Source organism: Sphaerodactylus townsendi, linkage group LG05, assembly GCF_021028975.2.
Source record: "Sphaerodactylus townsendi isolate TG3544 linkage group LG05, MPM_Stown_v2.3, whole genome shotgun sequence".
Taxonomy (NCBI): domain Eukaryota; kingdom Metazoa; phylum Chordata; class Lepidosauria; order Squamata; family Sphaerodactylidae; genus Sphaerodactylus; species Sphaerodactylus townsendi.
Genome location: NC_059429.1, coordinates 24251754 through 24521962, shown reverse-complemented (window position 1 = coordinate 24521962; position 270209 = coordinate 24251754). Strand labels below are relative to the sequence as shown.

At 43.9% G+C, this 270209-nt stretch overlaps 6 protein-coding genes across 9 annotated transcripts; 4 read left to right on the top strand and 2 right to left on the bottom strand.

Annotated features, from left to right (window-relative positions):
* Window positions 1–20872: 20872 nt before the first annotated feature.
* ABL2 (ABL proto-oncogene 2, non-receptor tyrosine kinase) lies at window positions 20873–49469 on the top strand. Its single transcript, XM_048497818.1, has 11 exons — window positions 20873–20936; window positions 26731–26901; window positions 31031–31326; window positions 31970–32242; window positions 32999–33083; window positions 37961–38138; window positions 39796–39980; window positions 40684–40836; window positions 42036–42125; window positions 43415–43588; window positions 45438–49469. Exons 1-11 carry the CDS (start codon window positions 20873–20875, stop codon window positions 47144–47146), a joined length of 3378 nt encoding a protein of 1125 aa, XP_048353775.1. The 3' UTR covers window positions 47147–49469.
* A 9318-nt stretch (window positions 49470–58787) lies between these two features.
* On the bottom strand, window positions 58788–70410 carry TOR3A (torsin family 3 member A). Its single transcript, XM_048495816.1, has 6 exons — window positions 70004–70410; window positions 66610–66711; window positions 64561–64826; window positions 63649–63824; window positions 61987–62111; window positions 58788–60623 (listed from the first exon to the last, which is right to left on the bottom strand). The coding sequence occupies exons 1-6, from the start codon at window positions 70311–70313 to the stop codon at window positions 60373–60375; spliced, it is 1230 nt and encodes a 409-aa protein (XP_048351773.1). The 5' UTR covers window positions 70314–70410; the 3' UTR covers window positions 58788–60372.
* Window positions 70411–81098: 10688 nt separating this feature from the next.
* Window positions 81099–133894, top strand: SOAT1 (sterol O-acyltransferase 1). 2 transcript variants are annotated; one of them, XM_048497056.1, is made up of 17 exons: window positions 81099–81207; window positions 96219–96271; window positions 96921–97057; window positions 107919–107977; window positions 111629–111771; window positions 111862–111921; window positions 114366–114473; window positions 114838–115120; window positions 117183–117261; window positions 118397–118478; window positions 120863–120908; window positions 123209–123338; window positions 124135–124232; window positions 125724–125822; window positions 126561–126696; window positions 130792–130937; window positions 133715–133894. In XM_048497056.1, the coding sequence occupies exons 3-17, from the start codon at window positions 96937–96939 to the stop codon at window positions 133769–133771; spliced, it is 1647 nt and encodes a 548-aa protein (XP_048353013.1). In that variant the 5' UTR covers window positions 81099–81207; window positions 96219–96271; window positions 96921–96936; the 3' UTR covers window positions 133772–133894. The 2 variants fall into 2 exon arrangements, with proteins under 2 accessions (XP_048353013.1, XP_048353014.1); XM_048497057.1 differs by lacking the exon at window positions 81099–81207 and adding an exon at window positions 81352–81428.
* Window positions 133895–144634: 10740 nt separating this feature from the next.
* On the top strand, window positions 144635–210503 carry AXDND1 (axonemal dynein light chain domain containing 1). Its single transcript, XM_048497817.1, has 25 exons — window positions 144635–144743; window positions 151860–152035; window positions 154348–154448; window positions 157464–157587; window positions 158723–158808; window positions 161075–161131; window positions 161654–161762; window positions 164884–165005; window positions 167776–167916; window positions 168012–168116; window positions 171611–171731; window positions 173241–173342; window positions 175872–176038; window positions 179532–179610; window positions 180416–180650; window positions 184749–184962; window positions 187352–187445; window positions 189587–189795; window positions 192020–192116; window positions 194911–195021; window positions 197630–197773; window positions 200417–200554; window positions 204468–204559; window positions 205104–205252; window positions 210152–210503. Exons 1-25 carry the CDS (start codon window positions 144635–144637, stop codon window positions 210250–210252), a joined length of 3183 nt encoding a protein of 1060 aa, XP_048353774.1. The 3' UTR covers window positions 210253–210503.
* A 5518-nt stretch (window positions 210504–216021) lies between these two features.
* NPHS2 (NPHS2 stomatin family member, podocin) lies at window positions 216022–231722 on the bottom strand. Its single transcript, XM_048497816.1, has 8 exons — window positions 231452–231722; window positions 226444–226547; window positions 224781–224853; window positions 223041–223123; window positions 220787–220990; window positions 217698–217753; window positions 216802–216880; window positions 216022–216297 (listed from the first exon to the last, which is right to left on the bottom strand). Exons 1-8 carry the CDS (start codon window positions 231720–231722, stop codon window positions 216022–216024), a joined length of 1146 nt encoding a protein of 381 aa, XP_048353773.1.
* Window positions 231723–236383: 4661 nt separating this feature from the next.
* TDRD5 (tudor domain containing 5) lies at window positions 236384–266439 on the top strand. 3 transcript variants are annotated; one of them, XM_048497443.1, is made up of 16 exons: window positions 236384–236425; window positions 241437–241675; window positions 242507–242941; window positions 244184–244389; window positions 246500–246583; window positions 247473–247529; window positions 249484–249637; window positions 250126–250277; window positions 253323–253543; window positions 255024–255236; window positions 255332–255398; window positions 257098–257307; window positions 258795–259025; window positions 261518–261736; window positions 264451–264619; window positions 265514–266439. In XM_048497443.1, the coding sequence occupies exons 2-16, from the start codon at window positions 241444–241446 to the stop codon at window positions 265759–265761; spliced, it is 2898 nt and encodes a 965-aa protein (XP_048353400.1). In that variant the 5' UTR covers window positions 236384–236425; window positions 241437–241443; the 3' UTR covers window positions 265762–266439. The 3 variants fall into 3 exon arrangements, with proteins under 3 accessions (XP_048353400.1, XP_048353397.1, XP_048353399.1); XM_048497440.1 differs by lacking the exon at window positions 241437–241675 and having other exon boundaries at window positions 236407–236425; XM_048497442.1 differs by lacking the exons at window positions 236384–236425; window positions 241437–241675; window positions 242507–242941 and adding an exon at window positions 243821–243936.
* Window positions 266440–270209: the final 3770 nt, after the last annotated feature.

Genomic DNA, 270209 nt, shown 5'->3' with positions numbered 1-270209 from the left:
AAATGTAAGTGACAACAATCTTGAGAACTTACCATTCATAACAAAGCACCAACTCACAAATTATGGGTTTAACTAAACTAAGATATCTTACATATAAGAATGTAACATTTGACCCATATTGTTTGTTGCATGACAAATGGACCACAGAGGTACAGTCATCACATAGCTGTGACAAAAGGCATCTCCATACATCTTTTCACACAGCAGCCCACTGATCTCCATGAAATGTTTATTCAGGGGGGATACAGGACCCTGAGAAACAACATGGGGTAGGGGGATCTGTAGCAAAAAAGGAATATTCAGTGGAAATCACAAATTTAGCCAACCCAGACCACTTCATTTATAACAGATAAGTATAGCTAGCACTAGTTATCATCATACCACATATTTATAGCCACAAAAAGATCTGTGATCATGTAAAGCCATAACTCCAAGTTAGTATGCAACTAAGTCACTTTACCTCATCAAAGAATGACCAGAAAGTTCTTCCAAAGTGCTGTCAGAGTCTGGATTCTGTGTTTGTTCTCTACCAGATACTCTGTTGCTAGGAACTGAAATTTTTGTGTCTGACAGTCTGTGGTCTGATTCTGCAAACATTCTGTTTTCTTCCCAGCAAGAGATATGCGAAATCCCATTAAAAGATTCCAGTCCTGCAAGAGGTATTTTTCCAAAGTGATTTTTAAACAAAAAATAATGATAATCAGTGAACTTATCCTGGATGTAGAACTGCCATCTTCCTGCTATGACAGAGGGTCTTCTGTTCCCAGCTTGCATTTCCCCAGTTCAGACCAGGAAAAATCACCACTGAACCAACAGTATGATGTCACTTCCAGGTAAAAACCAGAAATGATGTCACACCCCTAGAAATCTATAAAAGCTCTATGGTTTTAAAGCCTACAGTACATACTCGCGTATAAGCCGAGTTTTTCAGCCCTGTTTAAAGGCTGAGAAAAGCCCCCTCGGCTTATACGCGAGTCACCATTTTCTATACATCACAAGGAGGCTGGGGGCGGGGGCGGGACAACCTTCCTGCCAAGGGGGAACTCTGAGGCACCCTGGCTGGCTGGGCTTCCTCAAACCCTGCAGAGGGAGCTCCTTATTTGGACAGTGAGATCAGGGGGAGTCACTGCCGAAATAAGGAATTCCCTCTGCCTGCCCGCTGGGTTTGACAAAGCCCAGCTAGCGGGCAGGCAAAGGGAGCTCCTTATTTGGGCAGTGACTCCCCCTGATGTCACTGCCCAAATAAGGAGCTCCCTCTGCTTGCTGGCTGGCTGGGTATGACCAAGCCCAGCCAGCAGGCAGAGGGAGCTCTTTATTTGGGCAGTGACTCCCCGTGATGTCACTGCCCAAATAAGGAACTCCCTTTGCCTGCCTGCTAGCTGGGCTTTGTTAAACCCAGCCAGCAGGCAGAGGAAGTTCCTTATTTCGGCAGTGACTCCCCCTGATCTCACTGCCCAAATAAGGAGCTCCCTCTGCCTCCCAGCTTCCCACCCTCAGCTTATACCTGAGTCAATAAGTTTCCCCAGGTTTGGGCAGTAAAATTAGGTGCCTCGGCTTATACACAGGTCGGCTTATACAAGTGTTTATACGGTAGCTGCATTTGCAGAGAGGGGAAATTGGGGGATGGTGGGCTTTGGAGGTCAACAACTCCCCACTGATCCTTTCAGACATCAGTTCGTGACTACAGAAATATCACTCTCTGCGCTACATTCCACCAGTCTCCCTGCACTACTCTTGTACAAGAATGTATGTAACACATAATCCAGATATAACATTTTTGCTTAAGGCCCCACAAATAGCTGATGAAGAAATGCAATCACAGTAAATGGCACACTTACTTTCCTTTTTGCCTCTTCTTTTAGAAGATGCTGATGGGCAAGAACTGGCAGATGGAGATCCTGAGGAATGGTGGGTTAACTCTTCAGCTTGGAGCTTGCAAGATAATTTCGTACTGATAACCTCTTCCTTTAGACTTGAGCTGCTGCTGCAAACACTGATATAGAACAAAAATATAGGTAGCATTTCTCAGGTGCACCAGTCTACACCACAGTGAAAGCCAACTGGCTTTTGGAGGATGAACAAACCCAGGATCAATAACAACGATCAAACTTCTTTAGAAACTGATATTTGAAATGCCACATAAGGATGTGAAGCCCAGGACTTTCGACAGCCATCCTGAGAACTGCTGAAGATTTAGATTTGATCTGAAAACATTACTCCATAGTTAGTTGAGCTTTCCTTAACTACTTTGCGAGCCAAGAATTAGGAGCATGCTGGTTTTAAGGAATGTCACTATAACTGAGAATTAAAGAGAAAATATTGCAGATAGCCTTTGCTTCTATTCTAACATTGTATCAGAATTTTGTACATTAAAATTCTAACCTGGAGGACCGGGTTTGATTCCCCACTTCACCTGAGTGGCAGAGACTTATCTGGTGAACCAGATGTGCTTCCTGCTGGGTGACCTAGAGCTAGTCACAGTTCTTCAGAACTCTCTCAGCCCCACCTACCTACCTCACAAGGTGTCTGTTGCGGAGCGAGGAAGGGAAAGAAGCTTGTAAGCCACTTGAGTCCCTTACAGGAGAGAAAGGAGGGGTATAAATCCCAACTCTTCTTCTTCTAAATGACAAGCTCACACCTTTAAATATCTTCAAGAAGGTGCCTGTACTGGAATTTAGATAATTTTCTTTTGTTTTGCAGTCAAGTCACACCCAATTTATGGAGGCCCTGCAGAGTTTTGAAGGCAAGAGACACTCAGAGGTGGTTTGCCATTATCTGCCTCTGTGTAGCGACCCTGGTATTCCTTGGTGTCTCCCAATGCAGATTTGAAATTTAACTGATTAATCTGTCATGGGCAAATGTCACGGGCAATTCTAATTTAGACCATTTTAACAGATGATGAAAACTTCAGAATATCTAAATATTTTTTCCAATTCATAGTCTGAGGCAGGCTCAGAACTGGAGATGCAGATAACACTGCAGCATACAACCAAATATTCCTCAATGATCATGACTTTTAATTAATTCTGTTCTGGTGCTACTCGTATTGTAAACCCATAGGTACCTAGGCTCTGCAGATGTCTTCTCGACTGTCATTATTTCACTGCCTTGTGATGAGATGAAGTCATCCTCATAGGAAACAATACTAGTTGGAGGGCTCATTACTGGTAGCGAAGGTCTCTGTTTTGGTGACCCTGCTTCTGACCATTCCTCAAATCCTATAAATGAAAAAAGAGAGTAAAAACTGAGTATTGTCTACATTACAGAAAGGCTCAATAATCCCAACAAAACCTCAGCCCAGGTGTATTCCATATGAGCAGAGGTCCCAAATTACAGGCATTTTAATCTTTTCTATATGGCTGCAAAGGAGCTTGGGAAATGTACTTGAGAAACCCAATACCAAAAAGCAGTAAGACTTTACCCAAGCCAGTAACTGGTAGGTGCCAACATTTCTGAAACATTATGGTGAAATGATTAACATGCAGGACTGGGACTAGAGACTCAATTGTACGTTCCCTCTGTGCCCTGATTCTCACATGGTATTCTTGGGCCAATTAACAGCCTCTCAGACTAATCTACCTCATGGGGTTATTGTGGGAATAAAATGGGGGTAGGGGGAGCCTAGTCCTTTGCCCTGAGTTCCTTGGAGGAAAGGCAAGATATTGTTGAAGGCTTTCACGGCCGGAATCACTGTGGTGCTGTGTGGTTTCCGGGCTGTATGGCTGTATTCTAGCAGCATTCTCTCCTGACGTTTCGCCTGCATCTGTGGCTGGCATCTTCAGAGGATCTCCTCTGAAGATGGCTGCCACAGATGCAGGCGAAACGTCAGGAGAGAATGCTGCTAGAACACGGTCATACAGCCCGGAAACCACACAGCACCCCAAAGGCAAGATAGATTAGAACTGCCCTATCCATCACCAAATTAATCCACAGATATATTATGGGATTTGAATACCGTATATACTTGTATATAAGCTCTAAATCAGCCAAGATATAAGTCGGTGGGCACCTTAATTTTTACTCACAAAACTGGGGAGAAAACTGTTTATTGACTCGCTGTGATAAGTCGAGGGTGGGAAATGCAGCATCAATTGAGGCATCAGTAGGTTAAATGTTTTTGAATATTTATTTCAAAGAAAAACAGTAAACTGGCTCTGTAAGTGGAAAAGAGGGTCAACAAGAACAATAATATGGTATCAACAATAACTTTAAAAGTTACAAAAAAACCTTTAGCTCAACCAGCAACCAAAGCTAAAACACAAGAGTTAAAAAATCCTTCAAAACTGATTCCTCCTCATCATCTTTATGTCCAAATGTAACCCAACCTTAGATTTTAAAAGGGATATTATCAGAAATGAAAAAATCTACTATTAGCTTCCCATTGTAGAAACAATGGGGGGATGGGGCATCCCCTTTGGGGGTCTAATAACTTTGGATCCCCTGACCTAAACTTCACCAAACCTTGCTGGTAGTCATAAGAGAGGTTCTCCTGATGAGACCAGCCATGGGTTTGGTGAAGTTTTCTGGTTCGGAGGGTCCAAAGTTATGGACCCTCAAAAGGGTAGCCCCATCTACTAATAGCTCCCATTGAAAACAATGGGGAATGGGGGCACCTCCTTTGGGGGTCCATAACTTTGGACCCCCTAAACCAAACTTTACCAAACTTGGCTGGTATCATCAGGAGAGCCTTCTGAGGGTACTCTGAAATTTTGGTGCTTCTAGCATAAAAACTGCGCCCCCTGCTGGCCGGCAAAGTAAAAACACACACAAAATTTTAATGACCCGCATATAAGTCGAGGGGAGCTTTTTCAGCATTAAAAATGTGCTGAAAAATTCGACTTATACATGAGTATATACGGTAACTGAATCTCAGAGCCCAAGTTATTTCTATTACAACATTCACATGCCAAAGTAGTTATCAGCAAAACACCAGCAACAGTGATCCTTTTGTTTTGTTTTATTTTATTTTTCTTACCTTTCCCATGTAGCGGATTAGATTTTGTATTGATCGCACTGTGTGGACTTCCTTTGGTGACTTCTTCCCAAGGACCTGCAGCACTCCCGATCTGGGCAGAAATGGGAAAATAATTTTCCACCTCCTTCTGAAACTGTTCTGCAGGCTCATTGCCAGTTGCACCTTCAACCCAGGACTCTTTTTCCTTCAATGCCCCAGCTGTCTTCAAAGGCGAATGCTCATGCTGGTCTCCCTCCTCCTCAGACAGGAGATGATCACCGAGCCACTGCTCACTTATTGAGTCTACCTTACTGTCATAGGGAACTATGATACTTCCAGTCTTAGATGGGTTTCCTGCTACTCCTTCAGATGTCTGCTTGCATGGAAGAGTGACAGCAGTAGCTTGAGGGCTGATGGTCTTCCCTACTCCAGGACTGTCCAACTGAGACATGCAGGTACTCAACATGTCCTGAAGCCTGGCTGAAAAGACATCATTCTCTTCTCTCACTGGGGGACTGCTGGCCTTCGCCCAGTCGCCATCACCCTGGTTTCCTTGCACCAGGTCAGGTCCAGAATTCCATGTTGCTCTATAATCCGTGCAGATTCCAGCGAACCTTTTGGCTTCACTTTCAATTCTGCTTGACAAAGAAGCTGCTGTTGCTTTCAGGGCTTTAATGCGGTCTAATTTACTTTTATACTGATTCAGTAGAGTAGATGTAATGGGTGCCAAAGGTAAAGATCCTACAGCTTTGCTGTGGCTTCTGATTGACAACAAAGAGCCAGAGTCTTTTTGCAACCCACTCTTGTGATCCAAGACACCTCTACTTGAGACAGCAGAAGGGTGTGGGAAAGATAGCTGGGATTTTAAACTCAGCCTATCTGGCTGGCTCCACAAAGGCACCAACAAATTATCCCTAGAAACCAAAAGGTTGAATACTTGTAAGTTTACATGAGAGGAGACTGGGAAAATCTGACTGTTAAATAATCACATAAAACGACACTTTTGAGGCCATTCTTAAAACTTGATATTTGAACCCAGACTGGATTACGCCTTTTCCCTATTCCTGTTACAGATGGAAAAGAAAGGAGTTAAGAACAGAGAGTATCTGTCCAATTAAGCGTTGCCCACGTGTTAAGAGTCATTAAAATAAAATCCAGCAATTGGATATTATCTGGTAAATAGACGGCACTGTTTCAGCTACGTACCAGATTTTACATGTATGTTTCGCATTCTGATATTACAGCCACAGATGGCTGTCTAGTAGGCCATGCTCATCCAGTGGGTAGGATGGCATCTCACTCTTGCCCTCAGTGGATACAGAGGACACAGGAAAATATTGTCCAATTTGGGCTTCAATCTTACATTACGCAAAGAGGTCCTATGATAGGGTTGTGTACCTTTCATGTTAATAATAATATGTTGCACCCCGGCTTTCCACACGAAGAAAAGCTAAATTCTAAAGTACACATCAAGTCAGCAAATCTGCACAATTCCTACTGAGAGCCAGTGTGGTTCAGTAGTTAAGAGCTGTGGCTCTAATCTGAAGAACCGGGTTTGAGTCCCCACTCTTCCACATAGAATAAGAAGAGTTTGGATTTATACCCTGCTTTTCTCAACCGTAAGGAGTCTCAAAGCGGTTTATGAACTCCTTCCCTTCCTCTCCCCACAACTTGTAAGATAGGTATGGCTGAAAGAGTTCTGAGGGAACTGTGACTAGCCCAAGGTCACCCAACAGACTTCCTGCGTAGGAGTGGGGAAACAAACCCGCTTCACCAGATTAGTCTGCTGCTCATGTGGAGGAGTGGGAAACCTAGTTCTCCAGATTAGAGTCTACCACTCTTAACCTCTACCCTTTGCTGGCTTTCTCACCTTCTGGGTGATCTTGGGCTAGTTATAGTTCTCAGAAATCTCTCATCCCCAGATATCTCACAAGGTGCCTGTTGTGGGTGGGTGTGGGGAGGAAGGGAATTGTAAGCTGCTTTGAGACTCCTCATGGTAGAGAAAAGAGGAGCATAAGACCCAACTCTTCTCCTTGTAAAATTTTAATTTTATTTGCACGGCAGTTGAAAAGCCCAGAGAGATGGGAGTCAAGCCCAGAGAGATGGGAGCCAGGCCAGCTCTCTGATCCTATGGACTCATCGTTCTGGAAACACAGCCATAATGACTGGAGGAGCCAGCAACTCCACCGCAACCTCCTGAGGAGGACCCCCTGCACCTGGAGAAGACAGCTACAACGTCCAGGATCCACACTTGGAGACTGTGAACAATTAGGACAACTGGTCAGGCACTGCTGGTCACCTGCAACGGGGTCACTTATATTCAAGGCGAGGGAGAGATATTAACCCACCGCTAGCCATGGGTGGCCTGCAATCAAGGTTCCCACTAAACTGACCAGTGGGGTTTCCTTGGCCACCCAAAATATCCCAGGCTAGTGTTCAGGGATCTTCTTTTTTTACTCTGCTGCCACCATTAAAGGGAAGGTACTAGGAGTCCCAAAACTGGCCTCTGGCTGCCAAATATATAAAGGATCCCACTTCACATTCACTCTTGGTCTGAGGGGAATGTCCTTCAGAGTCCCATATACAAAAATGGAGGGAACTCAAATTGGTTGGGATTCTAGCCACTCAGACAGGCACTCTTCAGCCTCTCACACACAAACGCAGGCTGGCACGAGGGTAACTTGAACACAACAAATGAAATTTATTTTTAAAAAAACAAAAGAAAGGCTTCTTAAACTGGCTCAGAGAGGTACTAACGCTTGATGGTTTCAGAGAGGTTATTTTCACTAAAAGTTACAGGGCTTTAGTTGTTATTTAGGTTTCACACATATACATAGACACACGCAGGTGTCTCTTCAGAAACGACTTGGCTTTTTTACACTTTGCTTTTCCTCACAGACAGACACTAGTCCTTTCTGATCCATAACCCACTGAATACACACACACACACACACACACACACAGTCTATGCCCTGTGAGATTCTGGCATACAAAGCCTCCCTTTCTCACACTACTCTCAAACTGGCCTCACTGCCTCTGGAACGGGCTTTTCCCAGACTGGTGTTACACAGGGGCAGGACAGACTCCTAGGTCTGGTCAGGGTCTACTGACAGGCCTCTGGCCAGAGCTTCACTCTGCGCCAAAAAGCCAGTGCCTTCCTTCCTCTCACAAGCTTCCTTCGCTTGAGGAGAGTCACTAGAATCCTGCCAGCTGTCTGAGCTGGACCAGAATTCCTTTTCACCAGAGACGGAGCAGAGAGACTTCACTCCACAGACTCTGCTCTCAACTCAACAGAAGCTGTTCTCTTCAGAACTCTCCACACAGAACTGTCTGACAGGCTCTTTCTGTTTATCTAGCACCGTTTTAGCGCTCCCTTACATTGGCCTGGGGCAACAGTGCCTTCATCGACCAATCATCTTGCTTTTATTTAAATTAGGGCCTGCTGCCTTATTTTTTCTGTCACCCAGGCCTCTTTAAGCAGGCCTGCTTCACACCAGCCCTTCAGGGTGAGGCAAGTCCATTACATCACCCTACCATGGCCTATTTCCCTGTGGACTTTGAACATTCTTTCAGTCATCAGACACACTGTGTATGCAGAAATATCTTCCTTTGTATTGACTGCTTATCCCTTGCCTGAAATGCATCCACCTGCATTTTCTGGGATCTGTCTCTATTTGCTCTGTTTTCACTGTTTGTCATGGTTTTTGAAACATTGTCTAAATAAAAGTCAATCTGCTTTCCTTAGCTATGGGCAGAGTACCAAGAAGCTATGCAGGCTGGGTACCAAATGGTTGCTCCCAACATCTGGAAATTGAATGTAACTACCACTCCTGCTTCTGAGGTTGGCATTTTGTACACACATTCAATAAATATAAACCCAACAATAAGGGCCATAATCTTGTTTCCTAATAAAAATGGAAAACTAGAGTACTTAGAAAACTAGATTCTGCCAATATATTTGTGCATTGTCTGCATCTCTACAGAATTACAGAATACATCCAGCCTTGATTATGCAGACAGCATCCTAGAGATCTTAAACTACATTTTCACAATAGTCTATCTGAATGAAATATTCCAGATAGAGGATGCTGCAATGATACTAACTTCTAAAGATTTCAAATATTTTAGTATATGAATAATCTGCCTGTCACCTATAATACACCTAAGAATTATACCTAATTACACCTAGGATGGCGACACTGTAAGAGTCTTGTGTAGTCTTTTTAAAAAGCACTCCTTTTAATTTACCCAATAAGAGAATGATGAGATTCACATGGAGACATATTGCTACCAAAGGATGCATTGGGTGGATGCTCCTGCATCTTATCCTCATTGTTGTAATCTTCAGATGGGTGATATCCAGGGCTGGGCTAGGAATGAAGTGGCAGTACATTAAAAAACTGAAAGTATATATTTTTTAAAAAGTTAGAAAGATACACTTTAAAAGAACAGCTGATCAACCAGTTGGGATTTTGTTCCAACTACTGGAATTTGTTTTGTATGTACAGGGGTGAAGGAGGTACATCCTGTCATTCTTAACTTGGGAAAGCAATTGTTCCTGCTGGGAAGGTCCAGAGGCCAGGGGGCAAGCCCCTGTCACCTGCTCCAGTGAGGAGCATCCCTCACTGCTGCTGGCAATGGTGGCAGTACTTCTGGCACACCAAGGTGCATTTGAAGGGAATCATGTGCCAGATCCTGCAACTCAGTGATGTTGCATTAAAAGCCATGTTGCTCCGGGGATCCAACCATAGGCAGAGCAAAAGATGGTGAGGAGGACGGGGAAGATGGACAGAGGCAAAGGTGTACTGCCTATAGAGACATGGGGACACCCATGTGTCCGGGCACACGCCTCTGGGTCACATGAGAGGCACCAGATAGCGCTCCCCCCATGCCTGGGTGGCCAGCTGCACAGTTGGGAGACCTCTCCCCCTGCTGGGGGATTGCACTGGAGTCTGAGGCTGGGCCCAGCTGCTGCCACCTCCCCCAACCTCTATCGGAGGCTGCAAGCAGGCACGCGCCTCTGATGGAGGGGGGGGGGGGGGGCTGGCCCACGAGCCTAGCAGCAGCCGGTGCCAGGCCAGTAGCACCCAGCAGACTCCTGGCCCAGCTGCTGCTGCCTCCCCCACCTATATTGGAGGCGCACGCCTGCTCGTAGCCCTCCAATAACTATACCTTGATATCCTGTATGGGTAGGGATTGTGGCTCTTCCGGCAAGGCTTGGTTGAGGAGCAACTTGGAGTCAGTCTCTAGCAGTTGCTTGGGGACTAGCTTGGGAGCTGATGCACTCCTCGGCTTATTAGCAAGAGCCTCTCTCTGTTTCTTGTACAGTTCCTGAAGTCTCCTGTTCTTCTGTTCTGTTGCCTCTTTCTGTGCTTTCTTCTGTTCACTCCGTTTCTTCTTCCTCTCCCGCTGCTGTTTAACCATATATTGGCGAACTTCATCTGTATCATAGTGGCATTTCTTACACGTGACTTGAGGCTCATTGTTAGCAGCTAATTCGTCTGATTTTTTCTTTGTTGACCAAGGACTCCTGGTCACAGGCTCTTCTGAATTCTGATTGTCTTCGTCTGTCTCTTGCTTTATACTCTGGGTCACAGACTCCACTTGTAGGTCACCTAGAACGCCTTGGATGTCCACTGATAAGAAGTTCTTATTTATATGGTGGTCTCTCTCAGTATCCTGAACAACTTCATCTCTCTTCAAGTTATTCTCCCTTCTCATTTTACTCTGGGACCGTTTAGCATATATAGAGTGGGATTTTACAGTTACATCCTGCATGGAATCAGGTTCAGTCTTTCCAATGTAAGATGCTGGAAGGAGACAAATAAAATCCACTTTGGATTATCTGAAGGGTATGTAAGGATGGCCAGAGAGCTACTGTGTTTTGTTTTATGCCACATGACTCTACGTATGAAAGACATGACTGCTGGAAGTACCATTTTTACTTAATTACTCAAATAAAAGAGAAAGGCAGAGGGACATTATTGCAAATCAGAAAGGGTTCTTATATGGTCATATGCATACACAATGGAAAATTTAAAGTCTCTAGGACCATGATTGAAATCCAAAAAATGTTTAACCAAAGGTTCAGACACATAAGCATGTTTGATCTTATTACTATTAAGATACGAGTTCTAATGGCACGGCATGTCATTTCCACATAGGGTAGGTTGCACGGGCAAAAGATCATATACACAGAACATTTGGAAGAACAATTGGTAAATGAGTTCAGTTTCCATTTCACATTGATAGGAGTATATTCTATAAGTTTAATATTCAAGGACAAATCACAGGCCTTTCAGTGTCCACAGGCGTGATGTCTTAATACAGGATGTAGTTTTTTTATTTGGCACATGAATATCAGACCTCATTAGTTGTTGTTTTAGATTTCTAGTTCATCTGAAACATACAAGGGGTGTGTAGCACAAGCTGGCACATCCTTTATGATAGGACAGTATTTATGTATTATCCCTTTAAATTGGTGTGCTAAAAGGATGTAATCAACAGCCCAAAAAATAACTTTCCTTTTAGATTTTTCTTTAGGTGCAAGTAATTTCTGCCTTGTGGTGTTATTCACTCTGTTCCATGCACTTGTTAGTGCGTATTGTGAAAAACCTCTCTTTTTAAATGACTCTAAACAAGACTGGACTGTGTAATGTAGTTTCTAATTGGCTAAAAATTCTACTAGTCACACAATTTGTTAATTTCATTTTCACCATCACTCTACATTCTGCTTATTTACTTCCCCAGTTTTTCCACCGTGAACACTTTTCTGCTTTTCATTTTGTTACAAATATAACTCTAGTCACTGTTATCATATATCTAAAAAATCTTCCATGATTACATTTATTCTGTGAAATAATCCAGAGTATAGTTACTGGATTACCAATAAAGACATGTGGGAGAAAATTTGTGATACCTAAAGTGATTTTATGCTGTGAGAAACTCTGAATGTATTCAAATAGTGTTGGTTATTTTTCAAAAAATTGTGCTTCTAATTACAAATTCTTTCATTATCAGGAAAATGTATGTTGAAACATTGTAAATTTATCATCATCATCACCATTATCAAAGATGTTATTGTATAGCCTTAGGCCATTACAATGTACAGTACAAAATAAAATTTATTAAAATTAAAATTTAAAATTAATTAAAATTAATTAATAAAATTTTAAAAAATTAATATAAAAATTGGATTAAAAACCCATATAAGGTACAGAGAAGTATAAAATCCACAATCATAAGTTGAATAGACAGTGTTAAAAACCCTCTTAACAGTGCAAGATCATATTAATAGGAGGGTTTTTCTGAGTAGACTGCTTTCTTTGATACCTCCATGGCTCTGATCTTGGTGGCTACTAGTGCAAACAGGGTCATCCTATAGGATACAAAGGAGTCAGTGTCTGAAAGCAAAAAGTTTCAGTTTATCGAAGTCAGAATAAAACTGTACCCCATTTAAAATCCTGGAAAGAAATTTAAACCTCAGGTGTACATACATAGGCATAGGCATAGTGAAGTAGATCTTCCACCATTCTTTCACAGATACAGAGACACTGTTCCAGTGGTTTTTGAGAGAAGTGTCCAGCCAAGTACTCTGTTGGCATTGTTTGGAAATGTAATGATGTAAGTACTCTTCTGATGTTATATTGTGAGTTATCCATCAAATAAGACACTCCACTGTAAACATATGCAGTGTGATTTTTAATACAATAATAGAAAAGTGCTTTTTAAATTGTAAATATGTGCTGGATAAGTTGCATGAAAGGTTGAAGGCCACCCAGTAGCTTTGAATTTTAAATATTTTTGCTCAAACTGTCAAAAGTTCCGCTTAGTGGTTGGGAAAAATTAGAGGGAACATTGCAACCCAAATACTAATCAGGATTTGGGCTGAGTGTGTGTGACTGGCCTAAGGTCACTCAGCAAGCTTCCAGGGTGCAACTAAGTATTTGAGCCTGGGTTTTCCAAGATCTTGTCTGACACTTTAACCCATCCAGATGACAATGAGATGGGCAAGAGACCGATGCTTGCACATATAATACATTTATTGTCCTAACCTAGATTCAGGACCTGCTTATTTCTTGGCCTATTCTTGCTAACCTGGCTCGAGTTACATGCCACTGATGGAACATTTTAATGGCATTTTCTTGAAAACTGAAACTCACTGAAAAGGAAGAACCAACACAGAAAAGAAAACACCATACCTTACTTCTAAGCCCTACTGCCTTGTGCCCCTTTAAGAAAGTAGTTGCTCACCAGCCTTTTATTATAAGCTATTATGTACACAGGGTTCTGGTCAGAGTCACTCAAAAATGTCACGGGAAAGGGACTTTCTATCCCACTGATGGGGGGAAATTACATGTCCATATATTTTTGTCCATCCCCAGGAGGTGGGGACTTTCCTGGTAACACCTTTGATCACACTATGCTGCCAATGTTGTTTTACCTCTATATTTGGATGTGTCAGTCCCTAAATTGAGACAAGCATCTATGATTGCACGTTGCAGTGGACTTCCAACAGCCCAGCTGAAGGGCTGCTATTTACAAACTCCTTCAAATCAAAGATTCTGTGACTGTCAAATGTATTTGATCCACCTGTACATGTGTTCTCTGACTGCTATAAATATTCACACACAAGCCTTTATTGGCATATAAAACAGGACAAAATTTTAAAACAAAACAAGGTTAAGAAATACAGTTAAAATTACTAATTTCCAGTATAAAATTTGCAACCGTTTCACAAAAGAGCACATCAGAGCCGTTCAGGAGATTGGGTATCTTATAACACTCATGCCACTGAGAACATTGCAAGAAAATGGAATTCATGTATTTCAATGTATCCCATTGTATTTAGGGCATAGGAAACAAAGAATGGCTGCTAAGCCTTTCAAACTGGTAATCATAATATCACATAGAACAAACTCTTTTAGAACGCTCCATATTCTTAAATCTTCCCTCCAGCAGAGCTGATGGTGCAGCAGCTACTACATCTTGGTAGTAGCCAAGGCTCTCCTCTGGGTGGGATTAATCAGCAGACGAAGATATGCTGCCATAATTCCACGCTCGCATGGGATTAATAATGTAGTCGGAGAACAGGTTGTCTTGGCAGCACGAGTCAAATTATGAAAATCAAGATCCAAGAGCCTATTCTTAACTAGTCTGAAGGCTTCCACCTTTGTGAGCATAAGGAGTGATTCCAAGGGGAAACCAATAGCTTCAACCTTTCTAAAGATCAAAGTATACCATTCTGAAATAAAGTGATCTGATAACAGAGAGGGAATATAGCTACTGTCCTAAATATGAAGCTGAAAGGAAAAAGTTTCTGACAAAACGTTAAATTCGCCTCTTTTCCCGATATCACAAAATTAGGTTGTTTTTAAACAATTTAAATCAAAACTGTGTGGTAGATGTGGCAAAATTCTGTTTTGAAGTTTGTTGTAAAAGTTTTTAATAATGGGTGTGTGGCTTACGGACTGTTAAAGTCAAATAAACTATGAACTATGCTATGAGGAAGTGGGGGGTAGGGGGAAATCTTCCCAAAAGCATTCAAGTTGGGGCAAATAACTGGTGCAGAAGGTATAAGGTTCTGTAACTACAAACACATTATACACTCATGTGACCATCACTGTCACGCAACATTGCATTTATTAAAATGACATGAGTTTGTTTCCTGATTGTTGGGCTACATTGGAATTGCATCACAGCATGGCGAATGAGGGCAACAATAATGTTTCTTTACAATGTTTTCGTAATGAAATATAACACAAAGGTTTCATTACATATTTTCCCCATAGTTTTAACAGTTAATTTTGTGTCTTTCCCCCTTGCCATTGACAACAGCAACAGAGTTAGTTTCTACACCATAAATGATTAGACTTTCTTGAGAGCAGGGCAGATCACATGACAAGCAGGGCTCTGGCGTGCAACATGTTCTCTGGTGCAGACTATTCAGTCTATACTTTGCTGTCTTTTTCAGAGATATCTGGACCAATGAGCACAGAAATAGCATGCAAGCAATTAAAATCATACCATAATAATGAATTAAAGTAAATCCGCTCAAGAGTGTACTGAGGCAAACAAGAGTTCGTTGATCATTTGTGCCAGTCAATCCTCTACAAGAGGCCCTTGTTGCATGGGCAGAACAGCAAGAGTAGCCATCTTCCACACCCTCACAAACAACAATGCTATACAGAATACTCTTCAGAAGACAAGAGGTCAACTACAGTATACTGGACAGTGAAACTGCAGGAACCTTTACAAGGAAAAGCCAGGAGCGATCTATTCTGGCAGCAACTGCAAGCTGTTCCAGGGACAGTGTGACTCAGAATGTGAGTGAAAAAGGAAGTGCTCCGGAGGGCAAAGGGCAGAAACAATCACTGTCACATACAAAAGGAGCAGCGTCAAAACTTCTATACACATCATCACAGACAGAATCACAGTTGGACGGAGATGAAAAATTAAAAACAAGGAAGGAATGGAATACATAATTTAACATTTGGAAACACGGGGGAAACAGTGTGCTTAAATACACTGATTGATGTGAATGTGTTACTGTGAGTTGCCTCATTCTTTGTTATTTACAAAGTGGTTATCTGTTCCCCATTCAGTTTCAAAGATACTTTAAGGAAACCACTAGTGATGGAAGATAGTGTTTACCACTGCCTAGAGCCACACTACTTGCATTAATGCTTCTCGTTTCAAAGGTGGTTTGTACAGCAGAATGGATGCTGGATTAGGAATAATGTCCACACAAGGCTTGTTGCTTAAAAGAGTAGACATTTTTATTGTTAAAGAATTCCATACTATGATATGAAAGGAAGAACAAGCACCCAGCAATCTATCTAAGCTAAAATGAGGGGGTATGCTGAGAACACACCTTGTCCTCTTGAAGGTTAGATAAATAAGAAAAGGAGGCACCCATAAGAGAGGAAGTCCCTGAGAGTAGCAATCTGGGAAAACAAAGAGACAGGAGCAGAACAGACAAGAGGAAGGATCTGTTCACCTTGTTAGATCTACTGCCCCTCCTTGAAGTACTGATGTTCTTGGTACAAAGAGAGGTTGCATAGTCCTTCACTTTCAACAAATGAGCTTGTCTAAGTTTTAATAAGGGCCCGTTAACATTTCATAGGTAGTGCCATTTTATTATTTATGTTTTATTTTATAATTGTAAGCTTCCTCTGGTCACAAATGCAAGGCAACATAAATATATAAACAGACAATAAAATGGGGCCAATTACAAACAAGGTGTCCAGTGCACGATGGAGGCGAGTGTCCGTCGTGGCAAGATTTCTTGTATGGACGTATTTCCTCAAGCCCCGCTTCCACTTTCCTTTCTCTCTGCGGCAAAAGAGACCACTTCGAGTGTGACTTTAATTTGCTTCATGCCAGAGTGGGCAGATTTGCTGGTGAGCATGGCTTTGCCCTGGATATGTTCCCTTTGCCCACAGCCAGCCCACCTAGCTCCCTGCTTCCCACTCACTCACATTGCTGTACACACCTTCCCCTCACCCCCTCTTCAATGTTGCCAGCTACTTCCTGATTCTCTAAATGCTCATAACTTGATAACGATATATCGATATAATAGCAGAGGAACAGTACAAGCAGGGTCTCTTTTTGGCTCCACCCCCCTTCCCTGATCTACTTCTCCCCCCCCCCCCACAATGACTGGGACAGCCCCCACATCTCCCTTGCCCAGACTTGCAAGGGGGCTCCGGCCTGGGTGTTGGGGGAGGAGGGGGTTGTTTGTGCAGACACGGATCAGTTGGTCCATGGCCTGGGTGGTTGCTGTGGGTGGAGAGAGGCTGGGAGGGCTCGTTGGGCTCACGGATCAGTTGAGTGCTTACCAAGGGTGAACGGGAGGCCTTGCAGCCACAGATCAGCTGAACTGCTAGCTAGGGTTTAGTTACTGGGGGGGAGGGGAGGCCTTGTGTTACCTCTTGATGTTGGGGGAGAGTTTTGACGGCTTTGTCAGGCCATGGACCAGCTGCCCCGCACCCTGGAAATGGCCAATGGGCATGCAGGATGCACAGGGCATCCTGCACAGCAATTAGCTAAGAGTTCATCATTAGATGTTCAAACCCTTAGCCAATTATATCTTGTAAGACTAATATTTCAGAACACCTCTACACAGGGTTAACCTGTCCCAGAATTGCAGCAGAAGGCAGGAGAGAAGAAAACAGAAGCAGTGATAACAGAGATGTGCCTGCCAGGCTGGAAAGCCAGATAGTACTTGTTACTAGACTGATCTTACAAGTTACACAAATAACCCAAATCAACACATGTACCAATGCAAGAGTCCTGGGTGGCCCAATCCAGAACCCCCGGTAGCTTCTTGGTAGCATGGGGAGGTGAAAAAAAGCCTTCCTGCTGCCGAAAAGCCCTCCCTTGGGCCCAAAAAGATGGGCCTCCACTGGGTCCAAAAAAGCCCAATCTCCCAGTGCCAACATCCCTTTAGCTACTCAGGTGCAGAATGCCCTTCTTAGATCATGAAAATAAAACAATTTATTTTATTATTTTTATTTTTTCAATTTATATACCGCCCGATCCCCGGGGGGCTCCAGGCGGTGAACAACAGGAGCAATCATACAAATATAAATACATAGGCTCCATCCCATAAAATAGCTTAAAACTCATAAAAACAGCAAGTAACCATAATACATAATAAATAAATAGAAGGCGTCTGGCCCCAATTAAAAAACCTACCTCCCTGAGGGGGGGCCAGTGGGGCTCCCCATATGAGGGGGCTCCTCATATGAGGGGACCCTGATGTAACTGCCCCAGGTACAGAGCAGTGAGGGGGCACCATATTAGCGGCTGAACACTCCAAAGGCCCGGTGGAACAACACGGTCTCACAGGCCCCATGAACTTCACCAAGGTCCCGCAGGGCCCGGACAGTTGGAGGAAGGGTGTTCCATTCAGGTCAGGGCTAGTGCCGTAGCTGGCTCCTGGTCTGCGTGGAGGCCAGCCGCATCATGTAGTGGGGCCGGGGATTACCAGTGATTGGCCTCTGCAGAACGCAGAGGCCTAATTGGGACATATATGGGGTGATGCGGTCCCAAAGGTAACGAGTCTCCAGGTCGCGCAAAGCCCAAAGGTCAGAACCTACACCTTGAAGATGATTCGGAATTCAACCGGAAGCTGTAAAATGCAGCTGCCGCAGTCACAGGCTGGATGTGTTCTCTTCGAAGGCTTCCCGTGAGAAGCAGTACTGTCGCATGTTGGACCAGTTTTAACTTCCGAATCAAACCGCAAGGGAAGGCCGGGCGCACAATAGTCCGCAGCCCGGAGGTGGACCGCTGCATTGATCACAGTACAGATCCGCCTGGGAGAGGAAGGGAGCCAACCACCGGGCCTGACTAAGATGGAAAAACGCAGTCCGGGTTATATAGGCCACCTGGGTCTCCAATGAAAGAGACGAATCCAGGTGGACCCCAGACTGGGCGAATAGAGGAGGTCGGCGCCTAATGAGACCTCCTCCCACACCAAGGCTGGAAATCTCCAACCTCACCCCTGTAAGCTCCAGCCAGAGGATCTCCGTCTTCGATGAATTCAAAGTTGCAGCCTCCGCTCTGCTGCAACCAACCAGCTACCGGCTCCAAACAATGCTGGAGAGCCGCCGGGGCGGCAACCGCTTCCTCCATCAACAACAGAATGAGCTGAGTGTCATTAGCATATTGATGACAGATCAGCCTAAAGCTCCGCGACCAGCTGAGCAAGTGGTCGCGATATAGATGTTACAATAATAGCGGGGATAGCAGCGCTCCCTGAGGTACTCCGCACTGAAGCTGGCACTTCCTCTGGAGGCTTCATCCCTCGCGACCACACTTGCTGACTCCGGTCCCGGAGGAATGTGAGGCAATCCACTGAAGGACAGTGCCCTGAACCTCGGAAGCGCTGCCAGACGGTGGGTCAAAAGGTCATGGTCGGCTCATATCAAACGCCATGTAAGATCTAACAAAACCAGCAGCTCCGATCCGGCCGGGTCAAGCTGGATAATGGAGCTTATCTGTGATGGCGACAAGAGCGGTCTCATTCCCACGCCCAGCAACACGTGAAGCCGGACTGGAAGGGATCGAAGGTCGAAGGGCCATCCAGGGAAACCCTGAAGTTGCTCCAACACCACTCTCTCAATTACCTTCCCCAGAAAACGAAAGATTCGAGACGGGGCGGTAATTGGCCAGGATCACCTTGGATCTAACGATATCTTTTTAAGAGTATGCGGACCACTGTCTCCTTCAACCCATCCGGAAAGACCCCTTGCTCAAGGGAGCCATTGATGATATTCAACAGATGGGGTCGTAGAATTCACCCGGCAAGATTTTATGTTGGTGAGGGGCACGGATCCAGAGTGACAGGTAGTAGGTCTAACAGCAGCCAAGGTCCTGTCAACAGCGGCTTCGGAGAGCTAGGGAGAACTGGGGTCAAACTTGGGGTTCAAGATGGCAAGGGAGCTCTCCAGCCACTCAATTGTGGATAACGCATGGAAGTTGTCCTGGCGGAGCGACGCGACTTCTATCTGCAAAAAAGCTCATATGTTCGCCTCACAGCTAACAGCCAATTCCATCGTTGGTTTGTGGACCCCTTCCGATAAGGGGAGAGATAGTCAAGGACCCACTTATACCTAAATAATTGTGCCGGGCGCAGAGCTAGCAGACGCAAGAGAGGAGGGAGAAGAAAGCCCTCTTCGCTTCCTTCATTGCCATCTCATAGGCCTTCATAAACGCCCCAGGGATGTTCGCTACCGCTCCGCCACGAAAGATTTCCGGGCCACATTCGCTCTAGTCGCCTAAGGACCCGTTTCACCCATGCAGCTCCTCGGTATGCCAGGGAGCCTGCCGAACACGGGCTTAAGAGGACGCCGGGGAGCAACAGTCTCGATGGTATCGGAGAGCCGGGAATTCCAGTCCTCCACCTGCTCATCGAGTGTGCCATGGTTCAGGGTCCCAAGCAGAGCATTCAGGAAACCAATTGGATCCATAAGTCTCCGCGAAGCGGGCATAAATCAGCCCCTCGCCTAGATCGGTTTGGCGCGGCAGGTCCATTCGAACCTTCAGGGCGCAATTTGTCGTGACCATGGCACTCTGTCCATAGAGGATATGACCACATTAACCCCCAAACCGAAGACCAAATCCAGCCGCGGCACCGGCCCCATGAGTGGGGCCAGAGCTTAGCAAGGAGAGGCCCAGCGTCGCTTCTTTCATGGATGACATTTCCAGGGTCCAAGCGGCCACCGCGATGATGAGCGGTGCTCTGGCTATTGGACATTGAAGTCCCCCAGAATAATAAGTCTGGGGAACCACAATGCCCAGTCCGCCACCACCTTCCAGTAGCCGCGAGCAGGCTGTCCCCTGGTGCCAGCTAGGGCTTAATTGGTACACCAGGAGGACCGCTTATCCCTCTCCGCGGCCAACCACTCTAGGGTCGACACACTCCATGCCGGGTGATCTCTGGGATGGGGTCACCTGAAGGGAATAGAATCAATGGATGAACATCGCCATTAATTCCTCCCCGGCCCTGTGTTCGTATTGATGGAGACATCGAACCTCGGTGATGCCACTACTTAAGGCGACGGTTTCACCCTCGCGCACCCAGGTTTCGGTGATGCAGGCCAGGTCCATCTGCTGGGCTTCGAGATAATCTCGGAGTACAGCAGTTTTATTGTTGATGGACCTGGCGTTAATCAACACCAGCGACGAAGTAGAGTAACCCTGAACCTCGCCACCATCGTCCCTTGGGATAGGTCGGAGGTCAGAAGGCGAACGAACAAGGCAGCAATCTGAAAAAATACATACTGTGCATTCTCGAGCCAATGATAAGACCTATTGAAATACTTTGGTTTACACAGAAATAAAACTGCAGTCAGAAAAACAAGGAAGCATAACACAAAGAGAGTTTACATTTGTTACATTTCCCCAACAAAGATGCAGATGGAGCCTCTGGCAATATCTTTTAAGATCAACAATCCCTCTAAGACACGAAAAGCAAGTAAGTTCATAAATACTTTCTGTAGCACAAGGAGACTTTCTGCAATTACCCAAGAAGCATGAGATTCAATGAAAAAGAAGAGAAAGGAATTACACATGTAGCTCAGCTTACCAGATTTAATAGACCTGTCACTCCAACTTCCATCAATGGAAGACTGTGCCTGTTTCTTTACTATAGGTGCTGGACCAAGTATCTTCCTTGCCAATCTTATTCCATCCCGCCAAGATGACACACTTATATTGAAGCTTTCTAAATAAAGAACCAGGAATGATATGCAGATTGCTGTGCACCTTGGGTTTTGAACTATTAGGTATGATACAGCTGGAAAAAAATACCTTCAAACATTACAGTGTACACAAATTGGGTCTGGGTCCCCATCCTGTGTCAGTTGCAGTGGTGGGATCCAAAAATTTTAGTAACAGGTTCCCATGATGGTGGGATTCAAACTGTGGCGTAGCGCCAAGGGGGCTGGGCGGGGCAATCCATGGGCGTGGCCAGGCATTCCATGGGCGTGGCATTCCTGGGCAAGGCTGTGGCAAGGACACAGCCGCTGCGCCGGTCCTTGGGCGGGAAACGAATGCATGCAGGCGCAGGCTGCCACAGACGCTGGTGCACCTCCTGCTAGACTGCTTCAAGTTCTGCGCGCTACTGCTGAGAGGAGGGTGTAACTAAGGCAAAAATCATGTGGCTAAATCACCAATTAGTAACCCCCTCTCGGCACACACAAATAATTAGTAACCTACTCTTGGGAACCTGCGAGAACCTGCTGGATCCCAATTGTATGCAAGTTGTGGGTTCTCCTCAATTCCTGGGCACGTGGTGCCTGATTAAGAGCACAATCATAGAGCATGTAGAGAACGGCCTTCAGCATTCCTCCATGCCACTTTCCTAACCTGAAACAAGCCAGATGGCACTACGAGGCCTCTTGGGAAAACCTGTGTATCTCAGGGACCATGATGGTTTCCACAAATACGATAAAGCAGAGATTGTTTCAGAGGAGGGACAACATATTTCACGGAGTAAGTGCTGATCCAAAAAAAAGAGATTTAAATTGGACCCTCTTTAAAAAGAAAGGACAGGCAAAGCGTATGCTTAAAAGCAAGACTAAAAATTCACCTGACTTGGAACCATGACTTGGTAGCTCTGTCACTCTCTGGACTTTATGCACTGTTCTGGCGGCCTTTTTCTTCTTCCTTTTTTTAACAGGTGTGTCCTTCGCAACAGAATCCTCCTCTGAAAATCAGAATAATACATATTCACAAATGCCTTTCAGTTATTGTTTACTACCGACATTATTAAAACTGGGGTAACATACCTTTCTAGATTTTGGGTCGGTAGAAAATCATTTGGGAGTGACTGGAAACTCTTCAAGAAATTAAAAGACTGCTGCAATGCTGCTGCAATAACTTGCGTATTCTTCCTTTGAATGTCATAGCAGCAGCGTCTCCTTTTTGCAAATAAGACGGTTAGCACAATCGCCCTTTCCCATTCTCTTCCTCTTTCATGCATGCTCAGACACACTTTTGCTGTGGGTGGGAAAGCAACATTCTACTGTCTTCCCCTTTGCATTAAAGCTGCTATTTGCCTCTTTCAGAGTAAACACAGAGATAACTCTACATTTTCCTCTGCAGGGGAAGTTACAGCTGGGGAGGCAGAACAAAAAAAGGAAAGCTTTCCATAGGCGTAGTTGTCCTGGGATGTGAGGGGGCTCAAGCCCCAGGCACCACTCAAATTGGTGACGTGGGGGGCGAATTTGGCCACTCGCCCCCTGGGGGGGGTAAGTTGAATATGGCTGTGAAAGCCTTCGACAATAGATTGTAGTGATGTTCACATAAAGCAGATCGGATCTGGCTAATGCTCTCACTAGTTAAGTGTGCAGTTAATTTACTGCAGTTACTTACATAGTTGCCCTTGGTTTTAAGTATTAATTGTCTGTGCAACTAAGGAAAATGGTTTTGTAGTGCAGTGTCTTATATTCTCTGCTCTGTCATATATATATATATATTTAACTTTAATTGTTTTAAAGTACTAAGAATTTGTATTGTGGCTTGTCCTTCCACTTACTCTGTTTTCAATCCTCCTATCATTCTCTGCTAGGTTTAAATGTGAAAATCCTATCAGAGATGTATACTTTTATAGTAAGATTGGTAGTACTTCTATTTCCTCTGAGCAAGATGTGGCAAAAGCAATCTTCCACCTGTATTCAGTATTAGGAAAAAGGCTGAGGGTGGAGATATAGAAGTGCATTTATTAGGATGGAGGTGATAGTCCTGATATAGAGTGCCACTAGTGAAAAATTTACGGTCATGTGTTAGAGTCTGTCAGGAATAACTCTGATCTAACTGTTCTTTCTCAAATGCAAAGGGGACAACTCAGATGATCCCTTGAGGTCCCTTTTAAAACTTGGCATGCTAATAAATTACCGGTATGTACTCTGAAATGCTTCAGTACTAATCTTTTATGTAACTGAATTGCAGTTCTCTGACAATTTTATATTGGAATAGTTAGCAGTGAAAAGTCAGACTAATTGTGGCTGATTTCTCAGCTCTTGCAGTGTGGCTTGAAGCTCTGCACATCTTCCTGAAATCCTTGATCCTGGTATGGCATAGCACAGAACTCTGTGGGCAATGCTATAAAACTAGCAGGAGTAGGTGGATAGTACTGCCACTTTCATTGGGACCCTATGTGTCTTTCATGTGTGTTGCTGTGACCAAGTTGCATGTGGTCCACCTGTTGATGTGTGATTGGTACTTGAGTATGCTTTAGCACTGAACCAGTCCTGGATTTGGGGCATTGTGAAAGGGGGGCAGTTAGCACCCTTTCTTGCTTCTTGCCCTTTCTACCATCAGTGCTGCTGCCTGTTTCCTGCCCCCCAGTTCTGTCTTGCTGCTGCCATCTATCATGAGATGAGAAGCAGCAACTGCTTGCTGAGCAGACCCTTGAGGGCAGCCTTCAACAGGTGCTCTGTCCGTCTACCAGATGAATTGGCTCACCATTAAGGTTATGATGATGACAGTGACTTATCCATATGTCAGATGGGGGCAAATCTATTTAAATGATTGCGAGTCTTTATTAGGGAATAAAGTTGAAGCCTGTTCTGGCAATTCCTGCCTTAATTTGGATTTTGCTCCTCTTTTTTAGAAGTTGTAAGCTGTAAAACAAAGGAATAGCTGAACGTTCCTTTTCCCAGATTGCAGAGACTTCGGTCAGTACCAGCATAACTGGATCATCACTGCACTGAGAGATCTCATTCTGCATACACGTACCATATCTCAGTTCTAACAGCTGAGTTTCACCCTGCATGCTGAATTCTTTAACCATAGAATTTTAATTCTGAATGTGGCATACATTTTGCAGTATGCAGGCTTGATGCCATCTGCTTAATATATCTCTCCCCTTTTTTCTTTGGAAGGTCTCAGGCGGAGGGGTGAAAGCCTGGACCCTGTCCGCCATTACGGCGTGGTCGGGGCTTGAAGGGAGGGGGAATCCCTGTGACAAGATCAGGGAATCCCTCCTGTGGCAGTGAATACTGCTCTGCTCCAAGGCAGGGAAAAAAGGACAAAAAATAAACAGAAATAAACTAAAAAAGCCTATATTGGCCCTAGAGCCCAATAAGGACCTGCTCTCCCTGCTGAGGCAGGAAAAATACTGGGGATCAAGATGGATGCCCAAGCCTTCTTCAGGAAGTTGCAAGATTTTTAGTTCCTGCCTCCCTGAGAAAGGGTTGGGAAATCACACATCCAATCCAAGATGCCCAAAGTCACCTCCAGGAGAACAGGGAGATGAAGGAAGTCACAGGGTGGAGCCATAATGTATGGAAGGAAAGAGACAAGGGGTGAGACTTTGCTAACAGCTGTGTTAGGTTTGGTGGCCGACTACCTAGAGAAATGTGGTAACTCCAGAGTATGGGATAGTGACTCTGCAGTATGTGCTATAATTCATACACATCACTCCAGTACTTTGTTGTGGGGCTTACCTCTAGTTTATCACACCAGAATGAGGCAACTGTAATATGAGACAGGCAAGCAGCAATCCAGGCCTGCTTCTAATAGCTAGGAATATCTGTTTACATGGAAGAGCGGACCACTCTGATTGGGAAATTCCTGCAGATTTCAGAGTAGGCCCTGAGGAGGGTGGAATCTGGTGAGAAGAAAAAGAGTTTGGATTTATACCCCCCCCCCTTTCTCTCCTGTAATAGACTCAAAGGGGTTTACAAACTCCTTTCCCTTCATCTACCCACAACAGACACCTTGTGCAGTAGGTGGGGCTGAGAGAGTTCTGAGAACTGTGACTAGCCCAAGGTCATCTGGCAGGAATATAGGAGTGGGGAAACAAATGTAATTCACCAGATAAGAATCCCCCGCTCATGTGCCAGAGAGGGGAATCAAACCCGGTTGTCCAGATTAGAGTCCACCTGCTCTTAACCACTACACTTCGCTGGCTTAAGTGGGATATAATGCCATAAACTCCCACCCTCCCAAGCTGCCATTTTCTGTGTTAGAGCTGATCGGTGTCTAGAAAGATTTCACTTGGAATCGCATACTCCAGCGGTGGTGAACCTATGGCAGAGGTGGCACTCAGAGCCCTTTCTGTGGGCACATGTGCACAGAGTTCATCATGTGGGGGGGGGGGGGCGGAAAATCACCCCCCTACACACACACATCTAGGCTAGCCTGGGCACGATCCTTTACCTGGGAGTAAGCTTGGTTGCTGGCAATGGGGCTTGCTTCTGAGTAAACCCTCCTAGGGTCGTGATTCACCCATTTGTAGCGTTGCACAGTTGCTTCACCAAGCTTACTCCCAAGTAACGTGCGCCTCGGAGCCACCCATGTTTTCTAAACTAAAACCTCGGTATTCAGGTTAAATTGCCATGTTGGCACTTTGCGATAAATAAGTGAGTTTTGGGTTGCAATTTGGGCACTTGGTCTCAAAAAAGTTTGCCATCACTGGCATACTCTGTTCTCAGAGCTCATTCTTCTCTAGGTTCCTTATAAAGCACCTTTGTTGAAATATGGGGGTAAATGAGATGTATGACCTCCTGAAGCACATGTAATTATCATTTTTTTCTTGGTGAATCTGATCAGCTCTTTCTGCATGTGCTCTCGTTAACTTCCAGGATGTAGTGTCATTATGTTAACACATTTTCCAAAATACTGGTCTGTCTTCTCTGTCTGTTTGTATTAAGTATTTTTTGTGGGCTGCAGCCACATGCAAAGGCTTGCTCCTACCTGGAGTCATCATCATCATGAGATGATGGCTTTAATCTCTTACATAAAATTATTGCTTATATTAATCTCTTATATAAGATTATCGCTACTTTCCAAATAGTGTGATAGTCTGGTTGCTCAGCTGGTGTTTTAGAACTAGTGTTTTAGAACTAGCTTTTAGAACTAGCTTTGGAGGGGAAGCTTCTGACTGTAAATTTGGGGATGCCATTAAAGGTGGGTGTCACAGTTCTGATCTGTGAGGAGTCTTCACATAAAAACGCTACTGAAGTGAACATGAGTTGTGTATGAACAGGTACTCCCCATGGATTATATGCTGTGCATCGTCTGTCTCCCACTTGGCTATCCAGTTAGTTGGTAGAGTTTTCAGGGACATTGTGGTATGTTAATTAGTAGGGAGGAATGGTTCCATTTGAGTGGGGCTTTTGGTTGCAGTTGTCTTCAAGTTATAATGTCGAATTTTGCTTTTGGCTTGGACAGCTCCTAGGTCTTGATTCATGCTGGTGGTGGCATGTCCTGGATGTGAATGCATATGGAAGCTAAACATTGCTTTTTTTACCCTCCCCCAGAGGCTCTGCACCGCCCCTATGGTTGTGACACTGAACCCCAGGCACTGAATGAAGCCATCAGGTGGAGCTCCAAGGAGAATCTGCTTGGAGCCACTGAGAGCGACCCCAATCTTTTTGTTGCACTTTACGATTTTGTAGCAAGTGGTGACAATACACTCAGCATCACCAAAGGTAAGCCTTACTGTTTCCTTTCTGGGAGAGGGTGTGTATAAAGGGAGATAACATGGATTTGTGCCAGCCGGCATGGCTGATAGTGGAGTTTGAGGAAGAAAGAGGCTGTAGCAGTAGCTTGTTACAGCCATGCAAGAACAGGGGTTCTTTAAATAAGCAGTCAGGGAAATAAACCTTAAATACACAGCCAGGGGGAATGTACCAAGGCCTTTGATATATCTACACTAGAGCATGGGAAATACATAAGACGAGCTTGATCTCTTAACACAACAAAGCAAATATGTTATAATAGGCATCACTGAAACCTGGTGGGATGAGTCTCATGATTGGAATGTAATAATTCAGGGGTATAACCGATTTCAGAGAAATATACCAACTAGGGAAGAAGGAAGAGTAGGATTATATGTCAGGAGTGATTACACATGTGAGCAGCTCCATGATTTAAATCCTGGAAGGCAGATTGAGAGCATCTGGGTAAAAATTAAGGGAGAGAGAAACAATAGTGACCTAATTGTGGTGGTTTACTGCAGACCCCCAAGCCCAACTCAAGAGTTGGTTGATGTCTTCCTGGAACCAATGACCAAACTTTCAGAAAGGAGAGAAGTGGTAGTGATGGGAGATTTCAATTATTCTGATTGTTTTATACTTCTGCAGCAAGTTCCCTGTTTTGTGAAATAAAATGTATTTTACATAATGACCCAAACAGCATAAAATAGATACTTATACAGGTAACCTAGTTACTTCACTGTCCCTAAGATGTCATTGCTGTGATCCGTTCAGTTTCTCATGGTACAGCAAAGCCCTAATATTGAGTGCCTTTATTATGGTGAAGAGTCATTCGCTATTAATCCAACCCCACCCCCTGTGATTTCATGGTGTCAACTGAATTCCAAAACTCTTCTGGAACCACAGTATCTCAGTATAGGTCAGCTTGGCCACTGAGATCTCTGAATGATTCACAAATTTAAAAACAGTTAATGTACAAATCAAAACACTTTTAAAAAGAAAAGAAAATTCAAACGCTCTCAAGAAGTACAGAAACAATCAGATTTTAAAAAACGACCTCAGCTTCCACATAGTAGTGTTACATATTAAAATCCCTTTCCTTCCATCACAGGAGTTCCTTCCTGTATATTTGCTATTTGGGCAGCAGTGCGGAACACCTTCCTTTGCCCAATCTTGCTGACCTCCTTTTCAATGCTGAAGACAGAACTTTTTTCTGGGGCCTATACTGGTTATACCAGGGGTAGGGAACCTGCGGCTCTCCAGATGTTCAGGAACTACAATTCCCATCAGCCCCTACCAGCATGGCCAATTGGCCATGCTGACAGAGGCTGATGGGAAATGTAGTTCCTGAACATCTGGAGAGCCGCAGGTTCCCTACCCCTGGGTTATACTGTAGTGCAATGGTTTTTATATATCTTTAATACTACTTGCTTTAATGGATGGTTTTCATGTTGCACTATGATGATGATGGGAGAACTAGGGATTGTTTACCAGCTGATAATAAATAACTGTTTTTAAAAGTTGCTACGGTATGGCCTTTGTGTTTAAAGCTAAAGTAAGTGGTGTGTAGTCTATCTTGCATGATGCAAGCCAGCATCTAAAAATTCAGACCAAGATTCTGAGGTTATCAGCAGCCTCTGTTTCTTGGAAGAGAGGAATTCTCATGGTGAAATTCAGTCTGGCAATGCTGACTTGTGGGCCTGCATGCTCCAGAATCCATTGTGTACATGTTGCCTGCAACCTTAAGGACTGATTCCCATTCACTATCCTACCAAGACTTCTCATATCAGTCATGATCAGTTGTTTAAGCATCTCCTGTGTATGACCCATTAAAACTCCAAAGGCACACTGAAAAGTTATCTTGATGATTGCTTCCCAGCAGAGAAAATCTCTTCATCTCTTGAGTTTGACCCAAACCTCAGCATGTTCTTAAAACTTACGTGCTTTGATTCTAGAAAATTGCTCAGAACAAGAAAGGATGCAGTGATATCAGTGTTTTCCCCAGCGTACTTTAAAGCTGAACTACCACATGCTCATGGGGATCCTTGATATAGATCAGGGCCTTGTGTGGAGAAGATATAGCCCTTTTGGGGGAAATGCTAATAAGAATAGAAAGAAGGCCAGTTTTGGTTGTCAGAACTATGCAGGAGCAGAAGAGTTAAGCCTCTTCTCCCCTTCTTTCGTGATTGTAATGCAAATCAGGTTGTTACTCAAAGTCTGAGGCTGAGCCACGTTGGTGTCCCTTCTAGTGCATACCCCAACAGTCTTGGGATCATTTTAGGCCAGTGTATCCACTGCCTCATCCTGGTGTGCCCTTTCCTCCAAAAAAAGAGTTGGAAAGAAATACTCCTTTAAAAAGCGGTAGCAAACTTTATTGACTAACAAGTGAACAGATCAAGGAATAATAGTAAACATATCAGTTGTTTAGGGACAGTTCATGAATGCAATACTGACAGCCTCAATCCTAGTGTGATTATTCCCTTATTTTACAGCAGCATTCTTCTGAATTCCCCTTTCAGGGACCCAACAGAGGGAGGGGTGTGTTAGATAGGTCCTGGCAGTGGCCAAGAGACAGGAATGACTGAGGCAAGAGACACATAGGCAGCAGATGATGAGGGCTAGAAACCTCTTGGGGATGAATCTAGATGGCTGTGGTATGGACAAAGGTGAGAGAAGGCTAGGCTGCAAAACTGCCTGGAGAGAAGGGGGAGGTGTGGAACTCTAGTGGTGAGACAGAAGGAAAGAAAGACAGACCAGGATTATTCTGTGGGATGTTGCTTGCAGAGAACTGGTAGGATGTTTTTGGGCAGGATGAAGTGGGAGAGGAGAGTGCTACAGTATATAAGGAAAGAGCGTGTGAGCAATTATATCATGCTTTGCCTGATTCTGTTGTCCTGGTATTGGAGTGGCTATAGAGGTCAGCTTGGAAGAGAAACGGAACCCTTTTGTGGCTAGAATTGCAGCTGTGGGGCTCCCTTGGTTCTTGGGGAGTCCTGTGAGAATTATTGGGAGATTTCACGTTATCATATTTGTTAGTTTGAGGCTTCAAGGAACTTGTTTCTTTTGCTAATATTTATTTGGGGCAGTGCTTACTGTGGCCTGAGGTTGTGCCTATACCCTGATTAACTCAAAAACACTTAACTGAACATTTGCTTTTGGGAGTGTTGTTGAAGTCCAGGAGGTGGGTCTTAATTGTCTTAATTTATTTTAGTCTTCTGTAATGTTTATCCTTTTCCCCAAACACGGGCCATATTTTGCACCTGGAACCTGAAGTGATTTCAGCTAATCAAAGTGTTTTCTTTTAAGATGAACTTTCTATACCTTGGGTCTAAGAGAGAAAGGAGTGTTTTTAGCTGCTCCTTTCCTGTGTTCTGGGGCAGCCTTACACTCCAGATAACTATAGAGGTGCTGGCATAATAAAGTAGACCCACACAGTTTTTGCTTTTTAAAATATATATATATTTTTAATTTGATTAATATTCCTTCCTTCCCCAACAATGAACTCAGGGCATCTTACAAAAATCAATTAAAAACCTATTACTATTAAAACTTCAGTGGTGCCATAAAATTCATCTAAATCAGTGGTCCTCAACCTTCCTAATGCCGCGACCCTTTAATACAGCTCCTCATGTTGTGGTGACCCCCCAACACTGATGCAGAGAGTCTTAGGCGACCCCTGTGAAAGGGTTGTTCAACCCCCAAAGGGGTCCCAACCCCCAGGTTGAGAACCACTGATCTAAATAATGGATAATGGGGTATAAGAAAGGAAATGGGAAAAGGGAAAGACAAGAGGAATCAAACGGGTAGGGACAGAGAGGCTAGATACAATGGCACATGCCATTGCTGTCCTCAACCATAGGCCTGATGGAATAGCTCTGTCTTACAGGCCCTGCAGAACTTAGAAAGGTCCGGCGGGGCCTGGGTCTATGGTCTGCTATATCTAGCTTGGAAATAATAGGATATCCTTTTTAGAAATACTTTATGCCTTACTTACTGATGTTTTTGTTGTATTATCATGTGATTTTCATTTCATCTCTGAATAAGAACAATATTAAAAAATTCAAAAATCTCATTTTGCTGTATTGGTTCTCTTTCCCTAACCCCCACCTGCCACCCCTTTTAGGTGAGAAGTTACGAGTATTGGGTTACAACCAGAACGGTGAATGGAGTGAGGTACGCTCTAAGAACGGGCAGGGATGGGTACCTAGTAACTACATCACCCCAGTGAACAGTCTGGAGAAGCATTCCTGGTATCACGGACCAGTGTCACGCAGCGCAGCTGAGTATCTGCTGAGCAGCCTCATTAATGGCAGCTTCCTAGTTCGGGAAAGTGAGAGCAGCCCAGGACAATTGTCCATCTCACTTAGGTACGAGGGACGTGTTTACCACTACAGGATCAATACCACCCCAGATGGCAAGGTAAATCACCTTGGGAGCACCCAATTTTGATTTTATTTCCTATCTTCTTGCTTTTATTGCCTGTCGTTTAAATCAGTAGGATACTGTAAATGCTGGTTGCCGTTGTGCTAAAGGATTTCCTTCTGTAAATACTACTCAGTAATTCTGATCTCCCCTAGAAAAGCTAAATGAACCAAAAGATCTCCTCTTGGAAGGAAGCATAAGTAATCAGCACCTCTTGTGCCAGACTAGATCCAAGCAAACACTGAGTTTACAGGCCTTGCTTGTCTCTTTTCCATTATTCTGGGCAATACAACCACCACCAAGAAGAAGAAGAGTTGGATTTATATCCCCCCTTTCTGTCCTGTAAGGAGACTCAAAGGGACTTACAAACTCCTTTCCCTTCCCCCCTCACAACAAACACCCTGTGAGGTAGATGGGGCTGAGAGAGCACCAAAGAACTGTGACTATCTCAAGGTCACCCAGCTGGCATGTGTTGGAGTGCACAAGCTAATCTAGTTCACTAGATAAGCCTCCACAGCTCAAGTGGCAGAGTGGGGAATCAAACCCGGTTCTCCAGATTAGAGTGCACCTGCTCTTAACCACTACACCGCGCTGGCTCTCTATGTGGTTTCTTTGCAGCTCTTTGCTTCCCTCTTAACAGGTGTACGTAACAGCTGAAAGCCGCTTCAGCACACTGGCAGAGTTGGTTCACCATCATTCAACAGTAGCTGATGGCCTGGTGACAACCTTGCACTATCCAGCTCCAAAGTGCAATAAGCCCACAGTCTATGGAGTGTCCCCAATCCATGACAAATGGGAGATGGAACGAACAGACATCACCATGAAGCACAAACTTGGGGGAGGACAGTATGGTGAAGTGTATGTTGGGGTTTGGAAGAAATACAACCTCACAGTTGCTGTAAAAACACTCAAGGTATGTTGCAACTGTTCTGTTGATCAGGTAATTGTACTTGATATGTAACTAGAAACTCTCAGAATGCTGGTCGTTCTGGAATGCATGCTGATTTCCATGACCAAAACCAGTTGAGGTTTACAGGTGGTAACTTGTAGAGGGCTTATCGCCAAATCAGACTGTGTGGTTTCCATGCAGCATTGAACCCTCATTGCCTGAAGATACTATAATCGCTTAGAGAAATGGCAGATAACTCACAATAAGCATCAAGCTGGTGATATTTGAGGAATAAAATGCATAGATTGATTTTTGGAAGTTTTAAGTAAATGCATAACCTATTACAGTGTTTCTAATGTGTGGGTAATAAATTGGAAAACATCAGATTTCTGTCTGGATTTAATATTGCTATGTGTTGTTTGTGGGAATGTCCCTGGTCCATATGTGAAACAATGTTTCCCTGCTCCTAAGAAGCATCAGTGCTACTCAAGTGCTTCCTGAGAACTTCTGTGTTCTGAGGAAAGGAGCGTAGCATTCTTGTTTGTGGGTTTCTCAGAGGCATCTGATTGGTCCCGATTTAAAGCTAAGCCGACCTTAGTCTAATCTAGTAGGGCAATTCTTACATTTTTATTGAATATACAAGAAAATCATGATGACATTTGTTGTGGGATATAGGACGATATTTCTGGTGCATGCAAATACTTTATAGTCTTTAGTTTTCTTTTTTTTAATGGTCTCTGTTACACTTTTAATGGTCTCTGTATCCTGTTACACTTTCAGGAAGATACTATGGAGGTGGAAGAGTTCTTGAAAGAAGCTTCTGTTATGAAGGAAATCAAGCATCCCAATCTAGTTCAGCTATTAGGTGAGTGCACTAACCTGACCACAATGTCTTTGTTACTTCTGATTTCAGAGTTAATCATCATCTTATGGCAATCTGATCTGTCCAGCACACTCCAAACAGTTTGGGAATGATGCCAAACTTCACTTCCATTGGGCCATACTTGGCAAATTTCTGTGTAGTAGGGCCTGCTCACATTGGGATTATGCTTGCTTGCCCTACCCACTGGGCATTTCTGCCCTTCCTTTAAGTCTGCCGCAGTCTCTTCCTCTTCCTCTGAATAACCTAAAAATTATTATTGCATTATTATTGCATTCTTTTTATTATAAATTTTTAGGTTTCAAGATTTGTTTCAGAAAAGTGGATTGTGGGCAAAGAGATAGATGTCCAATGTATCCCACACCTTTCAGCATAAGCAGACGATACAGGTCTATCAAAACTAGAACAAAGAGGCTTAGAGACAGCTTCTACTCTAGAGCTGTGGCTATGCTAAACTCCGCAGCTTCGTGTTGATGTGTTTGGGGCTGTGTAGGGATGGGTGGAGGAAGGGGAAAGTGAGGATGGGGTATGAGTCTGAAATTGTGTGCATTGAGGAATGCTGCTGTAAATTTCGTTGTGCGTGCACAATGACAATAAAAATGCTTATGCTTATGGTAGTAAAGCAAGTGGAGTATATGTAAAGTGTCACTTTCTTCAGTGTAGTCTTTTTTGCATCCTCCTAATGGCTTTGTACCTGTGCAGAACACTGCTTTGCAAACTTCTAGAGATAGCAACTAGGCGCAGAAACTTTGTAGTACACATCTTCCCTTTCAGTTCTCCTTCATCTTCCATAGCAGCAACATACCGGGTTTCCCTGAAAATAAGCCCTACACCGAAAATAAACCCTATCATGATTTTTCAGGATTTTTGGAAGGTGCTTAAAATATAAGCCCTCCTCCAAAAATAAGCCCTCCCAGTAGTTACAGATCACAAATCACGGACAGTTCCCTGTGCTCCCTGCCAATGAGGATGCAGCTTGTGTCACACGTGATGGAGAAGCAACGGATTGCTGAGAGGCCGCCTTAATGAATTGTGAAGGTACCGTATTTCCCCAAAAATAAGCCCTAATGCATCTTTTGGTGCAAAAATTAATATAAGACCCTGTCTTATTTTCGGGGAAACACGGTCGTTCTTGCTTTCCTTGGTAGTTTTGAGGACTCAGTATCTGGCCCAGTCTTTCGGCTTCCGATGAGCATGTGCTTGGTTTTGTGGAAGTTTTGTGGAAGAATTCTGTGTGTTCGTGAAGCATAACAAGAACCTCCCCAAGAATCTCTCATCTGCCTCTTATGAGCATTCCCTTTCTAGTTTTATCCTTCCAACATCTCTGTGAAATAGATTTGACTGAGAGAGATTGGCTGGCCTGAAATCCCCAAGTGAACATCATTGCTGAATGGGATTTGATTCCAGTCTGATGAATACATTCTTAAAAATATGAGCCCTTTATTGGTATATAATTCTAAAAATACAGGGTGGGACACATAGGTGAAAGTTGTTAATAACTGAAGTAGAGTATTCCAGAGGAGACAAAATCCCTTATTGAAGCTAGGCACAAGTGGAACATGCTTGGCAGTTTGCTGCTTTTTTCACACATCACCTCATACCACACCCCACCCCAAATGTTGGCATGCCTAGTATGGTGGCTGCTGCCATGTCCTTTGAATGCTCCCAGTGTTCGGAGCGCTTTGCTAGCATACTCTAACATATTTTGCTGGGCTTCCGATTAGCACTGCCAGTTCATAGTAGGGCAAAAGTGGAAAAATGCGGGGAATGCAAGGAACTTCAGTGACCTCAATCATACCGCACCCTTTATGAAACAGACATTTGTGACGTGTATGTTGCATTCCCCTTTTAGGTGAAGATATTTTGCTTTCATTCGACATCATGATCTGTTCTGGAGCTGTAATTTTAAAAACATTTACACTGTTATGATAAATTTGCAAAACGCTTTTAAGTACACTGTGCCATCAAACCACATCTTATTGCGGGTGGAGGGAGAGGTCACAATCACCATTTTATAGAGAGAGATGGGGCAAAGTTGCATTTTTTGTACATGATCTAAGACAGCCAAGAACTAACCTCTCCCCAGCCAAAAGTCAACCATGCACAGTAGTTTTATTTTAAAATAATCCTGCAGTGATATGCAGCTCTTTGCATGGTGGGACATCAGATGACGCTGTGAAGAAGAGCGAAGAGAAATCTTTGGGTTATCTCGTCTTGCTTCAAGTTCAGTTTTCTTTCTAATGATGAATGTGAGAGCCTAGTGTCAGGGCTAAGGGGCCTGAAGAGTGAAGGGAGCCAGTGGTTCAGAATTGGCTTCTACCCTGAACTTTATAGGTGTCAGCCAAGTTGCTATTCTCTTACAGGGTTGTTGTAAGGATTACTAAGAACATCTGCATATGAAACATCTTCAACCCTGTATATCAATTCAAAGTATAATAGTTGGTCTTCAGTTACTTCCATTTGACTCTGTGGATAAATAAGAGCTGTTGAGTCAAATGTATTCAGGAACGTCTATCATTTCACGGAATGTGCAAAACAGAAATGTTCAGGAGGGCAAAAAGGGGTTAGAGTTCTAATATGACAGAGGCTCAAAGAGGCATCACTACCTTGAACTGCAGTGTACTTTATAAACACCTTCCCTCCTCAGACAGCCACTTGTTTGCATTATTTTCTATACTCTGTTCCACAGAAAGATGATAGAAGGGTTGTGTATACTTCTTCCACAAAACAAAGCAAGATGGACTTTGTTGTAGAATGCTCCACCTGGGTCCTAATGCCTGCCTAGCCCTGCTCCCCTCATTTGTTTGAAAGTAAAAAAACAGTTTGGCATAAATGCTCTTGTATCATGTTCATAAGCAGCGTGTATAAATGAAAGATAATTCTCATATACATTCGGGGCTATATTCTGTGCAGAAACATACAACTTTCTCAACCACTTCATTTCAGCTGACTGAACTGTCACCCTCCTGTGGAACAGGGTATAGATCTGTGCTCCTGATCCTACTGAAATACTTACTGGGAATCTTTGCTGTCTGAATTTTTAAAAAATTGTAACCCACCTTGAATCTCAGTGAGAAATATAGACTGCTTGATAGGGTTGACTATTTGGTAGTAGTTCTGGTAGTTGTTCACTAACAGCACGTTTTAATGGATTGGATGGACAAGTCTGTCATAGTAGGTGGATGAAAAGAAATTTTGTTTAAGTTTTAAAGCCAGCCAATATGTCAAAGTAACCAGTGTTGACAAACATTCCTGCCCACGGAAGCCATAGTGAGAAAGGAGAACAGATTGGAAAGGGGTTGCCTTCTGATGATGCTGGAATTAGGTGTTGCTGTGATCATTTCAAATAATGCACTTGAAAATCAAGTGCTTATTTCTGAACCTGACTTGAGGTTCTAGCAAATGAGAATATAACTTACAGAAATGATATTCAGAGTTACATAAGCCCTCCCAAAGAATAATTCAAACTGTGGCCAATTACGCAGAGAACGTTTACCTCGGGACTCTTCTCTGGCCAGTGGGCTTGCAGAGGGCTCTCCTTGCATTTCTCTGTTTACATGTGAGGAGGCAGCCCAGTGCTCACCCCACAGCTGCTTTTGCTACTTCTCTTAATTCCCCCCAACAGCAAGCTTAAAGGCACAAATTTCACTGATATTCTCTTTCCTTTCTTTTTCTCTCTCTTGCTGCTGCTACTGCAAGAGAGGCTTGTTTTTAAAATAAAAGCTTGTCTGAAAGAAAGTTTTAAAAATGGCCTCTCTATCATCAGGAGGGCAGAAGCAGAGCGGGGGAGATAGGGTGGAGTCAGAAAGAGACCCTGCTTGTGCTGTTCCTTTGCAGAAGCCAACACTCTGTTATGGGAGCAGCAGTGGCGTAGGAGGTTAAGAGCTCGTGTATCTAATCTGGAGGAACCGGGTTTGATTCCCAGCTCCGCCGCTTGAGTTGTGGAGGCTTATCTGGGGAATTCAGATTAGCCTGTGCAGTCCCACTCACGCCATCTGGGTGACCTTGGGCTAGTCACAGTTCTTCTGAGCTCTCTCAGCTCCACCTACCTCACAGGGTGTTTGTTGTGAGGGGGGAAGGGCAAGGCGATTGTAGACCCCTTTGAGTCTCCTGCAGGAGAGAAAGGGGGGATATAAATCCAAACTCTTCTTCTTCCTCTTCTTCTTCTTCTACTATATGTATTGATGCAAGCATTTAGAAAAGCAGAAAGGAGTCGGCAACAGGGAAGAGGGAGAGGGGGAAGCGTACAAAGCAGTGGGAGGGAATGGGGGAATTAGGCTAGGCGGACTAGCTGTGGGCAAAGGGAAGAGGTCCAGGTCAAAGCTGTGCCCACTGGCATATCTGCCCACTCTGTCTGTGAATCGTGCTAGAAGTGGTGTTGTTTGCTGCGGGGAGAACAGGAAATGAAAGCAAGGCTTGAGGAAATATGTCCAAAAAAGAAATGTTGCGGCATTGCACATTTGCCCTCATCATGCAGCAGATGCCTTGTGCATAATCAGCCATAGATACTTTTGTTCCAGCCCTGACCTTGCTTTTCCCACTGGGGAGGAGGACTGGGAGGAAACAGCAGAGTTCTGATAGAAGATGCCATTGCTTGGTTATTGAAAGCCATGAACAGCATTCTTTCCCAATTCTATTGTGCACCTTATGCAGATGGGCATCACTGCATGAATGGTGCCTGTGTGTGAACCCCATCACACATGGTCATATATAGAAAGCCCCTTATCTTAGAAGCTTGAACATATTTAGCTTGTAGTAAAGATGCTCCTGAGACCACAGTTGAGAATCTCATCCATAATCTCACTAGAAGACTGTATCTAAAGTAAGATTTAAACGTTGCCAACTCTCCTTCCTCCTACCAGGTGTGTGTACTCTGGAACCCCCCTTTTACATTGTGACAGAATACATGCCATATGGGAATCTGTTGGACTACCTGCGGGAGTGCAATCGGGAGGAGGTGACTGCTGTTGTCCTGCTGTACATGGCCACTCAAATATCCTCTGCTATGGAGTATCTGGAGAAGAAGAACTTCATCCACAGGTTAGCTAGTGACTTCTGTAGAAGGACAAGGTCAAGGAAGGATACTTATGGGATTTGCTAATGGGTTTCTCACCAGCATTATTACCAGCAGTTCTTAGCTCAAGAGCTTTGTACCAGCTGTTCTCTGCAGACAATGCTGTGCATGTGTTTTGTGGGTTTTGGCAATCTGGACTTGTACTTTCCTTTTGAAGAGGAGATGGGAATCAAGTTTATTCTTCTTTGCTTTTCAGAAATTTGAAATCGTATTTGAGGTCTTAGAAAGGTAGCACTTCCATTAATGACAAGACAGTAATTTGTTATCTCACACAACTTTTCAGTGGCCCCTGTAATCTGCCAAAATGTTGTTGATTATCAAACCCTAATCTTTCCACTTTTATGTATCACTTTCCGGCCAAATAGAAAACACCACCCCGGATTTAGTACTCAAATTTTTCCAATTGACAACATTCATGCCAGTTTGCTGATTGTGCATTCGCTTAGTTTTTCCCCCTTGAGAAGTTTGGACAGAGCTGTAAAACATATGGGAATACATCACGAAGGGCTATGAAATTACATGAGCAAGGAAAGAAACATTCCTGTTGTGAAGCTGTATCACCTAAGCACTGAAACACTGATCAACCATTGTATGTCACTGTAAACATGTGTAATACATATATACAAAAAGGATGCAACCTCTGAATGGCAAGAACTAGGCATACTAAGTACTAGAAGTCTAAAAAATTATCACAAGAGCATCAAAAATTCCAAAAAGTCTATCTGTATTATTCAAAATTTGAGAAATGTAATAAAATATAAATTATTGTTATAATTACAAATCTACAAAATTATATCACATTCTTTCCAAAGTAAAAACGGCAACAAATAGAAGCAACATCAAAGGACTTTTATATATAACTTCAGTGTAACAATTCTAATGCTGGGGGGAAGAATTAGGACTAATAAAAGGAAACATTTCTTCACACAACGTGTGATTGGTGTTCAGAATATGCTGCCACAGGTGGTGGTGATGGATAGCTTTAAAAGGGGCTTGGACCTGTTTATGGAGGAGAAGTTGATCTTTGGCTACCAATCTTGATCCTCCTTGATCTGAGATTGCAAAGGTGCTCAGGAGCAGCAGCAGCAGCAGAAGGCCATTGCTTTCACATCCTGCATGTGAGCTCCCAAAGGCATCTGGTGGGCCACTGCGAGTAGCAGAGTGTTGGACTAAATGGACTCTGGGTCTGGCCCAACAGGCTCTTTCTTATGTATAAACAGTTTACAAGCTGGAAAAGAGCACACAACGATGAACAGGATGCCGGCCAAGTTCTTGTTTCAGTCATGAATGACCTTACACTGGTTGATTCAGAGGCCAGAAAATCAAGAGCAAATTCATAATATGCAGCATGATGTAACTTCAAAAGACAGTCACTGTGGCCCTTATCCAAAGGTTGATCTATATATAGAGAGAATGAGTGTGTCTGTTTTTGGCATTTTTGATGCTCTTGTTATCATTTTCAGACCTCAGATATTTAGTACTCCTTTTTTAATATACATGTACAGCCACAGCAGAAGAACAAGCAAACAAAACTTCTTGTCTCACCGAGTCATAGCCCATGTAAGACTGTCAAAAGGTTCTGTCCTTTTAAATGAGAGAGAGACACTGTCATTCTCTGCATAGGGATCTAGCGGCTCGCAATTGTCTAGTTGGAGAGAATCATGTGGTGAAGGTGGCTGACTTCGGCTTAAGCAGACTGATGACTGGAGACACATATACGGCTCACGCTGGGGCAAAGTTTCCTATCAAATGGACAGCACCTGAAAGTCTAGCCTACAACACGTTCTCTATCAAATCAGATGTTTGGGGTAAGAGTTTCCTTGTGCATCATGGCCCTGTGCATAATTTCATCTGTAAGGCGGCCAGTGGGGGTGCAACATTTGTGTTCTCAGGAATAGCTCTAGTCTTAAAACAGTGGTTTGTGTGCCTGGTGCTTATTGTTTGACATTTTGACCAACTGTTTTGTCAGGTTGCACAGTATAGTCGATGCCATCATGTTCAGTTGGTACATTCATTCAGACTCAGCTAGGGTATTATGTACAAGATCCAGAGAGCAAATTAGTATTAAAATACGAAGAGACGAAGAATAAATTATTTTTTCAACTTTCAGAAAGTTTGCTTTTTATTACAAGTAGGCATACTTTCTTTCACACCTTGATTGAAAATTTGGTTAGCCATGGGCTTTCTGAAAGCTGGTAAATTTTCTTAATGGAAGTTGGATGCAGGGCACTGAATGGCTGCTACCGTTTGGCCTGGTCTTTTGCACCTTTCGTTGTCCTTTGTACAGTAGCGAAGCTTAAGAACATTCCAATTAAGCTCGATTGCTACATCAAAAAAAAATTACCCCCACCCCCAACATACACACATTTCTTAGCAATTTTTTTCCTCCCCAGTTTTTTTTTACCAGAAGTGAAATATTTTTCACCAAGAATAATCTTCCTTGAACCACAGTTTAAGGAGTATAGATGTGCAAAAATGAAGGACAAAAAAAATCTTGTTCTTAACTTTCAGCTTTTGGAGTGTTGCTATGGGAGATTGCAACGTATGGGATGTCGCCTTATCCTGGCATTGACCTCTCTCAGGTTTATGATCTGCTAGAAAAAGGGTATCGGATGGAACAGCCTGAAGGTTGCCCCCCAAAGGTCTATGAGCTCATGAGAGCATGTGAGTACTGCATTTTTGCTTTCATTTTGTGATGGCTAAACGGTACTTGTATAGTACGTTGTAAACGTTGGTAGGGCCAAAGAGGATGATACATATTTTTTTTACCATATATTGTGGAAATATAAACTGACATCTTCATAATAGACTTGGAAGAATGTCGGTACAAACACCATTCAGTGGAACAAAGAAGTCTTCATATTGCCTAACCAAGCATCTTTACCGAATTTAAATATTTTAGCTCCCCTTTTTAACTATCTTGAAAATTGAATATCTGCTGAGAATATTAAGACATGTCGATATAGTTTCCCCATACCTGATAAGCACCTATCTGTTTGCAATGGCACTGGTGTCTGTCTGCATCTTTATCAGTCCATGATTTCTATATAATCTTTTTCTTTTCCTATAATCCCCATCCTCGTTTTTTCAACCATACCCCATCCCACTTCATTGTGAAATTATCCACCTGAAGAACCAACAACCTTAATAAATGTCCATCTGTGAAAATGTAGCTGATTTCTAGAACCCCCAAACGCTGGCTATGGTTCTGAATTCAAAGGCATCAGTGACTTCCTTTTTAGGGTTTTGTGAATATTTTTGGTGCAGCTGTGTTACAGGAACAGCGTAAATGTTACAGGAGCAGCCTACATTTGAAAAAAGATGAAAGACTGCTCAGCTAAGCGAGGGCATGTGTCTTTGTTCTTCTTTTAAAGTATTTGTACTCAGTAGAAATTGTTAATTTCTGTTGCAAGGAAGCTTTAAAGAGAACACATTTATGAAGGGTAGGTCTGGCAACAGCCTTTAACTGTGATGGCTAAGTGAAACTTCCATACACAGGACCAGTTTGCTTCAGAATGTCAAATACTAGGGCAGAAATACTAGGGACCCTTGGCTAAATTCCCTGCTGTTGGGCTTCCCAGAAGTACCTCTGGCTTTTTGTCTTCAGGAAACAGAATGCTGGACTCTAAATGGACCCTTAGCTGGGTTCAGTCTGGCAGTTCTCAAATGCTCATTTTACTGTTCTAAGGTATGTATTTAGAATACAAAGAATAATAGACAGAGACAAAGAATAATAGACATCTTAAAACTTGTCAGTAAAAAGTGTGTGGCAGTACTGATGCTGTATATTTCTGGCAACTAATGAATTCTTCCTTCCAATGATATGTAATAAAAATCTCTTCTTGGCTTCTCTAATTCTGTAGGCTGGAAGTGGAGTCCCTTAGACAGGCCTTCATTTGCTGAGACTCATCAGGCCTTTGAAACCATGTTCCATGATTCTAGCATCTCTGAAGGTGAGAACCCTTTTTGTGACCTTACAATCTACGAAGCATTAAAAAAATTTAGTTCTACAGATGGTGTAGTCTTTCTAGCTTATTAAAATATTTTAGATTTATTTCTCCAAATTGACTATCGGATTTCTACTGGAGATCAGGGCTTCTAAGCTTTTTTTTGTATTTGCTGTTCTTGAGAAGTTGGGTTTCCCAGTTTGCCAATTTGCCGTAATTGGGCGTCTCATTCCATGTAAAATGCTTTTTGTGTGAACTTTCTAAAAACTGCTTATCTCTGGCCCTCATGATGACCAAAAGCTTCAGTTTGAGAGAACATCTGTGTCGCAGCATAGTTTATCTTCCTCTGTAGCCTATTGTCAAATACTGGTTCCTGACTATTTCTTGCTCTTGGTACCATATTTCAAGTTGCCTAAAATCCACGAACTGCAGAAATTCAAATAGTACTCAGAATAAAATGTGTACAGCGAGCAGCTTTACTACAAGATAAGCAAATTCACTTTGCTCACTTTGATCATAGTGCAGTGATTTTGCACTGTGTTCCACAAAGCTCCTGAAAGTTGCTGAAGGGGTTCTTCACTGAGAATCCCGTGAGTGAGACAGGGTCCAACCTAGTAGCTAGTCAGTAAAAGTCTGCTTGCACCTGAAAGCATTAAAGAAAATTCTAACTACTCTCTGAAGTCATAACCAGTTTAAATTGTTGTGCTTCAGCCGGGTTTCTTCTTTGGCTGGAGACTTGTCCTCCTGGTTTGTACCTTTAAAACCAAACTGTAAATAAACAAACCTTCTTAGTTGTTTATATATTAATCCAACCTCAGTGATCTCAATAATCTCCTTGTGGATCATAAAACTTACTTCACAGCAATGAATCCAAACCCTACACACTCGCTACCTGGAGAACACCTGGAAACTGAGGGAAAGGTTTATAGTGCAAAATGAACCTACATCTGTAAAATCTTAGGAGGCTGTATGTATTCCCTCAGTAGGAAAACAAAGATTTTTGACACTCTGGCACACCAATTTGGGTGAGGTTAAAATATGGATATTCCACCTACACCAGCCTGTCTTTTGCACAGAGTCAGACTAAATTGCACAAGGTCTGCTCATCACTAAATACAGGCCTGACAGGCTGTTGTGGATTTTCCGAGCTGTGTGGCCATGGTCTGGTAGATCTTGTTCCTAACAGTTCACCTGCATCTTCAGAGGAGTATCACAGAGAGAAGTGGTTAGCACCTTGATGTTCTTGCCTCTTTCCCTGTTGCTTTTCCAACTGTATCCCTGATGGTATCTTACAGAAGTAGCAGAAGAACTTGGGCGGACAGCATCCTCCTCATCCATTGTGCCATATCTGCCTCGGTTACCCATGCTTCCTTCCAAGACCAGGACTTTGAAGAAACAAGCAGAAAACAAAGAGAATATTGAAGGAACTCAAGAGGCCGTAGAGCATTCTGCCTCCAGTTCTGCACCAGGTATGCTATATAAGCTACTCTGAAGCAGCCACTTTGTGAATTAGTTTCTCCAGCTCAACTTCAGTGAATGGTCCAGTTTCTGGACACTGGAACATAGTGTTTCAGTGAAAGGGCTGGGCCTGGGTTACAAGCATCTCTTTTCCTATGATGGCTAGTTCTTGCTGCCTTTCTGGGAGGAGGAGGCAGTGGGTGGCAGACCAGTTGTGAGATCTTATGAACTAGGCCAGAAGGTCACTAAGGCCCCTTCCGCACATGCAAAATAATGTACATTCAGTCCACTTTCACAATTGTTTAAAAGTGGATTTTGCTATTCCGCACAGTAAAATCCAGCTTCAAAGTGCATTGAAAGTGCATTATTCTGCATGTGCGGAAGGGGCCTGAGAGCCGCAGCTGAGTGTCTTCTTTTGCAGTTCGAGTGTCTTCTTTTGCAGTTTGCAGCAGTTTTATAGCCACCTTTTCCTTCTCTTCACTCACATTGAGAAGAACAAAGAGAGGAGTTGGCCAATCTATGATCAGTCGTCCAAAAATGTATTACCTTAAATTTGATGACAAACTCATATGGAATTAATCCAGACAAAATAGAATGGTTTGTTCCTGCACAAAAGATCCATGTAATACATGGAGAAACTCTTGGTAAACCTGCATTATAGAAATCAGGTTAACGTAATGCCTTTTTTTAAAAAAAAGTTGCTCCTTCCTGTTCATTTTTCAGCATTCTTTTTGCAAGTCCTGAATAAGGTTTAAACTGAATCCAGGGTTGGACTGCTAAACAAGAAAGACATTTCACTCCGCTTTCAGTGGATTTCATTGAGTTTTATGGGACAAGATTAATAGATCTGAATTCACTTCTGAATTCACTTGAAGGAGGCAAGGTTTGTCTTTGCTCTCCAAAGGTTGGGGCTACCAGAGCAGATTTACACCCTGCTGCAGTGCTGTCCCCATTACATCACCATGGGAAACTCTGTTTCATAGAGGTGGGTGTGTTGTGGATGGGAGCCATGCCTAATATTACAAATGATGTATGGAAACTGGATAAGATTTCCCCCTCCCCCAATAACATGAGGATTTTGGGTTCCACAGTAAAATTGAGTCAGTAGATTCAGGACAAACAAGAAAGGATTACCTCATACTACATGTAAGTACCTTATAGCTGCCACAGATAGTTGTGAAGGCCATTAGATTAAGCAGTTTTCAAAAGGGGATTAGACAGCTCCATGAATGATAGACCTACCGTGTTTCCCCGAATATAAGACAGTGTCTTATATTAATTTTTGCTCCCAAAGATGCGCTGTGTCTTATTTTCAGGGGATGTCTTATTTTTCTGTGTTCTGTTTGTCGGGCATACTTCCAAACAAAAACTTTGCTATGTCTTACTTTCAGGGGATGCCTTATATTTTGCACTTCAGCAAAACCTCTACTATGTCTTACTTTTAGGGGATGTCTTATATTCGGGGAAACAGGGTATCAGTGGCTGTGTGCTAACCGAAACCTCCATATTGAGGGGCAGCATATCTGATTATCCATTGTTTGAGGACAAAGAACATGGACTTTTTGTCATGTTTCCTGGAAGTGTCTAGCAGGCTATTGATGGAAACAGGCACTTAGACTAGATGGTCTAATTGGTCTAATCAGGATGACACTTCATTTTGCTGTTCACTGCTATCGCAGAAACTTCAAGAAGGCTCCCTGTGAGTACTCATATGCTTGCCAGTCATCTTGCTGAGTATTTTGCTGGAATAAACTAGCATCATCCAGATTAGTCAGTAGCTTTGTAGAGTTGCAGTTTTGAGGATATTTAGCAAGGCTAATGCTGGCTCACTGAAGTTATTTACATTTTCTCTCTCTCTAGGTTTTATCAGAAGCACACAGCAGACCAGCGGATCGCCAGCACTACCTCGCAAGCAGAGAGACAAGTCACCCAGCAGCCTCTTAGAAGACACCAGAGAGACAACCTTCACTAGGGACCGGAAAGGTGGCTTCTTTAGCTCTTTCATGAAGAAGAAAAATGCTCCCACCCCTCCAAAACGTAGCAGTTCTTTCCGCGAGATGGAAAATCAGCCTCACAAGAAGTATGAGTTGACGGGTAACTTTTCATCGGTCGGTCCTTTGCAGCACATCGATGGTTTTTCTTTTACCCCCTCACAGCAGGATGGAAACCTTTCCTCTTCCAAGTGCTATGGTGGAGGCTTCACACAGAGGAACTTCTATGGGGACGATGGTGGTGGCAGCGGCTCTAGTGGTGGCGGAGGCACAAATGCCAGTAGCGGCTGGTCAGGCATAACGGGCTTCTTTACCCCACGCCTGATTAAAAAGACACTGGGCTTACGAACTGGGAGGTCTGCTGGCAATGAAGACATTTCAAAGCCTTTCCCCCGGTCCAACTCAACATCTTCCATGTCCTCAGGTCTTCCCGAGCAGGAAAGGATGGCAATGACCCTCCCCAGGAATTGCCATAGGTCAAAAGTCCAACTAGAAAGGACAGTCTCCACCTCCTCTCAACCCGAGGAGAGCACAAGCAAATCCAATGACCTGCTTCCCAAAAGGTGTGAAGAAATCCCCCTTGTGACCAGAGACAGACCAAAAGCCAAACTTCTACCAAGAGGTGCTACAGCTGTTCCCCCCAAGACCCCTTCTGTGGACTCCCCTGTTTCTGAAAAGGACTGTCCAGGGCCGACAGCCACCGCGAGCCTGAAGAGTAAAGAGAAGAACAGCAGTACGTGGCAAGGGCTGGCAGAAAGCGAGGAGAAATCGGGATGGTCTTCTCCAACCAAGGGCTCAGCAATACTTCCAACCACTCATAATCACAAAGTGCCAGTCCTGATCTCGCCCACTCTGAAGCATACTCCAGCAGACGTGCAGCTCATTGGCACGGACTCTCAGGGGAACCGGTTCAAGCTCTTATCTGAGCATCAGGTCGCAGCTTCCAACGACAGGCCCAGGCGGATCAAACCAAAGTGTGCTCCACCCCCGCCCCCCGTGATGAGGCTTCTGCAGCAGCCTCCAGCTTGCTCAGAGGCAACAGATGAGCTGAATAACGGAGCGCCGGCGCAGCAGCACGGGCAAGAATCAAGTGAGGGCAACAAAAGGGCAGCGACGGCACCCACCGGTGGAAAATCTGGCAGGCCTGTGATGCCTCCGCCTCAAGTGCCTCCCTCGTCGTCTTCCGCCTCACCTGCCAAAATGGCAAACGGCACAGCGGGGGCCAAAGTAGCTCTGAGAAAGACGAAACAGGCAGCCGAGAGGATTTCAGCGGACAAAATCAGCAAAGAGGCTCTGCTGGAGTGCGCAGACCTTCTTTCAAGTGCCATCGCTGAGCCCTCTACAAACAGCCAGTTGGTAGACACAGGGCACCAGCTGCTCGATTACTGCTCAGGCTATGTGGACTGCATCCCCCAAACGCGCAACAAGTTTGCCTTCCGGGAAGCTGTGAGCAAACTGGAACTCAGCCTGCAGGAGCTGCAGGTGTCCTCGGCGGCTGCTAGCATGCCCGGCGCGAACCCTGTACTTAATAACTTATTGTCTTGTGTCCAAGAAATCAGTGATGTTGTCCAGAGGTAGCTACTGTAGATTATCTGGTTGGGAGGAAACATGAGACACAATGTGGAGAGAGACGAGAAGGGTCGGGATGACTTTCCTGTGGTCCCCCCTCCCCCCTGATGTTATTGCTTCTGAAATGAAAGACTGATACTTGAGCGAGTTTTATGTGAAGTACCTCAAATCACTGAGCTCTCATGTTTACAGGTTCATCTCAGTACATGGGGCTGATGGGAGGGGAGCCGGGCTTCGTGGGGAGGGGTCCGAAGATTGCAGCTGGTAGGGGCAGAATGTCAAGAATTTGCCCTAGCCAGAAAAGGCAATCTTGCATTTGCCAAGGGGGGAGGGCGGGAGGGGTGGGGGTTCTGATGTTCTCAGCCCTCTTCCTCTTAGGCAGGAGAATCAACAGCAAGGTCCTAGTTTTGGGAAAGGCCTGCTGTTCTCCACGTTGTCCAGATGACCAGAGCTACTGGGAAGGGAAGCCACTTCCTCTTCTGCACTACTGCATGTTTTGGCCTCATGAACAACAGCAGAAAAGTTCAGGGGCACCAATGGAACTGGAGTTTGCTACCCCCCCACCCCCCCGCTCGGAGGGAAGTGGGGGCAAGGTCTGTTATGTTAAATGGCATTTGGATGGGCTAGTGCAGGGTCTGCAACCTGCGGCTCTCCAGATGTTCATGGACTACAAATCCCATCAGTCCCTGCCAGCATGGCCAATTGGAACATCTGGAGAGCCACAGGTTTCAGACCCCTGGGCTAGTGCATCCCCTTCCCAAAGCTCCAGACGCCATTTAACATGACAGGCCTTATCATCCACAGTGTGATTTGCTGCTGTAACAAATTGCAGCAAGCCAGATGATCTTTGAAACACATGCCTTTTTGTTCTCTTTGACGTCATTTAGGCGCCACCACCGCCACCACCCCTGCACACCCATCACTCCTTCACTGGTAGCTGAGTGATGCTGGGCAAACGGGCCACTGGATTTCACTCCCCAACTCCGAAAGCACGCAAACTGGCTATTATCACCATTTTGGTAGTGTAGCATGGGAATCTGTCTAACCTGGCAATCTCTTGAGTAGTTTGGGGCTGTAGCGCAAACTTACCAGCATGGGTCTGAAAGCTGTTTTTATTTGTGTTTAAATTTTGGTACAGTATTGACTCCTGTTCCTTTGATAAACCTTGAGGTGCCACCCTTGTTTTAAAAGCATTGCAGAATGCTGCTGCTGCTGCTGTTCTCTACATTCCTTTTTTTTTAAAAAAAAAAGTAAAAATAAACTATAGCTGTCCCTAACCCAGCTATTTTTTTGAGGGAACCAGAAAAAATATAGCTGAACCAGACCGGACTTAATTTGTCTCCCTCTGCTGCTTAGAAATGGGCTCCTAGGAGCTCCTCCTCTGTGATATTACCTTCCATTCATATTAAAAATATGGATGTTTTTGCCCTATCCTAAATGGCTTGTTTTCTGAACATGCATTACTGGGGAAAGCAATCTAATGGTATGGATGGAATGACTTGATAAATAACAGGGGCTAAAGGAAGAATGGACTGTCAACTCTTCTTTCTTGCACTTTTAGTTCAGGCAAGAGTCTACCTGCATTTTGGACCCAGTGCGAACCAGAGCAATAGTGGCTCTCTCACAGTGGCAACATGAAAATGGTCCTCCTCCTTCTCCATGCAGATAACGTAACCTAATGTAGGTGCGCCACACGGATTGAGTTGCAGTCCCTTCCCCCTTTTAACATAGTGGGAAAAAAATAACACCTACATGAAGGAAATACGTCATTATTAGTTGGGGAGGGTGAGGGGCAGGCATACCTTAATGACAACACTGTTATTGCTGGTTGTGTGAACTGAGCCTTGGTTGCCCATTCTGGTTTATGTATAGAATGCTACTGTTCACAAAGACACAAGACTTCATTTTTATCGGTAATGGTGCTTAAAAAACTGTGTCCTTAAATAGAATTCAAAAAAATTAAGAGAAATTTGATTTCTCCCAGATTACACTCCTTGAAATGTGGATAGGAAATTCCTGCCCTTAGAAGTCTACCAAGTTGAACACAAATCTTACCTCAGCTCCTTGTATTTCCTCAGGATACATACTGCTGGGAGGGGAAGGTCTTTACAGCTCTAGCAGCTATATACTAATTCCAAATTAAAATCTGCAACAATCCATTCACAGTTGTCAGTAAATTTCCATATTTTTTTTTATTAGCAGCATTGGCAGCAAGCAATTTTTCAGGGTCAGATTTGCTGTGCACCTTAAACCTTACAAGTTGGTAATTTTTCGTTTTAACTTATGGAAACTCTAAAATGTTTTATCGTGCTTCTCTATGGAGAGAGAGAGAGAGAGAAAAGAGGTGGCAGAAGGATATGTGTGAACTGAACACACTCTGCTGTAAAGGTGGAAAAATTAGACCAGATTGTAACAGACCAGACAGTATCAATGTCATAAGTTCAGTGAGCGAAATGAGGCAAGCCGTGGTTAAGAGCCTAACTGCGTGGGAAAATTAGCCCACATGTGATTGGAGACAGCCGGGGAAGTTGGAGCTCCTGGACTCAACCCATCTTTGGGCCCCAGCTTCGTAAGAGCCACTGATTTAAATTATACTGCTTTCGTCTATGGTCCCACTCTAGTCTGTTTCCAGGGGAGCTTTTCAGCCCATCAGCTGTTGGAGCCTGGCTTACATTATTGTTCACATGTTGAGTGCAGCACATAACTGGCCTTTAAGAGGTGGTGTTTTCAATTACTTTGGGCATCATGTACCTGTGCACACTAAACTAGGAACAGTGCTAAGTTTTAAACAGATTTTAAATTGAATAAATGTTTGTAATTTAATTTGCAAATGCAAGCAAGACTTTTTGAGAAAGTAAACACTGATTATTCAATTCCCCACATGCCTTTCAGTGGAAGGCACAGAAGTATCACTTCCAGACTACCTAATGCTTCCAGTTTGCAAGAGTTTCTGCACTTTTAGAGCAACCTTCTGGATAGAGCAGAGAAAGTCATTCGACTAGCCATCATCTCTGCATTGGCTTCCATTTGTCATCTTTGCCTACACAAACCATTCCTTCTGTATTCCAGACCTCAAGTAACTCACAAAACGGGTGGTTTTGAAGGATATTTGCGTTGTCTTGTGTTAAATTCTTTCAACCATCGGTACTCAGAGCAAGGAGAGCATTTGTGTTTACTGCTTTTGCATACGGCTGGAGATGGCAGTCTTCCAGCTTTCCTGAGAGGTTCCGCAGCAATGCAAGAAGAGGGCAAAATCCACTTTAACATCTGCCCATTCCTAATGGTTACAAAAAACATACTGGTAGCTTGTCATATATCATTTCGAACTTCTAGCCATGTCTTATCCCAGTTTCACATGGCTTGCTATTTCAGCCATGGGTTCACTCCCTCACCACCACACCAGAGATATACCTACTAGCCATGAGGTGGAACATGTAGTCTTCAAGGCATCTCAGATCAATGTACAAACAACACTGCAAACCTTGTCTCTTGTATGTGTTAGGTTTTTAAATCTTTCTTGATGCTAGATTTTAGACTTGACTTGGTTGCTTCTTAGTAAGTTACCTTGCTCTCTGCTGCACAAAGTGTGTGGGTTTAGGGTAGGGAACCTGTGGCTCTCCAGATGTTCAGGAACTACAATTCCCATCAGCCCCTGTCAGCATGGCCAATTGGCCATGCTGGCAGGGGCTGATGGGAATTGTAGTTCCTGAACATCTGGAGAGCCGCAGGTTCCCTACCCCTGGTTTAGGGGGTAAGGAATAGGATTCTACATCTCGTACCATCCTGCCCCATATATATTAAACCTGACCATTTTCCTGTTTCAGTTACTCAGGAATATAACATTCCTGAACTACCTGGAGTTAACCACAAATTCCCCCCCACATACGCCCACACACGTATTTGAGTAGCTCTATCCAGTGAGTTGGGAATCCTGGATAATCCGTATCAGGGCAATTCGATGTTGGAAAAAGATTCATCCTAACCTCCTGGGGCGAGTGTGCGCATCTGTCTCTCTTGTCTCTCTCCCCCTCCAAAAAAAAAATATCTTAATTTGCTTCTGTGCCGGTTTCGCACTTAATCGCAGTTGCTCAGTGGTTCAGATGCTGAGGAGCTGTGGGGGCGAGTGAGAAATTGCAGGCTGTATCTGAAAGGAGGAAAGGAAAAGGCAGCCAGGACCCCTCACCCCTCCTCCATTCCTTCTGTTCTACTTGCTGCTATTGCTGGTTGGGGCCACAGTCTGCTGGGGTTAGGTGTACGTGTGTGCATGAACAGGCTCAGAAATAACTGCTTGCTTTGCCCAGTGGTGGGAGCTGTTCTGTGTGTGCATTCCTGGATTGCTGGAACACAACATGCAAGTGTCTTGAGCACATGAATTGTTTTCTCTGCTCCTCTCCCAAATGGACTCCAGAGAATGCCTATTGGTAGTAATAGCATCCATATACTTTTTTTTAAACAGTCAGTGGTCCATGATTTCCTATGGCTCAAGACCCTTGGAAATCGAAGGGGTGATATTTGTCCCAGTACCCATTTTTAAGTAGTACGTTGCACAATTTGTACTCCACTTAAAATGGCACTTTTAATGAAACTAATGGCGGGGGCGGTGGGGAGGGAGATATGCTGCCCTCATTCGTGCTCCATTTGCCTTTTTGGAATTGTGGCACTGATTTTTTGGGACTAACCATGATCCTTAAATCATACTCGCCTGAAACTCAAATCAAGTTCATACTGTGGGAAGAAAACGTTAACTGGTCTGAGGGGATAATATATGGAGTCCATGGAAAGTTTCAGCTGAATGGGGAAGATTTTTTTGAACCTGTGGAGTATAGAAGTGTGGGGCGCCATCTTGCTCCTCCCATTCTGAAGATTGAAACGTGCAGGAATACTTTTCCCCCAAGTGCTGCTGCTGGGTTTTCATAGCAAGGTTGTCCTAGATAATGTCCATGTTCTCAAAGAAGTTTTCCATGTGTGGTGGCATGCTACGACGTATGCAGTCTACCTGTGGACTGTTGTGAGTTTTGGCATTTTTAAAACCTGCAGTCCGTAATAGAGCGTCAAACCAATAAGCTTTGAAAGCATTCCAACAGGCGTTCTTTGTTTCTCATCATGTGGAAGGGTTTGTTTGGGCTTTTGGGCCAGGAAAGCAGTGGAGAGGTAGGTTGAACAGTAGTATCAAAGGTCTCATTGGGTGCTCACCAAACGCTGCCCCACCACCTCTAGGGCCTTAATTATCCCCATAAACCATTCAAAAAGAGAAGCTGACGCCATGCAGCAGTTTCTAGGTCCATTTCGTACCTGTTGCAGAATCGATTTATAAAGCTTGTCAGCTGTACCGCTGCAGGATGCATAAGGGGTTTATTTAGTGCCATCCTAAAAACTCTGCATATGTACATTTTAAGAGAACCTGACTCCACCTAATCTTTTCACTGACATAGTGGCTCCATTTGGCATAGGGACTTTCAAATATGCAGTGTGCATCCATGCTGAAGCCTGCAGCTTTGATAGGGCGGCCCAGTGCTTTCCCAGTTGACTTTTCCAGATAGTATAAACAGACCATAAGTTGTAATTGGATATTTAGACCAAATGCATTCCAGCTTCAAAAAAAAATAACAACCCCAAATGACTGATATAGAACCTGCTTGGCAGCATCGCAAGGCTTGTAAGCATTTGGGTCTGCAAAGCTATCTTAATGTCCATGAAATGAAAATGAGTGCCCCCTTACAGAAAGGTAGTATTGGAAACTTCTCATTTCTCTGCAGATGTCTAGGGCACAAGAGTGTGCAGTGGAAGGGGTGGGTTTAGGGGGAGGGGGCAGGGGAAAATTGGTTGAGGATTTTAAATAAACCCAGCACTCGGTTAGTTTAATTAATAGTTGAAGTCACTGAAGAGAGAATTTGATGGAGTCGAAAACACGCTGATCACAAACAGTACCCACACTTACCAGTGTTGTCAATTGTTCTTTTTTTGTTTTTTTTTATTTGTTGTTGTAATATATTTGAGGGTTTTTTTTTCTAATTTAAATTCTCACTATTGCCTGACTGTGAACTGCAAACAGTGTTAACTTGATGTAAATATGGGTCCCCGTTGTGTGGGCTCCTCTGCCTGTCGTTCCAACGACGATTTTTTTTTTGCCAATTTGCATTTTGTTTTAAATAAAAGTTGCAATATTTTATTGGCAAATAACCTTGATGTGATTTGTTGTTCGCTGTGTGCTTAGGACTAAGTGCAAAGTTTAAACCTACAAAAAGAATGAGATGCAACCAGTGAGGGGTGTTAAGGGAGGGTCTGGCTAGGTAAAAACAATGTCAAAATATCCCTTTTTAGCTGGCGTGGTATAGTGCTAAGACCAGATGGACTGGGCTTGATTCCCATTCTGCCACTAAGTGGCGAATTCTTATCTGGTGAACTGGATTTGATTCCCCACTCCTACATGCCTGTTGGGTGACCTTGGGCTAGTCACAGTTTTCTCAGAACTCTCCCAGCCCCACCTACCTCACAAGGTGTCTGTTGTGGGGAGAAGGAAAAGGAATTTGTAAATTCCTTTCAGTCCCCTTACAGCAGTGGTGGCGAACCTTTTCGAGACCGAGTGCCCAAACTGTCACCCAAAACCCACTTATTTATTGCAAAGTGCCAACACAGCTATTTAACCTGAATACTGAGGTTTTCGTTTTAAAAAAACCGTTGGATCAGAGGCATGCATTACTCGGGAGCAAGCTTGGTGGTTGTTGGTGGCTTTGCTTTGAAGAAACCCTCTCCCAACGGGTGAATCACGACCCTAGGAGGGCTTACTCAGAAGCAAGCCCCATTGCCAGCAACTGAGCTTATTCCCAGGTAAAGGATCGTGCTTTAGTTCTTTGCATGAAAATCAGTGGGGTTTAACAGCACTTAACAGGGTTACCTACACTGCTTCCCCAAAATTAGGTCTTAGGTTTAATGCTAATAATCAAGCCCAGCAGCCCAGGCCAGCCTAGATGTGTGTGGGGGGGGGGGTGACTCTGTGCATGCTCACAGAGAGGGCTCTGAGTGCCACCTCTGACACCCGTGCCATAGGTTCGCCACCACTGCCTTACAGGCATCCCCAGTGCGGTGTGTATGGGCAGCATGGTGCCTCCCATATCTTTCCTGTAGAATCTGTGGGGCCAAGGGGCTCTTGCCACAAGGTTTCTGATTGGTCATTTGTATAAACTAGCTGCTCCTCACCTTAGCTTTCCCTGCTGACACACAGCCTCTGAGCTTGCCTCACTGCTTGAGGGCCTCTGCCTTGGGTCTGTTTCTGGAACGTTGAACTTGCAACCACCAAGTCCAGGTGCCAATTCTATAGTCAAAATTTATTCAAGGAAATACAAAACTCCCTTGTCCACTCAGACAAGTCAAAAGCTAATTTAAAAAATCCAATAAGACCTTGAAAAAGGAGAAGCAAACGGAGAAAAGAACACCCAAGTCCTTTCCTCCTGCTGTTTTACAAAACCCAGCTGTTCTTAAGGTTTTCATCTACTGCCAAGCAACAGCCACACCAATCGTTGTCAGCAGCGAATTAGCATTCACAGGTTTGGTGTTAAAGGGAAAAAGAATACTGAGTCACAGGTGTTAATTCAACCAGTGGAGACAACCAATTCCTTCATTGGAGACCCAGTTGGCTGGGCAGCTTTTTTAAAAAATGTTGCTTTGGCAGCAGCTGTTGCCACAGCACAAGGATCTTTACTGTGTGACTGGTCGTAAACTGCAGCAATCATTTTGTGGTTGTGCCCACCATGCTGTGCCAGAATTCCAAAAATGCCTGCAGGCTCAAAAGGATTGAGGACAACTCCCAACCTAGGGCAACACACAACTATGCAGTGGCGTAGTGGTTAAGAGCAGGTGCATTCTAATCTGGAGGAACCAGGTTTGATTCCCTGTTCTGCCCCTTGAGCTGTGGAGGTTTGTCTGGGGAATTCAGATTAGCCTGTGCACCTTCAAACCCGCATATCTAAAAGACCATCTCTCCCATATGTTCTTGTATGCCGGCCGGACTTCTCTGTCTCCCACCTGCTCTCCATTTATAGCAGCCTGATTGACACTAACCTGAGGTCAACCTGGGAGCTGTCTGGTAATTTCTGGGAGGCACTGTGAGACTTTTCTGTTTGCCAGGTATGTCAACGGATGTGGACAGCAGAGAAGAGGCTTATTTGGCTTTTGGTTGTATGCTTTAAATGAGAATTCATAAGCCACTTTGAGCCATGGGAGGAGATGGATATAAATATTTTAATGTTTAACTTAAGGCGCTGAACATTCATGTGTGAATCAGCCTTGGCGTAGTGGTTAAGAGCAGGTGCATTCTAATCTGGAGGAACCGGGTTTGATTCCCTGCTCTGCCCCTTGAGCTGTGGAGGCTTATCTGGGGAATTCAGATTAGCCTGTGCACTCCCACACACACCAGCTGGGTGACCTTGGGCTAGTCACAGCTTTTTGGAGCTCTCTCAGCCCCACCCACCTCACAGGATGTTTGTTGTGAGGGGGGAAGGACAAGGAGATTGTAAGCCCCTTTGAGTCTCCTACAGGAGAGAAAGGGGGGATATAAATCCAAACTCTTCTTTTTCTTAAGGGGTACAAGAATGAAAAACTCTAAGAGGCTACTCTAGTGTTGAACATGTGCATTATAGTGGTTTAGACTGAATGACATCCCTGCAAGCCCGATTCAAATTCTGCCACTGCCACAGCCTCTTCTCCCCTTTCTGGTAATAAAATGACCCCCCCATAAATAAGCACAGCGCAGTGTAATGGTAGAGTGTCAATGATCTGGAAAGACCCAAGCAGGAAGCCCCACTGGGCTGAGTGACCTTGGGCCAATCTTCCTGTATTGTTCCTTGGTCGTATGTTCTGCAATTTCAAGTTGTCCGGTCTCCTGTTTCCTAGCTATATGGAGTGCCAAGGGCTTGCAATTTTCAGTTGGGGTCTTTGACCGTAAAACTACACCGGAGTCCACCAAGGCCAGTGTCTGGGTAGCCAGTTACCCATTTGTGTTATAGTATTGCAAGACTATGTTGGAAGATATTTTTGACCTGCAGGCCAGAGAGCAAATGCTTACGCTGCATTATATGTTCTATTCTTTCCCCATCCGTTGTGGCCATGCCAGCCTTGGCTATACAAGCGTTATCATTTGGCAGACAAAACTCAAAAAGCAAATACAGTCTAGCAGTATCTTCTCTGGCCCGTAGTCATAAAGCATAATAAGCAAATCGTTTTTCTGCCATCTATATTACTGTTCTATACCTATAGCTCTCCATACAGCCATTCTAAGCAGACTCAGTAACCAGCATTTTGCAGCTCATGTAGAAATGGTTGCAAGCTGTAACTTCATGCATATTTCTCTAGAATTAGGCATTTGGGTGAACAGCAATTGGTTCTGATGTGACAGCATACCCGGCTAGATGGTTTAGATATCGGCTGCATGCACTGAAATATGTGATGGGGCTTTTCAGAACAGAAGAAGAAAAAGTTGGATTTATATCCCCTTTCTCTCCTGCAAGGAGACTCAAAGGGGCTTACAAACACCCTGTGAGGTGGATGGGGCTGAGCGAGCTCAGAAGAACTGTGACTAGCCCAAGGTCACCCAGCTGACGTGTGTTGGAGTTTACAGGCTAATCTGAATTCCCCAGATAAGCCTCCACAGCTCAAGCAGCAGAGTGGGGAATCAAACCTGGTTCCTCCAGATTAGAGTACACCTGCTGTTAACCACTATGCCAGTTGCAGACACACATTTTTCCAGAAGTGACAATCCATCTCCCCTTGCAGTCTCTGAAAATAGGAGTCCTTGTTTTGATAAATTTAGACTCCACGAGGGAAGAGTGAGGTTCTGTTTTAGTACATTTTTCAAAATCCCACCCTTTCTCCAGTTACCTCAGGAGGGGGATGCATGGCTTGCCTTCTCCCGTCCGCACTTATCCTGTTCAGTTGACATGCCTATCTCTTTCCTGTAGTAAATTGGTATGCTGCCTCTCCCAGAGATCCTGTTTGAAGCAGCTTGCAAAATAAAGTACCACTGAAACAAACCATAGGACAGTGATGGCGAACCTTTCTGAGACCGAGTGCCCAAATTGCAACCCAAACCCCACTTATTTATCGCAAAGTGCCAACCTGGCAATTTAACCTGAATGCTGAGGTTTTAGTTTAGAAAAAAAACAAAAAACAGTTGGTTCCCTCTTCCTCAGCCCCACCTGCTTGAGCAGGAGTCAGCCTGCTGTAGCCTCCAGCAAGTCCCGCGCGCACCACTCTGTGCCTCTCTAGCATCTCTCCCTCCTCTGTGCCCCCCCCCCCCCCCCGGGCAGCAACCACCCAGAGCACAGGCACCAGGCCCGCCAGCTGAGTCCTTCCTGCTCACTGCGATACGCACACATCATGCTCAGTGACCCAGGCCAGCCTAGATGTGTGTGTGTGTGATTTTCCACCCCTCACATGATGAACTCTGTGTGCGTGTGCCCACAGAGAGGGCTCCGAGTGCCATCTCTGGCACCCATGCCATAGGTTTGCCATCACTGCCATAGGAGTGAATACCAGCAAGGGCATAAAAACAGAACAAAACACTGAGCATCTTAAATGGAGTACTGCAAAATAATTTTCCTGTTTAATGAAACTATGAAAAGTGGTAAACTCTAATCTGAGGAACTGGGTTTGTTTCCCCTCTTCTCCACATGAAGCCTGCTGGGTGGCCATGGGTTTGGAACTCTCCCAGTCCCACCTACCTCACAAGGTGTCTGTTGTGGGGAGAGGAAGGGAAAGGAGTTTGTATGCCCCTTTGAGTCTTCTTACAAGCCAGAAAGGTGTGATATAAATCCAAACTCATCTTTTTTACATAATCCCTATATCTGACTCCTGAGGGTAGCCTGGCTGCCTCCAGTCCTACTAGATCCTTGCAAGGAAAAAAAGTTTGGAAGATTTTTTATAAGCAACCTGCAGGCTGACCCTGTTTTCTTTTCCACTTGCAAGTACTCAAGCCTGCCCAGGGTGTGTTTTTTTTCTCTACCTAAATTGCATTTGTGCCATCTTGTAATTTTTAATCAACTACTTTGAAAAGTAGAGTAGAAGTGCCGTAAGTCTGCAGAGAGCCGGCATGTCTATAGGCCTGCAGTTGTTACACACACTTGTAGCCATCGACTTCATTTCAGGCTGTAAGCTTGAAACATGCTGAGGCCCTAAACTAGACCAGATTTAAGATGCCTTATAGCAGTGGTGGTGAACCTTTGGCACTCCAGATATTATGGACTACAATTCCCATCAGCCCCTGCCAGTAGGGGCTGATGGGAATTGTAGTCCATAACATCTGGATTGCCAAAGGTTCACCACCACGGCCTTATAGTATTATTAAAAAAAAGGGAAAGGGGTGTGTGTGTCCTTAGAGGTTCTTCTGGGGTCTTAATCTGCTGATTATTTGTGTGTGAGCACAGCTCGGGCTGGGAGCCTAGGCCTTCTACATGAAGTGGGCCCACCTGTAAATTGCTGGCAGCTGGACAGATGCATGCACAGGGCAGCTGCATCGCCTCTCCAATCTGTCTAGACGGGGGTAAGTAATCATTCTCAGATGCAAAGTTTAGCCACGTTTCCAATTTCAACAGCAATTGGTGACTGTGCCAAACTTTAGTTTACTTAGATGGAAGTGTGAAATAACCGCAGACACTGGTTCATGTAAACAGAGTTTGCTTTATTGCTCAACATACACAGCCGAGCACAGTGCTAGGTTGGAAGTGCATCGCTGTACTGGGCCATGCAATTTTGACTTTGGACACTTTGGACACCAATTGCACGTATACACTGTGAATACAGCAGCATGGCACCCCAGCTTTAAATCCACAGTACGTGTGAGTTTCTTATGGCACTGATGCATGCTGGGAAAGACAGGGGAGGGGAAACATGGCTCAGTGTTGGAGTATCTGTTTCACACACACAGACAGTCCCAAGTTAAGTCTCTAGCAACGCCAGTTAAAACTATCATGGTATAAGGATGTGAAAGACTGCTACCTGAGACTCTGGACAGTTACTGCCACTCACAATACTGGCCTTGATCAATCAGCAGTCTGACTTGGCACCAGGCAAGGGTTCATATAAGCTAGAGATTCCCAAAGTGGACAATACCGTTCCCCCTAAGGGTGGTGGAAACATCAAGGAGGGTGGTGAGGACTTTTGTGGAAGGGGGGGTGGGGTAGAGGCAGGGATTGTGCCAGCTGGAAAGAGGTCTTGTCCTTCCATCCTTGCCATGTGGTGACTGGTGAGTTTTAAAAGAAAACCAGTAGCACTCTCCTACCTGTGTAGCCTGGGGTGAGGGTGGTAGAGCTAAGTCCCATTGCCACTGCTTTGCAAGGCAATATTTTTTAAAAGGAAAAATAGCAGCACTCTCTTCATTGTGTAGCCCTGGGGGAGGGGGGCTTGAAGGCAAAGAGCCCCGTCCTCGTTGCTTTGTAAGGCAAGATTTAAAAGAAAAAGCAGCAGCACTCTCCCCCGATTTTGAGTTTGCAGTAGACCGTTCATAAGTATGTGGAGGGAGGGGTGCTAGGGATGGGTCCTGGAAGCCAGGGGGGTAGCAGCCCAGAAAAGTTTGGGAACCATTGAGATAAGCAATTGGCCACAGCTTCTCCAAACATGTATGCGCAACACTTTCCACCCCCCACAGCCCCAACACCAGATTAAGAAACATGATCCTGTAACTTAACAAAATGGGAATCAAGTCATCAAAAGGGGGGCAGACTACCTGATTCTTAATGCTGAGCTCCATAAAAAGTCTATAGCGTGGCTAGAAAATATTCCAGTCCCATCTAGTTTCCAAACAGACAGAAAACCATTTCAGCCTTTAGACAAAATCATCCAAAGAAATAGCACAACTTTCAAGCCAAGTCTTGATCTTCTTTGAGGTAAAGAGTTTTTTCTGTTCAAGGTCCATCTCTGCTCTTTATTCAGCAAATTTTATCTCTGCTCTTTATTCAGCACAAAAGGCCCAAAGTAACAATCCTGTGATCCTCAAAATTATACTTGTCACTGTCTCTTTGACAGTACCATTAGTGTAGATTCCAGCTACACAGTTGTGAACCTGTTAAAAACTCCTCCAATATGAGTCCTGCAACTCATATTGGTTTCTTCCAGCCTGACAGCCCCCAGTTCACAGGGAGATTTAATATCCTCTCATAGTGCACTGTATCTTAGCTAGCCCTTGTGCAAGAGGAAGTAGAACTGGTTGCACTGCAGCATTTATGGGCAGTAAAACCGAGACACAGTCAGGGGAGGAAGTAGTTTATACGCTGGGAGACTGATTTGCAACCTTGGACGGAGAAGAGCTCTTCCTCTTTGGGAACAAACACCATCATCCTTGCAACCTCGTCCAGCGCCTCCTCAGTGAAGGGTAGGTTCCGGGCCAAGAAGGCATCCCGAGCACACAGCTTCACGTGACGATGCTCCAGGGGTAGGAACGGCACCAGGAAGTCAATCAGGTTCTCTTTTAGAAGGCAGTTGTGAGCAGAACCATCACCTGAAAACAACACAAAGTATACGTGATACAGGCTACACATGCTGACATTGCCACTTCTTTCCAAAGAATCCAGATTTGATGTTCTAATGATATTTTTCCATGCTTCATTCCAAAGACATATTTCCAGAACTTGTACAATCTGGGGTGCAGAAGTAGGGGAATGGCTTGATGGCAGGTAATAAGAATACAAGGAATTACAAAACTGTACGTGAAGTGGGGCGCATGTTCAGAATATGTCTCCAAGAAAGCACAGTTTGTGCACAAGCAAAAATCCAGTCCTTATGATTCTAAATGTGTAGACAGTTTCTGCAGAGCTATCCATTATTCAATAGATTTGGTGAATCTAGCTCTAGCCCCACACTTGAGGGACATTCAGATTCAACAGACTGTGTTCCCAATGGAGGACTCCAAGAGGCTTACTTTGTGCTTCCCTCCTTTACTATATCCTCACTACAACCACCCTGTGAGGGAGTACAAAGAAGGTAACTATCACAAGATCACCACGTCAGAGTGGTGGGGATTTGAACCTGAGCGTCTCAGTGTACAGCACACTGGAGATTGTATATCTCGCTGTTGTGTACCATTATAGATTGTAAGTTTCTTGGGGCAGGGATCTATTGTGTTGAATTCCCTAAGGGTCATGTACCTTGATTGTCGCAAATAATAACAGCGGGCTCTGGTGGAGGTCTATGGTATTGCACATTTTGATTCCCAGAGACTTTAGTCAAAAGCTACAGAAAAGATGGCTGATGGGGCATTTGGTCGTAGTTGCTTTGCTCACTGGGTTGGAAACGGGCAGAGCGAGGGGGAATGGCGCCAGGGGCACATGTGCACCCCATGTCCTGCCCTGCCCATGCACCGGCACGCGCACGGGGCGTACCACCCCCCATCCCCATCCCATTGGCACTACGCCACTGGTTGGAAAGCTGTTGTTTTCACAGCACCATCAGTCCATGTGTTGCATTTCAAAATCCTGACAGCTAAAGACACAGATTTCCCTGTCCCAAGAGGCTTATAGTCCACATTTTGAAAATAGTAAAAAATTATGCTGGCTGCAGTAGCAAATGCCTGCTGCCTTCTGTGCATACAGAAACACAGTTCCTCATGTAGCAACAGTGATATTTGCCTGACAGGAAATCACAGCCAGTCCTGGCCTGCCAATCCACATATATATTCCAAGACAATCATCTGTAAAGCAGGGTAGGAATTAATACATGTGCTTCATGTTAGCAGCTTAAGCCCAATCCACAGCACTGTGTACACATGTACTGTTTTTCTCTCCTAGCAAAGCAAGAAATTGCTTTCTAGTCCCCATAAGCTGGAACAGTGATAGTACATGAGAAACACCTGCAGAGCATCTTACCTGCGGAGTCTAGCAGCTCCATCCTCAGGTAGCGTTCTAAATGCTCCATGGTGATTTCCTCTCGGGTTCGACCGGCTCGCCAGAAGTGTAAGGCTACTTCATTGATGATGTTGCCTCCAGTGTTACTGAAAAGCAGAAGTGAAAAGAGCAAAAAAAATTTGGGGGTGGGGGAAGAATTGTGCCACCTTTCCAGGGAACCTGGAACAGTAGGATCCAGTGGCACCATAACAAGCAACTTCTCTCAGCTTCCTCACAAAAAAACTAAAAGCAGACCAATTGCCCAGACCTGCCACCCTAAAAACAGAACAGAGAAGAGGGAAAGACAGCCACTGGCTGTGGAAATATAGCCCATCCTCTAGCTCATGATGACCTGTTCCCTATTAGAACAAACACTTTCCCCCAAAAACAATGCTTTCCTCTCTCTACCACTCATCCCAGCTGCAGGAGGCATGCCTTACTCTAGGATTTTAGTCAGACACCCAGCCACCCTAGGAAGCAGGGGAAAAGAACCAGCTTGCAAAAGAAACTGAAGCTAGCTGGTTGTGATATTAATACAGCAACTTTTTAAGTAGCTCTGGACTGAGAGCTTCCCAAAGACTTCTTAAGTGATCTGTTCCTTGCATCCTTCTTTTAACATTCCACACCCCCAGTCTGGTTGCAATGGGGCATGAATAGGATACAGAAGATGGGGCAGCTGTCAGTGGGGAAGCACAGGTGATGGGGTAGCAGGCTTCCACCCACCAGGGGGAGAAACCAGAGGCTCTTGAGCAAAAAGTTTGATCCACCCTGCTCTGCACTCAGTAGGTGTGCATCAAGGTTATGTACACAGCAGTATGTCCCAGTTGTGTGTGTGTGCAGGAAATGCTTAAGTTGTGATAAGATCTGGCCCTACTCCAACTCGTTCAAAAGTCAGCAAAAGATCAAGAGAATTGGCAGGGATCCCAGAAATATCAAGAGGGCAGGAGATGGTGAACTGAGCAAGTCAAACAAGAAAATCGGAAGAGGATAGTTTGTGCAGAACAAGGAATCTAACATACAAATATGAGAATCTTCCTATGGTCCCCAAAACAAAAAGGAGGTAAAAGAATCCAGAATAACAAAACGCTTATAAAGCACAATTGGTTCACAATTCCATAACACAGCCTCTTTATTTTAAAAACAAGTTGAACTGGATACATGATCACCATCATTATTATGTATTTGGTTTAATATCCTGCTCTCTCCTCTCAAAGTGGGCTCAGAGCTGCTTACAACATACTCATAGGACACAATTTCCTAAAATAGCATATAAAATAATAAAGGAAAAATAGATCATTTAATAAATAAAATACAGATGACACTACAACATTAACCAAGGTTGGAGCAACTTACTCCCCCCCCCCCACAATTTTACAAAGAAGGAAGGATAAAAGGGGAGAGGGAGAAAGCAGGGTTTAATTGCATGGATTCTTTCCACCAGAAGCACTGGGTTCAGCCCCGTAGATCCATTCCACTAACAATGCCTTTCCCAGTAATTACCATCTTCCCTTGAGGAAAAAGGCTCTTGTGAAATAAAGTCTCTAGATAATTGTCTCTAGATTTTGGACAAGACACTGCCCCTTCTTGTGCAATCAGACTTCTAAACCCTTCTATGACCTTAAACCTTTTAAACAAAAAATTTACCTCAGGAATAAAAAGATGGACTGCCGGTAATCTACACCATCAACACTGTCATAATGATCCAGGTAGGGTTTGATGGCATCTAGGAGGCTGGGATGAAGTTTTTCGGCCTCATCAAAGATGAAGAGTGACTGCTGACATAGCCGCACCGTCTCACTGATCTGCTTCGCTAGTTGGACCTGAGTAGACAGATGGAGCAGGTGTGAGTTACAAAGTGGGAAATGACACACAGAGCAGATGCAACAGGTAGCAAGACTGAATCTATACATTTATTCCTGAACAGGCCCCAGAGTACAGTTCAAATGCTCCACATGTTGAGTCAGGTACAACAAGAGGAGTTTCTGCAAATGTGGGATGCCTAGGTTTGCATAAAAATCCTGAAACTTTTAAAAAATGCAGAAGGATTTCCAAAAATCTCGAAACATAGAAATGATGTGAACTCAAACAGAAAATGCTGAGATCTCATGAGTGTTGTGAAATGTCAATAACAATCTGACCGCAGTTGTCTTTCTGCATACTTTCTGCTCCAAGTCTACTCTACCACAACTGGCCAGGTAACCTGGTGGGGAGGAGGGGGGTTTGACCACTTTATTCTCAACCCCACCCCCAACTGCCTGCTGGGAAGGAAGGAGACTTGGTGAGGCAAGTCTGTCCATCATGCTTTCTACTCCTAGTTGAACCACCTTCATCGATCATCTGGCCACTTACATCAGACCAACAGGGACCAGTAAGGGAAGGAAGAATGGGACGTCCCTTCCCCCATAAGTGGAAGGTGCTTATACTGTATTAATTGCAGGAAGGCCAGGATTCAATTATTGAATAATAATGTTAAGGAAGTTCTCACTCATCATTTGTCCTCATCTGTAGCTTCCTGTGCATTCTTGACAATTTGCCTCTGTCAAAAACACATCTCACCTTATACGAGTCCACATACGTTGGATGGGGGAAGTGGAATAGCGAGATGAAGACCTTGACACATTCACTCTTGAGGCCATCGCGGTAAAGGTGTTTCGCTATTAGCCGGGCCACAAAATTCTTGCCAGTACCAGACCAGCCGTGGAAGGAAAGGGCCAGGGCTTTTTCTGGCTGAGGAGTCTCCAGGAAGCCTTGAACCGCTTTCAGAACCACATTTCTTGCCAAATGTTGTCCGTGAAGTCGCCTGCTAAGATCCAGCTCCAATCCTATACAAAAGAGGAGAAGGGGAAGGAATACTGTAAGCCTATTGCCCGCAGTTGAGAGCGGAAGCACACAGCGAAGAAAAAAAGGCATCATTGTTAGGAGTTCATTCCATGAAATCAGAGCTGTGGAAACCAGGGAAAGAATGAACAGCCCTGCCTCCTACAAGATTCATTTTGGTAGAAGAAGAAGAAGAGTTTGGATTTATATCCCCCCTTTCTCTCCTGCAGGAGACTCAAAGGGGCTTACAATCTCCTTGCCCTTCCCCCCTCACAACAAACACCCTGTGAGGTAGGTGGTGATCATCATCCCCTATTTATATAACGTAGGCTGCAGCTTCCCGCTTCCCCAGCTTCTTAAAAAACTAATTTTAAAGAGCGAATTTCTCACCATTACGGATAGGAAAGTATGTTTATGGTTGTCTCAGATCAGAAGGGCAGCTACATAAGATCTCCTGTAAAGGGCCACTGTTCCTCCTGATTTCTATTCAAGTATGTATACCCAGCTTTCCTCCCCCAGAACACTCAAAGCATCTTACCAAAAAACCCACAAAACAACCCTACTATCTAAATAAACTAACAAGCTAATAAACAAATCAAAACTGCATCTTGGGCTGGTCCCGGCCTGCTGGCCTGGTGAGTCCTAAGGCACAAGCACAGCAAGACTGAACTTCCAAGAAGAATAAATTCAGCAAAATCATAAACTCAGGCTGCATTTGAAATGTACGTAATTCCTACAAGTTGTAGAATCCAGCTTCTCTTGCTGCAGAATACAGGGTATAGCAGAATACAGAACTTTATCTTTGTGTGCAAGAACACACAACATACAGTTCCCACGGCATAGAGTGGTAAATGGCAGCCAAAAGTTCTACTCATGACCTGAATTTCAACCCAACAAAAGTCAGTTTCAGGTAGCTGGCTCAAGGTTGAATCAGCTGTCCATCCTTCCAAGTTTGGGGGTCAAGTTGGAGAAAGGATGGTTGGATGGTTGAAGAAAGGAATGGCAATCTACCCCATAAACACAGTCTGCCTAGTAAACGTCATGATGTGATGTCACCACATGGGTCAGTAATGACTCAGTGCTTGCACAGGTGACCCCTTTTACCTTGCCTTTACCTACCCTGTTTCCCTGAAAATAAGACATCCCCTGAAAATAAGACGTCATAGAGGTTTTGCTGAAGTGCTTAATATAAAGCATCCCCCGAAAGTAAGACATAGCAAAGTTTTTGTTTGGAAGCATGCCTGTTGACCAAAGCATGCAGCTGTGGAGCGGAAAAATAAGACATCCCCTGAAAATAAGACATAGTGCATCTTTGGGAGCAAAAATTAATATAAGACACTGTCTTATTTTCGGGGAAACACGGTAATATGATGTTATGTTTGTCTACTGGAGGACTTGGAGCGTGCAAAAAGAATCTGTGCCCAGTTGCAATAAAAATCCCAGCCCTTCATGGAATTTTACATGAGAGCTTTTTTCTTTTCTCCCTCTTGGCCCCAATCCAATCAAAGCTGGCCAAACTAAGCTGAACGCAAAGGAATAAATTATCTGTAATTAACTTGCCTCCTTGATTCTGACGGGTCACAGTCATGATTAACTTTAGCCATATTTTCATGACCGTGGGAGATCCGGAAGCTCTCTTCAGGAGGTTCCCAGAACTAAATCCCATTTTATACCGTCGGGCTTATTCCCATGGAACTATACTTAGGGATTCAGCCTGTGCTACCTAGAACAGCCTAATGTAGGAGGAGGGTTGGGGCTATTCCACACCTTCTGGAGAGTATCCTTTACCTGTGATGTTGTTGGTCACCCTGCAGTCTCCCGTTGCACAACATCTGCCGAAGCTGCAGTACACGCTGGAGAGGATCTCACTCATAACAGGCAGGTGCCACCCTAGAAGACAGTCAACCCCATGTTGAAAAAGAAAGAAGCAAATCACCCTTTCACTCACGGATGAAGACTGGACCTTATGTCTTCCCCCTCTCTTGCACATTCACAAATCTTACAAAATTGGTTCAGATTCCAAATTCAGAAGGGACAAAATGAATAAGATTCAGGACAGACAAAAATAATATTTGGGTGTTGCATATTTTCCGGGTTGTATGGCCGTGTTCCAGTAGCATTCTGTCCTGACGTTTTGCCTGCATCTGTGGCTGGCATAGAATATGCTACTGGAACACGGCCATACAACCCGGAAAACCCATAACACCCTAGTGATTCTGTCCATGAAAGCCTTTGACAATGAAAAGAACATTTCTTTACCCAAAGAATGATTAAAATGTGGAATTAACTGCCAGTGAAAATAGTGATGACCACTATTTAAAGCTTTAGAGGGGGATTGGACAGTTTCATGCAGAAGATTTCCATCAGTGGTTGCTGGTCAGTTAACAGAACTTCCATATTCAGAGGCAGCAAACCTCTGAATACCAGTGCCGGGAGGCAGCATCAGGGGAAGGTGTGTGCCTCGACTCCCTGTGTTCCACCAGAGTAACAGGTTGGCACCACTGGCCTAACCTTATGGGATTCTTTTTATGTTCTTATGGATTTGCTCTAAATATCTGTACACCTGCCTTTCTCCCAAGCATCCCAGGATCCATGTGAAGGAGGACGGAAAACTTACCTTCTCCACCTGCAGCTTCACATAGTGGGATATAGCGTACCCATTCAAGAGTCTATTACTTCATTCTACAATGGAAGCAGATTCACAGCACCATCCGAAGCAGAGTTACTCCCTTCTGAACCCACTCACTTCAGTGTAGTTCTGCTTAGGATGACACTGCAAATCTGAAGATGATGCTAGCTCACAGGTGGTAGGTAGGGATCCAAAATTTTTAGTAACAGGTTCCCATGGTGGTGGGATTCAAACTGTGGCGTAGCGCCAATGGGGCTGGGCGGGGCACGACGGGAGCATGGCTGGGCATTCCGGGGGCGGGGCATTCCTGGGTGGGGCTGTGGCAAGGACGCAGATGCTGCGACGGTCCTTGGGTGGGAAACGAACGCACGCAGGCGCAGGCTGCCACGCATGCCGCTGCACCTCCTGCTAGACTGCTTCAAGTTCTGCGCGCTACTGCTGAGAGGAGGGGCGTAACTAAGGCAAAAATCATGTGGCAAAATCACCCATTAGTAACCCCCTCTCGGCACACACAAATAATTAGTAACCTACTCTCGGGAACCTGTGAGAACCTGCTGGATCCCACCTCTGGTGGTAGGTAAGATCAAAATAAGCTGAAGTTAAGAAGCCTCTGGGAATTGACTTTTCTTTATAAGAGTTTGAGAAGAAGAGTTTGGATTTATACTCCCCTTTCTCTGCTGTGAGGAGGCTCAAAGGGGCTTACCATCCCTTCTTTTCCCCACAACAGACACCTTGTGAGGTAAGTGGGGCTGAAAGAGTTCTGAACCAACTGGGACTAGCCCAAGGTCACCTGGAAGGCATTTAGTCAAGGGGAAACAAATCTGGTTTACCAGATAAGGCTCCGCTGCTCAGAAGTGTGAACTCAAACCCGGTTCTCCAGATTAGAGTCCACCTGATCTTAATAGCTACACCACGCTGCCTCTGGCCAGTCTCTGACTGTTGTGGGTTTTCCAGGCTGTATGGCTGTGGTCTGGTAGTCTTTGCTTCCAACGTTTTACCTGCACCTGTGGCTGGCATCTTCAGAGGCATGTCTTAGTAAGAGAGAAACACATCTTACCATGACATGCCTCTGAATATGGCAGCTATCGATTCAGGCAAAAAGTTTGGAGCAATGACTAGCAGACCACAACCACATCGCCTGGAAAACCCACAACAGCCGGTTGATTCTGGCCATGAAAGTCTTCAACAATACATCTTTTCTCAGTCTCCTTTCAAAGAAAACAGCACTCAAAACAGCTTCCCAAACCATCAATTGCAACCTGACAAGAACTACACCACCTTCATCAAAGTTTCACTAGGAAGCACTATATTCAAATAACTAAGAACAGTTGGACTGCATAATGTGGTAAAGCTTGGAGTTTGTTTCTACTTGTCCCTTAAATTTCAATGTGGTTGCAGTTGGGAACACCCTCAGTCCGTTTCTGCAGACCTGTCCTCAGAGGCCAACTTAATGTGATTTGTTGTGATCTTGCTATTAAAACACCCAACGTTATGTATCAAACCTATGCAGAAAACACAGCACAAAACAAAATGAGCTGCACAGTAAGAATGAACACTGTAAAACAGCGCTAAACTCCCCAGCCAGGTGTCTGTTTAAAAGTGCTCTGTCTCAGGAAAGCTGTGGGAGCACATGTTGTTTGCACCACTGGCCTCTTGCCTACTTCTGCTGCAACAGACTCGGGCCCCTTCCGCACATGCAGAATAATGCATTTTCAGTCCACTTTCAATGCACTTTGCAGTTGTGCGGAATAGCAAAATCCACTTGCAAACAGTTGTGAAAATGGATTGAAAGTGCATTATTCTGCACATGCGGAAGGGGCCTATGAGCCGAAGCAAGGGACGCAAGCACATTTTCCCCTCAGTCTCAAACTAAGGATCTAAACCTGAAGGAGAAAGAGCTCTGAAATGCTGGCATGGACTGTTCCAATTTAGCCTACATTAAAAGGAATACACATTTTAAGTACAGGTTTCGCTACAGTAATAATAATATATCAGTGAGGAAACGTGCATGCAAGTCTGAAACCCTTCTTGCTCTGGAGAGCTCAATTTGTGTTTGCAGACAGTATTTCCATCAAAAAGTGCCACTGACTCTCCACACCCACTCCAGAGTTTTAGTGGCTCGTTTCGGGGCAAATGTCAAACAGTCTCTAATGCTGGATTACACCCCACGGAGGGAGGCAGGCAGGTTGTCACTTTAGTCTCCTGTGTTTGGGGTCCCTTTACCATCCATGGGACCCTTCCCCCCCACTTTGGGAGGGTTTTAATAAGAATTTTATTGCTGACGCTGTTTTATTATGCGGACCGCTGTGTTTCTTTTAATGGGTTTTTAATTGTATGTTGTATAATTATGTTGTTCACCGCCCAGAGCCCTTTGGGGGGTAGGGCGGTATATAAAACTCAATAAATAAATAAATAAAATATTCCTTAGCAAACGCCTCTAAATGCTGAAAAGCAGCCTGAATATCCTCCTTCCCTTCTCTACAACGGTAACGTGTGACTAAGCAGTCTCGTGAAGAGAAACAGAAACAGCAACAAACCCCCAGCAATTCTGACCTTGCTTTTCCCGGACCGTCTCGCTTTCGCCTTCCTCCTCCGCTCCCTCTTCTTCGTCTTCCTCCTCCTCCTCCCTCTCGCACTCCTGCTGCCACAACCCGCAGGCCAGCGCCCGCCAGTACCGCTTGGAAAGGGCGCGGACAGTGCCCAAGTGCTCCTGCAGCCGCTCGTAGGGCTGGGCACCCAGCAGGGCCGACCCGGACGCTTCTTCCCCGCCCTCCCGGGGCCTCGGCTGGCCGGCGTGCGCCTGGGCGCCCAGCACCACCAAGCACAGGCAGCAACACAGCCAGGGCACACGAGAGCTCGCCATGCCGCAGGGCGCACGCCAACCAGCCGGGCAGCACCGTTACGCGCAGTGGCACCACGGCCCTCTGCTTTGCTATTGCCGGTCGGCTGGGTGAGCTCACTTCCTCGCCGCCCCGGGCAGAGGCTGCCTCCTGCACCGCCTCTTTCTTCCCCAGGAGCCGAGGGGCGGCGTCTGGGGCTGGGCATTGCAGCCATCGCAGGTGGGTGGCGGCGCGAAATAAAACAGGAGCCCTCCTTCATTTGCAACGATTGCAACTTCTAGGTATCTGTGTGCTGTGCAGAATCCAACGGATTCCGCACTCCACATTCATACCAAGTTGCAATCGTTGTAGAAGATTTATACCCCCCCCCCCTTTCTCTCCTGTAAGGAGACTCAAAGGAGCTTACAGTCTCCTTCCCCCCCCCCCCCCAACAAACACACTGTGAGGTGGGTGGGACTGAAAGAGCTCAGAAGAACTGTGACTAGCCCAAGGTTGGCATGTGTTGAAGAGTGCACTGCACAGCCTAATCTCGTTCCCCAGATAGGCCTCCACAGCTCAAGTGGCAGAGCAGGGGATCAAACCCAGCTCTCCAGATTAGAGTGCACCTGCTTGTAACCACTACGCCACTGCATACTCATTTACCCAAAGGGCGTTATGATTCTGGCGTTCATTCTGGCGTCCGCTGCACTGACTCGAGGCTCACGGCTACATGCTGCAATATTAGTCATTATTTCATTTATTAATCTTATTATTGAATGTCTATGCCCATGGCAGGCTCAGGGCGGCTTACAGACAATCCGGTTACAACCCAGGTATTAGCTTAACTCCGCCAGCTGGCACGCCGGGCCAGACTTTTGTGCTTGGGGCTCAGACGGATAGGAAGCTCCAGAAATTCAGCAATGGAGACAAGGAAATTGGTCCCGACTTTCCTCACGGGGCTCATCGGCGTTTCCAGGTTTCAGACAGGGTTCTTGGCAGTGGTGTGCCAAGGGAAGTGTCCAAGTTGGGTAGTTGGGGTCACCGTCATGGGAAAAGCGTGCGAGGTACAAGTCAGGTGTGTAGGAAGACAGTTTGGATTAATGGATTTATACTGGTTCTGGTGGGTTTTCTGGGCTGTGTGGCCGTGGTCTGGTGGATCTTGCTCCTAACATTTCGCCTGCATCTGTGGCTGTGTGGCCACGGCCACACAGCCCGGATAACCCACCAGAACCAGTTGAGTCCGGCTGTGAAAGCCTTCGACAATACAATGGATTTATACCCTGCCTCTCTATCCTATAAGGAGACTTACAAACTCCTTCCCTTCCTCTCCCCACAACAGACACCTTGTGAGGCAGGTGGGCCAGAGAATGTTCCAAAGAACTGTAACTAGCCCAATGTCACCCAGCAGGCTTCATGTGTAGGAGCATGGAAACAAATCCGGTTCACCAGATGAGTATGGAGGAGTGGGGAATCAAACCTGGCCCTCCAGATTGGAGTCCACCTGCTCTCAACCACTACACCACACTAGTTCTTTGTCGGGTAGGCTCCAGCCTGGGAGAATGAGCTTTGGAAAGCAATTCAACGGTAAACCTCCGCTCCCACCTGGAAGCCTCCAGGGATTCTGGGAGGGAAGGGCGGCTGGGAGATAAGTTTGGGAGAGCCATCAGCCAAAAAAAGGATTTGCCAGCACAGAAGATTTGGAGCTGCAGGAAAAGAGGAAAGGGGTGTGGAGGAGAAGCTGTTAAAGCTTATGTGGTGGTAGAGAGAGCTTCCAGTACAAATGGACAGAGGAAACAGCACAGGTCAAGGCTGGATGTACACCTGCCCAATAAACTACAGCCTCGCGGTCATGGCACCTACCCAGGCATGTTCAAGAGGTATTTTTAGAAAGTGGGTGGGGCCATGTGAAGCTTTTGCCCAGCAAGGCTTTTGATTGGCTATTGTAGATTTGTTTGGATGTTCAGTTTTTTTTAAAAAAACTTTCTTGGTCAGCAGGTGTCACCATACCACAAGGATTGTCACTGTGTGACTGAAGATAAGCTGCAGTAGCCCTTTTTGTAGCTCTGGCTCTGTTGGCAGCTATTGTGTGGTTGCAATATCAGCATTTTTAAAAGCCCACAGGCTCCCAAAGGTTGGGCATTCTGGAACTACAGCTTGGCGCTCAGATTATGAGAGCCTTCTGCATGCTAAACATTACTGACCGTGCAATTCTAACAACACTTTCTTGGAAGCAAGCACCATTAAACAACATGGAACTGATTTCTAAGTAGTCCTGCTCAGGATTGTTCTCTAAATTACTTGCAGGGTGGAGTGAGTAATAATATGGTGCCTCTTCAACTTGACATATTGCAGAGCCTCAGCAAATATCAGTCTTTCCTCAATTTGCCAGGGAGAGAGGGAATATGGAATACTTGTGGGTGGTCAAATTTGATAACCTTGAAAGCTGTGCTGTAGTTTGTCAACAGGAGGAAGAAGTGTAAGTGTAACATAGAATCATAGAGTTGGAAGAGACTAGAAGGGCTATCATGTCCAACCCTTTGCCATGCAGGAACACACAATCAAAGCACTCCTGACATCCAGCCTCTGTTTAAAAACCTCCAAAGAAGGAGACTCCACCACGCACCGAGGCAGCATAATCCATTGGTGAACAACGCTTACCTTCAGGAAGTTCTTCCTGATGATCAGGTGGAATCTCTTTTCCTGCACTTTGAATCTGTTACTCCTTGTCCTAGTCTCTGGAGCAGCAGAAAACAAGCTTGCTCTATCTTCAACATGACATCCCTTCAAATACTGAAACATGGTTATGAATATTGTCAATATCCCCCCCTCCCAGTCTGCAGATAGGTGAGTTGGGGCAAAGAATAATCTTGGGTCCTCATCCTGCCCCTCCCCAAATGCTGCTAGCAAATAACATACCAATCACTGATATAATAAATATACTCATGGTTTTCACATTTTAGCCACCAAGGATGTCATTCTGATCTAAAAAATGCCAGCATTCAAGCCTTTTCCTGCTCTCTTACTTGTACCTGCCATGCACTCTTTCAGTATGCAAGCCGTATATGCCCGGTGGAAACTGCTGTCCTCAAAACAATATAGTGGGAACCATATCAGCTACAATGTTCAACATAGCCTAGCAAGTCAGGTCTCAGAGGGCAGCTGATTCTATAGGGCCAGGATTCAAAAGGCCTTAAGTTCTGATCAATGTTGATTGGAAGGGACTTTGCACTGGAGGAAAAAAGAGGAACTTGATTGGTTAAAAATATTTTGATAAGAGAGCTGCTGAATAAAGCTGGGAAGAGGCCTGGAAAATACAAGCAACCTAATCCAAAGGAGGGGTGTAGTAGAGCGGCATCTGGGGACACTGCCACTGCACTGCCTCCAAAGAAGCAATTGGCAGCACAGGTGCCAGGGGAGGAGGAGGAGGAGAAACTCTTTTCCCCACAGGGAAACCACAAAAAAATGACTTTCTTCCCCAGGAAAGCCCATAGCAAAAAATGACCTCTTTGGGTGGCATATGTCTGCACGGCTGGGCTGGGCTGTTCCTGTGATAGCTTTGTTTTTTTTTAAAAAAATGTTAATTGTATCATTTGAATATTCCATTTTATATTATACTTTTCTTCATTCGTTTTCAAACAATACATTTCCCCCTTTTTCCCCTCCCCCCTGTATTTTCTTCATAGTTTTATCAAACAAACAGCAGTAAGTTCATTCTTTGTAATCTCTTCTCCCATATCTCCTCATTGACTCCAGCTTCTTTCATCGTCCACATATATTGTCCATATCTTCAAAATTTCACTCTGTTTATCTTGCCACAGTTTATTTTTTGTTATTATATCGAAAATGTCCAGTGTCACTTGTTCCCTGTGATAGCTTTGGAGACAACTTACAATATGACTTGGGCAATGTGATTATTGTATAGAAAGACCTATGATTTACACTATGCCCAATGGCTTAATATATATAATATCAAGAACTCTCCACTGCTTAGCTGCGGAACACGGATTCATCCCGGTTCTGGCGCTCCCTCTCCCCCTTATCACGTGTTTTTTAAGAACCTGCATGGAAGTGCACCTTTTAAAAAAACACGCACTGAAGTCGGATCTGTGGGGGAGGATCAGCAGACAGAATCTAGGTTTATTTTCCCGCCGTAGGGAGTGACATGGAACCTTCCAGCCAATCAGGGCGCAGTGGGCTGTGTGCGATGCACACGCAGCCCTTTTTTTGTTTCACACCAGTGGCAGCTACGTTGAAACGTGGCTGTGTGGAACGTGATTTCTGTGCCAACTGTAAACTAAAATTAGACTTTTGTGTCAGCGCAGCTGCATGGGTAAAGAGTGCCGAAAAAGTCGAAGCCGTGCATAAACATAGCTTAGCGCGAAAAAAAAGCGTTGGGGAAATTCTATCTACGCATGTGCGTGGTGATGTAGCTGCGCAAAAAAAAGGTTAAAAAAAATTCCTGCCCCAACACAACAGCCAATCAGGACGAGGAAGAACAGAGCCACTGAGCAGATCGTGCGTTCATAGGGAGTGCTGCACTGTTTGAAACCGTGATAGACATTGATGTCCTCATCAGACACACGCTGCAGTGGGGAGGGTGAAACCGTGATTAAAAGGTTCTGTTTCTTTTTAAACCTGGTTGTATCGGGCTTTAATTTCTCAGTGGGGTCATATAGGGTCATATAGATAGTTGGGCTTTAATTTCTCAGTGGGGTCATATAGGGTCATATAGATAGTTGATTAGATTAAAACGCAACTCTTCAGATCCAAGGCATCATAATAGGGAGTCAACCACTGTGTTGAATGTGTTTGTAAGGCAGATCACATAGAGGGAAGGCAGATCACATAGAGGGAAGGTCATTATTACATAGTGCTTGACAAGAAGAAAAACAGAGAAGTCAACCTATTCATACAGCCTTAGATTACACACCTCGAACCAATCAGATCAAATCCATTATATATAGACATTGGCATGTCCTTTCAGAAATTCTTGGCTGTAAATCTATGATATGCATAACATTTCATAGAAGCACCAGTTTAAGACAAATGTTAGTGCACTCAGACATACTTATACAGGATGAGAACGGGGAAAGCCAGATCCAGGGCCATTTTAAATATAGTCACTGCATGGTATGCAGATATTTCTTCAACATTAAAGAATTTCAACATCCCTTTTCAAAGTTTAAATATATGTTGAATCATTTTTTCTCATGTAACACGTGTAACTGTGTGTATGTAATATTGTGCCCATGTGATTTCATTTACATGGGAATTACAGGATGCCCAGTAAGGCAACGCATTTTAGAACATGCAAGTAGGGACTATACATTATGAGCTGACATGGGCCTGGCACAACATTTCTTGCAACAAGGGCATTCATATTTGGACATGAAATTTTTGGTCATACATAGAATACATAAGAAATTCCAATCAATAATATGGAACAGCTTTTAATGAGGCAAGAAATTGATTTTTTAAATGAAAAGCCATACTCAGTGGGGAATTAATACAGAAGTAGTCTTCGCATGTTTTCTGTGACTGTTGTGTGTAATTATGTTCATAGATATTTATCTTACTGTATTTTATGAGTGTGTTGTAATGAGATTGATGTAATTAGTATCAGCAGGTACATTAATTAGCAGGTACTGTCATTAACAGGTACATGCAGTACCTGCATGTTCTGGGAGGATTTATCTCCCGGCTGTAACAAGCAAGTATACTGTAATTTATGACCTATTAATGCTGTCAGTAAACGGATATGGCAGGCATAATGCCAAGATAAATGTAAGTAAACATAACATTGACTTGAAAGTAAACATAACATTGACATATGAGACATCATATGTCTATAATTTTGATCCCCTCGAATGACTCCTGACAAGCCAGATTTGGAACTTCCACTACCATTGAAGAAGAACTGAAACCCCCGCACAATTGTGGAAAGGGTTCTGATGTGGAACATGTATAATTTTGGTCTGGGACATGTATAAATTCTCTAGTTGTGGACATTCAAGATATATGATGAAAATCGATATTCTTTTTATGGACTTTGGTGATTTAAAAAGACTTAAATGTTCTTTAAAAATTATTTTGGAAATGAAATTTGTACCGGTATTAGGAAGAAATAAGTAGTACAATATAAGAATTAGTATATATGCATATGTTTGTATGTTTCAAGCACTTTATTGTACATTAACAGAGCACTTACACCCTTATTATTATTATTATTATTATTATTATTATTATTATTATTATTATTATTATTATTATTTATTTATTTATTTATTTATTTATTTATTTGACTTAATATACCGCCCAATCCCCGAAGGGCCTTCTTCTCTGTGTATATGTTTCTGATTTAAGCCATTGGGCATAGTGTAAATAGTCGGTTTCTCTATACATAGCTTTGGAGACCACAGCCATTGGGCATAGTGTAAATAGTAGATTTCTCTATACATAGCTTTGGAGACCACAGGACTGTATAATCTTGCTTTCCCACCTCTCCAATATTTCAGCTTCAGATCTGTTATGTATGGGGGCTTACCAAGAGCTGGATGAATGCAACAAGGTGCTCAAGCCCCATGGAAATGGCACCATCAGAGCACAGATCCTCCTCACCTGATTTACTGCAGATGTGCTAAATCGAAGCAGCAGGTATGTCTAATGGCAAAGATAAGGATATGCTTCACTCTGCCCACCAAATTTCTTCTGCAACCCCTATCCTCAGTCAAGGATTTGAAGTCTGTTACTGCTCAAATAAAGACGGAAGGGGATGATCGAAGAAGAAAGAAGTCTGGTCATGGTCCCAAATTTTCCTCTTCTAGACTTCCCACAGCCAATCAAAGCAGCCTTTCCCAGCCAATGGCTTTTTCCCCACTGCCTCTGGCATGAGAGAAAACAGGTGCTAAAGTCCACTAAAACTAAGTCATGCAAATCTTTGCCCTACACCCCCCCCCCTACCCCGGTCCACACATAAGGCTCCTCACTTTTTTCCCTTTCTTGGGTTCTCTATTCTTCATTTATTTATGGCCTACAGCAAATTCTCTGGATTCAAGCTCGCCACATCAATTCTCTTGTCATGAAAGGATAGTTCGCAGACTTCATTTTTATGCAATGGCAGCACAATACTCTGCTTGGCAACAGGTAGCAAGATATGTCAACCTTTTCCATCAATGTTCCTTATTGTTTCAGTGGCTTTGCATGGAAGTCATTTCAGTGGCTTTGTATGGAAGCCCCGCTTTTCATTGGGGCGATCTGAAATCATTTGTCATGCCCTCATTGTTGAGAAAACTATTCCACCAGACGAAAACTCCAATGGAGAATGTTCAGATATTGGCAGCTTACTATTTATAGTAAGATCTTCTCACATCTTGGAAGCTGAGGAGGACTGGTACTCGGAAGGGAGACTTACTGGGACTACAGCCTGGCACAGCTTGATGATAAATAAAATAGTTACTGAGCAAGACTCACACAATTAGTGTGTTGTGGGTTATCCGGGTTGTATGGCCGTGTTCCAGTAGCATTTTCTCCTGACGTTTCGCGTGCTTCTGTGGCTGGCATCTTCAGAGAATCTGATGGAAGTAAAGGAAATGAAGTATATATACATGTGGAATGTCCAGGGTGGGAGAAAAAATAATTTGAGTTGGTTAAAAGTGTTAAGGGTTCAATCTGCAAGTGTAATTTGCATGTATTAAGTGGGATCATCAGGAGAAAATACTACCGGAACACGGCCATACAACCCGGATAACCCACAACACACTAGTGATTCCAGCCGTGAAAGCCTTTGACAATAAACTCATACAATTGGTTTTAATTTTGGCATTAGAGTTTACCTTAAAAGTCTTCAACATTTTTTCTGTTTTGGTCATTTTAATGGAAATGAATGGGGCTGCGGCTAAGGGGCCAAGCATCAGTTTTGTGTGTGGAAGTTTCCAGGTTCTGTTCCCAACATATCCAGATAAAAGGATCGGGTAATAGATCATATGGCAGACTTCTACTGGAATCCCTGGAGAGCTACTACTATTCAGAGTAGGCAGTACTGATAAGACACTGGTTACAAACTTATTGGTAGTAGCCAAAAAGATCCTGACACAATACTGGAAAAAAATATACTTGGTCTATAATTTGGGTGCATAAAGTTTGGTGTAGCTTGATTATAAACAAGATAATGGTAATCAGACAGAAGCAGCCTGGTATATCCAAATCTTCTCACATCTTGGAAGCCGAGGAGGACTGGTATTCAGAAGGGAGACTTACTGGGACTACAGTCTAGCACAGCTTGATGATAAATAAAATAATGGTAGGCACGGGGAGGGAAGCAGCATGGTTTAGCTCAGGAGTCTGCAACCTGCGGCTCTCCAGATGTTCATGGACTACAATCCCCATCAACCCCTGCCAGCACGGCCAATTGGCCATGGTGGCAGGGGCTGATGGGAATTGTAGTCCATGAACATCTGGAGAGCCGTAGGTTGCAGACCCCTGGTTTAGCTCAACCTTGTAGACGTTGGAAGCTAAGCAGACTTAGTACTTGGAAGGGAGATCACCCAGGAAGGCTCTGAGGAGAAAAACAATGGCAAACAATCTCTGCTTAATCTCTTGCCTTGAAAGTCCCTTGCTGGGGTTGCTACAAGTCAGTTGTGACTTGATGGCACTTTACACACACAGCCAAGCAGATTGGGACAGGAAAGGGAATGTACAGGAATATTTCAGAAAGGTTTGGCAGCCATTTATTTCTTACTAGAACACAAAGCAGAGAAAAATGTTTGAGAGATTTTGAGGTATATATGATTACAGCAAGGTATTATAGTAAAGTATGGTACTGTCGCATATTACGGATGTAATTTCTGAAGTTAAGAGTGTTAGATCTGATGTTTCTTGTTTTATGCATTAGTTATATATACATATGTAAGCTGTAATTTCTGTATTATTAAAAACAGGCACACAGCACCAGAGGCATAGCTCCAAGGGGACGGGTGTGTGTGTGTGTGTGCGCATTCCGGGGCAGGGGTGGAAGATGCACCAGTGCACCTACGCCTCTGCACAGCACTACACATCCAAGCAGATCATCAGCTCTAAATTATTTATGTTTATTCAGCCTCTCTCAAGGACTCCTTGTCAAGGAACTGGCCTCTTAATGCAGTTTCATGTTTCAGTCAAACACTGATTTCAGCAGCAGGCCTAGGCAAGATGGCAGTTACTTTTACTGAATCTCTGGTACAAAAGGAGGCAAGGAGCTCAGCTTTGTGGAGCACTGACTCTTTCGCCCTAACGACATGCTAGCTTGGGATAGCAAGTGCATATTTTGTACATTTTTGTGCCCCTAAGCTTTATACGCAAGAGGTGGATGAGTGCCTTACTCAGAGAGAGCCAGTGTGACTTAGTGGTTAAGAGGAAGTGGGCTCTAATCTGGAGAACCAGGTTTGATTCCCCTCTCCTCCGCATGAGCAGTGGACTGCAGATTTGTTTCCCCACCCCTAAGTTCTTGCTGGGTGACTTTGGGGTAGTCACAGTCAGAGGTGTGGCTAAACAAAATGGCGCCCCCCTGGCCTGGAGCAAAAACTAAAATGGTGTCCCCTGGGTCCCCCCAAATTTGCTCCCACTCCCCAAATTGTGCCCCTACCTCCTTGCACCTGGCTGCTCCTGCCACAATGTGTACAGATGGGGATGCTGAAGAGTGGTAACGTCATCTTTAACAAGCCCCCTCTTGCCATCGGAGGGCTCCTTTTGTGCAGGTGCTCGCTTGCAGCTCTATAAAAACCTCTCTCCTTGGCAGCTCTATAAAAACCTTTCTCCTTGGCAAGGTGAGCTGAGACCCGGAACATCCTTGCGTCCGGCCTCTCCTGCGGGCTTCAAGCCGGCGAGCATGGCCCGGGCATGGAGGGAGCTGGCGGGCGTTGTACCGCAGGGGAGGCCGGGCGCAAGGACCTACCCGGCGCCCCACCCCACATAACTAGATGGCGTGTGCCTGGGGACATGAGACACCGCATGTCCCCATGGGCAGTACACCCCTGGTCACGGTTCATTCAGAACTCTCTCAGCTCCACTTACCTCTCAAGGCGTCTGTTGTGGGAGACAGGGGCGGAGCAAGGGGAACTGCACCCCTGCCACGCCTCCACCCCAGAATGCCGCTGGAACGCTCTCGCCATGTCCCCACAGGCACACGCCCGGTGCGTTGCACACCCCTGTCCCCTTGGCGTTACGCCACTGGTGGGAGAGGAAGGGAAAGGAACTTGTGAGCCACCTTACAGGAGAGAAAGGTGGGGTAAAAATCCAAACTCTTCTTCTAGAATGGTGTAAACCAGGGGTAGGGAACCTGCGGCTCTCCAGATGTTCAGGAACTACAATTCCCATCAGCCCCTACCATCATGGCCAATTGGCCATGCTGACAGAGGCTGATGGGAATTGTAGTTCCTGAACATCTGGAGAGCCGCAGGTTCCCTACCCCTGGTGTAAACCGAAAACGTCCCCCCACCCTTTTTCTCACACTCCTTACAGCCCTGGCTCGTACAAGCCTTCTTGCAGGGGAAGGGGGCCGAAACGCCCCCCACCCACGACCTGGCACTTGGGAGGGTGCGGAAACGTTGCCTCCCCATCCCAGCTCTGCCACCAGCGGGGGCTGCTCCAGTCTTCCACCGGGCACTTTCCTGGCGCCTCTTAGCCGCCACCTCGCCAAGCATCCCTTCCCTCCCTTCCTTCCCCGCCAGCTCGACAGGGGGGCGGAGGCAGCCGCCAGAAGCCGACCGCTTCCATTTATTTCCCGTAGCCAATGGCCAGCCCCGTTTCCCTCGGCCGCCTATAGGGGCTGCCTTCTCTCCCTCCCCACCTTCAGTGACGAAAGGAGGAAAGTCACACGGTGGCGCGTTCCGGGTGGGCATTGCTGCTGCTGCTGGCGCCAGCGGCGAGGCGAGCGCACCGGACCTTGCCTGGCTGTGGGCGCAGGTGAGCTCCCGGGGGGGGGGAGGGGAGGAGTGGGGTCGGATTCCCGGGGAGGGGAAAATACCAGGGCGGTGGGGAGGAGGAACGAAGGGAGCGCCCGCACCCCCTTCCTCCTTGCTCGCAGAGGCTGAGCCCACGTGCGCCTCCGGGGCTGCGAGGACAGAAAGAAGGAGAGGGTCGGGAAAGGGCTCTTGCGGCCCGTTCCTCGGCACCGCTTCTCGCGAGTAAGTCCAGCAGCGTTGCGGAGGATTTCCTCCCGAGGCGACGTGTTTTGGAAGGGCAGCGTGAGGCACGAGGCTGAAAGGGTTGTTGCCCGGCACTCATCTCCCGCTTTTGTTCGGAGCTGAAAGGGGCTGGAGATCTAGCGGGGCTTTCTGTAACCTGGGAGGTGGGGGTGTGTGTGGATCCTGTCCTGACCACAAGAGGCATTTGGGGAACGGGAGAGAGCGTGGTTGTAGGAACCACGCTGGTTTCTTATATCCGAACTGTTAGGCATCCCAGTAGAAGTTCGGTACAAAATCAGACAGTTCTTTTGTTCCAAGGAGACGCGTCTTTCAGAAAGGGTGGGGGGATGTTACAGTGCACTTTCGCATATGCAGAATAATGCACTTTCAATCAATTTTCAGAATTGTTTGCAGGTGGATTTTGCTATTCCGCGCAGTACTATCTGATATTGACTCCTATGTTTCTTACAAGATGGCTCTTTTTGCCTTGGCGGCTAGGAAAATGCGAGCAGAGTATTTAAAGCACTGTTTGAACGGATGATTCAATGAGTTTTTGGTCAACTTAATTTAGTATGAAGAAGCTGTGAAAACACCCAACATGGAAAGTACTTGATGGGGCATTTTAATTCAGATATAGTGAATATAAATCATTTCTATTTTAACCTAAAGATAAGTTTATTATTTTAATCCGAATGTTTTAACTGTATGTACTTTTTGATGTTATAGCCAGTGGCTCAAACAGTAAATACTACTTGACTATTCCGTGCAGTAAAATTCAGCTGCAAAGTGCATTGAAAGTGGATTGAATATGCATTATTCTGCATGTGCGGAAGTGCCCATGTGAAAGCGTGAAAGACAGGAAAGGGAAGGACAAGACTTGCTAGAGAGGAATTGGGGAAGTTTGGGTGATGCATTGTGGCAAGAGGAGCAGGAAGCAATTCTCTGTCTTGTTCTCAAGTTAAGCCTCAGGTCTGCTAGCAGTTTAGACACATGGCACCTAGGACTGATTCACACTTTCCCCTTCCTTGCCGTTCAGAGCTCTGTCTACTTTCTTTGATTTTCTCATGCAGTTGGGATGTTAACTGATAACAGGTGTGATTTGTGGATAGAAGATATCTGTTATACATGCAAATGTGGTGTAGTGGTTTAGATCAGATGGACTCTAATCTGAACAACCAGATTTGATTTCCACTCCTCCACCTGAGCTGCTGACTCTTATGCCTTCCGGTGGGGTTTCCGGTGGGGGAAGACGCTCCGCAAGCGGCGGAGAGTTGGAGAGTTGGAGTTTGCCGTTCTCCTCCTTTTTTTGGGGCTCGAAAACTTCTAAACTGGAGGGCTTCTAAACTCAAGTAAAAAAGGCAAGGCTCATCTGTGGGTCGGGTTGTGGCGAGACGGCAGGCGCGGGAGAGGCGCGCTTGGGAGAGACGGCGGCCTTCTCCATTTTCCCAAAACTTGGGAGGGTGCAGCGCTCCACAGAGCCGGGAGTCATAGTAGCCGGGAGGCGCAGGAATTTCAAACTGAGGAGCGGCAAGCGAGTCCCGGTTTCATCGGAGGTTCCCTCAAGGCCTCGGCAACATCTCAACCCCCCCCCTCCCCTCTCCTCTCCGTAACGTCTCAACTCTTCAACTCAAGCCATTAGGTTTTAGCTTCCCGGTCCCCAGGAAGGGATGGCTGCCTTGGGAAACCGCGGCTGGTTGCTTTCCCTCGATGTAGTGTGGATGTTTTGTGTTTTGTGTTTTTGTGCTGTGTTTTTGTGCTTCTTAAACATGCTACGTGGAGCAAGAAGTTTTTATAGTCGGCAAGTCTTAATACAAATTGGACTGAAATGTGAAATGGCTATTACGGAAGATTTCATATGTCTTCACAATATACCGGCAGAGGCAGCTAGGAACCGGGGGAATCGTAATCCCGGGGGAACCCTGGATTACAATTCCTGGTAGAAGGTTGAGACGAAGGCGGGATAGAAGGAGGAAGAGAGGGTGCCGGGCTGGTGTTTTTACTAAGCTGGGAAGGTGTAGTTTCAAGTCTGCACTTCCAAGCATTTTTCTTACTAATGCACGATCTCTTATCAACAAAATGGATGAATTAAGGCTACAGACTGTGAAGAGCAGGTTTGGCAAGAACAGCTGTGTTTTATTAATTACAGAAACCTGGCTTCACTCACAAATTCCCGATGCGGCAGTTGAACTACCTGGTTTCACTTCTTTCCGGCAGGACAGAAGCAGTAAAGATTCTGGGAAGCAGAAAGGAGGGTGATTAAGCGTATATGTGAATAAGAGCAGGTGCACTAATGCAAGCATCACAGGGGGTCACTGCTCAAAGGGAGGTGGAAAGTATGACTATTAGATGCAGACCCATATATCTGCCACGGGAGTTTAGTGTGGTTATCATCATTGCGGTATACATTCCACCTGATGCTAATGCTGCCATAGCTTTGAGCTCTCTGTATAACATTGTTGAAAACCAGCAGAAAAAGCATCCTGATGCTGTGCTCATTATAGGAGGAGACTTTAATCATACTAATTTAAAAACAGTGCTCCCTAAACTCTACCAGCATGTTAGGTGCCCCACTAGAGGATCCAATACATTGGATAAAGTGTATACCAACATTAAGGATGCCTACAAGGTGATACAAATTTACCACACTTGGGTCAGTCAGACCATTTGTCACTGTTTCTGGCACCAGCATATATTCCACTTGGGGAGGCGGGTGTTGCCTGTAATAAAGACTGTAAAATCCTGGCCTGATGATGCCTCTAAACTACTTCAAGATTGTTTGAGACAACAAATTGGGATGTTTTCTACCACCCAGATCTGGAGGAGTATACCACTGCTGTTCTGAGTTATATCACCTACTGCACAGACACTCTTACTGTGGATAAGCGCATCCGGATTTACTCCCAACCATAACCCCTGGATGACCAGGCAGGTTCAGCGACTTTTGCATGACAGGAATCTTGCTTTCAGATCTGGTGATGAGGCAAAGTATAGTGCGGCGAGAGCCAGTCTCAAAGAGAGGCATTTGACAAGCCAAGATGAGTTATAAGAGAAAAATTGAAGATTATTTTAATAATAACAACATGAGGCAGGTGTGGCAGGGGATTCAACAAATTACCAATCATAAACCAACCAATGACATCTCTGTAGATGGGGATTCTTCTTCTCTGGCAGAGGAGCTAAATCACTATTTTGCCCGCTTTGAAACAGGTCTATCAGAAGGAGATGACACACAGCCACTAGGTGATTGCAGCTCACACCTCACTGTGGAGGAACATGAGGTGAGGCAAGTTTTGAGGGCTGTGAATCCAAGGAAGGCTGCTGGACCGGATGGTATTCCCGGTCGGGTGTTAAAGGAATGCGCTAACCAACTGGCTGGTGTTTTTACTGGGATCTTTAATCGATCTTTATCCCAGTCCACCATTCCATCTTGTTTGAAAGCTTCCACCATTGTTCCACTACCAAAGAGATTTCCTGCTGACAATCTTCAAGATTATAGACCAGTGGCACTCACCCCCATCATCATGAAGTGTTTTGAAAAACTGGTCCATAGGCATATTAGTTCTTGCCTTCCAGATACATTTGATAAACATCAGTTCGCATATCGGACTAATAGCCTCCACACAGCTTTGACGCATCTGGAACAGCAGGGGAATTATGTGCGAATGCTCTTTGCGGACTTTAGTTCCGCATTTAATACAATCTCGCCACAAAGACTGGTGACAAAACTTGTGGACCTTGGACTCTCACATTCAATCTGTTTGTGGATTAGGGACTTCTTGTCTGGACGTTCCCAGAGGCTTATACTGGGAAATCGTGTGTCCTCAGTTCTTACTCTAAATATGGGAACGCCACAGGGCTGTGTGTTGAGTCCTTTACTGTTCACCCTTTATACATATGATTGTACTCCTGTCTATCATAGTAACACCATTATCAAATTTGCTGATGACACAACGGTGGTGGGGCTCATCTCTGGAGGGGATGAGTCTGCCTATCGGAATGAAGTGGACCGACTGCTCTCATGGTGCAGGGAAAATAACCTGTTTCTTAACACTAACAAGACAAAGGAGCTCATAGTGGACTATAGAAGGAATAGCTCAGAAATTCAGCCCTTGACTATAAATGGAGATCAAGTGGAGCGGGTGGCTAGTTTTAAATTTCTGAGCGTTATGATTAAAGAGGATTTGACCTGGGGAGTACAGACTGCCGCGGTGGTTAAGAAAGCCCAGCAAAGACTGTACTATCTGAGACTTTTAAGGAAGCAGCAACTGGATGGAAAACTCCTGGTGTCCTTTTACCGCTGTGCTATAGAGAGTGTCCTAACCTACTGCATCTGTGTATGGTTCTCCAGTTGCACAGTGGCGAATAGGAAGGCGCTCCAAAGGGTGATCACCACTGCACAGAGGATTATCGGCTGCCCTCTCCCCTCCTTGGAAGAAATCTATATATGCCCGAAGCCTAAATAAAGCCCAAAATATTCTGAGGGACCCGTCTCATCCAGCACACTCTCTTTTTAAACTGCTACCATCTGGCAGACGATACAGGGCCCTCAGAACTAGGACAAAGAGGTTTAGAGACAGCTTCTACTCTAGAGCTGTGGCTATGCTAAACTCCGCTGCTTCATATTGATGTATTTGGGGCTGTGTAGGGATGGGTGGAGGATGATGATGTATGAGTCTGAAATTGTGTGCATCGAGGAATGCTGCTGTAAATTTCGTTGTGCATGCACAATGACAATAAAATGCTTATGCTTATGCTTATGCTTATCTGGTAAACCAGATTTGTGTTCCGGCTTCGACATTCCTGCTTGGGTTAGTCATAGTCCTCTTAGAACTCTATTTCAGCCCCACCTACCTCACAAGGTGTCTGTTGTGGGGAGAGGAAGGGAAGGATAAGGTAAACCACCTTGAGACTACTTACAGGAGAGAAAGTGGGGTAAAAATCCAAACTTTTCTACTTCTATCTTCGAAAATCTCAGGGTGATTTATTTATTTTTGCTGTCAAAGTCACATCTGACTTATAACCCCTGATGGAGTTTTCAAGGCGAGAGATGTTCAAAGGTTATTGCCATTGCCTGCCTCCACATCACACCCTTGATACTCCTTGGAAATCTCCCATCCAAATACTTGTCAGATTCGACCCTGCTTTGTTTGTGAGACCTGACAAGTTCAGGCTCTCCAGGTCATATAAAAATGACAGGTTTTTATTTTTTATATATATAAAGCTTTCAATTTCTAAGGCTTTTGTGAATGCTAACATTTTAAATATGCCAGCAAATCAAAGACCTTTATTAGGCATAGATATGCCAGCATGCAACATTGATTCATTGCTTGCAAAAAGTTAACCTCCGCATCAGGGTTTTCAGGAGCTTACAGACTTATGTGAACTTCTTGTTGTGGGTTTTCCGGGCTGTGTGGCTGTGGTCTGGCAGATCTTGTTCCTAATGTTTCGCCTGCATCTGTGACTAGCATCTTCAGAGGTGTTTTGGGTTTTCCAGGCTGTGTGGCTGTGGTCTGGTAGTCTTTGCCCCCAACATTTTGCCTGCACCTGTGGCTGGCATCTTCAGTGGCATGTCACGGTAAGAGAGAAACACATCTTATCATGACATGCCTCTGAATATGCCAGCTATCGATTGAAGCAAAAAGTTTGACTAGCAGACCACAACCACATAGCCTGGAAAACCCACAACAGCCAGTTCATTCCGGCCATGAAAGCCTTCAACGTGCTCTCTGTCAGAGAAAAGCGGGGACGGAGCGAGGGGGAAAGCGCCCAGTGCACTGGTGCGTCCTCCACCCCTGCCACGCCCCCATCTGCCCCTGCCCCCAAACGCCCCCGCCCTGAAACGTCCCCACCCCAGCATGCCCTCACCACACTCCCTTGGGGGGGGGTGCATCGTGCCCCCTTTGCTGCATCTCTGGAGAGAAGTTTCAGACTTCTCTCTGTGATACACCTCTGAAGATGCCAACCACAGGTGCAGGTGAAACATTTGAAACAAGATCTTCCAGACCACACAGTCCGAAAAACCCACAACAACCAGTTGAATCCCGCCATGAAAGCCTTCACATTACATGAACTTGTTTAATTTAAGGACCTTTGTTCTCTCTTCTGAACTTCGGAATGGTTTTGCAACCAAGGGTGCCCTTGAGTGCATGTAGAGATTTATGGCAGCGTGGTTGTTATGATAAACCCAAGCCCAGAGAATATTTCATAATACATGGGTGCTTTATGGAAAACCATTGTGTTGGAAGTCACACTTGTCAGCAGAATAGTTAAGTTTCAAAAGTGGATGAGATACACCTTGGAATAGCGAATGGGTAGTCTTCAAGATTAAGGCAAACATCTTCAGCCACAGAGTAGACCTGAATGGCTAAAAATTGTTTATTTTTAAATGAGGACACTTAAAATGACACCTGAACTGAAGTCAAACATGTTTACCCATGTAACCCTGTAAAAGCAAATCACGGTCTTCTAAAACAAATGTTTTAATAATCTGCAATCTGCATATCAGCTTATTCATTACGTGATCACCTCCCTCCCCATGCCTATTGTAAAGATTGCTGGTGTACATTTCTTTCTCTTATTGTTCCTTCATAAACTGGTTTAGGAAACCCCTAAAGTACAAATGGGTAATCATGATTTAAATCTTATATAAATAACTGATTCAATTAAAAAAAAAGAATAGATGTGTCCAAGGATACAGCCAGGTACAGTCAACTTGAGCCTGTCATCCTAGCTGCTGCGGAGACTGATAAATCACTGGAGCCCAGGAGCAGTGGACTATGCCAGTTGAGTGTCCACGCTCAGTTCAGTATCAATACAGTCAGCAAGCTTAAAGTTCAATGGATTTTTGGAACGGAACGGCTTGCCATGCATAATGTGTTTCCTGCAGCCGTGATGTGGTACAGAAACCAGAATAGTCAGTTAAAAAAAAAATCAAATCACATTCTCCCTATTTTTTTCAGTGTTGAAGGTGTGAAGAATTCAAACACAGTTGAAGAAGTGTATTGTTGAAAGCTTTCACAGCTGGAACCAACTGGCCGTTTTGAGTTTCCCAGGCTGTGTGGTTGTAATTTCGTAGTATTTATTTATTTATTTATTTATTTATTTGTTGGACCTCTATCCTGCCCAATCCCCAAAGGGCTCTGGACAGGTTACAACAAATTAAAAAAAACGTTCTATAAACAGTCACATTAAAAATATACCCCCCAACCAATCATTTAAAAATGCTGAGATGATAATTAGTGTAGATTCATCCATCCCATGATCCATCCCATCTTCAGTTCCCTCCCCCTGGAGACCGAAGGATGTTATACTGGATTCAGTCGATCTGGCTGGCTAGTTGGAAAAGGCCTGGTGGAGCAGCTATGTCTTAATATATATTGATATAGTTTCTGCAGAACCCTGACATCACCCTGGCTCTTGTAGAAGCCAACTGGATATCCCTCGGGCCAGGGATCACCAGGAGGTTCCCCTCCGACTTGTAGGGCAGTATGGGAAGATGCGGTCCCATTTGCTCCAAATGTTTCGCCCACGTCTATGGCTGGCATCTTCAGGGGTATGTCATGGCGAAATGGGTTTCTTTCCTTGGACATTGTATCTGAAGAAGCATTGGTGCCTCACTGTTAGCAGAGGCAAGGTACCAAATCAAATGGACCATTGTTCTCACATCTACCTGTATGATCTAGAGAAGTAAATCCAGTGAGATTTAGTATTAGGCCTAGATCAGGGGTAGGGAACCTTTAACACTCAAAGAGCCATTTGGACCCGTTTTCCACGGGAAAAGAAAACACTTGGAGCCGCAAATAATTTTTGACATTTAAAATAAAGATAACACTATATATATAGGTTTTTTTTTAACCTTTTACTCCCCTCATTCTGAGAAGCGCATGGATGCGCCCCCCCTCCTGCCTGCAGGGCGGGCAAGGATGAAGCCAGCGGCTCGGCCTTGCCAGCCGCTGGGAAAGCGCCCTCCCCGCTCCAATGGGGCGGGCGAGAGGGGAAGCCCGCAGCGTGGCCCAGCCGACCGTGGGCAGTTGGTGTGCTCGTCCTGCTGCCTGCAGAGTGGGCAAGGATGGGGGCCGGGCGGCTCGACAGAGTGGAGCCACAGTGCAAGTGGAGCAGAGAGGGGCGACATGCGGCTCTCGAGCCGCAGGTTCCCTACCCCTGGCCTAGATACTCCAACTACGAAAGATAGAAGGCAGTTTCACTCATATAAGGAAATGTATTGCTGCATATTGCATCACATTTGTGTAACCCCAAGAAGAATGTTCCTGATGAAATTGGGGGTGAGCCACATCCAATTCCTCTAGAACACTTTCAGTCATCAAGAACAATTATAGACATCATGGTTGAGGAGAGTGTGTGGAAAATTTGACGGCAACTTGGGAATAGGAAGCTTAGTATTTGATTCCTTCTTTCCAGTGAAGAGAATAGCTGGTGTGGTTCAGTGGATAGTGCCAGACTATGAGCTGGGAGATCTAGGTTTGAATCCCCACTCTGTCATGGGTTACTCACACTCTAAGCCAGTGGTTCTCAACCCGGGGGTCGGGACCCCTTTGGGGGTTGAACGACCCTTTCACAGGGGTTGCCTCTCTGCATCAGTGTTCTCCATCTGTAAAATGGACAAATGTTAGGGTCGGGGGTCACCACAACATGAGGAACTGTATTAAAGGGTCACGGCATTAGGAAGGTTGAGAACCACTGCTCTAAGCCTACCCTACCTCACAGGGTGATTGTTAGAATAAAATGGAGGAGAAGAGAATAACGTTAAACTTTGGGCCCTGCATTGAGGAGACAGGCAGGATGTAAATGACCTAAATAAACTTCAGAATCATCTAGTTTCATGTGCTAAATGTTCTTTAAGGGATTAATCATGATTTTTCACTTTCATTTTGAATGTGTCTTTTATCGTTTCATTTTATCTTTATTTTTTTTCTCAATTGGGACCCAGTGGAGCCATGTTCTTTCCCTCCTTCATTTTATCCTCTTAGCCACAATCCTTTGAGCTAGGCTAAACTGAGTGTGTGTGACTGGTCCCAGGCTATCCAGCGAGCTCCCATGACAAAGTGTGGAATTTGAACCTGGATCTTGCAGATCCTAGCCCAACATGTCAACCACTATACCATGCTGGCTAGTAACCATTTTGGAATAAGAGTGTTGCAGAATAAGTGCCAAATATTCCTATAATAGTGTCAGGCTAATAAATAGAACTGTTACTGCCTTGAGGAAGTCTGGTGAGCAAAAGAACATGTGCATGGGTCATTATATGTGTGTGTGTCATCAAGTCACAGCTGACTTATGGAGACCCTGTAAGGTTTTCTGGCAAGAGACAGCAGGGCTCGTGTGCAGGGACGTGAACCCGGTTCATCAGATTGAAGTCTGCTGGTCTTAACCACGACCCTGCTCCATTTGGCCCATTATTCCATCCTAAATTGATGGTGTCCCCTTAAGTTCCTGAAAACTATCTTGTGAAAGGACTGTGAGTGATTACTGATGAGAACAAAGTAAGGACTGTAGGTGAACAGCTGGAGTAAGTTTGCTAAAAGAAAGAGGAAGTTTCATACCAGGAGAGAGCTCTGCCTTGTAGCCAGCAGGAAACCTGAAGAAAAAGGCAACGTAGTGGTGTGAAAATGGATCAAAGATCTGGTCTGTTTGCATTACAAGTATGGGAACTTTCCTGAGTGTAAGGCAGCCTGTCTTCTTTCCCTTTGGAGATGTTGGTTTTCCATTTTAAAACAAGTAGCCTTTGCACAGTTGATCAGCAGTCTTATTTTAAAGAAGTTGCTTGCTAGTTTTCTGGCTTTTGCTTTGTTCTACATCAGGCAAACTTGATTCTGATCTCAGTGATGTGGGCTGTATTTGGTTAGTAATTGAGTACACGTTCTCCTTTCAGCGTTTTAAAAGGGAAATTATAATTCAGAAACAGAGCTGGGAATGTCGGCTAAGAATAGGTATTGTTGCTGCTACTGGTGATAATAAAACTGCCAGGAAGAAAGTCCAAGAAAGTTCAATAGTAGTAGAAGACTATAGTCTTCTAGTAGTATAATATAACATTCCTGATACTATTTGCAGATCTTCAGTGAAACAGCTAAGACCCATGTAGGTGGGATATATTGAATCCTTACAGAAAAATGATAAAAGCTGAATCATCAATCATATCAGTAAAATTCCTGCTTGAATACATGCAGTAATGCATTTGTGATAATCTTAAAAGAGCTTTTAAAGAGCAAAGAATTAATAAAATGAAAAGCCAACATGGATTGTGAAATGGTTTTGTTTACAACTGTAAAATCCCAGATGGTCCGGGTTAGCCTGATCTTGTCAAATCTCTGTAGCTAAATAGGGTTAGCTCTGGTTAGCATTTGGATGAAAGACAACTAAGGAAGTTCAGGGTTGCTATGCAGAGGAAGGCAACGGCAAACCCCTCTGAGCATCTCTTGCCTTGAAAACCCTAAAGGGTTGCCATAAGTTGGTTGCAACCTGATGGCACTTTCCAGAATCACCATAAAAGCTGAAAGTTCTTTCTTTAAAATATATTTATTTTATTTATTTTATTTATTGCATTTGTATACCGCCCCGGCCCCCCGAAGGGGTCAGGGTGGTGGACACAAAATATACAGACAGAGCACAGGATAAAATCAACAAACAACCAGAAAGAAAGTAAATATGGCTCTGTACAATTTAAAACTAAACCCCATTAAAACACAGCATTCTAATTGCAGAGCACAATAGATGGCGTCCCGCAACCTAAGCCCCTTAAGAAAAAGAGGGAGGGGACGGCAGGGTCTACTGATGTTACAAAAAAGGGGGGAAGGGGGCAATCAGCGACAGGCGCCACAGGCGGGGTGGAACAGCTTCGGTCTTACAGGCCTCGCAGAACAGCCCGGGTCCCGCTGGGGCCGGACTGGCTTTGGAGGAAGAAGCGTTCCCTGGAAGGCAGGGGCCAGGGCTATAAAGGCCCTGGCCCGGGTGGAGGCCAGCCGCATCATTGAGGGGCCAGGGACCACCAGCAAATTGGCCTCTGCTGGATGTCACCTGGTTTGTATGCATAAAAGACACATCAAAATATATTCATAGAAGATTCCTTCAGCCTGAAAAAGCATGAACATGGCTTGTTGTTATGCTTTCTTCTTCCTTTTCCATTCCTTTCTTCTTCTTTTTCCATTCGTCTTGCATGGTGAAAGCATTTTAGCTGAAAAGTAACTCCACTTCACCTGCAACATATGAATACCACAGTGTGCAGATTTACTGGAGTTAGACTTAATTAATAATGCCACAGAATGAGGTGATGGTAGAGTGGATCATGCCCTTAAAGCTTGAAGGGGGAGAGAATATATAATCCTATTAACATCTTTTCACAGAGACAGAATTTTGAGACTGGGGTTTTGGGACGGATCCCCAGCATATAAGCTGCTTTGGATTCCATAAATTGGAGAAAAAAGTAGCCTGAAAATGCTCAAATAAATCAAATTCTAAACCTGGACTAAACCCTGTTCTAGTGTGGGGGATGGGGTAGGAGAAATCTAAGTTCTGGTCTACATGCATCGCAGACTGAGGTGGCAGAATGCAGTGTACAACTTTAGAAAATAGGTGAGAGATTATAATTTGTATTAAACAGAAAACAAACAAATCTTGCAAAAAACCTGTTTTTATGTGCAGGGAGTTTTCACGGGTGGGAGCGGCAAGAGTAGTTCCTCCATGTATGGGCATGCAAGGACCCTCTTTGTTTGGCGGATGCTAGTTTCTAACTAGCCCTGCTCCCCCATCCATTTGAAAGTAAAAATACAATTTCATGCCTGTCTGCATATGGATGTAAATGGCTGCAACAGCCATTGTCATCTCTGTAGTTAGTAAATAAAGCTTAGTGTTCAAGAAAAAAAATGAAAGTAAAAATACAGTGAACTATAAATGGTCTTGTATCAAAGTACCATGTTCAATAATGCACAAAATAACAGTTTTGACAAAGTCAGCGAGTGAAAATGAATGATAATTCTCATAATCGTTCAGGACTATATTCTGATGCATAGGCATACATTTTCTTGCTTGCTGCACCTCAATTGACCTTACTAACACCTTTATTTGAGACAGGTCTAGCAAAACAGTTTTCACATGCTGTGAGCCTCAGAATAAGACCCAAGAACCCATTGTCTTCTGCCTTTGCTTTGCCCAGATTAATTATCTGCAGAAAGTAGAGGGGGAAAGTCAGGCTAGTTCAAGGATCCCCAATGTAGTTCCCATGTGTGCCTTGGAGTCCAATGGCAAATTTCCTGGTATTTTTCAGGTGTTTTCAGAAAATCAGCAGGGCCAGGTGAGGCTTTTACCCAGCAAAACATCCAGTTGGCCATGTAGATTTGATTGTCTGGACAGGTTTTTAAACACACTGTTTTTGCTGCGGCAGCCACCACAACACAAGGAGCTTTACTGTTTGGCTGAAAATTAGCCTGGCTGTACCTTCTCTGGCAGCCATTTTGTGGAAGCCATTTTGTGGCTGTGCCCACCTCACTATATCAGAATTCCAAACATGTCCACTGGCTTGAAAAGGCTGGAAATCCCTGGCCTATGAGGAACTTAGCTGCTGCTATCCTGTGCTGAAAACCAACAGGATTTTCCTAAGTTCTCTCCTTTTCCTGAATATCTTATGTGGTGGGAAAGTCTATTTATCGGCCCCCTGCATTCATATATCACAGGTAACTGGAGTGTATGATAAATTAGGATTCTCCCTCCACATAAGAAGGGAGGGAGTGGAAGGTATGTGTACAAACCAGGTGACATCCAAGGTTCTTGCACATCTAAGCTTAACGTGAGCTGGGTTTGTTTTGAATGAAGTTACTGTAAGCCTCTATAAAATGCTTTGACTTGTGTCTTTATTGTGAGAGAAAACTTTCTAACAGCAAGAGGGGTGAGGCCTGAGTTGTTATGTGCTCCAGTCTTGTAAACTAGTTCACAAAACTACTAATTAGTCCAGAATTTTTACAAGTCTGTCTGCATACCCATGTGTGTTGTTCGTATCACATCAAAGAACCAGCCCTATTAAACGTTCTGGTTTTGGGACACAGAGCAAAGATACAAGCAAGATGGGATGTCAATGGCGTTGAAACTTTAGAGCTTCTGGTTGCATCTGGGCACAGCCTTTTCCTACTTCTTCTGTTACCACAGAATACCCCAACTGGAATTTGAGCTCATGATTGGTGGTTCTCTTGTTTGCTAGCAAAATAACAGGGTGGCGAGGCCATATTTCAAGACTCCTTTTACAAGTGATCCAGTGGTGGGGTTCAAATAATTTAACAACCGGTTCTGGTGGTGGGGTTCAAATAATTTAACAACTGTTTGTACACAGGCATCATTTTAACAACTGATTCTGCCGAAGTGGTGCAAACCTGCTGAATCCCACCAGTGAAGTGATCCCAATATTGTGAGGGCTGCTAGTACGTGGAGCTACCCTGTACTACATATGTCTAATTCCATAGATGCAGCATATATAATTATGTGAGTGGCACATATGGTGGATCTCTCCTATTGAGCCACAGTTTTGCAATGATTTAATTATAGGTGTCAATGATTTGTGCCTGTGTAATTATCAAGATAGGCATATATGCCTAAGCACATATATAGATTTATGTAGGTAGGACTGGGACTTAGGGGCACGGTGAGCTTGTGACTGCTCGGAATCTCAAGTGGCTCACAACAGTCTTCAATTCTCATAAGTCCATGGCATTTTCAGTGCAGATTAGTGAATAATATATAAAGTTGTTCTTCGGGACATTATAAATTGACATTTTTGCAGCAAGAGAAAGCTTTGCAGAGCCAAAAGAAGTCCAACTTGATTGTTATAAGAAAAAGTTTATATATGACTCACTGACCTACATTGAAAATACTACTCACCCACAAATCTTTGAAGATTTTAGAACCCGGAATATAACAGGAAGCTATCCCTATAAAGATTAGGGAAGCAATTGTAAAAGTGCTGATCAGTTCTTATGAATGCCTCCTTATCTGTATGTGAGACTTACTTGAAGGTGCTTTTAGAATCAGTTGTGTTGGGGCTTTTATACAGTCTATGACTGCCGGTCCCGTGTTGTGACGCAGTGGCATTTGTTCGATCTTCAGAGGCATGTCATGTCTCACTGTGACATGCCTCTGAAGATGCCAACCATAGATGCAGGTGAAACGTTAGGAGCAAAATTTACCCAGCCACACATCCTGGAAAACCCACAACAGCCAGTTAATTCCAGCCATGAAAGCCTTTGACAATATATCAAAGCTGTTTTAGTTGCAAGTTTCTTCAGTGGCATCCAAGTTGAAGTTGTCATTGTTGGATGTATTATAATTTTGCAGTTTTAATTAGTGCTTTTATTGTTTTTAATGATGGGTTTCAGGCTGCCTTGGGCTCTGTTTTGGAGAAGAGGCAGGATATAACATTTGAAATAACTTTAGGTGGGATAGAAACCTCAAATGGTTCTTTATGTGAATATGCAAAACAGATCTGTTGTCACAGATAATACTTTTATATGGTCTAGTGACAGCTGAAACACAGTTCCTAGGCAAGGCACACATCTGAGATTGGGATACAATATTTAGGTGGCCTTAGCCAGGTGATGAGACACCTTTCAACTTCTGGTTTCCTTGACTGGTCCTTCTGCAGGGACGTAATTAGGTAGGTGTTTTACAGCTTTCTGTTTCTGATGGTCCAGAACGTGTAGCAGTGGGAGCAGTCTGACCCAGGAAAAAATATGGCAACAAAAACCTTCCCCAAAATTGCTGTAACAGCTGAATTGCTGCATGGTGGCATGACAGAATCTGAGGTAGCTTTGGTGGGGGGCTACTGTACACAAAAGAAAGAAAAAAAGGTGAGGCCTAGGCATTGTTAAATTGTGTGTCAAAATTCTGTTGTCACAGACTTTTTATGAAGCGTGTGTGTGGAAAAAATTAAAGGACAGCTGTGAACTTTTCTCCTGCCAGTGGTTCCCTCCACTTATTCTTCCCCTCAATGTTTCTCTTGTCCGCTTCAGAGTGCCCCTTTGGGAGGGAAGTGATGGGGGGCAGGAGGAGAGAGGGGCTCTGCACACACTTTTGATGTTCTACTATGCTTTAACACCCTCTCCCAGTTTTATAAGAAATTAGTGTCAATCTAGTTCTAAACCATGTTTTTTGTTTTAAAGTTTGTATCTAAGTTACCCTGTCAGCCAATTACAATTTAGTGGGAAAAGAGTTGTTCAGAACCCAAAATCCCCACACTTTAATTGCTGTAAAGATGGTGTTTTCACACCTTGCAGCAAAGGGAACCATTTAAAGCTATATCTTTAAAATTTCCTGGCAACCATTGAGAGTTGGAAACTTGCCATCTTTTTTTTTAAGTTCTTAGAATGTTCCTCACTGCCTTGCATGCAGCATGCAGCACGTGCTGTTCTGAAGATCAATGAACTGCATGGATGTTAATTTTGCAAGCTAAAGGGTTGTTTGTTTGTCCGTCTGTCCTTCTCACCCCACACCTTGCAGTGCTGCATCTGTCAACATGGTGGGTGAAGACAATATCTCTGTAAGGAGTCGCCGATCTGCATATGGCATCGCAGAAGAGAAGGACGGTGTGTCAAGAAGGCTTGAGGGAAACTGGTCATTCCCAAAATCCAGCAATGGTGAGATTTTTCATTACAAGTGTCATGTAGTAGCAAAAGAAGAAGACTTGGTTTTTATACCCCACTTTTCTCTGCCATAAGGAGTCTTCAAAGTAGCTTACAAACTCTTTCCCTTCCCTTCCCCTCCCCACAACAGACACTTTGTGAGATAGGTGAGGAGAGAATTCTGAGAGAACTGTGAGTAGCCCAAGATCACCCAGCAAGCTTCATGTGGAGGAGTGAGGAATCAAGCCCAGTTCATCAGATTAGGGTTAAAGGAAAATCTGAGTCAGTTGATCCATTAGTCAAGTTAAATCTGTTTGTGACTGAACATTCCAAAACAAAAACATGGTTCTCTCTTTCTCTCTCTGATTTTAGCTGACCTAGTGTCTTGCGAAGGCTAAAGCAAGTGGGTGTGTCTGTTTCCTGGTAAGGCCTTGAAGATGCCTTTTGCTCTTGCCTCAAATAGTGCTGGATTTTAGCTGGGTGACTAATTTACCCTGAAGAGGCTGGGGCGGGGGGGGGGGGATCTTTTTCTTGTAGACTTGTGCCTGAATGGTGGTTGTAGTTCCCAGAGGAGGTTACTCTCGGTCATTCTATAGTGTTGCAAATGTGAGTCCCATGTTTTATGAATGATTGACTATTGTTTGGCACAACAACCATAAGCATCTGGTGCCTAAGAGGCAGGTATAGGTAAACATTTCTCACTAAGGCCGTTATGACCAGTCTTCCATGCATACCTGGTTTGGATCATTAAAGTTCTGGTTAAGGAATAAATGTTTAATGTGTTGTTGATGGCTTTCACAGCCGGAATCACTGGGGTGCTGTGTGATTTCCAGGCTGTATGGCTGCTAGAACACGGCCGTACAGCCCGGAAACCACACAGCACCCCAATAAATGTTTACTTCCTTGTAAGTAGAACAGACCCTGTATGAACAGTACTGCCTACTATACCTCTGAAAGCAGGCGTCCCCTGCTGACTCAGTCTCTAACAACGTAGAAGCAAGAGTTCCTGCATATAATATGGTATGTGTGACATGTAGTTTTTCAGAACAGGATTTAGCCAGTGCTGGGAGGGGTTGTATTCATTTTATAACTTGAACTTATGAAGCTCCCCCGTACTGAATCAGACTGTCTCTTTATCAAGGTCAGTATTGCTTGCTCTGATCGGCAGCATCTCTTTCCATGGTCTTGAGCAAAGGAGAACTTTCATATTACCCACTACATTAGAGGTGGGCAACCTATGGTGCGCCAGCTGTTCATGGACTACAATTCCCATCAGCCCCTGCCAGCGTGGCCAATTGGGCTGATGGGAATTGTAGTCCATGAACAGCTGGCTCACCATAGGTTGGCCACCTCTGTACTACATAATCTTTTTAACTGGAGATATTGCGGGTTGACCTGGGACTTTCTGCATTCAGAGCCGATGCTCTACCACTAAGCCGGGGCTCCAGCCCTTATAAATCTAGTTGTACATTTTCGGGTTGGATTCAGCCAGTGTATGAATGTTTCTTCTAAATTTAAGTATGTCTAGGGCTACAGTTGGAGGGTAGAACTACACACCACCAGCCACACACAAAGCTGACAGCCCCAGTTGCCACTTCCAAATTGCAGAAGGGTGTGGGAGGCATTTGCAGTAGAGAACTAGAGAAGGAAACCCTTGGTCCTTCAGTCTCTTCCTTTGTGAACCTCCGTGCTTCACTTTCCCCTGTTGATGTGACAAGTGCACTGTGTTGATTCTTTTTTTGTGGGTGGAGAAAGAATGAGGGCATGCATTTTGATCTGAAGAATCCCTCTTGCAAATCAGACCCCCTCCCTCATCACATTTGGCAACCAGCCCAATTTTGTAGGTGTTGTCTCTGAGGTCACGCTGACTTTGGAGGCAATCCAGGCGCCTCCACAGCTCAGGAAAGAAGTTGCAGGGCAGGCATATCAGACCAAAGTAGAATCCACCTAAAAGACCAACCAAAATCACACAAAGCTTTTGAGTTCACTAGAACTCTTCATCACGCTGAATGTGTATCAGACCTGATAAAGAATTCAAGCGAGCTCAAAAGCTTGCAAACTGTTCTTTGTGGTTTTGGTTGGTCCTAATGAAAAGGTATTGGATGGTTTTGGCATTTGTTCTTGGGATAGTGCTTAGAATGATATTGAAAACCATGTGTAAATATGTAAACATGAGTCATATTTTGTATTAGTTGCTGGGCCCTAGGCTATGGAGTAGTTCCCACCCAGGTTTTCTCAGTTCTCTGGATAAGCTGGCTACAGGAATTGCTGCTAATGACTGTTGTAGGTCTTATGTTCCTTTATTGCTTGTTCCTGAATAACATTACTATATGAAGAGGTGATCAGCATCTTCTGGATGGTTGCAGCACATTACACATGCTTCCTGAGTTCCCGGCTTGAGAGGAACATGGGGCAACTCTCCAAAGAATTCTGATGGTTAGAAGTTCTTCAGATGGCTTCAAAGCCGCCATAAAAATGTCATTCCTTCCTGGAATATAACTTGGGAATCCTATTTCCACAATTTCAACATATAAGCATGTGTTATTCCAAAAATATATTTATGCTTTCACATCACCTTCCGATTTTCATTAGGTCCTACATTTCACAAATGTTTTTGAACCCCTGGTTATAATAATATAAAAGAACTTGTCAGAAAAAGCAACACTGGGAACTAAATGAAAAAGCATTATCTGTGACATTTAAATCTCCAAATCTCAGTTCATTTGCTAACAGTACAAAGGATAATCAATGAGAACAATGAGTCCATTAACATTACTGCAGGATAATACAGGCATAAGCAAAAGTTATAGTTTAAAATCATATTTCATAAGCTGGCAGTAGATTCTAAGTTAAAACCCTTTTCATCTTATTTAAAGATGTTAAAATCATAGTTGAGATAATGCCGGCATAACCTAAACATAAACTACAGCCTAAAAACACATTTCAGAAGCTTAAAGATAACTTCTGTGTTGGAAGCACAATGCATAAGGCATCATAGATTAAAACACAATTAAAACTTTGTGTAGTTCATCAAAGAAACAAAAAACTGCTTTGACAATAAATGCAGATATACAAAAACCATTCCACTGACTGCAACCTTTTCCTAATTCCTTGGATGTGGCTGGCAACTCTAAAAATAATAGCACTGTCTAATAACAATAAATGAAGGCAAAAAACTCAAATTTACAACCATTGAGAACTTCATATGCAATTAACATTACAAATGCAGGCAGGGATATGGCATCAGGAATAATACATCACAGCAAAAGTTATATTCCAAAGTTTGAACGCGGAGTCTCCGCCCACTGAGGATCTTCATGGCAAATGCCACCTCTCCCTCCCACAAGTCCATTTACAATTGTGTTCCAATCTCTGAAGCCCCCCCCCCCCCCTTTTTCAAATGTAGTCTGAGAAGTTTTTGCAGAGCTGAAAGGCAACTTGAGGAGCGAGGTGCACTTTGGGGAAAGCAAGCTGAGGACTGAGTGGAGAGGCTGCCCAGGGTCGCAAGAGAGTTGGCAAGGGCTAATGGGATTTGTAGGCAAGGCAGTCTGCATAGGGCATAACACTGACAGCATTAGTGGATAGATCAGCGCAGCCAAAGCTGAAGGCATGGCAGGAAAAGGCAGCATGGGGAGCTGAGCAGCTTCAGGTTCTCACTCTGTTAGTGCAAACTAGTAAGACAGCACAATGGAAAGTGAGACCCCTTGGGGTCTAGCTGACAAGGCATTGTGGGTTATGAATATATTAATATCAAACAATAATACGGAAAAACAACATATAGTAATTTAAACAAAATTAAACAATGCATTTGGAAGGGAAGACAAGAATAGGAAGACTTTTAGAAAATACAGTACCATTTAGTCATGAGAAAAACAGATCCAAAGAGAATTCCCACTGCACTTTATAAACTAAAAAGGGGCTATTGGCAAAAGGAATGAGTTCTCCTTCCTCAAAACACAAAAAAGAGGGGGAAGGAGACTTGAAACAAAGCATAAAAGGCTTAGTCTGCACCATCCAATTGGAACGTACTGTTCCTGTGTGCATGGACAGAGTGAGAGTCAGGCTTGAAGAGCAGGGGTGTGCAGAATTGTGTATCGTTAAGAAAAACTCTAGCCAAAAATAAGACAAAAACAAATGGCAAAATAGTTTTAAAACAGTGACATTTCCCTTTTTAAATCAGTTATTTGCTGTTGAGAAAAAGCAAAGTTTTAAAAATTTGAATTTTTCCATTCTGGTCACTATCCATTTCTTTTCAAGTAAACCTTTTTACATTCTCATTTCTGCAGTGTTTAGCGCCACGAGTGGCTATCTCATAGAGCCAGACATACCTTCAAATTCCACGTTTTTCCGTGTTTCATTCTAATTTCTAAATCAATTTTTAAAAAATCTGTACCTCCGAGGGATTAGCGCCATGAGCTGCGCAGTTTCATAGGGCCAAGCGCGCCTTCAGTGCAACATCCAATTTAATTAATTTATTATTGTCTCAAGCAAACCATGTGGGATGAATGTAAGAAATGAAAATTTTAAAACGAGCAAATGAAAACAAAATATCATAGGAACTTGGGTGCTGTGTGGTTTCTGGGCTGTATGGCCGTGTTCTAGCAGCATTCTCTCCTGACGTTTCGCCTGCATCTGTGGCTGGCATCTTCAGAGGAAGATGCCAGCCACGGAATCTGGCAATGCTACTAAACCATACAACTCCAAATACAACACAATATTTCTAACGTGAAAGCCAACCGACAATATATCATGCAGGAACTGCTTAAGCCTTAAGGTTGTCTATTATGCACCAAGAATGTAACACACGCTGCTTATAGATTTGTTTTGTTGTGGCACAATTAAATAAAAGGAAAAAAAAAACACACACACATTTGAGTTCACGTTCTCCCTTGTTTCCAGGGAGGTGGAGCTATGAAGCTGGAGCATTTCTCTTCTTGCTATAATTGGGAAGAAAAGTTAATCACTCATACCTCTTTATCTATATGCAAGCTCCTGGTCATTGGAGCGTCACAATCCCTTATTACCTGTAGGTGTACGGCTCAATATAGAAGCGATCAGAGTTTTCTCTTTCAAGGCAGTTTGGAAACCGAGAACCTGCCTCAGATTTCCCACAGATGTACTGCCGCTGAAACTGGTGGTTACTTTGGATAAGTCCAAGATTTCCGGAATTTTACAAACTGTTTTACAAGGTGCAAACAGGTGTCCCATTTTCTTTTATTTCCTTCAGCTACTTCTGTCTAATTACACAATATTGACTTTGATGGACCAGCAGTCTGATTCAGCATTAGCCAGTTTCATGTGAAAGTACAGTTAGATTGTGAGAGCTAACTGAGAAATCTTTCAGAGAGGCGAAAAAAGGGGAGTAAAAAACATGTCCCTACTAGCCCCAGATGGCAGAAGGCGGAAGAGAAACTTCCTGTCTTTTCAGCACCATGCTAGTTAGCGGCCCGTTTACGTAAATGGCTGCCTGGCACCTAAATCCTTGCTTGTCCAATATATATTATGTTTTTTTCAGTCTGCAACTTTTTTTGTCGGCGATTCGCCTTCCCAATTCACATATATGCACAGAGCAGTTACATGTAGATTCCACAAACATCAAGTTATCCTGGAATGAGAACTGATTTTCAGAGTACAGAGATCTGTTTAACTGGAGGGAATTACCACTTCTGAGGGAATTACCACTTCTGAGGGCAATATACCATCAACTCTAGGAGAAATGGGAGTCCCAGAATGAAATAACATCCCCTCTGAACTCCCCCACCCCCATTCCCTAGATCAGTGGTGGCGAACCTTTGGCACTCCAGATGTTATGGACTACAATTCCCATCAGCCCGTGCCAGCATGGCCAGTTGGCCATGCTGGCAGGAATAAGGAAATTATTATAACATCTGAATACAAAGTTAACCACCAGCTAAGGCCACCTTCCTCAGGCACTGTCCCCAAATCTTCAGAAATTTCCCAAGCTGTAGTGGCTTGGGTAATTCTGTTGCTTGGGTAGCACAAGTGCTAGGATCCAGAGCATTATCTCTGTCTGTTATAGCATACTGTCTTTTTATCTTGACCTATCCGCTTTTCAGCAGTTGGTTTTGAGGTGCCATAAGCTGTACTTTATTTATTTGTTTGTTTGTTTGATATCTTGCCCTCCCTGGCTTAAGCCAGACTCAGGGCAGCTAACTTACATAAATCATTAGCCATAACAATAATTCAAGTAGTTGATAATTAAAACATTCCATAACAAATAGCTGATGGCGATTTAATTCAATTATTTGTCTACATAAAATCCCTATCTTGCCCTTAATGGTATCTCTTCTGGGTGAACAAAGTTTCCGCATAAGCCAGTTTCAACTTTTAAGTTTAAGCTACAAGCTTTTAGTGGCTTAGTTCAGAGAGTCCTTCGCTTATCATGTGCTGATGAGTATAATGTGAAGGTCATGGGTTTGCTTGTAAGTCACAGCTTGCGTAATAAAATAAAGGATGACTTTTCATACTTCATGTTTTGGTTTAGTGATTAATTTCCTAGTGAACCTTTAACTGTATTAGTCAGAGCCAGCATCTTTCTTGATGTGATTTTTTTTTCAGATTAATGTAGCTCTTGTGATTTAACATTGCCACAGAAATTAATATATAATAGGCTCCTTTATGGGAAAAAATAATCAAAGAGCAGTGATTGTTATTAGGATTTTCCCTTGTGGAGGAAAGAGTCTGATCTCAGAAGAAATAGTTGAACCTTACCTAATAATTCAGAAGAGGAGTCTTCCCAAGAATGGCCTTGATTAGAAACATCTACCCTGTTCTAATGTTACATTTGATTACACATTCAGGGAGAACATGCTACAGCAATCTTCCCAAAAGTTGCAGTGATCTTTTTATCTGAAGGAGACCATGTTATCATCCTTGGAACACTGGCTTTTTTGCATCATGCATACCAAAGCTGAAAATATATGCTTTGCCACTTTCTGATATAAGAAGGACTGTGTAATTGCCTGGCTCCCAGTGTGTGGGAAGACAGTCCCATAAAGGGGCTTTGATGACTAGAAAATGTAGTGTTCAATTCCTTTCATATGGGGTTACAAACTGATAATGTTTCAATTCTATTGCAGCTTTAGTTAAATGATTGCTAGATCACATCTGATCTCTTAACTGAAAATCTGGACATGGCTGTTGGTGAGAAAAGTTCAACAGGAATCCGAACCAAAGTGAGGGAAAGAGAAAATTCTTCATCATAGTATCTGTAAAAGGGAGCAGTCTCTTCACTTGAGGCAAACAGCATCTCTGTGTAATACTTTCATCCTAACGCTGCTTAAACCTTCAGTAGTTTCTCGCTTGCTGAACTCCTGAACACTATTTCTTTGTTTTTAAAAAATTAGTAACTGTTTTATTATCTTCAGTTACCAGCTGACCAATTAATCTCTGACACTTCTTTGCTAAACCTCGGTTCGCCTCTGCCACTGCACTGGCAAATGTGAAGCAAATGAATTATGGTTAAAATGGGTATTACTTAAGACTAAGTTAAATATAACTTTTTTCCCAACTAAGTCTTGACAGCAGCAAAGTTGCTTGGCAACCCAGAACTCCTGTTCTGCTGGGATTTGTATATGTCATCCTAATATTTGTGGTAAAAAGCTACATTTCTGGTAACACAATGACAGAATGATGTCATGATGATAAAGCCCCATGTTTCATTGCACAGACAGCAAACACGGAAGGCCATTTAATAGTTTGTTTTATGTGGAAAAGTCTCTCTGCATATAGCACCAGTGAGGTGGTTACTGATAAGTTGTAGAAAGAGAGAGAGAAAATAGCTTTGAATAGAGTTTGTGTCCCACTATGTCTGGTCAAATATTATTGCCATTTTCAGATTTTACCTCAGCAGTATTGGGCCTTGCCATTTTCACAAAATGTCATTGCACCACAGTATGGGGCATCTTGGAAAAAGTGAAATTTGAGCTCAGAGCTTTAGGTCCAGTGTCTTGTCTTGAATCAAAACTAAATACAACTTAGTTGTAAATGGTAGTTCCAAGGGGGCGGGGAGTGAGCAAGTCGCCTTCTTCTAGTATCTGTAAATGTAAAGAAAACTTTACTTGAAAAGTTGGTTGAATATAATAATATTGCTGAAGTGTCCCTACAACTCTCAGTTCAAACCCTTAAGAAACACACACAGAGGAAGAATACTAATGCAGCTTTACTTAGGCTCATTCCGCACATGCAAAATAATGCACTTTCAAACTGCTTTCAATGCTCTTTGAAGCTGTGCGGAATGGTAAAATCCACTTGCAAACAGTTGTGAAAGTGGTTTGAAAACGCATTATTTTGCGTGTGCAGAAAGGGCCTTAGTTTTACTGATATCCTGAATCAACAGCAATGGAGAAGGTCAACGGATATGTGACTGCCTTCCGGGTCTGCTTCAGAACTGTCCAGACAGTACCGGTGACCTTGGCCCACCCAAAATCTAGGCACTGGTTTATTGCTTGTTCTTGTTGTGACATCCAAGGTCTTGTGACTAAACTGTAGGAGCAGTTGGAATTTAGCAGTTCCCCACCCCCACCCATGTTATGATAAATGGATCTTGTTATCTTCAAAATCAAGAGAGACTGAAGCCAAGTGGTTAAAAGTATTTGTAGCATTACATATGGACCAAGGCCATAACCAGGTTGACTGCAACAATTTGCTTCTAGTGCAGGTAGGTATCTTGGAGCAGGGGAGTGGCTTTGGCACTAATTTCAAGTACTTCTAGGTATAACTGCATCACTTGTGGAACTCACCTCCATTGTTCTAAGTTTTATAAACACAGGTGTGCTGTTGTGGTACTTGAAATTTTGTCTCTCCCTTTGTAAATTCATAGTATGCGCATTCAGAACTATCATTTTATTTCATTTTATTTTATGATTTTACATTTTATGTTTTTATTACTATTGATTGTTTCCTGATTGCTTACTAGACCTATATGACAATCATTAAGTGCTGTACCTTATGATTCTTGACAAATGTATTTTCTTTTATGTACACTGAGAGCATATGCACCGGAGACAAATTCCTTGTGTGTCCAATCACACTTGGCCAATAAAGATTCTATTCTATTCTATTCTATTCTATTCTATTCTATTCTATTCTATTCTATTCTATTCTATTCATCGGAACTGAAGAAGATGATTGAATATAATTTTTTTGAAGCATGCTGGCAAGAGAGTTTTCTGGAAACCTGAGAGAAGTTCTAGTGAGATAATTTTCTGGAAGGTTCACCCATTCTGTAAAATGTACAGAATTTCTGTATAGTTCATCTTAAAATTATATTACAGTGTATGGGGGTGTGTGTTTCTGTTTTGAGATGTGGTTGTGTTTTAAGAATGCGGAGATTTTTCTACATGGCCCCACTCTGCCATACAGTTGAAACAAGCTTTATTTGTTTTTAACGTCTTTATAAGAGTTTAAAATGTGATTTTCTTTTGTACGGCATTTGTTTTCCCGCACGATTGAATTGAAAATGTTAATATGCTTTATGGTATTGCATCAGAGTTAGTTCTCAATGCGGCTGATGCCCAAACTGCAGAAATCAATTCCCCTGGAGAAAATGAATGCCTCAGAGGGTGGACTTTATGGCACTGTATCCCACTGACGTCCCTGACCTCCCCAAGCCCAGCCCTAATCCTCCAGGAGTTTCCCAACTTGGATCTGGAACCCCTATTCCCCCGATCCCCCTTCAGTGCCCCGGAGAGACCTGACAACCCTACAACAGAGATCCGTTTCCTTGTAAAAAAAATGGCTGCTATGGAAGGTGGATTTTATGACATTATACCCTGCTGAAATCTCTCACCTCCCCAACTCCTGCCTTTCCAGACCCCACTCTCAAAACCTCCAGGAATTTTCCTGACCTTCCTATTCACACACAACCCATCCCATCTAATGTGTGTATAATATTTACATGAGGAAAAAGGCGGAATGAGAGGCAATTTTTAAAAAATTGGTATGAAATGCTAACTTCAATTTATGACTGTAGAACAGTGTTTACCAACCTTTTCGATGTCATGGTACCCTTGACCTCACTCTTCATATCTCACGGTACCCCTGCCATCCCCCCCACCTTCCCCTCCCAGTGCCCCTGCTTGTACTACCCCCCACCTTCCCCTCCCAGGGTGAAAGGAAGAACTGAAGTGAGGGGAAGTAATACTGACCTAATGGCAGGCCCTGCCCACGAACCAGCTCTCCATGTCCTTACTGGGCTGGCAGGGAACTTCCCACAAAGAAAGTGAGGGGGGGGGGAGTTAGCATTGCCACGGTACCCCTGGGACATGTTCACGGTACCCCAGGGTACCATGGAACCCTGGTTGAAAATCACTGCTGTAGAAGTTTGCTTGTGGGGGATGCCATTGGGTGATACCAGGATTACCAACCTCCAGGTGAGACCTGGAATACTCCCAAATTTGCAGCTGCTCTCCAGACTACTAAGAGTATCTCCCTTGAAGGAACTGGGAGCTTCAGAACTGAGACTACATATGTCACAGATTCCAAGTGAAACCTTCCCTCAGATTCTCCCATCCACAGACGTTGCTATCAAATCTCCAGGAACTTTCCAGGCTGGAGCTGCCAGCCCAGGGCCGCAGTGAGGGAGAACTGTGGCTGGGGCACACATGCCCCACCCACGCCCCCTTGATACTGCACCACTTTGGCGGCCCTGGTTGTATGAGGGGTTTTAGACCATTGATGCCCTACAGTTCACGTAGCAGCTGAAAAGGTATGTTAGGTTTTGAGCTTATTTGTTGTTTGATTATAAATGTGCAAATTAAAATAGCCTCTCCCCCACATTGTTTCAATACTTGCAAACTTCTTACATCTGGTTTACAGTGCAGAATATTTCAGTAACGATTTGTTTTTCTCTCAGGGAGGGTTGATGTTGACCATGTGATAACAAGAAGGATGCAACTCCTGGCAGAAGTGGAGGTAAACCTGTTTGAATTTTAGCTCCTATCAACCAGCAAGGAATCTCTAGAAGAATCTGAAGGTGCCCTTTATATTTAATTTCAGCGTGTCATTTTGCAGTATACCCTTTGGGTCACTGATATGAACTTAGTTTAGGTACAGTCAGTCCACTTTTACAACCAAAAGGCTAATTCACTTGTCCCAAGACAACGATGATTTTCAAATCTTTATAATGTAATGTACATACAGAAATGTTTCTCTAATCATTCACCAAAATAAATCATTCAGATATAACTACAATGTTTACAATACAAAGAAATAACAACTTGCACCAGGGATGTCCAACTCTGACACTTCAGATGTTCATGGACTACACTTCCCACTAGCCCTTGTTGGCTTGGCCAATTGGCTGATGGGGTTGTGAATCCCATGAACTATCTAGTAATTCTGAGAATAGTTCTATTTCCATTTTGTCTATCAGGGATTTCCGAGACCAAACCTACTGGAGTTTGGTTAGCCTAAGTCACAATATGCCTAAGCCAAAATATGATTAAAGGGTTGATTGCTGACAAATGTGCATGTTAAGTTTTATTGTTTAAATAATCAAAAAAAGACGGCCCAAGCCAAAATATGGTTGATGACTGACAAAAGGTAACACTGACTCTGCACCTTAGGCCATGTTCCTTGATGCTTGATCTTGATGCTTCATAGAAATTATATGGCAGGTAATTTAGTGTAGAAAGGATTCCCTAAAGGGAGTATCTTTGAGAAACACTGAGGCAGTGAAACGTTGTTGCTGAGATTCAGCTCCGGAGGCAAGGAATGATCTACTACAAAAGTACATCATGTCCATTTCAGGGAACATTCTTCAGCGTGTGGAAATGTTTTACAATATCAAAAGAGGGCCCGCCTAGAGTATCTCTTGCCAAATCTGCTGGCGAAACAGCGTTGCTGCAACTGTGACTGCCTGATTTCTTTATTCATTTAGCACCTGAATGTTCTGAACAGAAGAAAGCCTCTGTTTTCTCCTTCATGCTCTGGGTTTGATTCTTTTTCTCCTGATGTTTTGACACGGTTTTGCTTTTATTTGTGGAACAATTTGTAATGGCTAATCAGGCATCCTTGTCAACTTCAGAAAAATACATTCTGTGGTCATAACAAGGGGAATAGGGCAGCTTGAACACTCGCAGTCCCGGTCTCGTCTGTCTGGTCTCTGTATAGCTGCAAGAGACAACAATAACAAGAAAGAAAGTTAAACATTAGCCTTCACAGTTCCTGTTGGTGTAGCAATCAGATCCTCTTTTCGGATTTTCTGCCTTGGCATTGTGCTATGTCACTGAAACAGCGAGTGCTATCATTTTTTTAAAACGTGTGGACAATTTAAGTGGTAAATATTTTAAACATGGATTTCCTTAGGTACACAGTCCTGTTTTGGAGATTACTTAATTTTTAAAACATCTGTTTTTATTTGTTTTGTTGATTTTTGTAAATATATATATTATCTACCTTTCTTCTTGCCTTGTCCTATGTACGCTTACAGTGTAGAGAAAACACATAAAGCACATTAAAGCATAAAAATCAAGATTTAAAAATAACAGTTCAGGAATAGTTGACGAAAGGGAGCTCTAAATAAAGTCTTACTCATCTGCCTCCTAAAGATTGAAAGTGAGGGGGGCCAGGTATTCCTGTCTAGGATTATTGTTCCGTAAATATGGGAGCTGTTATTGGAAAAGCCCACTGTCAAAACCAAGTTTTGATTGATAAGCAAGTTATCAGGCCACTCTGTGTGATCTTAATTCCAAAATAGGAAATTATGAGAATTATTCAAATTATTTGTTGCTTAAAAAACAAACACGGTTTGTCAAGGTTTATTTGTTTTCAAAGACCCTTTGAGCATACATAATTACCTGAGCTGAGCATGGGGGCAGGGGGGCACAAGCTAAAATGAGAGGATTTTAGAAAGCGTTTTCCACTCCCTACCTTTATATTGAACTTTGCCTGAAGTTATTAAGATTATTAAGGTCAGGACTGGCATTTACTTCATTAAAATGAAACAAATTGTCATGTTTAGAAATAAGCACATTTAAAAAACCCTGTACCTTGACTACATCTCTCTACAATATTGATAGAACATAGCGCAACATGTGACAGTGAATTTATATCCCAGTTTAGAGACCTAGGGCTGCTAGGAGGGCTTTCCGGAGGCACAGGGAGGCAAAAAGACAAAACAAACCCTCCTCCTGCCACGGAAAAGCCCTCTGTTGAACTAGATGGATGAATGAACTCTCAGATATTCAGTGAAAGGCCTCCCAAATAGTCAATTAAAAAGGAATTCACAGATTCCATGATTGCCATTGGCAGAATAAAACTTATATGTCAATTTAAAAACAGATGATACCCTAAACAGTTCTTTTCAAAAGAGTGTCATACGTCTGTGAACTTTTGCTTGGAATATAAACAATTTACTACCTATCAGGTGAAAAATTGTGTATACATGTGATCTTTTGTACATCAATTAATAGGGTGGTGAACATTTAGAAATGCAGGCAAGACTCCAGTGAACATACTGAGGAAATAGATATGAAAGTACTTCATAAAACGGGCAGAAATCAGGGGGCTAATAGGAATTATGTTCTTATTGAACTGTATTTGCAATTGAACATAGTTTCTACTTATATTATTTACTTGCATGAATTTTGCGAATAGTGTCATTGTCTGTATGTCTATGTAGGCATTAAATTTACTGTCACTTGTTGTACTACATTCTATTTATATTATTTAGGGATGTAGTTTAGTGACTTTTTAATTATTTGTTTTATGCTTGTCGTAGTGGAACTATACCTGTTGTAGTCTTTATGTTTAAAAATAAACCAACTCTCAAATAAGCTGTGCCCTTAATACAGTGATTACTAAAATGAGAACTGTGTTGATTACAGTCTTCGTGAAGACTTTTGTCAATTTGACTGTTTGCTTTTGCTCCATTTTAAAATCCTCTTCCCACCCTTTAGACTTGCTGGCAGTTATAGCACACAACTTGCACTGCGCTGTATAGAGGGGTGCATGGGGAATTAACCTCTGATTTTTCATGCAGAAAAGCCCCTGATTTTGCATGTGTAAAGTCTTAGTTTCAATCCCCTGCATCTCTACATCAAAGGATCTAGTACAAGGGTCTGCAACCTGTGGCTCTCCAGATGTTCATGGACTACATGGCCATGCTGGCAGAGGCTGATGGGAATTGTAGTCCATGAACATCTGGAGAGCCACAGGTTGCAGACCCCTGATCTAGTAGCCGGTGAAAGACCTCTCTGCCTGAGGCCCTGGAGAGCTGCCCCCAGCCTGGGAAGACAATACTGATCTTGATGAACAAGTCTGATTCAGTATATCAGGCTTCTTTGTGTGTGTGTGTGTGTGTGATTGTGTGTGTGTGTGTATCTAGGGCAGTGGTGGCGAACCTTTGGCACTCCAGATGTTATGGACTACAATTCCCATCAGCCCCTGCCATCATGGCCAATTGGACATGCTGGAAGGGGCTGATAAGTAGTCGGAGATATAGGTCACTTCCCTATGAGATCTAAGTGTGTGCTGTTATAATGTGCTAGAGGCATTCCTCTTGTGGATGTAAACCATCTGTTGTGTTCTCTTTCTTCCATCTCTTTCCCCCAATTTTTCTAGCATTTGAAGCCGGCTTTCATGAAGGGGATTGACAACCATTTTACGGAACTTGTAGATGGCTTGGTTTCAAAATTAGCGCTGCTCGAGTCATCGCCATCGGCCTTCCCAAGCATGGGTTCAGAGAAAGATGGTCGCAAAAACAAGTATGTCAGTCCTCGGCTGAACTTTGGCAGGCTTCTTTTCTTTTTACTTCCTTTTGAATAAGCGCTGAACGTTTGGCTTTCTTTCCACAGAGGCTTGAGGTCGCCTTCAGAACATGGGAAAGTCTTTGTTGTTCGGAGATCTCTCTTGGAGTGAGTATGTTAACGGATGTATAATTTGCATTCATACTTTTGCTGAATTTAAAGTGACCTTATAAGGAGCCCTCAGGTGGATGTACTAAAACATTATTGTGGTCTACAGTGCTAGAGAATATGATGTGACTGGTGGCCCTTCTGGATCGGTGGCAGAACATCTGCTTTGCATGTAGATCACAGGTGTCAAACTCGCGGCCCTCCAGATGTTATGGACTACGGTTCCCATCATCCCCTGCCAGCATGATGCTGGCAGGGGATGATGGGAACTGTAGTCCATAACATCTGGAGGGCTGCGAGTTTGACACCTGTGATGTAGATGATCCCAGGATCAATCCCTAACATCTCTTATTAAAAAGATCAGATTGACTTTGCTAGGCCAGGGGTATGATGAGGCAGGTTCATGCGTGAGTTTTCTGAACTGTAGAATGAGTTCCTTTTTATATCATCAGTAGTGATGGATACTCTAATCCAGCGTTTCCCAAACTGTTTTTCCCCATGGCCTGGTTATTTTAATACCTCTCCTCCGTGACCCACTAAAAATTGTAGTGACCCACTAAAATCAAGGCCCCGCCCCGCCATACATCTGCCCGTGCTGGCTCAGCAGGGGCGAGCCCAACCCTGCACCTTATCTGCATGTGGCAATGTCAAGGAGGCTCCCCGGGGTGCCGCTTCCGCCCCCACCTTCTTGCGGCACCAGTGTCAGCTGCGAGCTACGGCTCCGTCCCCAGCCCCTTTCTAGGTGGTTGGCTGGCTGGGGCGGAGCCCCAAAGCTGCTGTATCATCCTGGCTGGTCTTGCTCCAGGTCGGTGGTGCCCTCTGAGCAAGGACAGGGGTGCGGTGGTCAGCCCCAGACATTAGGTGACTCAGCATTTTGCCTTTGTGACCTGATGCTGGGTGACGACCCACCAGTTGGGAAATGCTGCCCTAACCAATAGTCACTGTGCTTCCAGGCTGTAGTTCCGGTCTGATTAATGTCTGCATGATCAGAGGCTGCTCTGTTCTCCAGAAGCTGGTTGGAGAAATTTTTTGCTGACCAACTCAACGCCTTCAGGAGTAGTCAGTTTCTGTGATACAATTAGCATCATGTAACAATGTAGCTTCGAGCAGCACATGTACTGAGTATTTTTGCGTACACGGCATAAAAAGAAATAACAGTTAAAGTGTGGAATCTCTGATTTTACTTTTTCTTTTCCTTACAAGTGAAACTGTGGATTGCCTTGTGTCATACTTGCCATAATGCTGGCAGTGATCTCTGTTGGTGGGAAACAGATAATATTACATTGGTGTCACTTTGCCATCAGGCTGGCAGTTGCCTGTCCTCACTATAGCTATGCTTGTCCTAGTTTCAGCCTTTCTTCTTAAAAAGATCTTTTCTCTACATTCCCAACATTTGAATTGTAGTGGACAAGTGTTCTGTCTTCCTTATTTGCACTGATACTGAAATGTTTGTTTTCCCTCTGCTTTTGAGATACATGTGTATAATGTTTCAGGGTCACGTCCTTAGAGATTTCACTCTCAAGGTTCAGAGGAGCATAAAAATGTTCTTTTGATGGAAGATAAGATTGTTGGATACTGAACTTGCTTCAGTGGAAGACCTTGTTCAGCTAATTATCGTGGATATATGAAGCGTGGCGCAAATGCAGGTCTGCCTATCAGGCTCCAATTAGGCTTGGAACGAAAGGTTTTCAAACCTGTTGCTCTGTTGTTGATTAATTTGGGCTTTCTACATAGAAAGCACAGGCAAAGAAGAAGACAGTCTGATCTGGCCCATGGGATTCAATCTACTCTGAAGTTCCCATTGAAATAAATGAGAGCTGTACAACAACAATTTTTGCGTAAGCACTTGCTCATTTCTGCGGAGCTTGTGTGTGAGAGGAGTGTGATCCTTGCATGTTGAATTTTATATTTTGTACACCAACTGTGCCATGCTGACCAGAGCTTCTCCCTTCTAAATCCATTTATGTCAATAGACAGGTATAGTTCTTCTTAGAATATTATACTACACATTTCTCTCCAAAGCTCCTTGGCTTACGATCTGTATTACATTTCCAAATTCCAAAAATGGTTGGAAAGAGTCAGTTTGCTTCCATAGCTTTCTTTCTTTAGTGCAAATTGGGCACCAGATCTGAGAAACAAGGTCTGAAGAACTTGTGAAGTGCATTTAGAAAAGTACAGTCCACTGAGCCATGGCCCCTCTGCCATTTTGTCTCCCCACAAAGGTCCTAATGTACTGGTTGTTGTGGGTTTTCTGGGCTGTGTGGACGTGGTCTGGTAGATCTTGTTCCTAACGTTTCACCTGCATCTGTGGCTGGCATCTTCAGAGGTGTATCACAGAGAGAAGTGTGTCACAGCCCAGAAGCCCACAACAACCAGTTGAATCCAACTGTGAAAGTATTCAATAGTCCTAATGTGCATTTTATTTCCTTGATCATTTTCAACAGTGATCTGTTCGAAGTGGAGCACATCCGAACAATCTACCACATATTTATTGCCTTCCTCATCCTCTTCATTCTTAGCACCTTTGTGGTAGACTTTCTTGATGAAGGAAGGTAAGAAGATATTATCTTTCTACATGCTGGCAGGGACTGATGGGAATTTTAGTCTATGAACATCTGGAGAGCCACAGGTGGCAGACCCCTGTTCTATTTGAATAGGGAACTTCAGTCAATCCTTAATCTCTGACGCATGCATCTGCATAATGTGTGTGAAAGGTTTTTTTTCTTAAGTGAATCTGTGAAACAACCATATCAGCACAGCTTTCAGTGACATCTGTTACATTCAGCCTTGGTTTTTTTTAAAAAAAGTTGTTTTCCTGCAACAGACTTGCATGCTATCCTTAGTCTAAAAAATCTATTTTAAGTAAGTGAATAAGCATCATTTTAACACTTTTTTCCCCCCAAAAAATTATTTAAGGTTGGTGCTTGAATTTGATCTCTTGGTCTACGCTTTTGGCAAGTTTTCTGTTGTTGCTCCTACCTGTCTGTGGATGATCTTATCCACACTGGCCATACCCTATGGTCTCTTCTGCAAGTGGGCCCAAAGCTACCATAATTCCTCCCACAAGACAATCCTTTCGCTCTTCTTTGGAATGCTCTTCATGCTCTTCCAGACAATTGGACTTGGACTGGGCCCAGCTTACGTTACACTGGCCTATGATCTTCCACCTGCCTCTCGGTTCATAGTCATACTTGAGCAGGTAAGTTTTGTATATGAAAGATAGCAATATTTAACTCAGAGATTAGGAAATACGCCAGCACTTTTTTTATTATCTGTCTGATCCTTTGGAGAGCAAAATAGTATGTATTTGGTCTTAAAAGCCAGTTACTTTTGTAGATGGAGCGCAGTGTGGCGGCCATTTCATTAAATTTTTAATTGGCAACCTGCTTCTTAGTACCTAAGTTGACTTTAGATAACCATCTCTTAGTCCATACTCTGGGCTTTTATATCTCCTTAAAACAGAGGGTTTTGATCCAGCAAAAAAATGCCACCGATGGGAAGGAGGGATGGTTTGTTTTTTCCCACCTGCCACAGCAAATTTCCAGCTCCTCTCTCATGCTGTTCTAGGGAGGGAAGGGAAGAAATCCTCTGCTGATGAAATCTCTTTCTATCAGTGGAGATTTTGTGCAAGATCCAACCCATAGTCAAGGATTGTTGTTTTCTGTGAAGTTTCGGGAAGTATAGATCTGTTCCTCTTAAAATACTTCCTTGTTTCCCCTTTTGCCTATAACCACAAAGGTGCCACTGTTTCAGAAATAGTCTATTTCTGACAAATGACTCACTTGTCTGGCTAAAGGGCAGGGTATTAAATTTAATTAAATGAATAAATAAAATAAACACTATTGCAAAAAAAAAATAGAATTTGCACAAAGGTGCTGGTATTTGTCGAACCATAAAAAATAACTATAAAGTGCCATAAGATGCACAATGTAAAGAACAAAAAGTCAGACATTATATTGGTTCCCCACCTGGGGACATGACAATTTATATGGTAGATTTATATGGTAGATTCATACCAGCAGCATTGAAGGTGTTTAACGCTATGGTGGCCCAGCACCTTTTGTATGGTATCCCCATCTGGATCCAAGCATGGCACCAGAAATTGGAAAGCATCCAATCCAATTTCCTTTATAAGATCTTTGGCAACCCGCATTGTGTCCCCTATGGTGTTCTTTGTTTGGAATCAGGGCAACATTTATTAGAAACAAGGGCATGGGTTGTAACTTTTAAGTTTTGGCTGCGTCTTTGTTTCTGCACTGACCCTAACAGTTTGTCCCACTTAGAAATAAGAGAGCTTCAGCTTTCGAAATGGTGGCTACATATTGAAAAAAAGATCTTTTCCTTGGGCTTCTCTTGGGAGGCCCTACAAATGCTCACCGCTCCGGAGATTTACCACCGCTTAAGGACTAGATTATTTGATCAAGAGTACCAATTTCTCCTGAGCAAAGCGCAAAGCTCTTGCTCTCCAATATTCTTTGGGATTATCCCTCAGAAAACTAGCCCTGCTATATACCTGCAACAACTTATTAATTACAATTGCAGATGGGTCATGACCAGAGCAAGGTGTAACTCTTTTCCGTCAGCACATCTTCAAGGTCGATTCTCTGGTATTCCACAAAATGAGCGTCGCTGTCAATTCTGTCCTGATACAACTGATACACTTTCTCATATTCTGCTCCATTGTTCAAAGTACAACAACATCAGAACCGATTTGAGAACTGTGTTACCAACAGGATTTATGCTCCTTTCTGATAAAATAAAAATGGCTAAGCTTCTAAATAGCTCTTGTGTTGAAATATCTGAAGCTGTTGCTATGTTTTTGCTCTGTGTACTGCAAGTTGAGCAATAATGATCTTTTTATTGTATTTGAAATTCTTGGCACTGGTTTTATGCCTAATAAAGTTTTTTTGGATTTGGATTTGGATTTGGACAATTTATATCCCACTAAAACATACCCTTCTCACTGGACACAGTGTGTAAGACTTCCCTCTGTGATACACCTCTGAAGATGCCAGCCACAGATGCAGGCGAAATGTTTGGAACAAGATCCACCAGACTACGGCCACACAGCCCAGAAAACCCACAACCAGTCAGACAATACTTGCTCAGTTTCACGATCCCCCAAAATGAATTTGTAGCATTAATGGAGGAAATACTGTGCTAGCTTTTGAAACAGCTAGAGCAAGTACATTTAAACTGGAACTTATTGCAATATGTTAAATGTGACAGAACTTCCCCGTCTTCTCAATTCTTCTCTGCAGGTCCGTCTAATTATGAAAGGTCACTCTTTTATCAGAGAGAATGTCCCCCGGATACTGTCCTCTAGCCCATCAAAGACAAGTGAGTAACTTTGTCCTGCTGCAATGCTGTAAACTAGAATGTGCCATAGTTAGATTACGAGACTAGGTAGGTTCTGTGAGACCCAGGTTCAAATCCCCACTTATCCATGTAAGGTTGTTGGGTGATCTTGGGCCAGTCACTCTATTGACCTGACTTCCTCACAGGGTGGTTGTGGTGAGAGAAAAAAATGAAGGAGTAGAGAATGATGTTGTAGGACTGCCCTGGGTGCCCACTGGGGAGAAAAATGGTGTATACTTTTCTAAATAAAACTGCCCCTGTGCTGTCCGGAGGTCAGCATCTGCAGTGTAGAACTGGTTCAAGGTTCTTCTCCCCCATTATGTCCCCTTCCGGAAGCTTCAATCCGCATATGGAAATTTGCCTACGGACCCTGGCCTGAAAGAAGCCCAGCTTGCCTTAACCAGGGCCAGGTCTTTTTCAGTCCTGGCCTTGACCTGGTGGAATGTTCTGTCAAGTGAGACCAGGACCTTGTGGGACCCATTGCAGTTCCACGGAGCCTGCAAGACAGAGTTGTTCCACCAGGCATATGGTTGAAAGAGTCACTTCTACCATCTTTTGGCCTCCCCTTTACTTAGGTTTCTACTCATTCTTTACTGGTTTATTGCAGTGGTTTCCAACTTGGGGCACATGTATCCCCAAGGGTATGCACCAGAGCATCTGGGGGTACACGAAATAAATTATGCTATGGATTTGTTGATATGGGGGTACAATTTTAGAAAAAGTTTAAAAAGTTTGGGAACCACAGTACTGGGTTATTGTATTGGTGTTGCTATCCACCCCACAAACTTGCTTCTTGGCTCGAAATCTTGTCACCATCCAATACACTGGAAATGGATTTATGCTTATTAGGATTGTTTTTAGGAATTAAACATGGATTATTTGTTCGCTGTTAAACTGCCCTGAGCCTGCAAGGGGAAGAGCGATGTAGCCACTGAATTAATTAAATAAATAAATAACACTTTGCTGGTTGGTTGTCAGAAATACAGATATTGTGGCAATGTTTATTTTCAACCCTTGTGGTTTAAATAAAGAATCAGGTCATCCTAGGGAAACTGAGTTTTGGATATTTTTAATATGCTTTATGATCTAAATCACTTTTTCCCTGTTGACTTTTCAGACTCTGTTCAGGTTCCTCGACTTTCTCAGTACTTGTATTTCCTCTTTGCTCCCACCCTGATCTACAGAGATGAGTATCCCAGGTAATAAAAGAATAATTTTGCATGCAGTTACTTAATTCTCTCTTTCACAGCAGCCAGATGTTTTTAATTCATTTAACAGATGCATTTGGTAGTCTACAGCCAATACTGTATAAGGCTACAACAAGGCCTACGTGTTCGCCTGTATTATTTATTAACTTAATTTGATTTTGTACGCACAAAGGCTCAGAGCGGCTGACAGTGGTAAATGGTATATAAAATTTGATTGACTAAACAATTAAAATGGTTATAATAATTAAAATCGAATCGAATCTAGTTAAAATACATTTAAATTAAATCAACTAAAAGATTAATTTCAAATCAGAGTTAAAATGAGACCAGCAACAGGTGTCATTTAAAGCAAATAGGGAATTAGGATTTGGACTGGCAAGAAGTGCAGCTGAGAATAGACAATTACCATTTTGCGTTCAGTTTCCAGTTTTCGGGCCTCAACCAAAAGCCTGACGGAACAGCTCTGCCTTACAGGTTGCATCAAATCCCGCAGAGCCCTGATGTTAGGTGGCAGAGCGTTCCACCAGGTAGGAGCCAAGACCGAAAAAGCCCTGGTCCTAGTTAAGGCCAATTTGACAGTGGTAGGACTAGGGGCCGCCAGGAGGTTTGCAATTGCTGACCTCAAGTTTGCTTGGGGGACATATGGGGTAATGCAGTTTCGAAGGTATGCTGCTGATTCCCCAGGTCTCAGAAGAATACTCTGAAGCTGACCTCGTTTTTTGAGGGCTACTGCACACCTACCCTCTAAATGCCTGGTCATCATAAATCTATTGCGAGTCAAGTTTAGAGTTGCCCATCTGTCCAAGTCCAAAGATGGATCAGCAGATAATTGATGACATTTGGGTGCCACCAAAAACGCCCATAAGCAAATACATTATGTGATTCATTGGCTTCCAGTGGTGTCAACTCAGATTTTGCCCAATTAATTGATTATGCAAACAAGTCTCCAAAGGTATTAATTGTATTCATTAATGCAGGAATGGGAGTCTGAGGTTCTGAAATTAATTATGAAAGATCATATGCATACGGAATAATTTTAAATTCCAAAGAGTTAAGTAGCCATGTATGTGATTATTTTTTCTAATAGCATAGGCCAGTGATTCTGGAGATAAATAATAAATAAGTGGAGAAAGAGGACAACCCTGCCCAATACCCCTCTCAAGAGGGAATGGTGTCAAAAAGACTCCACTTACTTAGCACTCTGGATCTGGCAGGTGAATATCGAATTCTAATCCACTTTAAAAATGTATGAGGAAAATCGAATTTAGTCAAGTGTAGCAAAGATAAATGTCCAGTATTTGTCAAAATGTCCAGTATTTGTCAAAAGCTGTTGATAAAAGAATAACTTGCTCGGCTCTTCTTAGAGCAGTCAGATCAGTGACCAGGCTAAGATTGTCAGAGTCTTGCCTATTTTGTATAAATCCTACCTGTCTACATGTACCAAAGTTGTAACAACCTTCTGGAGTCTCTCATTCTTAAAAAGAGAAACATAAGATGCCATGGACACTTATTTTGGGATCATTGGCATGTAGGGATAGAGTGGGTAGACCTCTTAACCAGAGAAGTAAGACCCACTGGCTGCCTTTCTTTGCTTGTTTGATTTCTCTTAGGGATAACTTTTCCTGTTTCTCTCCTTCTCAGTTGCTAGAAAAAACTATTCCCTAAGGAGAATGAGGAGAGAGAAACAACTACAAGAGAGAAGCAGCCCCCAAATCCTGCTTCACTGTGTTAATGTCCATCTTTCTGTGTCTGTTTCTTTGGGGGGTAGAACCTTCAGAATTCTCAACAGGCACAGATCTTGCATTGGAGGTGGTGGTGTCATGCATAGTTTGGCTCTAAATCTTTCTGGTTTATTGCTTTTAGTTTGTGATTTTTAGAGCTTTTTAAAATATACTAAGCAAATTTGGACAATTAGTCCATCTCCTAACCATTTTCTGAAAGTTTGTCGTTTTCTGAGTATTGTATTGCTTGTGTTGTTGTTTTTTCTTCTGAATGTTTGGTTGAGTTGTGCATTTGATAGAAAGTTTGATACCAAGTGCTGGGTGCCTTGAATAAGGGAAGAGAGAGATCTGATTAAAAGTTGTCCCAGTGTAGAGTTGTTACTGTTATTTATTTTACTTGACTACACCCTTATTTACTTATTGTTAACTGCTATTAGCCTTAATAGTTTTTGAGCAGCTGAACAAATCTGATTGGGCTAAATTAAATATTTGCAATATCTAGTTGGTGAAATAGACCAGAGTTTGGATTCTGTCTATTGCACAGTGTTGGCAACCTTAATGGAACTCTTCTAAATGCTTCTAAAACCTGGTTTTTGTAGTTATGTATTTTGCTAACATCAAGGGGGTTATAATGCTGAATTTTCTTTCTTACAGGACTTCTACAAGGCGATGGAGCTATGTAGCTACTAAGTTTGCACAGGTTAGTGTTTGCGGGAAGGTTGAGTGGAAAATCCTGGCTTTCTGCAGATATGTATTATCAAAGGTTTTTAACTGGCTGTTGTGGGTTTTCCAGGCGGTGTGGCTGTGGTCTGGTTGTTTTTGCTCTTAACATTTTACCTGCATCTGTGGCCAGCATCTTCAGAGGCATGTCATGGTAAGATGCTTTTCTTTCCATGGCACAGTATGGAGTGATTATGGGCGAAACATTAGAACCAAAAACTACCAGACTGTGGTCATACAACCCAGAAAACTCACAACACCCACTTCTCCAGAAAATGTTTAAATATTCTTCAGTGGAATTGTTGTACTACTATGTAACAACAAAGAAAAAGAGAGTACCAAAGGACTGAAAGGTACATGTATTACCAACACTGAATGCAACAGCATTCAGTCTGTTGAAGTAACAGTATGTGTACAACATGTTAAAATACTGAATACTGAACACCCAAGATGTTCATATAGAACAGGGGTCTGCAACCTGTGGCTCCCCAGATGTTCATGGACTACAATTCTCATCAGCCCCTGCCAGCATGGCCAATTGGTGACCAATTGGTCTGCAGGTTGCTGACCCCTGATATAGAACAAGATTGCAGATAATATGTTCATTCCGAGTCTTCCTTAGATTTGCCTAAAAAGCTTCATTGCAAAATGAGCACAGTGGGAAGCAGCTGAATCTCTTCTCAGATACCCAATTACAGTCTGAAGATGGTTTGAAACACATTATCCGAAGTCTTGATATGTTTGAACGCTTTGTTTACATGACATTCGTTCAACAGATTGTACTCTGCTCCATTAATTACATATGCTTATTTTCCCTTGCTCCTTTTTTTCCTGACTGATTCACTATTGGTTTTGCTTTGTAAGACAACTTTTCAACCAATCCATATGTTAACTATTCCTTACAAATGTTTATGCCTTCCTGTTTCCATTGCTGTTATTAAAGAGATTGATGAACCAGCTTTTGTAAAGCTTCCATTTCTGGTTACCTGGAGACAGTTGTTACTTTCCTAAGGTGTGTAGCTAATTTCAGGCCATATCTAAGACACTGGGCTACAACAGAACTGCCATATTCTTGTCAAATTTATATGATAGTTTCTACTCCATTTCCAACATCCATTCTGATGGGTGTAATTTTTCCTTTACAAAAGCTTATGCCACAATATAGTCTTTTAAAGGCACCTTGTTAAATAATTGTTAAATTTCCCTACACAAATATGAAGCTGTCTTATACTTAACCAGAAAATCGATCATCAAGGTCAGGGCTGCGCTTGAGACTATTCCGGAAACTTCAGCTGATTCAAAATGCAGCTGCCCAGATCCTCATGAGGACACCGTGGCAAGCCCACATACAACTGGTGCTCCATGAGCTGCATTGGCTCCCAGTGAGGTACCAGATCAGGGTCAAGGTGTTGATATTAACCTTTAAAGCCCTAAATAGTGTAGGACCACTGTATCTGCGGGACTACCTCTCCCTATCCCTTGAGAAGTATTATGCTCAACTAATAACAACTTACTGGAGATCCCTGGCCTGAAAATTGTTTGGTTGTTTTCAACAAGGGCTAGAGTCTTTTTGGCTCCAGCCTGGTGGACTGCTCTGTCCAATAAGACCAGGGCCCTGTGAGACCTATCATAGTTCGCCAGGGTCTGTAAGACAATTGTTCTGCCAGGCCCATGGTTGAGGACAGCAATGGTAGTCCATCTACCTGAACTCTTCTCCTTTTAAGGTGTTTATGTCCTTTTACTTTTTTATTTCATTTCATTTCATTCATTTCATTTCATTTATTGGACTTGTACCCTGCTCTCCCCCATAGGGCTCAGAGCGGCTAACAACCAACAAAACAGAATAACAGAATCAAATATGAGCAATAAATAAATATGAACAACAACAAGTACACCAAAACCATAACCCCAGCTTATCAAATGTTTTATGTTCTTTATTGATGATATTTTATATTTGTTGTTAAGTGAAGGGCGCCATCCTGTGGGAATTGTATTTCAAATCTTTATATTTAATTACATAATTTTAATTGTATATATTGTTGTGCACTGCTCTGAGCCCTGCTCACTGGGGGAAAGTGGTTTATACATAGACTAGTTAGATTAAATTAAGGTGGTCCTGGGTTCAAGCGCTGAGCCTCCATTTAAAAGGATCCAGTAGCAGTGCTGTAGAAGACCTCTGACTAGAGAGCTGCTGCCAGTCAGAGTAGTAGACAATACTGAGCTTGACAGAACAAGGGCCTGACTCAGTATAATGCAGCCTCATGTGTTCCCCCTACCTAGGTACTTGGGTCACTCTTCTACGTTTATTACATCTTGATGCGACTCTGCATCCCTATATACCGGAACTATAGTCGGGAACCCTTCAACACACGAGGGCTGGTTCTTTGCATCTTTAATTCCATTCTTCCAGGTGAGTATTTCTATAGCATTTATTTATGCCCTATAATGATGTTTCTGAAGACCACCCTGGAAATGACCAATCCAGATTTGAAAACTAGGAAGAAATCTTTTTTTTTTAATGGAACGCTTGGATGGATATGGGACCTTTACTTTGGACCAATTAATAGATCAGGATGGACCAATTAATAGATCAGGATTTGATATGTCATCCTCTGTTGGATGGCAATATTTACAATTGGGACATGTGTTGGTATCTAAATATGGTTCTGCCATAGTGTTTCATAATCTCCCGTACTCTTGGCAACTCTCATTAAATCACTTCAGAAAATGAAACTCACAATATTTGATTATAAATATTTGATATCAGTTAATATGATATGCAAACGAATGGAATAACTAGCTAGCTTGTCCTGTTTTGCCAAAGTAATGGGATATGGTCCTAAATTTTATACCTTGTTTTAATGGACAGTTGCAGCCTATTGAACGTCAAATTATACTTAGGATATAGAGGACATCACTCCACCTTTTCCGCTCTCCCGTGGTGGTGGTGGTGGGGACTTGTCTGAGACTGTGAGCGAGAGTATAAACGAGAGAGAGCTCTCCCCCACCAGGGTTCTGGGAGTTTGCTTTATTGTTTATAGTATTCTCATGGTATATCTCCGAGAGGATGTTCTGGCCAGAGAAAATGCACTCCTGACACTTCACTGTCTTTAGGCTCAAGTGTAAGATGGAAGCAGAGATTTCCTCTTTCAGTTCAAGCAACAAGTGGGTACAATGAATATTTCCCATGCTGTCTACTCCCCCAGGTGTGTTGATGCTGTTCCTGGTCTTCTTTGCATTCCTCCACTGCTGGCTTAATGCCTTTGCTGAGATGCTGCGTTTTGGTGACCGAATGTTCTACAAGGTAATTAGTGTGTAAGGGTAATAGTGTGAGTTTCCTTTGCTTGCTTTTAACTTTATAGGTCTAGGATAACGGGTGTTGGAGAAATGAAACTAATAAGTGCCTATGACTGAAAAAACTGTCACTGCCCGTTATGAAACTTGCTTTCCAGAGAGACCCACCAATGCCCTGTAATGCTTTTGAAAGTGTGTAAAAAGTTTGTTAAAAACCATCAGGCTTTCTGTGGATAAGAGGCCCCGTATCCCTTTTTCCTTATGTGTTACTCTTGCAAAAACATACTAGTAGATGGCTGGCAATCTTAACGGGTCCTGCAGATTTATTTAATTTCACTTGTTTTATGGCTTCTACTAGCTCCATTGTTAAAATTGGGTTATTCAATATTTCTTTCTGCTCGTTTGTATTGGCAATGTTTGCTTTGCGAAGTAATCTTCAGTCTCGTCTTCCTTTGATATGTTACTTTCAAATAGTTTTTTATAATATTTATTATTATTATTTTATTATTTATTAATTTTCGTATACTGCCCAATCTCCGGAGGGCTCTGAGCAGTGTACAATAGGCCAAAGGCAATAACAATATGTAACAATACAATGTAACATATAAATAAATAACCCATTAAAAGCATTTAAAACAGCAGCAGGATCCTATATCCTTATTTGCAGCCCCCAATCCAACACTTGGGTGGGGACCGACAGAGTGCCGAAGATGGTACAACAGATGTGATATGGGACATCAAGTGGGGGCATTTAAATGATGCTTTTTAAATTATCGGTTCATCATTGGTTAGACCATCTTTCCAATGTATTTCTGTGATAAATCTGTTCTCTCCCATAGTTTCACAGCCAGCATTTTCCCTGGTTTATTGGCCCATTCAAAAGTTTTTTGTTTCGCAAAACTCCGTCTCTTTTGTAGCCAACATGGATAGTTGTTGCTGCAAAATCTTAATGCTATTTAACTCTTAATTTGGGTATTTTTTAGAGTTCTTTATCAGGTTTTCCGTGTTTTTTCTGACCCTTCACCTCCTTAGTAATAGACGTTGATACGGAGCCTGCAGTTTCTGCTGTAGCCTGGGATGACAAACTTGTTCAGCCTGCAGGACAGGCAATGAAATAAGCTGCTGTTCAAAAGACAATGTTTAAATTTTAACTTTACGAGTGTGTTTTGGAGATGTTCTGCCTTTGTGGCATTACTGTTCTTGTTGGGCAACTTTCATGTTTGAGCAACACTCCTCAAAATGTTGAATTTTATCCTTATAGAACAAGGTACAAATTCTTCGGACTAGAGTAATTTTATCATAGCGTGACTCATTGGCAGAAGAGAAATGAAGAATTTCAGCCTAGTTCAGAATGTACAAGACACAGCATATCATTGATGGCGCTTCACGCTCAAACATGAAAGTTTTACCAGTTGCTGCAAAACTATTTTGACTAATGATTCCTTGCTTTGAATACACACAGTAGCCTTTTGAAGATCATTATTTCTTCCCTCTCCTCCAGGACTGGTGGAATTCTACATCTTATGCAAACTATTATCGAACCTGGAACGTGGTAGTACATGACTGGCTGTATTACTATGCATACAGAGACTTCCTTTGGGTGAGCACCTTTGAATCTAATAAAAATGTTTCTTCAGAGAAGTTAAGTGGGGGGAAGGGGAGAGGTTACAGTAACCTCCTGCATAGATAGCAGGAGAACCCTGTATTTTGTAGGAACAGTGAATTTGGTTTATTTCTATCAGCACATGATGCTGCCTTTGTAATAAACCAGGCCTTTGGTGTGTCCAGATCAATACTGTCTACTTTGTCAGCACTGGCTTTCCAGGGGAACAGGTGAAGATCTTTCACATCACCTACTATGTGTTGCTTTTAACCCTAACCTGTGATTCTGGATGCCAACCTGATGCTTTATCATTGAGCCAAAGCCACATTTTGGGATTGGGCTGGGGAATTAATAAACAATTAATCAATTGTTTTAAATTGGAGTAACTTGGCATAGAATTGTAGTGTTGGATTCATGCTCAAGGTGGTTGCTTTTCAGAAAGGTTATGTGCTTTGCATTTCAACTTCAGTGAGTCTGTTTATGAGATGTGAAAATAACTGTTGTAGCAAGCGAGTAAATATCCATTAATTCTGCTACTGAACTAAAACATAATAAAATAGGACTGTTCATTGAACAATTACATTGAGAGCCTTTCCTAGCATGTGAGGCAGCGTGGAATCATATCAACAGGCCCTAATGGGTGATTACCACTGACTTTACGAAATATTTTTTAATTTGCATCTATGATGGATTTCCCCCCTCTCTCTGTTCTCATACCCCCCCCCCCCGCCCCAGTTCTTTGGGAACAAATTCAGATCTGCTGGTATGCTGTGCGTGTTTGCAATTTCTGCAGCTGTACATGAATACATCCTGATCATCTGCTTTGGGTTCTTCTATCCTGTCATGTTCTGTCTCTTCATGTTCTTTGGAAGTAAGTATCTACCATTGATTTGTTTGTTATATTCCAAGATGCGCTTCCAGAGCACCTTACAACAGTTTGAAATATAGGTATAAATAGCACATTATTTTCCCCCAATTTTCCTTGGGATTGGAGGAGGCTCAGCAGTGAAGTGGATTCCGCCAGAGCTTAAGGCACCTTAAAACATTAAGAAAATACATGTAAAAATTAAGAAAATGAAACCATAATGTTAAATCACAATTTAGAATTGGTTTAGTGAAGTGCAGTCCAAAATAAAACAGTTTTAGCTTCCTCCTAAGGATGAGAGAGAGGGGGGTCGGGCACACTCCCTGGGGAAGTTGTTCCACAATTGCGGGGGTGGGGGGAGGTGCCACTGAAAAAAGCTACTCTCATCCAGCAAATGAACTTCTTGGATTCCAGTGTCTCTTTACTAATGCACAGCATTTGGGGAACAGGCAGGAGGAACTTGAAGTCCTAATACAGGAAAGGAACTGCGACCTAATAGGCATTACTAGAACTTGGCTGGATGATGCTCACAGTTGGAATATTAGGATTGAGAAGGGAAAACTTTAAAACATAAAAAAAAACTTTAAAAGGAATAGACAAATAAGGAAGGAGGGAGAAGTAGCCTATGCCAGCACAGGGGCAGCACAATACCTAGATGCCAGAAGTAACATTAAATGACAAGGATGTGTCTATTTGTGAGGAAGTGCATGCATCTGAGCATGGAAGATCAGTTGAGAGTCCCTGGGTAAAAAAAAAAAAGGAGGTAAGAAATAGCAGTAATATTATGGTGTTGGTCTTTTATAGACCACCAAGTCAGGCAGAGGACTTGGATGAGGCACGCCTAGACCAGATTACACAGTTCTCAAAGAGGCGGGACATTATGGTCATGGGAAATTTCAGTTGGCCAGATATCTGTTGGAAATCAAACTATGCTCAAAATGAAGGGTCAAATAAATTCCTGATTTTGCTTGGTGGTAACTCCATTTCCCAGAAGATGGAGAGGGGTTCTGCTATCTTGGACTTGATTCTCACCAACAGGGAAGAGCTAGTTAATGAGGTGAAAGTAGCAGGCACCCTGGGTTGTCAAGAGCATGTAGTTTTGGAATTTAAGATCTTGGCGATGGGAAAAGCTGTATGTAGTCAAACATATAGGCTGAATTTTAGAAAAGATAATTTTAAGAAACTTAAAGTTACGCTGGGTACAATCTCACAGTCAAATACTTATGGAGAAGGGAGTTCAAGAGCAGTAAGAGTTTCTTAAAAGCAAAATATTGAGGGCACAATCACAAATGATTCTAATGAAAAGGAAAAAAACAGGAGGAGCCTGAGGAAGCCAGGGGGGCTCCATTAACAGCTTTTTAAAGATCTAAGAATTGAAAAAGACTCGTGGGCAGTGTCGTCCTAAGGGTGGGGTAAGTGCTGCTTGGCCGGGGGCCGCCAAAGAGACTTGCTGTACTACCACCAGCAAGTGTAAAGCAACACAGCCCCTTTCCCTGTCCAAGTGGCCTATGCAGGCCAATGGGCTGTGCCACTGATTTTGTTGGCATAAGGGAGCATGGACAAATGGTGGCTTTCCTGGCCCAAAAGGGCTCAGGAAGCCAACTGAAGTCAGCTCCATTACCCGGGGCCTGCTCCTGTGCTGGGGGAATGCTGGTGCCGTGGCTGCGATGGCATCTAGGTATTGTGTTGTGCAGCTCCACAACACCAGCACAAGTGCCCCTGTGCTGGCATAAATATTTAGAAAGTATGGCTACGATTACTATGAGCCAGCACACATTCCTCAAGAAAGAGTCATGTCAGACTAACCATATCTCCTTTTTTGTGGGTTACTACCTTATTGGATTAGGGGAATGCTGTGAACATATTTATCTTGATTTCTGTAAGGCTTTTGATGAGGCTCCATATTGTTGTTGACAAGTTGGTAATATGTGGTTTGGATCCTATTTGGGTGGATTTGTAACTGGTTGACAGGTCACACCCAAAGAGTGCTTGTAAATGGTTCCTCATCCTCTTGGAGAGGCGTAACAAGTAGATCTGTCTTGGGCTCTATGTTGTTTCTCATCTTTATAAATGACTTAGATGAGTGAATGGCGGGAGTACTCATTAAATTTGCAAGCGATACTAATTTGGGAGGGGTAGCAAATACAGTGGAAGACAGGGTCAAGATATAGGATGATCTTGACAGTCTGGAAAACTGGGCTAGAAATAACAAAATGATTTTCAGCTGAGATAAATGTAAAGTTCTGCATTAGGTAAGAAAAATAAACTTCATAATTGTTGGATGGTGGAGACTTGTCTTATTGGTAGTATGTGCAAACAAGCCTAGGTTGTGGTGGGTTTTCTGGGCTGTGTGGCTGTGATCTGGTGGATATTGTTCCTAACGTTTTGCCTGCATCTGTGGCTAGCATCTTCAGAGGTGTATCACAGGGGGAAGCCTGTTACACACTGTTAGCCACACAGCCCGGAAAACCCACCACAACCAGTTGAATCCGGCCGTGAAAGCCTTCGACAAAATCTAGGAGTCCTAACATACACTGGACAAGAGTCTTCAGTGTGATACAATAGCTAAAAAAGCAAATGTGATTTTGGGCTGCATCAACAGAAGTATAGTGTCCAGATCACGTAGAGTGATGGTATTGATTTACTCTGCTCTGATTAGACCTCACTTGGAGTGCTGTATTCAGTTTGGGTACCGCAGTTTAAGAAGAATGTTGTCAAATTGGAACATTGTACCCTGTTTCCCTGAAAATAAGACCTACCCCCAAAAATAAGCCGTAGGATGATTTTTGGAGGATGCTTGAAATATAAGCCCTACTCCAAAAATAAGCCCTGGTTACAGATTCCCCGACGCAGCTGATCTGGTCACGTGGGGGGCGGAAAATCATGGAAAAAAAACAAGACATCCCCTGAAAATAAGCCCTAACGCATCTTTTGGAGCAAAAAATTAATATAAGACCCTCTCTTATTTTCGGGGAAACACGGGTAAGAGGAGGGCAACAAAGTTGGTGAGTGGTCTGGAGGCATATGAGGAAAGGTTGAAGGAGCTGGGTATGTTTAGCCTCGAGAGGAGATTACTAATAGCCATCTTGAAGTATTTGAAGGGCTGTCATATAGAGAGGATGGTACGGAGTTGTTTTCCATTGCCCCAAAAGCTCAAACCTGAATCAGAGGGCTGAAATTAATTCAAAAGAGTTTTGGGCTAAACGTTAGGAAGAACTTCCTGACAGAGCAGTTTTTCAGTGGAACAGACTTCCTCAAGAGATGGTGGACTCTCCTTTGGCAGTTTTTAAGCAGAGGCTAGATGGCCAGTTGACAGCAAGGCTGATTCTTTGGACTTTGGCTGAGATGGGGGACAGGAAAGGATGAACCAGTGCTCGACTCCCGTGGCCCTTTCTCATATGCCCTGGGTAATGCTGATCACCACTTCAGGGTCAGGAAGCAATTTTCTTCCAGATCACATTGATCAGGGATCCTAGAGGGTTTTTGTTTTTGTTTTGCCTTCCTCTGGGTACAGAGCATGGAGGAGTGGTGGTGCAGAAAAGTTGTTAATATTGTGCAGGGAGTTGGACTAGATAGCTCTTGAAGTCCCTTTCATCTCTGTTTCTTTGATTGATGGGACAATTGGGAGGACCTTCTCTTTGTAATTGTCACTTCTAGGCAGGAACATATCCCTCGGGGATGGGGCGGTCTAGAAGCCCAAAGTATAAATAAATAAATATGGGAGAAAACAGTAGTATAGACAGATGCGAGTGAATGAAAGGGTGAGAGGTAGGCAGGAAGGAGGAATGAAAGGGATTTCTTTTCATAAGAAATATTCTGCTTGGCCTTTGAATTTTTAGAGGCAGCAGTCCATATATAAAAATGGAAAATCCATTTTTTTGTGAAGATCGTACTGAACTTCTCTCGAAGATGATATTTTGTCCTACAAAACAATGAAATACACAGAGGCTTGTATTGCCTCATGGGCACCATTCACTTCTTGTGGTTATGTTGATGGTCACTTTGCTAGTCAGCTGTGGGATGGGAAGAATATCTGCTTGGATTTCATGCTTGCAGTGTTCTGAATGGTTTTTTTACTACCGTTTTGTTTTCCTTGTTTAGTGATTTTCAACTTCTTAATCAATGACCAACGGAAAGGTTCCATTTGGAATGTGATCATGTGGACTTCTCTCTTCCTTGGCCAGGGCATCATTGTTTGTCTTTATAGCCAAGAATGGTACGCCCGCATGTACTGCCCCTTGCAAAATGTAAGTAACCTTCCTGTCGCTGTATGTAAGGCAGGGGTCCCCAAACTACGGCCCGGGGGCCAAATGTGGCCCCCTGAAGGCATTTATCCGGACCGCCAGGCATGGTGGCGATGGCTCCATTCATGTGCAGTGGGGGCTCGAGGGAGAGGAGGAACCGGCTAGCGGCATTGTTGATTGTAATTACATGATGTCACCCCCAAATCTCCATGCATTTTTCTGACCCAGAGTTGGAAACCATACATGTAGCTAGCCTGCTCTCCATGCCCTTCCCTCTCGGCGGCTACTCCATGTGTTGCTCTCAGGCTTTCTGTTCCGCCCTCACTCCCCATTGGCATCAATAGCCAGGCGCTGGCCCGAATAAGCTGGCTGGCTGCTAGGGAGGAAAGAACCCAGGAAGATACCTGATCCTGGGTTAGATGGAATGCTTCATTATTTGGGAAAGTTCTGCTTTTTTTTTTTTTTTTTACAGGGGAAGGTATTCCACAGCCTCCCCAACAATATTTGGAGCCCACCCTGTACTTGACATACTTTGGTCACTGTTCTAAAAATAGACCATGACAGAAAGGCTGAAAGGTGAAATCAAACATTTTACAATCATTTGTGCATAGGAATTTGTTCATAGTTTTTTTTAGTCCGGCCCTCCAACAGTCTGAGGGACAGTGAACTGGCCCCCTGTTTAAAAAGTTTGGGGACACCTGATGTAAGGTAACAGAGCTGAGCTACTGTTCAGAAGGGCAAGTTTCAAACGTAACACCTGAATACAAATCTTAGAAAAACTCATTTGGATTTTGAAATGTTTACTTCTCAGTTTTGGCATTTGAATCTCAATGTTTTGGCTCAGAAAACCCCACTGAGTAAATTTCTGATTTTATCCCTCCTTGTCTTTTATTAAAAATAAAAATAGAATATTTCAATGTTATCATTGCAATAAATGAACAATGTCTATTTTGGTAAACAAGAGGATAAATTACCTGTAATTTATTATAATAGTACCTGTAATAGTGCCTGTTGTGGAAGCTTGCTGGGGGTCCTTAGGCTAGTCACACACACTCACACACTCTGACAAGTATTTGGATGGGTTTTCCTCTGCATAATGTGTGACACCTCATGAAATAACCCATTGCTACATATTTGTAAACATGAAACCTACATGCATTTGTTCAGTGTTAACTGATGTAAGACTCCTGCTTTTTATGGTGAGGGAGGGAAGTCGGATGGAGTTATTTTGCAGGTGGGTTCCAGAAAGTACAGTAAGCAAAATTAGGCTTGCCAATCGCCAAGTGATGTCCCAGAATTACAACCTATCTCCAGGTGAGAGAGATCAGTTCTTCTAAAGTCTGAGAACCCTGCTGTGTAGCTGAAGGGCCTCAATGCCCCAGTGCCTCAATCAGGAATTGTGATATTGCCCCACAAGCTTGCAGGGCTGGGTCGTAGGTTGTTGAAAGTGTGTTGATCCCACCTCATGAAGCCTGAAAGGTAAAGGTTCTCCCTTGTGCAAGCACGAAGTCATTCCTGACCCACAGGGTGATATCACATCATGACGTTTACTAGGCAGACTGGGTTGACAGGTGGGTTTGCTGTTGCCTTCCCCAGTTATCTATACTTCATCCTAAGCAAGCTGGGCACTTGTTTTCCTGGTTTTCCTGGATTGAAGGCTAAATCATCCTTGAGCCAGCTACCTGAAACCAACTTTCATCAGGATCAAATTTAGGTCGTGAGCAGAGCTTGGACTGCAGTGCTGCTGCTTACCACTCTGCACCATGGGGGTCCCATAACTGGGCAGGGTTCTTTCATTTGCATTCACTAATACTAGTAATGAATCTGACAGGCAGTATGGTATAGTGGTTGAGGTATTGGACTAGGACTTGGGAAACTCAAGTTTAAATCCCACTTGCGCTTTGGGAACTTGCTGGGTGACCTCGGGCCATTCATATACTCTGAGCCCTGACCCTGGCAAGTACTTGGATGTGAGACCTCCAAGGAAGAAGAAGAAGAAGAGTTTGGATTTATATCACCCCTTTCTCTCCTGTAGGAGACTCAAGGGGGCTTACAATCCCCTTGCCCTTCCCCCCTCACAACAAACACCCTGGGGCTGAGAGAGCTCTGAAGAGCTGTGACTAGCCCAAGGTCACCCAGCTGGCATGTGTGGGAGTGTACAGGCTAATCTGAATTCCCCAAATAAGCCTCCACAACTCAAGCAGCAGAGCTGGGAATCAAACCCGGTTCCTCCAGATCAGAGTGCACCTACTCTTAGCCACTGCTCTTAGCCACTGCGCCACTGCTGCTCCCAGGAATGTCAAGGTTGTGACATGGAGGCAGGCAATGGCAAACTACCTCTGAATGCTTCTTACCCTGAAAATCTTACTGGGTCACCATAAGTCAGATGTGACTTGAAGGCAAAAACAAAAAAGGTAGTAATTCTGTTTGAGCAGCTTGAGGGCACTTTACATGGAGGGCTAGAATCCAGGCGGGGCTAATCTGAAAGGAGACCAGTTTGGATACTGTTTGAGAGAGGGTACTTTCTCTTCCCACACATGCTTCTGCTCTGCCTATTTGGATTAATACTACTGGGGGAGGACAGCTTTTCTGTCTGAGGGGATAGTTAGTCCCAGGATCCTCCATCAAGCCTTTGGCTTGATAGGCTGTAGTGGTTCATCCATTCTACCAGATGAAAAAATTATCTTCTGTTCAACTGTGTGCACCAGTGTGGTGTAATGGATGTAGTAAGACAAGCCAGTGTGATCTCTTAACACCACTGTTTCTCCTTGGTCTTGTAGCCCACTTTCTTGGACAACATGAAGCCGCGTTCCTGGACTTGCCACGCAAAAATCTGAAGTCCCCAGGCTGATGCCAGAAGACAGTTCTTTAAAATACACGTGTACTTTGGACCAGTGATCTAAGTGTCTTGAACCTTTTAAAAAGGGAAAATAAATAATATTTAGTTATGGCACACAATTTTTTTTAAAAAAAACAACCTCTTGAGGCAGCTAAGACTTCAGAAGGCTTGGCAAATGGTTCTTGATCTGTAAGTGACTTTAACCTGAGCAGCTACCATGCTGGTCGTGAAGCACGCTGAAAGGTTGGTGAAAGATTTTTCCGGTGACCGTTGTACTTAATTCCGAACAGTGGTTTGTACGTGTCGCTACTGTTTTTCTCTTTGTCCTTAAAGGGGCAGGTATTACATGATCTGAGTCACTTTTGCCTCATTTGAATGTAACGTTTTTTTCAGACTGATCTCTCACCCACAGTATTTGTTTGCGTTCTAGTACTCATTCCCTCCTCATTGATGGGAATCCAAGGGTTCACAAATATCAGCCTGCTATCCAGCTTCTATTGGTGCCCAATCTGCTCTCAAGCCCTTTGGTATGCACTACTAGCTTGTGTTCACTTGTGCTGTGGTCCGAAGAAGCCGAGATCCGAGGAAGAGTTTGTCCAGCTGCGTTGTGTCTTCTTTGTACCTTACTGCAGATGAGCGCTATCTATGCCCCACTTTTGGTGTCCTCTCAGAGGGCTCAAAAGCACGGCAAGGATAACACTAATTTGCACTGGAGTACAGAGGCAAGAAGTGGCAGGAGAGAATCATCCAATATGCCACCTCTGCACCGTAGCACATGTGGGAATGCAGGGCGGAGGGTTTAGGAGTCTGCAACCTGCGGCTCTCCAGATGTTCATGGACTACAATTCCCATCCGCCTCTGCCAGTATGGCCAATTGGCCATGGTGGCAGGGGTTGATGGGAATTGTAGTCCACGAACATATGGAGAGCCGCAGGTTGCAGACCCCTGGTTCAGAGGATGCATTTTGTTCAGAGCATCCTATCCCTTGAGGTATGTAATTTTTTTGTCAACATTAGATGGAGGAGCACCTTTACATTCTTTCCCATGGAAATAGCCATAATATAAGTAAGTGCATCACTGGGATTACTCCTTCCACAACTCTTTGATTGTTGTCCACAGCTGATTATTACAGAAATGCATATTTGCTGCAGGACAGGTGGGAATCTCTCAGCTTCTAAAAGAGCTCGACTCCCTTTAAAACAAAACAAAACTACTGCTTTGAAGGATAACGTTTCCATCTTTGTGACTGAAATATTATATGAAAGGTAACTGTTTGCTATTCTTAAGCTTCATTTTTTTCCTCCTTTCTAAATAAAGGAATCCTAACTTTAATGGTTGAATGAATCTGTTAGGAAGTTCCTTTTGGATCTCCAGGTTCTTAACAGTGCTGATAGTAGGGTGAGCCATTCCCTGCTACATTTGTTTGTGTTTGGCTTCTTAACTGATCGACTGCTCAGTGTTATAAAATAAAGCACAGGCCTGTTGCACTATTAGTAACTTGCATTTTCCTTGCCAGGAACAGCTGACATCTGTACCCTTGGTAATTCAGACACAGGGCTGGAAGCTTATGTAGCACTACAACCTGAGCCAAGGGCCAGTTTCTGTAATAAACAGAAAGCTGGCAGCTTCTAAGGGATCTCATATGTTCAGACTTTCCCAAGAGATTTTCTTTTACTTTGTTGGCTTTTTAAAGCAGTAAGACAAATTAATGGAGGATAAGTCCTCTGTATTTGGAGGAGATAAATCCTAAAGCATTCGTTTTAGGAGGCAGCACCAGTGGAGTCCTTTGCTTTTCTTGCCCTATTTGTTGGCCCTTGAGATCAACTGGTTGGCCAAGGTGTGAGAAAGATGCTGGACTAGATAGATCCCGTATGGCTGGTCTTAGGACACAGTAAAAAAAGAAACCTCCCCGAAAGGTGCCTATATACAGGTCCTGAAGTTTTAGGAGTGGAACTACTAGCAAAAAGGTTTAAGTCACCTTGATCAGAATAAGGTAGAGCAATCGACAACCAGATTCAGCTGCTTTGCAGGCCAGAGCTAACCTGTAGACTGCCATTGAGCCTACTCCTGTCTTGGTATTGAATTTTTATACAGTGAAATGTATTCTGTGTTCCAGGTCCAAGCTTTGCCGTTCTTTATTGATTTTTATCACAGTGACCTGGGGGTGAAGCAGGAGATGATTATATATTGGAAAAGCTGTGAACATGTGCCAAGCTATTATTATTCCAATGTTTTCCTTGAAATACAGAAACCTTGAAATTTTGAACCAAAAATAATAGAAGGGATGGTGTGACTAGAACTGCTTCCGGGGGTGGGGGTGGGGGGCGGGAAGTTTATGCCATTGCAATTAATCCCATTAATCATCCAGAACCTGGGACTTTCCATTCATGGCTTCAGCTGTGTGGAATGGGCTCCCTGAAGAGGTAAAGTCCCACCCCCACCCCCCACCCCCACCCCCGTGGATCTGCAAGGCCTGTCTGTTTGCTAGTACTTAAATGGAGTTTGAATGGCAGGCAGCTTTTAAGCAGGGTGAGGGAGAGTTGGGGGACCTGCTATTTTATCTCTGGTTTTAGATGGAAATGTTTTAACTATTACTGTAAGCCCTCTGGAATCAGGAATGGAAATGTTTTATTAAAATAAATAAATAAATGACCCATAGGGCTGATCTGCCCTGCAAAATATATTTTCTGTGGCCAGCTACTCTCGATAAAGCTTGGTCCTATTCTTCAGGTTTTACAATACAATATTAAGTAAGGTTATGCCCTTGTTGGCAGTTGATTTCCATGGACTGAGAAGGGTATAACTCTGTTTAGTACTGCACTGCCAGTTGGAAATCTCTTTATCAACCATTCCATTGTTGACCAGAGATTTGTTCCAAGGCAGGCAGAAAATTTGGTGGTGGTGGTGGTCGTGTGGAAGCTATGTGGGAGGTATGTGCAGTTCATGTACTTGAATTATTATCTCTTTGTACTTAACATGGCACAGTAGAAAATTTAGGTGAGTGGAAGGGCTTTATGTTGCTCTAGTGCAGGGGTAGGGAACCTGCGGCTCTCCAGATGTTCAGGAACTACAATTCCCAATTGGCCATGCTGAAAGGGGCTGATGGGAATTGTAGTTCCTGAACATCTGGAGAGCCGCAGGTTCCCTACCCCTGCTCTAGTGCAAATACTGAATATTTGTTGGGAACTTTCCCAGTCTTCTATCTGCCGTCCTGTCTATATAAACAAATCTGTAAATGACCTCTTGCAGAACTTAGTTCAGAATAGTATGAAGAAGGGAGTATGAAGAAGGCATTTGCATCACTGGGTTCAATCCTGGGGTGTAAAATGTGCAATGCTGCTGCAAAAGTGCCAAATTTTAGTCATTTACTATGGTGATTTATTCAAATGCAGAGCCACAGTTTGGGGATAGTGGAAGGATAACCAAGACAGACGCTCCCCTTTTTGAAAGGGAACAGCTGGTTATTTTAAAAAGAACAGTTTATTTTGAAACTCCATTTTCACTTTGAGTTTAAAATGATTCTAATTCATTTGTGCATTTGTTTAGAAGAGGAACATCTTGATCAATAACAATTTGAAATAAAGGTTTCTGCCTGAAAGGCTACAAATTTCATAAAGAGAAAGGTGTCCTTTTCTTTCCTAGTCGATTTTAATTATTTAAAACTACAATGGTTTTTCCTAAAGTCAGTCGTCTATTAACAAATCATGGACTGAAGAATGTTTTTATTATTTTCTGTTTATTGTGAATTAAATTATACAAATGAATCAAAATTAGTATTTCTAATTCTCAATATGGCTGCATCTGCGGACACTTAAATCCAGAGACTGGAGCCATGAATAAAGAAGACATAATCTTTCAGCAAACTTGAGAAAAGCCCCAGTTTTGTGGAAAAATTAAACACACACATATATTGGGGATGATCTCCCCACAAAAAGAGAAATAGTGTCTGAACCTTAAAGAAATGGATGCTGTTTGAGATCACATTGGCCATTGTGTGGATTGCTAGGCAACCACAAAACTATTGACAGCCTTCAAACCTTTGTTTCTGATAGTAAAAAGGAAAGGGAGGAGGGACCTTCCCAGGATTATTTTGGTCTTCCAGTCAACTGTTGTTCCTGGCTTATAACGGACTACTATAATCCCAACCAGCAAGGCCTGGACCCAGTCTCTGCTGCTCAGATCACATGGATTTAGTCCTTCTAGCCTCCAGACTTCTTACACTACGAGCTACAATTTGTTGCGTATTTTGCTTTTTTGTTGTTGCGGTGGTTGCTTGATGACATGAGCTTGAAAGTGTTTTGGTTTCTTGCATTAAGACAACGGAGAAAAACTTGAGGCCTTAAAAGTATTTTGCAAAACTACTGCACATTTCTGAATGGAATGGAAATGGGAGAAAATGCACAAGATGCTGACAGAACAGTATTGAACAAACTGAACTCCATTACATGTTACTACTTCTGCCTTTGATACTGTTCAGTCTGTAAATTGCAGGCAAACAAATTAATTGGGCATGCTGTCTGGGTCAGTTTAAGATTCCAGCCTTTTCAGAAACCACATAAGGCTAGCCCTGGTTAGTATTCCGATGGGAGAAGTCCAGGGGTGCTATGCTGAGGCAGGCAGCGGCAAGCCACCTGTGCTCACCTCTTGCCTTGAAAACCCTACAGGGTGGCCCTGAGTCGGCTGCGGCTTGACACTGCTTTCCATCAGCACTAGCACTTGGTAAATATTTGTGGCAAAGGTTTTGCTTGGGTTGAATGTTGTGAATGCCAGCAAAACAATACTGTAAACTCAAATACAGACAGTTGCAGAAGGAATGTCTCTGTAATCCTCATGTGTAGTTTCAATTTCTAAATGCAAGGGGAGACTAACCAGCAATGCCCATTGTGTGGAAGAGTTCCCTTCTGGAACACTTATCAACTATGTAAGTGCAACTTGTAGAATTGCTAAATCATTGTTCACGTAGTGAAATATTGCATTTTGTATCTCTGGTGGGTTGTGTGGACAAGTTAACTGTCTATGGAAAGTACAGTGTTTGTCTTTCTATGATAGTCTTGAGTCTATCTAATGAAACTTCATACATGATGTATGTCTGCTGCTTATAGAGAGGTAACCACCTCAACCTCATTATCTTTAAAGTTTAATTTAAGAAGTGTTTTCTTCTTTGAGAGGGGAGAAATAAAGGGGAATCAACCTACTAAGTGTAATCAACGTTCTGGTTTGTATTTATTAATATAAATGTCTGGTTATGGTAGGTGTACTCTCTGAATAAATATGTCTTTGAAGATCTGCATAGCTCCATCTGTTGCAAGTCCCCTATGGCGGGGAAGGACATGATTCTGTTATTGATTGAAAAATGTATTGAACTGTTGGTTGTGGCCTGTTTCCGCCTGTGAAAAAGATGTACATGATTGACTCTGTACTACTGAAATTAAATATATTTTGCTATCTATGAAATCTATCAGCCTGCATTCATTCCCGAATCTGAATCTTAACCACAAAATGTGGACCGGCAAGGCAAATCCCATCACACTCCCCACTGCCCCCCTTCTTTCTCTCCACGTACCCTCTCCACCCATCCAGACTTTCTCTCCCTTCTTCTTTCTCCTTCAAAATCTTCCATTGGTCCCTGGCATCATTGTGCAAAGTTTTGTGTTCCATTTCAATCAGGCCGGGTTCAGAGTCAGATATAAGATGTTGTGTTCCAAACAATCTGCAGCATACTGTGGAGGGGGCAAAGAATTTGGCTTTCTGCAGTCAGTCCAGGGGAGTCTGTTAGCTAATTTCTGTGTTTATTAATTTGTATTTTAGCCCACCTGATCCCCAAAGGTCTTAGGGCAGGTTACAACATAAAATAACAGTCATATACCAAAGAACAATTACAATATAACAATAAAACGTATTTATAATCAATTAAAACCTATCAAAATTCATAAAATGTATTAAAATTCATAAAACCAGCGGTACCCATTAGTAGTCTTGCTGCCATATTCTGTACTAGCTGCCGCTTCCAAACCATCTTCAAGGGCAGCCCCACGTAAAGCGCATTACAATAGTTCAATCTAGAGGTTACCAGAGCATGGATTACTGTAGCCAGATTGGCTCTGTTGAAAAGGGACTGTAGCTGGTGAACCAGCTAGAGCTGGGATAGGTGCTTCTGACCACTGCCTCCAACTGAGCTTCAAGAGTCATAGCAGAGACTAGGATCATCCCCAGATTTTGAATCTATCTCTTCCAGGGCACTACAACCCAGTCAAGCTGAGACAATTCTTGAAAGCATGTGAAAAATATGCCTCTGTCACTAGCGGTCTAACCTGAGGATTCCATTCCTTATGGCTAAAGGAGTAAGATGCACATCTTCCTTATCACAGTTGTTTCCTTTCTTTAGCTGATAAGTGCATAGAGGAGGATTTTCTCCATATGTGTGTTTATAATGTGAGGTTTGAATAAAAAACGAGGTAAAGCCTTCCCTGTTTTACTGTGCACTGATGCAACACACAAAGTTAAAACAGCATGTGGAAATGTGATCTTTTCTTTCCTCCCCTGGTCTTTCAGATTTTGGCACAAATGGGAAATTGGAAATGATAAATCTATTATTTTCTACTGCCAATGGTACTCTCCATTATTCCTTGTGAGCAAGGGTGGCCTCTATTATTCCCTATGGGCAAGGGTGCTATCTTTTATTCTCTATGGGCGTGGGACCTCCCCAATATTTCCTGTGGTCAATCATGCATCAACTATTGGCAGTTGATGTCCTTAGATTTAGTATGTCTTTGCAATAACCCCCCCCCCCCCAATTCCCCAATTGTCTGTGCAGTGTAACCCCTTCCTCCAAGACAACATTTTATATTTGTAGGTAACAAACCTTCCATCTTGTGTTGCTGGTCGCTACACCATGCCAAGATTTTTTCTCCCATAAATCAATTTAACCTGCACATTTCATTCCATCAGTTTCAGTCGGCATTTTTTAGTGTCATGCTGATCTCTTCCAGTTCTGAAGTAAATTTAGCATTTGTCAATTCAGAGTACAATAAATAGAAAGCTCAATTTTTTAGTACCAGGTATAATTTTAGTTAGTGCTTTTCTTGTTTGAGAAAAAAAAGTGCTGGTTTAAATACGGTTGCACCAATTTTCTCTCTCTCTCTCTCTCTCTCTCTCTCTCTCTCTCTCTCTCACACACACACACACACCACACACACCCCAGAACGTGAGAGTGCTCCCTCCTCCTAGAAGGAATCTTGGTTGCCGCAACAGCCACGCCAGCGCATGCTCTCTAAATCGCGTTCGCTAAATTTCTTGTGGAGACTCAGGGCAGAAAGCCCCTAATCTCCGTTGGGGGGTGGGGGTGGGGTTGATTGAGCGCCTTACCGGTAACAATATTTTGTCCTGCCTTTTCCTAAGTTTCTGAGTGAACTAGGAGGGTGACGGGCAGGAAGTGGCGTTGCCAGCGCCGAGGAGGGAGTTCGAGGAGCGAATTTTGCAATCAGGCACTGTGTTAGGTAACTGTCCGAGGCGTGCTGCGTTTCCATAGCAACGGCTGACAGCCGAAAAGTCGGTAAATAGAGTCACTCCACAGCTCTGTTAGCACAATATAGCAGTACTGGCTCTTGTGGGTCTTTGAATTATAGCTTTTTCCTTCAACGTCTTGGGGTTTCTAGACCTGTTTGGGATCTAGGCTGCAAAGAAGCAGCGGACTGGGGAGTGGATTGGGAAATATGTTTTTGAAGGATGATGCATATGGCCTTCTTCACCCAGGAGTGTGGGACAAAATCTTTGCGTAGCCAGGAGGCCGGGGGGGGGGGGGGGGGGCCCCCAGTTCCTTGAACAGAGACAAAGTGTGGGAAAGGTCAGTTACAACTTGTTATGCCATAGCACCACCTGCTTAATAACATCCTATTAAGTATCTATTAAAAGGCTATTAGGACATTACCCCTCTCTCCAGCAGTGGGTAGCCCTAATCACAGATAACCTCTCATTTCTGCAAATGCACTTGTTTCATAAGTAAAGTTACACAGGTTCAAAATAAGTCATTTTAAAAGGTAGTTTCATGTAGGATTGTAACCTACCACTCTTCCATTGGTTCTTCCCCTCCCCTTTCCCAAAGACATTTCTGGAAGGAGGGTGGCCTTCATAGACAAAAGGCGGTGTGGGTCACATGGGGAGGAGGCTGAAGTGAGATAGAATCTGGTGAAATCAACCTTTGGAATGCAGGACCCTCCCCCACCATATTAAGTGCACTTCACTTTTTTTCCTAAGCCAACAGATTAATAAATAATTTTGTTTGGGAAACATACTCCTATATGTTTGTGTAGCTTAGAAGAAAAAGTGAAGTAACTACAACAGAGCTTCCAAGCCTGATTAGTTAGAAGGGACATTTACTCATATTGTAGTATGTGAGGAGAAGCATCCGTGTGCTATTCTTGCAACCTCAGGTGTTCTTTGAAGCCACAGGTGGCTCAAGTTTCTGATGTGGTATGATATCTGACACATGATTTTCCTGATAGAACCCATAAGGGCTCAACAGGGCAGTTTGAGAATGCAAAGAAAGCATTTGGGAGTAAGCAAAAGCTTCAACTCCCCACACACCTTACCTTGGCCACAAGCAGTGAAGAGCTGGCATGCATCCGGAATTTCTCGTCTAATATAAAGACCCTACATCAGTGGTGGCAAACCTATGGCACGGGTGCCAGAGGTGGCACTCAGAGCCCTCTATGTGGGCACGTGCAAATAGAGCCCCCCCTCCCACATCTAGGCTGGTCTGGGCCGCTGGGCTCGATTATTAGCATTAAGCCTTAGTTTTGGGGAAGCAGTAACCCTGTTAAGCCCTGTTAAACCCCACTGATTTTCATGCGAAGAACTAAAGTGTGATCCTTTACCTGGGAGTAAGCTTGGTTGCTGGCAATGGGGTTTGCTTTTGAGTAAACCCTCCTGGGGTCGTGATTCACCCATTGGAAGAGTTGCACAGTTGCTTCAAAGCAAAGCCACCAACTACCACCAAGCTTACTCCTGAGTAAACTAAAACCTCAGTATTTGGGCTAAATTGCCGTGTTGGCACTTTGCGATAAATAAGTGGGTTTTGGGTTGCAGTTTGGGCACTCGGTCTTGAAAAGATTCGCTATCACTGCCCTACATCATCCTCAGTGATTTTGTAATGTGAAGATCATTGTCCTTTTTTTGTGCAGCAGCAATAAAGAAGGCAAGTTCTGTGCTAGGGATTTTTAGGAACGGCATTGAAATCAAGTGGGCTGATACCATAGTTCCCTTGTATATATTTATGGTGTGACCCCCCCCCCTTTTTTTTTTTTTGAATTCTATGTACAATTTTGACCTCTATATCACAAAATAAGACACTGGCACACACAAAAAGGTGCAGAAAATGGACAACCAAAATCAAACTGGAAATCCTTCCCTTCAAAGAAAGGGTAAAGAGATTGGTTTTTAAGTTTGAAGAAAAGAAAACTCAAGGGGAGATGACAGAGGTTTATAAAATTATGTATGGGGTGGGGAAAACAAATATGCAAACTTTCCCTCCCTTTCCCTTAACATTAGATCTTGGGGGCATCTGCTGTAGAATTACAGAGTTGGTGTCACCACAAGGGCCATCAAAGTCCAACCCCCTGCCATGCAGGAATATGCAATCAACGCACTCCTGACAGAAGGCCATCCAGCCTCTGTTTTAAAACCTCTAAAGAAGGAGACTCCACCACCCACTGTGTATTCCACTGTAGTTTGATGGGGGATAAATTCAGGATGGGTGAAAGAAAGTATTTTTTCACTTGAAGAGTAATTCAGTTATGAGATTCATGACCAGTTATGAGATTCATGAGCTATAGGGTTGGCCACTAGTTTAGCTGGCTTTAAAAGGGGACCAGGGAAAATTCATGGAGAACCATCACTAAGTATTAGCCTCGATGGAACATCCATGCTGGGAAGAAGTCATCACCCATCAGTGTTAGGAGGCTCTGGCTTTTTTGTCCTGCTTGTAAGCTTTCCAGGTGTGGAGGAAGGGATCAGCCCTGGAAAAGGACCCAGCCTCACTAAGAGAGAGCCTGTCTGACCAGGAAACAGGAGGTGCCTACTCAAGGTAGGAGACCTGGTAGGGCAAAGCTGGGTGGACTGGTCTTTCACTGGACAAGGTGAGGCCAGGTAGGCATTGGACACTGGCAGAAATTTGGGATGGGGGCAAGAGGGGTGTTGTATGTATCAAGGTGTCACTTACATGGAAGACCAGGAAGTGATGCCAGGTAGCTCTAAGAATCACCAGAAACTCTGTGGTAAAACTAAAGAGTTTCTGACAGTTCCTTGAGCTGCCTGATATCACTTCTGGGTTTTCTCTGGAAGTGACATCACAGCACACACAACACCAATTTTTTAAAAAAATCTCCAAGGCAGGATAACAAGTGCCAGCAGGATACCTCCTCATTGGTACATTACTCAATGTGGCAAGCCTTCCTTCCCCACACCTCCAGCTCATACCCACTCCTAGGCTGGGGTGGCCCTACTGGATGCTGGCTTCCATGTCGGACTGGAGGCAATAGGGATGTGGCCCCCATCAGACCATCATCCCACCAGGACTTCCTGGTGCCCTTAATGGCCAGTCCATCCCTAAACCCTTTCCAGTGTATCTGGCTGTTGTGCAGAACAGGATGCTGGCTTAGCTAAACCACTGTTCTGATCCAGTATAGTTTCTTTTATGGACCAGATATGATGCCTTCTTCCTCACTGTTCTTCCTGCTTTCCTGGAAACAGATTTTTAAATTGAGCTACATGTATTTGGGTAGCATCATGTTGCCTCTCTTGTAGACTGTTTGCTGCTGAAAGCTTCTCCTGGATCAAGTGAGTAATCTTCAAACAGCATTTCAGCATGTCTGCTAACAAGGAACTGGCTCCCAAGTTGCCATCTACTCCAAAGCATGAGAAGAGAAGAACAAAAGATGCCTCTTCCTTAGTCCCAACTATCAAGGAAGGCAAAGGTAAATGGCCCTGGGTTGTTTAACTGTGGGTATAAATGTGGAGCTAATCTGTTTTGATGATGGCCCTGTCTTGATATGCTTGGATTCCTGTTTGTGCTGGAATACATTTTACAGGACAGTTTTGGAGCAATCCTAAGCATCTTTACTCAGAAGAAAGTCCTATGTTACTCAGTGCGGCTTACTCTCAGTAAACGGCCCTTAGGATTGTAGCCAAAATATATTCCTAAGGAACAACACATCCCTTTTAGTTTTTAGCCACCCTGCAGCAGAAGCTTTAAGCAATCCCTGGATGTCCATGTTTCCAGCAAGGGACTGTAAGTGTAAGGAATTCCATAGACACAGAAATAAAAGGCTTTTGGGAGTAAAAGTCCATTTATTAAGACATCTTAGAAAGCTCAAGTACACGCAGTGGCAGGAATGGCACTTCCCGCCAGAAGCACAGGTTATAACACCATTCACCCCATCCCCCTTCACACTGCTTCCGTTTCATGGGAGCGAGGTCTTCATCTCCAGCGCAAGATAAAGTCTCCGCCCGATGCATCTGGCCCATCGCCCGGCACAATGGAATGCACTCAAGGTTACTTCACCATCCAACACCATTGAATCCTTTTTACACTCTGCCTTCCCCTAAAGAAGACCCCACTTCCCCCAGGTTTTATCTTGCGGAAGAAGCGCTGTGGAAAGCGCAGAAATAAAGGGGGTGGGGAGCTTCAATATTTTTCAGAGAATAAACCCATTGATTATAATCACCCAGAGGAATATCCCACCCAAGAGACTAAATATTGCAAGCGTTTCTGTTTGATTAAAAGCGAGGAAGTCCAGGATAAGCGTCAATTTACGTAGTGCTTATTGTGGCCATCAATAATGATGTCGATTGGTGGGGGCCTCTCCGGCCGAGTGCGTGCCAAGACATGTCGAGGCGGGAGCCTCAACCGAAACAAGCTGGAATGGAAGACAGGATGGATGTTACTAAGAGAGTTAGGCAAATCTAAGCGGGCAGTGACATCATTAATCACTTTAGTAATCTGAAAAAAGGTCCCCACAAATCTCTTACCAGGATTTGGAGATATTTATGCACGTCTCTGAGATTTTTTGTAGATAAATACACCCAAAGAGCCCACACGCAGAGGAAAATCCGAGCGGTGTTTATCAGCTGCAGTTTCTGGGGAGTCGCTTTTGCTTGTTGTAAAGGCGGTCTGGACCGAGCTTCCATCCCTCGTACTGGGGATGAAATCCATTGTTGAGAATTCTGGGGGGGGTCCCAAAGCTGCGCTGCGGGTAGTTGTTGTGGCAGCGGGCGTGGAAGGAAGCTGACCAGACACCTGAAATTTCAAAGGGGTTTTCTTTGTACTACTATGAACACGCATTGTTGTAGGCATTGCTCATAAGCGGAATAAGCTTCGCGACCAATTGTCTTGGTGATAGTTGGTGTAACAACGTAAATACTGCTCTAGGGGTCTGTTCGTTCTCTCCGTCTACTCGCCGTCACTTTGAGCGCGTTGGTACTTGGGGCGGCGGCGGCGGGCGGACCCCCAACAACCCTGCAAAAGCAGCTTTCAGAACTTTGAAGAGATGAATTGGGGGCGTGATTGGAACCTACCTTATGGTGCGGAGATGGAGCGGTAAACATGTTGGAATAAACAGCCGTGCCATAACTTTAGGAGCCGAGGAGGGGATGGGAAGCACATGGAATAAAATAGGGCTTGTTTAGAGAATAAGTCTACCACCACCCATAAAAGCCGTGTTGCCATGACTTTCGGAACCCAAATCTATTGTGATAAAATCCATGGAGATGACTTCCCAAGAGCGGGGAGGCCACGGGAGAGTTTCTAATAGCCCATGGGGCTTTCCGGGATGGTTTTGGCTTCTGCACAAACCCGAGCAGCCTTTAATGTATGCCTCAATGTCTTTAGCGGCATTGCGGCGCCACAAACAAGGAACTGCCGGCCGGGCTAAAATGCAGGAGTTTTCAAAAAAAGCCAAAATGTCCAGCGAAGGCGGGCATCGCGTGAAAGCGAAAGCTTCGAAAGAGCACCTGCTTGCGGGAGGGGGGGGGAGAGCCGCGGTACCAACATTCCCCCCCCTCGCCAAACTCCATTCTCCTCCAAAGCGCGGTGGGAGTCACCTTGAGGCTGGAGGCTGCGTGCAGCCCCGGCCTCCTCCAGTTCCCGCCAGGGAAAGGAGAGGCGAGATTCAGAGATGGGGGGGGTGGAGGGAGAAGTGGGCGATTTGAGATCGGTGACAGCCAACCCCAACTGGGAGGGGGGGGAAAAGAACAGTGCGTGGAATGTCACCGTGGGGCAGCTCCACCCCCCCCTCCCAGTGTAAAGCGGCAGCGCGTCCATTGGGCCCAGTTTGTTGTTGGTTTTCCCAGGGAAAAAATGAACTGTAAAAGAGAAGCGAGAAGAAATGCGGCCTATGAGAAGTTGTTTTCGCGGACATCTTGAGGGGGGGGGTGGAAAAGAGCTGCCGCAGGTTCTTATATGATCCGACCAAACTTGAAAGGGGTGTTTAGCCCCTCCAGCCAGTGGTATAGCAAGTGGAGAAGTGCTACTTTGATGGCTGCAGTCTCTTTGTCATCCCTGGTCCAGTTGAGTTCGGCACCAGAGAATTTTTTACCCCAGACAAATAAGCTACCGCGGAACCAGCCTACCATCTTTATTTTTTTCTGCAACAGGGCTGCCCCCAAGTGCTTTTGTCCGAGGCATCCACGTTAGGAACCACAAGCGGGAGATCTGGGTCAGGGTGCTTTTAGGATAGGTTCTCCGATGGTAATTAGCGCCAGATTTTAATAGCTGAAAGGCTGTTTGACCACATTCCTCAGACCAAAGAAGGGGGGGGCCGGGCTTGGCGGACAGTGGATCTTTACCCTTAGTAGCGTAGAAGGTCTGTGAGAGGAGGGAGGAGTCCAGTTCAGCGAATTGGGGTATAAAGTCCGCGATAGAAATTAGCAAAACCAAAAGAAACGACTGGAGTTCTTCTGCGGTTGGTGGGGGGCGAGCCATTGGAGGACTGACTGGTCAATTTTAGCAGGATCCATTTTTAAGCCCTCGGTGCGAGATCCGGTAACCCAAATAGTCAATGGAGGTCTGATAGAAAAGCAGCATTTTGGAGAGTTTGGCAAAGAGAGAGTTGTCAAGCAAAAGCGTTCCAATACCTCTCGAACCAATATTTCATATGCTCTTTCTATGGTTTTGTGAGTAAATTAAAGCGTCATCTAGAGTATACAACAACTCCCCTTGTACCAGTAAATCATGCCAGAGAACACCGTTGATAAGGGCCATAAAGCTCCGAGGGCCCCACTTAACCGAATGGCATTATTAAATATTCAAACTGTGTCAAACTTTGTAAGTTAAGCGCAGTCAGGTGTTCATAGCCTTCAGCAATTCTGACCCTGTAGTAAGCTTCTCAAGTCGGTCCAATTTAGTGAAGATAGATCCTTTGCCGAGTGCTGCATCTAAAAGGTCCTTTGATCAAAAGGCAAAAGGATATTTGTTATTGGACAGGGAGACCGCTTCATTGAGACCTCGATAATCTGTGCAAAGCCGTAGAAGACCCCGTCTTTCTTTTGACAAACAAAAGCGGGAGCTTAGCGTGTGCGTAGTGTGTTTGGTAGCCCGCCCGTATGAACCAGCTGAAAGCAAGGTTCTTGTCCAAGAAGAGCTGAAGTTCCTTCTCCTCATTAAGGACTCATGTCGCGGTAGATTCTACACCTTTGGGTAGTTGTTGCCCCTGGTTGTATGACAATTTTACAGTCGAGTGTCTCTGTGGGGTGGCAACTGGTCGCATTCCTGCTCCTGAAAAACTCTGGCTAGATCATGATATATACGGGTGGGATGCCAATAGAATGCGGGAGCAATTACTGAAGAAGCCAGGGGAGGGGTGTGTGTCATCCCGGAAGGCGTTGGGTTTTCTCCCCAATTCATGTGTTCACATAGGGAGGGTCAGTGAATTCCTAGGATCCGCTCTTTCCAAATGAACTTTTGGTTCATGTAGCCCAACAATAACAAAAGGCATGCCTAAAACTATGGAGTGTTTGGCCACTGGCGCCAAAAATAAAACTGGTATTTTCTCCCCAATGAGTCGCGCCTTGAATCTGAGGAGAGAACGGCTGTGTTTTGTACTAGGCCGGTCCTTAGTTCTAAAGGGGCTGCCGTCCATTTGGGTGAATGGTATGGAGCTTAGCCAGGGAATTCGATCCAGACCTAGCTCCTCTGCCACCTGGGGCCGCATTAAGCAGTGGGAACGGCGAGATCCCACAAAGGGCCGAGGCTATAATGCTCAGTGATATTGTTTAGCGGGGTTGGCCAGAAATAGCTTGAACAGTAATGGGAGCGCTGCCTTCACTCACCGTCAGGGAGTCGGACCCATGTCCATGGGGGCTGAAGAAAGGCAAACAGCTGCTTCCCCTCCTCACTGGAGTGCGCTTCGGTAACAGCTTTAGGCTGTGGCGAGCCTGTGGGGCTGACCCCTGACCTGCGTGGTGGTTTGGCGAGGCGGAGTCTTGTAGCGAAGCTGGAAGCGGTTGATTTTTTGTTTTCTTAGGACAGTTGGCGGCTAGATGACCCTGGCCCTCCGCAGTGAGACACAATCCCAGTGTCGGCGGCGCATGCTCAGAGAGTGGTTTCGGTAGGGGCGGCTGGAGGCTTGGACTAGGTGGACACAGTAGTGGTTTTAGGAAATTGAAGCGACGCATGGCCTCCTTGTGAAGCGTGTTATTCCAGGCGAGAGGCATACTTGGGGACCTAACTGGATCAATCTGCATCAGTGATACGAGGAGCCGAATTAAAGCTTACCGTTTCCGGTAACGCTTGCCGTCCACAGCATCCGGAAGTATTAAGCGTGATTTCGTAATGCGTTCAGGCCACTTTCAGGAGGAAGTCGAGCAGCGCCGCCGCGAGACCTAAATTCCACGGGCAAATTCTGCAAGCGGGCGGTTGCCGCACTTGCTGGATGGTTTTGATGGTGCGGATAGCGTTCATCAGCAGCCTGGATCTTGGCAAGCCAGCTCTTAAAGGCTTGGAGGAATCGCGGGCACTGTATCGCGAGAGTCCTCATCCTGCAAATCAAAATAAGTCACGCGGAACCAGTCAGGCTGCTGTTCCCATCCAGGACTGAGCCGATGTCCACCATTTGGCGCTAAACCAGACGGTTATAAATCATCATAGTCTTCCAAGTGGGCATTGAGTTTGCAAGATGAAGTAGGGAAGTTTGGAAGCGGTCCCATCAAGCGGGCTGGTAGCCAGGGGCGATAGTAACCCGTTAAGCCGACGGCTCTTGGCGCCTGTTGGGGAAGGTGAATTTCGCGGGTTGAGCCGGGCTGGGCAGGCAGCTGTTGTTATGCAGGGGGGGGCGAATCGAGGCGCATAGCCCCGTTAAGTGCAGCGTTTGGGTAAGCGGACCCAGATGCATTAACCTGGCACGGCATGATCATGCAACGCCATTAGGCTCCAGCAGGGGCTTCCTGGTCTGCTGCCTCCCTTAGTTCCCTCTCCAGCGCCTTAGCCAGCCCTCTCGCGCTAGCGAGGAATCATCGCATCCTGGTCGCGTATGCAAAGCAGCTTTTTTCTCGTTCCAATTTAGCCAGTTAGGTCCCGTTCGCAAGAATACAGTGAGCTCACTTTGGCGTCTTGCCAAAAGAATACAGAGCAGCTTCCCCCGTTGCCGTTGTAAATCCAGTCTGGAATGTTCCAGGACTTTATCATGGACTGACAGATTCTGGGCATATTGTCGCTTGGGCTGGCGTCTTTGTACACGATCCAACTCGAGCTGGACTTCTTTGCGTTGCTGTTCCCGGTGATCTGGCTGCGGGTTTTGGCTCTTGCTGCAACTGTGCCCGTTCCTCCTCCCATAGCTGGCGTTCACGCATTCCATGCAGCTTTTGGGCATCTCGCGAGTCGCCCCCCCACTTCCTCATCCCAGTCCTCTACCGATGGGAGAGGAAACCCGGTCCGGCTGGGACTGCAGGCTTCTTCGGACTCTTAAATTGCGTCCCGGAAGCGAGACGCCGAACACCGTAGCCGCCGTGGGTGGCTCCCCTCGAGGCACCTCGGGTCGCGATGCGCCCGACCGAGGGATTAGGGGGGTCGATTGGGAAGCGATGCACGGATACCCCTCCCAATTCCAGGTTTGGTCCGGTGTCCTTTGGGCGGGCCCCAGTGCTGTGCCGCGATTGGTTCCTTGGGAGCATCGCCAAAATCTGAGGAGTCCAGGAATGCGTTCAATGGATTCCTGGTTGCCGCATGAAAGGTGAAGGTCCAGCCCGTCTCCTCCATGACAGGTTGCATCTGAGGTTTGTAATCCCACACTAAAGCGGGTAGAGATCCGGATCCACGAAATTTCGATCCATAGGCAAGCGCCCCAAAGCGACTCATGGAAAGTCCCCATGGTGCGATGCGTCACGTCCCTCGTTCCAGCAATGAGGAGTAAAGGAAGACTTCGTGCTGGGATCACGAGGGGCGGGGAAAGAGCCACCAGCTTTGTGCCCTCCGTTCTCCTGCGGGTTCCTCCAGATCCAGAAGGGGAAAGGTGGAGAGCCCTCTTTGAGAGAACTGCCGCGTCCGCGGTATCATTCAACCTCTCCATGCGCCAAGACAAAGGGTCCACTGCACAGGAATATAGATGAATTAAGTTTCCTGCCACAATGTAAGGAATTCCATAGACACAGAAATAAAAGGCTTTTGGGAGTAAAAGTCCATTTATTAAGACATCTTAGAAAGCTCAAGTACACGCAGTGGCAGGAATGGCACTTCCCGCCAGAAGCACAGGTTATAACACCATTCACCCCATCCCCCCTTCCTGCTTCCCATGGGAACGGAGTCTTCATCTCCCGCGCAAAGATAAAGTCTCCGCCGATGCATCTGGCCCATCGCCCGGGCTGTGGAATGCACTCAAGGTTACTTCACCATCAACACCATTGAATCCTTTATAGTAAGAAAAATGCTGTTTATTAAATGCCAGCCTATGCCGAAGTGGATAGAGCAGAGTCTCTCACACATACTCATACCCATTGTGGCAAAACTGAATGATTGGGCCAGTTGTTTTTATCCCTTTGTTTTCTGAAGGATCTGTTGTTGACAAATATTAACACATACTGTCTGCATTTCTCTTTTCTAGAACTTCCAGAATTAAGAAGGAAGCCAAGTGCGGCAGATAATTGGAAGCACCCTTCCTTACGGAATGATTTCATCCCAGAAGAGATTTTTGTTGCTCTCACCTCTGCAGCCAACCCTGTCCCCTGCCCTTCCTATCTCAGGCCTCCCACAAAAACCAAATATATGAAAGACTTACAGGTACATATGATCACTCCATAGGGATACCATTTGCCTAGCTCATGTGGGCACTCTCCCCCTGCCAGGCCCTCCCACACACCCTTTCTTTCTAACTGGCAGGAGAAATGGAGGAGCAGGGTAGAAATGACATGATGTGATGCACAGTGTGTCTAGTTGAAAACTTCAGTGTGACATCAATGCATCCGCAGCATACTGGAAATGCTGTGGAATTACCATAGAGTTTTCAGAATGTCAGCTGGCATCACATGCAGCTTTTCAACTGGACGGGACATCGATGCATTGTTAGATGACACTTCTGACACCTGCCCTGCTACCAAAATTCCCAGAGGTGCTATGTGTTATATGTGATATAAATGCTAACATAACACCTACGGGTTTGGGTATCTGCTGACAGCTGTAAATCATGCTAGTTGCATGTAGATTACGTCTTAAAACAGTGATGTGATTTGAAGAGAAATGGTGGGTGGGGAAGGATTGAGCATTTCTTCCATTCTTACCATGCCTGAACATTTTACTACTTTAACAACAACATTAAGGTGTACAGTGTTATTGTTTGTACAAAATTGTGAGCAGCAGTGGCCGTAATAGACTAGAGGAGGGGGATATATTTGTCCACTCTGTGGCCTTTTTTCCTTGCTACAATAACCAGACAGAGGCCAACAGGTATAGTTGTAGTAATATTTAATTCACAGGTCAGCTTAGGTTGAGCAGCAATCCCAGCCCAACCATAGCAGATATCTTGATTTTCTTGCCCTGGCTCCCTCTTAGTCACTGAAGGCCTCTGTTATCTGCCTAGCACTGTCCCCCTCCCCATAATCATTCCTGATTCTCCTACAGGGCAGGGCTCCTCTTTCCACCCTTCCCCCACCCTCACATTTGAGAATCCTAATCAGCCTTGGACTGACTGAATGCTTGGCTGGCTGCCCCAGAGCCCCTTAGGTTCACTTGCTAATACAGGCTCCCTTCCTATCTCTGAAGTTGCATTGGTTTTCTTGATGACTGCTTTCACCCACATTAGCTCATCAGGCACCTTCCTGCCAGAGTTACATTTATGAAATTAAAATAGCAAAAATAAACCTTTAATGAAGAAAAGAGTGTTGTCTGCTCAGAAACATTACCATGCAGTCAAAACAGGGCTAGTAACACAGCTGAATATTGAGTTAGATGTAATAACTAGGCACCGATTAAAAATATTGGTAAAAATTTCAGGTTCAGTTTTTTTTAAACCCAGAAATTATTGGTAAAGCGAATAAAACCAATGTCCATAGGCTTTATTTGAGTATTACTGAAATTATTTAGGTTAAAATACCCAAAAAATGTCAGTTCTCCCCCACTGTTTCACAAGACCTCTGGGGCTTGGGAAACAGTGTGTGGGAAGAGAACTGACCCCGGAGTGCATTCCAAGCCCTTGAGCGCTTGGAAAACATGTTCATGGGACAGATTCTGCATGCTGAGCTGAACTAGCTCAGACCTGCATGTAAGATCTGGCCGATCCATCCCCCTCCGATACCTTTCAAGACCCACAGGATTTGAAGAGCATTGGAGGAGGATATATCCTGCATGAATCTACCTGATCTCACTCCTCCCATGCTTTGAAAGCCTGGTGGGGCTTGAAGACCAAATCCCACCCCCCAGCCCCTCATGTTTTTCAAGCCCCGCAGGGCTTGAAGAGCATCCAAGGGGAATAGATCCTATATGCAAGGCTGAGCCTGCTCAACAACGCCTGCAGGATCACTTTTTCTGCTGGCTTCCCACCTGGGCTTGGGAAATGGCAACAGAGTGGAGGGTTTTTCAGGGAAAAATATTTTATTTTGCCTTCACATTTTTAGTTAGATTATTCAGCTTTGGAAATTTACACTCTAAATCCATTGAAGTTAATAGTTTTAGGAGAGTATAACTCTGCTGAGGCTGGCTTTGGTCGTTTCACAGATAGGGCGTTAGTAGCAGCTGTTGAGTAGCAGAGGAGCCATGTGACGTAGTGGTTAAGTGCTTGCACTGCCACTCACACGGTCAGGAGTTCGAGCCCCCTGTGGGTCAGATATCCTGGCATCAGGCTCATGGTCAACTCAGCCATCCATCCATTTTTTGGTTGGTAAATGAGTACCTAGCACACAGCTAGGGGGTAAAGAATAGCTGAGGAAAGCAATGGCAAACTACCCCACAAAAATGGCTTGCCTATGAAATCACTGCTTGCAGTGGTACCCCAGGTCGGACACGACTAAAGGGGAAACTTTACCTTTAGCAGCTGTTTATTCTTTTTAACTGCTCTGGAAGGACCATATTGATTTATTTATTTTTGGCTTGCTCTTTAGGGCTGCATTCGCACTGCTGATGGAGTTTGGCAGCATCCTATTCGTCGAAATAGGTTTCGCTACCTGATACAGAATCCCATCTGCCTGACTGGAGCAGGAAGGTAATTCAGAGTTCCATATTAAACATGCTGGTCTCCTTACAGTGACCAAAGCAGATTTCGAATTTTAGGGGTACATTGAAGGGGGATATTAGGGGATTATCTCTATCATATAAACAAAGGTGGCTAACTTGCAACACGGGAGTGATGTCACATCTGGACGGAAACAGGAGTGGTGTATTCCTGACTATGCCTGAACCGGTGCTCCTGCCTGCCTCATTTATGAGACATTGTGTCATGTTGCACAGAAGCTAAACTACCTCAAAGGGACAGGTGGCTATATGTGTAAATTTATTGCAATGTGGGTAAGAATAGCCTTAATCTCATTTTGTGGCTTGTTGATCCCACAGCTTCAAAAAGGTAGACGATTATTGTTTCAAAAGCCTTTATCTACCCTTGTTTCTTATATGCCCCATTTAAGCTAGTACCGGTAATTCTTTTGCTACCCTTTCCTCCTTAAAGCATAACATATTGTCACCATGAGCAGATAGGGAGCCATAAGCATCCTAGACACATTTCACTTTGAATGTGACCCCTTTTCTAAATTGGCCCAATCTCACATTAAATTACCAAGTGTAAAGAAGAGACCTTCCTTTCTCTAACTCTCACTCCTGTACTGAAGGAACTGCTGGCCCACGTTCTATATCCATCTGAAAGAAAAGTTAGCAACTCCACCCCCATGTAAATGGTTCTGAGGAATCTGTTGTCAGAGGCTCCCTTGCAATTTTCAAAGGAAAATAAAGACTTCAAATAGAATGAAATCATTCTTATTGCAGCTGGTCTGGACAACTAGCAACTCAAAGCGGTCAAAATAAATATCAAGCATTCAGTACAGTCCTAAAAAGCCCATGTTAATCAAATATTCCAAACACTCACATGCCTTCTTTTGTATTCCACTCAATAGGAAAAGGCAAGAAGCCAAAGTGTGGTGGAATATTGAGTGAGAGAGAAGATAAAATGGCTACATATCCACATGATCCAGCAAAAGTCTGATTTCCAAAGCAGGGATTTTGGTGTCCGGGGAGACAATAATCCAAAATATACTCACTGGGTGCTTGGCAGCTCAAAAAATAGGGCTAGTCCTGGACAAACACAGGTGCTCTTCAGGGGCACATTCAGACTTCAGTTATGGGGCAAGAGGTTTAAAACAAAATATTCTTTTATTTTCAGGTTTGAAGGTGGGAGGAGGAGACACCTAGAAATTAAACTTTTCCAATTAAGGAAACTGGGAGGAGATTTCCAGGTGGGGGGACAGGATGTGTTTAGAAGCAGTCTGAGTGACCTCACAACAGGAAGTTTGGAGAGGGGAATCCAAATCATTCAAATGAAATCAGACGGAACCAAGAACCTTTTAATAAGGCATGTTTGTACTAAGGATTTTTTTTCTTGAGCTGAGCATTAACACAGTTGGATCTGTGTTATGGGTCAGTTCCAAATTACTGTATTTTCTGGTGTATAAGACTACTTTTTAACCCAGGAAAATCTTTTCAAAAGTCGGAGGTCGTCTTATACGCCAGGTGTCATCTTATAGGGTGGGTGCTGAAACTTCCAAGCCAGACTGGAGAATCTGCGGTCGCCGCATATGGTGGGGGGAGCTCAAAAACAGCCGTGGCCGTATCCCTGCCATATGCAGCTGTCCGGGAGTGGGTAACCTCCCCTCCCTGGACTCGCTGGCAGAGACCCACCCCTCCCCGGGCTCACTGGAGGGGTTCCCCACCTTGGACTGGCTGGAGGGGACCAACCCCTCCCGAGACTGGCAGGCTTGGCAGACTTGCCGGCGGGACCCTATTGCTGCAGGTCCGGGCCGGCGCAGGGACGTGGAGGGGAGGTGGCAGACAGCCAGCCCTCCCGTTCTGACCCGAGAGGATGGAGCCAGGTGCCGCCGACAAGGTGGGCTGGGGACCGCCCAAGCGAGCATGCAAGCCTGCGTCCTTGAGAGGGCAGGCCTGTGACGAAGTGGGAGGCGAGGTTTCGGGACCACCGAGGCTGGCTGGATGGGCGAGGAGGTCGGGAGCTGGGCAGAGCAGGGGAGGGGTCTTTATTGGCGGAGCAGAGTCCAGAGAGGATAAAAAGCGTGGAGGAAGAAAAGGTGAGGCGACGAAGGGAGAGGAGTGAGGGAGGTGGACGGCTGAATGTGGGGAGGCTGGAAAGGAGAGAAGAGGAGAGGGTAGGAAGGAGAGAAGGAGAGAGAGACAAAGAGAGAAAGGAAGAGGAGGAAGAGGCAGGAGAAGACCATATACAGGGGAAGGAAGAAGGAAAAGAGACCTGTGAAGCTAACAGGCTCTCTCTCTCAGGGACAGCAGTGCCAGGCAAGACAGGCTTGGGCTTGCTGGTTTACCCAACAACTTAGCATGCTGTGGCTTCAAAGGCTGTCACAGCAAGTCCACCCCCCGGACAACGGGGGTGAGGCCGGGGATCCCAGCACCCGGAAAGGGGTAGGAGGGTTGGCCACGGTCTTATACGGCAAGTATATCCCAAACTCTGTATTTTAACTGGAAAAGTTGGGGGTCATCTTATACACCCAGTCGTCTTATATGCTGGAAAATACAGTAATAGCTGAGGGTCTTGACTGTCAAAGGCCTGTGGACTGGTCCTACTAAGAGAGGGAGAAATAGTACCTAGTCTCAGCTTCAAGATGGGGAAGGAAGAGAAAGGTTAAGCAAATGGAGGCATGTTGGCAACCGTTTTATTAGGACCCAGAGCATCTGAAGAGTTGGAGTGATTCTTATTAGCTAAGAGGAAAATATAGGGAAGACTATGTAGAACAACAAATTGCCTGGAAAGATGGGGACACTACACAGACCATGTAGCCACATGAGAGCGGTTACTGGGACTTAACACCTGTCAACATTTCCAAAGAAGGCATGAGATTATAGCTACAGACAAGGATTTTTGAGGCAGTGCCCTTAAGGGAGTTCCAAAGCATCATTTATTTTGTATAACTTTGTATACCTGCAAATGCCATCCTGGGGCCAATGGTCTTCCCCAACAGTATTTGGTTTTTCCATGTTTCTTAAGGGATGCCTCTTTTCTGTTTGATGTCATTGCTGAGAAAGAGAGGAGGGATACTCCCCCATCTCCTCTGTTGGATAAGACTCCACCCAGTAAAAGTTCCAAGGACGAAGCAGCTGTCACCAAACCAGTAAGTATAATTTTGCCTTCTTGTGATTTTGCCTTCTTACCAGTAAGTATAATTTTGCCTTCTTGTGAAGCTAACTAAGAGAAGTAAGAACAGGAGCAAATTATTTCAGGCTGACCAGACGTCCCGCCTTCAAACAATTTGTCCCGCATCCCGCGGGTTATTGAAATTGTCCCGATTTTTGGGAGGCTGCTGCACTGCCTTCTGGGGCGCAAGGCAGTGCAGCAGCCTCCCGCTTGTGGCTGCAGGAACACGGCCTTCTGGGGCTTGCCGTTTCCCACCCTGTCACAGTGTGCTCCTGCGGCTGCGCGCGCATGCGCACGCACGCGTGGCCGCCTATCCCCCGTCCCGGTTCAGAAAGATGACCATCTGGTCACCTTAAATTATTTATCCATTTATCTTGGATAACTGAGAGTCAATATGGCCTTTGAGGTGAACACTGAATAGAACTTTTGGAATTATTTGATTTTATCTAGGCATATTGACAATTGTAGAAGCAAAACAAGCATTTTCAAGCTTGAACAAGCAATGCAGATCAATAAAGAAGGTTTCATATTTCATTGGAGAGTGTTTTCAGTGCCACCACTGTTTTTTTAGACTTCTCCGTTCCCTTTCCCTAAAGTCAGAAGTTTTCCGTGACTCATTGGAAAGGCTGGCTACTGTTGGATAGATCAGAAGCACCACTGGTCTAATCTAGCCACGCTCTTTTTATGTTCTGGCATTTGGGACTCCTTGCTTTGATTTAAGATAATTTTTTAAAAGCATTTTGCTACTCCATTTCCAAACCATATTTAATGAGCCCTGGTAGACATAGTGCTTAACACCATTGTTTGTTTTCCCTACGCAGTGTTAAAGCATTGCTTCTAAATTGGTAAATCACAATTGCCATAGTATTAGTTGCAAATCAAAATGTGAAACAACGATTTGAAACTTTTTTTTGGAATTATACTTTTAGTCTACATTTTAGCCAAAAATTGGCTACCAGAGTGCCAGCCCAGTCATACATGGTAACCACGATTTAGTTATTAAAGCTTCTTACGCAGTGTATTATACACACATTCAAAACCACATTTCCTATATGTGAATGCTTTATGCCCATCTCATGTTTAAGGCCTACTCTTTCTGTTTTTTCTTTTAGCCAGGAAATATAGCAGATAGCATTGTCCCAGAGGAATTTCACGTAGTAAAGAACAAAGGTGTCATAGGTTTGGAATATTATGATGAGTGAGTATAAGCATATTTCTTTTAAAGGCTTGCGTTGTACTCTTAACTAAGGAGTTGGGGTTTTTCAGACACTATTTTAGACACTATTTAGTCTGGAATGTTATTTTAATCTGTCTGCTTTTATTATTTGTTTTTGTGCTGGATTTTTTTCAGTGTTGGATTTTAATTATTATTATTATTATTATTATTATTATTATTATTATTATTATTATTATTATTATTAATTCAATTTCTATACCGCCCAATCCCCAAAGGGCTCCGGGCGGTGAACAACATAATATATAAACAATAAGCAGGAGCAAATCCGGTAAAATACAAACATAGGCTCCGTCAATAAAACATCTTAAAATACATAAAAACAACGGCTAACAATTAGCAAATTAAACAAGAGGCGTCCAGGCTCAATTTAAAAACCCACCCCAAGAAGGGGGGGACGGCAGGCCCCTCAATATGAGGAGCTCTGTTGTACCAGTGCCAAAGCAGGAGCAGTGGGGGGGGGGGGGCGCACTGGTACAACATTTAATTGAATGCTTTGGTTTTTTTTTAATTTAATTAGCTGCCTAGGAGAGGGGGAGGGCAGTATCATCTGCATAGCGAAGCCACTTCTGGAAAATACCCAGAAGTATCAGTATAGGTTAGGAACCGCCAGAAATGCCACAGAGTTTCAGCACAGAGTTTTGCCACAGAGTTTCGGCCAATTTCAAGAGCTACCTCTTTTGCTTCTGGATGTTATTGTACCAGCAATGCTGGTATTTTTTTTTTAATTTTTAATTTATTTTAATTGTACTTTCATCCCTGCTGCTGCTCCAAGCGATGGCAGGGATCTGAAATTTTGAGCAGGGGATTCCCCCATCTCAGCTGAGGACTTGGAAGCCCTAAAGCAGGGGTAGGGAACCTGCGGCTCTCCAGATGTTCAGGAACTACAATTCCCATCAGCCTCTGTCAGCATGGCCAATTGGCCATGCTGGTAGGGGCTGATGGGAATTGTAGTTCCTGAACATCTGGAGAGCCGCAGGTTCCCTACCCCTGCCCTAAAGCCACCTCGGGCAGGTTCCTGGGGTCATAGTGTAAAAATGCTCTAGATAAGTAGAATAATAAACAAATAAATGGAGCAGAGTGGCTAAGGCCCCTTCTGCACATGCAGAATAATGCACTTTCAATCCACTTTGAATGCACTTTGCATCTGGATTTTATTTATTTATTAAATTCCTTCAGAGTTTTTCTGTTATCCTTGTGGACTTTTGGAATTTGATTGGGTTGTCAGAAAATGCTGAGGAACAAAGTCTAGCTCCTCTTGCCCATATCCTCCATTTATGTCCCCCAATCCTCTTATTTTACATATGACTAGGCAGTCTTGTGATCTTTCAGCTTGGCCTGCACCACAGAGCTCAGTTTAGCAGCCTTTGTGAAATTTCTTCAGAGCTGAGCTTGGCTCTTCTGGGGTATCATTTTAAAGAGACAGGGGAAGCATAAAAAACGTTGGTAAACGTGTCGCTTTTCAGCCTTTTGGCTAAGATCAAGTGTGTGGAGTCCCTAAACAGGCAGCAGTGGAACACGCCCTTGTTTGCGAGATATCAAAAGATACCCTATGCTGCAAGGTTATGTTCTTGCTCCCTGAATTCTGTAGAAACTATAGAACATATGTTATTAAAATGCCCCCTCCATGAGGAGGCAAGGGAAAAATGCCTGTCACATCTGCTACGTGATATGACATGTTCTGATTAAGTTTGTTGCGGCAATTTATTAAAAGATAAGGAGAATATTACGAAACAGGTAGCGAAGTTCTGCTTATTCATTATGAAAAAGAAAAAAAATGATCTGAATATGACATCCTGGTTAGCTATTTTTGTTCTGTTTGGTATTTTTGTGCTGTGTGGTATGCTTACGGTGTGCGTGCGTGCGTGCGTGCGTGCGTGCGTGCGTGCGTGCGTGCGTGCGTGCGTGCGTGCAAGTCAGGGTCCAAAAATATTCTTAAATGAGTAATGAATGCTTGACATCCAATTTTCCCACAATTAAGAATCTAGTGCCATGGTGGCAAACCTATGACACTCCAGATGTTCATGAATTGTAGTTCATGAACATCTGGAGTGCCATAGGTTCGCCACCACTGATCTAGTGTGATGGAACTGCAAATCTGTGTGTCACATAGAATCTCTCAAGCTCTGCTCCTTCAGTAGGACTGGTTTGAACCCACTGAATATACTGTTGAATACCACAACTCAGAGAACTTTCCCACATTGCTTAAAAAAAATTCTGTCTGTTGCAGTAAATATACAACTCTGCTTGAAGACCATGAAAACAGGCTGCGAGTCTTCCCATCCTTGTAAGTAATCTTCTGTATTGACAAGCTTTTGTGTAGTATGGCCATTGTGGCTTTTCTGGGGTGTGTGGCCATGATCTGGTACTTTTTATTCTGTGCCACAGAAAGAAACGCATCTTGTTGTGACATACCTCTGAAGATGCGGGCAAAACATTAGGAGTAAAAGATACCAGACCATGGCCATACACCCCGGAAAACCCACCAGCAGCCAGTGGATTCTGGCCATGAAAGCCTTTGACAATACATTATGTGTAGCATGTTACATCGCAGTTTTATCAGCATGGTGTAGTGTTTATAGTGTCAGACGAAAATCTGGGAGACCCACGTTTGACTCCCCTCTCTGTCATGGAAGGATGTCAGTGGACCTTAGGCAAGTTGCACACACTCATCCTAATTTGCCTGACAGGATTATTGTGAGGATAAAAATGGAGGGGAGGAGAATGGCGTAAAGTGCTTTGGGTCCCGATTGGGTATATATGACCTGAATAAAATGAATGGCCTTTCTCCTTGGCTCTTCCCTGTTAGGAAGCCGTCTGGGAGGCTGGAGGTTATCCAGCTGATGAAGGTCATGGACACAATGTTGGAAAGGGCTGGAGTAACTGATGAGGGCGCTGAGATTACGGGCGTTTCTCAGGTACAAGTTTTTAATAGTCGTGATCTAATCTAATTTTCTTCAGTGTTGCATATTTCCAGTTGAACCGGGCAGGCATACAACGGACAATTGCCTATAGTGGATGAAAACAGGCATTGGATGGCACTGCCTAAATGTTTTGTGATACACAGTAGTAGTGGAATAATCTTGTAATACTGGCATATATTGGCCAATCACAGTTCTCTCAGAACTCTCTCCGCCAACCTGGAGGCAGGCCATTTCAAGCCACCTCCTTATGACTCTTTCCTTAAAAACCCCACAGGGTTACCACTAGTCAGCTGTGTCCAGATGGCATTTTCCACCACCATACCACTAGCATGTATTGATACACCAGTGGAACAAATGAGACTTGCTGTCAAACTGTTGGTCCATCTAGCCCAGTGCTCAATGGGTGGCCAGCCTGCAGAAGACAGTAGGGTTTTGTGGCACCACAGGAGCCAGAGGGCATACAGTCCTTGCTATGGCATTATCAGGCCAAAAATCCCACCCCAGTCTTACGCCGCAGACTTTTCCTTTCTAGAGTTGGACTAAACAAGCAGTAGCTCATCCTGTCTCATGTATTCAGCTTAAACAGTGTATGCTGCTTGTCTTTGCGGTCCTAGCCATGCAGCAGACGTGGGTTCTAAATCAAATCAAGCCTGAATTCTCCCTAAAAGCTAAAATGACTAAACCGAGGCTATTGTACTTTGGTCACATCATGAGGAGAGGAGACCAGATTTCCTGGAAAAGACAATAAGGCTAAGAAAAATTTATAGCAGTAGGACAAGAGGAAGACACAACATGAAAGGGATTAACTCGATAAAGGAAACCACAGCCCTCAGTTTGCGAGACTTGAGCAAGGTTATTAATTATAGAACATTTTGTGGAGGTGGAAAGTGCTGTCAAGTTGCAGACAATTTGTGGTGACTTCATAGAGTTTTCAGGGCAAGCGATGTTCAGAGGTGGTTTGCCATTGCCTGCCTCTGTGTAGAAAGTCTGACTCCCATACACAGGCATTTGGGAGGTCATTATTTCATGGGGTTGCTGTAAGTCAGAAGCAGCTGGATAGTGCATAACATACGCAACAATGCAGCAAAATCAAGACGTTTATTAAATCCTGGTTGGCTTGCCACATGTGGCTGGTAGGTTATATTCTGCTCAGTAGGGTATGATTCCTGGTAGCCTGGACTAGGTTGAAATTGCCTCCAAGACAAGGGCACTTTGTCATATTCCAGCGGTATACCAACTCCCCCACAGGATGCACAAGTGTTTGATATAATGAGAGGCAGTCAACAGTTTACAGCTAAGCAATTTACTCAAGGTTAGCATACTATATCTCTCAAGTCCAGATACACTCCAAGAGTCAAAGGGAGCATGCAATCAGAGTAAATCACATAAGAGTAGTTAACCAGTCAGGAAACAATCCAGGTGTCACAGAGTCCAAAATTTGAGCATCAAACTAGAAGGGCAAGACTACAGAGAGTAAGCCAGGCCACCATCTAGAAGGTCAAAACACACAACCGTTTCAGGAGCAGAACAACAGCGGATACACCAGGGTTGTGAAGAAATTGTTTCCAGCCAGGTTTCTCCTTTCCTGGCTACTTTCAGGACTCAGGTGCAACTCTTAAACAGGTGCACTCATTGTTGACTGAGGTGATACCCTCACTGGCAATTAATTCTGGGATAGTCACCCGAAATATCCAGGTTCCCTCGAGATCTCCTCACAGCCGAACCGTGGAACACAGATCAGTCCCATTTCTGGTGCTCCTCCCTCCCCTTATCACGGGATTTTCCTGGACCTGCTTGTATATGCACCTTTTTGAAAAAACACTCCAATGAGAGCTAGTAGGAGATGTGGGCTACACATTTGAGGGTCCATAACTTTGGCCCCCATGAACCAAACTTCACCATACCTGGGTGGTATCATCAGGAGGGTCTCCTAAAGATACTCCGAAATTCTGGTGCTGCTAGCTTAACAATTGCACCCCTGACAGCAGTCACCCCCACCCCCAAAGGGGCAGGACTAGATGTCTTCACTATAAACAAGTTGCAGTGAGGATGTTGGTACCTGAATGAAAAGGTGCCGATTCTTTTGAAACTTGGTTGTATCTAGATTAAATTTTCAGTGGGAATTTGGCCTGAGAAACTTACTGGCTGCCAGTGGAGATTCTGTGATGACCCAGTCTCACCATGCAAGGTTGACTGGTGTGGGGCTACCAAACTGCATGCTATGGCACCACTCCTGCATCTCCCTTTGGGTCCGCCTTCGGTGGTGTGCCAATGACTCTGGCAATTGCAGGGTGAGGCTGGTGGCTGCTGTGCCTTTATTACAGTGTCAGAGCCTGAGCTAAGAGTCTGAGGGCATGGCATGTTGATGTCAGCCTGGGGCTCCCTCTCTGTCTCTTCCTTGTCCCTGGGTTTTCCTGGGGCATCCAAGAGCTGGAGTCAGCTTCTTCTGCCTCTTCCTCATCAGAGGAGGTGCTAGCAGGCAGACCCGTGACACACTGCAGCATGCAGTAGAATGGCTTGATTTAGGCTGCCCTGCTGATTTGCAGTTAAGGGGCTTGTCGCAAAACTGGAAGAACAAAGGCGAGACCCAGATCATTTCTGTGCCCTGAAGCTTACTGAGTAACCTTGAATCAGTCACTCTCTGTCTAGGCATAATGTACCTCACAGGGCTATTGTTGTTGGAATAAAATAGAGGAGAGGAGAGCAGTGTAAAGCCCCTGGAGCTCTTTCAGGGAAGGAGGGATAAAATGCTTTAAATAATAATAGTGGCAGGTAATTTTAGATTTTCTGATGGAGAAATAGCATGCTGCAGGACAACAAGGAATAATTCAGCAGCTAGAGTGAGGATAAAACTACCATTTTTAAGATTGGTGGAGGAGATTTGATGAAAAAAGGGTAGAAGATTTTCTAAATATGTGGTGTTAATAATTCCAACGAAACCAAAGGGAGACCAAAGATTTTCAGAATGTATCACTCCAAATGAGAATCCTCTTGTAACCTAATCAGTATCACTTGAATTGTTTTCCCTCACAAATGCACAAGCAAATCTACAAGGTTAATTCTTTCCTCCCTAGCTTTGCAAAACTCCTGACCTCTTTCCTATGCCTTTCCCAAGATGCGCAATGCCCTAGAACTGCTGAAGGTGGAGCAGAATATCTACAACATAGTGTTTCATGAGATCATTCGACAAGTCAGCGTGGACTGTGTGGAACGAGGAGAACTCCTCTCTAAGCTCAGGTCAGGAATCTAAAAATTCCTGGGAGTAAGGAATTGAATAAATCGGGGCTTATCCCCCAGACAGCCAGTTACCCAAAATGCTGGGGTCTGTCCCTTTTAGAGTGGGGAATTAGCAAGACAGACCTTCTTATGCAAGAGGGGGCAACTACAAAATCTTTGCCACCGGAGTTTACGGAGGGGTTTCCACAAGAAATCTATAGAAATCAGGAATTAAGTTTAACAAGTTTTATTGAAGGGAAAAATAAGAAACTTACACACGCAAATGGTAAAACACTCACACCGAGAATTCACACAGTCCTAAGATATAGATAGAGTTGAGGGGATAGGTCTGGAATAGGTCAGGGGTTTTGTGGGGGAATACAGTTATTACCTTATCTAGAAGAGGAATGGTCCTAAGAAGCCAAGTTCAACGCTTGCACAGAGCTCCAATAGAGACAGAGTGAAAATAAATGGCACACAGCATGACTGAACCAGGGATTAGTCCAGAATGCATTGGGCTCTAATTGCCAGGTGGGCCGCTAATTTTTTTTTTTTAAATCTAGCCCTCTAGGCAATGTTAAGACAGCTAAATCTTCCTGGTCAAAGAATGTTCTTGTCCTCTGAAGGGGAACAAAAGGTGGCACTTGGCTTTGTAGTTCAAGCCCTGGGAGTGCCCAGCAATGATTAGGCTTTAGGATGAAACTGGTAAAATCATATAAACAGCCTCTCCCCCCCCCCCCCATCTCACCTCAGGTTAATCTAGCAACAAGCCCACCATCTTTAAATTATTCTACATTGGGATGGATCAAATAATAGTTTAAACTGAATCATAATCTGGAATTTATCCATTCCTCTTACCATGTGCAGGTTTGAGTGGGTTTTTGGAATTCCATTCAGGTGTACAGGATACAGAATTTGGTTTAGTGAGTATCTCAACTTTTTGGTTGTTGTGGGCTTTCTGGGCTGTGTGGCCGTGGTCTGGTAGATCTTGTTCCTGACGTTTCGCCTGCATTTGTGGCTGGCATCTTCAGAGGTGTATCACAGAGAGAAGTGTGTTACACACTTCTCAACTTTTTTTTTCAGTGTTTTTAGCTGTAATGATTGCAAGGATATGTTTGAAAGTAGGAGGGCAATGTCTGATGAAATCTGAGAAATTGCACAGTTTGTCAAATAATATTTCTGCTGCTCAACTCTTCTGAGTCTGCCCAGCTTCTTGCTTTTTCCGGTGAGACCAGGAGAGTAAATGCTGCAGAATTCAGTTGCTGATTGCAGAATTAGTTATGCAGAACAGTGGGAGCTGTGCACATTTGCACCAGTTGGACAGGGTATAGAATTTGGCTTGTTTGAGGTACAGAACATGGAATTTGTTAATATTCACAGCCAGTATGGTGTGGTGGATACAGTGTTGGACAAGGATCTGAGATATCCATGTTTGAATTCCAACTCTTCTGTGGAAGCTTGCTGGGTGACCTTGGACCCTGAGTCACTCTCTCTCAGCCTAACTTACCTCATGGATAGCTGTCAGCAGTACTGCACTACAGAACAGTTAGGAGACTTTTGAAATCTGTTTATAAAGAATTGCCAGGTTCTACCAGGCTCTGCAGACAGCATCCTTGAGTTCACAGGCTCTGCCTCTCTCCCCCAGAGCCTCAGGTGTCTCAAACCCAGGACGCCTGGAAGCAGGGGAGATCATGGTGACTCTAGGGCCCTGGGCAATAGTCCAGGTTGGGACTCTGGAATTATTGACATCCTGCCGCTGCCGCACCACCTGTAGTGTCAAGCAGGAGGCAGCCCTGGCCATGTGTGAATTGAGTAGGAGCCACGACCTCTGTCAGAACTTGGCCACTAAGCCTCAAAGGAGGTGGTCACAAGCAGCTGCCACCATAAGCCTGCTACCTAGTCCCCAGGCAGAGCAGGCACTAGCAGTGGCAAGAGCCTGCTGTGCTTTTATCTCCTCTTTTGGGAGGGTGGGGCCATGGGTGGTCAGGACACCATGGGTTTGGAGCCCACGACTGCCCTTGTTGTCCATTGGCTAGGACAGCCACTGCCCAGAATTTCCCCCACACTGCATGGAAATTTAAGTATCCTTCTTGGCAGGTGTTGAGTTACTTAGTGTCTAGGATACTGTTGGCACTAAGCGAGTGCTTGTGTGGTAGCAGCTGAGCTATCACTGTGCTCATCGTTCTGGGCAAAGTACCAGTGATTTAAACTTGATCTCAGTTCAGAACATGGTGATTTGTTCCTTGTCCTGAGATAAGAGAGGAATTACACTCCTCTGAGCTATTTGACAAGCAAGATAAGCCCACTTACAGAGATGCTTCAGATAAGGGCACTGCGACAGGGGCTCCGGTTTTGCTGAGCTGTTCTGCATACTTTGCTCAGCAGATATACAACCTTTTGTAGGAGTCGCTTGTGGGATCTCGTGATTTGTAGAAGTTCTTGTGGGGGAAAAAATTGGTTGTTCGGGATGGGTGAGACTACAGCTGTGCTCCTAGCCCGTTTAACTTCAAGACTTAGCTGCTGATCCTAGGTATTTTGTTTAGTAAGAAGGTGTTGAATGAACTGTGTTACCGATCTTCAGACTCTCCCATTCCCCCGATAAGCTGCTACTAATGTGCCTTAAGTTCTTTAAAAGTATTTAAACGTTTAATTTCTTCCTTGCAAATTCCTTTTCTACCTTGGTTGTTCCTTCGTCATATTTGGAAAGGAGTTTTGCTTTCAGTGTTTTGGAGAAAACAAGACTATTTTCCCCTCGCTTCCTCTTTTTTTCAGCATGCTTTTTTCCTTGCAGGCAAAGATATGTTTTGCTGATGAATCGGATTCCCAGGCAGATGAAGGATGTCTACAAAGAAATGGTAGCCCAGAGGGTGCTTGACAAGCACATCACGGAGGAATTGTTCAGGTTTAAGGAAGCTGTCGGAGAACTGACAAGGTCAAGGACTTTGATGGGTCTTTTCTCCACCAGCTTTGTGATCAAAAGTTGCCATAGCACAAGGCAGCTGAAGTTAATACTCTGTTCAACCCCAGGGAACTGCAGATGGTCCGAGAACATGACAACAGAGCAACCATCGACGCAGAACTGGCCTATAAGGAACTCGCCAGGGCAATATGGGATGCTGAGTTGAATAAAAAGTGAGTGTCAGATTAAGCTTGGAACAATTGCTACACAGTATGGTTCGCTTCCACTAATGACAGAGTTTTCCATAGGCAGAAACAGCTGTGCTTTGGTGAAAGTTGGCTCCTTACATCCTAGTTGGCTCCTTACATCTGGGCCTGTCATCCTGGGACTCGCCCTCCTCTCCCGGGAAGAATTTTAAAAATGGGGTTGGCCGGACGCCTCTATTATTGTTATTACTAGTGTTATTGCTGTTTTAAAGGTTTTAGCCATTTATTTATATTGATATTTTATACTGTACATCGCCCAGAGCCCTTTGGGGATGGGGCGGTATAAAAATCCAATCAATCAATCAATCAATCAATCAATCAATCAATCAATCAATCAATCAATAAATAAATAAAGATGTGTGTTGTTCAAGAAAAAGGTCCCATCATTAGCCAAACGGAGTCAATAGTTCTGACCAAAACAGTCTGTGCCTGATATACAATATTTGTTTCTTTCCACCCCTCTTGTAAGAGGGGTCTTGAAATAATGTTGCATCTCAGTTTTGGGAATCCAGAGAGAATTGGTCAATCCTCGTAACCAGTGCGGTTTGAGAGGCAGGGTATAAGGGATGTTTGGGGTGAAGAATATGATTATTATGCATTAGCCCTTGTGTGTTTGCTTATTCCAGCATATAAAGAAGTCGCTGTGAAATATCCTCTTAAAATACATGAATGAGCAGAGGGCTGTAATTTATTCCTGAACAAGGTCAACATAATATCTTGGATCATTGTTATAAGTCAGTCACCAGACTCCATCAAAATTCTTTCCTGCCACTTTCCCTGCCCAAATCTGAAATGATTCTTCTGACTGAGAGGGCTTCAGCGCAAATGATTCACAGTGACTCACACAAAGGTAAAAAGAAACCCATTACATAGTTACCACATGATCTAAACTCTATCTGAAAGATTTGGGCCACTTTTGTTAGAGTTCCTCACTGGCTATAAACCTCAGGTGGCTGTCCCTCTAGATATCAAATCAAATGTAATGGGTGTGGTCTTAAACCAGCAGTATATCTATAATACATAAAAAGGAGAACATGTAACCACTACATACAGTTAAAATGGCACGTACGGTTAAAGCATTCATCAAACTAATTACAAAGTTTACAAAAACAACCATGATAAAATAATTAGGCCCCTTTATGATGAGACACTTCCCCACTTGCGACATCTGTCACCCAGCAGCAGTGGCGTAGGAGGTTAAGAGCTCGTGTATCTAATCTGGAGGAACTGGGTTTGATTCCCAGCTCTGCTGCCTGAGCTGTGGAGGCTTATCTGGGGAATTCAGATTAGCCTGTACACTCCCACACATGCCAGCTGGGTGACCTTGGGCTAGTCACAGCTTCTCAGAGCTCTCAGCCCCACCTACCTCACAGGGTGTTTGTTGTGAGGGGGGAAGGGCAAGGAGATTGTCAGCCCTTTTGAGTCTCCTGCGGGAGAGAAAGGGGGGATATAAATCCAAACTCTTCTTCTTCTTCTTCTCTTCTTCTTCCTACTGCAGGGGTGGCCAACCTATTGCACTCCACATGCTCATGTACTACAATTCCCATCAGCCCCTGCCAGCATGGCCAATTGACCACACTGGCAGGGGCTGATGAGAATTGTAGTCCATGAAAATCTGGAGCGCCATAGGTTGGCCACCCCTGCCCTACTGGCTGCGACATCTGTTACCCTGTTGATCACCAGGGTTGATTTGGTTGATCTGGCTAGCTAAGCGAGTGTCCCCTATCTCCTGTGTATCCCTCTCGAAGCTGCACACTCAATGGAAGAGGACAACCATCCCAAATAGGAGTGTACTGTTCTTCTGTCAAGAGTGTACAATAGCTGCACTCCCCTTCTAGAACTTCAAACAAGGTACCACGAGACTCCGGTTTTTACAAGCCAATGAACAAAATTTTGCCACAGCATAGGAGATATTAGGGTCCTTATCCTTGAGCAAAACTTTGGTCAATAAAATATCTGTATCTGTTGTGTGAGTTTGTGTAAACCATGTTAGCAGGGGGAAATTAGATGGTTCGTTTCCTCCGTATAAAATTCACAATGGAGAAGAATTTGTGTGATTCTTTCTATATCCCTTGTACTGTCGAGGCCATGATGTGAATCAAATGGTATATTATGAAAGCTTCCAGACAGTACAGCTGAGAGAAAGGCATCAAAGCAATCTGTAGAAAAGGGCCAACGAAATTTAGGCAGGGTGATAGAGGAGAAATAGAGAGCAGCAGAAGTACCTTCTGATGATTTTAAAGATCTATATAAGAAAGGGAAGAGTGCAATCTCAGACTGCATTTCAGTGTCACTAAGACGCTGAAAAATCAATGACTTGGCTTTACTCTGACCAAGCTCCAATAATTGTGTAGGATCCAACCCAATCAGTCTAAGCTTTTGAATTACTTAAAAGAACCAAGGTGGGTAAGGGTGCAACTGTCAGAAACTGGGGCAATAAGCAAAGCAGGTTTATATTGAATATTCAACCAATAGTTTATTGTCAATCTCCATGCCTGTTTCAACCTTAAATAACCTGACCTCTTGTCTTCAAACCACATTGGCTGTACATTTGGGAGTATTGAACAAGGTCCCGAGGAAGCTGAATAGCACTCTCTCAAATGGTGTAAAATTGTGAATAATCCCCAACTGTTCACCATAAGTGAGTTGAGCAAGGGATGTAGCCGTAGCTTTATTGGTGCTGGTATGTAACGACCTCCATGCAATCGGAAATACCTAAGGATTGTCTTTGAGCTTCCTTGAGCAGAGTGAATTACGGAACCACACTAGGTAACTTAGCAAACTGCTATACATTATGTTTGCCATTATCTTTTTTTTTGCCATCAAGTTACAGCTGACTTACGGCAACCCAGAGGGTGGTTTGTCATTTCCTGCCTCCATGGCATGACCCTGGTATTCCACTATCTTACTCCAGTAATTTTGCCTGCTCCTCACTTGCTAGGGGAATTAGTTAAGCATCAAAAGAAAAACCCAGTTACTCCCAGTTGTTCCTTTCTCTCAGCATCATGTCAAGGTAAACACCTCCAGGCATGTTGAATTGATGGAAGAGCTTGTTCAGATTGCAAACAGATAAGACTGGTATCTTTATGCATGGTGAACATCTTGTGCAGCTAGACTTCTGCCAAACCTAGCCAAAATGAAGCCTTATTAGCTCCCACAGGAACATGCACTTTATTTGCACAACAACCTTGTGAGTCTGTATATATGTGACTGGCCCCAAGGTCTCTCAGCAAGTTTCCTTGTAGAATGTGGCTTTGAACCAGGGTCTTCCAAACCCAGCTTGATATTCTAACCACCACACTACTAGGATGGGTGATGAAGAGTGATCTGTATTGAATGTCATGCAAGCAGTTAATGTAACCTTGGGTGTTCTTGTCTTCAGGTAGCTCCAAGCAGTTAATGGAACCTTGCTGAATAGAATGGTGGTGCATTATTAACGTTGCATGCTTTACTTTCTTCAGCCTTTTGGATGAATACCGTCAACTGTATGAACTGCAGAGAGCAAGACTTGAGGCCCAAATTCACCAGCTAACTGAAGAGAAAGAACTCTGGAGTGGTGCTGCATATGACCTTGCCCTCAAGGTAGCTGGAGAAAGAGGCCCAAAGTCCCCTTGCTTCTGGTAACAGAACCCTTTCCCTTTAATGGTTTGGTACTTCTACCGAAGGCCGCTTGAAATCACCATTTTGAGTGTTTTTAATTTATGACATTTGTCATTTTTGATAAATATTATATACTTTACACATTTTTGTCTTTTCATCCCTGTTAAGTGAATATAATACTTTAAATGTTGTACTTGTTATATAGAAAAGGCTGCATTCAGACATTGCTTCAAACGTTCATTCTTTAGAGACCTGCATGAACCTGGCGTGTTTTGCTCATTCACCCTTATCTCTGAAGGTAGAGGCCCTTAGACCAAGTTTCTAGGGGAGCAGGCAGGTTTGAGAATCCCTAGTCCAAGGGATTCTAATTGGATTGGGACAGCAGTGAGGATTTCAATTAACAAAGGCTAAACCAGAAAGGACTAATTACATATTGAATAGCATTGGTTCAAAGTACAGATGTTACCATTCCTGCTGAAACCCTCCAGCATTCAAAAGGCCACTCCTTCTAAGTATCTGCATATCGGACACCATGACTGAGCAACACAGTTCAAAGGTCTATCAAAGAGCCATATTGAAGACACCAAAGGAGCACACAATTAGTCTGAAAATCCTAACTTTATGGCCAGGGGTCTGAGTTGACTGGGACTTATTGACCAATCAGATTCATGGCTGGCATTGTCAGTTAATCACATACCCCTGTTATTAGCCAGGTGATCCAGCAGGCCAGAGTGAGATAAAATGGTAGGGGTTATCTGCAGGCTGAATTCTCCTCATTTGCCACTGATGACAAGACTTGTAAAATCATCTGCTAATTAATTGGAATGTGGCTCCACTATTCTCAACCTTAGAGACCTAAAAAAGGGGATCAGGATATAAACTCCCCCACGCAGCACCTGGGTTGTTGAATCAAGTGACAACCCAGTTATTTCCCACTCTTAACTTTCTCTTGTAGACCTGATGTCAGAATCAAATGTTTAAGAGAACAGGAAACTATGTTAAGGCACTTAGAGCTCCATATGGGGGATGGGGGGCAAATCTGCCAGCAGGAGCAGTGCGCAGATGTGCCCTCTCCAGGGTATTTATCCTGGCAGAAGGGCAAAACAGCCAGTGCACAGCTGCCACACCCCTTCCACTGTGTTGGGATGTGCTACTGGACATGGAGCCAGAATCCCTGCGCCATCGTAGCGGGGACGGTCTGGTGTTGTTGTTGGCTGACTTTAGTCGGCTCCCTCTCAGCCATTTGCCCCATTGCACCAGCAGATGGGACAACCACCAAAAACAGCCCATTTTTTCCCGGGAACTGATCTGTATTATCTGGTGATCAGTTGTAATTCTGGGAAATCCTCCAGCACCACCTGAAGGCTGGCAAGCCTAATTTGTACTCCAGCTCCAGCCCAGGCAGCAGATATTTTAATTGCATCTCTAACCAGCTCGCAAATACCCGATTATTCCCCCCCCCCTTCATTCCAATCTCTTTAATCATTCCAGGTGATTGACAAGAACAAGGTGATCTTGGCTCGCAGGCTATATGGTAGTGAAAAGGCCTGGATCAATGTCATGAGGCACTTCGCTATTCTTTTGACATCAGAGGTAGGTCTTTGACTCAAGAGGCTAGATCAGGGGTAGGGAACCTGCGGCTCTCCAGATGTTCAGGAACTACAATTCCCATCAGCCTCTGTCAGTATGGCCAATTGGCCATGCTGGTAGGGGCTGATGGGAATTGTAGTTCCTGAACATCTGGAGAGCCGCAGGTTCCCTACCCCTGGGCTAGATCGTATGATGTGGTGCCAGGCATTTAAAAAAAAAACCAGTTTATTCTAGAGAGGTTGGATGTGTGATTGCCTAAGAGTACCTGAATTCCATAATCTTGGGGCCAAACACATACATTACAATCGCCTCTTGCCCCCCCCCCCCCCTTTCTCCATGTTCACCACAGGTGCTTTGGCAGTTCTGTGCTTAGAGCTTAATTCTAAGGAGCCCTTTCGGTTGGGATCGTGGCATGTGCTGATAGGATGCATAAACCTCCCCCTCTGCACCACTAACCCTAACCACAATCCCAGCTTGAAATGGCCCCAGTCATTAAATAGCAGCTCCTTGGGGTTGTTTTAAGTCAGGAAAATGACATGGGCTGGGTGGAGGAGGATTAAGCCTTTTCTTCCTTCATACCACAGTCCCAATCCTCGCTCCTTGGTCTGTGTTCCCAAACACAGAACTACCAGATTCCGTTTGATTTACAGCATTCAGAATGGATATGTGGGGGACACTAGGACTTTGTATTGTATGAACTGGCACTTCAAAAGCAGTTATTCTGCTCGTGGGTTGGGATCCCAACTGGCACTTAGGAGAAAAAAGAAATCAACTCATATATTTCCCTGTGCTGATTGCGAAAAATATTGCATTACTGGTATCTTAAGCAGCATTACAGTTTTTTGACCATAATAAGTACTCTCGTGCTTGGGTAGTACTCATATATAAACTGGAAGGGAATTTTTTTCTGTTCAGCACTCTAATGAGAGGTGTTAAGGAAGCCACTGCATCAGTAGAACACATTTTCTACCAAGTGGATAGGACATTCTTGGATTTCCCTAATGGGACCCAGTCTGTTCCCATGATATGGGCAGGAGTGCCCTTATCCCTCTTTTATAATGCCACTTAGGAAAGATCAGCAAGAACCATTCAGTGGCACTGTGCCTAGGTTACTAGAAGCCATTGAGATATTCAGCAGCCTTCCATTGTACATAATCAAATTTGGCCAAGTCCAAAATAGTAGCAAAGAAGAAGAGGAGGAGTAGTCATAGTAGTTTGGATTTATATCCTTCCTTTCTCTCCTGTAAGGAGACTTAAAGGGGCTTACAATCTCCTTTCCCTCCCCCCCCCCCATAAGAAACACCCTGTGAAGTGGGTGGGGCCGAGAGAGCTCCAAAGAACTGTGACTAGCCCAAGGTCACCCAGCTGGCAAGTGTTGGAGTGCACAAGCTAATCTGGTTCACCAAATAAGCCTCCACAGCTCAAGTGGCAGAGCGGGGAATCAACCCCAGTTCTCCAGAATAGAGTGCACCTGCTCTTAACCACTATACCATGCTGGCTCTCACCGGCTTGCAAATAAGTCTTTGTTTGAAGTGTGGCTGAATTTGGTAGCAAATTTCCTTACCTCCCACCATCCCCAATTACCCTCCTCAGTTTGTGGATATTTTCCACAGGATCCAGCCTATTGTATGCTATAATCCCTAAATCGATTATCAGTGGAAGCCAACGCACGTGCATTTCTCTCAGTGGCAGCCAAGCATCATCAAATAATATGTTGCCTATCCTCCAAATTTTATTCTGGGAAATAATATTCATCAATAAAGTTAATGTATGCCAATGGCTTGTGCACATTGCAAAACCTTAGGCTAGCTCAGCATTTCCCAAACTTTTGATACTGAGGATGAGGTTTAATTTATTTTTCTGGATCAAAATTAGACTTGGATTTCTCACTGCAGTCAAAAGATATATGTTCCATTTCTCAATCTGCCTCCCTGTAAGTAGTCATTCTGAGTTACCCTGATTAATATTGTTCCCCAGCATCCCGCTCTCTCCTTTGTCCAGTCATTCAGGGCTCCTGGATGGTATCATGGTGGTACGTCTTTTCGGCTTAACATAGGCTATAGCAGGAATGTTAACTGAGACTGTGGCAGGCACAATGTTACTCCTGTGGAATGATACCACTGCTCAGATGCTGGGGATAGTGGGGAAATCAATGCTGCATCTTTTTGCCATGGGGCTAAGAGGCTGAATTAATGTTGGGCCTGGACTGGATGTAAACCAGAAACTGTAAAATGGTTTAAAGGCTGGGTCTGATGGCCTTATGCCCTGCGCTTCGTGCTCATAAGAGCAGGTGACCCAATTTCAGTGCACTCAGACAGTATTGCAGTTGTGAGTTCTTGATTGTGTGTACTACTAGGATGAGCGAAAAGTATTATTCACTTAGCAGATTTACTTAGCAAGTGTCCATTAGAGGGAAGGTTTTTTTAAAAAATATATATTGATTTTTATTGTTTAAAAGTGTAATCTCTTATGCCAACCTTTCCCCCCTCCCCGCCCCCCACCCCCAATATCTCTCTCTGACAACGTGCCCAGGATGCCAAGGATCTTTCTTGTCTGCAGCAGCTGACACAGGAGTACAGAGAATTCCTGCGCCAAATTGACGCAGAGATAAATCAAGCTGAAGACTCTAGCAGGCAGCAATTAAGTACCATTATGAATGGCATGAATAGGTGGCTCAGTTACTTCCGGGATGATTTCCTGTGAGTCTTGAATGGTCTTGTATTTCTATGGTGGCTGTGAAGTGTCTACCTAGGCCTGGCAACTGCCTGGAGAAAAAAAAAGTTCCATCCCTTCAATAGAGGCTGAATGGGATATTGACTTTCATTCCATGCAGTGCTTTAGCTCTCTATTTCCACACATGAAGCCTCTAGTATGGGGATAAAACCGATTTCTTTTAGGCCTGTCGTTATCCCTTTGTCTATTGCATTCACCTTGAGATTAGAATAGCAATGAAATTAAAAACTTGGAGAGTTTCACTATGTATAGGTCTAACCAGTGGTGGGATCCAAAAATTTTAGTAACAGGTTCCCATGGTGGTGGGATTCAAACTGTGGCGTAGCGCCAATGTGGCTGGGCGGGGCATGATGGGGCGTGGCCGGGCATTCCTGGGCGGGGCATTCCTGGGCGGGGCTGTGGCAAAGACACAGCCACTGCACTGGTCCTTGGGCGGGAAACGAATGCATGCAGGCGCAGGCTGCCACGCACGCCGGTACACCTCCTGCTAGACTGCTTCAAGTTCTGCCGCTACTGCTGATAGGAGGGGTGTAACTAAGGCAAAAATCACGTGGCAAAATCACCAATTAGTAACCCCCTCTCGGCACACACAAATAATTAGTAACCTACTCTTGGGAACCTGTGAGAACCTGCTGGATCCCACCTCTGGGTCTAACTGTATTAATGTGTAGGCTATAGTCATTCAGTTTGTTTATGGTGTTTAGTACTAAATTCAGGCAGTTCTCTTGAATTTTAAATTGTAAAACTGCTTCCAGTTTCTGGCTGTTTCCGCACGGGCGGAATACAGCGTCCCAGGGATGCTAAATACCTCCGTGAGCGAGGTATTTCGGTAACAGTGGCTTCCAACTGCTGCCGTGCGAACGGCAGCAGTTTGTCCCCTGGCTTGTCCCCTGGCTTCTGCGACGAGCTGGAAGTCAGGAGACAAGGTAGGCATTCGGTGACGGCGCCGCCTGTGTGAAGGCTGCGCCACCGCCTGCTGCCCTCCCGGGACCGTCCATGCGAACGGTTCCAGGGGGGTGTGTCGGCATTATTTATGCCGACGCATTCCCGCACCGTTGCAGTGCGGAAAGGGCCTCTGTCTTAGCTTTTTGTAATTAGCTCTGAGAGATGTTATATTCCTGAGACTAGGATAGAAGAAGAGTTTGGATTTATACCCCACTTTTTTCAACTGTCAGAAGTCTCAAAGTGGCCTACAAACTCCTTTCCTTTCTCTCCCCCACAGCAGACACTTTGTGAGGCATCTGGGGCTGAGAGAGTTCTGAGAGAACTGTGACCAGCCTAAGGTCACCCAGCAGGCTACATGTGTAGGAGTGGGGAAACAAACTTGGTTCACCAAATGAGAGTCCGCCACTTATATGGAGGAGTGGGGAAACAAACTTGGTTCTCCAGATTAGAGTCCATCTTAACTACTACATCACACTGGCACTCACCCAAGGAATATAAATATTGTTTTTCCAAATCTCGGATGCAACTCTGGTAATACTTAAATTGTATTAACAGACCTGTGCACATACATCAAGGCAGCCCAGGCTCAGAACAATGTGCTTATAAAAGGTGCTTCAGTTTCTTCCATTGTCTCTCAGGAAATAGTATCCAGCTCTATATTTCTTTATCTGGACTGCATAGCGCTGCTGAAATGATCCTGAGCCGGTTGCTGTGGTAAAATGGCTGAGATTAGACAAGTCAAAACTAAATCCTGACAAGATGGAAGTGATGCTGGTTGGAAAGGCTGAGATCGTGGACAGTTCAGTACTTCCTGTGTTGAACAGGGTTCAACTGACCCTTGCTGACTCCAGTGAAGTGTCTAGGGCAGGGGTCTTCAAACTATGGCCCTCCAGATGTTCGTGGACTACAATTCCCATCAGCCCCTGCCAGCAAGGCCAAGTGGCAGGGCTGATGGGAATTGTAGTTCATGAACATCTGGGGGGCCATAGTTTGAAGACCCCTGGTCTAGGGGTTGTGCTGGCCCAGCATTATTGCTGGAGAAGCAAATTAATGCCACTGGAAAACGTGCTTTCTTCCTTCTGCATTTAGGCCTCTTCTGTACATGCAGAATAATGGACTTTCAATCTACTTTCAATCCACTTTGCAGCTGGATTTTACTATGTGGAATAGCAAAAGCCACTTGCAAACTATTGTGAAAGTGGATTGAAAGTGCATTCTGCACGTGCAAAAGGGGCCTTTGCTCAGAGGGTAGCTCTGACCTAACTAATCTAACCATATTGGTCCATGCTACAATAACCACAAGGCCAGACAGCTGCACTGCACTCTCTACATAAGCCTGTCATTGTGAACAACCCAGAAACTGCTGCTAGTGCAGAATTCTGCAGCTTGATGGCTATTTAAACGGGTCCCCAACCTTTTTCAGCCTGTAGGCACTTTTGAAAGTCTAACTTGGCAGGGTAGGCATAGAAACAAAATGGCTTCCACAAAATGGCTGCCACAGGAGGTAGAGCCAGCCACAACAGGATTGCCACTGTTTAACTTCAGCAATATGGCGCAGATCCTTGTGTTTCAGTGGCAACTGCTGCCAAAGCAACATTTGAAAAAATCTGCACCGCCAAATCTCCAGTAGTCGATCTGAATCCTTTCTGGGCAAAAGCCCTACTTGACTCCGTCAACTTTTAAAAAACACTTGGTGGGCACCAGAAAAAGTTCCAGCAGGCACCATGGCACCCACAAGTACCAAGTTGAGGACCCCTTCACTGGAAGCTGAGTAGACAACCCCGTTAATGGAAACTGAGTGGAATGTACATTTTGCACCTATCCTTCAGGTGTTCCATTGGCTATCAATTAGGGTCAAACCGCACAATACATATTTTAGTGGGTCCAGGGCTGAGTTGCTTTCTCTGCAGCCACACAGCAGCTGTGGGGATCATTGTTTTTAAAGCTGGCAAAGACCTACTTTGTGTTGGGAGTGCAGGTTGGGAGGTAGAGGGATTCTTTGCCTTCCCTTCGCCTTGCTGTTTTCCCGAACCGAAATGGCCCTAGGAAGTTTGCCTCATTTGAGAGCTTCTCTTGCATAGAATACACAGTGTGTAGCTCCAACATTATACAATAACTCCCTCTAGGACCATTTCAGCTTGAGGAAACAGTATAGGAGGGAGGGAGGAGACCCTTTCCTCTCCACACTGCAGTCCTGATCTGAATTGGGACCCCATGGGGTTTTAGGCTAAATGATGCTTCCCAAACTTAACTGATTTCGTGGCTCTATAGGGAGGAGAAATAGAGATGGAGATCCATTCCATCCATCGATTGTGTACTTTTACGGTCTTTTGAGTTACCTGGATTTGAATTCCAAAGGTTGCTGGTTTATCATCCTATAGGAAATAGTCTAGGAACCACATGTCTAGAGGATCACTCTCTCAGTAGGCAGGTGGGGTATAAATGAAGTTATAGGAAGAAAATCAGAGAAATCCATCGGAATATCATTCCTATCTTCTTCTTTTGACCCTGCAGTGGAAAAGGAACTTACACTTCTGCAAAAGGAGCTGTCTTGTTGAATGATATCCTAGTGGACCTCAAAGACTGGGAGATGGTAAGGGCTTTTTAGTACCAAGTATAAAATACACTATATTGCAGGGGTCCCCAATCTTTTTAACCTCTGGGTGCCTTACTGACGTACTATGGTAGGTGCAACCACAAAAAGAAGGTAGAGCCAACCACACACACAGGAAGCCCAAGTGCTAATTAAAAAAATGTAACTCGCATGTAGGAGAGTGCAGCATGGGCAGCCTAGGAAGGAGGTTCCTTTGGCACTCCAGATGTTTGGCACTCCTTTGGCACTCCAATTGTTTGGCACTCCTTTGGCACTCCAATTGGCCATGCTGGCAAGGGGCTGATGGGAATTGTAGTCCATAACATCTGGAGTGCCAAAGGTTCGCCACCACTGCCCTATGCCTATTTTTCCTCAGCCAAAATGATATCTAAGCTGTTTTCCACTCACAGCAGTGCTGGAGGAAAGTCCTGTCAAGTCCCAGCTGACTTTCCATGACTCCACGGATTTTTCAAGGAAAGAGACATTCAGAGGTGGTTTGCCATTGCATGACTCTGCAGATTGACCCTGGACTTCCTTGGTGGCCCACCATTTGCACATTAGCTAGGCAGGTCTCAGCTAGTGGAGATAAATTCAGCAACAAATAGTTAAGCACTCTGAAATTGGGGAGTAAAGTAAAACAGGGATGTGTGTTGGAGAGTGAGTATGTACTTTGGTAGTCTTCACTGCATCTGCTTTCAGTCCGAAGACAAGCAGGATGTTAGTGCTCCAGAAGGTTGTGGTGTCCAGCTAGCCTTGGGAAGGATTTCAGGAGCCAACGACAGTGCTTGCTGCATTTTTCTTTCAGATACTGAACAAGCAGTTGGATCTGTATGGGGGAGATGTTCACCTGGCAAGGATACAGCCCCTGGTGAAAGCTGAAAAGCTTCAGAAAGAGTGGATGGAGCTAGGAAGGGCTGTGCTTAGCCGCCACAAGACTCTCAAGGGCGGTATGCCTCCTGAGTGGAAGCTGCTGGAGGAAATCAACGAAGACTGCAAACATCTCTGTCATCAGTATGCTATAAGGAGCGGTGGGGACAATGGTGAGACGTGATGTGGGTCATGGCAATGCTGTTAAAATGTCAGACTGCCAGCAGGGAGAATCTCATCCAATCCCCAGTCAGCCATCATAGGTGGGGGTTCAACTATGTGACACCAGTGGGGTTAGGGATCTCAACCCAACTCACATGTACGTTGGGGGACTTACCCAGTGGTGAGATCCAAAAATTTCAGTAACAGGTTCCCTTGGTGGTGGGATTCAAACAGTGGTGTTGCGCCAATGGGGCTGGGCGGGGCATGATGGGGGCGTGGCCGGACATTCTGGGGGCGGGGCATTAATAATTTCTCTGTTACTGTAAAAAAACTCTTACTGTAAAAAAAAAGTTCCTAAATTCCAACTGGTATCTTTCTGTCCATAATTTAAACTCATTATAGCAAGTCCTATCGTCTACTGCCAACAGAAACAACTACTTCTCCTCTAATTGATTGCCTGTCAAATACTTAATACTTTCAAATACTTAATTTTGTTTCTAGAAATCAAAAGAAGGATACTTTCCTTAAACAAGGAACTTTACCATATTTCTAAAACATGTTTTTAAAACAGCCCAACAGGGAGAATTATCTCCCATTTTCTACCTTCGCTAACCAGCCACATAGGAAACAACAGGACTTTAGGATTTTTGGACCTAATGGAATTTCTAATGGAAAAGCAGACCCAATTAGTAACCCCCTCTCGGCACACACAAATAATTAGTAACCCACTCTCGGGAACTGGTGAGAACCTGCTGGATCCCACCTCTGGACTTACCTTACAGACGAGTCCATAGCTCTGGGCAGTTTGGAGCACTATTAGGGAGGGGAAGGAGAACTTTCCCCCCTAACAGCCCCATTTGTCCTTTCTTTGAGCTCTGCATCTCCTTGGCCACATGATTCCAGGACATGTGGAACTCAAGGAATGGCCAAGCAGAGCCCAGTTTCCAACCATTTGCACTAGAAAAAATGGGGCAGGAATGAAAGCCAAAGCCCCTCCTTTCCCCCTCATAGCACTCTGAGCCGTACCAATGCGAGGTTTTGAAGGCGAGTCCTCCAAAGCATGTGTGACTGTGAGTCAGGTAGGGAAGAGGTCCTTGATTGACTCACAGTCATGTGTTCATTGTAACCTGCAGTGTATAGTTAGGTCCAACTTAGCCAGTCACTCTCATTCAGGCTCCTGTGTAGGGGAATGATTGTGAGGATAAAATGGCTGGAATAGGGACAACTTCACATGTTTGGACACTGACGTGCAGTATGCTTGTCTTGAAATCAGGGAAATGGGCGTGGGTGGGAGGTATTTTCTATGTATTTTACTATGATAGAGAGCTCTGCCTCATTATCTGCTGGTAACCTGCACATTTTTCTTAATCCAGTTCACTTCCTCTTCCTCCCCCCCACTTGGTGCTACTTTCAAAGGGGCAGCATGTACACATTTCGCCCCCCCCCCCCCCCGATTGAAGCAAGCAAGTTCATGCCTGCCTGCCTAGGGTCTCTGTGCGCACAGCCAGCTGTTAGGGGCCACTTGTACAAACTAATGCTTGGATAGGATTGGTGCTTCTTTTGTTTAAAAAAGGTTTCAGTTCTCATACATGCAGTTGCACCAATTGCTACCAGTTCCCCTCTCAGGACTTAAGGGAGCTTCCCTCAAAGATGGTGTATTCAGTATTGGTGAGTACGATCACACACACAAAGTCCTGAATACAATTGATCAGATGGAAATGGAAATTTCCTCAGTAAGGTACATTTTCTATTTTTTCTTCATTTCAACTTCACCTCTTGTCTGCAATTAGTTCTTCAAAGCCAGATGTTTTGATACCTGCTTTTTCATATTGTGCAGATCTGCTGTATTGAACAAATACTCACCATCAGAAACAGGGAGAAGAGAACCCCATATGTCACTCTGACTTTCTTGGAAGAAAGTCACTGCTAGGCAGATAGACTTCTCAGAAAGACTTCCTTTACAAATGAGCAAAGAAGCTTTGCCATGTAAGGCTTATTAATTGGGCACTCCTAAAGTGGTTTACTCCTAATTAGTTGAACAGGCCTTAGGCTCAGAGCATTTATCCAGCATAATCAAATGGTAAAACTGATCTTGGACAGGACCACTTGGAGGTTTGTGTGGAAATTACGTACATAAGTGTTGTCAAGATGCAACCAATTTATAGTGACCCTAACAAGGGACTTTCAGGGCAAGTGAAAATCAGAGGTGGTTTACCGTTGCCTCCTTGTGCAGAGTCTTTCTTGGTGGTCTCCCTTCCAAGTACTGACCCCACTTAGCTTCCAAGATCTGACAAGATTGGGCTATATAAGGGGTCTCCAACCTTTTTGAGCCTGTGGGCACCTTTGAAATTCTGACACAGGGCAGTGGGCACAATCAAAAAAGGGTGCTGCAGGAGACGAAACCCATCACAAAATATCAGGGAGTGAGGTAATTCTAATAGTAACATTTAAATATTTCAGACAGAAGCTATCTTTAACAGGATGGTTATTGATCTGCCCAGACAGTCAGAAGTTCTGCTGGTTAAAAGCCCCACCTAGCCTCACCCGCTTTGTACAAGCATTTGGTGGGCACCGGAAGAAGTGTTGGCGGAAACCATGTTGGGGTCCCCTGGGCCATTCCATGCCACCTTTTCCCTTGTGTAGAGATTAAATGTTGTGTTTGTGTGGAGACTTCAGATCACTTCCCAAATAAAGCATGAATCCATGTGAACAGAATAGGTTTGGAAAACAATGCCAACTGCTTATCAGTGCCAGTGTTTTCCCACTCATGCTCCTAAGTCTCCAGTTGCAATGAAGTGAGTCATGGAGCAGGACTTTCATGAGGCAGCTTTCTTTGAGGTCAAAAGTTATGGGGATGCTGAATGTGTTTCAACCAACAAGCCCAGAAGACTGGTGAAATTCTTTGGATAAAACTGAGTGACTAGATTTGGATCTCCAATGCGGTGTTTGTGGATGCTGTAGGGCCCACTAGCACCTTTTCTGGCACCTGCCAAGTGTTTCTAGGGTGAGCCCAGGTAGGGGTTTTGCTCAGCACATCTCCAGAATGACTATCAGAGTTTTGGTTGGCTGTGCAATTTTTTCTTAATTGTTGCTTTGTCATCAGCTGCCATCATGGCACAAAGATCTGCACTGTGTTACTGAAGTGAAGGTGTGACAGTCATTGTGTGGCTGGCTCTGCCTCCTGCAGCAGCCATTTTGTGGCAGCCATTTTGTTGCTCAGCCAGCTATGCTGTGTCAGGATTCCAGATGTATCTGCAGCCTCAAAAAGATTGGGGACCCCTGGATTAGATCATGGGAACTGAGAAGAGCAATAGCTATAAGATAGATAGCCTATACCAAGTGGCACTTGGGCCAAATTGTCCCGCATTGGGGACAAGGCTCCTTTAAATGGACTCCGGAAGGAGATCATGTAAGATTTCAGCCACGTATCCAGAACAGTAATATACTTTGAAGGATAAGAACTTTATAAATGTCAGGAAAATAATTCCATAACCATTAATTTGGATATGAACATATCAAGAACAAGATTGTAATCTTTCATGATACGTTGGACTAAACTGGGTGCGAATTGATTAAGCACACAGGAAGAAACTACAGCGCTCCTTCCGAAGGAGTCTAATTGGAATAGAAATACAAATAGGCATTGTTTATATTGTATTTTATGTATGATGAGAAATATAAGTGTGTAATACATTGAAGCCACTATAGCAGCATACGTGGGTCTTGTATAATTTTTTCGGTTCGGTTTTTGACACTTTCTTCAAGACGCACGTTCCCATTCATAAATTTCCAAATTTGAGTCCCACATGCCAACAGAAGAGAATTTATGGATGATCAGTATTCGTGTCAATTAGAATTGACATCAGGCCTTTCTTGAGGACAGGTGTTGCCCTCTATTTCTAGCTCTTCCAAATAGGCGTCTATGAATTCTAGTTAAGGATGATGACTTGTCTTTAATGCCTCCTTTTGAAATAGGTGACAGCAAAATGACAACTTGTAATTGCAACTCCAGGAACATTTAATCTGTCTTGTGCCATTTGTGTTAATTTCCCTTGCCCTTCTAGATCCCAACATTTTATTTCTTGTTTATTTCTGTGTTTGTTCTCCAGGAGTCACAAGGATTTTAACAAGTTTGATTAATAGTTTGGAAGACTGGGAATTCAAATTGTTAGCCAGCAAGCCAAAGTCAGAGATGCTTGAAAATGACTGGGTGAAATTTTTCCAAACTGTTACTGACTGGCTGATTCAGATGAATGATCTGTTGAAGTTTACTGGTTCCTGTGAAACTCCAGAGGACCGAAGGTTTAGAATAATTCATATCCTGTAAGTTAACATTCGTTTCAGGATTTTTGAATTTTCCCTCTCTGGAGAGCTCCCTGTTGTTTGCCTGGGCAGATATTCTCTTGTGACAGAACTTTTTTCTTCTGCGTAATACACTGAAAACTGGTATATCTGTGTCAAGAAAGTCATTTAGCAGCCATAAATTAGATGTTTGTGTTGGCCAATGTGGTGGAAAGCGCTGTCAAGGAATCCTGGAGTCCCATCCAAAACCTTAGCTTCTGAGATCTGATGATATTGAGCTAGCCTGGTTCATCCAGGCCAGGTTATGGTAGCCCATAGCTAAACTCATGAACAAATGGCATGTTTCAGTGTCATTTGGGATGCAGCATGGTGTAGTCCTTAGTGTCTTGCACTAGGATGTGAAAGACCCAAGTTTGAATCCCCATGTTGCCATAGAACCTTGGGTCAGTCAGGCACTCTTTGCCTAGCCTACCTCACAGAATAGTTGAGAGGATAAAATAGAGTAGAGGGGAACGATGCAAGTTGTTTTCTTCCCATTGGGGAGAAAGGGTATAAATGAAGTAAGCAGAATAAAAATAAATGTAATAACTTTTATTAAAACCAACCCAAATAACACAACACAACATGCAAACTTTTGAGTTCTCCGGAACTCTTTTTCAGATAGTTGAAGGTACTAAGGACAAAAAAAAGAATTGGAAGAACAGTTTCTACTAGGTCATGGGTTGTTTCCGCACAGCAAAATTATACCTGTGCATCACTGGGTTTTTTAAACTTGGGTCTATTTATCCTGGGGTATCAATTCACGTGGCCGCCCGTTTTTTGAAGGATTCCAGTGAAGTCAAACAAGGAAATACTCCAGCTTGTTTCACACGAACCCAGGACTTCTGTATTTACTTTGCAAGCATTTCTGAGCATGCCCGGTGTCCCGTGTTCTAATCGGCTGTTGTTTTTGAGTGGCAGTGTGAATGAAGGTCAGATGGGGAGATCAGGCGGATGGGCGGGAAAAATAAACTGCTCCTGCTCCTGATTGGGGTTCACACTGTAGCAAGCTCTAGCAGGCTCACCCTGGGATTTTTTAAAAGAACTAAAGTAGGGCTAACCTACTTTAGGACTGGGAACTGTGCAGAATTCTTGGCTGCACAGGGAAATTTTTCTTACTGAACCCAGGATATTTTGACCATGCAGAAACAACCATGGTCTTAAGAGCTCTGTGCTGTGTAGAATGACAAGCACTAGTATCAGAGTGTGCCTTTGGCATCTTGGGAACAAGAAGCAAGGAAGCCATCCATTTGAAAACACCATCAATTGCTGATTCGTTATCTGGCTGACGGAGGAGGAGGAGGAGGAGGAGGAGTTTGGATTGATATCCCCCCTTTCTCTCCTGTAGGAGACTCAAAGGGGCTTACAATCTCCTTGCCCTTCTCCCCTCACAACAAACACCCTGTGAGGTAGGTGGGGCTGAGAGAGCTCCAAGAAGCTGTGACTAGCCCTAGGTCACCCAGCTGGCATGTGTGGGAGTGTACAGGCTAATCTGAATTCCCCAGATAAGCCTCCACAGCTCAGGCGGCAGAGCGTAGAATCAAACCCGGTTCCTCCAGATTAGATACACACGCTCTTAACCTCCTACGCCACTGTGAAATAATTATAGTTCATAGAATTGTGAATGGAGTGAGAGTTGAAGGCCGCCAACCCTGGCTGTGTCCATTTTCTTTCATCTGAGGTTCAAAGAAGGGCTCCCCTTACAAGGAGAATGTCAACAGAGGCATTGGCAGAATTCTCCCCTCGCTGTCCTTGTGTTTGGGACATCAGTGGATACAGTGTGTTTCCCCTTGCCATTTTCAGCTCGAAAGCTACCTCCCCAAGAGCAGCTGTTCTTCCTGAAAGGGAAAACATACAACAACCCTGAATCTTTCCCCACAACAAGCAGAAAAACAGCTAGAGCAGCGGGATGCAATTGTGGCAAACAAGCGATGGAAACTGAAGGGATTAATTAATGCCTTGCTGCTGCTTTTTTCACTTTCCAGTGCTGTTTGTCATACTTGATGCTGTTTTTCAGTAAAGGTTTTAGCCCCTCCCTCTTTTTTTGGTGCTTTCCCCCAGCATCTCATCATGTAGGCAGGAGTAGATCTTTTCTGCAGAATTGGTTTCAGCCCAGCCCTTGCCCAAGTGCCAGTTTCATAGTCAGGTCAGGAATGATCGGTCCAAACTGCACTGGAGCTGTTTGAAGAACTGTGACTCCCTTGTATCATGAGCCCCCCACCCCCCTCCCACCGTGTATTTCTGATGTAAGATACTCTCAGCAGATAATTTGATGATTCTGTAGAATATATCACATCATAATTTTGGAAGGTGTGAGGATGATAAAAATTACAAGGCTGTACTGCTGATGGGGACTTGTTCTTTTCTTAAGGATAGAACCAGAGGATGTTTTTAAGAAGATTCCGCAGTGGCTCCTGACCACCAGTAATAGTTCTGAGAGAGGAAACATCCAACTTGCCCAGGAAGTATGTATGCTAGTTTTTGCTAAGTTTCTGATGAAGCAGGCGGTTTTTCCTCTGAATTAATTGGAGTCACATGTTACTCTCACACCCTCTGAAAGTAAACCTTCTTAGGTGTAAGAATATTCAAAGGAACATACTTCCTTTGTTTCTACATGTCTGTTTTGATGGAACAGGGCAAGCCCAGGGGCTGTAATTCATGCAGATACACAACAGACAGCCTCTTGCGGTGGGCATGAATTCTGCTACATCTTTGCTTTGCAACTAAAATGCATAGTCATAATGGACACAGGTAAGGCAGCATTTCCCCTGCCCTCCAGTAAGAGCCTGATTGGAAGGAGGCAAAGATAAGGAATCATGCAGAAAGGGAGCACAGCAGCAGGAAGCTTCCTCTGTGTGTGGGTGCAAATGGCCAATTAGTGTTCTCAAGACCATCTTAGGTTGGGAAGATAGCACAGGAAGAGGGATGAAGCCCCTTTTCTGTGGGCACCATGGTTCCGATCCAAGTCATGCATTGGGTAGCAGGGGAGTTGAGGAGGAACTACTGGTCACATCTTCATGTTACACAGACTGGGCTTTAGACCCAAATAGTCTACTTCTTAATATGTGAACCAGCCTGCATAAATATGCCATGATAAGGATGGGACTGGGAGGTGGACTGGATGGTTTCTCTTCCTAGCATTTGGTGCTGCCTCAAGCCTGACATTTTTTTCCTACCTGGAGGTAACTCTTAGCCACCCCCTTGGGTGCAAGCTCTTCATGCTTGCATTTCCCTATTCCCTGCTTTACCTCTGATAGATAATTCCATTTCAGAATGATATGTCTACCTGCATGATGCTTCAATTGGGCCTTCTGTTAAGCTTCTGCGTGAGACATTAGTGACCCCCAACCCTGCTGCATGTTCTGCTTGGCTTTGTGGCCTTTCAGTGATATAGGTAGTTTCCTCACTTTAAAAAATAACGTTGAGCCAAACCACGCTCCTTTGAATCCGTGCTCTTGAGCGTGAGGTCTGACTCCCCACCCTGACCTCCAAGACTTGCTTTTATAAGCACTGAGTCTGGGGGTGGGACTTGGGGAGGTGTGGCCACAGCCCAGAGGCAGCGTGGGGTGGGGCTCCATCCCCCCAGCCCTGCCCCCAGCCTCAGTGCTTATAAAAGCAGCTTTCAGAGGCCAAGGGACAGCAGTCGCTTCTGGCGTCGCCGCAGGGGAGGGCAGAAGGGAGTGCCTGCTGCCAGCTGGGAGCCGGGAGGGGGAGACAATTGGTCTCCGGGCAGCATTTCCCCCAGATACCCCTCTGTTGGTCAGCTTGACCACAGATCAGAAGTTATAAAGTTGTCTGTTTTCTTTGTTTGAGCACCACTAGTCACACTTGTTCAGAATCATGAGGCTAGATAGCAAATACAAGATATAGTCTTCTACTCTAAATATGTAACAGAGAAGTATAGCATTTGTTGTTTTTATCCCATGTAACCCTTCCCTAAGCTAGTAAAGTATTTTGATACAAAAGCAACTCAGGTTATCTCTGGCTAACTTTCTTTTCCATTCCACATCTGTGCTATTAAGAATCTCTTTGAGTATATTTAAATCCTACAACTATGAGGTGATCAGTTAAAAGTGCCTCAGGCTGAGCCAATAGGCAAGAGACTGCTAGGTGAGCTAATCTCTTGACAAAATGGGCTACAGGTTTTTTTTTTAATGAACACTGGGACTTCAGAGAACCTGGTGCGTCTTATGGTGTAACAATATTTCAACAGAACACTGCTAAATCACTGTGATTTTTAAAGATGAAAAACCCGCTGCAGCTGGGAAAGGGAATGGCTACTGTAAGGAAATGGCTGGAGACAGGCTACTGTAGGGAAATGGCTTCTTTGTTGTTGGGACCAGGAAACTCTGAACTTTCCCACCCATGCGGCAGTCACCCAGGCTTTGCTTCAATCTTCCCCAAAACCTCAAAGCAAAACAGGTTTTGAGAGAGTTGGAGAATAGCTGTGGAAACCCCAGGAGATGCACAAGTGTACTACAAGTGTACAAAGGGAAGAAACCTGCTTGCCAACATCATCCAACTCGGGGCAAATAACCCGTGCAGACAAACCCTTCGTGTTAGTCCTGTGACTTTAGTTGAGCCAACCCGCTCTTGATTCCTGCAGATGACAGAGTTCCACAGCATGCTGAGTAAGTGGATGGTGAACCTGCTGCTGTTCATGGTGCCAGACCATACCTCTCGCGAGAGCCTTCCTTTGACCGATGCAGAAATAAAGAGACGGGAACAGCGGAAGCTGCTGGATGTTTTCAGCCTGGAAGGAGAAGCTGCGAGCCTGGCTGTCAAGATGAGCAAGTTTTCCAGTTATGTCTTAAGGTACTGTCAGTCCCTCTGAATCTCATTGGCTGGATGAGATCTTCTTGCAAGTGTCTGTCACAATTCAATTACTAAAGGGTTAACTGTCTGTATGTAAATAAGTTGCTGAGGTCACTGTTTTATGACCAAGCCTATTGATTAGCCATTGGTCAGCTTGACCACCCTTGTGTACATGCCAACAGGCACATAGATCAGAAGTTATAAAGTTACCTGTTTCCTGCCAGATACAAGAGAAGCTTATGGAAGAGCAATTTTGGGCCAATTTTCTCCTTTCATTGCACTCTCCCCTCCAATCTTGACTCCCATTGAGCTCCTGAGGATTCAGTGACTCAGGGGAACAATTTTGGGAGGTATGGGTGGCTGCAGCTGGAGAGGAGAGGTATGAAAGTGACCATTTATGTAGCTCAGCTGTTCTCCTGCTGCCAAGGATCCAAGCCAATGAAGGTATTCCTGCATAACTGCAAAGGTCTTTGGCTGAAGGTACTGGAGTAATTTGTTACCACTGGTTCCACCCAAGGAGTAATCAGATGAACATCTTATACACCATCTTTTACTTCTTATGCAGATGTTGTCAGGATTCACCCCTCAATCTGGCCCTTTTCTGGCACTGTTTCATTCAGTCAGTCCAACCTGATCTTTGTTGACTAGAAGAGCATTTCTGTGAGTCCCAGGTTTGAGTGTAAGTCACAAATTCAATAAAGAAGCTGCTGTCTCCGTCTCAAACTCCCCTTCTTGCAGATGGGGATAATAATATTCAACTGCTTTACAGGATGCTTGTAAAGATCAGAGAGAGAGTGTGTATAGGTGAAGTGAATAGTCAAAAGTGGTGTACAAATTCTAAGTTTTAGCCTAATTGGCTGCTGGGGAATTCAGCCACTTAAAGTCCCAGTGTCTCCCATCAACCTCCAGACTGTGCTTGACTGTGTGGTTCTCCTGGCCTCCTTGCTTCCCAGAACCAAGTATATCCATCTCTGCCTGACCAATCTGACCTGCTTCCTGCCTGCTGAACCATGCTGAAGGTCAAGAAAGGCCTCTATCATACTGCCAACTGCACCCTATAAGCAGAGCTGAAACTCTGCACAGCAGAATTCTGTAGTTTGGCTGTTTCAGAAATAATTTCATACTTAGGCTTGTTAGTAAAGAAATAGAAATTCCTTATTATAAGAGAACTCCATACTGGATAGGAAAGGCAGAGTAAAGGTCTCTAGCTATTTATCTGAACTAGGATGCGGAGAAATAGTAGAACACATGTCCAGCCCTCATGGAGGACAAAGGATGAGAGAGAGAGAAAGAGAATGACTGGAAGGAAGGGAAGCCCCTAAGAGTAGCATGCTGGGTAACAAAGGGACAGCAGTAGGAGTGGACAAAGGAAAGTTCAGGGAACATCCTATCTATCCCTATGCTAACTCTGTGCTGCCTTCCACTGTAGCTCGATTTTCCTTCCAACACAATCCTTATTTTGGCTTAGTTATCTCATCTTGCTGAGGTGTCGCTCTTCACAGTTTTCTGAATTTGTCCTGAGCTTAGTTCCTGGGAAGGTTACTTCTCATTAACACATTTAGAATGGAGTATTTCCAATGTGTATCTGATGAAACAGTGTGCTAATTAACTAGAATATTACTTGTTGCTTAATAAAAGTAATGTTCCATCAGGGATGGAGGGAGAGAAAACTGCACCCAGGACAGAACCAACTTCTTAATTGTGCTTTAGAGTGTTCAGAGAGCTTCTCATACATGTTCTCAGTAAAACATAACAGTAACTATTTGTTAACTTTATTTATAGTCCACACTTCTTCCAAATGGGAAACCCGAAGTGGATTACAACATTCTCCCCTTCTATATTTTATCCTCATTACAATCCTGTGAAGTAGGCTATATTGAAAGTGAGTGACTGGCAATGGTGTAGTGTCCAGAGGATGGCGGGGTGTCTTGTCGGAGGCGCATGCCAGTGCGTGGGCGCATGCAGTGCGTGGGCGTGGGTGAGGCATGGGTGGGTGGAGGCGTGACAGGGGCGCAGGGCACACATGTGCCCTGGGCGCAGCTCCCCCTTGCTACGGCTCTGGGGACTGGCCCAAGGTTTCCCAGCAATCTTCCATGGCAGAGGGGCGTATTAAAATAATAAGTAAACTGAAGCAAAGGCATGCAAAGAAAACGTAGCGTGTTGATGCAGTATGTTTTAAAAATATGCCTCACTGTAGCTTCAGTGGCATGATCTATTTTCTCAGCTGCTGCAAGGAGATGGTGTCATCGATAACACATAAGCACATGACTAATTTTGATCCGGATCCAGAATATGAATTTAAACAGTTGGGTAAGATCCAGGTAAGACCTCATGCACTTCTCTGCCTTCTTTTTAAAATGGCACTATCCCAAATGCCCCTTAGGACGTGGGGATTTGTCATGGGGCTTCCAGAAGAGCACTTTTGAACAGATGACTGTACAGATTTGCTTGGGGCAGTGCTAGAGTATTTGAAATTATTGCAAGCTTTCAAGTCTTAAGAAAGTCTTCTTTGGACTTGGGTAACAAAGCAGGAGAGCAGCAGGATGGAATGAGGGCTCCTATGTCCAGCATAACCTGTTGGCTGCCTGAAGAGTGTGAATGGAGATTGTACCAAAAGAGAAGTCCAGATCAGAACTTGCCTCCATTAATATCTAGGACTTCATAGTTGCCCCAGTGCCTTTGTATGCTCACTGCGTGGTTCTCTTCCCTGAATCAGTTAGCGTGTACATGTATCCTCTTCTTGGAACAACTGGGCTGATACTTGCAATTTGCTAAATTGTTACTGAAGAAACTTCAGCTGTGGCTTTCCCATTTGTCCGGGTGCGGCCGTGGCTCCCGCCACCGAGCCCGGACTTGCGCAGTTGGAGGTTTTGGTCTTCTCTAGTCGCTTTAAGAAGCTCACATGGGCAATGAATAGCACCCAAATTGAACAGGTTAAGTGCTATAAGTACCTCGGCTTTTCATTCTCCTATAACCTTTCATGGGCAACCCATAGGAAGGCTGCTCTCCTTACTACATCTAACAGTATGTCAGCGTTACTATGTTTCTCCTACAGCTGTGGCCTTTCCTTTATCCCTCCTGCCCTCAAATTTTTCAATGCCAAAGTTGCCTCGAGATTGTTTTATGGAGTCCCAATTTGGATTCAAGCTATTAACCACTCCTTGAATTCCTTTCAATCCAGATTTTTTCATAAGATAACTGGACTCCCACATTGCGTGCCCTATGCAGCCCTTTGTCTGGAGTTAGGTTCCTATGCAGCCCTTTGTCTGGCTGTGAATCCATTTTCTCTCGGACTGTAATTCCCTGGTCCACCGTCTGCTCTCTGACACCCATTCCAACCCCTGTTTTTCCATAATCAAATAAAAAATGGCTTCTATTGGACTGTCAGTGGATTCACTTTGTCCTTTGTCCTATTCAGAAGCTTATAGAAAATTAAAAGGTCAACTATTGGATAAAGAGTTCTCTACCCTAATCACTGCAGCCAAGAAAACATGCTCCCTCCTGTATTTTTCTCTCCCATTTGAACAGGGCCACTTGGCACACTACCTGTATTATTTAATAAACCCTGCTCAAAGGAGAGCCATAATGCTCACCAGGTTTAATGTTATGCCTTCTGCCTTGTTACATGGCAGATTTAACAAGCAAGAAAAGACTAAAAGATTGTGCCCATGTAATGATGGCTCAGTTGAATCTCTGGCCCACCAATTACTACACTGTTTCAGATTCAAGGAAATCAGATCCAAGTATGTGAATCTTACTCCTTTACATTTACCCGATCTCCCTGATTTATTTATGAGTGGGGATTTGAATTTGGATCTCCCAGGTCCTAGTCTGACCCAGTAACCGCTACACCCGAACTATATTTGTTGGGAATGGGTAGTAAAATAACAGACAAGAAGAAGAGGTTTCTATTTCAGTACTTGGCTATTGCAGCCAGATTAGTGCTTGCAAAAAATTGGAAAACCTCCAATATTCCAACTATATTTGATTGGCACATGAAAATGCTAGAGTTAGTAAAGATTGCTCAATTACAGGGGAATGAAGAACTGGAAAAAACGTACAATACAAAAAACCAGTGGGATCAATGGATTAAATATCTAGAACAAAAATATACTGTCCAAAATATTTATTTCATTTAATAATTTTATTTGAAAACAATAAAGTATGTACAGACGGAAGCTGATGAACCTGAGATATGAAGTCGTTAAACATTACATGAGACTTTTTGAAAAATGAAGGATGGAGGTTGACAAATTGTTATTATTATTCTTGTTTTTTCCTTTTCTTCTTTCTCTCTTTTTTTCTCCCTCTCTATCTTCCACGATGCTTTCTCTCTCTTTTTTCTTTCTGACTATTTCTCTTTTCTCTCTTTTTATTTTTCTCTCGTTAAGATATATGAATGATAAATACTGTAATGTTATATCTATTATATGTTTATGGAACTTGAATAAAGCATTAAAAAAAAAGTAACCGCTACACCAAGCTGGCTGTCATTTCTAGTTGGTTCATATCTCTGTCTCTCTCTGTCTCTCTGTCTCTCTGTCTCTCTGTCTCTCTGTCTCTCTCTGTCTCTCTGTCTCTCTGTCTCTCTGTCTCTCTGTCTCTCTGTCTCTGTCTCTCTGTCTGTCTGTCTCTCTGTCTCTCTGTCTCTCTGTCTCTCTGTCTCTCTCTCTGTCTCTCTGTCTCTCTGTCTCTCTGTCTGTCTCACTCACTCACTCACTCACTCACTCACTCACTCACTCACTCACTCACTCACTCACTCACTCACTCACTCACTCACTCACTCACTCACTCACTTTTAAACCGCCCTCCCTCGAAGGGCTCAGGGCTGTGAACAACAATCATAAAACCATAAAAACACGATAAATAACAATATAAAACCAGTGTACATAAACAAATTGATTCAACTGTGCAGCAGTAGTGGGTGCCTCCTTGTGTGTAAATGGAGAAACATAAGGAGTCCCCACTCCAAGCCACCATGCAGCAGAACATCCCGTGGTAAGCATTCGATCTATAACGGGCCCATGTCCCTGTATCTGAGAACATAGGAAGACTGTAGTTCAAGATGTAAAGAGACAGGAGAATGAAATTGTCATCTTCCCTCTTTCCTTCCAGACAGAATGCTTAGACTGGATCCAAACCTGCAATATTATCCTATCTGGAATGAAGACCACACCTACCACTTTAATGAGCACAGAGGAGCTGATTGGCCTGTTTGGGACAGAGGTATCGAAAGAAAGAATTTTTGTTGCAAATAGTAGAAAAAAAAGATTATCTTTAAGTTTTTAGAAGTAATGGGAATGTTATATTAAGACGACGATAAATATATATAATAAATTTAACAACTTTCTCTCTATATATTTTTGGGGGAAAAGCTTAATTAGAGGCAAGGATGATATTTGCAAGCACCACTGTCTTGAAATTCATGAAATGTCCTTCGCGGTGTTTTCAAAGAGACATTCCTCCCTGTGTGAGAGCTGTAAAGGAATGCCTCTTCCCATTTCCCAAGAACATCAAGACAGAACATTTTATCATCTATTGTGGACTTGTGATAAGGCTGGAGAATTATGGAGGTTAATACATTCAACAACCCAAAAACATCTTTAAAATGAACGAACAAATGAGACCAGAAGCTTGGGGGTGGGGGGGGGGGGGGGGGGGATCTATAGATGGGACTTTGGAAAGAAAACATGGATTTTTGCTTTTATATATGATCACAGCAGCAAGAATGCCATATGTGCAAAAATGGAAAACTCCAGCTATTCCAACAATTGAAGAATATTAGGTGAAGGTATTAGAAATAGCAGAATTGGCCAAGCTTACATTATTGCTTATAGAAAAGAATTTGAATACATTTCTGGACAATTGGATACCTATGGATACTAGTGGTTTCGAAGGATAGTGGACTTTTAAAATTAAGAACTGATAGAGAAAAGTTTGATGTTCCTCAGTTTACAAATATATAACTCTGTTTATGTTACTATGGAACAAACGGTATACTTATTTACAACTAATACTCAATGCCGGCGAATTTGGAAGTTCCAAAGATAAATGTACCTATTTATATCTGAAAATTCTCTTTTGTTGTCAAAGTGTTTTAGGTACAAATAAAAATCTTTGAAACCAGATGCCACCAGCTACTCATGGTTTTTATAAGTACTTGTATTAAAAACGTTAAGCAGCCTATGCATTCAACTAATGTAACTGATTAATCAGCTAAACATTACTGCTATAATTACGAAGAGAGATATAAAAGAGCACATCTTCTTCACGAGCAGAACCCTCTTTGGATTCCATTTCTTGGTCATGCAGGGGCTAGGTGGGCAAACCTTAGTAGGCTCATCTGGCAAATCCCCCCCCCCCCGCCCAACAATCTTAAAACAGTGGCATAGTGGTTAAGAGCAGGTGCATTCTAATCTGGAGGAACCAGGTTTGATTCCCAGGTCTGCCGCCTGAGCTGTGGAGGCTTATCTGGGGAATTCAGATTAGCCTGTGCACTCCCACACACGCCAGCTGGGTGACCTTGGGCTAGTCACACTTTTCGGAGCTCTCTCAGCCCCACCTACCTCACAGAGTGTTTGTTGTGAGGGGGGAAGGGCAAGGACATTGTAAGCCCCTTTGAGTCTCCTACAGGAGAGAAAGAGGGATATAAATCCAAACTACTACTCCTCCTCCTCCTTCTTCTTCTACTACTACTACTATGAAGCAACCAAAAACAGGGAGGAGACAGAAAAGTATGACTTCACCAGACATTCTGCATATGTAGCATATAGAATTTATTGTATAGCATGAAAGTAAAGGACTAAAATACCCTAACTTGGATGGACCAGGCGAGCTGGATCTCATCAGATCTCAGAAGCTTAGTAGCATTGGTCCTGATTAGTACTTGGATGGGACACCACTAGGAAATACCAGGGTTGTGATGTGGAGGCAGGCAATGGCAAACCACCTCTGCATGTCTTTGCCTTGAAAACCCCGTGAGAGGTTGCCACAAATCATATGTTACTTGATGGCATTTAAAATGTTGATAAGAAACATCACTGGTTTTGTCTGTGTTTATTTATTCTACCTGTAATTTGGAATGATGGCTTACCCTTAATTTTGTTTAAATTCTAATTTAAAATCTACTTTAATTTTTCTAGTTTAAAATCTTTCTAGATTTTCTAGTTTAAAATCTAATTTATAGTTTAATTCTAATTATTTGGTATGTTCTATATGCCAGTCAAGGTTTTCTGTCTGTCTGCCTGTCAAATGTAGGGTGGGTCTATGTCAAAACAAACTGCCACCTGTAAATTTATTAGTGTGTTCTGCTGCCTCTTGGTTCAGAAAGATCCCCAAGGTAGGTTATCATAGCAAAAACAGTTCAGTTCATTTTCATCATTCAGTCATCCAATTAAAGTCACCATCCAAACACATTACTAAGCCTGTCAGAGAGATCACATGAAAATTGAGTGATGTCAGCTGCTGGCCACTCTCTCTTCCTCACATCAGCATGGTGTAATGGTGAAGACCAGTGGACTCTAAAGAACCAGGTTTGAATTCCCACTCCTGCTGGGTGACCTTGGGCCAGTCACAGTTCTCTTAGAACTCTCTCAGCCCAAGCTACCTCATGAGGTGTCTGTTGTGGGGAGAGGAAGGGACTGTGATTGTATGCTGCTTTGAGACTCCTTACATAAAGCGGGATATAAAAATCAACTCTTCTTTATTGTGTGAAATATGTTTTTATCAACCTCTCAAAAATCAGAACACTCCTGAAACTGCCTCTTTCTTTGGATCAAAGCAAACTCTCAGAATATGAATTCTACCTCAGTGGCCTTTCTATGCTTCTTCTCAGGCACTTCAGCCAAAACGCCAACTGCCGGACAGGGACCTCTCTCCCGTTGAATCAGAACAACCTCCCACAGAGCGTAAGGAAGATGAAGGTTGGGAATCTGGCAGTAAGGACACCATGCCTGAGAAGCAAACGCTGGAAACAGAGGTGAACTTCTGCAATGGGACAAAACGAGAATGGTTTCTCTTCCTTTCAGGTCTCTCACCCAACCCCAGTTTGAACTACCGGTAGTCTCTGTGTAGTCTTCACAGCTATATACAAGAGCCAGATCTAGTACTCAGTGCAAGGTCTGACACCCTGAGAATTTGATATTCCCGTGTTTTTTTCAGTGGGGAAAAATGGCTATTCTAGTCCTTGTGACTGGAGAAGTCTGGAGATGTATGGGTAGGGACAGAGTTGTTGATGCTGGCAGCACCAGCAACACAATTATTTCCGGTCCGCAGATGGTAAACTTGGCATGGAAAGAACTATTTTGCCATTCCTGCCCACGTAAACAGTTTTCCACAAATGTTTCCAAAAATGACAGGAAAGCAGCCATTCCATTGCTAGTGTCCCAGCTTGCACTGCCAGAAAGAGATATCAGGTTACGGTAGGGACCCCAGTCCAATCGGAGAGTCAGGTTTCAGCCTCAGAAGTCCAGTCTGAGGGTCAGAATGCACAGAATCCACAAGTCAGAGGAAGCGTTACAGCAGGCACCAGCATGGCCAATTGGCCATGCTGGCAGGGGCTGATGGGAATTGTAGTCCACAACATCTGGAGTGCCAAAGGTTCGCCACCGCTGAATAGGCTCTTCCAGCATGTTAGGCTCCAACCCAGTGGTGCATCAGCCAAAGGGACATCCAATTGATCCCAGGCGTCTCCCATTAAATCACGTGGGGGGGGGAAGTGGGCCTTCAGGAGCAGCTGGGCCGGAGGCCTGCTGGGGGTCCGCCAGGCGCCCTTTGGCCCAATCCTGCCAGGCTGCCCGGAACCGCTGCCGGTGGAAAGGTAAGGTAAGTGGGGCGCCAGGAGGGGGTGTGTGCGCAGGAACAGTGGGGCAGACCACCTGGAGTAGGTGTTGCCCTGGGCACCATTTCCCCCCCAGTACGTCTTTGCATCCTGTGAAGACACTGATTTCCCCCGCTGCAGAAGGTGCCTTCTCTGAGCTAAAAGACACATACTTCTTCTTTTAACATGCAACAACTCCCTCTGTCTCTGCCTTTGCTGACATGTGGGCTCAGGTGAGCTCGGTTCTTGAGTCTCTGGAGCTTCTGCAGGCACTTCTGGCTCTGAGTCTTGACCAGCCTGTTGTTCACCCTGTAGAGCCTGCCTGCAGGAGCTCTGGCTGCTCCAAGGCCAGTCCTCATTTGTTCCCAACCTGGTCTGGGCTTTCTGGGCTCTGCTCATTCCTTGAACACTCATCACTTTCCAAGGGATGGCCCGTGACAGCTACTAACACCAGATTACTGGAAACCTGTCTTCAGTCTCCTCTACTTTTGTGAGTTTTTATCAGGTCCAAACTAGCCAAGCCATCATTGGATGCCTTCTCCACAGGACTGGCACAGCAGTACTGAAGTAAGGGCAACCTTTCCTCCTCCCTGGAGCAAATCGCCTCACTTGTACTGCCATTTATGATGAGATGGGGTGGGGTGAATGACAACATATTTTTCCTACATGGGACACATAGTAGAGAACAGGGTGTGTGGGGCATTGTGTGTGTGTGTGTGGGGGGGGGGGGATTAACCCAGGACTCTGCAACTTGTGGCTTCAGAGCCGACAGAGTCTCAGAAGGGAACCAAATGTGGCTCTTTCAAAAAGAAAACACAAGTATAAAATATATGAGGGGTAAGTAGAGTGCTAGAATAACTTGTAAGTGGCAGACAAAGTTTTATGTGGCACTAATGAGTTTCTGAGAGATGCTTTATAGAAGGGGGAAAAGGTAGAGCTGAGCAGTTGCCAGGAATCTATGTGTGAACCACGTGCAGACTTATGCCAGTATGCTAAAATGATGTGCAGGGTGCACTTGCATACACTTTTTAGCTATTGTGAAACACTGTGTGTGCCCTTTTACAATCATGGCTTCCCCACCAAGGAATCTGAGGAACTGTGTTTGGTCAGAGGTGTAGCGAGGGAAAATGGCGCCTGGGGCAACACCTGCTCCAGGCACCCCCACCTTGCCCGCCAACCCCCCCGTGCCCCACTTACCTTAGGTGGTGGTGGTCCCGGGCAGCCTGGCAGGGTGGGGTCAAGGGGTGCCTGGTGGTGGCCCCTCCAGGCTGCTACTTCAACCGGCGAAAGCTCTGCTGGCTAAAGGAGCAGCCTGGTGGGATGGGGTGGGGCTGGGCTGAGGGGGGAAGGAAGAGTGATGTCAGGGCAATTTTACGCACCCCACATGACCGAACAGTGGCCCGCCCAGGGCACATGTCCCCGTGGAAGCTCCGCTTCTGTGTTTGGTGCTGTGCTCAGAAGGCTCTTTTAGAGAACTGTTAACCCCTTCGAAATGTGTATAATGCCTAGATGTAAACTGTGTGATTCTTGGGAAGGAATGGCCTCTGCTTGTATCCCTGCAGCTGGAGTACATTTCCAGAATTCTAGCACTTGAGTCTCCTTTGCAGGGTATCATGTAACTCCTCCAGTATTGAAAGGGTTCTGTTTTCCAATTCCAGGGGGGCCTTCTGTAGAATTTTGCAAAGATTAGTCGTATTTGTGTGAAATCTGAGCTTCCACAGTTAGGACTATGCGCTTTTTGGATGCAGCTATAGGCAAACAGATGCAATGTTACAGTGCCCGCTTGTTCCCTTTTCCTTAAAGCAGAAAACGGCCGTGCCCGGCACAAGCGCTGACCAAGAAGCTGAGAGTGCTGAGGGTTCACAGTTGATCAGATACATTGGACCTGATTCTAATGTGCATGTTAAGACGGTTGAGACGGAACAAGTCACAGTCTCAGGGGTACGTATACAGTGCATGTATCCCCTTTACACAGGCAGCCCTGCTAAGATGAAGCCATTGCCTTATGTCAGTCATGTAGCTACCATGGGGCACGGAGGGTGCACCGTTGAGGTCACGTGAGGTGTAGAAAATCACCCTTATACCCCTCTCCCTCCCCCCCCTTCATCCCACCTTGCCAGGCCTGGCAGAAGCCACTGCCAGGCCGACCTCGCCAGGCCAGGCCTGGCGGAGGCTGCTGCTGGGAGCCCCTGTCCGGCCCCGCCCTGCCCCACCAGCCAAACCCCGCAGTCCAAAGCAACCCGGCGGGGCCACCCCCCCTACCTTAGTTCATTGGGGCAGAACTTGAAACTTGAAACATCTTCAAATCGACAACATTAACATCTGTCAGATTCAGAAGGCAGCCCCACTGGGATCCGCACGAATGCTACGCCAATAAATTGCAACTTCCCAGACCTCTGGGTGAGGCTCGAATTGGCCAACCACTAGTTGTGATAGCTAACATAACAACAACAACAACAACAAAGTGAGCATCATCGACATAGCAGTCCCCGGTGACAGCAGGGTTATTGAAAAAGAACATGAGAAGGTCACTAGATACCACGATTTGAAAATCGAGCTTCAGCGTCTATGGCACAAACCAGCTGAGGTCGTCCCAGTGGTAATCGGCACGCTGGGCGCCATCCTGAAAACACTAGGGCAGCACTTGAAACATCTTCGAATTGATTATTAACAAATTAACATCTGTCAAATTCAGAAGGCAGCCCTGCTGGGATCCGCACGAATACTACGCCGATACATTACAATTTCCTAGGCCTCTGGGTGAGGCTCGAATTGTAATGAAGGCCAACAACCAGCTAAAGATCTGGCAGTTGTGAAATCTACAATAATAATAATAATAATAATAATAATAATAATAATAATAATAAAATAATAATAAAATAAAAAATAATAAAAAACAGCTACAAATACATTCTGGAAAGATTTGTGGGAAACAGAAAAAGGCTACAACAAAAATGCTGGGTGGATAAAAGACTTTGAAAAGAAATTTTCAAAGAACAAGATGAGAAACTTGGAAATAACAACAGAAATAATCAGTTAAAGAGTGAAGAAAGTCAAAAATTGGACATCACCTGGCAATGATCAGTTGCGTATGGATTTTGGCTCTCCAAATAATATCTGACCAGCCTGTAATTCCAAAAATGGCCTTTAACAATTCAATGAAATGCTGCAAACTGGAAACATCAGTGAATGGATAGTAACTGGAAAAACATATTTGATACAGAAAGATTCAGCAAAAGGGACAATACCAGGAAACTACAGGCCAATAACGTGTTTGCCTCACAATGTTCAAACTGCTGACAGGCATAATTGCTGATCAAATCCAAGATTACTTGAGAGGCAAATAACATCTCTGCCAGTAGAACAAAAAGGTAATAAAAGAAGACTTGAGTAGGGGCAATTCAAAGATCAGCTTGATTGATAATTGATACTGGAGAACTGCAAAAGCCGCGAAAACAAACCTGTATACAAGCGTGGATTGATTACAAAAAAGCATCTCGACTCGCACGCTGCCACACAGTTGGATCATCAAATGTCGCTGGATGTCATTGGGGTTTGTGAAAATATTAGCAAAGTTTACTCAAAAATGCAATGAAAAAACACTGGAAAACTGGAGTTGTTTCGTGGGCAACCAAAGCTACGGAACTGTCAACATCAAGAGAGGGAATTTTCCAGGGTGACTCACTGTCACTCATTGTTGTTCATCATTGCAATGATCCCGCACTCGTCAACAATTCTACAAAAAAACAAACCTGGGCTATCAAACTGCAAAGAAATTCACCAAAAAATTTCCCACTTGCTGTACACATGGATGATCTAAAAACGCTTTATGGAAAATCAGAAACTGAAATTCAGTCACTGACCAACACAGTCAGAATCTTCAGCAATGACATTGAAGTATGGAGTTCGAAACTTGGACAAATGCGCCACAGTGGCATTGAAGAAAGGGAAAATTACTGACAGTAAGGGCATAGAGATGCTCTAATGGAAAAACCATAAATTGCAATCAACCATTGAATCCTATAAATACCTGGGAATACTACAGCTGGACAACATCAAGCATGGACATGTAGAAAAATGTGGTATCAGCAGAAGAATATGTCCAAAGGGTCCAGAAAATTTTGAAGAGCAAATTAAACGGGCGGAATCACGCATCCAAGGCTATCAACACCTGGAGCCATACCCGTCAATGGTCAGATGGTTAATTCGTTGGAATTGTGAACTGGACTTTGCAAAACTGCAGAGCTGGATGATCTGGACAGAAAAACAAAGAAAACTTTGATGACAATCCACTACCTATCATTACACCAGCGTAGTGATGTTGACCAGACTTTACCTACCCAGAAAATCAGTGGAGGTAGAGGGCTTCCACAAGTTAAACAAACGGTGGAAGAACAGAAACATGCAATAGCAAATTATGTTAAAAACAGTGAAGAACCAACATTTATGGAAGTCAACAGCCGAAAACTGCTCAAAGTGCAAAAGACAAGGAGTGAATACGTAGAAAAATACACTGCAAAAGCAGAAGAGAAAACTGGCAAAAGAAGGCTCTCCATGGACAGTTCCTAGAAAAAAATTGAGGACAAAATTGACAAAGGGAAAAAAAACCTGGTTTGTGGCCTTTCAATTGGAACTTTGAAAAGGAGACTGAGAGCTTGATTTCTTGCAGCCCAAGAACAAACAGCAGATTCGAGACAAAAGCGCCATCAAAGCCAGGAGATTAGAAAAGTCAACTACACGAATCCCAAGTGCAGACTCTGCAAGGAAGAAAGACTAAACAATAGATCACATACTTAGCGAAAGCATGCAAGAAAGGATCACGTATGAGCGGACTACAAGCAGAGGCATAATACCGTTGCTCAGATGATTCACTGGAACTTGTGCCACAACTACCATCTGCCTGTGACAAAGAACTGGTGGAATCACAAACCACCTGAAAAGGGTCGCATCACTGAAAATGAACACGTAAAAAACTACTCTGGGACTTCCGGATTCAGACTGATAAAGTTTTGGAACACAATACTCCTGACCTCACGCATTGTGGAAAAAAAAGAAAGTGTGGATAGTTGATGTTGCAATTCCTGAGTGACAGCAGGATTGATGAGAAGCAACTGGAAAAACTTACACACGATCTCTAGAGGATTTAAGGATTGAACTACAAAGACTCTGGCACAAACCAGGTACAGGGTGGTCCCAGTGGTGATCGGCACACTGGGTGCAGTGCCTAAAGATCTTGAACGGCACTTAAAAACAATTGGCGCTGACAAAATCACCATATGTCAGCTGCAAAAGGCCACCCTACTCGGCTCTGCACGCATTATTCGCCGATACATCACACAGTCCTAGATGCTTGGGAAGTGTCCGACGTGTGATGTAATACAAAATCCAGCATATTGATCTTGTTTGCTGTGTATAACTGTTTTGTATAATAATAATAATAATAATAATAATAATAATAATAATAATAAAGTTTAAAACACTCTTCCATCTTCCTCTAGTCATGAGGGTAGTGGAGTTGGAGGGCCCTCACAAGTGGAATTGCCAAGGCCTCTCTTCATCTAAATCTGGCACTGGGGATGGCTGGGCGGGGACTCCCTACCTTTTTTGGGTGGGGGGGACAGGGCCAAGGTGGGCAGTTTTTCCTCCTGTAATTCATCCCTGGATAGGTGTGCAATTATTTCGTTTGTAAAAAGACTCGCATGAGAAATCTAAATGGCAACTTGGGAACTCACTGATGAACATAAGGATTTTCCCAAGGATTTTCTACTGTGTCAGAATCATGGAAATCAGTAGGCACAATCATGTTTGTGCATGAAAACTTTGCAGATTACTGAGCTTTATGTTCCTGTTCTAGAGGGAGCTGTATGCTAGCCAGTGGACCACTAAATACTCAAGGAAAGAATTTCAGATGCTAGCTTCTCTGGAAATTCTGGAAGAACGGCTCCTGTGAGTACTTAGCATTACTGAGAAGAAGGGAATAGGTATAGTTTGTTCCTCTCTAAGCTTAAGCTGTGTGGAGTCTTGAGCAGGAATCCTGCCGGTGTACCTTTCTCCCATTTCTGAGAATCCTTCTGATGTGTAATGGATTTGTTCAGACAAATTTGAGAGGTGAGGAATATAAGGATTCTTCAGGTAGGCCAAAAATGTGGTAAGGGGTATGGATTCTTTATAGTGGAAGTAGTACTGGATGTTAGAGACACGAGTGTGAAAATACAAGGAAAATATATTCCATATATTGCTGTGGACTTCCTACCTGCAGGGGTGGGTAAATCCAGCAGAGTATGTTATCTTCTTGAGTTCTCCTTGCCAGACCTGCTTATAGTAATGGGTCAGGCAGGTGTGTGGGGAGCCTTCATGGCCTTTTGCAGCTTCCATCTGATTTCTAGCTACAAATTGAATAATCTTATTGAATCTAGCAACACAAACCAGCTCCTGTTGCTGTGCAGTTTTTGAGAACAAGTGTAAGAGATCACCTCCTCTGCCTTTTCAGGGAAGCTGAACAGCGGGCCCAGCAAGCTGAGGAAAAATCAGAAAGCCTTCATGAGCAGCTGGAAGAAGCTTTAACAAAACTCCAAGACTTGGAGGATGGGGAACCAATAGAGGAGACAACCCCAGAAATACAATCAAAGCGTAAATCAGGTATGGCTAAAAGATTTCAGAGGCAAAATTCCAGGGAGCATCATTTTAACCCACTTAGAGTCTAAGAGGGCATCTTCACACATAACATTTTTAGGCACACATCCGGGGAACTCCCAAATGTGGCAGACCAGTTTGTGGCCACCCACCCACATACCCACCCATCCCTCCATCCCATCCATCCCATCCCATCCCATCCCATCCCATCCATCCCATCCATCCATCCATCCATCCATCCATCCATCCATCCATCCATCCATCCATCCATCCATCCATCCATCCATCCATCCATCCATCCATCCATCCATCCATCCATCCATCCATCCATCCATCCATCCATCCATCCATCCATCCATCCAAAACATGTTTTGGCCAACTCTGTCATATATATATTATGTGTGTGTGTGAGAGAGAGAGAGAGCGCATTCCTCTGGGTCTGTTTCAGGTTGACAAAATGATATATTAAGCTACGTGTGTGTGTTTAGCTCCCTTTCTTCTATGGTCGACTTCCTACTATCGTCTTAGCCAGGTTTCAGAACACAAACTAACCAGGTTTGAGGTCATTTGTATTCTGAAACCTGGCTAAGACGGTAGTGGGGATTCGACCGGGGAGGTCGTCTCTCAAACCTGGTTAGTTTGTGTTCTGAAACCTGGCTAAGACGGTAGTGGGAATTCGACCTTTGTGTCACAGTGCATATCTGAATTAGGTCCGTAGATGCCTAGAACATATTTGCTGACAGAATCCCAGAATATATTTGCTGACTCAATCCAGAAATGCACCTGAGAAAAAATATATTGGAGACTCACAGAAGCAAATGCTATGCCATACATACAAAAAATCCTTATAGATAGAAAACAGGAAGATCTCGTTTAATATATTAATTTTCTGGGTGGAGAGTAATCTTTGTGTGGAGGAGCATTTACCTCTGTGAGTTCCTCTTTCCTGAAGTGATACAATGTAGATAATGGTTATCACCACAATGAGAACCTGGTCTTTGAAAAATAATCTTATCATGTAGTTAAGTGGCCAGCTTGTAAGTTAATATTCTGTCCTTTGTGCCCTCACCTGCAGAGGTGAGCTAGATAGCAACCAGAGACTGGAGTTTTTAATGGTGGTAACCTCACCTTTAGAAAGATCCCCACCGCCCACCCAGTAACTATTTCTGAGGATCGATTTTACCCTGAGGACTCTTTTATAGATATAATTGAAGGCAGCGGAATGTTTCTATATTGTTTTGTGCCCTTGCTTGCTTTAATACTGATAATTCTTATGATGTTGTTCTTGTTATTTCATTTTATTGTTCTTACTCTGTGAGCCACACTGAGCAGGTCTCCAGAGAGGGGCAGCTAAAATTTCTAAATAAATCAAGTTCCTAGGATTATGTACATACATGAGCTAGAGATTTCCTCCTACTTCCTGTCTCTTTCTACCCTGTTTTCTCTTCCAATCCATTGTCCACTTTCTGTTTCTCCCTCCACCTTGCAACTTTCCTCCCTTCCTCCAGTTGCTGCTGCTTTCACCCAAATCACCAGTCCCACCAAGTTTGCCTAGGCTAGGTTGCTAAGAACCCCTACAATGCCTACCATCATCTTCCAACATTTCATGAAATCCCAGTTTGTATACTTTTTGGAGGTTGGGTGATTAAACTCGCCACGTTTTTTTCCCTGCCAACCCAGCCAATGTAGAAAATGCAATTATCTGGACATGGTTGCACTGCATGGATTTTTTAAAATCCACACTCTGGGGTTATTGTTCAAAATTAGAGATATAGGCATTTTCAGCCATGCAATTCCATGGTATCAGAGGCGTAGCTCCAAGGGGGCCGCAGTGCACGCGACGCACCGGGCACGCACCTCTATGGGGGTGTGGTGGGTGAGGGGGTGTTCTGGGGGTGTTCCAGAGTGGGACGGGGGCGGAGGACGCACCAGTGCAGCGGGCGCTTTCCCCCCTTGCTACACCTCTGCATTCGACCAAGGATTTCCACCAGAGAAGTGCAACTTTCATGGCTCCTGTGGTAGCCCAAAATACCTCCACCCAATTTGGCAGTTGTAGTACAGTTGACTCCTGGAAGAGAATGTTGATGGCTATTTTGGCATTGCTGCAGAAGCAGGGAATTGCAAAAACCATGTTTTGTGGGCAGTATCTTTGTGCTCAAGAAAGCATGCTGTTGGATCCATTTCACTAAGATTTCATTATTTACTTACGAAACTATTTGCCACCTTTCCTCTTGACTTAAGGCAGCTTTTAGTAATAATTAATGCATCATAAGTTAAAACCTAAATTTGCATATCCCAAATACCACCTTCTACCTAAAAAAGGCCCATCAAAAGCCCTGCAAATAAACAAGACTTGCGGTGCTCCCTGAAGTTATCCAACAAGGGGGCTCCCTTACCTCCATTCTGCAAAGTGGGATCTGTCATGGAAAAGGCACAGGCTCTGACTGATACAAGGCGGGCCACTCTCAATCAAATCCTGGTTGATACCAGGCAGGCCAGCAGGTCATGACCTAAAGACTGTAATTAGCACACGGTAACTGGATTAAACCACTGTTTGCCAGGACACATACCATGCAAGTTCTCATCAAGTGTCCTTGAGCTTCGTTTTTGTAAATCGGTGTTTCTCGTAGGCATAGCCAATATACTTAATAGTAAGTAGCCACACCCTGGTTTTAAGAATCTCTTGTCCAGTGTCCAGTCAAAGAGCTGCATACTGTACACAATGAGGCATGCCCAAGATTTTATGAAGAAATTTGGATTGGATGCATTCCAGGGATTGGTCTGCTGCACCAATCCAAATTGGAATGCCACATAGCAGTTGTGAACTAACTGTAGCATTAAAAACCTTTAGCGCAGCAGGCATGTATTGATTCCCTCTATTAGGAAAAATGGGGTGTGGCCAGAGTGCTGGTTCCTGCTACATTTATTACAGACTCCTGGGGGATTGTCCAGGCAACATTGTATTGCAAATGAATGCTGCAGAAGCAGGGAATTGCAAAGTATTTTAAATGCTTAACCTGTTCTATCTTATTGCCACTAATAGACAAGAAAAGACAAGAACTTTAAATTTCGCATAAATTGTGCATTCTATTTGATACACAAAAGTCATGGTGTTGACTCAATAAGCACTTCAGACTTACCTGTAAGCATGACAGTAAGACCGCATCATCAACGTATAAGAGAAGCAGTATGTGAATGGAACTAAGCTGCCTTGGGGCAATGACCATCAGCTTCACGCAAGAAGGGAGCAAGGTCATTTAGAAATAGGTTAAATAAGCAAGGAACTAAAATACAACCCCGATTAACCCCTTTATTAACAGTGATTTTTGAAGTTCGCTTTCTTGCTGGGGTATATTTAACTTGCCAGCTCATAGAAGTATATAACTTTCTAATAAAAAATAACAGTACTCTCATTTCAATGATCATTTTAGTTAATTTATTCAAGAATAAATCTCTTGGAACAGAATCAAAAGCTCCTTTATGATCTAGGAAGGCTGCATATAACTTAGAATTAGATTTCCTGGAATACTTATTAACCAAATGAGGCAGAGTGATACAATGATACAATATAGTTTTTCCCCGAGAGAAGCCACCTTGTTATGGTCATAGTATCTCACATTGGGACATTTGGATGTGAGTTTGCCCCAGGAACGTAGCTATAGATTTTTAGGGGGGAGTTCGGGGGCGGGGCCATGCCCCCACCCACCCCTGGAAGCGTGGCCATGTCTCCCAAAGTCCCGCCCCCTAGCCTCAGTGCTTATAAAAGCAGCTCTCTGAAGCCAGGGGCAACAGACTCCCCTCCCCCTCCCACCGGCTGGGCTCCCAGCCAGCAGTCCCTTCTGTCCTCCACTCCGGGCAGAGGCGTAGATAGGGAAAATGGAGCCTGGTGCAAAATCTGAGTTTTGCGCCCCTGCCCCCCCCCCCCCCAATGGGCGGCCGCTGTTATGCTGGAATCCACCCCCAAACAGCATCACTTTCAATGATGTTTAAACTAGGGAACCCAAATTCTCCTTTTAAATTCACCTTAAAGAGAGAATCGGGGGTCCCCAGTTAAAACAAAATTTAAAGTGATGCTGTTTTGGGGTGGATTATCCCCCACCCTTAAACAGCATCACTTTCATTGTTTAAACTGGAGACCTCAGATTCTCCCTTTAAATCCATGCCGAAGGAGGAAATTTGGGGAGTGCCTGCAGTCAGGGATGCAATTGTTAAGCTAGCAGCACCAAAATTACAGGGCATCTTTAGGAGACCCTCCTGCTTATACCACCCAGGTTTGGTGATGTTTGGTTCTGTGTAGCCCTCATCTCCTATTAGCTCCCATTGGAAACAATGGGGGATGAGGGCACCCCCTTTGGGACTCCATAGCTTTGGGAGTCCATATCTTTAGGAGACTCTCCTGATGATACCACCCAGGTTTGGAGAAGTTTGGTTCATGGGAGCCAAAGTTATGGACCCTCAAATGTGTAGCCCCCTTCTCATATTAGCTCCCATTGGAAACAATGGGGGACAGGGGTACCCCCTTTGGGAGTCCATAGCTTTGGACCCCCTGAACCAAACCTTACCATCAGGAGAATCTCCCAACAAATCCCTGAAATTTTGTTGCTGCTAGCTTAAAACCAGCGCCCCCTGCAGCCCAAAAATTGAAAAAACACTAAAAAAATACCCAACCCCCCCCCCCCCCCCCCCAAATGGGGAGCGGAGTTTCGGACATGTAATGCAGGGGTTTGAACCCGAGAAAAAAAACCCCTTACCTACGTCCTTCGTTCGCCCAGTAGCTTCCCTGCTACAGACAGAAGACTTATTAGTCTAAAATTAGAAGGTATTGTGTGGCCTCCATTTTTATATATTGGTATTACTATCGCCCTCATCCATGCCTCCAGTAATGCCTCTTTTAATCTCTTACAGTAGCTCTGCCATCTGAGGAAACACCTGAGCCAGCACGCCCACATGTTGCTTCATCAAAATCATCCACTAAGGCTAGGAAGTCCATGAAACCCAAGCGTTAAACAACATGACGACCTCAAGAAAGCCTTTGGGCTCCTACTTGTAGCTGATATGGGGCACTGTTTGAAGACTACTTATGACCCTGTTAATATATTAACATGGTTCATGGACAGCCTTTGGCTGAACCCAGATGGACTGTTTCCCAAGTCTTTATTCACTGGTAAAATATTTAAAGAGTGGGGTTTCCCTGTCAGTGTATTCACCCACAAAATGGAGGAAAATTTTGTTTTGAAATGTGTCAAGATCTTCCCCAGAGAGGCTTTGGAACATATTGTACAGGGGTCCTCATGTGTCAATAGCCAGCCATTACTCCAAGGGAAAGGGGTCAGCTTCTGTGGAACATGCCAAGGATTTCTGGAAAGAGCTAGAATATTCTAGAAAGAGGTAGGCTCCCCATCCCCACTCCCCAGTGTCTTCAAAATGTAGAACCAGGTGAGTGAATAACACTGTCTTTCCCCTGTTTTCAAAGAATGTGACTTAGGGATGTTTAGGTGTCACGGGTACCAGCAAATATATATGGGAGGGGTGGGTGGGTGGGTTACAGTTTCCAAAGCCCAACATAAAGTGAGGTGGGTGAGTTCATCCCTTGCAACTGGCGGGGAAGGGGGGGGAATACCAGGTTGCTCAGTCACCTCACACAGTGCTCCGGAGGCATTCAGAACAGTGTGAATGGTTGTTGCCGCCGCCGCTTTCTCCTTCACTCTCCAATCTTCTGCACATGCCAGAAGACTCGGGGAGGGCAGGGATTCTCTCAGTTCACCCGGTATGAAGTAAGAGATTCCTCACTCCTGCAACTTCACTGTGGCGCAATTCACACATGAGCTGTGGAGGGAAGAGTCTCTCCTGTGACGCTTTGCCCACAAACAAGCTCTTCAGGAACCTGTTCCTAGTCGCTTGCACTTTTTTTCTGGCTCAGAGGGTGACTACCTACCTGGCTTGGGTTGCCAGACAGTGGTTGGCAATGTTTTGCATCACCATGTTGTTCATCATCAGCGCTTTTTCTGCCAGATACTGAAGTTCTCCCATTGACTCCTTTGGGAAGAGATCTGTCTTGGTGGCAGACTAGTGATTATTGTTTTCTCTTTAACTCAAGAATTGGTATCTAACCCCTGCCGCCCCCCCACCCCCGTGTGCCTTTCACGGGATAATAGTTGCGTGTTTTGAACAGCAAACCAGAAGATTCTAATGGTATCTTCCACTTTGGATGGTGAAATGGATCTGCCTGCACCATGGATTTTGGAAATCTTAGCCAAAAGCGCCCTCTGGAGACACGTGTGGAACTACAGCTTGAACTTTCTCTTAAAAGAACCAAACTAGAGGCGACAATGTGTTTGTGGCTGCCACGGAGACTCTATCGCCATTTTAGAAACCCCACTCCTTTTCAAGTGCTGGAAAGGGTGGGGGTGGCCTGTTTCTGCACTTGATATGGTGCAGTTGGGGAACAAATGTGCCTGTGCCCAAAGCTTGTTAAAATGGTGGCCTCCTCATGCCAGCCACAAGGGTGCTGTCATATCTAGTTTGGTCCTTTGCATTTTGCTTTCCCTTTTCAATGAATGCTTAAAGCAGCTGATACTTATACCATTGAATTATCTAACCCGGTATAGTCAGATCTTCACCATAATACCCAAGGTCCTGACAAACAGATTGAACCAAGGACATTTTGCATGCAAACCATGCACTCTACTGCTGCCAGCATGATGCTGGCAGGGAATGATGGGAACTGTAGTCCATAACATCTGGAGGGCTGTGAGTTTGACACCTGTGAGTTAGAATGTCAGACTACAAACAGAGAGACCCCTGGTTAAAGTCCCCACGGGGCCCTGGAAGTTTGCTGAGTGACCTCAAGCAAGTTAACCTCTCTCAGCCTAACCGACTGATCAGGGTTGTTGTTGTGAGGCTAAAATGGACAGATGAGAATGATGGAAGCAGCTTCTGGTTCCCAGTGAGGGGAGAAAAGCAGTGTATAAATATATAAATAAATGTTAGAGGAGATGCATGCATTTGCTTGGGAAAGCCCGCTAGAAATAGATGTAAAGGTTTTGGAACAATTCTCCCTTCCCTTCTAAATTCTTTGGTTACTGTCGAGAAACAAAACTGGAAGTGGCCTCAAATAGAATTCCCACTATAAACCAGGCCACTTGAAATTGTTTTATTTATTTACTTCATTTATAGTCTGCATTTCTCACTGAGACTCAGGGCAGATTACAGAAGAAAAACCAATTCAAACAAATAGCAAAGACTTCCATTAGACAGTGAAATAAATAGGATTAAGATTACAGAACTGGAAAACAATGCAGACCGAAAACTGTTTTGCTTAGTGGCTGGTAAGAAAACTCAACAAATGCATATTTTAGTTTTTCAGGTTCAAGCAACTTAAATGACTTTGTTTCTCCTGTAGTTGTAAATTTTATTTATTTCAGAGTTTTTCTAATGATAGGGATCTGTTATCATCTTCATCTGCCTTTTTTGTGAGACTCTTGGGGAAAACCGTAACAGCTGAACCAGGATACGTCTGTCGTGATATCCTCTGAAAGGGTCTTTCTGGAAATTATCTGAGCCTTTGGAGGGTAGAGTTAACAAGTCTGTCTCTGCCTCACATGTTGTCTCACCATAACTATGTAAGGTAGATTAGTCTGAGAGAAAGCCACTGGCCCAAATTCATCCAAGTCACCATCATAGCAAAGACTTGAATCCAGAGCCCCCAATCCTTATCTAACTCTTTCGCCGATTTCCCGTGGTCAATAAATCGTGTGATACTCACGTGAAATATCAAGGATTCAGGAAGAACTCCCCACTGCCTGATCAACGAACAAGGATTCATCCCGGTTCTGGCGCTCATTCTCCCCCTTATCCTGCGTCTTTGCCAAACCTCCTTGAAAGTACTACTTTTTAAAAAAAACCGATCCAGTTTGGAGGGGAGGATTGGGGGTCTAATCTTGGTTCAAATTTCCTGCCGTGGAGCGTGACGCAAATGCCTTACAACCAATCAGTGCGCATGGTGCTGTTCTCGCGAGAGCACGAGATAATGATAACCAACCAGAAACTTGGGTGGGGGAGATGTGCTGACGTCATGTGAGCACGTTTTTGTGGGAAAAAACACAGCACGACAGCCAATCAGGAGAGATCCGCCAAGCCGATTGCGTGGTAGTGGGGATTGTTACATTTCTTGAATCCGAAACAGGCCTAGATGTCTTCACTGAAAACATGCTGCGGTGGGGAGGTTGAAACCTCGATGAAAAGGTACTGTTTATTTTCAAACTTGGTTTGATCTAGATTGAATTTTCCAGTGGGGATTCGGCCTTTAACCACTGCAGTGGCTGCTTCTGGTCTTCCAGTGGCCATTTCATACAGAGAAACCAGCACAAGATGGCCATAAATATTTTTTTTCCGTCTAATGGGGAATTGGTCCACAGCAAGTAGAGGATCCAAGTTGGCCAAAACACTGTACTCCTGTCTACACAAGCTGTATGATGTCACTAATTTAGCCGACCATTTCTAGACTCAACAAAGTCTGCAACTGTTTTCTAGGTACTTGCGTTTTCCTACCCTTTCCTACCTTTTCCCACCCGTGCTGTCAAAATACAACCTTTGGAGTAGCCCAAAATCTTCGAGGTTTAGCAAACTAAACATGATTCTCACATTTTCCATACTTGCTTGTGGGATCCGCTCCTTTTTTCAAAGTAGAAGGAGGAAGCGTTCTAAACTAAGCAGTTTCTTATAGTTGTGATAATGACACTGCTGTCTTATATTGATGTTTACTATTTTTTCCCAAACGCCCAATCTGACAGTGAATTACTTGATAATTTTGGCACATTTAGTATATGTTAAGTTCATTTGCTGCCCAATTTGCAGAAAAGGGTTGGCATTCATGGCAAAACTGTGCATTTCAAAGGCAAGTAAAGTTAAGGGAATACCGTGTTTCCCCGAAAATAAACACTACCCCGAAAATAAGCCCTATCATGATTTTTCAGGATTTTTGGAGGAGGCTTAAAATATAAGCCCTACACCAAAAATAAGCCCTACAGGTAGTTACAGATCAGGATGGTGTGATTCAGCAGGGTGGTCTCTGCCAATGAGGATGCAGCTTGCATCACACGTGACAGGGAAGCAACAGGGCTGCCGAATTGTGAAGGTACCATATTTCTCCTAAAATAAACCCTACCATAAAAATTAGCCCTAATACATCTTCTGGTGCAAAAATTAATATAAGACCCTGTATTATTTTCGGGGAAACAGGGTAGCTAGATTCAGCCCCAGAGCAGAGAAACAGTGTAAAAGACATATCCTTCAGCCAGTGTGGTGTAGTGGTTAAGAGCAGGTGCACTCTAATCTGGAGAACTGGGTTTGATTCCCCACTCTGCCACTTGAGCTGTGGAGGTTTATCTGGAGAACCAGATTAGCTTGCGCATTCCAACACATGCCAGCTGGGTGACCTTGGGCTAGTTACAGCTCTTCGGAGCACTCTCAACCCCACACACCTCACAGGGTGTTTGTTGTGGGGGGTGGGGAGGGAAAGGAGATTGTAAGCCCCTTTGAGTCTCCTTGCAGGAGAGAAAGAGGGGATATAAATCCAAACTCTTCTTCTTCTGTATAACCCCAGTATGGCATTTCTTGACTCATTGCGCAGGGTGTCAGAACAGGTGGTATGTGTCCTTGGCTGGCTTTCTTATTAATAACAGACTGGGGGAGGCAGTCCTAGAGCTAATTAACAATTAACACAAACAAAGAGCAGCGCTTGTGCAGCAATTTCTCAAGTCATTTGTCCTGTGCTGGTCATCTTCACTCAGTCATCTTGTAGCAGGACCCAGAGGGTTGTAGGAATTGGTGCTAGGCTGTAGCCAAGTGGTTTTCCCAAAAGGACAGATTATACAATCCTTCACTCATTTCACACTTTTGTCTGGGACACTGCTAATTTTTAAAGGTAGACATTAAAGAATTTTAAGGCTTAGTTTAAGTAAATGTCTCTAGAAACTAATTTTTAATTATTACATTTTTATCACACTATTAAGGAGGAGGAGTTTGGATTTATGCTCCACTGCTCTCCTATAAAGAATTTCAAAGCAGCTTACAAACTATAAGAAGACTCAAAGCAGCTGGTATGGTCCTCCTCATTCTATTTTACTCTCGCAGTACTTCTGTGAGGTAGATAACACTGAAAGACTTCTACAGACCCAAGATAACCCAGTAATTTAAACACAGGTCTCCATCCTCCAAAATTTAGTACTATCCATTACATTATGGGGTTAGATACTACAGAAGATTCCCACTGACAGAAGGGGGTATTTTTGCTGATTCCTGCACCCCCCTCGATGCAGACTACCAATTCCCCTGCTATGCTGTTTCTGGTGCTCTCCTGTCCCCCAATGAACAGAATTTCAGGGGGTATTTTGGACTGCAATGGGAGGGGGAGGTAAGCAAGCTGAACTCCACAGGTGGAAACTCTTCCATCAGTGGAACATTTTTTGCAGGATCAGCACCAGTGGTTCTAGATTTTTATACACATGTGTAAAACTGTAATGTGAGAAGTAGACAGCAGTGTCAGAAAACACATGCGTCATACATGTACAACTCTTGAGAGACATAGGATTGGCTACAGCACCATGTCTGGAACCACTGCCACCGAACGTGCGAAATGGACCTCACTCTTTTTTGGAGTAGTGCCTTTTGAGATTTAAGTAGGCCCTTTAACTTCAGGAGTCACGGACCTTGCTAAAGCCAGCATTAACCACATCTCGCAACTGAGATTCTCTGATTTGTTTTTCCTTGCATCCCTATAGCATGGGGGAGTCCTTTTGGTCCTTTGGAGCTTCTGGGTGGACAGGAGGATCTGCAGGCATATTAAAATTGGTGGGTTTGTCGCTGGCCCCAGATGAAAGATTCATGAGGTCAAAGGGCAAAGGCAAAACAAAAGCGGGCGGTTTGTCCACAGACAAGGCTTGCAAGGCCTGCAAGTAACGAAGCTGGATGGCAGCTGGGGTGGTGGACAGTATCTCAGCAGCACGCTTCAGAGATTCGGAAGCAGCCCTTTCTCCTTCAGCAGCTATCACCTGGAATACAAGGTCATCAGAAGAGGCTTTCTTGTCAAATCTGTATTGCTGAAAAGCTCTGGACTCCTCATTTTCAAATTGAGCCCCTAAACTGGGCTATTTACTTTCTTGTCTTTCTTGTCAAATCAGCCTACAGTTGCAATAAGGTTATTATGACTGTCAGTTGCTTTGCTCCAGCATACATTGTACTGGAAAGAAAGAGCAAGGGAGTAGTTCAATAACAATCTCAAACCCTGGACTGGTTTGTATATACATTTTTGCACTGAGCACATTAAGCTGCCATACTGTATCAGACATATCAAGGTAAGTCCTATCTGCTCTAGTTCGTAGCAGATTTTCACCATCTCAAGTCTTTCATGTCACCTACTACTTTTTGATCATTGCAACTGAAGATGCCACTAATGACCCAGAACCATTTGCATGCCAAACAGATCCCGTAATGGTGAGCAAAGTAAGGAGGCTGATCTGAAATGTATGGAAATGCAGGCATGAGTATGTTCTTACCTTCACTTTGGCCTGGCGCTGGGCTTCTGCTTTTACCGCCAGGGACTGCTGCAGCTCAGCCGGCAGTCGTATATCTTTTCTGAAATAGAAATAGGCATCTTGGTGACTTGGCCTGCAGCCCTCCAGCAGAAAACCACATGAAATAATTCTATTATTACAGCAGTTCAGGAATAAAACACAGACACTCAGAAGGTCCCTGCTTCCGTGGCTAACCTGCTGTCAGAACAAACAGATGGATACTTTGGGTACCAGCCCACGAGGAAGCTGACTGCAGGGTACTTTCACTGTTGTCTTTTCAAATCATAATAAAACCCAAGTCCAGTGGCACCTTAACAAATTATAAATCAATATGCATAGACTGGAGTAATTCTACTTAGAATTGTACTATCAAAGACTTAGTGGAAGGTGAATGCCCTCTGATTTTTGCTAGTTTCACGTGATAGTATGGTGAAGTTGATTTAAACCAGAGAGGTATTATCGAAGGCTTTCATGGCCGGATTCAACTGGTTGTTGTGGGTTTTCTGGGCTGTGTGGCCGTGGTCTGGTAGATCTTGTTCCTAACGTTTCGACTGCATCTGTGGCTGGCATCTTCAGAGATGTATCACAGAGATAACAGACTTTAAGCAGATGCTCCAAACTATTCATCAGTTATTTCCTTTTACAGATGCAGCATATTCAGGGGGAGGGGGATGTAGCTGGGCACCCCTAGAAGGAGAGAGGGGCTCTCCAAAGCTGATGGATGTCCTTCCGTCCAAAGAAGCGCCCACCCAGAAGGCAAAAAGCAGGAAGAGCAGTTATTTAAGAAAGCAGAATGAATTTTTAAAAACACCCACTAATACTTTTTCTCCACTGCCATTTTGTTACTATTTCTGCACACCTATGTATTTTATACCTACATTTCTGTCCGCTCCACCTTGATCCCCCATTGGCAGGTAACAGCATCCACAGCCACCTGCAAAAAAGATGGCTTATTAATTATCATAGCCTTGAAAGGTAGAACAAGGAACTTAAAAATATTTTACGCTATCAGTGTCAAATAGGTAGGTTGACTTCTCAGGCTTCCTTCATTGTAAAAGTATTCTGAAACACTTAGTATTTGATTATTCAAGAAGGAATGTAGATGTTATTTTATTTGCTTTGGTTATAGGTCACTTTTTACACCGAGTCTCAAGGCTTACACAGTATAAGTCAATACAGTCAACAGATTGAGACATCTAGTAAGCAATGTAATAGGACCAGGGTTACAGAAATCTGAAACAAAGCAGAAAGTATTAGCTGTATTATGATTTGATTTTGTTGTGCACCGCCCAGAACCCTTCGGGGATAGGGCAGTATATAAGATTAAACAATAAATAAATTTTAAAAATAAATATGGTATGTTACATAATGCATAAAATGGCATAATGTAAGTATAAAACAATGCAGTGAGCACAGGATGATAATACAGCAAACAGAAAATACATACAAAACACGATATAATACACTACTGCTGGCCCCTAGGATTATCAACTGTCTGAAGGGGGAAAGTCCTGCCCCTTTAACAGATGGGATGTTATTTAACAGGTAATGTTATTTACCCCCACAGCATGAACATTTTCAGCTCCCAATTGTTAGATATATTGTGTGTGTAAAGTGCTGTCAAGTTGCAGCAAACTTATAGCAACTCCTTGGGAGGATTTTCAAAGCAAGAGATTAAACAGGTGGTTTGCCATTGCCTTCCCCTGCAAAGTCTTTCTTGGAGGTCTCCTTTCCAAGTACCAACCCTGCTCAGCTTCCAAATCTGACAAGGTTGGGCTATACTAGACCATTTCACAATGTTACCACGCATTACATCATCTATTAAAAGGACATGACATATTTCTCCTGTCAACCCTATCCAACCTGGCTCGTTAAGTAGCACTAATATTTAGACTTAGCCCTCTAGGGACCAGAAAGAAGCAACTTGTTGACGGCCTCAACACTTCCTGGTCTTTCTTTTGAACTAAAAAGCAATCCGTGGATGGAGATTACAAAATTAGCACAGATGTATGATGAGTTTGTATCCGGCCAATAAACTTTATCTATGCCCAAATTATCTTTTCCCCCAGATGAATAAGTGAAAATGCTAGGTGGATTTGTGTTTGAGCAAAAGGTGCCTTGGCTATACAAAATCACTGGATGTGTCCTCCTGGATTAGAAACAATCAAAAGTGCCCTGGGTGTGGCTTCTATCGGTTCCTCTCTTAACCCAGATCACCTGGTATCCCATTGAGGGCTGTGTGTGTGTGTTTACAGTGGGGGATGCTTTTTCAGGATTTCTCCCCCACAGGCTGGGTAAATTTAAGCTGGTTGAATGTCAGAGGTCAAGGGTCTAGTAGGCAGTGAGGCTTAGTAGAAGCATGTCGTGAAGCAGCCTCAATATATGTCATTTGCATCACTATTTTTGCCGCTAGTGAATCTGCATGGTTGCTTTGCACTCCATTACGTGAGAAGAGAGGTTGCCAGCTGCAGATGTAGAAACATCTCTTGGAACTTTAGAAGAGTCTCATTGAAAAGAGGTGTGTGTGAATGAGCAAAGTGCTGTCAAGCCATAGCTGAGTTCTACCAGTTGGTAGAACTTCACAAGCTTTTTGCCTGTGCAAAACCAAAAATGATACTTCTGTACAGCACTTAATATTTTGGAGTTGCTCCTGTTGTAAAGATTGTGCTGAACTATTTGAACTCTTCTAAATGTATTATGTATTGATTTGAGTGCTCTGGAGTGGCAAAGTGGGTCAAAATGCCGAAACTGTACGTTCCTATAATGGAGAAAGTGTCTACAGAGAGTTCTTTCCCACTCTTGCCAGACCAGCTTTCTTTAAAAAGTTCTCTGGCAATAGGTTCAAGCCAGGCAAAAAGAAACCCTGTTTCAGACAAAGTGACTTTGTAGCTGCAGGAGATAGTGACGGCAGCTACTTTAGAGGTTTCACAAATTTACTGAGGAAATAAAAATGTACTGAGGAAATAAAGAGGAAATTCATGTTCAAATAGGGTTGTCAGCTTCCAAGCTGGTTCCTATTGCTGTGCTCTTTGACAACCAACTGATCCATAGTCACTCGGAAGTAAGTTTCTCTTAAAGGCATAGGAGCAGGCCAATCCAGCTCTTTTGACCAGCTGGCTGTTCTGTGTCCAGAGATTACCAGACGGTATGGACAAGTGGAGGAGAGGCCTCTGGCTGATTCTGGAAACGCAGCATTGCATTAGATGGACCTTTGACCTGATGAAGCAAGCTGCTTTTTGCAAAACTGTACATTGTGAAATCACTGAATGCTTCAGTTTGATTTGTGTCCAGTAGCACCTGAGAGGCTTTCCCCTACATAAAGGGGGAAACTTATAGCCACATGCTGCTAGCGCCTAGCCCTAGCCTAACTTTTCAGTCCTCAGAGCTACAAGGGTACAGAGAAATCTGTCATCTAGGTCGATTCCGCACTTGCGTTATCGACCTAAGTTCGAGCTGCGTTCGACCTAAGTGCTCCGCACAGCCACTGGGATCAACGTGGTTTTGTACCAGCTTCGCCCCGTGTAATGGTCAAATTTCCAACTCCAGTTGGGAACTACTACTTTTTCAGGGAACCACGCTCGAACTTAGCTCGATTCCAGTAAAGTGCGGAATCTCTGGTGCCAGGAGTCCCCCATTCAGACAAACACAGCTGAGTGTTTCGGGCATGCGTACAGCTGGCCAATTAAAAAACGCCACCTTCGTCCCTCCATTCCTGTGGCAGTTTTTTAAATAACGTGTGTGGGGATAGACGGAACATGGCCTTAGAACAGTAGCCAATCGGAACGGAGTGGCGAAGAGGCACAGGATGATTCCGCCCTCCGAGCTGGGATCAAGCTGGTTGCAGTGGGGAACAACAATGGCTTCGACCTAGGTTAGTGCCCTTCTCAGGGAACTGGGTCAAACCTATTTTACTCGTGTGCGGAATCGCCCCTAGTCTCCCCCACTCAGCCACCTTGACCCTGCCTACCTTTACTTCCTGGCTAATGGTCTTTCTTTCCATGAGGATTTCCGTGAAGGACCGATTCGCCAGTGAACGCTTTGCAGTTGTCTGCACCAGTAGCTGGACTGTGCTTGAGAGGTTGGCAAGGGTAGTCACGAGAAGCATGGCATTCTCCATTCGGTAGTAGCAGACGGTGTCCACTTCTAGACTCGCCATGTCTTTGGTTATGACCTGGGGCAAGCAGAACACATCTGTGATAATCCAGTGGAGGGAAGATTAAAAGCAGAGGGAATTTGTGATGCTGGCAACTGGCGAGTGCGGCTGAAGTCTGGGGCAGTTGTTCAGCAAGGATGGGCATTCACCACCATCTTCACATGTTAATACAAGACTTAGCATTAATTTTTGTTCCTGTCAAGGTTATGATCCAGCTTTACGGGGGAACAACTCACTAATGCTTAGGGTGAAATCAGACATGACGTGTATTTATCAGCTTGCCAGATCTTCATCCCAAACCCCATTTGGTAGAGGGGACACGATTGGTGACTAGAAGCAGGGCTTTTTCAGTGACGGTACCCCTCTTGTGGATTGCCCTTTCACCTGAGGCCCACCCTGAACACATGAAATTGCTTTATACTGAGCCAGATCATCGCTTGTCAGAGTCAGTACTGTTTGCTCTGAGAAGCTGCAGAGGTTCTCTCCACATAAGAACATAAGAACTAGCCTGCTGGATCAGACCAGAGTCCATCTAGTCCAGCACTCTGCTACTCGCAGTGGCCCACCACGTGCCTTTGGGAGCTCACATGCAGGATGTGAAAGCAATGCCCTTCTGCTGCTGCTGCTCCTGAGCACCTGGTCTGCTAAGGCATTTGCAATCTGAGATCAAGGCGGATCAAGATTGGTAGCCATAGATCGACTCCTCCTCCATAAATCTGTCCAAGCCTGCTACCTAATCCTTTTAATTCACGATGTCTAAGATGTGAGTGTTTAGGTGCCAGGCTAAAACATCCCTGTTCACTTGGGCTTTTAATAGAAATATTATCCCTTCTTTCAGTTGTTTTATTAATTTTGGTCTGTTTCATCCTCACTTGCCTGATGGCTAGGTAGTCCTGGGATTCTTCTTATTCTGGTTTATAAATATAGATAGGAATGTACTGTCAAAGGCTTTCACGGCCGGAATCACCCTATAGATGGGAATGTTTCTATTGTGGATGGGTTTATTTATTTAATTAATTTGTACCCTGCTTTTTTCCCAATGGAAACCCAAGTGGCTTACATCACTTTCCTCCACTTTATCTTCACAACAACCCTGTGAGGTAGGTCAGGTTGAGAACGTATGACTGGCCCAAGCTTCCATGGCACGAGTGGGGACTTGACCTTGGGTCTCCCAGATACTAGTCCAGTGGTGGCGAACCTTTGGCACTCCAGATGTTATGGACTACAATTCCCATCAGCCCCTGCTAGAGTGGCCAATTGGCCATGCTAGCAGGAGCTGATATGATCCACTAACATCTGAATTATAAGGTTAACTTTCGATACTAATCAACACATCTTAATCAAAGGTCTGCGCCACACTAGTAGATTTATTTCACTAGGTTTTTTAAAAATGTTATGTTGCATGTAACCTTTATACCTCCCCTCCAATGTTATTAGCAACCTTAAGCAGGTGGGGAGTGGTGGTGAATAAATATTCTAAAGAAATATCAGCCCTGCACAAGCAAAATGAGGAGGGTGTGTGTGTGTTGTCCTGTATTTCACATGCAAAGAGGTGTATGCTTATGCATACCTTTCTATATTCTACTGTTCAGTACTCTTCTTCACCCTTGCCTGGCTCCACTACCAGAAATGAGCAGGACTGGAAGAACAATGTTGTAAACAACAGAGGTCGGTTGGGGAACGATCAGGGTCAATAATCAAGGTGCATTAATTTTTACTGTGGACCCCCTCCAGTTCATATGTGAATGAGGTAAATATCCATGGCTGCTCCCATCTTAGCATTTATAGAGAACTTTTGAATGCTCAGAGCTCTTCATATATACCAGAAATTATTAGAATAGCCCTGGAAGGCAGGTCTGTATTCCTTATGTTGCAATCTGAGAATTTAGTGAGCTGATGGCTGAAGTGAATTTTCAGTTGGGGACTTCCTAATTCATGGAGATTCAGAATCAAGAATCTTTCTTCTACAATACTTCTAGCCAGCAAGTGCATCAAATTCCTGATTCCCTGTCCCTTTTCCTCCCACAAATGTGTTCTTAGATCAGTTGACTGTGATTGACTGAGTTACCTCATAGAAAGGAATCTCTAGGGTTCTGAGGCGAAGATCTATTTTGTGGTAAGTGTCCAGGCAGGGAAGGAAAAAGAACAAACCTATTTAGGGAGAGAGTTGCAGCACATGAAATTTGGATGCTGTAAAGTAAAATTACATTTCTCTACACCAAAACAAATGAGTTGTATAGACTGAAAATTCAGATTTTTATGTTAAACAGGAGACAGGTGATAAAGAGCAGAATGTGGAATGCCAAAAGTATAAATTGCCCGAGGGGTGAAAAAATACATACACATGCATACTTCTTTTGTTCCACTGGTTATTACTGGTTAAAGAGGTCTTTTGCACTTGTAAAGTGCTACAAAAATCTTTCAAAGTCTGTGAACAGGAACTGTGATGAGATGGATGTGTTGAGCTGGCATAGAGCCTTCCCTCATATCTCCCCGACGCTCTGAAAAAAAATTGCCCACCATTCGCTCCAGAACTCTCTAGTCCACATGAAAGACACTCTGAGCTGTGCTAACTGCTCAATCATGTCCAGTTTTGAGATGGCTAAAGACAACAGTGACTGCATTGTGTCTCACAACTTCTGCACATCACAACTTATGCAGTGTAGTCCCAAGCAGAGCTTACACCCATTGAAGTCCATAGGCCTAACTCGGTTTAGAATTGCACTGATATATTGTATGACGGATTAAGGTGGCAGTAAACATTTTTGCCTCTTCCTAACCATCCTGACAGACACATCACTATAGTTCCTGCTTCCTGCAGCTTGGAAATGAGGAAGTGGGAAATATATTTGCCTAACTAATGATTTAATCAGCACAACACACTCAAACTCATGGTATTTCAGGTCAAAGGGACACTTCAGTGTGTTTCCACATATGCATCAGTCTGCAATGAAACGCTTGAAAGAAAGAAAGAAGAATTTATATCCCCCTTTCTCTCCTGTAAGGAGACTCCTGTAAGGAGACTCAAATCTCCTTTTCTTCCAGCCCCCCACAACAAACACCTTGTGAGATGGGTGGGGCTGAGAGACCTCAGAAGAACTGTGACTAGCCCACGGTCACCCAGCTGGCATGTGTGTTGGAGTGCACAAGCTAATATGGTTCACCAGATAAGCCTCCACAGTTCAAGTGGCAGAGTGGGGAATCAAACCTGGTTCTCCAGATTAAAGTGCACCTGTTCTTAACCACTACATCACGCTGGTGTAGTGAGAGAAGCACATAAATGGAAATGTTTGGAAAATACTACCGGATGCCCCAAAGATGATGTGCCCTCCTCAGTGTGAGCTTTTTTACAAGTTTGAATGAATAATATTTGATGGAGATATGCATCAGAAGAGATGTAGAGAATCCCCTATCGTACAATCTTATTGTATAATCTCAGTACAAAATCTGAATAGGTCATAGCATTGCCAACTCTGCGCTGAGAAATTCCTGGAGATTTGGTGGTAGACCACTGGGAGGGTGAAGATTGGGACTGGGAGGGACCTCAGTGACGTATAATGCCATACATTCCATTCCCTGAATGTATCATTTCCTCCTGGGTTGGTTGGAGATCAATTGCAATTCCAGGAGATCTCCAGGCAACCCTACCTGAGGAATTGCCAGTTTTCTTCTTGTTGAACTCTGAGGGGGGTATCATTTTATGCCCCACCCCCACATCCCACCTGTGCAACACATGCACCAAAACAGAGGCATGCATGTAGTCTACTACTGCTGCGTGCCAGGATAATGGCTCTTCCTCCATACTCACCAGGTCCTCTGGGCCTTCCACGAAGAAGGCGTCCAAAGCGAAACAAAATGGCGCGCTCATACTCCCTCACAATCTGTCAAGAGAAATTGGAATTAATGGTGAGATTTGTAGTTGGGGGGGAGGCAGAGTCTATTACTGTGTAAAAATTTCCACTTTAGGCAGGCCTACCAAAATAACTGGCCTTCATGTGCAAAAGCAATCCACAACTTATCTGGCCTGCTCTTATTTTTTAACAACATGGAAGACTAAAAGTCTCATCCAGAATTACGCCCAAACAATTCTGCTTAAAATGATGTTGTAATTGACCCTCGACTCACCATCACTGTTTAAAGTTTCTTCTCAGGTGTATGAGGGGAAAGTCATTCACTTGTTTTTTGACTGCTAAGTAGCCAGAAAAATCAGGAAAGTCGAGGTACTTAAAATGTTTAATATTATCCTGATGTGTAATGAAATTACTCTCCACTGGGGGTAACTACTATTTACAATAGATGGTTATGCAAGTAAATGTGCAAAGAAGAGTTCTCTTTTTTGTTATGTGCCAACGTGACTGTTATACTCTGTTTCACATAAAGATGTTAGGTCAGTTGAAGTGCAGTGATTGAGAAAATTGTATGCTTCCACTTTAGAATATGATCCTGAATGAATGTGAGAATTGTCATTCATTTTTATGCCTACCTTTGTCAAAACAGTTACTTTGTGAATGATTGAATGTGGTACTTTGATACAAGCGCATTTATGCCAAACATTTTACTTTCAAACGGATGAGGGGTGAGCAGGGTTGGGTAGGCACTAGAACCCAGGCAGACCATTCTACAACATGTTCTGTGCCGGAGGAATATACAATCTACTAACATAGTTATGTGAAACAGTGTATAGTAAAATATGCGTGACAGAAAAGGGAAGGAGAACTCTTGGCTTTACAGTCTATGTACCAGAGTCTTTATAAAACCAAGATGGTTAGTTTGTAAATCCCCACATGGGGGTCACAGGGTCACCTTGTTCCATTACATTGATCTTCATTCACACTAAATATCATGTTATATGAATTCCTGCCTGAAAAAATCCCATCCAGTCCTTGCATGAGACTTGCTTGTGCAACCTCTATCTGTGGGTTCTGTGGGGCAGAACTTGGAACGAGTTTGCAACAACAAATTTTAAAAACAAAATGGTTTACTTTCTTAACATATAACATCAACATTTAACATCACACTTCAAGGTCCTGTTCAGGTTGCATTTTCAAGTCCTTATATTTACAGTCTATTGATACTGCCAAGTCCAATTCTTCTTTGCAAGTGGGTTGGCTCCTGAAGACTCCAAGGGCTTGATGAACAGGATTCAACATGATGAAAGTTTCCAGGAGAACTCTCACCCATTACAACCACAAAAAAAAAAACCCTTAACAAGGTGTTAAGGGCTTATACAAATCAAGGTCCGAGTCTGGTAGCCTTGTCTCCTCCAAACTACATGAGCTCTGCAGCCTCTTGCTACTTTTAGTCTCCACCCCTTTCTGGGTCAACCCATTCTGAGCATGGGGGTTACACTTGCACTAAATGGTACGAATCCAAGGCTTGCTCATTTACCTTTCTGCCTTTGGCAGCTACAGATCAGGGTCATCCACAAACAATCAACACTACATTGGTTCTCCCTCTCTGACTGCTTTTACCTGCATGCAAAACCAGATGGAAACAGGAAATGTGATGAGAATGGCAAGGAGTGAGAGGAGGACAAGGACCCACTCACACACGCCCAGGCCAGCAGACTTGGTACCTACAAAAAAAGAGGTAAAGAGAAGAACACAGGTTCAACGACAGGAAGCTCCACTTTCCACCAACCTGTGCAACTGTTTATTTCTGGCAATTTATGAGTTATTCCATTTGCTTACTTTTTAGGGTTGCCAATCTCCAGGTGGAGCCTGCAGCTCTCCCAGACCTCCAGACAACAGAGATCTTTTCCCCTGGAAGAAATGACTGCTGTGGAGGCTGGACTCTGTTTCTGAGACCCGGCTGTGGAGGCTGTGGAGGCTGGACTCTGTTTCTGAGACCCGGCTGACATCCCACCCTCCTCAGACTTTACTCCCAAGGTTGGCAACCTGGTGTTGTGACATTCTGTCAGACTTGAGAGTGGAGTCCAGGGATGGTGATTATTTGTAGAGGGAAGGGCCTCAGTGGGACATGATCCCTCCGTATTCATGCTCCAAAACAGCCATTTTCTTTGTGGGGGGGGGGGGGGACTGATCTCTGTCATCTGGCGATCAGGTTTAATCCTGAGAGAACTTCAGGTTTACTTGGAGACTGGGAACTGGATCCACTCCCACATTTTCGAACATTTACCAGCTCAGCAGTGGCAATCTTAAAGGTTACCCTTTGATGAATTATAGCACACTGGACATATATTCGTGATCCTTTTCTAAAACAGGGAGAACAAACAAACAAAAGGGTAAATACATAGAGGGAATAATGACTATATTAGTTTAACCTGAATACACACAAATGCCATAGGTAATTACAGACTGAAGCCCATACAATTGTAGTTTCTGAACATGCAAAAAACACATTGCACTCTTCTTCTTCTTCTTCTTCTTCTTCTTCTTCTTCTTCTTCTTCTTCTTCTTCTTCTTCTTCTTCTTCTTCTTCTGCTGCTGCTGCTGCTGCTGCTGCTGCTGCTGCTGCTGCTGCTGCTGCTGCTGCTGCTGCTTCTTCTTCTTCTTCTTCTTCTTCTTCTTCTTCTTCTTCTTCTTCTTCTTCTTCTTCTTCTTCTTCTTCTTGAGGGGGTTAGAGTTGCACTTCTACTATAATAATATCAATATGATGAAGTCCTGAATACCACAATGTATCTGATTTTTCCTCATGAGCTATCTGTATCCTTCTTGTGTGTGTCAAGCTGTAACCAACTTCCCACAAGCCAGACGTAAGGCTTTTTAATGGTGTGCCTGCTTGAAGAAACCCCTCAAGGGGCCTATCTTGTATCTACATACAAGATTAACAAAGGTAGTTTGCCACTAAGGTGGTTTGCCACCTCCTTCCTCTGTATAATTGACAATCATATTCTTCGGTGGTCTCCTATTCAAGTACTAACCAGGGCCAACCTTGCTTAGTTTCTGAGATCTGAAGAGATTAAAATAGCCTGGGCTATGCAAGTCAGGGCTTCTTTCATTTGTCAATATATTTTGTTTCCACGTTTTAACAAATATCAGTTTAGCTGCTGCAGTTATGCCAGAAGAATATATGCCAGAACAATGAACATATTACTGAAAAGGAAGATGATTCTGAACATAAGTGAACTCATCTAAAACGGTCATATACTCTCAAAGTTATTACTGAATATAACTCCTGTCACATCTATTATACAAGATGACATATTGTTCTGATAAAGTTTGTTGTGAAAAACTATTACAAGATAAGAAGGAAAATATTACTAAATGGGTAGCAAAATTCTGTCTATTCATTATGAAAAAGAAAAAAATTATCTGAATATGGCATTCCCCTTAGATACTTTTGTTTTGTCTAGTATTTTTATGCTGTTTGGTGTGTTTACAATGTATAATGATATATAGATGGGTAGTGCTGGAATACGGGAGAGAGATCTGCATTCTTGTTTTGTTGTAGATATTTTTACTAAATTGGAGATTTGTAATATATTTGGTCATTGACTGTAAATAAAGTCTTCTTCTTCTACTGAATATAACTGGTATATAGATATAAGATAGCCCCCTCAAGGGATTTTTTTAAAGCAGGCATGCCATGCTATAAAAAAGCCTTAAATACAGTACAGTGGAACCTCGGTTTTTATTGCCTTCGGTTTTCATCGATTTTTTCAGTGAAAATTTTGTCTCTGTTTTCATCGATTTGCCTCGGTTTTCATTGATTTGCAGTAAGGTGCAGGGGTTTGTGGAGAATAATCACCTGGACAAAGCTGTTGCAGGCCATGTCTGCAACTTGTTTAATGACAATGTCTTGTCCCATTTCAGACAAATCTTAAAAGAGGCATCAGAAACAGACCTCTCTGGACAGCTTTCTGGTGCGACATTGGTCCACTGGCTCTGAAGCTGGTCCTAGTGTCATTGTTTGTTACTGTTTTCAGCATTAAACACTATGTTTATTCACCAAAAATGTGTTTTTGGCATGTTTTTGGGAGTGCCTAGAACGGATTAATTGGATTTACATTGATTCCTATGGAAAAGTTTGCCTCGGTTTTCATTGGTTTCGGTTTTCATCTATTCTTTTCGGACGGATTACCAACAAAAACCGAGGTTCCACTGTACTTGAAGAAAACGCTTTGGGAGGAATCCGCAAGGAAACAAATAATACCAATACTGGAGATAAAATCTACAATAGATTGCCCCAGAGACTAATGTTCAATGGACAGTGTGAACAATCCCTGAATTTAAACCAATGTCTACTTTAACCATCTTCATTTTGAAGGAAATGTCTCAATCTAACAATCTCCATTTACTCTTCCATTTCACAAGAGAGCAAAACCAATATTAGCCAAGAAGTTCCAAAAGACTGAAACTAGAAAAAAAACAAACAAAACAGGTATTGGGTAAAGGGCTCAGAGAAGGGGTGGTCCCATCCTCGGGTGGCAACAGGAGTAACAACAGCATGCAAATAAAACAGAAGCGAACTGGTTCCATAAATGGAAACCTAGAGGGTAGCTATATTGGTCTGCTACAACAAATTAAACACAAGTCTGCTGGGCACTTTAAAGACCAATTAAAATTTATTCCAGCACATGTTTCATAAGTCAGAGCTCACTTCTTCAGATACATACAGAACCATTCATTTGATAAAGTGAGTTCTCATTCACAAAAATAAATGATGTTGGTCTTTAAGGTGTCGCTGCACTCCTGTTTAATTTTGATTCCCGAAATGCTGCTATAAGAGCAGAATTTGATATTACTGAATTTGATATTATTGTGACATGAATCTAAGGACAAAAAAAGCATGCCCGCACCTCTCCACCCCCATTCCAATCCTTCAAGATGTATAATTCTTAAATTGCTCCCAAGTCATGGATGGAGGCGGATGGATGAACATAATTGACACAACATATTGGCATGCACCCAGACTGTTAAACTGCTAAGTAAATCTATATAATTGGGATTAATTGGAAGTGTGGCCACCCGTGTACCTGCACACACAGCATGATGCTGGAAAAAGGTAAAATGAGGATCCACAGGAATCCTTGAGGATGCCCATGATTTCTGCACCAAGTCACCCCCAAACCACCATCACATCACACCTCAAGCCCCCAGTCCCCATGATGCTTGTGGATGCAGACTTGGAATGAAGATTAACGTGAAGAGATTCACTTGCTCCCTGCCACAGTTTCTAGTAGACATTTTCCTCTCCAGATGGTGTTTTACTAAACATAACCATCATCATAGAAGCCCTGAACCAATCAGGGCTGGATGGTCTGTTGCTCAAGACCCATTCAAAGGTGTTATCTCTCGGGTATAATTTGTTTCTTCCACCCTGGATTTAACTCCTTCCACTGGACGGGGAGAAGTACTAAAAGTGCAGTCCTATGCAGAGTCATTGAAACAGCAAAATGGATGGGAATGGAATAATTCTCTCTAGGACTATGCTGTTACATACCATTTAGGAACAATTTGCTCTGATCGTAGATGCAAAGCTCTGATCGTAGATGCAGAGCTGTTGAAATAATTTGTTGTAAGGTGTTGTAAGGTGTCTTTGCAATTTTTTCTACAGGAGTGTCCTGCTCCTGTTTCCAAGAGCCAACAACATTTCAATGGACATTATTTTCATGACTGCAGAACAATGTGACTGGAATGGATACTTGTGATGCAAAACTGTTAGCCACTGCCAATCCACACATCCTCTCTCCCCCATCTATCTCCCTGGCTGGACTTAGGCCCGTTCCACACATGCAGAATAATACACTTTCAATCCAATTTCACAACTGTTTGCAAGTGGATTTTGCTATTTTGCACAGAGAAATCCAGTTGCAAAGTGCATTGTTTTGCATGTGCAGAACAGGCCGTAGTTAAGAAAGTACCTTAGATTCAAACATTGTGCACCACTGTTTTCCTTATATTTGGTCTGCTTGCACAATTGGGACAGGGTACTCATGTGAAATGGCCTTCTGTTGTGCATTGTATTTAAATACAGAGGACCTCCAGGTGGGGGCTGCAGATCTCCTAGAATTCTGACTGATATCTAGACAACAGAGATCAGCTCCGCTGGACGAAATAGCAGCTTTGGCGGGTGAACTCCAAACATATACCCTGCTGAGGCCCCTCCCCAACCCAACCATCCCTAGGCATTTCACAAGCCAGCGTTGGCAACTCCTACAATGGGTGGTTGCTGGGCCTCAGGAAGATACAAAAAAATCAGGTTAGGAACGCCAGGTGGGACCTGGGGATTGCAGCGTATCTCCAGGCAACAGAGTTCTCCTGGAGGAAAACGTTGTTTTGAAGGGTGGGCTCTGTGGCATGGTACCCCACTGAGGTCCCTGTCCCCCCCAGGATCCATCCCTAAATCTACAGGAGTTTCCCAACCTGGATCTGCAACCCTACCACAACCTGGGGCCAGGGCAAACCTGGCAACCCTAGGTTTGGCTGTGGCAATATAAGTATTCTCTGGCCAAGTCAATGCTCTCTCCAGCGACCCATTCATTCTTCTGCTATCTAGCTCCACACATCCCCTTACCTTCGTCCATTTTCTCGCTTTCAAGAAGGGCCATCACCTCCATTTCTTCTTCAGACACCACATCATCCACATCCACCACTGTGGAAGTATAGACTTGGTTGTCTGCCTGGAGTCTGGTTTTGGTCTCCTTCTTCTCTTTCCTCCTGCCAGACTCCTGCCTCTCTTTGCTGGCTTTCCGGTTATGTTCCCTCTCCTTCTTCATGCCTGGAGCTATCTTCTCTCTGCTTCTCCCACAGGACTCTTTAGAAGCGCTCCGGGACGTTTTGTCCATTCTTGCTGGACGATATGTGTTGAGGACAGGGCAGCTGAGACAACACCTCTGCATGAAAACGGAGGAGGTTCTCCTGTCAGACAATTTATCCTGTCCAAAAGGGAGGGATGGCGAGCAAAACATTCTCCTGTAGGAGGATTCCTGTTCATGCACAGTAGAATTGCAAGATGGTGCAGTCAGCTGCATATTTCAGGCAAGTGGTTGCATTAGCAGATGTCCGCAAAAGCCATAATCCAGCAGCAGACTCAAAGCAAATATATTGTGGTCAAATCTTCGATTTGGGTATGAGTATTTGTGATGAACTCCTTCTATTTGTGTATGAGTCCCTTCCAGATTTGTCTTAGGTTGGAGCCATTTCAAAAGTCAAAAAGCCATTGCCTATTGTGCACTTGTGGTCTGACCTGTGGTGAGTGTTCAAACCCCTCAGGGCAGAGTTTCTATTACAAACACCTTTCCCACACATCTCAAACTCACCACGCTGGAGATGTGAGAATCTCTGCTGTTTCCAAGAGTGGGGAAAGAATGACTTTTTCACTGGCTCCGCAGGGAAAGCAAAGCAGATGGCTCTGTGTTACTCTCTCCTTGGGTTGTTGTTTTTTTTGCTCCTTCCCGCCTCCCCTGCCTTAGTTCTGCCATTACAAATTGATCGGAAAGGCTTTTTTTTTTACCTTTAATAGTGTAGTAATTTAAGAGCAGGTGCACTCTAATCTGGAGAACCAGGTTTGATTTTTCCACTTTGCCACTTGAGCTGTGGAGGTTTATCTGATAAACTAGATTAGCTTGGGCACTCCAATACATGCCAATACCTTGCACTAGTCACTTGAGTCTCCTTACAGGAGAGAAAGGAGGGATATAAATCCAAACTCTTCTTGCTCTGTTTCATTGGAGGAATGGATCATATTAGATCAAGTGAAATAACAGTAGATCAAACATGAGAAACCAACAAAAAAGCTGCAAAAAGAGGGGTTAAAGAAAAAAAAGGAAGGCAGTTATGGATGTGCAAAATGGTGGCTCGGCATGCTCCATGGCAGAGTGATCAGGTAAGGACAGAAAGCTGCAGGGAAACCCCACTGCAAAGGGAGCAGCTGTGCAGCAAATGGGGCATGCATAACAGGCCCACAACTTCTGTCCCTCTCCTCTTTCCCACCATGATCATTGTAACAAAAGCCACTTATATATAAGTTCTGCTTTCTGCGCTGCCACCAATAATATTTTTCCTTATATAGCCCACTCAATACTGATTTTCCCCAGACACCACCCTTTGCGGGGAACACACAGACACTGACAGACAAATAATAAAGACTGGAGAGGTTTTTATAATGAACAAAACTGAAAACTTTTATTTGCGGTTTAACAGAGGCTTCTCAGGTAAACTGGAGAGGTTTAACGCTTGTTGGTTTCAGAATAAGTTTGTCTTAAGATGTTACTTCAGATTCATATGCACACCGACACACGCAGGTGTCTCTTAAGGGAAGATTTAGCTTTGAACTAATAAATTCCCTTATGCACGCAGACACTATTCCTCACTGCTCCAATACCCACTGATCACACCCAAACACACAGTCCAAGCCCAGGAGATTCTGGCACACTTGGCCTCCCTCTCTCCCACTAGTCCTAATATGGCTTCACTGCCTCTGGACTGGCTTCTCCCAGACTGGTGATTCTGGTGATACACACAGGGGCAAGGCAGACTAGATAGGTCTGGGCAGTTTTAAAACCGCCAAGCTCCTGAAGGGCACTTCAATCTGCACCCAGTCAGGGCCTCCTCTCTCTGTCAAGCATACACTGCTTAGACAGGGACTGGACTTCTGTCAGCCAACTCTGCTGAGACAGAATCCTTTTCTTCCAGAGCTGACAGACTCCTCTCTGCCAGACTCTGCTCTGCTCTCTCTGACCGACTCCTATCAGCCCTCAACTCTCCTCTCAGTCCTGTAAGCCCACTGGCTCCCCCTAGCTCTTGCCAAATGTTACTGGACCTTTTTCAGCCAATCAGGTTGGTTCTCTCCTTGTGGAGCCTTTTTTTCTTTTTCTGGCTGTTGCTAAGGCCTTCTCCCTTTGGCCTGCTGTACGCCAGCCCTTCAGGGTGGGGCAAGTTCGTTACAATCATCAATAAATTAAAACATATCACATGACATCAAACAACAGCCAATGCAACTGAATCAAGTGGTAGGCAGCGAAGGAGGACCTGAGGCATTCTCTATCCAGGGCCTCCAAAATCTGGAACCACCCCTGACTTTTGCATACTATGCCCCAATTATTTTTTCCATTTTCCATTATATGCCTGTGTAAGGGACTGGGAGCCTTCTAATGAAAGCCAAGTTTAGCTGCACTCCTTGGTAAAGGCTGGTAAGTGAGAGAGAAAGGTGGGAGGACTGAGGGAGGGGATGAAGCTTCTGTTTGTCTTCTTGAATTCCTGTGTAATTAGAAATCTTTGCCAGTTCAGCTTTTGTAAGCATAAGCTCCTTTGGGTAGGCTGTTTTAAAATAACAAAAGGAGGCTTTACTTAATCAACTTGGCAACTTTAGGAGAATAATAACTAAAGATGGGACTGTTTAGGAATGACTGGCAGTGAACTCAGGTATGAAAATGTCCTACTCCCTCTAGGCTGCTTTTCAAGGTATGCTCTTTGGAGGCCCTGCTCTGTTGGTGCTCACTTTGTAGGGGACTGTCAGATAGGGTGTCAGCCTCCAGGGAGGACTGGGCGATTTCGTGGAATTACAACAGATCTCCAGACTATAGAGATTAGTATCTATATGATGACTGCTTTGAAGAGTGTACTCCATGGCATTATAGAGTCCTGCTAAGGTCCAACTCCTCTTCTCCCCAGACCATGCCCTCCTTAGGCTCCACCTCCAAATCTTGCAGGAATTTCCATGGCAACCCCAAGCATCACTAAGGGCAGGGGCTTCTCTTCTTTTGGCACATGTATGAAAAGTCCTCCAGTTAACTGTTCTGTGGCAGATGTGATGTTGTTTTTGGTACCTGGTGAAAATTCTTTTTTGCCCACATATTGTGGATTGTTAACTTTTCTGCTTAGTATACCTGGTGTCTTTTTCTTCACTGGTTCATGCCTATTGTTTGATTATTGTGTATGGTGTCACGCTTTTTAAAATAAGCAGTTGCATTTATTTGCTGTTGCTGCTAGATTTACTTTTCCCCCTTAAACAGCAGTGGCGTAGGAGGTTAAGATCTCGTGTATCTAGTCTGGAGGAACTAGGTTTGATTCCCCGCTCTGCTGCTTGAGCTGTGGAGGCTTATCTGGGGAATTCAGGTTAGCCTGTGCACTCCCACATGCGCCAGCTGGGTGACCTTGGGCTAGTCACAGCTTCTCGGAGCTCTCTCAGCCCCACCTACCTCACAGGGTGTTTGTTGTGAGGGGGGAAGGGCAAGGAGATTGTAAGCCCCTTTGAGTCTCCTGCAGGAGAGAAAGGGGGGATATAAATCCAAACCCTCCTCCTCCTCCTCCTTCTCCTTCAACAGTGCTACTTTTTAATTACGTATATTTTAAATAATTACCAGAAACTCCTTTGGGAAATTTTTTGTAGGGTCTGGGTAAAATCCTTTTTCCTTTTTTTGTACTGAGATTGCAGTTTACATATTTATCATATAAATAAAATAAATGCCCTGCAAATGAAATAAATAACGAGAGAAGCAGTTCCCACATTTAGGTGCTGGCTCTTACATGTAATCTATCTGTCTGTCTGTCATAAACCCAGCTTGGAAGCTAAGCAGAGCTGGCCAAGGTTACTACTTGGGTGGGAAACCACAATGGAGGACAGGAACTGGTACGCAGAGGAAGGCAGTGGCAAACTACTCCTGGCCCATGCCTTGCCTTGAAACTCCCGTGGTACTGGGGTCACCACGACTTAGTTGCAACTTGTTGGTACACAATTATTCTTTCTTGTTGATGCTCAAGGCAGATTACAGAGTTGTAAAAACAATGCATTAAGTGATCCAATAAACTGGATCTCACAATTACAGAACAATGAATTAAACACAATCAAATACAGCCAGTAAACAATACAGTATGACCCGGGGGGGGGGGGTATAATATGGTCTACAATTCTCATAGATAATTAAAATTAGAACCTCAAGCCTTCTAGAAAATGCCCTCTTTGCAGAATTGCTTTACTACAACTCAGTTCCCTTTATAAGCAGTATACCTTGGAACTGCAATTTTCTGGCTCTTCTTCCAATGATTTTTACCTGTTTACCAAAGAGGAGCATGGAATTAGCAGGAGTATGCACATGTCATGTTGCTCTTCCATAGGTGGTGGCTGTACTCCTGGTGCTACTGAATATCTATTGAACATCCTCTGCTACTGAACATCAAATCAGTCTTTGTTTGTTGGCTGCCCTTGAGCCTGGCAGAAGGTCGAGACCCGGCTTCTACTCATAAAATAAACGAGATGTTAGACAGTTCTCTCAGACTCTTACAGTTCACAACATCTGCTGTATTTCACCCACTCTAGGCCACTGTTGGATTAAACCTGGGTGCAACAAGATTTCTAGCGGGGAAAAAAAGGGAATTTGCCTCCGACTTTTCTTATGTAAATGACACCTTCACATGCCCAGACATTTCACCACTAGGGGGCAACCTGAGGACGGAAGCAGCAGGGAGAAAAGAGCACGTGCATCCATCAAGGCGCGTTCAGGGTGTGCGCATGCGCACCTGGGTGGAGTTCGGGCGATTGCTGGAGGAGGTAGGACGAAAGAGGTGCTTTGGGGGTGGCTCCGCGGCGTTGGCCGTTTGGGATTTCAGAATGGGGGGGGGGAGTGGGATGGACCGAACCAAACGGAGGCACTTGGGAATTCAGGGGAGGCGGTCATCCACGGCAAGTGGTTGGTGGGTGCGGAAAACAAAATAGCTTTTTGAAGAGAGGGCAGTGTGGTTATTTCGGTCGCCTGAGTATGGGACAGTTAATTCAGTTCACGGACAGGGTCAGTTATTCGCTGAGGTGATCCATATGTGTCTCTAGGCTGAACCATTTTAGATTGATGGGGGGGGTCAATAAAGTTCTAGGATGTTCTATTTTAGATCGATGAGGGGGGTCAGTACGTGTCTAGGATATGCATTTTAAATTGATGGGGGGGGGGGGTCGCCTAGGTCTCTGCATGCCACGCTTATTTTCAGTGGGCACAACCTGCACTTCTAGTTTGTTTTACCCATAGATTGTGGTATATGTGATGTTAGCGTGGGAGAGACTAGGTGTATAGATCTCTGTTTCACCCAACCTATGTGGATTCTGCACTGCATATTTATAACGAGTTGCAAATAGTTACAAATATGCTGAGCAGAATTTATTTATTTGTTTATTTGTTTGTTTATTTATTATTAAACTTGTATACCGCCCTCCCCGGAGGCCTCAGGGCGGTTCACAACAGGTAAATAAAATAAACAGGCAAATAAACAAATACTGTACATTTAGTACTGGTCCTTATTAAAATAAAGTGCTCAAATTATAACATTGCTAGAAAACTATGTGGATCTCTCTGAAAGATCTGAGTTTAAATCCCCATTCGGCCATGAAGCTTAAAAGATGTCTGTGGCTCAGACAGTCTTTCAACCTCCCCTATCTCACAGGTTGTGAGGGTAAAATGAAGAAAAGGAGAACGATATGTGCTGTTGTGAACTCTTTGGAGCAAGGGCAAAATAAAACTGGAGGAAATGTTCCTTCATTATATAAAAGAGTAGTCTCACCTGAACCCCCACTTATGTTCATTCCCCGCTTGTTCCTCACTGGGAACTGAAAGTAGCTTGCAATTTAAATCTCCATTTTATCTTCACAGCATTAACTCTGTGAAATAAATTAGACAAAAACGGGTGTCTGTAGGCCATCAAGTGAGTTTCCATGGCAGAGGGAGGATTCAAACCTAAGTCTCCCAGATCCTCTCACAACACATGCTGCTCACTGTTAGCAGTCTAGTCTGCACAGAGGCAGTGTGGTATTGTGGTTAAGAACAGGTGCACTCTAATCTGGAGAACTGGGTTTGATTCCCCACTCTGCCACTTGAGCTGTGGAGGCTTATCTGGTGAACCAGAGTAGCTTGTGCACACAAACACATGCCAGCTGGGTGACCTTGGGCTAGTCACAGTTCTTCGGAGCTCTTTCAGCCCCGCCCACCTCACAGGGTGTTTGTTGTGGAGGGGGGGAAAGGGAAAGGAGATTGTAAGCCCTTTTGAGTCTCCTTACAGGAGAGAAAGGGGGGATATAAATCCAAACTCCTCTTCTTCTTCTACATGCTGATGGATGGAAAAGTTTTTCATTTGAGGGCAAATGTTGCTGTTGTTGTGGAACACCTGTTTGTATGCATGGACTTTTGTAGCTGTTTGGGTAATCTTACTTGAACTGATTTCTAACTTCTGGTGTAGTTGCCCTGGGCTGTTGAGAAAGATGAGTGATAGCAATTGAGCTACCTTTTCTATACAGTATTCCTTCACAGGAATTAATATTTAAAATACATGCGAGCTTTTGAATGTACATGTAGCAATTATGTTTATGTGAAAGATATACCAGCTGTTTCACTATTGAAACTGCTAGATCAAGTATAATGAAAACCAAATAATTATAGTTTCGATGCACATTCTTTGGGTTCCTATGTGGAAGTACCTTTTGTATGGAAATTGCTGGGTTTTCATTTTTGAGTTTGCGTAGTCCCGTTTTTGTGTAGGAAATGACGTTCAAAGTGGCTTACAAAAATAGAAATTGCCTACGTTTGCCCAGTTTCCAGTTACCAACCCTTCGTACTTACAATCTGAATGTTCCTGTGATATTAACTTGAATGGACCTTTAAATTGGGCTGACAGTTGTTATTACAGAGTGGGGCTCACAATGGCTGGAGGGTAATGGCGCCTGTCAGAATTGGGTTCTGTGAATGTCCCTTACCCCATTCACAGACAAAAAAAATCTGACAATTTACACGAGGATTTAAAATAAATGAACTATCCCTTTCTCCTTCCCCTCTTGCTCACAAGTCCCTGGAATGGGAAGAATACAAATTATAGCCAGCTTTGACATCAGATCAGAGCCAGCGTGGTGTAGTGGTTAAGAGCAGGTGCACTCTAATCTGGGGAATCGGGTTTGATTTCTCGCTCTGCCACGTGAGCTGTGGAGGCTTATCTGGTGAAGCAGATCATCTTGTGCACACAAACACATGCCAGCTGGGTGACCTTGGGCTAGTCACAGTTCTTTGGAGTTCTCTCAGCCCCACCCACCTCATAGGATGTTTGTTGTGGGAAGGGGGGGGGGAGGGAAAGGAGATTGTAAGTCTGAGTCTCCTTACAGGAGAGAAAGGGGGTGGGATATAAATCCAAACTCTTCATAGTTACCTTTAAATGCACATGCAGACACAGTCCAGTTAAGTATTGTATGTAGTTGTCCCTTCCACATCATGACTTTCCCCTTCATGATTTTGATATATTGCAAGTCAGCATAAGAAATTAAATGGGATTTCTGGGGGGAATTTTGCAGAAGCCACAGACATGGGAAGGCCAGCAGACAACACAGAGCAAAGTTTAGATACAAAGTTTAGAAACTCAGAAATGCATAAAACATATGTATAGTATTATATATGCTGCTTTAAAATGTTGTACGCTGCCCCGAGCCCTTCGGGGGAGGGCAGGTTATAAATATAAAGAATAAATTAATATATAATATGTCAGAAAAATGTCTGTTAGTAAGTGACATTTACTGCACACATGGAGGCTGTCTGACCCTGAGCAGAGATGTAGAGATAAGATAAGGCTTGACTTAAGCAGCCAGGTGCAGGAGAGTGTCTGCATCCTGGCAGAAAGCCACAACTGTATAAATAGGGCAGGGGTCTGCAACCTGCGGCTCTCCAGATGTTCATGGACTACAAATCCCATCAGCCCCTCCCAGCATGGCCAATTGGTATCATAATGTGTGTGTGTGATGTGTGACAAGTGGATTGGAGAGTGTTTTGTAGTTGGTGTTTATTTCTTGAGCTACAAGATAAAAAGCCTTCCTGCTGGAACGAAATCCGCTGTCTCTGACTGTTCCTTGTGTTGTCCTGTCTGACCTGGGTCCTGGAGCTGTCTGAATGCGCTGACATAGTTTATGTTTTAATACCATGAAGCTACACAAATTCTTATTTTAAAGTTAAAATTAAAGGAAAAAGAAAAAAATGCACTTATTCTGTAGTATGAAAGGAGGGCCAAAACATTTTATGCAGATTTCCAGATCACAGGAAGCACCATGCCCCTAACTCGCAATATGGCAGGGTTAACTGTATTGTTGATTTCAGTAGAAGTGGTAAAGATAGACGAGCTTAGATGAATTTAAAGTACTTACCGGTAATTGACTGGATTATGGTGGTGCTGGTAATGGATACTTTCTTTAAAAAGGTATGGTTTATAGAATTGCAGTTTAGAGAAAATTGGATACAGACAGTAAGGGGAAAAAAATTCTGTAAAGAAATAAACTATTAAAAACCTGTCATTAAAAGGTCTTTGTCGGGATCTTTGACATGTACCTGAAACCATGCATAAGGAATTAGAAGCACAGAGACACTCAGCTTTCTGAAGATCCCTCTGAAACATGTTAGGTTCTTTTTTTAAAAAAGGATTGATTTATTATGTTCATTTCATTTGTAGTGTGCCTTTCTCACTGGGACTCAAAGAAGATTACAAGTGTGATAAATAATATCAGCCAGTCAGTAAACAGATTACAAAATGTTGCGTCAGTCAATAAGCAAAATTACAAAATATGATCGCATTTAAATCTCACAGAACTTCATAGTAAGAGGAAAGAATGCAGTTGGCAGGGATTGTAGAACAGTGGAAAAGGAGAAAGAACAATGCAAGCAAACATACTTGTTTGAGGCAACGAGATAATCCGTACTGGAAAAACTTTATTCTTAATAAAAGTCACCTTCTGAGCTGATCAATTTCACTGCAGCTTTGCTCCTACTACAAGAATGCCCTCCCGAACAGTTTGGTTTTGTGTAATGTGTAAAGCAGTAGAAGCATGGAGGGCTTCCTGATAGAATGTTGAGGCACTGAGGATGTTTCACTTTAGATGTATGAAAATTGTCTGCTGGACAGCATTAGGTCCACCCAGATCCTAGCTATTTGGGATGAAAAGCACCAGTTCCTTTAGTCTTTTTCCTTCCAGCTTCTTGCCAGTTTCCCTCCTTGGGGGCATGTCACACAGTGGTGCAAATGGTACTCTTTCCACTGCTGTGCTGTGTTTGCCCTTGTTTGCCTTTCAATTTTTTTTATTTTATCAGCAAAAAGTTACAGAAAAAGGAAAGTTAAAAAACAAAAAGTAAACATAAGCAAATTATAATTATAGCAATAATAATTGGAATACATATTAAAAGAACTAAAGAGATAGAAAAGGGAAAATAAATATTTTTTTTAAAGGGAGGGGAAGGCTACTTCTGGAAGCTCACGGCTCACACAGAACTTGCTGATCAGAATGGGCTATATCAAGTCCTTTCTAGTTCACTTGTCAAATTTAAAGTACCCAGTACCCGAGGAGACAAGAGCTGAGGAAATTTCACTCTCAAGCCAGCAAAATTGCTTCCTTCAGCAAGAATGGTCAGGAGCACTCAGAGGCTCAACTGGAATTAAGTGCCATTTTCCCCAGAAGTCTCTCTGCCCTTGTCTGTTTTGAGGTAGCATTCTTCTTGGGTCGTGGTAGATCTTGTTTCCACCCAAAACAATGTGTCTTTTCTGTTTTTCTCTTTTAGTATAAACATGTCGGATCAAGAGCGCTTGTTAAGTTCGCTGAAGAAGCAAGTGAGGTCACTGCTGACAGCCGCCCAGGGGGGCCTTACCCCTGCCGAGTTAACAAAAGATTACAAGTCCATGATAGGTGAACAACTTCCGTTTCGTGCACTGGGTTACCAGTCTGCAATGGAACTGCTAAAGGACATGCCTGATGTTGTTAATATACGCTGCGGTAAAGATGGCAGTATTGTCCTCAAAGGTGGGTTCTAGACTAGACAGTCAATAGAGAGAGAGTTGTAATTTTGGCCCGCAGTTAGACACAATACTTTAGAGGCCTAATGTTTTTGATTTGGAGGTGGTTCATTTTTTTGGGGGGGGGGGAGGGGGGCACCATTACAGCTCAAAATATCTTGTCTTCCCAACCATAAAGCTCTTAAAAACCTTTTCTCAGTAATTTGCTCATGCTATTACTACAGTTCTTCTACATGGGCATGCTCCTTAAACTCTGTGTTTTAATATAACCCTTTTTTTTTAATTGTGAAGACGAAGTCTTCAACAAAGAGTATATATTAATGTACACTCACAGGGTATCAAAATTAACATGTTTCCTTATCAGAACTAGTTGGGGCTTGGTATGTGCACCCTGATAATAGTATTTTATGTGTGTTTTTCTTTAAACTTGGATCATGACAGTGCCTGAGAGCCACCAGTTCCCCTGCAGTTCTTGTACATGTGCAGTTGGATGTGGAATGGAATGTTTCCTTTCGCACATGTGAGCCAGCTGCCAGTTGTGAAGGGTGAACGTAGCAGCTGGTATAAAAGTAGAAGTCGCATCAGACATGTAGGAGTTCCTCTTCACAAACTTTAATAATTCTGGCATGGCGGGAGGGAAGAACTTGCGGTTTGGCCAGCTGGGAAAATATCTGTGCTTTTAGAATGCAAGCCGGGTTTAGCATAATGATTTCTAGCCCTTGTACAGCACTATTTTGTTGTAAGAGGATGTCAAAAGGAAAGCGATGCTTGAACGTCTGCAAAGAGGTCTTGTAATAATGCGCTAATGTACACCTTTCGCCCTTTCCCCCACTTTCAGCTATTGCAGATCGGTCCACCATGGAGCTTGCAAGCTTGGTTGCCAGACAGAAGAGCAAAACGAGATCCCAGTTTCCCAGAATGAGGTCCAAAGTCTCCTTTGGATATGCATACCGCCCTGCCCAGCCTTGGCAGACGCAGAAGTCTGGAAGCTTTCCTTGGCGTGGCCGTGTCCCCCCAACCCTACCAGCTGCAGTAAAGAGTCAGCTAAAGGAACTGTTGAGATCTTCCCCAGTCCTGCTGTCAGATTTTAACAAAGCATTTGCTAATCACTTTGGGCAGAACTTTGAATTTGGGCGTTATGGCTTCTTCTCTATGTCAGAGGTGTTAAAGGCAACCGCTGATGTTATCACAGTTGTTCAGACAAGAGCAGGCTCTATGTTGACCCTAAAAAAGAATCCCCCACCTACAAATGTACCGGAAAACCTGCCACAGCGTAAGACATATGTGCTTAGGTTCAGCTTGGGGAAGAAACGGTCCAGATAGCAGTTTATTTACTTCACCCTCTCTGCCCACCTAATACCCTGTTTGGCCTTAAATTTGTTATTCTTGTTGCTCTTAATTAAAAGCTTTTTTCGCCATCAAGTCATAGCTGACGTATTTCAACCCTGAAGGGCTTTCAAGGCATGAGATGTTCAATAGTGGTTTGCCATTGCCTGCCTCTGTGTCAGAACTGTCATGTTCCTTGGAGGTCACCCATCCAAATACTTGCCAGGGTCAAGGCTGAGCGTGACTTGCTCAAGGTCACCCAGCAAGTTTCTGCGGCAGAGTGGGGATTCACACCTGGGTTTCCCAGGTCCTAATTAGACATCTTAATCACTGTACCACACTGGCTTTCTAAAGGATAACCCTATGTTTTTCAAACAGGGAGTCCTGGTCTCAGGGAGGGGAATTGCAAGAACTTCACAAATTCACAGAATGATCTGCAGCTGCTGAAGATGAATATTTTGATTAATTACCTGTGAAAATATAGACCATCTGTTTAAAATAATGGCTGCAATAAAATAAAACGAAGGTCTAAAATAATGGCTGTGAGCAGTATAGAAGAGTAGCAATGCTAAGCTGGAGGTGCCAACTGCAAGCCACAATGGTAAAATATGGTACGGCTGCAACATCAGTGTAAATTGGCAGCATCTAAAAATCTCAGAAGCAGAGCTATTCAAAATGATAAAGATTGGTCAGACAGATTCAACACCCTTAATAAAAAGCTGGCGAAAATAATTTTTGAGCAGTTGCTTGAGATTTTTTTAAAGACAGGCTTGACATAGCTATTGGGGGAGGGGAGTTCCACAACTGAGGTGCCACCATAGGAGGACGTTGACGTGGTCATTCATTCCATACAGTGGAAGCACTTAGAGCAGAACCTTTGGAGCTGTCCTTGATAAGTCAGATTGATACAGGAGCAGGTGGCCCTTTGGTGGACCATGAAAGGTAACAACCAGCACTTTGCTGATTCACCTCACAATTTAATTGGAACTTTCAGTGCGGCTAATGTATCCATTGTTTTGTAGCTGATCAAGAAATCTAGTGGTAAAGCGAATGTTTAGACTTGAATGCAGATTTGGCTTGGGAGGGTGAACTTGGAAGTGTGTGTGAGCTCTTCAACCAAGTTTTTCTAGGGAAAACTGGAAATGGTGCCGTGTTGTGACTGAATTCCTTTTCTTTTTGCATATTTAAGCCAAAGTGGTGATTCAACCTACTAACAAGGCGGAGCAGACCCTGCCACCTACTGGGGCCGCTCCCACAGTGGATACCTGTCCTCCAACACCCAGTCTGCATACACAGAACCAAAACCAGACTCCAAGCCAGGAATCTAAGTCTTCATTAATGCAGTTGAAACCACAGGAAGCCCCAATGGTTGAGTGGTGTGATAAGATGAAGCATGTAAGTAGCTGAAGTTTTATGTTCTCCCAGATGTGGCTGAAGTGGTATGGTATATTTAATTTATATACTGCCCTCCCCCGAAAGGCTCAGGGCGGTGCACAACAACATAATAACAACATAAAGTGCAGACAACTTGTTTAGACAGTATGGGAGTGGTTAGAGGCATACCTTTCGACCTTGGTTGTCTTATTAAGTGCTTCTTTTAAAAACGATTTTAAAAGAAGACAATTGTGTGAATGTGAGCTAAAACTACAGAATAGTGGGTGGCAAATAGTTTGCCTAACAGTTGGAAATCACAGTCTCAGATGAATTAAAAGGAGGGGAGCAGATCTTCGTGGACCCTCTATAGCAGGGGTCTGCAACCTGCGGCTCTCCAGATGTTCATGGACTACAATTCCCACCAGCCCCTGGCAGGGGCTGATGGGATTTGTAGTCCATGAACATCTGGAGAGCCACAGGTTGCAGACCCCTTCTCTGTAGGAAGGCTGTAGAGCTTGTAATCTGTGGAATGTATCTTTTCCTGCCTCCTTTGGAATGGTTGTCGAATTTCTTGGGACAATGTCACATTGGTGGTGAGTCAGATGGCAGCACAGAGCATTTCAGAAGTTATACTAAACAAGGTTATTTCCCTTCTGCACTTTCCAAGTCAGCCAGAATGTAAGCAGACTTTCTGGGGAAACTACGGTATTGCTGAATTAGTCTTCAACAGCCTGCCTAATTTATATAGGAACTTGCTACACTGGATTAATGAATAGATGACCCTGTACTACTTCTACTACCCTGTACTACTACTCTGAATTTTTCTATAATGCTTTCTCTCAATATAAAGTGCTCTCTAATTTCCATCATTCTTCCAACAGTCCTGTAAGATAGACCAATATGACATCTCAAATGCCAAAGAGTAGGGGGAGATAAAGGCCAGAAATGACCCAACGAATTGTTGCTGATGTGAGTTGTAGATTTCCAAACAACTCCAATTAAAATTCTTATAGGGATGTGTCCAAAAAGAGCTTCTGTGTCCTTGAGCAGCAGCAGAAGTGAACTATGACTCATGAAAGGCACAGCATCATGCTGAGTCTTCACAGTGCTGCTGGACTTCTGTTTTATTTTACTGGGGCAGACTAGCATGGCTATCCTCTGGAATTCTCCTGGGGCAGCCTATCTGACACATCTCTTTAAGTTCACTCCCGCTGTGTGACTTACATGGAAGTTTAACCAGAGAAAGCTGTCGCCTTCTGTTGTGATCCTTTGAGAAGTGAAGAACTGTTTCTGCTTCAACCTGTTCCTGCTGGTGGGAAGGGTGGGCCAAATAAGACATTGATTCTAAAGGACCTTGGGAGGAAACCAAGGAGGAACAATTGCGATCATAGAGTATTGACGTCCTTTATGATGGTTTAGTTGTGAAGGTAGGTGAAGAACTGTGGAGAGGCTAAACTGTCTTGAACAGTATCATAGAGTAATGTTGGAACGATCCGGAATGTGCACATTACAAGGTATCCTCCTTTTGAGGCCAGTCTCAATACGTTGGCATCTTCTGTAAAAAGATGTCTTACTAATGACCTCCAACTTACTAATTTAACAGCAGTTAACAGGATTCACTGACACAAGATGTGTTGGCCAAGTATTGGGACTGGAAGGAAAGTGATTGGACACTGATGAAGTATAAATCTATCCGTACCAGCAAAATGGAACCTACATGTACAAGAGTAATAATAATAATAATAATAATAATAATAATAATAATGTTGGGGATGGAGGGGCATTGTTACTGTAATGCCTTGCTTGTGAATTTTCTGGAAGCATCTCGCTAGGCACCTTGGTCTGAGATAGTAGTGCTTATTCTGTGCATTTAATTTATATGAAACACTTTTCTTTGACTGTGCTCTGAAACTTCCAATATAAATATTACGTAACCAGCTTCACAGCATAATTGAGATGTAGTATTTTGCAAAAGGACTGCCAATTTGATGGATTTCAGTGTTCTCCTTCAGTGAGACTTTGTTCATCTTTGCTGTGCATTTCGAGTGTTTCTGTTTGGTCATTTTAACAAGATGCCCTCCAACTGATAAGCATGTAAAAATAATAGTTAATTTCAGTTTTGCTCCTCCAGCTGCAGAAACAGATGAAAACGGCACTTGTCCAGAGAGGGCCTGGAGGAATGGTCAGTTCAGAACTCAAGGAAAAAATCAAAACCGTAAGTCTCGGGACTTAATATTGAATCACAGCATGAATGCTTTATGCACTTACTAGCCTGTCTGTCAATACTTCCCTGTCAGTATTTCCCTATTGTGGTAATCTTTGGTAGCTTGCAGATCTTAAAAATCAGGCAGAGTGAGAAAGATAACCTGCTCCCAAGTTATAAAAACCTTCTTGGCAGTGCCATGGAGAGAAACACATCTCACTGTGATATACCTTTGAAGATGCCAGCCATAGATGCAGGTGAAATATTAGGAGCAAAAACTGCCAGACTGCTGCTCTGTAGCATGGGAAACCCGCAATAACCAGCTTTTTGGCTGCCTTTCTGAAAACTTTGTATTTTTCTTCTCAATTTTTTTAGTAGCATCTTCTTCTCAATTTTTTTGGTAGCATCTGGTCTAATGTACAGTTTAGTTGGATTTGAAAGTTTGTGCACTATTGTTCCGTTGGATTGGTCCTAATAAAAGATATTAGATAAACTCTGTTACTAGTGTTTATTTGCTGCAGGGTAACTTTATTTGCAAGTTTTGTATAGAGATAGCATTAGCAGACATTTTAAACTGTCTTCTTGCCAGAAGAGACTAAACAAATCTAGAAGGGAATTGTTTGAGTAACTTTAAATTTAACTGTATTCTTCTTCTATTTGGCCCCTTACATTTTATTTGGGAAACTTTAGAGGTGCAGGGATGTAGTTTGAGTATATAATCTTGTAGCTGGATTTTTGTTACAGATGTTTGATTTAGATGATAATGATGTATTTTGTAAGCATGAAGTTGTAATATCAGAATTCATTTTGTACATAGAATCTTTGGACAACTGAAATATGAATTTGAGCACCGCCGCTTTGTTTAGATTAAGTAGAAACTAATTATGGACTTTCTGTTCAGATTGCAGCTCAATACCCGGAAGGCTTGCTCGTTTCCAGACTACCTGGTGAATTTGAAGTAAGTTTTCTTTTCCTAGTGAGTGGAATTACTAAAACTTGCTTTTAATTATTTCCACACCTGCTTGTGTTTTTAGTGAAATGGAGGTTGCATCACATCAGTGAGAGAAGCAGTGGTTCAGTTGAACACTGCCAGATGTTAGGGTGTGCAAATATAATGCAGAAGCTGATTTGAGTCTTCAGATAGCTTTGACCTGTTCGCTTTGGGTGACTCTCATTTCAGAGCGGAAACCATGTTAGGCAGTTGTAGAAAAAATAAAGTGCCTAACGGCACCTTAAAGACTACAAAATTTTATTCCAGCGCAAGTTTCTGAGGGCTAGAGCCAAAGAAGGGGAGTTTAGTTCACAGAAGCTTGTGCTGGGGTAAAATTGTTAGTCTTTAAGGTGCTGCTAGACTCTGGTTTATTTTTGTCATATTTTGGTATGCTGCTTCATAAATTTGCTCCCATCTGCATGCCACAGCAATGTCTGGAGACAGAACATTGGCCACAACTATAATGTTTCACTTCAAGACTATTGTCTTTAAAACTGACTTGCATAGCAAACTGGGAAATTTAGCCATTACTCCTAAAGACCAAATGAGACTTATTACTTATTACCATTTTGACTATCTTAGTTAAGGAACTTTAAGCTGAAATATGAAAGAAATATGAAAGAACTTTAAGCTAAAATATGAAAGAAATAAGGAACATTCTAGGCTAGGATGGAGAACAATGCTGCCCTTGTGGAGTTCAGATAAAAAGCAGGAAGAGAAAGAGGCAGGCTGGTAGGGAATCCCTTAGAATAAAACAAAAAGGCAACAACAGGACAGGCATGAGGAAGGATATCCTATCCACCTTATTAGGTCTTCTGCCCCCTGTGGAGGTCTGGTGTATTTGTTACAAAGAGACCTTGTACAGACCTGCACTCCTGAATAACATCGCACTCTAGACAGGTGTGTGCTTGTTGAAGAACTGAGTTAACTATAACGTTAAAAATAAGAATAAAACCTTTTGGTAGTATTTGGTGGTTTTTGGAAGACTGCCAAGGAAAACCACAGAGTTGTGTGACAGAGAGACTGTTCTTTGCCCTTTCCAGAAAATATTTGTATGTACTAAAGGAAACGACAACAGTGAAACTTATAGGACAGACAAATTTCCGGTTTTAAGATAAACAAGAAAGGGGAAGGATGAGAGCATAAAGAAAGACCACAATAGAGTGGCCAGAGACTGCTTAAGAAGAGTTTGGAACGACAAAAGTAGGAAAAGCAAAAAATTGCAATTATATAATTATTAAAAGAACGTAAAAGAATATGTCTTTAACAAGACCAAAGAATAGCGGTACGGATGGTAAAGTAAATACGGACTCTTTAACACTGCTGTTCATTGTGAGTGTGGGGGTAAGGCTTATTCCACCACGGCTCAGGGCTCTTCAGTTGCTTTCATTGCCAGTATTGATCTCCAAGACATCTGTAAGGCGGCAACCTGGTTTGCTCTGTCCACGATCCTCTGGCGTTACTCCATTAGTGTGGACTCCAGGAGAGATGCAGCTGTTGGCAGAGCAGATTTACAGTTGTTTCATTAAGCCCACACCCACCTCCAGGATAAATGAACTTGCTACTCTCCCATATGGACCTGCACAAAAATGAAAACCAAGTTGCGCTAACCTGTAACACTTGTTCATCAACTGTGTTCTGTGCAGACACCTCCCCTCCCTCCCTTCCCTACTGTTTTACCTCATGAGTGTTCTACCAAGGTGGCGAAGGGAGAACTGAGAGAGGAATGCTCTCCTAGCCTCCGTCATATGACTGTTTGGGTAGGAGAAGGGAGCACTTCAAGCACTCTGAAGCTTGTGGAAGCCTTGTAGTTAGTTCTCTGTGGCCAGACTACGCAATCCCATGTATGCCTTCACGGAAGATGCTTGATGGACAGCAATTACAGGTAACTTGGTAAATACTTTGGTTTTTTCCCCACTAGGTGCAGTTTAAAGAACCTCTGCCCGTGAGAGAGTTGGGTTTCTTAAATTTGAATGAACTTGTTGGTGCCCTTAGCGATATTCTCCGTATTGAGCACAAAGAAGGGGAACAAGACTGCCGCATCTTTGACATCGATTCACAGTGCTTAGGAGACGGTAAGAAGGCTCAGGATGGTATCTTCTTCCAAGAAAATGGATTGACTCTTGTGCACCATGTAGTAAGGATTGACTCTTGTGCACCATCATTTCCGTACTGCTGCTTCATAATCCTGCATGCAGTCCATCCTGAAATCCTCCTTCTGATGTTCAGTGGGCTTTTGGGAACAGCAAAGGAGGGCTGCGGTGTGAGGGGAAATGGTGGAAATCCCGTGCAACTAGCATGAACAGAAGGAGCCATGTAATCCAAATCTGAGTGTGTTGTCCTGCTGTTTCCATGCCACTTGGTAATGCAGATGTGCACTCACAATATAGGAATGTATGTACCATACAGTGTTTATAATCCATCTGACAGTTGTGTTTCTTATGCTTTGAGAAAGGAGATAAATCCAAACTCCTTTTCTTATTAATGTTGGGAATTAGCAAATTCGGCTTGTAATGCCTGGTAGTGTGTTTCCTTACTGCTTATGTGTGTGTTGTTCCCACAGATGAAGAGACTGATCATGACATCTCCCTGTCTGGTTCGTTGGCGCATGAGGAGGCTTCTGATGAACCTGAGCTGCCCTGTTGGGATTTTCCTTCAGAGGATTCAAAGAATCTGGTAGCCACGTTTAATGTAGTAACAAAGATTGTGAAACCGGTAAGGTGACATTGCAGTTATATCACACTTAGCAACCATGTTTTGTAGTAGGAGGCTAGCTATATAACACTTTGTCTTCTGTTTTGATGGCAGGGTTTTAAAAAATGATTATTTGTAGCATCTGACCTGACGAAGGCCCATTTTGCACAAGATACCTGCTGTGGAGCAGGGGCGAATGTCTGTTGGGGCAAGATTTCTTGTAAGGATGTAGTTCCCCAAGCCCCGTTTTCAATTTCCATTCTCCTCGCCCCATTTTCATTCCCCAAGCCCCGTTTTCAATTTTCATTCTCCTCACTCCAAGTGACACCACTCTAACTTTCTTCATCGATAAAGTGGGGGAGATTGACCAGTGAACACAGTTTTGCCCCAGAGATTTATCCTCCACCCACCGCCAACCTTCCTAGCTTCACCCCTCATACTCCCTCCCGCTGCTGTACATGCCTCCCCACTCCCTGTAGTGACCGATTCCTTCCTGCTTCCTCCTCATTCTGCCAGATTGCTTTTCCACCACCTGTTTACTGCCCCCTCTCACACACACACGCGCGCACACACACACGCACACACACTGACTTCTATTTGCTGGGACAAACAAGGCAGAAAACGGTTTACTTGTAATAGAGCATGGGAAAGTGACGGTTGGCAATCGGGAGAGCCTTCCAAAAGGTAGATCCCATTGTTCCGGGTGGTCTGTGCTCTGTCATTTCTGCCCCTTTCCTTCCTGCCAGAGAATTGAAACAGTGGCAGCGGGCAAGGAGTCTTTTTAGATTTGTTATTTCAATGTTTGCTATTTATCATATTGCAATATCAATATATCGATATAAAAAGGTAATCGTCGTAAAAATGATGCTTTTCTGTGCATTTTCAAACTGGATTTTTGCCTCCCCGCCCTTCTCCCTCCTGCCAAAAAAGCACCAGCCAAGATTAAATAAGCACTTGCCTTGCAGCGCTCTTTCCCCTTGGTGAAAAGACAATTCACCCCTGATTTCTCCAAGCGATCTAAATTGTAATATGCGCTGCATAAAATATCTGAATTATTCTAGCCATTGGGCTAGTAAGATGGGGTGGGGGTTTTTTCTGGGGAAAGAGGAAGGGAAGGGATGTCTGATCACATCCAGTGGGAACATGCATACGGCGGGCTGAACAGGGCGGAGCTGTCAATCCAATGAACATGATGCCATTCATCCCTGCAACAAACCCTAGGGGTAAAGGGTAATCCCTGCCCTGCTTCAGACAGGTGAGAAGCGCAGGGTGACAGTGCAGTGGTTAATAGCAAACATGCCCCAAAGCAAGGACTGTGTGGTAAGTTCTCCTTCTGGTCACGGTAAGCTCCCTGTGCATAATTGGACAAAGAGTTCTAGCGAATTCAAAAGCTTTCATGCTGTGATTTTCAGGTGGGTAGTTTACAGAAGCCTCAAATATTAGGGGAAAATAAGACATGTACAGCATGGTGGAGGCATGGTACACACATCATCATTGGATAGCACAAGGGTGATCCTTTTTTCACTCTCTTCCCTCCACTTGTGTACTTTGAGCCCAGATTTCAACTTCAACCATACATTTGAATAAAGAAAATCACACACAGATTGGTTAGCCAGTGTAATTGTTAAGAGTAGCAGATTCTTATTTGGAGACTTGGGTCCCCCCTGTTCCACATGCAACCTGCTGGGTGGCCTTGGGCGAGTCACAGTCCTCTCAGAATTCTCTCAGCCCCACCTGCCTCACCTGTCTGTTGTGTTGTGTTGCTTTGAGACTCCTTCAGCTGCATGTAAGCCGTTTTGAGACTCCTTAAGGTAGAGAAAAGCAGAATATAAAAACATTGTCTACTACTGACTGCCTCTGGCAAATCCTTCAGATTTTCTGCTATATTTTGGGTTTTGAGATAACTTGATTTTAAGATGTTTTAATCTCCTACATGTGATATCCCTATTTGAACACCAAGCAGTTACTATAACAATTTGTAAACGTTTAAGATACCTATTACAGAATTCAATATCTGGTTCAAACCTTACCTTCTGGGTAAAAGACTGTGTCAGTAAACCATGTTTTAATCAAGAATTCTTGTTGTGGTGGGTTTTTTGGGCGGCCACACAGCCCGGAAAACCCACCACAACCAGTTGAGTCCGGCCGGGAAAGCCTTTGACAAAGAATTCTTGTGTTTTTAAGCAGCCTTATGGACAGGCGTAATGGATTACTGACGTTATGTGGATCAGTTGGATGTGCTGCTCTTGGTGGTGGAGGATAGAGTATGAAGTAACAGGTGGATGAGCTAGGGATGAGCGCTGGTATTTTTTGAGGAGAACTACTGCTATGTAGTTCTCACAGTTGGGTGGGGTGAGGCCGTCATAGAATTCTACTCCAAAAGTGATTCTATTTCAAAGTGTCTCTAATCAAGGTCATCTGCTAAGTTACTGGCAGGCCGATCGGCTTAAAAAGTTCCCCAGCCCATTGCTTCTCCTTCCTCTGTTCCTGCTTGCCGCTTGTCAGGACTATGGAGAACCTTCATATAACTTTTTATCTAGTGTGCAGAGTGGTTGGTTGTTCTTTGTGGCTCTCTTGTTCTTTGTGGCCTTAGACCATTTGTAGATCCAATTAAACGAAACTCATTTTGGCTTGAATTCTTCATCAAGGGTGCTGCTATAGTGGAGACATTATTTACTTTTAAGAATTTTTTAAAACAATTACAGGTAAGGGGGATGGAAATGGGCATGATGTGGGCCCGTGGTGGCGAACCTATGGCACTCCAGATGTTCATAGACTACAATTCCCATCAGCCCCTGCCAGCAGGGAATTGTAGTTCATGAACATCTGGAGTGCCATAGGTTCGCCACCACTGATTGTGGGCTGTGTGGCCCTGTTTAGTCTCTTTGTCAAATGTTGGGGGGGGGGGGCACGGGGGGAATGGACTGGGCATATTTGTTTTGAGAAGGAAAATTTATTTCCGATTGCTAAGACTTTCCAGCCTTGGTCGCTTGTCTTGTGTCACAGAAATAAACCTTGGGGGCTTCTGCTGAACTATTTGAACGTGAAATCCTTTCTCGATTGTAGCATCTGGATCTGGAGGAGTTTCATGTAATGCAGGAGATAATGAAAGAAGAAATCCCACCCGATGCTGTTCAAGGCAGGACCCTCCATTGCCTCCCTCAGCTGGAGACCGGTGCTTTGGTGGCCCTGTCTGTGGAGTTCATGGTCTCTCCTTCTCAATTTTATGTCCAAATTTGCAGTGCTGAAACCTCTGAGAAACTGGAAGATATGATGATTGAAATGAGGTGAGGATATTCTTGTCTGTGGTGATGTCTGGACTTGCATGTGAATTGAGTACATTTCTGGGGCAAAGGGAGCTTGCTGTAGCTGCCTTAATTTTGTGCAGATATGTGCTCAAACACATGGCGTAATGGTTAAGAGTGGGGGTCCAGATAACTGGGTTTGTTTCCTCATGCCTACACATGAAGCCTTCTCGGTGGTGTTGGGCCAGTCATGCTTTTCTCAGAACTCTCTCTGTCTCACCTTCCTCACAAAGTTCCTGATGTGGGGAGGAGAATATGATTGTAAGGTGCTTTGAGACACCTTAGATAAACAAAAGCAGGGTATAAAAAAACCTACTCTTCGACTCCTTTGGCAAAATTCTGCAAATGTTGTGGGTTTGGAGAAAATTTGATTCTTTGCAGTTTGAATGTCTGGGCTGTGTATATGAAATGGGTAGAATTTCTGTGGCAAAGGGAACCTGTAGCTGTCTTTCAGAAGGCTGGCCAGATCTGCCTTGATGAGATGTTTGTTTCTACAAGGGAAGGGCATGCCCAGAACTGGGGCCATTATTGAGGATGCCCTGTTCCTAGTGTTGTGATCTCCACTGGCATGCCCCAGAGCTCCATTGTTCCCTGATGCCCACCTATCTTTTGAGTTTATGTGATAAAATCCAAAGAGTCTTGAATGGAGAGCTTCCTACCTGACTAGGCGCATCATAGCTATACACCCACACACCGGCATACACAGACCTCTTAACATCCCTGAGCTGGGAAATGCCATGACCAAACAGAAAGCAATCCGTCCTCTTTCTTTGGGAATTGAAAGCAAATAGCCTTTTCCCACTAAAAACCAGAACCAGTCCCAGAAATGCTTTTAGATATATTTGACGATGGAGATTTAATAGTTTCCAAATATTTTTCCTGTTGTTCTTTGATTTCAGCTTGTTTTCCTCGGTAGGCCATTGACCATGAGGTTTCTGTCACAATGGCCACAATAAGTGCCCGCCCCCCAAAGGTCAGGGATGCTGCATACTTGAGTGATTTTTCCCTAGCTGTGCAAATGTTAGTTTGGGAATTATAGCCCACCCCCACTTCTTGTTGAACACTGAGCAAGCTAATTGCCCTCAGAGTATTGAGAACCATTGTGGGGTGTCGTGTGGTTTCCGGACTATGTGGCCGTGTTCTAGTAGCATTTTCTCCTGACATTTCGCCTGCATCTGTGCCTGGCATCTTCAGAGCATCTGATGCCAGCCACAGATACAGGCGAAACGTCAGGAGAAAATGCTACTAGAACACGGCCATACAGCCCGGAAACCACACAACACCCCAGTGATTCCGACCGTGAAAGCCTTTGTTGAGAATCATTTTCTTTGGTGGTGGGGAATAGAGAGGTGTGAATTGGCCTGCTTAAAACCCATTCGATTACCCAGTGGGTCCAAACTCTTGGACAGTAGTCTTTTAGTGATCTGGAGGGGGTTTTTTGTGTCTGTGTATGTCCTTTCAGACGTTGCTATGCCAGTAAAATTGTAGCGGACCGTTACATCATACCTGATGCGTCAGTCAAGCCTGGTCATCCTTGCTGTGTAAGGAACTTCGAAGACAAGTGGTGGTACCGAGGTATCATCCATCGTGTTGTCAATGACCAACAAGTGGAAATATTTTACCTAGACTTTGGAAACATGGAGATAGTCCCAAAATCTCATCTGAGGCTTCTTAAGTAAGTAAATCATCCATCATCTGAAAAATATGGGGCTCCTGATGTTGTTGCTTCTTAGTTTTTACGATTTATTGATTTGTTCGTTCATATTGCAGGGAATGCTATGCAGACCTTCCTGCCCAGGCTATACCTTGTTGCTTGTCCCAGACGAAACCTGCAAAGGTATGTATATGTTTGGGATCTGGTCATCCCAAGTAATTGTAGGACAGTAACAAAAGCAGTTTCTTGCCCTCCTAAATATCATGTACATACATACAAATGGCATTTAACAAAAGCAGCATGAAAATTCAGCCAGTACTGTTTAATTGTGGGGTGTGCACTGAGATTTACTCTCTGCGTAACCTTTTTACTTGCTTGATTAATAGAAAGGAATAGCTTGGAGCTGTCACTCTCAAATGTCCACCTACAGATTTTTCCATCTCTACGTAAACCTGTGTTATCAGAGCTTGACATTAAGTTATTATTTATTAAATTTAATATGCCGCCCACCGCCCAAGGGCTCTGGGCAGTGTACAGAAACTAAAATACAATTGCAACCATGTAAATACAATATCATAATTAAAACCAAAAATAATTTATACAACATTTCATCATAAAGGATCAGACAACAGATGGTGACTTTAAAAAGACATTCTACCCCCCTGGGAGGGGACTAAGCACAATAAAAGTAGCAACCAGCCATGATGGTAGGCAGGGGACGGCACACCAGCGACCAGCCTCCCTAAAGGTCCCAAAGTTGCAGTCTGATTTGTGAAAGATCCCTGATACCCAGATCCCTCCCCCCACTACCTGTGATTTGTTTGTAAGTAGCCATTTCTTTAAAAAGCTACTTGTGACACACACCCAGCTATTCTGAAACTGATACACCACTGCATGTATATCACTGAATTGCTCAGGACTTAATAATTCATAATTGTATGTGTGAATTGGCCTTCTTGAGAAGCATTGCATTTTGGGGATACGAGGTAATAAATACTTTAGAAGAGAAGAAGAAGAGTTTGGATTTATATCCCCCCTTTCTCTCCTGCAGGAGACTCAAAGGGGCTTACAATCTCCTTGCCCTTCCCCCCTCACAACAAACACCCTGTGAGGTAGGTGGGGCTGAGAGAGCTCCAAGAAGCTGTGACTAGCCCAAGGTCACCCAGCTGGCATGTGTGGAAGTGTACAGGCTAATCTGAATTCCCCAGATAAGCCTCCACAGCTCAGGCAGCAGAGCGGAGAATCAAACCCGGTTCCTCCAGACTAGATACACGAGCTCTTAACATCCTACGCCACTGCTGCTCCTTTAGTGGATGAGGTTAGATCTATAATGGATTGTTTACATGTGGAAATCACCACTTGGGGAGAGAAAGTGATTTAGGTAGAGAGCATCTGCTTGACATGCAGAAGGCCTCAGGTTCAATCCCCAGGTCTCCAGTTAAAGGATCTGGCAGTAGGTGATGCGGAAGACAGATCCTGAAACCCTGACAGACCTGCCTGAGACCCTGGGGAACTCCTGCTGGTCTGAGCAGACAATGGACCAAAGGTCTGATTTAGTGTAAAGCAGCTTCGTACGTGACACATGTGGCTCCCCCGCTTCTCCTGTGAGACAGGTCATGCCTATAAAGCAAAACTGGCCTAACGTGACCAAATAAGCATTATGGCTGAGCGGTGATTTGAACCAGGGTGCTGCAGTTCCAGTCCAGCAGTCTAATCACTATGGCAGCTTGCCTCCTACACCTGTGGGGCTCTACACCTTGGGCTGTGTTTACTTGTGTTTTAACACCATCCTCTGTATAAATTGATATCTGTTCCAGTTCTTCTGTGAACTTTTCGGAAATATGTTTTGCTTGACTTTGCGCTTATCCTTTTTTAATTTAAGGGCGATTGGACTTCCGGTGCCATCCTTGAATTCCAAAGGCTGTGTGGGTTGTGTGGGTTGAAGCCGCTGGTGGGAGTGGTGGATGAGTACGTAGATGGCATCCTTCATCTCTTCCTTTGTGACACCAGCTCTGAAGAAGATATCTACTTTCACAATGTATTGAGATTGGGAGGCTATTCAGTCATTTGCGGAGAGAATATTCCTTCCAAGGTGAAAGGAGGACATAGATGAGGCTGCTTGTGTGGGTAGTGATCAGAGAGCTTAAAAGCAGTGTGTGCCAATGAGTCAAAACCAACGACCCCATGAAGTTCCACCTCATGAGATTTTCAAGGGAGGAGATGAGCAGAGGTGATTTGATATTGCCTTCTATTACATAGCAGCCTCAGTCTTCCTTTTTGGTGGCCCATCCAAGTACTGACCATACTTAGCTTCTAAGCTCTTATGAGATCAGGCTAGTCTGGGCTATTATGGCTGCTACCACAGAGATTTGTATTTATGTTTATACATACCTTCCACATATCTTACCCCTGCTCTATCTAAGTTACCAAAAACCTGGAAAATTCGAGATGTATCTCCTTCCTTGCAGACTGTGCTAAAAAGACCCTTTCTAAAGTAGCCAGATTCTGTATTGGAACCTTGTCCAGAAGAAAGCAAATATTCCAAATGTTTTAATGACTTTTATGTATAATTAATAATTGCACCATAAGATTATGAATGTTATGTTAAATATATTATTTTTGTATTTGTATGTAAAATTGTGCTGTTAAATTAATGTTGACTAATCTTTTCATTATAAGAAACATTGATTGATGATAATATAAATAGGATTCTCAGGCTAGTTTGTAGTGCACCTTGCTAAGAATGGAAAAAACAACTTGCTGCACTAAACCAAAGCAGAAAAAGGTTCATGACTGATGGCACACTCTAAATCTTAAGCTTGCTGAGAGAAATAACAAAAGGAGTATGTGTTTAAAAACGTTCTATCGGCTTATTTTCACTTATGAAATTAGTTACATTATCTCTCTTTTTCATATAACCTGGTTTAATATGATACAAACTTTTGATACAAACCAGCATGTGCATCTGCATGGTTTTTTTTAAAAAAAATCCCAAATCCATGACCACACCATGATTAGCATTCTTGACTATAGTTCACACAAACGGGTTTTGATGTGATGTTTGGATCTCTTGCTGTGAAACCGTACAGGGTCACCACAAGCCATCTGGAACGTTATGACACTTAACATACAAACATGCATTCACAGTTTATGACCCTATGTGTTTGGTGACATGTCCATATATGCTGTGTTTACTGCTGAAAAATCAGTGTGCCAGGTACCACACAGACGGTGTCACAGAGACCAGTGGCTTTCCTCGTGTCTTTAGGCCAGTCTGCCACCTTGGCTTGATGGCCATAGATTTAAGGCAAATGCGTTATCTAGGTCATTAGAGCAGACTAGTTAGGAATTCTCTCCCTCTTAACACTTTCAATATAGATTCCAAACATTTGATGAAATGTGGGTAATAGTATTTTTTTACGAGAACCGGTAAAATGAAAGACATTTGATTACTGTGACTGGTCTCTTTATGAAACAGCATGTTCAGATTTTTTTTCTTGACAGATGTAAAATATTTATTTATTATTTATTATTAGATTTAATATACCGCCCTTAACTTCCTGTGTTTCTGTGTAACAGGGCTTTAGAGAGTTAAATCCTTCCGCTTTATATTTGAAGCCCAGCCCAGAGGAACATATCTGTTTGGAAAATGGAGATGTTTCCTTATTTCAACAAGAATCACAGCAGGATCTTCCAGAAGCACTGGATGTTTCTGCTAAAAAGTCAAGTGATTGCCAAGCCAGAAATGCCTGCAGAGAGTCGCCTGAGAATTCAAGACTAGTACCAGAGGAAAAAACTTTGCAAACTAAGGTGCAGAATGAAGGTGTTTTCTTTAAAAAAAAAATTAAGAACATTTGCAGCCAAACAGTATATAATCCTGTAGGCTTGCCTAACAGAATTTCAAAAAAGTCAAGCTAGCAGCTTGCATTCATAGAGCAGCTGAATAACTGGCTCTGTGTTTCTGTTGTCACGGCTGCTCTGACACAATTCCCACTTCTCATCAAACTCACGTTTTGGTTGTCTTTTGAAAATAAATCAGCCTTTGTATTTTCTTTGTTTCATAAACCATTTATACTTGTGAACACTACTCCATCGATTGGCATGAATTCCACAATGTTCTATCCTTTGCCATTGTGTTATAGTGTTCAGCGCAGTGGACTAGGATCTGGGCGACCCAGGGTCAGTTTCCCACTCTGCTGTGATGCTTACTAGGTGATCTTGTGTCAGTCATATAATTGTGGTCCCCATGGTACCCACCAACATCCTTCTTGGTACCCATCAAGTGTTTTTAGAACCAGAGGGACCATAGGGTTTGGAGTGTTTTTTTGCCTAGCAAGAATTCTGATTAGTCAATAAAGAGATTGGCTGTGCAGATTTTTGAAAGCATTGCTTTGGCATAGGTGCCACCACAGCACAAGGTTCTTCGCTTCACCAGATTTCCATTTTGTGGCTGACTCCAACTGGTGCAGCGGCTGTGGCAGCCATTTTGTGGCTATGCCCACCATGCTGTATCAGAACTCCAGAGATGCCGACAGGCCCACAAAGCTTGGGGACCCCAGGCCTAATCTATCTCACTGTTAGAAGTGAAAGACTGCATGATCTCTTAACCTCAGACTTCAGAGGGGGCTATAGAGTCAGAGAGATAGATAGGTCAGAACATTCTTCCTTTCTCCTGCTCTGGTACTATCTATTTATAGATTGCTAGTCTTAGGAAGTTTTCCTTTCTTCTGACTGACACCTTCTCTTCACACTTCTTTCTTCAACTTGGCACCATGAGGCAGTGACATAGGTATAGATTTTTATGAGGGGGGGGCTCGGAGGGGCATGCCCTGCCCTGCCCCCACCAGCTGGGCTCGCAGCAGGCAGTCCCTTCTGCCCTGCCCTGCCCTGCCCTCCCCTCCGGGCAGAGGTGTAGCTAGGGAAAATGGAACCCAGTGCAAAATCTTGAGTTTTGTGCCCCCCCGCCCGAGCGGCCGCTGTGATGCTGGAATCCACCCCCAAACAGCATCACTTTCAATGTTTAAACTGGGGACCTCAAATTCTCCCTTTAAACCCATGCTGAAGGGTGTGGATTTAAAAGGAGAATCTGGGGAAATTGGGGGGGGGGGGTGCCTGCTGTCGGGGTGCAATTGTTAAGCGAGCAGCAGGGTATCTTTAGGAGACTCTCCTAAACTTTCAGGGTATCTTTAGGAGACTCTCCTGATGATACCACCCAGGTTTGGTGAAGTTTGGTTCAGGGGATCCAAAGTTATGGACTCTCAAAAGGTGTAGCCCCAATCTTCTATTAGCTCCCATTGGAAACAATGGGGGATGGAGCACCCCCTTTGGGAGTCCATAACCTCACCAAATCTGTGTGGCATCATCAGGAGAGTTTCCCAACAAATCCCTGAATGTGTAGTGCTTCTAGCCTAAAAACTGCACCCCCTGCAGGCCAAAAACAAAAAACCCACAAAAATACAAAAAAAACCACAAACGGGGTGGAGCTTTGGACATGTATGGGGGGGTTGAACCTGAGAACCCCTCCCCTTGCCTACGTCCTTGCCATGAGGGCAGGACACACCTTCATCTCTGTTCATCCCAGTTAGTTAGACTTGATAGAAACCTGTCTCTACTCTATCCTGTCTATAACGGAATTCCTTACAACAAAGAACTTATTCAACAAAGAGCCTGGGAAACCAACAACAACCAAAGAACTTATTAGTCTCTTATCAACACACGCAAATGCTGCTGTGTGTATGTTTTTGAGCACTCCACTGCCCAAATATCCCAACACTCGCATGGTTGCTGTGTGGATAAAATGGAGGCAAAAAGAAGGATGTGGGCTGCTTTGGGTCCCGATTGAGGAGAAAGACAGGATATAAATGAAACAAACAAATGAAATCTGAAGCAAATTTTGAATTCATCTTTCTCTCCCTTCCCATGATGTCTGACCTTCTTTTACTGTGCAATTGAATCATGAACATGAATGGAGAGAAATGTCATTGCTAACTATTTTTACAGTAAATGGTTGTACATTGCTCTTTTTATTGATTGGATATTTATTTTCTGTATATTTACATTGGCAGGGCAATAAAAACTGCTGTTGCGATATTTGAACAGTTTGTATAGTTCTACTGTAAGCAGAGTTATGCACTTCTAAGTTCTATTGAACGGACTTAGAAGAGTGTAACTCCCACTGATAAGGCACTGTAATTTAAATTGCAGAAATTTTGTTTGTGGGGTGTTTTCCCCCCAACTATTGGATGTTTAAATCCTTTTGTAAAAATAATAGCACTGGGACATTGTCTTGGTTTGTTTTCTAGGATCCATCTAGCCTATTCTCAGCTCCATTGCCAGATTTGGAGCCGGTCTCTTTATGCACAGAAATCTGGGATGAGAACTGTAGACTTTCTGTCGCAGAAGAAGAAAAAGGCGATACCTTCAATAATTTGTGCTCAGACGTTACAGTATTTTCCAGCCAATCTTGGAATAACGAAGAAAGGAATAATGAAGCCCAACATAGCCAAGAACTGGAGCCGCAGGTAAATGTTGTGGAGGGTCAGCAAATAAGCTACTAGCCTTGGGTGATGCCTTGAGGTTTATCTGGAAACGTCAACTGGTCCAGAATGCAGCAGTGAGGGTATTTACAGGAACCCCATTGAGATCATATGTTCAACCTGAACCTCACCAGCTGCACTAGTTACCAGTTGAGTACTGGATTAAGTTCAAGGTTTTGGTTTTAACATTCAAAGTCCTAATCAGTCTGGGACAGTTGGATCTGCAGGACCATCTCAGCACAACCCCCGGAGGGCATTGTGTTGTGCTGGAAATCATCTGCTGGTTGTCCCTAGCCCTAGAAGTACCTGGCTATCCTCAGCTACAGCAAGAGCATTTTCCCCCCAGCCTGGTGGAACTCTCTGTCACCTGAGACCCAGGCCCTGTGGGACTTACTGCGATTCTGGAGGGTCTGTAAAACTGGGATTTTCCACAGGTCTGTGGTTGAGGCAGCAATAATTATTGGCCTCCCCACCTCTTCCCTTTTCTTAGCCTTTGTCACTGAGTGGTGGGGCCCATTCCTGGCCTCTCTCTTTTCCTTTATTGATGAAACAGGTAGAGTTCCCAAGAATTGGGGCACAGCTATTGTTCCTTTTTACAAAAAATGAGACAAATCTGACCCGGCAAATTATAGACCAATAAGCTTACTCAGTAACACAAGCAGGCTCTATTCAAAACATCATTTAGAGAAACTTTGATTAGATAGATCTTTTAGAGAAACATTGATTAGTTAGTGAAGAAATTTTGGCCCCAGAACAGGTGGGTTTCAGAGCAAACAGATCCACAATAGATCATTGTCTTATTGTACAACATCTCATTCAAAAATACGCTTCAGGGAGAGACATCTCTTTACATGCCACTTTCATTGATTTGAAAGCGGCCGTTGACTCAGTGCCCAGGAAGAGACTATGGGCGAAACGACAAAATTCCTCTATTGATAGGAGACTTATACAAATCCTTCACTCTGACATCACTTTAAGAGTCAGATACCATCGAAATGATATGCTCTCTGATTCAATAAAGACCTATAAGGGAGTAAGACAAGGCTGCCTTCTAGCACCTACATTTTTCATTTTATATTTGAATATACTAGTAGAAAATTTGACCAACCAACCTCCAAAAATTTCTGACAGCTTCTATATGCAGACGATGCGGTGATCCTATCAAGAACCCAAATAGGACTAAGGAGAACCCTGGTCAAGCTAGCTTCTTACTGCAACAAAAAATTGTCATTCAACTTTCAAAAAACTGAAATCTTGGTTGCAGGAAAACAACCCAGGCATAGGGTATGGTCAGTTTTGAGAAACAAAATTGAACAAGTCCATAGCTTCAAATATTTGGGGGTAGCATTACAGTCCTCAGGGGCAAAATTTTACCCCCGTAACACAATGGAAAACGCTGGAGAAAGTTCCGTGAATCGTATTATAAAATTTTGTAGAACTTGTGGAGGATTATATGTTCCAGCTGCCCTCAAATTATTTAAAGCCAAAACAATTCCAGAGTTGGTGTATGGATCATACTTAGGCTTGTCCCCTTCTTCTTTTAATATTCTAGAGAAAGTTCAGGCCAAATTTTTAAGGTCTCTATTGGAACTACCAAAATGTGTGTCAGACGCATGGATTAGAAAATAGTACCTATAAATAAGTGGCTCACAGCCCTTTTAAATCCCCAGGGACTATTCCCCTTGATACTAAGAGTTGAATTTCAATCAAATTGGCAAAAGGCTGTTCAAGCCACACTGCAGCAGCTGAGATCCTGCACCCCCACCCCACCCTTTTACACCTGGGCCTTGAAAAAGCTCAGGTGCTAGTTAGAAAAAGAATATACAATACAGAGACAATCTTATCTAAGCCTTCTTCCTCACCATTTGTCACCTGACAATCTTAAATATCAGGTGAATTCTGCATCCTACCTATTCTTTTTAGAAAAGAAAAATCAAAGGAGGATGCTAACACTAGCTAGAAGCAATACCTTGCCTTCTCCGGTATTGGAGGGCAAATACAAGGAAGTTCCCTACAATTAGAGGCTGTATACCTGCTCCCTAAATGGAGTTGATAATGCCCTATATATAACAAGCTTAGAGGTGAAATACTAGGACCTATAGTGGCTGATTGGGCGGCGAAAGATAACAATTGGAGATTAGATCATTTACTTCTGGGTCAGAATGAGTGGGTTTCTGGATCTGTAGCGCAGTTTTGCCTTCTGGTCAATAAATACAGAAAATCAGGAGGACAGGAGACCTTCTGATCTGCTAAGTGCTGTGATATTGATTAGCAATTTTACTCTGATGTAATTCCAAAAGCTGTTGGAATTTCTTATTTTACATTTTGTTGTAGTTGCTTTTTATTACTGGTTGCTGACTGCAAATTATTAAATTATTATCAGTACTACTTCAAGCAAATAGTTTGCCAGACCTAGTTTCCCTCCCGCACAGGAGGAGTGGTTGAGCAGGCTGGTCTATTTTGCTGACAGGCTAGGGTTGTTTCGAAGTGTTCATTATTTTCAATTGTTCATCGTTTTCTTGTAGCTGAGTTTCAGTGCACCCTTGGCCCGCAGACTTCAAACTGCCTTGAATGATTTGGAAGACGTCCTGGCTGTAAATGTCCTGGTGACTCCATAATGATACGACTTTACCTTCAGACACTTTCCTTGGGGTTCTTTATGCAGTAAACAAGGCTTTTCCTGTTCCATTCGATTTCAGACAACGGAGTCTCTTGGAATTGCAGCTGATCGCTTGTCACAGACACTGGAGGAGTTTTATGACTCCATTGGTCCTTCCCAGCAGTCAGACTTGAATGCAAACAAATTGCTTGACTCCAACCCACAGTCTCTTCCAGAATTGTCTGCCTTTCCTGTGGACGAATGCAAAGGTACTTGTGGGCTTATGACAGAACTGTGTAACCAATGTATACAAATCTGACTGTGGTGGTGTCTGGAGTCCAGTGACATTCAACAGTCTGTGGTGTGTCCTGGGTGATGAAACAAGAACCTTATGCCCTAGTAATATTCTGGAGATTACAGACATGTTGGTCCTAAACAATGAGCCATAGCACAGGCCATTGCTTTCACATCCTGCATGTGAGCTCCCAATGGCACCTGGTGGGCCACTGCGAGTAGCAGAGAGCTGGACTAGATGGACTCTGGTCTGATCCAGCTGGCTTGTTCTTATGTTCTTAGATGTCAAGAATACCAATTGGATGAACCACGATGGCTATTTCTTAAGGTATAGATGTCCAAAATAACTACTTGCATACCCAGCACGCAGTTAATAATCTGCCTGCTCTGGGAACCAAAGAGATTACTTGGTTGTTCCTGATTCAAATGCCAGCCCTTGAATTTAAACCTTATTAGCCTGATTATCTTCAGTGCTCGTTCATGTTGTTAGTCACTCTGCAGTGTAAACAAGAAGTCCAGGTCATTTATATGACCACATGGAGAAGCAAACCAGCATGTCTGGCTTTTTCAATTAATTAATTAATTTAACCTTTAATGGCATATAGTCTGGCTTTTTCTTGGGAGGGCATTGCTTGGCCTAGCATTGGGGAGTGCATTTGTGTGGGAAGGCATCATACTTCACTCTGCTACAGTGCTACATTCTTAAATATGGCTTCCAGGTTTCTGATTCAAAAGTTTAAATAAGGCTTAACAAACCATATTTGTTTGTTTCCTAACAAACCACAGCTAAGACAGACAGCTGAATCCACATCTAATGGATCGTATAACCACTGTGGTATTCTTCTGTTGGGGTATTTTTTACTGTGCAGGAGAAGTACCTTCCAAGACAAAAGAAGACAATGTCTCCAGGACTCAACTTGTTCCCTTCACTGCTCCCAGCCCTTCACGCGTCCAGGAAGAGAGAGGGCACAACAATGCCTTGGCGTTCACAGCTGAGCTTCAGGGTTCCCCAGTGTTCTGTATCCCTTACTGCCCTTCTGCAGCCTTGGGAGCCTCCGCACGTCTTGCTACATCTGGCAAATATTTCTTCCTCAGCCAGAGGATGAGGAACCTATGAACGAGACCAAAGAATAGTTAGATGTCTTTCTGAGCAATTTCAGTGGTCTGTTGCTTCATTAGGGATGGTGACCAAAATTTTTGTGTCCATGGAGGCTGTGAGACCTTGGCTCAAAATAGCTTTGAGTCCAGTTTCTCAATGGACTCGTGTGGGACTGAGTGTTTGTTTTCCCGTGTGTGCTTTTTCATGTTTTACAGTTGTGTTTTCTCTATACTACAGTGTTGGTTTTGACAGTTATCACAGTCTTGCTGGGTCAAGTGTCTTGCACCAGTGTTTCCAAATAGCAACTGTTAAGATGTTAGATATTCACTGAAAACACCACTAAAACAAATCTAAAACTGACCAGTAAGTTTTGGGTGCATTTATGGAAAGACATCACTCCAGGCACATAGGTTTCAAATGTCCTGGCAGAGTCAGAATTGGATGTGTGGAGAGGGGAAATTACTTAGTCACAAAATATGAGAAGCATTGCTTCCATGTTTGCTGCTTGGGGAACCTGATTGGGCAGAAAGGCAGTATTAAATGTTTTCAATAAATAAATAAAATGTCAGGTACAGGAGTGCAACAGAGTCCTTTCCCCTGGTACTGTAGTGGTTTATTTCCTGCCTCTGTAGGGACAGATGGCCCTGGCTTGATCTGTGTTTAATGTAGTCATATCATTAAACACACACACACAAAGCATCTTTTGTTTTTCTTTCTCAACCCTAATCTGGCATAGAAGCTCCCACTGCTTGTATCTCATCCACCGATGCCAAAAGAAGCGCTTCAATGTTAGAGAATCTGACGTGTTTTCAAAATAACAACCCAGATTAGAATCTGTTTCTTGCACAGCATTATTCTTATTGGGTAGTACTGTCTCCTTTCCCACCTGCCGTTGCCCAGTCGGAGAACGAGGAATGGATGCAACTTCCAGTTGCCAGTCTCAGCCTTATCTAGCGTGAAGATTACTAAAACTGCCAGTGACTGACATTACTTTAAAAAGTCTAACCTTAGGTGTGTGAGCAGAAAGTCGTTGCTAACTGAGCTTCAGAGCCTTTGAGATTCCTGCCAAAGATATCATAATGTAACATATTTATTTTTATATCTGGATACTCCTTGTACAACAAACACTGTAAATATTTGTGTAATAATAATTTTGTCAGTTTTCTGAGTATAGCCTACAAATCTTCTGTCAATATGTAAAAAAGAAATCAGTGATTTGCCATGTAATGTATGTGGGTTCTGTCCCTACCCCTTAAAACTGGCCTTCCAGGAGAGGAGCAGGAGAGGGGGGAAGTATCTGTGTGCCACAGAAGTTACAGAAATGCAATTCCTTTGGAGCCTCACTCCCTTAGTTCATCCTTGGTGAGAGGTCCATGTTAGTGCTGATCTTTTTAAAAGTCCCTCCAAGTTCCCCTTCTGAGACATCAGAAATTATCACCCTTTCCCTTCTCTTCTGCCAGAGATGGTTCTTGGATCGAAGGTAGTTGCTGACTCCCAGGGCTCAGTAGGTTTTCTACCTCCAGTCAGCATCAAAGGTTTTTAGTTTTGATCGATCAGTGGAGCCTCTAGGTACAGAGGCAGTGTACCTCTGAACAGAGAGGTTGTGAGGTAATCAAAAGGCTTTGGCATTCCTGCACAGGGAGGGCTGGGGGCATTGAAAGTTCCTTCTCTGGTGTAACAGTATACTTAGGCTTCCAAGAGAGAGCATGCCCCTACTTGTTCTAAGTACTGGGAATGTAATTGATAGCAGAGGCATATCGGGGGGAAATGGCGCCTGGAGATAAATTGTCTCCAGACGCCCCCCCTTGCTCCCGGCTCCCAGCCAGCAGTCCCTTGGAGGCCAGGGACTGCCGGCTGGGAGCCAGGAGCAAGGGGGGGGGGGGATGGCAGCTGGATGCCCTCGACCCTGCACATGTTGATGATGACATGGGCGGGGTCAAGGGTGCCCAAAGACAATGAGACAACAGGACTTCCTGCTGCCTTGCCGTCTTCATGGTCATGTGGGGGGGGGCAATTTTGCACCCCCATGTGACCAGATTAGTGGCGCCTGGGGTCAGAGGGTACCCCTCATCCCTAGGCAAATACGCCGCTAATTGATGGTAAAGTTGAACCATAAAAAGAACAGCAATTTGCATCTGGTTCAATTCACACACAGTCTGAAGGTGTTCTCCCTTCTGCTGTTTCTATGTGCACCTGTGCTGGATCTCAAACCCCTTCTAGGTGATCTCCAAACTTCAAATGATACTTTAATAGCCAGCAGTTCCTTCTCCCTGATTCTATAATTTTGCTCTGCAAGGGTGAACTGCCATGAGTAATATGCACAGGGTCAAAGTGATTCCATTGATGACTCTTCTGGTGACATAATGGTCCAGAGAGCAGAGCTAGAGATGTTGGTCTCCATGATGAATGGAAGTCAAAGGCTAGGGTGCCTGAGCAAGGGCATGGTGGCAAACTGGGTTTTCAGAGCCTGGAATGCTTGCTGGGCTTCCAGGGTCTATTGGAATGGTTCTTGCAGTATCACTAGTCTAGCAGAGTGAGAGCTGCAAAGTCCAAGATGAACATCCAGTGTAGTGGAGGGGCATAGGACACAATAATGTAGTCCGTGGGATTTTGATTGAAGGGAAAGAATGACTACAGTGGATACATTGGAATTATAGTGTCCTGTCATGTACTCCAGGTGTTTTGTCTGAATTTGTGGCATATTGCCTGTGTGATGTCCCAAACATCATTTTCCTCCTCATCTTTCTCAACATCATTATTCTTACACAGATCTTCATCGCCACCTCATTTGCACAGCTCTGTGCATCATGGGGACCGACTTCAGCAATTGCAGTTCAGAATACATTGTCCTTTAAGGCAAGACTACTGGGGATGTGCATCCAAAAAAAGCCAGACCAAAAATGAGCCCCAAAAAACCGTTTAGCTTTTTTCAGGTTTATTTGTGGTGGAAATTTAAGGGAGCCGAAAGGATCCCAAAAATGCCATTTTAAAGTCACAGTTGGCACAATCCTGAGGAGGCTCCTCTTCAACCATGACAAAATGGTAATTCAGAAATGTCTTCTTTAAATGTAGTTTTTTTTCACAAGAATGATTATTGATGAGGAAACAAGTCTCCGCAGCCTCAAGAACGAGGTGAGGAAACATAGAGCAGCACCAGAAATTTCCCCTTAGAAGCGTCCAAAAGAGAACTGAGGGAGTAGTGCCCTTGTCATTTTGGTGGGAAATCACCAGAGGGAGGAGAGGCACTCTAGTCTGCTAGAAAGCTTTGGACATCTTTTCTGCAGCTGGCCTGCACATGTGCAGTCCCAATCATGCCTCTACAGAAGACCGCTTGATGAAGAACGGTTACAGGTAAGCACAACTCTGTTTCTTTATTCTTCCTCAAAAGGGCTTATAAATAATTATTTCTGGAACAAGCAGAGAACAGGGAGTCCCCAGCTGGGCTGCAGAAAGGAGAAGCTGATAATTTAAAGGAGCAGGACCTTGGGAAACTCTGGGACTTGCAAGTCTTTTTTAAGAAGGACAACCAGTCAAGTCTGAAAAAACCTCAGCAGGGAAAGACAAGAAGTATGAAGAGATAATGGAATGCAACAAACTGACCACAATGTCATGTGGGTTATCTGTTTATTAGCAAGCCTTTATTGGCATAGACAACAGTACAATAATAAAAAAATGGATTAAAAAGCATATACAATACAGGAAATAAATGTTAGGTCGAAGGAAATCTACTGGCATTTAGTAATTTCCAGGAGAAAGTCTGCCACTATCATACAGAGAGAAGGATCAGGATTGTCCAACAAGTAGTGTAATCTAATTAAATCGGGGAGATCTGGTAAATGTAAAGGAGTAAGATTCACATACTTGGATCTGATTTCCTTGAATCTGAGACAGTGTAGTAATTGGTGGACCAGAGATTCAACTGAGCCATCGTTACATGGACACAATCTTTTAGCCTTTTCTTGCTTGTTAAATCTGCCATGTAACAAGGCAGAACCTGGCGAGCATTATGGCTCTCCTTTGAGCAGGGTTTATTAAGCAATACAGGTAGTGTGCCAAGTGGCCCTGTTCAAATGGGAGAGAAAAATACAGGGGGAGCACGTTTTCTTAGCTTTGGGTTATCTGTTGTTTTTTAGGGTGGCCAAGGGAACAATCTTGAACAGGTCTGCCCAGAATCCTGCTCAGGTCCATTTGGTGTGGCTTGTTCCCAGGAAACTTATTTTTTAGATCTGTAAGCTAACAGTACAAATGTTGACAGAGTACCATCCTCCAACTGGCCTGGAAAAAAATACCCTGTCCCTTTAATTAATGTACGGGGAAAGTAGCTGAACCCTTTCATGGCATAAAAGTACAGAACATCCCATTAATCCTCTAATAATAGGATAAGATATCTTTTTGCCTCTAGGTTGCTGGCAACCATAGTTTAAAAGGAGTGTAACTACTATCTTGAACTTGATTTTTTCCCACAG

What these genes read in the sequence shown, in the direction of transcription:
- ABL2 (XM_048497818.1), top strand. Translation starts at nt 20,873, where the DNA reads ATGCAGATGGAGCCTCTGGCAATATCTTTTAAGATCAACAATCCCTCT. An exon ending in TACACTCAGCATCACCAAAG is followed by an intron (nt 26,902 to 31,030) that starts GTAAGCCTTACT and finishes CACCCCTTTTAG; the next exon opens with GTGAGAAGTTACGAGTATTG. An exon ending in AAGAAGAACTTCATCCACAG is followed by an intron (nt 38,139 to 39,795) that starts GTTAGCTAGTGA and finishes TTCTCTGCATAG; the next exon opens with GGATCTAGCGGCTCGCAATT.
- TOR3A (XM_048495816.1), bottom strand. Translation starts at nt 70,313, where the DNA reads ATGGCGAGCTCTCGTGTGCCCTGGCTGTGTTGCTGCCTGTGCTTGGTG. An exon ending in GGTGACCAACAACATCACAG is followed by an intron (nt 64,827 to 66,609) that starts GTAAAGGATACT and finishes TCTTTTGTATAG; the next exon opens with GATTGGAGCTGGATCTTAGC. An exon ending in GGAGCTGCTAGACTCCGCAG is followed by an intron (nt 60,624 to 61,986) that starts GTAAGATGCTCT and finishes TGTTGTTTTCAG; the next exon opens with GTGATGGTTCTGCTCACAAC.
- SOAT1 (XM_048497056.1), top strand. Translation starts at nt 96,937, where the DNA reads ATGGTGGGTGAAGACAATATCTCTGTAAGGAGTCGCCGATCTGCATAT. An exon ending in ATTCCCAAAATCCAGCAATG is followed by an intron (nt 97,058 to 107,918) that starts GTGAGATTTTTC and finishes TTTTTCTCTCAG; the next exon opens with GGAGGGTTGATGTTGACCAT. An exon ending in GACTTTCTTGATGAAGGAAG is followed by an intron (nt 114,474 to 114,837) that starts GTAAGAAGATAT and finishes AAATTATTTAAG; the next exon opens with GTTGGTGCTTGAATTTGATC.
- AXDND1 (XM_048497817.1), top strand. Translation starts at nt 144,635, where the DNA reads ATGTCTGCTAACAAGGAACTGGCTCCCAAGTTGCCATCTACTCCAAAG. An exon ending in AATATATGAAAGACTTACAG is followed by an intron (nt 152,036 to 154,347) that starts GTACATATGATC and finishes CTTGCTCTTTAG; the next exon opens with GGCTGCATTCGCACTGCTGA. An exon ending in TTGGCCTGTTTGGGACAGAG is followed by an intron (nt 195,022 to 197,629) that starts GTATCGAAAGAA and finishes GCTTCTTCTCAG; the next exon opens with GCACTTCAGCCAAAACGCCA.
- NPHS2 (XM_048497816.1), bottom strand. Translation starts at nt 231,722, where the DNA reads ATGGACAAAACGTCCCGGAGCGCTTCTAAAGAGTCCTGTGGGAGAAGC. An exon ending in TGGAAGGCCCAGAGGACCTG is followed by an intron (nt 223,124 to 224,780) that starts GTGAGTATGGAG and finishes CTCCCTAAATAG; the next exon opens with GTTTGTTCTTTTTCCTTCCC. An exon ending in CCATTAGCCAGGAAGTAAAG is followed by an intron (nt 217,754 to 220,786) that starts GTAGGCAGGGTC and finishes TCTTTTTTGCAG; the next exon opens with GTGGCTGTGGATGCTGTTAC.
- TDRD5 (XM_048497443.1), top strand. Translation starts at nt 241,444, where the DNA reads ATGTCGGATCAAGAGCGCTTGTTAAGTTCGCTGAAGAAGCAAGTGAGG. An exon ending in CCCAGACGAAACCTGCAAAG is followed by an intron (nt 255,399 to 257,097) that starts GTATGTATATGT and finishes TTTTAATTTAAG; the next exon opens with GGCGATTGGACTTCCGGTGC. An exon ending in GCCAAGAACTGGAGCCGCAG is followed by an intron (nt 261,737 to 264,450) that starts GTAAATGTTGTG and finishes ATTCGATTTCAG; the next exon opens with ACAACGGAGTCTCTTGGAAT.